We start from the raw sequence: 213,542 nt of genomic DNA on the forward strand, positions 1-213,542 counted from the left end.
CTCAGTTGGTTGGAGTGTAGTCCCATGCACTGAGAGGGTGCCAATTGGATTTCTGATCAGGGCACATACCTAGGTTTTGGGATCGATCCTTCAGTCGGGGTGCATATGGGAGGTGGCCCATTGATGTTTCTCTCATATTGATGTTTCTCCTCCTCTCTCTCTTTTCCTCCCTCTCTAAAAGCAATTTTAAAACAGTATCTTCAGGTGAGGATTAAAAAAGAAAGTTGAGCCCTAACTGGTATGGATAAGTTGGTCTTATGGTTTGATTCCCAGTCAGGGCACATGCCCAGGTTGCAGGTTTCATCCCCTGTCAGGGTGCATTCATGAGGCAACTGATGGATGTTTCTTTCTCTTTCTCTCCCTCTCCCTTCCTCTCTCTCTAAAATAAATAAAAACATTTTTTTAAAGTTTAAAAAAAATAAACCAGACCTATGCTTGACCAATTTCAAGATAGTCATTGGCATGGACTATGCTGTCTTACACCTAGAGAACTTTCAAACACCCTCCTCCCCCGTTTCTTTGTTCTGCTTTCCCTCTCCCGCCTCCTAATACAAACCCCTGCCTTCGTGAGATTTAAGATGGGCTTTGGGATGCGAATCCTCCACTTTCTCAGTTTGCTGGCATTTGAATAAACCACTTTCTTTCTTACCAGCACCTGTCTCATGAGTTTGGCTTTCCTTGTGGCAGGCAGCTGAAACCTGTGTTCAGTGAGTTTTGCTGAGGAGCAGCTAACTAAAATCTTAGTCTAACAAAGTTGACTTGATAGTAGAGGAAATGCAGTTTGGAATCACTTGTATTCTATCTTCACAGTGCTGCATTACTCCCGTTGTAAAAAAGTCTCAACATGTCAGTAGTTCCTTGGGGGTCAGGAAGAGAGGCTGTTCTCCCTATCTCACAACTCAGTCTTCAGTTTGTGTTTCAAATCAAACTGACAGACGCTCTAGGGCTCCCATCCTAAATCACAGGAATCTACCAAGTCCATCTTCCAAAAAGGGAGGGTTAGACCTGAAACGCAGAGCAGTTATTTTCAAAGTTCACGGTTCTTAATCAGAGCTCCTCCAGGGAGGAGCCTTACCACAACCTGGTGGGCGCGGTCTGGTCCTACTTGAAAATGGGCTCCAGGAGAGCAGTTTGCACACAAAGAACGTCCAGCAGCTCAGCTCTCCGTCAGGGACGTGTTTTCGCCTCAGCACTTCCCCAGGCAGTTTCCTCCCTCCTTCCCTTCCAGGGCCTCCTCCGCCCGCCCCGCCCGCCCCGCCCGCCCCGCCCCCAGGGCGGAGTCACGCCGAGGCCCCGCCCCACCCCAGGGCGGAGTCACGCCGAGGCCCCGCCCCCTGGGCGGGCCCCTTCTGTGGGCCCCAATAGACCGGCCCAGGGTGAGGCGACGCCGGCCTTAGGGGCGGGGCCGCGCCCCTCCCGGCCGCCGTGCTGCCGCCGCCCCGAACATGGCGCCGGGCCGCTTCTGGCGCTGCTGCCTCCGCGGCGCAGGCTGGGTGCCAGTGCTGTTCATCACTTTCGTGGTGGCGTGGTCCTACTACGCGTATGTGGTGGAGCTGTGCCTGTGTGAGTCCCGGGCCGGCGGGCGGGGGGGCGCGGCCGTCGGCGGCGCCGTGGGGGCGGCCGCCCGCTCCGAAGGGTTCCCGCAGGAGCGTGCGGAAGTGTGTGGCCCTCGGCGTCTGTGACGCTCGCAGTGAGGAACCGGGCCGGGGCGGGGGCCGCGGGGGCCGCGGGGTCGCTCCGCCGAGGACAGCTGCCGCGGACGGGACGGGCGGCCGCCCCAGCCCCCGCGCTGCCCGCCGGAGGGAAGTTCGTTTCCGGTCGGTCAGGAGCTCGCGCACGAGACCGCCCTTAGACAAAGCGGCAGGGACAGGGCCATCTTTCCCGCTGCCTTTCTAACGGAGCCCCTCGCCGGCTCATCCCTCAGATGTTGAGACCTCCTCTTGTCCTTCACCATTTCCCTCGCTAGTGCTCACCGGTTCCCGGGAAAGGGAAGGAGCATCCCAGGCCGCCTCAGAGGTTGCGGAGCCCGGTTTGGTTGGGTTGTTCCTGAGATGGAAGGAAGTTGGCTGTCCGTCACGGCATTGCTCTGGGGGTGGTCTGACCGGTCCTTCCCGACCGAATAGGCTTGGAGCGACTGCTTCCGGCGACCGGCCCGTCTGTCTGTCTGTCTGTCTGTCTGTCTGTCTGTCTGCCTGCCTGCCTGCCTGCTGCTGCCGTTCTCCGTTCTCCGTGAAACGCAGCCACGCCGCGAGTGGTGTTGGTCAGGGCAGCCCCTTGCTGCCCCGGGTCTCGGCGCCCACGCGGAGCCCGCCGCCCGCAGGACCGCCAGTCCGTGCGTGAGGAGAGGGGCCCGTGGTGCCCGGAGAGCTGCGCACCCGCCGCCCGGAGGGCTGACCCGCACCTCCCGGCCACGGCGGCGGGCGTGTGCGCTCTCACCCAGTTCTGCACGTGGAAGAGAATGCGTGGCCTCGGAATGCTTGAACATAGGTTTTTAAATGAAAATACCCACCTTTAAGAAAATTATTTTGTACTCTGGAACATTTATTTCCGAGGAAAATAGAACCAGAATAACTTAGTTGTGGAATACATTTCCAAATAACAATCTGCTGGATATTTTTCAGTCTCGTCTTTTTGGATACCAGAATGTTTGCCAACAATGATTTTTGAATCAGTTAAGATTGGCTAGAGTTAGGTATTTTTGAGGCCACTTCCAGTAGGTGATAGTGATGATAGGGTTCTCATCAGCTTATGACGATACTTTATCTTATTTACTCTGAAGTGGGCATTTATTACAAAAGTTGTACCTGCCTAATTTAATTCTGTCAGGAGGTTGTCCCCGCCCTATTTTAATCCCATAGTGGTTTTGAAGTAAAGCCTGTGACAGAACACTAAAAATGTGCATTTATGTTGAAATTGCTCATTTAAGCTATCAAAAGATGACATCAAACATGAAGAAAGGAAAATGAACGTGAATTAAGAAGTGCTGTGTGCACTAATGGGGATAGGGGGCATTTCACCATTCTTCCCTCAGTGTGCCACAGATGTAAGAAACGAGACTGAGCAAATAGGCTCTTTGGTCAGGCCACACAGTTGTTGAGTGGGGATTAGAATGTGCCACATCTTTCTATTATACATACAATTTTCAGTGAGCCATGAGCGTATTTTAAAATACTGATGGTGAAAGGTCTTACATAGTGCCTGTATTTAATACTTCTAAGCTTTCTGAGTCAGAGTAGGGAGAATTTGGGAGGTCTGCTGGACTTGAGCATAAAAGCTCATTCAGTCTCATATTCAAACTCTTCTTTAAATTATTCATGTATATTTGTTTTCATAAGCACAGACCTTCCCACTGAAATACATTAATATATAACTTTTATTTTTTTCATTAATATATAACTTTAAATTGAGAGAAGTGTCTTAATGTGCTGTTTTCATAATTTTTATAAAATTTTCTTAGCTTCTGGTATTCTTTATCAAACGATATGGGAAAGGATGGTAATAATTATCTTTACATGTGTTAATTTATTTAATGCTCATAATAATCTCCATAAAGTAGGCCCTGGCCGGGTAGCTCAGTTGGTTGGAGCATCCCTGATGCACCAAAGTTATGGGTTCAGTCTCCAGTCAGGGTACATACAAAAGTCAGCTAGTGAATGCATAAATGAGTGGAACAACAAATCTGTGTCCCCCCGCCCCCCTCTTTCTCTCTCTTTCTCTCTCCCTCTCTCCCTCTCTCCCCCTTCCTCTCTCTCTAAAATCAATAAAAATAAATTAACTACTATGCAAGGCTTGTTTATCCAGACCTGGACACTCAAGGCACATTTCAGTATTATTTATGATCCATTTGTATAAGGCAGTGATTTTCAACCAGTGTGGCAAGACACACTGGTGTGCTGCAAGAATTTTTAAAACATACAGTACCTGGCCCTAGCTGGTTTGGCTCAGTGGATAGAGCATTGGCCTGGGGACTGAAGGGTCCCAGGTTCGATTCCTGTCAAGGGCACATGGCCGGGTTTCGGGCTTGGTCCCCAGTAGGGGTTGTGCAGAAGGCAGCCGATCAATGATTCGCTCTTTCTGTATCTCCCCTCACCCCCCGCTTCCTCTCTGAAACCAATAAAAATCATACAGTACCTATTTAGTCAGGAGCACTGACCTCTTTTCTCTTAGATTGTCAAATAAAAAAAATGACAACAGCCAACACAATAATAGCCATCTGATGCCCTGGCCTGTGTCGTTCAGTGTTAGAGTGTCAGTCCTTGGACTGAAGAGTCGAGGGTTCAGTTCCCAATTAAGGGCACATACCTGGGTGTGGGTTTGTTCCCCAGCCCTGCTCGGGGCACATGCAGGAGGCAACCAGTGGATGTCTCTCTCTCACATCGATGTTTCTCTTTCTGTCTCTCCTACTCCTTTCCATTCTCTCTAAAAATCAATGGAAAAATATCCTTGGGTAAGGATTAACAAAATTATAAATATATTTAGTATTGTTGTGTCCTCTTGATGAATTTACCTTTTATCATGGTGAAATCACCTTCTTACTCCTGGTGATATTGTTTACTTTGAAATATACTTTGGCAAATATTAACATGTCCACTAATTTTTCTTTGAATTAGTGTTAGCATGGTATGTCTTTCTCTTTCCTTTTACTTTAACCTGTTTATATTTGTATACTTAAAATGTATTTTTTTGCCAGGCCGGTGTTGCTCAGTGGTTGAGCATCGACAGACTTATGAACCAGGAGGTCACAGTTCGATTCTCCATCAGGGCATATGCCTGGGTTGCAGGCTCCCCCCAGAGGGGCGTGCAGGAGGCAGCCGATCAATGATTCTCTCTCATCATTTTTTTTTAAAATATATTTTATTGATTTTTTACAGAGAGGAAGGAGAGGGATAGAGAGTTAGAAACATCGATGAGAGAGAAACATCTATCAGCTGCCTCCTGCACACCCCCTACTGGGGATGTGCCCGCAACCAAGGTACATGCCCTTGACCGGAATCGAACCTGGGACCCTTGAGTTCGCAGGCCAACGCTCTATCCACTGAGCCAAACCGGTTTCGGCAATTCTCTCTCATCATTGATGTTTCTATCTTTCTCTCTGAAATCTATAAAAAATATACTTTAAAAAATGCATTTTTTGTAAACAGCATATAATAGGTCTTGTCTTTTTTGTTGTTGATTGTTTTTGTTAATCCTCACTCGAGAATATCTTTTACATTGATATCTAGAGAGACTGGAAGGGGAGAGACAGAGAGAGAAAAAAAAAAATTGATGTGAGAGAGGCACATTGATTGGTTGCCTCCCACACATGCCTTGACCGGAATCAAACCCTTGACCCTTCAGTCCATGGGCCAATGCTCTAACCAGTGATCCCAAACCAGCTAGGGCAGGTCTGGGTTTTTTTTAATCCAATCTGAAAATCTCTGCCTTTTAAAAAAACTGACATGTAGCATTATATTTGTTTCAGGTCTACATATGTATCTATATTGAAAAATGATCACCACAATAAATGTAGTTAACATTCATCACCAGAAATAGTTACAATTTTTTTTCCTTGTGATGAGAACTTTTAAGATTTATATTCTTAGCAAGTTTCAAATATACAGTACAGTATCATTAACTACTAGAGGCCCGGTGCACGAAATTTGTGCACGAGGGGCTTCGGCGGTGTGTGTCCTCAGCCCGGTCTGTGCCCTCTCCAATACGGGACTCCTTGGGGGATGTCCGACTGCCTCTCGCAATCTGGGACAGCTGGCTCCTAACCGCTTGCCTGCCTCCCTGCCTGCCTGCCTGATCGCTCCTAACCACCTCTGCCTGCCTGATCGCCCCTAACTGCTCCCCTACTGGTCTGATTGCCCCTAACTGCTCCCCTGCTGGCCTGATCGCCCCTAATTGCCTCTGCCTCGCCCCACACCAGGGACTCAGGATTCCCTCCTCCAGCTGGTTGCAGGCACCCAGGATCTGGGCTTCCCTCCCTCTGGCGGGCCACAGGCACCCAGGACCCGGGCCGGCTTCACCCGGGCTGGCCGCAGCCACCAGGGACTGTGGGCAGGTGGCTTTGCCCGGGCCGCGGCCACAGCTGCAGGTGCCCAGGACTATGGGCCAGGCAGCTTGTCCCTCTCCTGGGCTGCAGCCGCAGGCTCTGGCATCTGGGACTGCAGGGCAGGCAGCTTGTCCCTCTCCCGGGCTACAGCCTGGCTGGTCCCCATTCCTGTCTCATGAGCTCATTTGTGCCTGGCTGTTCCCCATTCCTCTCTCCCCAGTGTTGAGTGTCTGAGCAGTTCTGGCACGAGGGCGTGAGGGCATGATGACCATTTGTATATTAGTTTTTTATTATATAGGACTAGAGGCCTGGTGCATGAAATTTGTGCAAGAGGGGGTGTCCCTCAGTCCAGCCTGCACCCTTTCTGATCTGGGACCCCTCGAGGGATGTCCAACTGCCTGTTTAGGCCCAATTCCTCTCACAATCCAGGACTCCTGGCTCCTAACCACTCGCCTGCCTGCCTGCCTGATTGCCCCTAACTGATTTTGCCTGCCAGCCTGATCACCCCCTAACCACACCCCTGCCAGCCTGATCGATGCCTAACTGCTCCCCTGCAGGCCTGGTCGCCCCTAACTCTCATCCCCTGCAGGCCTGGTCACCCCCAACTGCCCTCCCCTGCAGGCCTGATCTCCCCAACTACATTCTCCTGCAGGTCTGGTCCCCCCTCCCAACTGCCCTCCCATGCAGATCTGGTTCTCCCCCCCTCCCCAACTGCCCTCCCCTGCAGACCTGGTCCCCCCCCCAACTGCCCTCCCTTGCAGGCCTGGTCACCCACAACTGCCCTCCTCTGCTGGCCCGTTCACCCCTAACTGCCCTCCCTTGCAGGCCTGATCGCCCCCAACTGCCCTCCCCTTGCAGGCCTGGTCCCTCCCAACTGCCCTCCCCTGCTGGCCTGATTGCCCACAACTGTCCTCCCCTGCCGGCCATCTTGTGGTAGCCATCTTTGACCACATGGAGGTGGCCATATTGTGTGTTGGAGTGACAGTCAATTTGCATATTACCCGTTTATTAGATAGGCTAGTCACCATGCTGTACAATCTCTGCCTTTTTAGCTGAGGTGTTTTGACTATTTACATTTAATGTGATTATTGATATGGTTAAGTTTAAGTCTTCTCCTTTGTTATTTTTTAATCGGTCCTATCTGTTCTTCCTTCTGCCTTGTTTTGAATTAATTAATCAACTTTTAAATGATTTAAAATTTCTGAATTATTCTTATGATTTTCTCTTCTTTGTTGGCTTATTAGCTGTAACTCTGTTATTTTACTGATTGCTTTAAATTAAGATTTATAGCTTACATCTTTTAACTTATCATAGCATATCTTCAAGTGATATACAACTTCACATACTTTTACCTTATAAAAGCATTCCTTCATTTCTTCCCTCCAAACCTTTATGCTATTGTTGTCAGACATTTTATGTTGCAAAACTTACACTGTAGCCCTAGCCGGTTTGGCTCAGTGGATAGAATGTCGGCCTGCAGACTGAAAGGTCCCAGGTTCGATTCCAGTCAAGGGCACATGCCCAGGTTGCGGGCTCCATCACCAGTGGGAATCGTGTGGGAGGTAGTCAATCAATGATTTTCTCTCTCATTGATGTTTCTCTATTCCTCTCCCTTCCTCTCTAAAATAAATAAAAATACAGAAGATTGGAGACAACCCACATGTCTATCAATAGAGGTCTGATCGTATTACTGGAACTCCCATACAATGGAGTACTAAACAAGCCATGATTGTGTCCATGTACTCATGTATAGTGATGAAAAAAAAAGTGTGGAAAGGTTTATAAGTGGAGAAATTGGAAATATAGGGTGGATAAAAGTAGGTTTACAGTTGTGAGTATAGGAAACAAAGAGCTTATACTTGTATTATTATTTATTAATGTATTATTTTCCATATAAACAACTGTATAAACTTCTTTTTACCCCACCCTGTATGTACTTACTTGCTTATTTTGCTAAAAGAAATATTAGAAGGATAAAACAGACATTAGTAAAAATGATTACTTGGGATGAGGAATAAAAACCAGGCCTTTCTGAGTACCTCTTTATAGAGTTTTGACTTTTAAACCATTGATACTTTATTCAAATTGAAAAAAATAAAATTAAAGAGGGGAATAAAAGCAAACAGTTCAATTTGAAATCATGAAATAAATCAACTTAATTTTTAAATTATTTTTCTTTTGTTTTTTCTTTTTTAAATGAACTTAATTTTATGTAAAGTTGATACTATAACTACACACAGAAAAGAATTATTTTCAAATAACTTTTGAGCATAGTACTCTTTAGTGGGATATAGTTTAAAGCCAACCCAAATAAATTTAAAAGTTGTAAAGAAATCTTAAACTAGTATGCAGTTTTTAAACTATTTTATGTATATTTTAGGAAAAAACAAGTAAATTAATTAGGAACTAAGATTTTCATTGTAAAAGCAAAGAGATATAAATATGATACCAAATAAATTATTTTAAAAACTCTATAGAGATACATCACAGACTAAATAACTCTGAGTGCCATAGAAGAGAGTCCTGTTCATTCTATAGGTAGCATTAAGGAAAGAGCTAAAGATACTTCACAACTATAAACATGGATACACTTAAAATGAACAAAGGTCTGGAAAAAATGTGTAATGTGATTTCAGTGTTAATGATAAATAATTTGAATTTTATTTTATTTTTATTTTTTTAATATATTTTATTGATTTTTTACAGAGAGGAAGAGAGAGGGATAGAGAGTTAGAAACATCGATGAGAGAGAAACATCGATCAGCTGCCTCTTGCGCACCCCCTACTGCGGATGTGTCCGCAACCAAGGTACATGCCCTTAACCGGAATCGAACCTGGGACCCTTGAGTCTGCAGGCCAACGCTCTATCCACTGAGCCAAACCGGTTTCGGCAATAATTTGAATTTTACCATTTTAGTGTTTTTAGGACTTTTTGAGTGTTCAGTTCTAAAGTTGCATTAGTTTATAACTAAACTTTATTTTTAAGAAAATGATATTAAGATGAATAGTAAACTGGTGATAAAATTTATGTACAAAATGTTGTAAAGTATATTTATTCACTGTTTTTTCTTTTATTCTAGTTACTCTTTCTGGAAATGGAGAAAATGGTAAGACACTTTTAGTCTCAGTTTAAGTAGACTACTTATGGTATCATAATTACAACCTACCTACTTTTTATTTAGTGATGACTATTTGTGCTTTTATTTTCAGAAATACAATATATATATTTTGTCTTTCTGAAAATAAAAGGGGTATGAGAGCTATATAAATTAACTAAAGTCAAACAAAGTTAAGTCAGGGGCCTGACAGCACGTAGACAGCACCCCTACTGAGCTCTCCAGCATGCTTTTCCAAAGAAAAAAAAACAAGTAAAGGAGTTATATTGACTCCACTGAGTAGAACATGGGGTTCAACCTAGAGGGAACAGAGATGATACAAAGTAACTAAAATGAGATGTAATACTGGGTTTATTTCTGTATATTCAATATATTCTTCTTTGCACTATTTGTAAGTTGTTATTTTGTAAGGCACCTAGTACCCAAACTTCTTTGATATACATATATGTGTGTGTGTGTGTGTGTGTGTGTGTGTGTGTGTGTGTGTATGTATATATGTGTATATACACACACACACACACACACACATATATATATATATTTCTGCCTTGTATAGTCTTCAGAATTCTGTAGTAATAGTTTAGATATTTAATATCAATTTTAGCGAGGGTGGAGGAAGGGATTTTATTTTCTTTTGTTTATGCATTTGTTAAAAATAGCACTGACAATTAGTTAAATAGGCAGACTGTAAAAATGAAGATTGCTAGTTCATTTTGAAAGGGAATTAAAGTTTTTATAATGACTAGTCAATGACAATATTTTGAGAAAAATATTTGCTCAAAATTAACGAGATAAAATAAATTTTTCTACCTATTGAGATCAAATTTCAAAAATAAAATTTGATTTGAGATATGGAAATCCAGAGGATATCTAGAACAGTTGCATAGCTAGAAATTAATATTTATCCTTATTACTAGAAATAATTAGGCATTCATTATGTAAATCTCAAGTTGCCTTTGAATCTGGTTTCTCAGTAACAGAACAAACTCAATTTTAGTAGGCATGCTTTTCTTCCTTTAAATCAGTACTGCTTTCCATATGTTGAATACGCACATATAGAAAGCAGAGAATTTCTGAGATTCTTACAACAGAATTTTTAACTTGTATCATTATTTCTCGGGGCTATTTTCCCCATGTCTTCCAAAGAGTGTTTTGATGAAGTTGTTTTTTTTTTTTGTTTGCTTATTGGTCTTTAATTCAGTTATAGGTGATATTTGAATCAGATATTTTGATTTATAGGTTCAGTTTTTCTTTCAGCTTTGATTTAATTTGCTTAGTTAACTTTTACTGTATATATTTCTTCCAGCATATATATGACCAGAAGTTTGTTATTAGCAATCAAATTGATTCAAACTTATTTAAAAGCAATATTTTCTATTCTTTACATCATATTTTTAAAAATATATTTTTATTGATTTCAGAGAGGAAGGGAAAGGGAGAGAGAGAAACATCAATGATGAGAGAGAATCATCTATCGGCTGCCTCCTGCACTCCCCCTCCTGGGGATCCAGCCCACACCCAGTTATGTGCCCTGACTGGGAATCGAATAATGACCTCCTGGATCATAGGTTAATGCTCAACCACTGAGCTACACTAGCCAGGCTACATCATAATTTTGATGCTGGAGGGGCAAGTCCCTAGTGGCAACTCAAACCCTGAGCCAAGAGGGATTTGGGCTTGGAGCAGAAAAGAATTCAAGATTAGCCCTAGCCAGCTTGGCTCAGTGGATAGAGTGTCAGCCTATTTTTTTATTTTTATTTTTTATTGATTTTTTACAGAGAGGAAGGGAGAGGGATAGAGAGCTAGAAACATCGATGAGAGAGAAACATCGATCAGCCACCTCCTGCACACCTCCCACTGGGGATGTGCCCGCAACCAAGGTACATGTCCTTGACCGGAATCGAACCTGGGACCCTTGAGTCCGCAGGCCGACGCTCTATCCACTGAGCCAAACCGGTTTCGGCGAGTGTCAGCTGAAGGGTCCCAGGTTTGATTCTGGTCAAGGGCACATGCCTGGGTTGCAGGCTTGATCACCAGTGGGGGCCATGCAGGAGGCAGCCGATCAATGATTCTCTCTCATCATTGATGTTTCTATCTCTCTCTCCTTCTCCCTTCCTCTCTGAAATCAATAAATATATTATTTAAAACAAAGAAAAGGATAAAGAAAAAGAATTCAAGATAAGAGCCAGAGAAGAGGTTAAAGTGGAAAAGGAGGTTTTATTGAGCAGAGGGGACAAGTAAGAAAAGCCACTCCACTGGACTCTCCTCACCAAAAAAGGAAGATAGACCTCCAACCATCTTTAGAGGTTGACTTATATCTCTTTGTAGTTTCTATGGGAAATTGCTGGTATGGGGAAATAGAGAGTGGGAAAAGGTTGAGATTAACTCTAACCTTTACAAGGTATATTTTTGTGGCATTGTGTTTTCCCTTTATGGTATGAGTAAATGATAAGGTATGGGTGAGTAGCTGTTAATCTTCGCAGGAATTTTCTTTGTCCAGAGGCTCTTCATGATCTGCTTGCATCTCCAGTCAGATGTTTCATGTCAGACAGCACGTAGCAGGCCCCTGACTTAACTTTGTTTGACTTTAGTTAATTTATATAGCTCTCATACCCCTTTCCTGTATCAACTTGATAGTAATAATCTGTTAAGTACTTACTATATTCCGGGCATCATGTTGAGAGATTTATTTTACCTGTTTTGTAACTGAGGGTTACAATTTTTAAAAGCAAAAGCCATTTTCATTTTGTTCTTATGGAGAGCTGAAATATTCTACAATATGTTAAATGTTTTTTAACATATTTCTGGAGTATATTGTTTTATATTCTGGCCTTAGTGTAAATAACTAAATGACCAAGTTTAAAGTAATTCTAGGTTACCATTTATTTCAAAGCTATATGATATTATGTAGATGAGGATTAACAGACTTGATTGAATATCAGGCCAGGCAAAAGTAAGTGAAGTGAGCTAAGAAGTTGACAGTTGGTATAAGAGTAGGAGACTGAGCTCCAGCATGCTTTTCCAAAGAAAAAAAAGCAAGTAAAGGAATTATATTGACTCCACTGGGTAGAACATGGGGTTCAACCTAGAGGGAACAGAGATGATACAAAATCCGATTTTGAGAATACAGGATTTTCAATAAGGATGACAATCAGTTTTAATGGAGGAGAAAATAAGGCAAATTTGAACATAGTAGGAGGTTGTAGTTAGGATTTTATCTTGGCATCAAATATTGGCTTGAAGTAGGCTGTGACCACCGTATGTTGCTAGAGGTAGACTGGTCTAGGAATAGATTCTTGCTAAGTTGCAGGAAATGAATTTCGGTGCCTCGTGTAGGATGATTTGAGCAATAATGACAAGATTTAGTAAAGGGTGGGCTGGGCATAGATGCTCCTGAAGGGCTGCAGCCCTACTTCATCCTCCACCAGATGGCTCAGCTCCGTCTTGCTGTGGGAAGAATCCAGCCTTTGAGGCTGCTTGTTCCCACCAAGCCTAGGAGGAGGGCCAGGACCCAGAGCTGCCCTGCCATTAGCCCAGCATCCAAGACTCCAGTACAGTCTGTTCCCCTCAGGCCTGCAGTTGCGTTTTGGACCACCTGGCTGCTGAAGAGAGAGAGCATGAGGCAGATTTGGACCTTTGTTAGTCTTCGATACATTTCCTTGGGTTTGGGAAGGAGTAAGCTTTCTTTCAAGTTACCTAATCTCTTTCCTAGGTCTTCCTGGCTCTATGCTAGTGCCCCTCCCCTGTTGTAGGTTTTTTCCCTCCCCTTTATGGTTGCCCGTTTTGCTCCTACTGCACCTGCACTCATAGTAAAAGGACCTCCCCCTGCACCATCTTGGCTTTCACTGCTTGGGTCTCAACAGAGGATTTCCCCCTTACTGTTTAACACCCCCTCCCCGCAGCCCAATCCATGCAAAAAACCGACAGGGGACCCCAGGAGACTGGAAAACCGGTCTTTCCCGCCTGCTCCAGAATTAGTAGGAACATTCCTTTGGAAGAGGATGTGGCTGTCCCCTGGAGTTTCTGTGAAGCTGGAGCTTCCTGACTTAATCAGGTTTAGCCAGTTTTGCTCCCTTCCTCTTTTGTTAATCCCCTAACTAGCTACCTGCCCTAACACTTAGAGGATGGTTCAAGAAGCGGAAGAAAATATAACTTTAGGTATGACGTAGTGAAAAGAACCTTGGATTTTTATCAAGAAGATATGGGTGTGAATTCTGGGTTTCTCATTTAGTAGTTAAGTGAAATTGGGCATGATATTAAATTCCCTGAGCCTCAATTTTACATTTGTAAACTGAAAGAATACCTTACCAGACTGTTGTGAGGATTAGAAATAATAGATACCTTATCTTAATCTTTCAGTGGACAGAAGTGGTGATTTGAATAACTATAGTCAGATATGGTTCTGTTAATGTAAGGAACAGTCAAATCTGTAAAGAATTTTTGAGTCCTACAAACTGGACAATTTCTAGGAATCAGAATCTCAACAGATTGAGCTAATGCTTGGGAGAATGGCAGTTTTACACCTTGTTTTATACATTACAATCAAAGGAGGAGACATAAGTGGGTTACAGGAAATCCATTGGTGATAAATTAGGGAGGTGGGAGAAAGCAAGGGGAGGGGAGAAGCTCTGGGATTGGGTAAAAAGTAAAATGATAGACCCGTGCTTCTTTTACATAGGTGAGTACAGGATAGTTAACAGTCAACAATTAACACAATAACAATGACGGAATTTGGTCTTTGTGAAGGGTTTGTAAAAAGGGAAGTTAAAAATTACCCTGAAATTCCAAGGGTATGTTATCATAGATGCAAAAAGACAATAGGCTCAGTTAAGATCAAAGTTGATCTTTATCAGGGAAGATACTGACTTAGGGCATGACCACCCACTATAAACTGCTTTTTTTAAAAAAAATTGATTTCAGAGAGGAATGGGAGAGGAAGAGAGAGAGAGAAACATCAATGATAAGAGAGAATCATTGATTGGCTGCCTCCTGCACGCCCCACACAGGGGATCGAGCCTGCAACCTGGGCATGTGCCTTGACTGGGAATCAACCACTGAGCCACGCCGGTTGAGCTAAACTGCTTTTTAATTTTAAAAGTTTTAATTTCATACCACCCTTTTGTGGTTACTTTAGGGTCTGAGCTTGCAAGGCTGCCATGTAGGCCTTCCCTGAGTTAGGTTAGCATGTGGCCCCTTTTCGTCCACAGTTCCATACTAGGAAATCCGAGTGTTAGAATGCATTTATTAGTCATGTAGATGGAGTTACTTCCCAGGAATTTCACTACCAAGGAATGGTGGTGGGAGACTGAGCAACATATTACATTGCCCACTGAGATGGGTTGGAAGCAAGAGAAACTGGAATAGTTAGACCAGTTGGCATTTGCATTAATCCAAGTGAGATAAGCAACAATTTATGAACTGTAGCACTGGAAGTGAAAATAATGAGAAATTTACTTTGAAAGAGATTTTAGGAGCTGGAACTTGAAGTACTCTTACTGATTAGCTGTATGATTGAGTAGTCATTAAGCCCTGGCTTCATGTGTACTTCCTTCCTTTCCCTTGGACCAGGCATGGACCAGGATAATTGCAAAAGAAAATGCAATTTTTTATTGTTATTTTATTTTAAAAGAAACTTTGTTAAAACCAAAAACATAAGGAAAAATAACCTCAGACCAAAGGAAGAACAGAATTTATTATGTGCCAGGCATTGTCATGTTTTGCATGTATTATATTAGCTCATCAATATTAAGCAACTAACTTTAATGAATCAAGTGGTTTATTGCAGTCTGAGCAGATTATTTGGGGGTAGAGTATGAGGGGTAATGAATTTGTAAGGTAATAGAGAAGGTTTTTGTGGAAGAAGTAATATTTGATCTGAAATTTAAAATGAGTAGAACTTGAAACTTTTTAAAAAACATATTTCTATTGATTTTAGAGAGAGAGGAAGGGAGAGGGACAGAGAGATAAAAACATCCATGAGAGAGAAACACTGATTGGCTGCCTCCTGCACATCCTCTACTGGGGATTGAACCCAAAACCCAGGCATGTGCCCTGACCAGGAATCGAACCAGTGACCACTTGGTTCATGGGTCCACGTTCAACCAGTGAGTCACACAGGTTGGGCATGCTTATGTTTTTTAGTGGGTTTGTGATGTTGAATTCTAAACTTAGAATTTAAGTACCTGGTAGATAGTTCTTGCTTCTTGTGGAAATCATTCTCACTTCTTCCAAATAGAAAAACTACAGAACCCAATAAAAAGCTTTAAGTTATATCAGTGAGTTAATATTTGGAGATAAAGATGTTATAGTCTGACACTAATTTACTTGGGAAAGAGTTATGACAGAAATCCAAAGTGGCTGAAATTTTTGGTTACCCTGCATGGAAAGGAGAGTGAAATTTAGGATATCTTTCTGAACAATCCAAGAATTGAATTTTTCTAATGTACTGATTATTTGCTGTGATATGAACGTCCTTTATTTTCAGTTCAAATTTAGTGTTCATGGTAATGGAACATTTATTTAATATTCATAGTAATGGATTTAATGTTCATAGTAATGGACTCTGGTTTAAGTCATTGAAAATCTAACTTTTAGGAAGAGTTTGAAATGCAACCAGTGAAAGGGGTGTTTCAACTTATATCTTCAGCAATTCAATAAAATCAAATTTTATCTCAGACTAATATTACAGAAACTATAAACCATGCTGTTAACCCTTAAATACAGAATGCTCCTTCATATCTGTAATATTACATCATGCAGATAAAGGAGTTTATATATTTTATATCTTTAGTGTGTTTTTATTATTTTTTATTAGGTTAAACCTCCTGACCCTAAATATTGTGTTTTAATGTAATGTTTTTTTCCTGTTTTCACCAGGATTTAATGAAATATTATTTGTTTTTATTTACCAGGAAAGGCCGTTGTTTACCTTGTGGCTTTTCATCTGTTCTTTGTTATGTTTGTATGGTCCTATTGGATGACAATTTTCACCTCTCCCGCTTCCCCCTCCAAAGAGGTAAATTTAATGTTGGTAAATTGCCAAATGCTGTAACTATGGAATTATTTCCCTTGTGTTACCTTTGTTAAAGCTTTAGTATATCATGCATTTGTTCTTTTTCCATTCATGGAACCTGCTTGGTAATTCTGCATTGTGGATGAGTCATCAGCCTATTCTCAGATACAACTCTACTGACATAGCATAGTTAAAGATTAAAGATGTGTTAAAGTTTAGCTGTACTAATATTCTTCTGCCATGTTATATTTTCTTAAAGACATGTTACTGGAGTAAAAAAATCTTAAGGGACAGAATGAAGTTAGAAAAGTAGGTTTTATTTTTAGAAAATATTTTAACATTTATATTTCTCAGATCTGAATGAGTATGCTACAACTGAAGAGTGATTTGATTGTGGGAACAAATTGTCTAGGGCAGTCGTCGGCAAACTCATTAGTCAACAGAGCCAAATATCAACAGTACAACGATTGAAATTTCTTTTGAGAGCCAAATTTTTTAAACTTAAACTTCTTCTAACGCCACTTTTTCAAAATAGACTCGCCCAGGCCGTGGTATTTTGTGGAAGAGCCACACTCAAGAGGCCAAAGAGCCGCATGTGGCTCGCGAGCCACAGTTTGCCGACCACGGGTCTAGGGTATTGCTGTTACACCTTAATTTGGCTAGTGTTTCTTCTAGTTGAAGGTCCTACCTGGAAAATAATGTGAGTGAACGTTTACATAGAGTAAGTTTCAAGACCAGTGTGTCTCTCTTGCCTTGACATCGCCTGAATTCACCTTTACCTGTAATTTAATATAGCTAGATGTTTAATAATATATTCCCTAGAGTTAGGATCATCTGAGTTTAGTTTTTCTGCTGTAACATATTACTTAATGAATCTTAGCCTTAGTTTCTCATTGGAAAATGACGTTAATAATAGTGCCTGTCTCTGTAGGATATTTTTGTGAGAATTAAGTGAGATTCACTCATGTAAAGCTTTTTTTTTTTTTCATGTAAAGCTTTTGATATAGTACCTGCCACATGATTAGCACTTAGATATTAGCTGATGATGATAATGGAATTATTTCTCTTCATAATTCATTAAATTTATAGACCAGGTGTTTAAAATTATCAACTTCTGTTTAACTTTTTATAAAATAACATACACTAGTATGCAGAAAAATACATTTGGGGCCATCAGGCCGGAAGGGGAGGGCATTTGGGGGCAATCAGGCCAGCAGAGGAGGGCAGTTGTGGGCAATCAGGCTGGTAGGGGATTGGTTAGGCGGTGATCAGGCCAGCAGGGGAGCGGTTAGGGGGTGATCAGGCAGGCAGGCAGGTGAGCGGTTAGGAGCCAGCAGCCCCGGATTGTGAGAGGGTTGTCCGACTGCCGGTTTAAACCAGCAGTCGGACATCTCCCAGGGGCTCTCAGATTGGAGAGGGTGCAGGCCATGCTGAGGGACAACCCCGTTCCTGCCCCCCCCCGCCCCGTCCTGCCCCCCCTGCACAAATTTCGTGCACCGGGCCTCTAGTTAGTAGATAATGCCAAATTTTTTTTTGCCCATTTTCTTATTGTGTGCTCTTATTTTAAGGGGTATTATAAAACATTAGTAAAACAGTATTTCTTCAAGTATATTCTTTAGACATTTGATAATAGTTGACCCTTAAATTTATGCCATCCATATCTAAATCTCTAAGTTGAAAAGGACCTGATTTTATTTAATCAATCACTTGTTGTGATGGCTGTTGAAACATAGCATGCATGAGAGTTTAGTTCTCATTATGGGAAATAAAAAATAGAATAAGAAAACGCAATTGGTAATACTTTTAAGAAGTAGTATATATAGAGGTTAAGAACTCAGACTAGCTCAGACTGCCCAGGTTCAACTCTTATCTCTGCCACTGAGCAGTTGTGTGATGGCAGAGACTTTGCTTAGCTGTCTGTAGCTCAGACCTCTCCCCTGTAAAATGAGGATGACAGTACTACATACCTATGGGATTGTTTTAAGGGTTGAATCAAGTAATATATATGATTAATAAATGTATAGTAATATATAATTAATACTATAAAGTGCTTCAAAGAATGCCTAGGACACAATAAGTGTCATCTAAATGCCATTATCTTCTTTTCTAGTGGTTGTTTTTGGCACCCATTTAGCCTTCTGGCCAGGGCTTAAGTTTTCATATCCACTGCTTCTCTATTTCTACAAGTTTAGCTGCCTGTCCAATTATGTGTCCAGTGGCCCTGCTTCGCACATCCTACCTTCCTTGTCATGACTCTATTACCTAGTATCATAATTGCGTGTTTTATTTGTTTGTATTACCTTATGGGTGCAGTGTGCCAAAAAAAAAACCAGAAAAGAAGAAAATGGCATTTAGATGGCACTTATTGTGTCCTAAGCATTCTTTGAAGCACTTTATAGTATTAATTATATATTACTATACATTTATTAATCACATATATTAACTTTCAGCTTTTTGAGGATGGGGTCATTTCCCCACTTTTTACCACATAGTGTGTGTTAATTAATTAATGAATGATTAAATTACTAAATCATTAATGGCCAGCTAAGCTAAGCTGCCTTGACAACCAAAGACAGGAACTTAAGATTCTCTTTCTAAATAAGAGTAGTATGCTGACAGATGCTCTTTATAAGTAATTACCAAGCTGTGAGATAGGGCTAATGTAACTGTGTTCAAAGTGTTCTTTAAGCTCAGAGGTTAGAGCAACAATTGGAGATCAAAATCTAGAGAAATTGATTGGGTCTAAAAAAGCAAAAATACATTTTTAGGAAAGCTAAGTTATAAGTATGGGTATTTTAGTCAGCAAGTACTTACTGAGTATTTACTGTTTGTAAGACTGGTAGGCAATGGGAATAAAAAAGACAGATAGGGGCTTTACAGTTAAAGGGAATGACAGATGATAAGTGAACAAATAATTATAAATTGTGATAAATTTTTAAAAAGGAATATGATGAGGTAGAGCATAACAGTAAAAGCTATTAGAAAAAAAGCTATTTTAGATAGTATGGTCAAAGAAGTCTTTTCTGAAGAAGTGCCATTTAAGTAGAGACCTTTATGAGTATCTCTTTCACTAAAGTGTAAGGTTCTTGAAGGAAGAATCATTGTTTTTTAAAAAATATTTTTTATTGACTTCAGAGAGGAAGGGAGAGGGAAGGAGAGATAGAAACATCAGTGATGAGAGAGAATCATTGGTCGGCTACGTCCTGCATGCCCCACACTGGGGATTGAGCCCACAACCCGGGCATGTGCCCTGACCAGGAATCCAGTCATGACCTCCTGGTTCATAGGTTGATGATCAACTGCTGAGCCACTCCAGCCAAGCAAGAATCTTTGTTGTTTATTGCGTTGCAGGTTCAATCCCTGGCCCTGGTCAGAGTGCATGCGGGAAGCAACCAATCAGTGTCTCTCCCACATTGATGTTTCTCTCTCCTTCCCTCCTTCCTCCCTCCCTCCCTTTCCCTCTCTAAAAATCAATGGAAAAATATCCTCAGGTGAGGATTAACAACAACAAAAAGAGCTGGTAGGCATCTTCTATCTCTAAGTGTCATCATTCTAAAAAGAAAATATCTTTCCATCACTTCTCTGGCATCACTTCAGAGTCTGTCAGTCAGCTACAGAATGAAGTTCCTGCTCATTTGCATGGTATACAATATGCTTCATAAACTAAAATCTTACCAACTTCATCTCCATTACTTCTTCCTGGAACTCTGTACTCAAGTAATATATTACCCTGAACACACTGTTGTCACATCTTTGTGCTTCTATACCTTGTTCTTTTTGCCAGGATTCTCTTTCTCTGTCTTCCTGAAAGATTCCTGTTAATCTTTCAAAACCCAGGTTAGACCAGGTTAGATGCCACTTCTTCCAGGAAACTTTGACAGCTCCCATCCCCAAAGGAGCTTTTAGCTTACCTTGTAAAGTTAATGTATTTGTTATGCTGATTTGTAATTTGCAGTTATCTGTTTACATGACTAACACTCTTTCTTTCTTTTTTTTTAACATTTAATCATTTAAATTTATTTTTTGTTTGTTTTTGTTAATCCTCACCCAAGGATATTTTCCCATTAATTTTTTAGAGAGAATGGAAGAGAGAGGGAAAGACAGAAACATTGATGTGAGAGAAACACATCAATTGGTTGCCTCCTGCAGGAGCCCTGATCAGGGGAGGAGCCTGCAACCATGGTACATGCCCTTGACGGGAATCAAACCCAGGACCCTTTGATCCACAGGTTGATGCTCTATCCACTGAGCCAAACCCGCTAGGGCTACATGGCTAACATTTCTACTAGACTTGCCCTAGCGGGTTTGGCTCAGTGGATAGACTGTTGGCCTGTGGACTGAAGGGTCCCAGATTCGATTCTGGTCAAGGGAACATGCCCCAGTTGTGGGCTCGATTCCCAGTAGGGGGCATGCAGGAGGCAGCCAATCAATGATTCTCATCATTGATGTTTCTATCTCTCCCTCTCCCTCTCTGAAATCAATAAAAATATATTTTAAAAAAACCAAACATTTTTACTAGACTTTATGAGTGTACTTTTGAAGGCAAGGTGTGTAATTTTAGACTTTGGACCCTTAATAACTGGACAGTGCCAAGCTCTTTCTTGGTATTTAATGTATATTTAAATTAAAACTGAACACTGAACCTAAAATTATATTTCATAGTTTGAATTATGTTCAGTAGTTTTTAATGGAAAATATACTTCTAGTAATAATTTCAATACACTAATTCATTTAAAATTTTGTTTTATTCCATTCCTCATCTAAAATTTGGGCATCTCTTGAGATTTTCATTTGGTGTTAGGTTTTCATAATTTATAACCTTAGTTCTTAAGGAAAAATAATAATGTTAAGGCCTGGAATACTACGATAGGCTACAAATAGGACAACCCAGGGAAATTGGTTCAGATTTCACAAGGAAACTAAAATTTGGTTAAAACATCTCCTGTCCAGATATATATTTAAGGTCATGTTACCAGCATTGGAGTTTTTGGGTTCCCCAAGATAGAAATCAAGAAGAACTCCAGAGAAACTTCCAGACAGGTTTTTTAAAAATAGCTTTTTATTTTTAGATTATAGTTGATGTACAATAGCGTATTAGTTTAAGGCAAGCATTTCTCGCAGCCTGCATGCCTCATTTATTTGGCCGTGTTAGCCTTTGAGTTTGACATGCTTGGTTTAAGGTGTACAGCCCAGTGATTAGACATTTATATAACTTATAAAGTGATCACCCTAATAAATCTAGTTACTCACCTGGCACCATACATAGTTATTACAGTTTTATTTACTATACTAGAGGCCTGGTGCACAAAAACGTGCATGGGTAGGGTCCCTAGGCCTGGCTGGCGATCAGGGCCAATCTGTGGGGCAACTGGCAGGACGATTGGGCCCCCCACTCACACCCACCTTAGCCTGGTGCCGCCCACTCACTGGCCCCGCCCCCCACCACTGCATCCGGTCGCCATCTGTGGGGCAACTGGTGGGGCAATCAGGGCCCCCACTCGCAGCCGCCTTGGCCTGGCACTACCTGCTCGCCGGCCCTGCCCCCTGCCGCCACCGCTGGTCGCTGTCTGGGGCGACCGGTGGCGTGATCGGGGTCCCTGCTCACACCCTCCTTGGCCTTGGCACTACCTGCTTGCCTGCTCCACCATCCCTCCATGGTCCCGCTCTCATCAGGGCCCATCAGGGCCAGCAGCGCCTCCACTGCCACCTGCTGCCAGTGCTGCTTTGCTGATGCCCATCATGTTCTGCGCCTCCTCCTGGTGGTCAGAGCACATCTAACTCCCGGTCGGTTGAACTCCCGCCCATGGGGACAATTTGCATAGTAGGCTTTTATTATATAGGATTCCCTATGCTGTACTTTACATCCCTGTGACTATTCTATAACTATCATTTTGTACTTCTTAATCCTTTACCTTTTTTACAATTCCCTCAATCCTCCTCCCAACTGGCAGCCATCAAAATATTCTCTGTATGTGTGACTTTGTTTCTGTTCTTCTTGTTTATTTCACTTGTTTTTTAGATTCCACATGTAAGAGAAATCATGGCATTGGTCTTTCTCTGTCTGACTTATTTCACTCAGCACAATTTCCTTTAGGTCCATCCATGTTGTTGTAGATGACTGGATTTCATTCTTTATTATGGCTGAGTCATATTCCATTGTATATATGCATCACTTTTTATTCATTTATCTATTTTTTATGTTTTTATTGATTTAAGAGAGAGGAAGGAAGAGGGAGAGATAGAAATAATAATGAGAATCATCAATTGGTTACAACATACATGCCCCCTAATGAGGATTGAGCCCCCAACTCAGGAATAGAATCATGTGCCCTGACCAGGAATAGAACCACGACTTCTTGATTCATGGGTCAACCCTCAACCACTGAGTCACACCAGCAGGGCTCCATTCATCTATTGATGGACACTTAGGTTGCTTCCATATCTTGGTTATTGTAAATAATGTTGCAATGAACATATGGATGTACAATATATGTTCTTGTTTTTTCAATCCTCACCTGAGGACATGCTTAAAGAGAGAAAGGGGAAGGGAGAAAGAGAGAGAGAAGAGGGTGGGGGAGTGAGAGAAACATCTATCAGTTGTGTTACGCACATACCCCACCCAGTGATTGAACTCACTACCCAGGTATGTCCCCTGACTGGGAATCAACCAACAATCTCTCCGTTCACAGGACAGCACTCAAACAACTGAGTCACTCTGGCCAGGCTATATATGTATTTTTTATTTAGTTTTTGGATAAATACCTAGAAATGGAATTTCTGGGTCCTTTCTTTTTTTAATTTAATTTAATTTTTTTAATTTATTTTTTTATTGTTTAAAGTACTACATATAGTAGTTCATATATCTCCTTTTTTTCCCCCATTGACCTTCCCCCAGCCTCCCCTACCCCCTGTCACATGTCCTCATCCCACCCACCCCCACGCCCCAGTGTCTTGTGTCCATTGGTTGTGCTTATATGCATGCATACAAGTCCTTTGGTTGATCTCTTTCCCCCCATTCCCAACATGCCACAGCCTTCCCGCTGTAATTTGACCGTCTGTTTGATGCTTTACTGCCTCTGTATCTATCTTTTTGTTCATCAGTTTATAATGTTCTTTATTTTCCATAAATGAGTGAGATCATGTAGTATTTTTCTTTCATTGCCTGGCTTATTTCACTTAACATAATGCTCTCCAGATCCATCCATGCTGCTACAAATGGTAAAAATTCCTTCTTTTTTATATTAGCGTAGTATTCCATTGTGTAGATGTACCATAGTTTTCTAATCCACTCATCTGCAGATGGACATTTAGGCTGTTTCCAAATCTTAGCTATGGTGAATTGTGCTGCTATGAACATAGGGGTGCATATATCGTTTCTGATTGGTGTTTGTGTTTTCTTGGGATATATTCCTAGAAGTGTGATTACTGGGTCAAATGGGAGTTCCATTTTTTGGTTTTTTGAGGAAACTCCATACTGTTCTCCACAGTGGCTGCACCAGTCTGCATTCCCACCAGCAGTGCACAAGGGTTCCTTTTTCTCCCCATCCTCGCCAGCACTTGTTGCATCCTTGCCAGCACTTGTCGTTTGTCAATTTGTTGATAGCCATTCTGACAGGCGTGAGATAGTACCATTTTAATTTGCATCTCTCGGATAATTAGTGACTTTGGGCATGTTTTCATATGTCTCTTGGCCTTCCTTATGTCTTCTTTCGAAAAGTTTCTATTTAGGCCCGTTTTATTTTTTTATTGGATCATTTATCTTCCTTTTATTAAGTTGTATGAGTTCCCTGTAAATGTTGGAGATTAAACCTTTATCAGTGATAACATTTGCAAATATGTTCTCCCATACAGTGGGCTTCCTTGTTGTTTTGTTGATGGTTTCTTTTGCTGTACAAAAGCTTTTTATTTTGATGTATTCCCATTTGTTTATTTTTTCCCTAGTTTCCATTTTCCTAGGAGCGGTATCGGTGAAGAAATTGCTTCGGCATATGTCTGAGATTTTGCTGCCTGTGGATTCCTCTAGTATTTTTATGGTTTCCCGTCTTATGTTTAAGTCCTTTATCCATTTTGAGTTTATTTTTGTGTATAGTGTAAGTTGGTGATCTAGTTTCATTTTTTGGCATGTATCTGTCCAATTTTCCCAGCACCCTTTATTGAGAGACTGTCTTGACTCCATTGTATGTTCATGACTCCTTTGTCAAATATTAATTGAGCATAGTGGTTTGGGTCGATATCTGGGTTCTCTATTCTATTCCATTGTTCTATATGTCTGTTCTTGTGCCAGTACCAGGCAGTTTTGAGAACAGTGGCTTTTTAATACAGCTTGAAATCTGGTATTGAGATCCCACCTACTTTGTTCTTCTTTTTCAGGATTGCTGTGGCTATTCAGGGCCTTTTTTTATTCCAGATGAATTTTTGGAGAGTTCTTTCTAGGTCTGTGAAATATGCTGTTGGTATTTTAATGGGAAGTGCAATGAATCTATAGATTGCTTTGGGTAGTATGGGCATTTTAATGATGTCGATTCTACCAATCCATGAATACGGTATGTTCTTCCATCTGTTTACGTCTTCCTCTATCTCTTTTTTCAGTGTCCTGTAGTTTTCCACATACAGGTCTTTTACCTCCTTAGTTAAGTTTATTCCTAGGCTACAACAAGACTGTGCAGCCTATAAAGAGGTGCACCAAGAGTGTCCACCTGAGGTAACTGGGAAGGCTGAGCCACTGGGCCCAAAGGACACCTCACACACAAAGCCACTCCATCAACTCAGGGAAGCAGCTGAAATGGGGAGACAAAGAGGTAGATGACAAATGAAAAAAATGGAGGAAAGCAGAAGACTGGACATAGAGTTCAAAACCACATTTATAAGGTTAATCAAGAATCTGCTAAAAACCTCTGAGGAACTTAGTGAGACCTTTAAAGATCTTAATGAGAATTCCAAAAAAATGGAAAAGGACCAGTCAGAAATTAAGCATACACTGTCTGAAATAAAGAATATACAGAAATTCAACAGTAGATCAAAGGACCCCAAGAATCAAACCAAAGATTTGAAACATGAGGAAACAAAAAACACCCAACCAGAAAAATAAAAAGAAAAAAGAATCCAAAAATATGAAGGTAGTGTAAGGAGCCTATGGGACAACTTTAAGCGTACCAATATCCAAATTATTGGGGTGCCAGAAGAAGAGAGAGCAAAATATTGAAAACTGATTAGAAGAAATAATGACAGAAAACTTTCCCTACCTGTGAAAGAAATAGACTTACAAGTCCAGGAAGCGCACAGAACCCCAAACAAAAGGAATCCAAAGAGGACCACACCAAGACACATCATAATTAAAATGCCAAGGGCAGAAGACAAAGAGAGAATCTTGAAAGCAGCAAGAGAAAAATAGTTACCTACAAGGGAGTACCCATACGACTGTCAGCTGATTTCTCAACAGAAACTATGCAGGCCAGCTGGGAGTGCAAGAAATATTCAAAGTGATGAATAGCAAGAACCTACAGCCAAGATTACTCTACCCAGCAAAGCTATCATTTAGAATTGAAGGTCAGATAAAGAGCTTCACAGACAAGAAGAAGCTAAAGGAGTTCATCACCACCAAACCAGTATTACATGAAATGCTGAAGGGTATTCTTTAAGAAGAGGAAGAAGAAGAAAAAGGTAAAGATAAAAATTATGAACAACAAATACATGTCTATGAACAAGTGAATCTAAAAAACCAAGTGAATAAAAAATCTGATGAATAGAATAAACTGGTGAATATAATAGAATCAGGGGCATAGAAGGGGAGTGGACTGACAATTCTCAGGGGAAAGGGGGTGTGAGGGGTACGGGAAGAGATTGGCCAAAAATCTTACACCTATGGATGAAGACAGTGGTGGGTGGTAAGGGCATGGGGTGGGGTGGGGAATCATGTGGAGGGGAGCTATGGGGGGAAAAAGAGGAACATATGTAATAATCTGAACAATAAAGATTTTTTTTTTAAGTTTATTGCTAGGTATCTTAATTTTTTTGGTGTGATGGTAAATGGGATTGCTTTTTTAGTCTCTCTTTTTGTAAATTCACTATTGGTGTATAGAAATGCCATAGATTTCTTGGTGTTAATTTTGTACCCTGCTACATTGTCGAATTCATTTATTAAGTCCAATAGTTATTTGATGGAGTCTTTAGGGTTTTTTATGTACAGTATTATGTCATCTGCAAATAAGGACAGTTTTACTTCTTCTTTTCCAATTTGGATACCTTTTATTTCTTCTTCTTGTCTAATCACAATGACTAATACTTCCAGTACTGTGTCGAACAGGAGTGGTGAGAGTGGGCATCCCTGTCTTGTTCCTGTTCTTAGGGGAAATGGTTTTAGTTTTTGCCCATTGAGTATGATGTTGGCTGTGGGTTTATCATATATGGCTTTTATTATGTTGAGGTATGATCCTTCTGTTCCCACCTTGCTGAGAGTTTTTATCAAGAAAGGGTGTTGGATATGAAAACATGCTCAAAGTCACTAATTATCCGAGAGATGCAAATCAAAACGACAATGCGGTACCATCTCACACCTGTCAGAATGGCTATCATCAACAAATCAACAAACGACAAGTGCTGGTGAGGATGCGGAGAAAAAGGAACCATTGTGCACTGCTGTTGGGAATGCAGACTGGTGCAGCCACTGTGGAGAACAGTATGGATTTTCCTCAAAAAAACAAAAAATGGAACTCCCATTTGACCCAGTAATCCCACTTCTAGGAATATATCCCAAGAAACTAGAAACACCAATCAGAAAGGATATATGCATCCCTATGTTCATAGCAGCCCAATTCATCATACCTAAGATTAGGAAACAGCCTAAATGCCCATCAGCAGATGAGTGGATTAGAAAACTATGGTACATCTACACAATGGAATACTATGCTGCCATAAAAAAGAAGCAATTTTACCATTTGCAGCAGCATGGATGGATCTGGAGAGCATTATGTTAAGTGAAATAAGCCAAGCAATGAAAGAAAATACTACATGATCTCACTCATTTATGGAAAATAAAGAACATTGTAACCTGATGAACAAAAACATAGATTCAGAGGCAGTAATTCATCGAACAGACTGTCAAATTACAGTGGGAAGGTTGGGGATTGGGGAGGGAGGTAAGAGATCAATCAAAGGACTTGTATGCATGCATATAAGCATAACCAATGGACACAAGACACCGGGGGGGGGGGTGAGGGCATGGATACATAACCAATGGACACAAGACACCAGGGGGGGCGGTGAGGGCAGCGGGGTGGGGGGCAATGGGGAGATATGGACGTATGTAATACCTTAATCAATAAAAATGAAAAAAAAAGTATTACAAAAAGAAAAAAAAAAAACAAGAAAGGGTGTTCGATTTTGTGAAATGCGTTTTCTGCATCAATTGATATGACTGTGATTTTTATCTCTCAATTTGTTTATGTGATGTATCACATTTATTGATTTGCGGATATTGTACCATCCTTGTATCCCTGGGATAAATCCTACTTAATCATGGTGTATGATCTTTCTGATGTACTGCTGGAGCCGATTTGCTAGAATTTTGTTGAGGATTTTGGCATCTATGTTCATGAGGGATATTGGTCTGTAATTCTCTTTCATTGTGTTGTCTTTATCTGGTTTTGGTATTAGGGTGATGCTGGCTTCATAGAAAGAGCCTGGAAGTGTTCCTTCCTCTTGAATTTTTTGGAATAGTCTTAGGAGGATAGGTTTTAGTTCTTCCTTGAATGTTTGGTAAAACTCCCCTGTGAAGCCGTCTGGCCCTGGGCTTTTGTTTGCTGGAAGCGTTTTGATGACTGCTTCAATTTCTTCCATAGTTACTGGCCTATTGAGATATTTAGATTCTTCCTGATAGAGTATTGGAAGGTTGTATTTTTCTAGGAATATGTCCATTTCCTCCAGGTTGTCCAATTTGTTGGAATAGAGTTGTTCATAGTATTTTTTAACAATCCTTTGTATTTCGGTGGGGCCTGTTGTTATTTCTCCTCTTTCATATCTGATTTTGTTTATTTGCGACCTCTCTCTTTGCTTCTTGGTGAGCCTGGCTAGAGGTTCATCAATCTTGTTTATCCTTTCAGAGAACCAGCTCTTGGTTTTGTTGATCTTTTGTATTGTTTTTTGGGTCTCTATGTCATTTATCTCTGCTCTGATCTTTTTTGTTTGTTTGTTTGTTTGTTTGCTGCAAAAAGCTTTATTGTTTCATTTGGTCCGGTGCATGGGAGAGGGCTCCAGGGTGGTTAAATGAATGGCTAGTAGTTTCGGGAAGAGGCTCAGGTAAAAGACAGAGACACCAGGGGGATGCAGGGGGGGCGGCCTCTGAAAGGTTTCTGGGCTCCAAAGGCTCCTAGTCGTGCTTGAGGGTGAGCCTTTGGAAGAGATACTCGCCCAGCCCAGACTTGGGGCCGGCCAGCCTGCGGATGTTAGTCAAGTGGTTGCCCATCTTCTTGATCAGTTTCACCTCCTCATCCAGGAAGTGGTTCTCCAGGAAGTTGCAGACATGAGGGTCTGCACAGGCACAAGCCAGGGCATGCAGCTCCAAAAGGGCCTGGTTCAGGCTTTTCTCCAAGGCCAGGGAGGGTTCCATGGCGTTCTTCATTTTGGCCCAGTCATCCTGGGAAGGTTTCTACACATTCTGGAAGAGAATGCAGCCGCCTCGCTTATTTTGCAACTTTATGAAATGCTCTGCGCCCTCGTGCTTCTTCTCTGCCAACTCACGGAAGAAGTGGCCCACACCCTCCAGATCCATTCGTCATAGTTGAAATAGTAGCCCAGAGAGAGGTAGGTGTAGGAAGCCCGCAGATGCAGGTTGGCCAGGCGATTGACCGCAGCTTCCACCTCGGTGGAATAATTCTGACGAATTTGGGAGCTCATGGTTGTTCAGCAATGAGGAGTTAAGGTAGAAAAAAAAACAAACGGTGTGTTGGCTGGTCCCGGAGGTGGTTCTGAAGGTGGCAACTGGATGAGACACAGGAGAGTGGCCAGAGGCTGGAAGAACGGGCGTCCCTGAGTCTGTTCCGTCCAAACACTGTTGAAGCAAGAGACAGATCCGGGACCTCCGAGTGTGCTCTCCGCTGATCTTTATTATTTTCTTCCTTCTGCTTACACTGGGCTTTTCTTGTTGCTCTCTTTCTAACTCTTTGAGTTGTAGGGTTAGGTAATTTATTACCATTATTTCTTGTTTTTTGCTGTATGCTTGTAGAGCTATGAACTTCCCTCTCAAGACTGCTTTCGCTGTGTCCCATAGATTTTGGATTGTTGCGTTTTCATTGTCATTTGTTGCCATGATGTTTTTTATTTCTTCTTTGATCTCTCTGGTAACCCAGTCATAATTTAATAGCATGCTATTTAGTCTCCATGTGTTTGAATTTTTTGGATTGTTTTTATTGTAGTTGATTTCCGGTTTTATGCCATTGTGATCTGAGAAGATGCTTGATATGATTTCTATCTTCTTGAATTTGAAGAGACTTTGCCTGTGACCCAATATATGGTCTATCTTTGAAAATGACCCATGTGCACTTGAGAAGAATGTATATTCTGTAGCTTTGAGGTGAAATGTTCTGAAGATGTCAATGAATTCCATCTGGTCTAGTGAGTCATTTAGGATTGATGTTTCTTTGCTGATTTTTTGTTTAGAGGATTTGTCCAATGGTGATAGTGGGGTATTAAAATCTTATCCTATGATTGTATTGATGTCAATCTCTCCCTTGATATCCTCGAGGAGTTTTTTTATGTATTTGGTGCTCCTGTATTGGGTGTGTATATGTTTACTAGAGTTATTTTTTCTTGTTGGATTGCTCCCTTTAGTATTATGAAGTGGCCTTCCTTATATCTTTTTATGTCTTTCACTTTGAGATCTAATTTGTCAGATATAAGTATTGCTACCCCCGCTTTTTTTTCATTTCCATTCGCCTGAAAAACCTTTTTCCATCCCTTCACCCTCAGTCTGTGTGCATCTTTTTTTCTGAGGTGGGTTTCCTGTAGACAGTAGATATATGGGTCATGTTTTCTTATCCAATCAGTTACCCTATGTCTTTTGATTGGGGCATTTAATCCCTTTGCATTTAAAGTTGTTATTGATAGGTACTGGTTTGTCGCCATTTTTATTTTTTATGCCTGTGTTCCTTCTTTGCTTCCTATTTCTTTTTACAGCAGACCCTTTAGCATTTCTTGCATTGCTGGTTTGGTGGTAATAAACTCCCTTAGTCCTTTTGTATGTTTGAAGCTCCTGATTTCACCCTCAATTTTGAATGATAGCCTTGCTGGGTACAGTATTTTTGGATTCAGACCCTTCCTTTGCATGACTTTGTATATTTCATTCCATTCCCTTCTGGCCTGATGTGTTTCTGTTGACTAATCAGTCACTAGTCTGATGGGGGATCCTCTGTAGGTAACTTTTTGTCTCTCTCTGGCCGCTTTTAAGATTCTTAGTTGTCGTTGGTGTTTGCCAATTTAATTATAATGTGCTTTGGCGTCAGTCTTTTGGGGTTCATTTTGTTTGGGACTCTGTGAACTTCTTGTATATTTTCTTCCCTATGTCAGGGAAGTTTTCTGTCATTATTTCTTCAAACAGGTTTTCTATTCCTTGCTCAGTTTCCTCTCCTTCTGGCACCGCTATTATGTGGATGTTGTTTCCTTTCATGTTGTCCTGAAGTTCCCTTAGGCTCTCCTCCTGCTTTTTAATTTTTTTTTCTAGAAGCTGCTCTAATTGGGTATTTTTTCCTACCTTGTCTTCTAGCTCACTGATGCGGTCCTCTTCTTCTTCTAGTCTACTGTTGATGCTTTCAATTAGTTCTTTATAGCAGCGATGTCATTTTTCATTTCTTCTTGGTTCTTCTTCATTTCCTCTTGGTTCTTACACATATTGTCGAATTTGTCTTCCATTCTTTTCATCCACCTTATGACCATTTCTCTGAATTCTTTCTCTGACAGATTACTTGCCTCCATTTCATTTACTTCCTTTTCTGGTGATGACAGGTTTTCTTTCATATGTGGGCTGTTTCTTTGTCTCCCCATTATCTCTCTTCTCTGGGTGTCTGGTTATGTAGTTCTTTTTTTCCTGCATTGATTTAAAGGCACAAAATACAACACAACAAGGCACAAGGCACTGAACACAAATGTATTCACGATATTAATAACCTCAAACAAAGGTGATCACCAGAGAAAGACATATTAGAGGATAAGAAAGACAGAAGAAGAGGTGAAAAAAATGAGTGCAAAAAATAAAATTGAGGAAAGGAAAAAGAAAGAATAAGAAAGAAGATTGGAAAAAAATATTTATATGGGAAGAAAATTCCAATAGAACAGCCACTAATCCCAAGAAATACCAGCAACAAATACCTAGAGATGAATGCAAACTACAAACAACAACTAATAACAAGCGAGGTGAGGGAAAACAGAAGCAAAAAACCAACAAAAACAAAAGAAAAAGCTAAACAATCTCACAAACAAGAACAAAAAACTTATATAGTCAACAGTCAAGCAAACTACAACAAAAGGACAGATAGAAAAAAATTTTTTGGATAGAGAAGAGAAAGGTGTGTATGGAGTTGGAGCAGTGGATTGGAAATTAGATAGATATATAAGTAGGGTGAAGTTTTAACAGGGCGTAAAAAGAAGGAATAGGCGAAATCTATAGCAGTAATAGGATAAGAGAAACAGGACAGGAGGGGAAAAGTAAGGAAGAGGGTGTTTCCATAAAGGTAAAGTTGAGATAGAGTAAAATGATGCTAAAGGAAAGATGAAAATAGAACGTAGAACACTAATCCCAAAGTAAAATAAAGAGAAAATAATATGACACTTTTTTAAAAAAAGGTAAAATAGTAGTAGTAATAATACTGATTGAAAATAAAAATGTAATAATTAAAAAGGTAAAATCAAGTGAGGAAAAAAAAATTTAGTTTCTTAAGTAAAAGATGAAAAAAACGTGCAGTAGTGAAGGGCATTCACTTCCTCTCCTGTTCTGTTTGGCACGCCTGTTTCCTAGTCAGGACAGTATTGAAGTTCCCTTCGTTCCACTGCTCCTCAGTGTTGTAGGCCACAGTCCTGATTTTCAAACAGGCAGCGTCTTTATTTCTTATACTCCTTTATTTGTGTTTACACAAGAGTCAATTTGTGATTCAACCTCTGGGTGGCAGTTTTTCTGGATTGACCTCCCGGTCTATTGGTCCTCTCTAGCTAGTGTTTAGATTTTGTTTTCCCCGTGGTACTTAATATCGGTTTGGGGGAAAGGGCCGCCTCAGAGCTGATTCTCTGATCGCCACTCCCCACTCTGATCCCCAGGTTCCACAAAAACAACTTTCCCCTGCAGTCTCCTAGAGTGTCCCCAATTGGGTGATCCTATGCACTGGGCTCAGCAATCAGAAGCAAGGATCCAAACTGGAAAGAGAGAGAGAGAGAGAGAGAGAAAGAGAGAGAGAGAGAGAGAGAGAGAGAGAGAGAGAGAGAGAGAGAGAGAAAGAGCCAAAGCAAGTACGCACACCCCGGCACTACACGCATGTCTGTGCAGTCTCTTTTCCCCTTGGGTCCAAGCAGCCGGCACACCCCCAAAATTTCTAGGCTGTCCTTCTGCGCCCAGTTCAGCTATGGGTTGCTATTTAGAGTTCCCTTCTATTAGCAGCTCTGTGAACCCCCTTCCACATTCGCGGATCACGCCAGCCCCAACAGCCGCGGATTTTTCTGGTCGTAGACTTCTCCAGGGCCTCCAGCTCCTGCAGTGAGTGTTTCTCTCTCCTGCCCGGACCACAGACCTAACCTTATCCCAGGCGAAATCTGACCTTTCGTGAGGGGGTGCAGAGCTCCTCTGAATCCGTGTGCTTGCGCCACTTGGAACCAGTGTTCTCGGGTTCGCTGCTGTTTGCTGGGTGCTGTAGTTGTAGATTTTCAGGCTTCCAATAACATCCACTTTCCCCTTCAAGATGGCGAGGTCTCCGTGTCAGAGCTTGTCGCTCCGGGAGGGAACCCAGCAGCAGTGGGGGCTGCCCGGTCAGGGGAACCCCATCCAGCCATCCCCAACAGTCTCTTGGAGTTTAGCTGTCCCTCAACTCACCAACAAACACTCCCCATGCGACCACACACTCTCCCTTTGTTTTCTGACTCACACACTATCTTGCAGTCTGCCTCCCAATCGGCAGCCATCTTCTTCCTCCGCTGGGTCCTTTCTTGCCTCTAGTTATAGCCTTTGTTTTAACGTCTGGTTTGTTGCCATGGATGAGTGGATCAGTTAGGTGGAGCATCTTTCCATGCACTAAAAGGTTGCAGGTTAGCGGCAGTCGGACATCCCCTGAGGGGTCCCAGATTGGAGAAGGTGCAGGCCGGGCTTAGGGACACCCCTCCCATGCATGAATTTCATGCATTGGGCCTCTAGTCTATATATATAAAAGCCTAAGTGACTGTTACAACTGGTCAGCCTGTCACTGTGATGCACACTGACCACCAGGGGGCAGACGCTCAATGCAGGAGCTGCCCCTTGGTGGTCAGTGCATTCCCACAGCCAACCTCCCGTGGCCGGCCAACCTCCCGCGGTTCCCCCCTTACTCCTGCTCCCCACCAGCAGGCCCTGATCGGCCCAGCCCCGATCGGGACTGGGCGAGATGGCTCCAATTGGCCCTGATCGCTGGCCAGATCTAGGGACCCCACCCGTGCATAAATTCGTGCACCAGGCCTCTAGTGTAAATATAAAAGGTTAAAATTCCAGTCATGATTCCTTAGGCCTTTCAAGCAAAACCATGTACATAAGTAAAAATTGAGTAAGAGTATTGTTAAAATATAAAACATGTTTAAGAGCAAGTCTCAAGTCATTTTGAGTTTTAAAAGACTTCTGTGAAATAAAGACTGATAGAAATGTAAAGTTCCTCGTTACATGGAATAGAAGCATAAAACTGGGGTTCCTTGCAATCATGCTAAGTGAAATAAGACTTCTGGGATGACATCAGAAGAGCAACTGAAGTCCTTTTTTAGGGAAAATGCTATTTAAGAGATGAACTACAGGCTGATTACACCATGGGAACAAAAATTAAGGAAATGAAAACTAGAAACCACTACATAAAGGAGTCCTTAAAAGAGACTATGCTTATTTTAGTCTTCATTTTTCCAAAAATTAAAAATCTCTTGATACTAACTTTTAAACACCAAAATTTTTACTGCTACCTATTTCATTACCCTTTTGCTGGAGAAGTTAAATTTTCTCTGTAAAGAAACAAAGATGAAAAAATATTTAGTTGGATCTTCTTTGCCATCATTAAGTAGAGCAAATATTTTTTAATATACCAAAAGTATATAGTTTTACCATGGACTATGCAACTCTTACTCTTTGAGATAGTATGGAGGGACCTGGAGAATATTATGCAAGGGAAATAAGCCAGTCAGAGAAAGACAAGTATCACATGATCTCTCTCATGTGGAATCTAATGAACAAAATAAACTGTTGAACAAAATAGATCCAGAGGCACAGACTGTCGAATCTTAGAGGGAAGGTTGGGGTGGGTGGGAGGGTGGGAAGAGATCAACCAAAGAGCTTGTATGAATATATGCATAACCCATGGATATAGACAATAGGGTGGTGGAGGCTCGGGGCAAGGGGCAGGGACAGGCTATAAGGGGTCAGTAGTGGAAAAAGGGGACATATGTAATACTTTCAACAATAAAGACTAAAACAACACCAAAGGGACAAGGAAAAAAAGTATGTAGTTTGTTAAAATATAATTGATTTAGCTTCTTAAATTTGGAGACAAATTTTGCCTTCATAGAAGAATATTTTTTTATGTTTTTTGTTGTTGTAGTTCTGGATAAAACTTGGTGTGGTTTTTTTTTTTCTGAGCACGATAGTTAATATTTTGGGGATTAAAAAGAAGTAATAGTTTTTTCTACTTTTATAGTTCTACTTGTCCAATTCTGAAAGGGAACAGTATGAAAAAGAATTCAGCCAAGAACGACAACAAGAAATTTTGAGAAGAACAGCGAAGGACTTACCTATCTACACCACGTCAGGCTCAAGGAGTAAGTAAAACAAATTTTAAGCTTTTCTACTCAAAGAATTTTTTAAAATATGGTCATACCTGCCAAGATTTATTTGCATGATTTGACTATTAAATGGATATTGCAATTCCTCAAATAACATAGGCAGAAATAAGATTTTTCTAATGTTCTGTGTCTTCTGTGATATTTTAGATATAGATATGTACATATATTGATACAGATTTTTTTAAGAGGTTCCCTTTAATATGAATCTCTTTTTCTCTACATCTTTTTTTTCCAACTTCACCTTTATGGCCAAAAGTTTCAATTACGATTCTTAGTAAACTATCATTTGGAAATTCTGGTTTGAATTTGAATATTATGTGCCATCTCTGAGTAATTAAAAAAAAATCAAGAACATGCTAAATTAGAGTAGAAAGAAGTAAAAGCTAATATCCAGAGAGCCAGAATATGAACTCAGGTTTGTGTGATCCCAAAGCTGTTGGTATTTCCACTGTCCCAGTGCCTCCATTGAGAGATATCTGACTGCAGTAGCAACTTCCTTTTCTCAGAGACAGAACCTTATGATGGGGTGAAACTATGAGTGGCCAAACTGATTATTTAAATATAGTAAATTGTTTTAAATTATGTATCATGTAACTCATGAATTCATTAAATACTAGATAATAGTAATAGCTAACAATTACTCTGTTCTAAGTGCTTTGCACTATAAACTCATTTAAACTTCACAACAATCCTGTGAAGGTGATACTGTTGTCTCTACAGATTAGGAAACTGAGACACAATGAGCTTAAATATCTTTTTCAAGGTCAGACAGATATATGTAAAAAAAATGGGTTTAAATTAAAGTGCTCTGGCTTCAGAACTCACCATGCTTCTCCACTTCAGTGGGAAACAAAAGGCTTTTCCTGTGTATAGTTATGTACACATTGAGAGTTCACAAAGTATAAAGTTTGCACAAGATTTTTGGAGGGGATATTTGACCAAGTTTTTCGTTTTTTGATGCATTTAACCCTTTGCACTTGCTTGCTTTTTTCTCGAGCTGCTACCAATGCTAACCGTGTCGAGTCACACTCGACATCCGAGTGCAAAAGGTTAATGCTGTCCTTCTTACATAATCCTAACATATAAAAACCCTGAGTCCATCACATCCACAACGACCGGAGGCTCGACCTAAAGCCTGGACTGTGCATGCAGCAGGCTCTGGTGGGTGGGGACTTGTGGCAGTGGAGATGGGGACGGGGAAGGTGGGGCCGGCATTCACACTCACTCACAACCGCACACATGCACAGACACACACAGTGCCCACCAGCTCACAGCCTTTTCTCCCTTTCTTTCCCTCCCTCCCAGCTCGCTCTCGCTCTCGGAGACTCTCAGAATGAGGAAACAAAACAGATTGGGCCTGAAGAGGCCTGGATGGAAGGGAGGGCCGACAGAGGGTGGGGTGGCCCCCACTGGCCCTGCCCTCTCCCAGCCTGGAAAGAGGAAGAGGGACACAGGGAGGCAGGGAGGCCTGGAGGACTGCTGAGAAAAACAAAGAGAGACAGAGACCGGGCAAGATCAGGCCGGCAAAGGGAGGGCATTTGGGGGCAACCAGGCTGGCAGGGGAGGGCAGTTGGGGGCAAGATCAGGCCGGCAGAGGAGGGCAGTTGGAGGTGAGATCAGGCCGGCAGGGGAGGGCAGTTAGGGGTGATCAGGCAGGCAGAGACAGTTGGGGGCGAGATCAGGCTGGCAGGGGAGAGCAGTTGGGGGCGAGATTAGGCCGGCAGGGGAGGGCAGTTAGGGGCGATCAGGCAGGCAGGCAGGCAGGTGAGCATTTAGGAGCTAGCAGTCCCAGATTGCGAGAGGGATGACTGACTACTGGTTTAGGCCCGATCCCAGGGATCAGACCTAAACCGCAGTCGGACATCCCCCAAGGAGTCCCTGATTGGAGAGGATGCAGGCTGGGCTCAGGGGACCCACCCCCCATGCACGAATTTCATGCACCAGGCCACTAGTTTAGTATATTACCATATGGAATGAAAACATGGATTTCAGATCAAACCCCAACTTTTCTATTACTAGTACAATGAGAATTAGTTAAACTTTCTAAGCCCTAGTTTCCTCATTTTAAAATAAGGATAATATCTACATCTCTGGGTTAGTGGAAGTATTAAATGAGATACATAGATGAGATACTATGTACATAATGAATTTTCAATATATGATAGCTAATTTAAAATAATCCTTTGTTAAAAAATATTTTTATTGATTTTTAGAGAGAGAGAAAGGTAAAGAGAGAGAGAGAAACATCGATCAGCTGACTCCCACACATCCCCTACCAGGGATCGAGCCCTAAACCCAGGCATGTGTGCTTACCAGGGATAGAACCTTATGGTGCACGGACATTGCCCAATAAACTGAGCCACATCAGCCAGGGCAATCCTTTCTAATATTTAATTATGAAAGGTCTGGTTAACAATAATTCTTAGTAGTTAATAATTCTCTACAGATTAGATGTATTTAACCTAAAGTCCAAGATTTCAGAGAATTTAGGAAGCCCTGAGGTTTTACACAAAATTTCAAGTAGCCTATTCATAGCAAGATCATCTGATTTTCAGAGCAAAAGAGTTAAGAGCCATGATGTAAAGAGTTAAGAGCCATGATGTAAAATCTTGACTCTTTTTAAGAAAATGTATTTTTATTGGTTTTTAAAGTGGAAGGGAGAGGGAGAAGGAGAGAGAGAGAGAGAGAAACATGGGTTTGAGAATGGAACATTGTCCCTGCTGAGGATTAAGCCCACAGCTCGTGCATACGCACTGAGCAGCAATTGAACTGGCAGCCTTTTGGTGCACTGAACAATGCCCAGCCACCTGAGCCACACCAGCCAGGGCTAAAATCTTTACGCTTAAAAAAGCTTTACTGCTTTTCATTATATAAAATGGCTGTCCTCTAATCTGAACAGTAGCCTTCATCTATTGAATACTACATCAGGATCAGGTCAAGAACTTTATTAGTGATTGTTTAATCCTCAGAACAATTCTGAGATGGGTGCTGCACTTGTCCCCATTTTAGAGATGTGAGGCACAGTGAGAGATACCCAGCGTCCTAAGTGGCCAGGCCTGGGACATGTGCCTTATCTTCTGACTGTTGGCAGGTCCTGCTCTGGGGAACCATTTTATACTGCATTTCTACTGCTTAGAATCCCAAATATTGGGGCTTTTTCTTTTTCTTGCTATAGAAGCAATGCCTATTCATCTTTAAAGAACAGAGTTACAGAATACATGTTACAGAAAGTCAACCTTCCGTAGACCAGAGATCATTGAAAGTATGAAGCTGCCTTCACAGAGGGGAGTTAGGGTGCTGGGCATCAGAGTGGGGTCTTCTCACTGACTTCCTTTGTGCTTTTTCAAGCTGTGTGGATATGTTATTATCTATTCAGGAAACAAAACCTGTCTTTCTACACCTTCTCACCTCTAATCTCAATCCACCCAGCAGTTATCTAGCTTTGTTTGTTCCACACGGTTTCCCTGTGTGAACTCTGCTAGCACAGAGGTAGGGTTGTCCTTCCCCACCTTTTTTTTCTCTTTTGGTTGTTACCTCTGCTGGAATGATTATTTTTCTCCCTTTAAGTCCAGTTTAAAGTTTTAATTCACTGTCCACCTCTCTGCAACTTTTTTCACTTTAACAAGAAGTGATTTATTGAGTCTTCTCAGAACATCTCAAATTTTACCTTGTAGACTATAAGTCAAAGGCTTTAGTCATTGATGTCCCTCTTACCTTTCTGACTTTAAGCCTCTGGCAGCCAATAGTTCTCCCATGGTCTCTAACACAGTGTCTCAATAAACAGGCATCAGGAGACGTCTGTATAGTGACTCTATTGCTGGGTGTTCTCTTTCATGGCTATTTGTACTTTATTTATTTATTCATTTATGTATTTATTTTTGTGCACTTTTTAATCTCCCTGGTTTTCTCTCCTTCACTAATTTTTCTCATCATAGAATTTTACTTTATATTTTATTTAAAATAATATTTTTATTATAGTGATAACTGCTTTATTGAGAATTTGCTATGTTCTAGAAGGTTTCATTTTAATCTGTAAACTAGTTCATTATACTTGATATTATTTACATTTACAGAAGAGGCTCTTAGAATGTAAGTTACTGGCCCAAGGTCACCAGCTAGTCAGTGGGCAAACTAGTATCAAAACTGATGACAGTTATTAGTTGTCCATTTCCCCAGAGTTATTTATTTAAGAAATGAAAGCAAATTTTATAGTCAAATTAATTAAACTTGTATATCCTTCAACACCTTTTAATTCTTAAATGTAGCCATCAGATATTGTGAAAGATGTCAGTTGATTAAACCTGACCGGGCGCATCACTGCTCAGCATGTGACATGTAAGTGTTACCCCTCATTTGCTTTCCTTTAACCCCAACATTGGAAATTGGTGACAGGAGAACAGAAGGGAAAGGAACATTTTATATGCTTTATACTTAGCAAAAATACTTCATCGTCTCCCATTATTTGCTACATATGTGGGCTAACATTAATATTTCCATAAGCTAGAATATACTTTGGTGTAATCTTTAATAGTTCCTGTACTGGTTGATGGAATTTTCTTTCTTTTTTTTAATTCTCACCCGAGGATATATGTTATTAAAGAGAGGAAGGGGGGAAAAAAAAAAAGAGAGAGAGGAAGGGAAAGAGAGGGAGAAACATTGATTGGTTGCCTCCCGTACGAGCCCCAATTGGGGATTAAATCCACACAACCTAGGTATGTGTCCTGACCGGGAATCGAACCCATAAACTTTTGGTGTGTGGGACAACTTTTCAACCAACTGAGCCACCCAACTAGGGCTGATGGAGTTTTCTTTAAATATATTTTTTATGTTTATGCTTAAGATAATATTGATGAACAAGTAAGTAATAACCCCCTTAAGAATAACTATTTCCTGGCCCTAGCTGGTTTGGCTCAATGGATAGAGCGTCAGCCTGTGGACTGAAGGGTCCCAGGTTTAATTTGGCCAAGGCCCATGCCTGAGTTGCAGGCTCGATTCCCCAGTAAGGGGCATGCAGGAGGCAACCAATCAATGATTCTCTCTCATCATTGATGTTTCTATCTCTCCCTCCCTCTCCCTTCCTCTCTAAAATCAATAAAATATATTTTTTTAAAAATAAAATTAAAAAGGAAAAGAAAAACCCACTACCATCAGAGGACAGTATTTGTTTAAAAAAAAAAAAAAAAAGAATAGCTATTTCCTGGATTAAAATGTCAAATTTTTTTGTTTTTTATTATAAATATTGATATTAAAACCTAACAAGCCACACACAAAAAAATATTTCTTTAATTTTCATCTGTAACATTGTTCCCAGAAAAAACTTAAAAGATTTTATTCCTGTGCACTTGTGAGAAGGTAATGTGTTGGAAGGAAAGATCCCCAGTTTGGGAATCCCAGTTAATTCTTTTTTTTTTTTTTTTTTAATATATTTTATTGATTTTTTTAACAGAGAGGAAGGGAGAAGGGATAGAGAGCTAGAAACATCGATGAAAGAGAAACATCAACCAGCTGCCTCCTGCACACCCCCACCGGGGATGTGCCCACAACCAATGTACATGCCCCTAACCGGAATCGAACCTGGGACCCTTCAGTCCGCAGATCAACGCTCTATCCACTGAGCCAAACTGGTTTCGGCCCAGTTAATTCTTGAACCTTGAGTTAGACAAGCTATTTAACCATCTGGGTTTTACTTTATCATTTATTATGTTAATGGAGATGATCTGTGGTCTGATTTTATAAATATACAAGAGGCCCGGTGCATGGATTTGTGCACCAGTGGGGTCCCTTGGCCTGGCCTGCGGACATCCCCTGAGGGGTCCCAGATTGCAACCCCACTGGTGCACAATCGGGGCCAGGGAGGGCTACGGGAGGGCTCCAGGGCATGTCCGGCCCATCTCGCCCAGTCCTGATTGCTTGGACCCCAGCAGCAAGCTAACCTACCAGTTGGAGTGTCTGCCCCCTGGTGATCAGTGTGCATCATAGCTGTCGGTGAAACGGTCAAATGGTCATTTAGGCTTTTATATATATAGATAGATTACACATAATGGCGAGGAGGCAAACTTTGGGATTTTTTTTTTTCTGATGATAAAAATACTAGAGGCCTGGTGCACAAGTTCATGCACGGGTGGGGTCCCTCGGCCTGGTTGGCGATCAGGACTCAGGGCCACAGGAGGTTGGCTGCGGGGAGGGGCTGTAGGAGGTTCTGATCGAGGCCATCAGGGGCCAGCTGGCTGTAGGGAGGGACTGCGGGAGGTTGGCCAGCTGCGGGAGGTTGGCTGTAAGAGCACACTGACCACCAGGGGGCAGCTCCTGTGTTGAGTGTCTGCCCCCTGGTGGTCAGTGCATGTCATAGCGACTGGTCAACCGGTTGTTCGGTCGCTTAGGCTTTTATATATATATAGATAGTAATGCTTATCTATGGATAGAATTTTATAAAATACTAGATGCCCTGTGCACGAAATTCGTGCATGGGTAGGATCCCTAGGCCTGGCTGGCGATCAGGGCCAATCTGTGGGCAACTGGTGGGGCAAGGGGGAGCCCCTGCTGACACCCGCCTTGGCTGGCCTGGGGCTGCCCGCTCGCCGGCCCTGGCCCCTGCTGCTGCCAGTCAGTGCCTGTGGGCTGGGGGCAGCTCCTGCGTTGAGTGTCTGCCCCCTGGTGGTCAGTGCACATCATAGTGGCCAGTCATTTGACCGTTCAGTCAATTTGCATATTAGGCTTGTCTTATATAAAATGTGGAAAAAATAACCACATATAAGACCATCAGTGTTAATATTTTAACATAGTTGCTTCTAAAGTTTTCTTTTTATGACTTGTACATGTTTAAAGTAGGGATTGTCTGTATTTCATTTCATTTCCCTTAGCTGATTTGTGAGCTGGACTAGCTTATGTACCAAGTGCTCCATATCTGTGTGTTAAAATGTCTCTCAATGTGGTCCAAGGCAAAAATCTATTACCTTTTACCTATGAAGGTATTGGTGGAAATATCAGAAAATTTCTCTAATCTAAGGCTTACTTGGTTGGTTTTTCTAAGATGTATTTGTAAAGAGAAAAATTTAAGGGAAAAAACTACCAACAATGAGAATTATGTTTATTTGTTTTTTAGATGTATTCTAAAGATGGATCATCACTGTCCTTGGTATGTATAAACATAGAGGAAGTAACATATAAGGATGGAGAGGGGGGAAGGAGAGAAAATTTTCAAGATCAACTTAATTACTTATATACAATAAGATTGATCTACTTATATACATGTTTATATTAAAAGTTTTCCTTTAGAAATATATTCTGGTATTATTAATCCAAATAATTATATATTAAGAATTAATATTAAATTTCCAAGTTCCTTATAGAATTTATTAAAAACACACATTCATAATTAAGACATTGCTCCTTATTTTCCTAATGACCCATTTCCTAATAATAATGATTAAGTTTTTTTGAAATGTCTTATTTATTATTATGGTTAAAAAACAACAACATAGCCCTAACTAGTTTGGCTCAGCTGATAGAGCGTCGGCCTGTGGACTGAAGGGTCCTAGGTTTGATTCTGGTCAAGGGCATATACCTTGGTTGCAGGCACATCCACAGTATGGGGTGTGCAGGAGGCAGCTGATCAATGTTTCTTTCTCATCAATGTTTTTAACTCTCTATCCCTCTCCCTTACTCTCAGTAAAAAATCAATAAAATATATTAAAAACAACAACAACATACAGTTTACCATCTTAACCATTTCTAAGTTTATTTTAGTAGTATAAAGTATGTTCACATTGTCCAACCCGTCTTCAGAACTTTTTCATCTTGCAAAACTGAAACTCTGTACCCATTAATCAGCTTCTCATTTCCCCTCCCTCAGCCCCTGGCAAACATTCTAGTTTTTGTTTCTGTGAGTTTATAATTTGTCTTATTTTTACAGTGTGACCTTCTTTATTCTTCTAGGGTGAATAACTGTGTGGGATTTTCTAATTACAAATTCTTCCTGCTGTTTTTATTGTATTCCCTATTATATTGCCTGTTTGTGGCTACAACAGTTTTGCAGTACTTTATAAAATTTTGGACGGTAAGTCTTTTTCTATCCTAAAACATGTTTAAGACTTTTTAAAGTGCTCTATTCATAAATAATTTATTCTTTATTACAAGTAGATATACTTTATTTTAATTTTACTAGTTAGAATTTATAATGGATCAGAGGGCAAGCAGGGTAATATTTTCCTACATATATACATATTTATTTTAAGTAAATGAATATTAAACAGGATGTAGTGAGTTTCTTTTTAGTGATCCAAACTGTTTTCAGCCACACTCTTAATAGTGGACATAACAATTTTAGGGAAATAATTGCTTTTATTTGAGTTGATGAGACTTACTGCAATTTTATAGTAATAAAACTGATATTCTCAAGCCTAGATAATCACTAATCTCTTTCTTATCTGTATAGACATTAATCCTTTTTCTATCATGAGTTTTGAATGTTTTTTCCACATTTTCATTTTATATCTTACTAGAGGCCCGGTGTACGGATTTGTGCACATTGAAAGGAAGTTAATTAGAAGAAATATTTTAGAGGTCGGGGAGGGAAAATGGGAGGGATCCAGGGCATGTCCAGCCCATCTTGCCCTGTCCTGATCAGCCAGACCCCAGCAGCAAGCTAACCTACCTATCAAAGTGTCAGCCCCCTGGTGGTCAGTGCATGTCATGCAACTAGTGTAACAGTCAAATTGTCGGACACTTAGAATATTAGGCTTTTATATATATAGTTAACCCTGTTTTATTTTTATCAAATCAAAGTTTTACATTTTAAAGCAGTACTTTTTTAATGACTTCTGATTTTAAGGGTTTTTCTTTGTGGGTTTTTTTTTTAATTTAAAAGCAGTACTTTGTATTTATGATTCCTGGCTTTAGTTTGTTTGCTATAAATTTCTTCTGGAATTTTTATTGTTTGTGTTTTCACATTTAGTCCTTTGATTTTGAAAGGGGTGGGTGTTGTGGTTAAAAAGTACTTTTGTCCCTGGCCTGTGTTACTCAGTGGTTAGAATGTTGGCCCACGCATCAAAGGGTTGAGGGTTTGATTCCCGGTCAAGGGTATGTATCTGAGTTGCAGGTTCAATCCCCAACCCCTGTCGGGGTGCTTACAGGAGCCAACCAGTCAGTGTATCTTACATTGATGTTTCTCTCTCCCCCTCTCTTTCCCCTCCCTCCCTTCCACTCTGCAAAACAATGGAAAAAATATCCTCAAGTGAGGATTTTTTTAAAAAGTACCGTATTTTCCGGCATATAAGACTACTTTTTAACCCAGGAAAATCTATACGCCCAGTCGTCTTATACGCCGGAAAATACGGTACTTTTGGAATTTATTCTTTCTAAAAACCCTCTGAAGGTGTTTTAAAATATAGGTTTTGTTATTATTCAGGTATGTTGAAGCCAACAGATAAGGAAGTAATTACCATTACATTTATGCACCCAACACAGAAGCACCTATATAAAGCAAATATTATATTAACAGACTTAAAAGAAGATATAGCCTGGCTGGTATTGTGCAGTGGTTGAGTGTTGACCTATGAACCAGTAGGTCACAATGCCATTCTCGGTCAGGGCACTTGCCCGTGTTGCAGGCTCAATCCCCAGTAGGGGGCTTGCAGGAGGCAGCCAATTGATGATTTTCTCTCATCATTGATATTTCTATCTTCTCTCTCCCTCTCCTTTCCTCTCTCTGAAATAAATAAAAAAGTATTTTTTAAAAAATTAGATATAGACAGCAATACAACGATAGTAGGGGACTTTAATACCCCACTTTAATCAGTGGATAGATCATCCAAACAAAAAATTAATAAAGAAACATCTACCTCACCTTAGCTGGTTTGGCTCAGTGGATAGAGCATCAGCCTCCGGACTGAAGGGTCCTGGGTTTGATTCCAATCAAGGATTTCAGGCTCGATCCCCAGTAGGGGGCATGCAGAAGGCAGCTGATCAAAGATTCTCATCATTGATGTTTCCCTCTCTCCCTCTCCCAAATCATTAAAAATATATTAAAAATAAACAAGTAAAAAAAATGTTAATAAAACAACACACATCTACCTCAAATGACACATTAGTCCATGTGTACTCAACAAACATGTAGTGAACACTCCATCAAAAAACCGCAGAATATACATTCTTCTTAAGCACACATGGAACATTCTCATCGCAGGATAGATCTTTTTTAGTAAAAAAAAAACACAAGTCTTAAGAAATTTAAGAAGATTGAAATCATACAAAGCATCTTTTCTAATCATAATAGTATAAAACTAGAAGTCATTTACAAGAAGACAACTGGGAAATTAACAAGTAAGTGTACATTAAATGGTACTGAACAACCAGTGGATCAAAGAACATATCAAAAAATATCTTGGGACAAATGAAAATGGAAGTAAAGCACACCAAAACGTATAGAATGCAGCAAAAGCAGTTCAAAGAGGGAAGTTCATAGTGATAAGCACCTATGTTAAGAATTAAGAAAGATCTCAATGCAACTTCAAACCTCAAGAACTAGGAAACGAAGAACAAATGAAGTCCAAAGTCAGCCGGAAGAAGGAAATAACAAAAATCAGATTGGGGTTCATTCAGAATTCAGCTACCAGGAAATTGAAAATCGTGTTGGAGTAAGCTGATGCTACACAGACACGTCCTGCTACACAGGACCAATGAGGTATTACCTCACACCTGTCAGAACAGCTACCATTCACAAATGACAAGCACTGATGAGGATGTAGAGAAAAGGGAACCCTAGTACACTGCTGGTGGGAATGCAGACTGGTGCAATCATTATGGAAAACAGTATAGAGTTTCCTCAAAAAATTAAATATGGATCTGCCATTAGACCCAATGATCCCACTTCTAGGAATATATCCTAAGAAACCAAAACCAATCAGAAAGAATGTATGCACCCCTATGTTCATAGCAGCACAATTTACAATAGCTAAGATCTGGAAATAACCCCTACTAATAGTGCCCATTAGTAGGTGAGTGGATTAAAAAGCTGTGGTACATTTACACCATGGAATACTATGCAGCAGTAAAAATAGAAGGATGTCTTACCCTTTGAGACAGCATGGAGGGACCTGGAGAGTGTTATGCTAAGTGAAGTGAGCCAGTCAGAGAGAGATAAGTATCACATGATCTCACTTATGTGGAATCTAATTAACAAACTCATGAATGGAGTGGTTCTAGAGATATGGAACAGAGTGGGGAATCTCAGAGGGAAGGCAGATGAGGGTGAGTGGATGGGTGGGAGGTGATCAACAAAAGAACTTGTATGCATATATGCATAACCCATTGTCATAGACAATAGGGTGGCGAAGGCAGGGGGCGGGGCAGGTTGGAAGGGGTCAATGGGAGTAAAAAGGGGTAATACTTTAAACAATACACATTAAAAAATTCAACTAACATCTACAGATTTAAAAAAATAGATCAGAAATTAGTGAAATAGACTTAAAAAGAAAATAGAAAAGATTAGTGAAAATCGGAGCTGGTTTTTGTAAAGAGAAACAAAAATAAACCGTTACTTGAAGCTAGATCCCGGATCTGGGTGAGGCCGTGTGCCCCTGGATCCGGTTGAGGCTGGGTCCCGGGCCCGGGTGAGGCCACGCGCCCCTGGGTCCGGGTGAGGCTGTGTGCCCCTGGATCCGGGTGAGGCCACATGCCCCTGGGTCCGGGTGAGGCCACGCACCCCTGGCTCCGGGTGAAGCTGGATCCCGGATCCGGGTGAGGCCGTGTGCCCCTGGATCCGGGTGAGGCTGGGTCCCGGGTCCGGGTGAGGCCGCGCGCACCTGGGTCCAGGTGAGGCCACACACCCTCTGAGTCCGGGTGAAGCCGTGCCCCTGGGTCCGGCCGAGACCAAACCAAAGGGAGTCGGACCTGCATTACCACCATTTGTCCACCATCCAGAGCTGAGAGGTCAGTGCCGACATGTACACATAAAGAACCGGTGGACATTGAAATTGGGTCTCAAAAGAACTGTTGGTCCAGAAAGAAACTCACTACAGACTGATTCATTTGCCTGTCAGCATAACTATTATTGCTCGTCTCACATTCAGTTCTTATAAGTATATCGCTAGTGACACATGATCTCGCTCATCTAGGGGAAATGATGAACAACATAGACTGATGAACAAGAACAGAACCAGAAACAAGGAGGCATCGATCGGACTATCGGGCCTCAGAGCGAGGATAGAGGAGGGTGGGGGGAGGGGGGAGAGATCAACCAAAGGACTTGTGTGCATGCATATGAGCCTATCCATTGGTTAAGTTCAACAGGGGGTTGGGGCATCCGTGGGGAGGGGTGTGGGATGGGAATGGGGGATGAGGATAAATATGTGACACCTTAATCAATAAAGAAATTTAAAAAAATAAATAAATAAACCGTTACTTAGACTCACCAAGAATAAGAGAGAACTCAAATAAAATAAAAAATGAAAGAGGATGCCGAAACCGGTTTGGCTCAGTGGATAGAGCGTTGGCCTGGGGACTGAAGGGTCCCAGGTTCAATTCCAGTCAGGGGCATGTACCTTGGTTGCGGGCACATCCCCAGTAGGGGGGTGTGCAAGAGGCAGCTGATCGATGTTTCTAACTATCCCTCTCTCTTCCTCTCTGTAAAAAATCAATTAAAAAAAAAATGAAAGAGGAGACATTACAACTGATATCACAGAAATACAGAGGAATATAAGAAACTATTATGAACAATTATATGCTAAGTATTAGACAACCTAGAAGAAATGGATAAATTCTTTTTTAAAAAATATATTTTATTGATTTTTTACAGAGAGGAAGAGAGAGGGATAGAGAGAAATATCGATGAGAGAGAAACATCGATCAGCTGCCTCTTGCACACCCCCTACTGGGGATGTGCCCACAACCAAGGTACATGCCCTTGACCGGAATCGAACCTGGGACTCTTGAGTCCGCAGACCAACGCTCTATCCACTGAGCCAAACCGGTTTTGGCAGAAATGGATAAATTCTTAGAACCAGACAACCTTCCAACATTGAATTATGATGAAATAGAAAATCTGCACAGACTAATTACTAGTAAGGAGATTGAATCGGTCATCAAAAGCCCCCCCAAGAAAAGTTCAGGACTAAATGGCTTCACTGATAAATTTCACCAAATATTTAAAGAACTAACTCCTGCCTTAAACTTTTCCAATAAATGGAAGAAGAGGGAATAGTTCCAAACTCACTTTCTGAGGCCAGCGCTACCCTGACACAGAAACCAGACAAAGTCACTACAAGAAAAAATTACATGCTAAAATCCTTGGTGAACATAGATACAAAAATCTTTCAACAGAATTCAGTAATGCTTTAAAAGAATTGAAGCAGCAGCCCTGTAGGTTGCTTGGTGGAAAAAAAAAAAATCATACACCATGATCAAGTGGGATTTATTGCAGGGATGCTTCACCATCTACAAATTTTTAACACAATGAAGGATAAAAATCATGTTCATCTCAATAGATGCAGAAAAAAGCAATTGTTAAAATTCAACTCTGTATATAAAACTCAACAAAGTGGGTATAGAGGGAACATATCACACCACAATAAAGGAGATATATATATATATATATATATATATATATATATATAGCAAGTGCACAGCTAATTTTAAAAGTTACAAAACTACTTAAAAAAAGAAAGAAATCAAGACATTGATATTGGAAAGGAAGAAGTAAAACTGTCTATTTGTAGATGACATGATATTATTTATATAAAACCCTAAAGATTCCATCAAAAAACTTAGAATTAATAAATTCAGTAAAGTTTTATGATATAAAAATCAATACAGAAAAATCAGTTGCATTTTGCTACACTAATAATCAGAAAGAGAAAACAACCCCATTTACAATCATACCACAAAGAATAAAATACCGAGGAATAAATTTAAGGAGGTGAAAGACCTGTTACACTGAAGACAGACATTGATGATAGCATTTAAAGAAGACACAAATAAATGGAAAAATAGTCTGTGTCCACAGATAGGAAGAATTAATATTGTTAAAAGGTTCAGACTACCTAGAAGTGGTCATTGGGGGAAAAGAGGGACATATGTAATACTTTCAACAATAGAGATTTTTAAATGTTTAGACTACCAAAAATAGTTTATAAATTCAATTTCAAAATTTCAATGGCATTTTCCACAGAAGTAAACAGTCCTAAAATTTAATTGGCAGATGAAAGGGGGTAGGGGAGGTAGAAGAGGGTAAAGGGGAGATAATGGTGATGGAAGGAAATTTGACTTAGGGTGGTAAACACACAATACAATATACAGATGATATGTTGTAGAATTGTGCACTTGAAAGATATATAATTTTATTAAGCAATGTGACCTCAATGAGTTCAATAAAAAAAGAAAACTACCATATGATCGAACAATTCTGCTTCTGGAAATATAGTCAAAAGAAACAAAAATAATTATCTCAGAGATATCTGTAAGTCCATGTTCATAGCAGCATTATTTACAGTAGTGAAGACATGGAAACAACCTAAGTGTCCATCAACAGATGAATGGATAAAGAAGATGTATCTGTATACAGTGGGATATTATTCAGCCATAAAGAAGAAGGACATTCTGCCACTTGGGACAACATGGATAGAACTTGAAGGCATTTTTATAAATGTAATTAGTCAAAGATAAATAATATATGATCTCACCTATATGTAAACATAAAAAACACACCAGCTCATAGATCTAGAGATTGGTGGTTGACAGAAGTCAGGGGTGGGGAATGGGTGAAGTGAGTGGACATAGTAAAAATAAAATAGACCCTGGAGATGTAACGTTCACTATACTGACTACAGTTAATGAGGATATTTGAAAGTTGTTAACAGTAGATCTTAAAAGTTCTCATCACAAGAAAAAAATTGTAACCATGGGAGGTGATGGATGTTAACTAGACTTATTGTAGTGATATTTCACAGTACATACAAATATCAAATCATTATGTTGTGCACCTGACACTAATAAAATGTTATGTCGGTTATATCTCAACTAAGGAAAAGAAAAGTGATCAGGATAGACCTAAGTAAGAAATAATATTTGAGCAAAGACTTAAAGACAGTTTGGGGATATCTTCGAGTACAACATTTCAAACAGAGGAAAATATCTGAAATTAGAAGTGTCCCAGCCATGTTTGAGCAGGAGAAAGGAATCTAGTGTGGCTGAGAGGGTGAACAAGAGTGAGATTAGTGGGAAGTCCCTGATATGGGCCCAAAAAATAAAGAGCCTTGGGAAGTGTTGTAAGGACCATGGCTTCTACTCAGTGAAATGGGAATACCCGTGATGTGAAGGATCACTGACTGCTGTGCTGACACTAAAAAGGGCAAGCGACAGCCGCTTAAAAGGCTATTGCAGTAACAATGAAGGGGATGAGAAGTTGTCCTATCTGGATCTAGAAACTGCTAATTATAAGTGTTTTTTAAAAAAAGCTACTTGCTAAATTTTTTAATATGTTTTTAGAGAGAGGAAGGGAGAGGGAAAGAGAGATAGAAAGATTAATGATGAGAGAACCATTGATCAGCTGCCTCTGGAAGCTCCACACTGGGGATTGAGCCCAAAACCTCAAACTGTGACCTCCTGTTTCATAGGTCGACACTCAACCACTGAGTCACACCGGCTGGCCTATTTGTTAAAATTTTTTAATTTTATTATATCTCAGATACAAATCTGTTTTAAACACAATGGAAAAGTGTGTATTTAAAATGTACCTGAAATGTGCTTGAAGAGCTAAATGTTCTTGTCTGTTTTGTGTTTTTTGAGAAAATGTTGTCAATGACTTTTTAGAGAGCAACATCTTAGTGTTCCTTCAAAACAAAAATATAACAGTAGTATTCAGGAAAATGTTGTTTAAAAATTGGTTTCTTAATGCATTGTCTCTATTTGTACAAGCTTTGCCACAGGAAATCTACACAGAGTTGTCCAAAGGTAAAACACGTTACTGCCATGACATTTTTGTCATCTCCTTTATGATGTTTGTAGTGAATATATACATAAATAAATAATATTTATTTGCTTCACAAGAAGGGAGATAAGAGAATCACTTGATTTTTTTTTAAATTTTTATTTATTGATTTTAAAGAGTGGAAAGGGAGAGAGACATCAATTTGTTGTTCCACTTATTTAGATATTCATTGGTTGCTTCTTGTATGTGCCTGACCAGGGATCAAACCTGCAACCTTGGCATATCGAGATGGATGCTCTAACCAACTGAGCTACCCAGCCAGGGCCACTAGATGTTTTAAAGGTATTGTGATTGCCCTAGCCGGTGTGGCTCAGTTGGTTGGATTGTCACCCGTACACCAAAAGGTGACAGGTTCGATTCTCGGTCAGGGCACATACCCAGATTGCAGGTTCTAGCTCTGGTTGGAGCATGTGTAAGAGGCAATTGATCAATGTTTCATTCTCTTTGTCTCACTACCTCTCTCTAAAATTAATAAAAATACAAGGTATTGTGGTTACTATTGAAGAGAAGATGAACAATAGAGTTATGTAATGCTGAAGACCTTTCTTTTAGCCTGTAAACAGTGTTTAAGTCAAGTAGCACCACCTTGTGTTGTAGTAGCTTTCATGATTACACAGTTTAAAAGATTCCTCCTCATCCTATCAATAGATACTAATTTCTTCTAAGTTAAGACTTTGATTCTGTTAAAATGAACATAGCCGCCCTAACTGGTTTGGCTCAGTGGCTAGAGCATCGGCCTGTGGACTCAAGGGTCACAGGCTTGATTCCGGTCAAGGGTATGTACCTTGGTTGCGGGCACATACCCAGTAGGGAGTGTGTAGGAGGCAGCTGATCAATGTTTCTCTCTCATCGATGTTTCTAACTCTCTATCCCTCTCCCTTCCTCTCTGTAAAAATCAATAAAATATATTAAAAAAACAACTCTTAGCTTTAAAAAAATAAAAAACAAACAAAATGAGCATAGCCATAAGAATGGGTAAACAACAAACTCTTTTCTTTCGCTCATAATTTGTGTTAAATTTAAATTCATTTACCAAAATTGCTAACTACCAAAAGCTCTGTAGGAATGGAGCAAGGATTAAAAAGATAGCAATTGAAACAGCTGAGAGGATGGACATATTTGTAGTGGTGTTCCAAGAATAGAGATTAGAAAAGTACAAAAATAAATATATCATAATTAATTTCTGGTAAGCATTATATATGATTAAAAATAGCAGATAATTTAGCATTGATGTGAAAACTGTCCTACATCCTGAATGTTGGGGGAAAGGTTTTCCCTTATGCAGAAAGCACAAAATAAAAGCATTGGGTAAAGAATCCATTTTTTTATTTATTACTGAAAGTATTGCTATTTTATTTAATGTTTAAAAGCAATTTTGTAAATAGCTCTGATTTTATGTAAGCAAGCTTCTTTGATAATACCAATTTTCTGCTTTCAAAAACATTATTTTTGGACATATCTAATTTATTTTGTTACTCTTCATATCTGGCAAATCTTTATTGTAAAACCACATAATAAGAGTACATCCTAGAAGTTGACTATCCTCAAAATTAATACTTCTTTTCTCTTTTCTCAGAATGAACTCACAGATACACGTGCCAAATTCCACGTACTTTTTCTTTTCTTTGTGTCTACAATGTTCTTCATCAGCGTCTTATCACTTTTCAGCTATCACTGCTGGCTAGTAGGAAAAAATAGAACAACAATAGGTAAGTAGGTCAAAATAAATCATAATGATCTAGGGAAATGACCATAAGTGAATATGAAATCTGGAGAAGGACAATAAATGATAAAGAAGTGTAAAATAATTATACGTGAAAACTCACCGTGACTGGACAGGAACAATGGGTATATGTAAATGTAAAGGTTCATTCTTTTAAAGAAGGTTGAAGAAGTTAGATTGACTTTTATATATTTTTTCAGTAGCTCATCCTAATATATAAAAACCCTGGGTCCGTCACAACCGGAGGCTCGACCAACCGGAAGTCAGTCCTGCAGTCAGCGCTGGGTTGCCGTGGCGACCCAGCACTGACTACTACGGCTGCAGGCACGGTGACCCAGCACGGACTGCTGAGGGGACTGCGAATCAGGCCCAGAGAGAGGCCTGAAGAGAGAAGCAAGGTCTGATCCATAGCCTCTGTGGCAGCTGTTGATCAGCGCTTGCTTCTCTCTTTCTCTCCAGGCCTCCACCGGGGCTGCTGATCAGCCCCGCCTTTCTGATCAGGCCCTGTTGATAGGCCCAGAGACGCTGACTGGCATAGAAACCGACCAGTCAGAACCAAATCTGGGTGAATTGTGAGGAGCCAATAGCTGCCTAGGAGGTGGAGCTTTTGATGCTGACTGGCATAGAAACTGAACAATCAGAAGCAAATTTGCTGGCAGAGGAGGGCAGTTGGGGGCAAGATCAGACCGGCAGGGGAGGGCAGTTAGGAGTGATCAGGCAGGCAGAGGCAGTTGGGGACGAGATCAGACCGGCAGGGGAGGGCAATTGGGGGGAACTAGGCCTGCAGGGGAGGGCAGTTGGGGGGGACCAGGCCAGCAGGGGAGGGCAATTGGTGGCAGTTGGGGGCAATTAGGCCAGCAGGGGATCAATCAGGTGTTAAACAGGCCGACAGGGGAGAGGTTAGGGGGTGATCAGGCTGGCAGGCAGAAGCAGTTAGGGGCAATCAGGCAGGCAGGGACGCGAGCGGTTAGTAGCCAACAGTCCCAGATTGTGAGAGGGATGTCCAACTGCCCCCAAGGGGTCCCAGATTAGAGAGGGTGCAGGCTGGGCTGAGGGACACTCCCCCCCACCCCACCCCCATTGCACGAATTTCATGCACCGGGCCTCTAGTTGTATGTAAAAGTAGAGAACAAGCCATATTTTATACATGTTAATACAAGCTACTTCCTGGGAGATTAACCCTTTGCACTCGCTTGCTTTTTTCTCGAGCTGCTACTGATGCTAACCGTGTCGAGTCACACTCGACATCCGAGTCCAAAAGGTTAAAAATGGTGGTGGAGTAAGTGGATACTACACCAACATGTTCCCAGGACCAAACTGGAATTACAACTGAAATACAAAGAAAAAAAAATTCTGAATAATCAACTAAAGACTTGCTTGAGAGAACCCTGATAACCAAGGATGAAAAGTGGGAGACCACATAGAGACTGGTAGGAAGTACAGAGGCGCAAAAAGGCTGGCTGGGCTCCCACAGATAGCAGCTGAAGTTCTGGAGAGATATCTCAGCTATGGGTGGTTGCCACTGAGAAATCTGGGGTCTAAACCCCAAGCTTGGTCCCACAGCAGAGAGCAACAGAACTGAGAAAAGTGCCCACATAACATCTGGCTGTGAGAAACAGATTTGCTTGTCTGCCAGGGAAAAACAGCTGGAAATGCAAGCACCCTCTCAAAAGACCGACGCACAAAATTTCGTGTGCAGCCACTCACCTTGGGCTCCAACACAGGGAGGGCAGAGTGGACTGGAGCTGTGTGACCAGAAGCCAGGGGTGGTGGTTCTGGACTTAGAGCTCAGAAGGCAGATACCCCGGTTTCCTGTGCTGAGTCATTTCCTCACCCTGTGGAGGTCATCTTTGTCAGGCAGACTTTGGCTATCCAGGCAATTTTTGTCTGGGAGAGAAGACAGTTGACCCACCCTAGTGAAAAGCCCCTTGCTCACCTTGTGGAGTTTCTGCGGCCCATTAAGAGACAGAATAACAATTAGCCTCCAGGTAGAAGCAATTGTCCACCTGTTGGCAAACCTTGCGCTGCACCTGTGGATGACTGATTATCTGAGGGCTACTCAAGAGTAAATCCAGTCAGTCTGCAGAGAGTGGCAGAGTGGCACTCTCTGGAGGCCTTGAGTCTTTGCCCGATCTAATTAATCAGAAACAGCATTTGACACTGTCCTGCAGTTGAGAGCGTAGCAGACCTACCTAGTACATAGTCACAAACCCAAACAGGCAGCCAAAATGAGAAACACCCCCCAAATGAAAGAACAAGAGATTTCTCCAAAGAAGAGCTAAATAAATTGGAGATAAGAAATGTATCTGATATAGAGTTCAGATGCTCAACAGCATGAGAAAAGATATATTAACTACAAAGAATGACAGAATTAATAAAGAACATGGGAAGGAATACACAACAGAATAGGGGAAGCCGAGCATTGGATCAGTGAATTAATAGATAGGGTAGAAAAAAATCACATAATCAGAGAACCAAAAAGAAAAAACTATTACAAAACTGGAGGACAGCTTAAGGGAGCTGTGGGACAACATGAAATTTAATATTTGCATAATAGGTGTGCCAGAAGAAGAGAGTGAGCAAGGCATAGAAAATGTGCTTGAAGAAATAAGGGCAGAAAACTTCTCTAACCTGGTGAAGGAAAAAGTTACTCAAGTTCAGGAGGCACAGAGAGTTCCAAAGAAGAACTCAAACAGGCCCATATCCAGATACATCATAATTAAAATTCAAAAAAAGAGAGAGACAATCTTAGAGGCAACAAGAGAAAAGAAATTTGTTGCCTACAAAGGAGCTCCCATAAGGCTGTCAGATAATTTTTCAGAAATTATACAGGCTAGAATGGAGAGGCATGAAGTATTCAAGGTAATAATAAGCAAGGATCTGAAACAATTAAGATTGCTATATTCAGCAAGGCTATCATTCAAAATAGTTAGTGAAATAAAGAGATTCCATGACAAAAAAAAAAAAAAGGCTAAAGGAGTTTATCACCACCAACCCAGCATTGCAAGAAATGCTAAAGGGACTGTTATAATGAGCAGAAATAGGGGGAAAGAGAAACCTAGGTATACATAATTAAAATGGCAATAAATAAGTACCTGTCAATAATATCCTTAAATGTAAATGAATTAAATGCTCCAATCAAAAGACATAAGGGTACTGAATGGATAAAAAACATGACCCAATTATATGCTACCTACAAGAGACCCACCTTAGAACAAAAGATACAAACTGAGAGTGAAGGGATGAAAAAAATTTTTAAATGCAAATGGAAACAAAAATAATACCTGGGGTAGAAATACTCATACCTGACAAAATAGACTTCAAATTGAAGGCTATCACAAGAGACAATAAAGGTCACTACATAATATTAAAGATAATGATCCAACAACAGGATATAACCCTGGTAAACATATATACACCCAATATAGGAGCACCTAAACATATCCTATCTAATAAAAGTAATATGCAAATTAACCATCACTCCGCTATACCACAACTCACGGCCACAGAGAGCAGGAGGGAAGCTTGGGTTTCCCTGGCAATGGAGGAAGCCAAGCTTTCTGCTTGCCCTTGACGGCCTAGGCCTCCACTCAAGGCTACAAAGTTTCAATGATAGAAGATACATAAATCCAAACAGAAATGGCGGCAGCCACGGACCTGGAAAGAGCAGGAGGCTAGGGTTGCCCCCGGCAATGGAGGAAGCCAAGCTTTCCACACACCCTGGCCGGCCCAGGCCTCCACTTAAGGATACAAAGTTTCAATTATAGAAGGTACATAAATCCCAACAGAAATGGCTGCCGTCAGAGTGAGCAGAATGCTTGGCTCCGCTCCAGGCTACAAAGTTTCAATTGTAGAAGATAAATAAACCCCAGATACCAGGGCCTCTGCTTGGGTTGTCAGTGGGTGTGGCCGGCCTGCAAACCACCACAGGCCCCTCGCCCAGGCCGCCCCACATCCCAAGGGAACCCCCACCCTGATCTGGGACACCCTTCAGGGCAAACCAGCCAGCCCCCACCCGTGCACCAGGCCTCTATCTTATCTAATAAAAGAGTAATATGCAGATTGACCATCACTCTAACACACAAGATGGCTGCCCCATGTGGTCAAAGATGGCTGCCCCCATGTGGACACAAGATGGCCACCACAAGATGGCCAGCAGGGGAGGGCAGTTGGGAGGGACCAGGCCTGCAAGGGAGGACAGTTGGGGGCGATCAAGCCTGCAGGGGAGGGCAGTTAGGGGTGACCAAGCCGACAGAGTAGGGAAGTTGGGGGCGACCGGGCCTGCAGGGAAGGGCAGTTGGGAGGGACCAACAGGCTGGCAGGGGAGCAGTTAGGCATCAATCAGGCTGGCAGGGGAGTGGTTAGGGGGTGATCAGGCTGGCAGGCAGGAGCGGTTAGGGGCAATCAGGAAGGCAGGCAGATGAGCAGTTAGGAGCCAGCAGTCCTGGATTGTGAGAGGGACTAAATGGGCAGTCAGACATCCCTCAAGGGGTCCCAGATTGGAGAGGGTGCAGGCTGGGCTGAGGGACACCCCCCCCCCATGCACGAATTTCATGCACCGGGCCTCTAGTATATATATAAAAGACTTCTAGAGGACTTTCAGGGAGAGGTCAATCAACAGCAATACATTCATAGTAGGGGACTTTAACACTCCGCTTACTTCACTGGACAGCTCTTCCAGATAATAAAATTTACAAAGAAACAGGGACTAAATGACACACTCGATCAGATGGATTTAATTGATATTTATAGAACATTTCATCCTAAAGCTACAGAATATACATTCTTCTCAAGTGCACATGTGTTATTCACAAAGATAGACCACATATTAGGACACAAAACAAGTTTATACAAGTTCAGGAAGAATGAAATCATATCAAGCATATTCTCAGATCACAATGGGTTGAAATTAGAAATCAACTATAATAGCCGAGGCCGGTTTGGCTCAGTGGATAGAGCGTCGGTCTGCGGACTGAAGGGTCCCAGGTTCGATTCCGGTCAGGGGCATGTACATTGGTTGCGGGCACATCCCCGGTGGGGGGTGTGCAGGAGGCATCTGGTCGATGTATCTCTCTCATCGATGTTTCTAACTCGCTCTCCCTCTCCCTTCCTCTCTGTGAAAATTAATGTAATATATTAAAAAAAAAAAAAAAGAAATCAACTATAGTAACAACACTCAAACACCTAGAGGCTGAATAGCATGTTATTAAATAATGAATGGGTTACCAATGAGATCAAGAATAAAATTAAAAACTTACTGGAAACCAATGAAAATGAACACAGTACAGCCCACAATCTATGGGACACATCAAAAGCAGTCTTTAGAGGGAAGTTCATAGCACTACAGGCCTACCTCAAAAAACAAGAAAAATTAATAATAAATTATTTAACCCTAAAACTTAAAGAATTAGAAAGATTATAACAAGAAAAGCCCAGGGTAAGTAGAAGGAAGGAAATAATAAAGATCAGAGCAGAAATAAAGGACATAAGAAACTAAAATAAAAGCAATATAAAAAGTCAGTGAGCCCTAGCCGACTTGGCTCAGTGGATAGAGCCTCAGCCTCGGACTGAAGGGTTCCCAGTTCTCATCTTGATGTTTCGATCTCTCTCTCCTTCTCCCTTCCTCTCTGAAATCAATAAAGAAATATATATATATTTTTAAAAAGTCAGTGAAAGCAAGAGCTGGTTCTTTGAAAGTATAAAAAAGATCCATGAACCATTAAACAGATTTATCAAGAAACAAAGAGAGAGGAACCAAATAAATGAAATTGAAAGGAAAGTGGAGAAGTAACCACTGACAGCACAGAAATACAAAGATGGTAAGAATATACTATGAACAACTAAATGCCAACAAGCTGGAAAACGTGGATGAAATGGACAAATTCCTAGAGAAATACAGTCTCCCAAAACTGAATCAGAAAACCTGAATAGGCCAGTAACAACTGAGGAAATAGAAGCAATAATAATAATAACTCCCAGCAAACAAGAGCCCTGGTCCAGATGACTTCACAGGGGAATTTTACTAAACATTCAAAGAAGAACTAACACCTATACACAAACTATTCCCAAAATCCAAGTGGAAGGTACACTTCCAAGCTTTTTTATTTAGGCCAGCATTATCCCATTCCAAAACCAGATAAAGACACTACAGAGAAAAAGGATTACAGACCAGTACCTCTGACGAACACAAATGCTAAAATCCTCAACAAAATATTAGCAAATCAGAACCAGCAATATATTAAAGAGGTCATGCACCATGACTACTTGGGATTTATTCCAGGACATATATAGAACTGGTATAATATTTGCAAAACAATAAACATGATAAATCACATAAACAAATGGAAAGTCAAGAATTACATTATTATATCCATAGATGTAGAAATGGCATTTGACAAAATCCAAAAACTATTTTTGATAAAATCATATCGCAACATATTAAATGCCATATTTGACAAACCTACAGCCATCAACATACTCAGTGGGCAAAAACTGAAACCATTTCCCCTAAGAACAGGAACAAGACAGGAATGTCCACTTTCACCATTTTTATTCAACATAGTACTGTTAAGTCCTAGATACAGTGATTAGACAAGAAGAAATGAAAGGCATCCCAATTGGAAATGAGGAATTAAAACTCTCATTATTTTCCTATGACATGATTTGTACATGGAAAACCCTAAAGACCACCAAAAAACTACTAGATTTAATAAATGAATTTGGCAATGGAGCAGGATACAAAATCAATACCCAAAAATGAATGTCTTTTTTATATACCAATAATGAATTCTCAGAAACAGAAACTAAATAAACAATCCCATTTACCATTGCAACAAAAATATTAAGGTACTTAGGAATAAACTTAACGAAGGAAGTAAAAGACTTGTACTCGGAAAACTACAGGACATTGAAAGAAGAGATAGAGGAAGGTAAAGACAAGTGGAAGAATAAACATGTTCATGGATTGGTAAAATTAACATCATTAAAATGTCCATACTACCCAAAGCAATCTACACATTCAGTACAAACCCTATTAAAATACTAATAGCAGCCCTAGCCGATTTGGCTCAGCGGATAGAGTGTCGTCCTGTGAACTGAAAGGTCCCAGGTTTGATTCCAGTCAAGGGCACATGCCCAGGTTGTGGGCTCGATCACTAGTGTGGTCTTGCAGGAGGCAGCCGATCCATGATTCTCTCTTATCATGGATGTTTCTATCTCTCTCTTCCTCTTCCTTCCTCTGTGAAATCAATAAAAATATATTTAATAAATAAAAATAAAATACTAACAGCATATTTCACAGATCTAAAACAAATACTCCATAAGTTTATATGGAACCAAAAAAGACCCCTAATAGCCATAGCAATCTTGAGAAAGAAAAACAGAGTTGGATTAATCACAATACCAGATATCATGTTATACTACAAAGCCACTGTAATCAAAACAGACTGATACTGGCACAAGAACAGGCACATAGATCAATGGAACAAAACAGAGACCCCAGAAATCGATCCAAGCCATTACACTCAATTAATATTTGACAAAGGAGGCACGATTATACAGTGGAGTCAAGATAGTCTCTTTAATAAATGATGTTGGGGAATTTGGACAGATACATGGCATGAAAATGAAAATAGACCACCATACACAAGAATAAACTAAAAATGGATAAAAGACTTAAATGTAAGCCAGGAAACCATAAAAATCCTAGAAGACACCATAGGCAGCAAAATCTCAGACATATCTCATAGCCTTGTGTTTACAGATACATCTCCTAGGGCCAAGGAAACTAAAGAGAAAAATAAACAAATGGGACGGCACCAAAATAAATAACTTCTGCATAGCAAAATAAGTTATCAATAAAACCAAAAGGGAACCCACTGTATGAGAGAACATATTTGGCAATGATACATCTGATGTAGGGGTAATATCCAAAATACATAAGGAACTCATACAATTTAACAGAAGGAAGACAAATAATCCAATAAAAAAAAATGGGCAAAGGACCTAAATGGACACTTCTCCAAGCGGACATACAGATGGGCATGAGACATATGAAAAAATGCTCAAATTCATTGATCATCAGAGAGGCAAATTAAAATGTCAATAAGGTATCACCTCACACCTGTCAGAATGGCTATCATCAACAAATCAACAAACAAGTGCTGGTGAGGATGTGGGGAAAAGGGAACCCTCGTGCACTGCTGGTGGGAATGCAGACTGGTGCAGCCACTGTGGAAAACAGTATGGAGTTTCCTCAAAAAATAAGGAACTGCCATTTGAGCCAATGATCCCACTTCTAGGAATATATCCTAAGAAACCCTAAACACCAATTAGAAAGAATGTATGCACCCCTATGTCCATAGCAGCACAATTTATTTATTTATTTATTTTAAAATATATCTTTATTGATTTCAGAGAGGAAGGGAGAGGGAAGGAGAGATAGAAACATCAATGATGAGAGAGAATCATTGACTGGCTGCCTCCTGCACATCCCCCACTGGGGATAAAGCCCACAACCCAGGCATGTGCCCTTGGCTGGAATCGAACCTGGGACCCTTCAGTCTGCAGGCTGACGCTCTATAGCAGCACAATTTAAAATAGCTAAGATCTGGAAACAGCCTAAGTGCCCATCAGTACTATATGAGTGGATAAAAAAGCAGTGGTATATTTACACCATGGAATACTATGCAGCATTAAAAAAGAAGGATCTGTTACCCTTTGAGACAGCATGGTGGAGGGACCTGGAGAGTATTATGCTAAGAGAAATAAGCCAGTCAGAGAACAAGTATCACATGATCTCAGTTATATGTGGAATCTAGTGAACAAAATAAATTGATAAAGTAGATTCAGAGATATAGAAGCATAGAACAAAATTTGGAATCTCAGAGGGAAGGCGGGGGAGGGAGAGAGGGTGGGTAGTGATCAACCAAAGAATTTGTATGCATGTATGCATAACCCATGGACACTGACAACAGGGTGATGAAGGCCTGGGGCAGAGGGTGGAGGTAGGCTAGAAGGGGTTAAGGGAGGAAAAAGGGGGACATATATAATACTTGGAACAATAAAGATGTTTTTGAAGAAGCTGTTTCCTGCATTTACTCAGTGTCTTCAAAAATTAATCTATGAAAGGTGAGTAATAGATTAACATGTTAATGCGGTGGTTCATTCTGAGATTGGTAAAAAAAAAAAAAATTAAATCCTTAATTACAGTTTATCGTTTAGCTAACGCATAAGTTCTTTGCTTTTTCCTCACCATGTTTCATGATTGAAGCTAAGGAATAGTGTTTTTGACATAATAAATTATTTCCATCTTGTGTTAGTTGACAGTTAAACTTAACGTATTGTATCTCTAATATCAGCATTACTCATTTTTTAAACTGGAAATATAAGGGAAGAATTCAGTAAGATATTCAAATAATTGGACAAACATTTTGAAAACAAGATGGCGTGGCATTGCTCAAACTGAGCTATTGGCATGTAAGCAGCACCACTGTGCTATAATTGAAATATTTAATTATCAGCTAATGTACCAAGATACAAAATAATGATTTGTTGCAACATTTCATTAGCAAGTTAAAGCCTTCGCCTAGCCAGTTGCTCAGTGGTTGAGCATCAACCTGTGAACCAGGAGGTCAGGGTTCAATTTCCAGTCAGGACACATCTCTGGGTTCAGGCTTGATCCCCAGTAGTGTGCGTGCAGGAGGCCACTGATTAATGATTCTCATCTTTGATGTTTCTCTCTCTCTCACTCTCTCTCTCTCTCTTTCCCTCCCCTTCCTCTCTCTAAAATCAATAAAAACATTAAACAAAAAAAAGAAAATTAAAGCCTTCCCTGCTATCATGCCATGTGTCTGCTAGGTAAATTAGAAGGGGATAGATTTTAATAGAGAAAGATGAAGACATTTTAGGAAGCCTTTTAGATACTTTCATTTTTGGATCGTTTCAAACTTGTGTACAACTATGTCATGTAAGCCTTACATTGTAAGGAATGACGTGCTTCCAGAGTAAAGGATTTCTGTGCCATTCCTACCTCAACTCACTCTTCACTGTTGAGCACTTCAGTTCTGTCGTGCCTTCATCCATGTAAGTAAACTTCCTTTTATCCATTAATTAATTTTTTACCCTCTTCATAGAATTTCCTGCCATTTTCTTACCTTTAATGAGAAATGACAAAGTGCATCCTACAAGCAGAGGCTAGCCACAACTGCTAAGACCTTCCACAACTGCTAAAAACCTAGAGATTTTACATAGAAAAATAGATTTCTTCTTTCAAAACTGATAAATCTGATATTGTGGGCCTTTTTTTCCCATCCGGCATCATTTATTCACAGCTAAATAGTAGCTTTAAATGGGTTGCAAATAGTAATTTGCCACAGTTCCCATCCAGCCCAGGTCATTAATTTCCCACCAAACCAATGTGGATATTTGAGAGGCCAGTGATTTCTGGGAAACTTATTGTTCCCTTCAGTCTTTTTCAAACTTTTTGGCCAGTGACTACAGTAAGAAATGCATCATCTACACTAATAAAAGAGAAAGATGCAAATTGACCATTACTCTGCTACACCCACCAGCCAATCAGGAGCAAGTATGCAAATTAACCCAACAAAGATGGCAGTGGCCATGGAGCTGGAGCGAGTAGGAGGCTTGGGTTTCCCCCGGTGATGGAGGAAGCCAAGCTTCCTGGCCGGCCCTGGCCTCCACTCAAGGCTACAAAGTTTCATTTATAGAAGATAAATAAATCCCAGATACCTGCTTTCTGCTGGCCCTGGCCTCCGCTCAAGGAGGCGCTTAAAAAAAAAAAGAAAGAAAGAAATGAGGGGCTGGGAGCTTGGGTCGCTGGGGGGTGTGGCCAGCCTGCAAACAGCCATCAGCCCCTCACCCAAGCTGGCCAGGCACGCCAGCGGGACCCCCCACCCTGAAGGGGCTGTGGTCAGCCTGCAAACAGTCATCAGCCCCTCACCCACACTGGCTAGGCACTCCAGAGGGGACCCACACCCCCATGGCCTGATCCCTATAAACGGGCAATTGAACATCCCTTGAGGGGTCCCAGATTGGAGAGGGTGCAGGCTGGGCTGAGGGACACCCCCCCATGCACAAATTTCGTGCACCTGGCATCTAGTTTTCTATAACCTAGTGTATGCACACATATGTATAAATTTATGTAAATAAGCAAAAATTTCACAAAACATTATTTAACTTTACTATGTGCAGTGATGCCAATATTTTCTGTTTTAGTTCCTTAAATAATTCTGTGGTTACAAACCAGTGAATTAATTTCACAGACTATTAAGGTATTTTAACTTGCACTTTGTAAAAAATTACCCTAGTACAGCATTCCCTTATAGCCTCACCCTCCACAACCCTGCCCCTAGATCTTAGCTGGTTCTCCACTACTTCTTCCGAATTGTTGTCTTTCTGTCCTTTGAAAGTATCTTATTCTGTCCTTTGGAGTATCACCTCTACCCTTCTTCATAACTGTCATCTACATATCTTGAGATAATTCCCCCACATTAAGAGTTTCTGTAGTCAAACTATAATCATCCCAAACAGGCAGGCTAGTCCCTTTGAATTTGATGGCCAGTAATTTCATAACTATACACTGAACCTTTTCATTGCTTAGAATTGAAGAGCCCCTGAAATTTTCAACTTAAATTTCCATTCTCTAACCACAGTCTTTGTTCTTTTAGCTCTTTCTTTTATATACTTTTAATTCCTTTTGTAGATTACTGAGTCCTCTGTTTTCCAGCACTTTTCTTTCAAGTGCTTCTCTCCCTTCTGGTTTCATTTTCCAGTCTTTTCCATTCTAGATCCTATAGTAAATGATTTTAATAATTCTTGACTGCACATTCACTTTATACCTGTCCTTAGGCTTTCTCCCATAATGCATTTCCTAACCTATGACCTAGGTTACTCCAGCTGGCCATTTTATCTACATGTGAATCAGGGTTGTAGAAAGCCGGTGAAGGCAATCTCACTTGCATAGAGATTGTTACAACTACAGATTTAAAGTCTCAACCCTCACTTAGGCCCTCACCTCTATTTGGGAGTAATGTAGTGTTTCTGATCAGGTTGATCACTTTATATTACCTACAACAGTTATTCCAGATTTTCACCATTCTCCCTAATTTTCTTACTCATCTTGTGAGCTCTTCATAGAAGAATTAGAAGTTGTCACAAGTAAATTCTTATCTTCTTATCTTTATAACCTCACACAAACATTTCTACTTTCAAACCCATCACAGTTACCCTTCTTCTAACTTCTGAGGATAAGATATGTCTTTTCTAGTATCTAAGGCTAATCTTTAGAACTCTTCTAGAACCAATCCCATTTCTTCTAAAATAGTCTTCCATCTATTTTTACATTACTTTTCTATATTAACAACCTTTCCCAATCAAACTCTTCCTGGCTTATCCTTAGCTTATAAAACATGCTGAAATGCAGTCTATTTTTAAATTTTAAAAAATACATTTATTTGGTGAAAATTAAGTATCTCTAACCCTCACTCTATATCACTTTACAACCAAGCTTAAAAGAATGGTCTTGAGCCCTGGCTGGTTTGGCTCAGTTGATTGAACATTATCCCATGCACCAAGAAGTCGCAGGTTTGATTCCCTGTCAGAGCATATGCCTCGGTTAGGCAGCTGATCAGTGCTTCTCTCTCCCTCTCCCTTCCTCTCTCTCTAAAATCAATAAAAACATAAATTTAAAAAAAAAGAATAGTCTTTAATAACCATCTGCTTCCTTATCTGTTATTCCTTGTTTAAGATCATTCTCAAGTATCACCTCCTCCATATTTAACCCTCCTCTACCACACCCTCAATACACACATATTTCTATCACATTGTAATTTTGTTAGACTTTGGGTTCTTAGATAAAAATTGTATCTAATTTATCTTTGAATCCCAAACACCTGGTAATGTACCATCAAGCATATAGTAGGAAATGTGTAAATAATGAATGGGCGAAGTTGCAAGAGTAGGCATGTTAAAAAAGAGAGAGCATTTTGAGATGTTGCTTCTTGGCATGTCACCAATTTGGTTTAAATAAACTCAAATAAATAAATATATTTTAAAAAGAAAAGTAAGATATATTAAACACATTTTAGCAGATTTTCAATAATAGATAATTATTTTGACATTTTTATAAGGGTGATGAAGTATTCAGAGGTGATATTTTCTTCTGAAATACATTTTAGAAATTTATCTTTATTATAAATACATTATTTAAAATTCTATTTATAGCTGTTTATTAAGATTTTCTTTCTTAAATTTTATTGATTTTTAGAGAAAGGAAGTTTGAGAAAGAGAGAGAGAAACATTGATGTCAGAGAGAAACATTGTTTGCCTCCTGCATATGCCTCTACCAGGGATTGAACCCACCATCTTTTGGTGCACAGGTCAATGCTCCAACTGGCTCAGCCAAGGCTATGTTTATAGTTCTTGATATCAAAGATATAAAACAAGAAAATTGGTACTTTCATTCCTACTATAATTTTAAATAGATTAACTCATTTTTTTTATGTATGTCTATAACAGAATCATTTAGTGCACCCACATTTTCATATGGACCTGATGGAAATGGTTTCTCTCTTGGATACAGTAAAAATTGGAGACAAGTCTTTGGCGATGAGAAGAAATACTGGCTACTTCCAATATTTTCAAGGTAATTTATAAAATGCAGGTCTCAGAAATTATAAAAATTATAGTTAAATGTCTTAAGGTTCAGAGACTACAATATATAATTCTTAGCCTTAAGAATGAAAACCCAGAATAACTTGATTCTATAAAATATTTTCTTTTTCTTTTTTTTATTAGGGTAAAAGAGAGTTTGGGCATATATTGGAATGGAAAGTTGAAAAAGATGATTCATAAAAAATAAGAATTATTACCCTTTTTCCTTCAAAATGAAAATAAGTTGAAATTATATAAATAATGAATGAGAGAAGTTGCAAGAGTAAGAATATTAAAAAAGAGGGAGCATTTTGAGATCTTGCTTCCTCACATGTCCCCAGTTTGGTTTCGCACCGCCCCAGCAGCTCCGAGCCTCTGGGCGCGTGGGAGGCTCCGGCCTGAGCGAAGGCGGTGCCGGCAGCCAGGGGAAGGAAGGCCCATTCTTGCACGAATCTTCGTGCATCGGGCCTCTAGTATTAAATAAATAAATAAGTAAACAAATAATTTTTAAAAAGAAAAGTAAGATATATTAAACATATATTAGTAGATTTTCAGTAATATTAAATAATTACTTTGACATTTTTATAAGGGTGATGAAATATTCAGAGGTGATATTTTTAGCCATATCTTCAAAAATTCTATCACAGGTTATATATTCTGTTTTATCTTAAATCATAGAAGACCCAATACATAATGTAATTTTTACTCAAATGTAAATGAGAATATGTTTGAGATGTTATATAGTTTCCTTTTCTTCCAAATTCATAGCCATCCTAGGCTACCTATATATAAAAGTCATTATAGAAGAGGAAAAAATATTTGATATTCAAGTGATATATTTGTGAGTGTTGTGTTTTTATTTTCCTTAACTGTATTGCCTATTTTTGTGTGAAAATGACTTACTTTGTCTTCATTTTTTAAAAAAAATATATTGATTTTTTTACAGAGAGGAAGGGAGAGGAATAGAGAGTTAGAAACATCAATGAGAGAGAAACATCGATCAGCTGCCTCTTGCACATCCCCTACTGGGGATGTTCCCGCAACCAAGGTACATGCCCTTGACTGGAAGCGAACCTGGGACCCTTGAGTCCGCAGGCTGACGCTCTATCCACTGATCCAAACCAATTAGGGCTTATCTTCATTTTTGAAAGACATTTTTGCTTGGCATAGAATTCTACATGTTGCTTCATTGTCTTCTAGCTTGTGGTTTTTCTGATGAGAAATTTGCGGTCACTATTCTTTTTTTTTTAATGAATATGTAATGTGTCTTTTTTTCTCCAGCTGCTTTTAAGATTTTCTATTTGTAAATAGTTTCATGAAATTGGATTTTGTTGTCCCTTGGTATAATTTTCTTTGTGTTCTTGGGCTTAGGATTGATTGAACTTCCCAGGTCTATGATTTTATAACTTTTATCAGATTTGGAAATATTTCAACTATTTTTTCTTCAACTATTTCTTCTGACATCCCCCTCTCCTCATTACTGCAGGGACTCCAATTACATTTATCCACTCGAAGAAGTTCTTACCACAGCTTATTGATGCACTGTACATTTTTTGTGTGTAGTCTTTTTTCTGTGTATCATTGAGTAGATCTTATTGCTATATTTTCAAGATCCAATCTCTTCTGTATACTTTATATTTTGTCTTCTGTATTGCAAGGTTTTTCCACTGTGGTTGGAACACAGACTTTTTTTTTTTAAGGTTATTTTTTCTAAACAGAAATTTCAATATTAAGTGTTTTGGTTTGTTTTCTTTTCTTTAAAAATGTGGCTCGATGGCCCTGGTTAGTTCATTGTCCGATAAACCAATTTTGTGGGTTTGATCCCCAGTCAGGGCACATACAAGAGTCAACCAATGGCCCTAGCCAGTTTGGCTCAGTGGATAGAGCATTGGCCATGAACTAAAGGGTCCTGGGTTCAATTCCAGTCAAGGACACATACTTGGGATGCAGGCTTGATTCCCAGCCCTGGTTGGTCGGGTGTGGAAGGCAAACAATCGATGTGTCTCTCACATCGATGTTTCTCTCTTGGTGTCTCTCCCTCTCCTTTCCACTCTCTCTAAAAAAATCAATGGAAAAAATATTCTCAGGTAGAGGATCAACAAAAAAAAAAGGAAGAAAAAAAAAGAATCAACCAATGAATACATAAATAAGTGAAACAACAGATCAGTGTTTCTCTATGTCTCAAAAAAAAATTTTTTTTTAATGTTCCATTATCTTCTGGCTTGGGAACAAAAAATGAGCCCCACTCTTATCTTTATTGCACTGTTTGTAAATTTCCCTCTGGCTACTTTGAAAATTTTATCTTTATCACTGGTTTTAGGCGGTGGGATGGTTTTCTTTGTGTTTATCCTCTCTGGAATTCATTAGGCCTTTTAAAAATATATTTTATTGATTTTTTTTACTGAGAGGAAGGGAGAGGGATAGAGAGCTAGAAACATCTATGAGAGAGAAACATCGATTAGCTGCCTCCTGCACACCCCCTACTGGGGATGTGCCCGAAACCAAGGTACATGCCCTTGACCGGAATCAAACCTGGGACCTTTCAATCTGAAGGCTGACACTCTATCCACTGAGCCAAACCGGTTAGGACCATTAGGCCTTTTAAATCTGACTTTACAGTATTCATCAAATTTGAATAATTTTCATCATATGTCTTCGGTTGTTTTTGCCGCCTGCTCTACCTCTTCCCATGCCCTCTCTCCACTACCTTTTCAAATACTGGTACTTGATAAATATACCTACGTTAAATTGTTTGATTGTGACTCACGGCCATTGCTCTTCTGCCCCACTTTCCCTCCCCCATCTTTTTTCTTTGCTTTAGTTTGAATAGTTCCTATTGCTGTTTGTCAGTTCATGATCTTTTCTTCTGTAATGTTTACTCAACTGTTAAGTTAATCCAGTGAATTTTTCTTTCAGATATTATATTTTTCAGCTCTAGAAGTTCAATTTGGTTCTTTTTATTTCTTACATTTTCATTTCTCACTTTTCCTGTAGTTTGAAGTCTTTGTTTCGACTTCTTTTTTATTGACTGTTTTTTTTTCTTGTGCATGCATTTTCTTGCTACTTTTCACGTTAGTAATTTTTTATTGGATGAGTGACATTTTGAATTCTGAGTGTTTAAATTTTGTCTCCCTTTAAAGAATGTTGAGTTTTGTTGGCAGACAGTTTTTTTCCTGTTTTTTTTCTTTTTGTAGGGAGTTATCATCAGTACAGTTTCTTGTGCTCCAGCTTCTGCATCTCTCCCTCTTCCTCAGCTCTGGTAGATTCCAGCTGCCCTAACTTTACAAATTCCTATCTGTCACTCAGGTCAGTGAGGCCGCCTTGCTCTGTGTCCCCTCCTGGCCTGGCCAAGGCTGGAACTCACTCGGTCAGTTCTCTTCCTTCACAAAGCACAGTTCTATAATGTTTTTGAAAGCGGTATTGTATATACTATTCAGTTTTCTGGTTGTTTAAGACTGAAAGATCAGATTTTGTAGTTAATCCATCTTGGCTGGAAGTGAAAGTTCTTGTTATACACAATTTTGATGTTTTCAGAATGTGAAAGTAAGCATAGCTGCATTTTTTAGATTATAAACGTTTTGAGGGCAGAGATTTCCTTCTCTCTCATTAACTGCCAGATCCTTAGCACTTAAAATAGTACCTGGAATATCATAGGCATTCAGTAAATATTTGTGTAATGAATGTTGTCAAATAACTATGTCTGAAATTTATATCTTGAATTTTAATTTGAGCTTTTATGATGTCTTAAATGATTTTGAAAATCAGGTCAGTTACGTAAATATTTGAATACTTGTATTTGAAGTATCCTAATCTTCACAGGTATCATAATTTTAATAGTCATGGAAGATAATTTTTTTATTAAAGTATAGTTGGCATACAATATTATGGAAGATACTCTTTTTAAATCCATGTAAGTTATAAAAGAAAAGGCTGTGTTTTTTTCTATGGAGGTTAATCACCCTCTTAATTAGAAATATTAGGAAATTTTCTTTGAAATGACAAGTTATTATTTCCTTATACTCTGTCTCTGAAAAATGGGAGTTAAACTTGACAACATTGATTTAACTTAATATGATTTAAAATATTACTGACATTTTTTATTATGCAGTTTGGGTGATGGTTGCAGTTTTCCAACTCGCCTTGTGGGAATGGATCCAGAACAAGCTTCTGTTACAAACCAAAATGAATATGCCAGAAGGTGTGCTTCTTGTCTTTATGTTTTTCAGTATTCATTATAAAACAAAATAGATATATGTGTGATACAAACATATCTTATAGATAAATACAGTAGTAATTTAGTAAGCCAGCATACATAGCAAAAGAGAACATCTATTTAAATAATTTTTAACATATTTTTAATTATTATTTTTTTAATCCTGAACTTATTATTGATTTTAGAGAGAGAAGAAAGGAAAGTGAGAGAGAGATAAAAACTGTGTGAAAGAGAAACATCTATTGGTTGCCTGCTGTACATACCCCAACAGGGGATTGAACCCGAAAACTGAGTATGGGCTCTGACTGGGAATCAAACCCACAACCTTTCGATGTACAGGATGACACCACAACTAACTGAGCCACACAGACCAGGGCTAAATTTTAACTTTGGGTTAATAATATGTATTTCCCCATACATTATACTAGGGGCCCGGTGCACAAAATTCGTGCACTGGGGGTCAGGTGTCCCTCAGCCCAACCTGCCCCCTCTCACATACTGGGAGCCCTCAGGGGATGTCCTACTGACGGCTTAGGCCCGCGCCCCATGGGAAGCGGGCGTAAGCCACAGTCTGGCCTCCCTTCGTGGGAGGCAACCGGGCTGATCAGGGGAAGGCACCAGCCTCATCACCCCGCTGCTGCAGCCACTGCCAGTCACCGCAGCTACCAAGGAGTTTTCATCAACACGGACTCCAGTCCCTTCACCAAGAAAAAATGACAACTTTCTTTAGGCATTTTCAAGATGTGTCTTTCATAGGATATGCATTTCTTTATTTTTTATCCTCACCTGAGGATATGTTTCCATTGACTTTTAGAGAATGTGGAAGAGAAAGAGAAAGACAGAGAGAAACATCAAAGTGAGAGGAACATTTTGATTGGTTGCCTCCTGCATGAGCCCTGATCTGGGTCCCTTGATTAGAATCAAACCCAGACCCTGCTGCCTACAGGCCGAGGCATTATCCACTGAGTCAAACCGGCTAGGGCAGGATATGACATTTCTTAGCTCTCCAGCAGCAGACCTTCATTTTTGTCTCCGGAAGTGTGGTGGAAAAACCCTAGATCACCTTTTTGGATTCTTATTACCCAAGTTACTAAGAATATTACCAGTGGCATACAGGAAGCTTAGCCAATGTGCAGTAAGAAAAGGTGTTTCCTCTATAGTTCACACCAATCAATGGCTGGGCCCTGCCCAGGCCTAAAGCCTCTGGCTGAAGTTTTAGGCCTGGGCAGGCCCCTCCAGGTCCCTCTGATCACCGGCTTAGCCCCTGCCCAGTCCTGCCCAGACCGAAAGCCTCTTGGGCAGGAGCGGACCCCCAGCTCCCTGCGATCAATCGCAGGGGGTCTACTCCTGCCCAGGCCAAAAGCAGACCCCCAGCTCCCTGCCCAAGCAATCGATCGCAGGGGGTCTGCTCTGGCACCCAGCTCCCTATGATTGATTGCAGGGGGTCTGCTCGTGCACCAGGCCGATCGATCACAGGGGGTCCACTCCTGCACCAGGCCGAAGCAACCCCCAGCTCCCTGCGATCGATTGCAGGGGGTCCACCGGAGGCTTTCGGCCTGGGGTCGGAGCGGACACCCAGCTTCCTGCGATCAATCGGAGGGGTCCGCTCATGCACCAAGCCGATCGATCGTAGGGGGTCCACTCCTGCACCAGTCCGAAGCAACCCCCAGCTCCCTTCGATCGATTGCAGGGGGTCTGCCGGAGGCTTTCGGCCTGGGGCCAGAGCGGACCCCAGCTCCCTGCAATCTGTCGCAGGGGGTCCGCTCAGGGGCCTATGTATGCAAATTAACCGCCATCGTGGTTGGGTTAATTTGCATACTCGCCCTGATTGGCTGGTGGGCGTGGCTTGTGTGAGGCGAAGGTGCGGTCAATTTGCATATTGCTCTTTTATTAGGTAGGATTGTTATATAATATATATGCTTAGATTATAAGCATATATACTTAATATGTTCAGGATAACGATACTTTTTATCATCCAAACCAGAATACTTTTCAAAGTGAAAAAGGGAATGCTTGCTCTTACTAGTTGAACCAGAATAATCACATAAAACTAGAAATGTCTGGGCAAACTAGGAAGCAAGGCTGCCCTAAATATGCTGCATTTTCTTAGAAACTAAGAGATTCTTTTGAGATTGGATTAAATTGGTGTATGTAAGTTTTTTTCTTCAAAGAAATTAGTCATTGCTCTATTCACCATTTTATTATTATAAACAGATTTTAACTGTAGTGTGAAAATGAGATTGAGAATTCAAAAAATACAAATATAAAATCTCATTCATTTACTTATAGGATATTTTCTCAGTATTTGCATGGCAAGCAAACTGATCCATACATTCAGAGTAATTAATTTGAAATGAAATTTTAAAGAAGATAAAGATACTTCTGGCCCTGACCAGGTAGCTCAATTGTTTAGAGCATCATGATAGCCAAGGTTGTGGGTTTGATCTCTGGTCTGGGCACATACAAGAAGCAACCAATAAATGTATAAATAAGTGGAACAACAAATAGATATTTCTCTTTCCAAAATCCATTTTAAAAAGAGAGAAAGGGATATTCTGTCAAAGTGAAATAGTTGGAACTTACTATAGAAATTAATGGTGGAGGAGAAGAGATTATTAATTACAAGTTTGCATATTAATATCAAAAGCATGTAGGCCTTAGAACTTTAGGCCTTAGTTAAGACATTAGACCTCCAACATTTATTATGGGTCTAAAATCATTTAAACTGTCTGAGCCTCAGTTTCCAGCTCTATAGCTACCTCCAGTTTTTGCAAAGGTTGAAATAATGTATATACAGCACCTAGCACAGGTATCTGGCCCATAGTAGGTATATAACATATTAGTTCCCTTTTCCTTCTTCTTTTGTTTCTCCATTCCCTCTCTTCCTAATCTGTTAGCTAGAAAAATAAGTCTATGCTAAATCACTTAATCATTTTTTCCCCTTAGATCTAAACTGCAGAGATAGAAAGCAGAAAACTTGAGAGATGACAGGTAATTTTTTTGTCCTGGCCACATACCTGTCCTAATGCTACCTTATGGCTCTTGATTAACATATGTTAAAAATGTTTCAGGCTGGCCTCTGAAGCTTTTTTCTTTTGCCTAATTGTTTTCATTGGCAGTTGGAGTACAGATTCTTGGGTCTAGAGAAACATTTAATGAGGGGGTGGGCATATTTTTCTTTTGAAGATAGAGTTGTTTTTTTCAGAGTGCTGAGATCTTATGATTTGGCCTCATATGTTTAGGAGAAGGAATACTAATTTGCTGCTTATTAATTATTATTTTTAAAATTTTTATTAATTTCTGAGAGGAAGGAAGAGGGAGAGATAGAAATGTCAATGATGAGAAAGAATCATTGATCAGCTTCCTCTTGTATGCCCCCTCCCTCTGCCCCCCACCAGAGACCGAGTCCTCAACCTGGGCACATGCTCTGACCAGGAATTGAACTGTGACTTCCTGGTTCATAGGTCGATGAACGCCACTCAGTCACACTAGCCAGGCTAATTTAGTATTCTTAATTGAGCATTAAACTATTTACTAAATTGTTTGCTCTTCTTTTCAGTATTGGCTCAAATCAACCTTTTCCTATCAAACCACTTAGTGAATCAAAAAATCGATTGCTGGACAGTGAATCTCAATGGATAGAGAATGGATCTGAAGAAGGTACTGTTGGATCAGGTAATACTTGTCATCTGAAAAAATCACTTCATCTAGTTAAAATAAACTCACCAGATTGAATTAATGTATAAAAATCTTAAAATACTAAAATATATGAAACTTTTAAATAACACATCTCACACACACACAGACACACACGGGGTCTTAGTGTTTATTGGTAGATTTTATGGAGAAGGGGGTTCAGTGAGGAAATGTAGTGGCTGCTGCTGTGTCTTGTTCTGTTCACAGATAGGTTGTTGTTGGGTTTTTGTTACCCAGCCATGTATTTCTTTAACTCAGGCATAGAAACTTCATTTGGCATAATTCTGAATAAATCTTAAACAAGGTGAGTTTTGGTCAAGATGGCAGCATAGGTAAATGCGGTACTCAGAATCTCCCACAACCACATCAAAATTACAATTAAAATACAAAACAATCATTCAGAGCGCCTGAAATCTAGCTGAACAGAAGTCCTACAACTAGGGATATATTAGATGAAGCCACATCAAGACTGGTAGGAAAGGTGGGGTTGTGGAATGGGGTGGTCGGCTGGTCCCTTACTCACGGATGGCGGTTAAAAGTTGGAAGAGATATCTCAGCTTCAGAGGTCCCCCCTAAGGAGTGATGGTCCCAGCCCCACATCAAAACCCCCAGCCCAGGGTTCCAGTGCCACGAGGAGCAGTCCCCATAACTTTCCTATCTGTTAAAGCCAGCAGAAGCCATAACCGGTTTGGCTCAGTGGATAGAGCGTCAGCCTGTGGACTGAAGGGTCCCAGGTTCGATTCCGGTCAAGGGCAGGTGCCTTGGTTGCAGGCACATCCCCAGTAGGGGGTGTGCAGGAGGCAGCTGATGGATGTTTCTCTCTCATCAATGTTTCTAGCTCTCTCTCCCTCTCCCTTCCTCTCTGTAAAAAATCAATAAAATATATTTAAAAAAAAAAAAAGATAAAGCCAGCAGGAATTGTGGCTTAGTGAGGCTCCTGGTATCCAGGTGTTCCTCTAAAAGGATTTAGTCAGACTCACTTTCTCTGAGGCCCAGTGTTGGAGCAGCAACTCAAAAGATGCCATATGGGGACATACAGGGAGGGACTGAATTGTCTGACTGCAGGGTAAGTTTTAGCGGCGCAACTTTCTCCCAGACAGAAGTGCCAGCAGAGGTCATTGTTCGTTTTCTAAGCCCTCCTCCCACAAACCTCCAGGTGGACACCGTATCTGAGTCCCATCAACACTAGCTAACACTGTTGGCCTCACCCTGGTGATTTGCTGAGACCCCCAATTCCACCTTCCCATTTGCAGGCCCACCCAAGCCCTTTCCAGTGGCTTTTCCATATTCTGGCTTATGCTTTGGACATTTCTAAAATCTCTCAAACAAGCAGCAGCTGGCCTCTGTTTACCTCATACTTCTTGTTAAGTAGCTCCAGGCCTGGTACTAGTGATAGCTAGCCTTGGTTTGCAGTTTGGCCTCTCCTCTAGACACCTCCAAATAAGCACAAGTAGCAGTCAACTACAGATTGTTCTGTAGTTCATGCTGGGTGGCCCTTGGCAAGGCACAGGCGGTGGCTGACCTTGCACCTCTTGGGAGGCCCCAGAGCTAGTGCACTCAGTGGACAGCACCAGACCACCCCAGATTTCATCCCAACCACCTCTACAAGCGACACACTCAAGGGCTAGAGGTAGCAGGCACCAAAGCCCCACTGAAGCAAGTCCTGCTCTACAGGATTGGCCCCTGCACAACAGCTTCTCCACTGTAGTCAAAACATGTCCTCTCAGCTGGTCTTTGCAGCTGATTGGCCTAAGGGTCAATCCCTACCAGTGATTTGCCAAAAACAATCAAGACTCAATTACAACAGGACAGTGCACAGAGCCCACAGAGTGCATTTGGAGTGCCCAGCTCAAGTGACTGGGGAGGCTGCTCCGCTGGGCCCTATAGGACACCTACTACATGAGGCCACTCTACGAAGTCCAGAGACATAGCAGCTCTACAAAAAACATAGAAACAAACACAGGGGAGCAGCCAAAATGAGGAGACAAACATGTTCCAAATGAAAGAACAGGAAAAATCTCCCGAAAAAAAACTAAATGAAATGAAGGCAGTCTACCAGGTAAGAGTTCAAAACAATGATTTTAAGTGTGCTCAAGGAATTTAGCAAGAACTTCAGTAGCATGAAAAGGGACATGGAAATTATAAAAAAGGAACCAGTCAGAAATGAATACAATAACTGAAATGAAGAAAAAATTACAGGGAATCAACAGTTCAGTAGATGAAGCAGAGGATCAGATCATCAATTTGGAAGATAAGGAAGCAGAAAATATGCATTTAGAACTGCAAAAAGGAAGAAGAACCCAAAAATAAGATAGTGTAAGGACCCTCGGGGTCAACTTCAAGCGTACCAACAGTTCATCATGGTGGTGCCAGAAGAAGAGAGAGAGCAAGGAATTAAAAATTTGTTTGAAAAAGTAATGATGGAAAACTTTTCTAACCTGAAGGAAATAGACATACAAGTCCAGGAAGCACAGAAAGTCCCAAACAAGATAAACCCAAAGGGGCCCACACAAAGACATTATAATTAAAATGCCAAAGATTAAAGACAGAGAATTCTAAAAGCAGCAAGAGACAATCTGTTAGTTATCTACAAGGGAACTCCCTTATTACTGTAATCTGATTTCTCAACAGAAACTTTGCAGGCCAGAAGAGATTGGCACAAAATATTCAAAGTGATGAAAAGCAAGGATCTACAACTAAGATTACTCGACCCAGCAAAGCTGTCATTTAGAATAGAACAGATAAAGAGCTTCCCAGACAAGTACAATCTAAAGGAGTTCATTACCACCAAAGCAGTATTACAAGAAACAAAGAGTCTTCTTTAAGAAGAAGAAGGAAGAAAAAAAAACAAACATCAAAAATATAAAAAATAAAATGGCAGTAAATACATATCTGTCAACAATTACTTTAAAATGTAAATGGAGCCAAAACCGGTTTGGCTCTGTGGATAGAGCATCGGTCTGTGGACTGAAAGGTCCCAGGTTCGATTCCGGTCAAGGGCATATACATTGGTTGCGGGCACATCCCCAGTAGGGGACGTGCAGGAGGCAGCTGGTCGATGTTTCTCTCTCATCGATGTTTCTAGCTTTCTATCCCTCTCCCTTCCTCTCTGTAAAAAATCAATAAAATATATAAAAATATATATATAAAATGTAAATGGACCCTAGCCAGTTTGGCTCAGTGGCTAGAGCTTTGGCCTGTGGGCTCAAGGGTCCTGGGTTCAATTCTGGTTAAGGGCACATGCCCGGGTTGCAGGCTTTATCCCCAGGAGGGGAAGTGCAGGAGGTAGCCAATCAGTGATTCTCATCACTGATGTTTCTATCTCTCTCTCCCTCTCCCTTCCTCTCTGAAATCAATAAAAATATTTTTTTTAAAAAATGCAAATGGAATAGCCCAGCCCGAGTAGCTCAGTGGTTGAACATTGGCCTATGAACCAGAAGGTCATGATTCAATTCTCAGTCAAGGCACATGCCCAGGCTCAATATAGGCTCAATACCCAGTAGGGGGCGTACAGGAGGCAGCAGATCAATGATTCTCTCTCTGATCATTGATGTTTCTATTTCTCTCGCTTCCTTTCTGGTATCAATAAAAAATATATTTTAAAAATGCAGTGGATTAAATGCTCCAATCAAAAGATACACAGTGACTGAATGGATAATAAAATAAGACCCTTACTTATGCTGTCTGCAAGAGACTCACTTCAGATCATAAGGCACACACAGTCTGAAAGTAAAGGTATGAAAAAATATATTTCATGACAATGGAAACAAAACAAAATAAAGAAGCTATGGGCCCTAGCCGGTTTGGCTCAGTGGATAGAGCATTGGCCTGTGGACTGAAAGTTCCCAGGTTCGATTCCGGTCAAGGTCACATGCCCAGGTTACAGGCTCGATCCCCAGTAGGGAGCATGTAGGAGGCAGCTGATCAGTGATTCTCTCTGATTATTGATGTTTCTCTTTCTCCCTCTCCCTTCCTCTCTGAAGTCAATAAAAACATATTTAAAAATAAATAATTAAAAAGCATAAAACTAGACTTTCAGCTCTTAGCACTGCTTCTGGGTTATACAAGAAGACAAATGATTGGCACTATATACCTATTTAGTGCTTATATAAGAGTTGCTTTTACTTGAATCATCAATTTTGCTATTTAGCCAGCAACTCAATTCATTTTTTTATCAGATCATATATAATTATGTGCTTACAGGGATAAATAACCTTGTTACAGTGGCAATAGACAAAAAAGGTGACTTGCCCACTATTGAAGAAATTGGATCCAGACAAGAGTGACTAACACTAAAGGCTGTGACTAACACTAAACGCTGAAAAAATGTTATTTACTTTGTAAAAGAGCAGTTTACTCTGTAGGCAAGTACATGGATGAGCTATTCTTGACTGTGTGTCCAGAAACGGGAGCCACAGAAGACAGTCCAGGTGGATCAGCAGTCTGAGCAGTGAGGGTAATTGCTAACTAAAGTTGAACTGCAGGGATGTAGTGAAGTCTCTCCTGACACTAAAGTTAAGGATACAGCTGCTTCAGTCATTCAGGAGCTGAGCTCAGTGCTTAGTAGCATCTTGTGAAGGTGTTCAATTTTTAACAAACTTAAAGTGTTTTAGTTACGTACTGCTCCATAATGAATGCCCACAAATCTAGCAGCTTCAGACAACACACATTCATTACCATAGTTCCTGTTGTCATGAGCTCATTTTTTAAAAAGCGTCATCTGCAGTCTTAAGGAAGCCTTTGCTTCCTTGCAGGCATTTGCCATGAGCAATGAGCATTCAGTTCAGTACCAAGGACCTAGAGCCTGAGACCCAGACAGAATCAGAACACAGGCACTCTGGCAGGCTCACGGAAGGTGGCGCAGGCTGGGCTCGGAAGATGAGCAGCAGGAGCACTTGTCGGTGCCACCGAGAACGGGCACAGCAGCTGGGCCTCAGTCCTGGCTTTATTTCTTCTTGCTGTAGGCAGACTAGTAGCTGCTGTCTGTGATGATTGGGAATCCCCAGCTGAAGTTCCTAGAACTATTGCTGTGAGTCTTCCCTACATCCTTTCAACAGTCTTAGAAAGGTGTGGATAAGATGACTCTTCAGATTATGTCCAAGTTAACAGTAAGGGAGAACCCTGAGAGTCTGCCTGTTTTAAAATGCTTTCTTGATGCTTCAGAGGAAGAGAGTCAGTGATATCCTTTATTTACCGCTTACAAAAATCATTATTACAGTATAGCAGTATTAAAATATTTATTTCCTATCTTGTTATATTAGTAGTAGCTTTATATCTTAGCCCACAGAACCGTTTAATAAATCTTGTTTTCAGAAATATAAAATCAAGTTTTAACCAATAACTCAATTATTTCTGGTTTTATAGGTTTATAAAAACATGGACTGATATTTTCAGTATTATTTGCAAGAAAATTATCAATGGGATGAAATAATTGAAGTATAACAGAAGATATATTTTTTCAAAAAAAGGAAGCCTTTGTACAGATCCCTGGATCCACAGAAGCACTACTGCAGAGCAGGAAGATGCCTTAATCTTAAGTCCAGCATTGACTTACAGCTGCCAAAGTGACTTGATTTTACTTTGCAAATAACTCTTATTGTTATGAAATGCTATAATATGTCAGACCATATGTTAACATGGCATATGTATCTTTTTTTGATACCTAAGTTACATTATCAGAGTTATTTCTTGGTGTCTATGTGAATTTTCACTCCAGAAATGGAGGCTAAAAAATTCTCTTAAGTGAAGTACATCTAGGGCAGCATGGTGGCTGACACTGAATAATAATATCCAAATTACTGTTGCTTGTACTATGTAGGGAAAAGGAAATAACTGCTTTTTAAAGATTGGGTGTTTGATCATTTATAAATACTGTTTTATACTTTTCAACATTTTTAATAAAGATTTTTTATTGTTGGCTATACAGTAACTCACAGAAGGATTAAAATATCTAAATATAATGATTTACAACATGAAGCACATTTGTATAATTAATTGAAGGCTTAGTTCTAAGCATTAATACAACAATGTTGTATAGTGTTGTGCCCAAGGCTTAAAGGAAACTTGGTAGTATAAAAAATATTTTTGTTTCTCTCTGATTTACAATTACTTTTTTTTTTTCCTGTGGATCCGGGATCCACAGGACCTTTATTTACAAGTGAGCTGACGTGAACGTCCCTCATGTGTTGCCAAACGTTTAAATATACACATACATACATATGCACACTCCGCACCTAAGTGCCTCTTGGGAGGAGGCAGGGAGCACAGGAGCGGGGCGGGGCGGGGCCGTGCGGTGCAGGGAGACCGTCCTGAGCTAAGGGGCCAGGCTGCTCACACTCGTCAGGAACGGCAGCAGGGAGAGGGAATGATGAAAGAGATGGGGACATCTGAACAGCCAGACATCAGGGACAGGGGAGGGATCTTTACAATTACTTTTTAAAAAATTTTTATTAGTATACATGCAGGAAAACACAAAGGAACTCAGGAATATTGGACAAAGGCAGGCCCATAACCCTGGCCCTGACCAGGAATCAAACCGTGACCTCCTGGTTTGTAGGTTGACACTCAACCACTGATCCACACCAGTCAGGCAACCTGAGTAGTCATTTAAAACTTCCATTCTCTGAAAGGTGGATTCCACTCTTAAATCCAAAATACCAAATCTGACTGAACAGCAACATCTTTCTACCTAGACACATACCCTCTTTTCCTTTTGAAATCCAGTCTAAGAGGCAAGAAATGTTGCATCTATACATATAAAACCCTAAGCGACCAGTTGACTGTTTGAGCGGTTGCTATGACACCCACTGACCACCAGGGGGGCAGATGCTCAATGCAGGAGCTGCCCGCTAGTGGTCAGTGCGCTCCCACAGTGGGAGTGCCGCTCAGCTGATGGAGCCAGACTCATGGCAGGTGCAGTGGGGCCCCGATGAGCAGGAGCAGCACAGCCCCTGGCCCAGGTCGGGCTCCTCCCTGGCCGCCTGCTGTTTTGCGCACTACTACATCCCTCGGGATGTCAGGCTGCGGGTTCAGCACAAAACCAGCAGTCTGGCATCCCCCAAGGGGTCCTGGATTGCAAGCGGGCGCAGGCCAGGCTGAGGGACCCCTCCGCCTCTAGTTAATTATAAAGAAAAATTCAATATCTTACAAAGGAGAAACAATGTAAAAATGTCAGTCCTTATTTATATTGTTCAGTCAAATACTATACACACACAAACCAAAATAATTGGATAGAGATAAATTTTTTTAAATATATTTTTATTGATTTTAGAAAGGGAGAAAGTGATAGAAACATCAGTGATGAGAGAGAATCATTGATTGGCTGCCTCCTGCACCCCACACTGGGAATGGAGCCCACAACCCAGGCATGTGCCCTGACCAAGAATCAAACTGTGACCTAGTTCATAGGTTGACGCTCAACCACTGAGCCACGCCAGCAGAGCTAAATGTTAACCAGCATCTATAATTATCTAGGTTTATAGTTTTCTTTTTTAAAAAATATATTTTATTGATTTTTCACAGAGAGGAAGAGAGAGGGATAGAGAGTTAGAAACATCGATGAGAGAGAAACATCGATTAGCTGCCTCTTGCACACCCCCTACTGGGGATGTGCCCGCAACAAAGGTACATGCTCTTGACCAGAATCGAACCCGGGACCCTTCAGTCCACAGGCCGACGCTCTATCCACTGAGCCAAACCGGTTTCGGCTAGGTTTATAGTTTTCTTATCTGTAACATAGGATTGAGAAGAGGGGGTGTTGCCAATGACTTGGACTGGATGACCTCTAACATTCTTTGATTTCTGATTTTGCAAAATCACCTTACTTTTCATTCATCCAACAAATACTTCTGGAGTACCTTCTATACGTCAAACAGTATACTAGGGATAGCTCTATACTTTCCTAATGTCATATACATTTTATTTTTTTTCCATATAAGCTTTATAGTAAACTATTCCAGGTTTATAATTTCTAGGATTTGCCTAATTCCATTGACTAATAGTAATATTAGATTTTAAAAGGAAGTTTCCACTTTGAACTGAAGGAATATGGTAGCTTTAAAAATATAATATGGATTCTTCCACTTTTATTTCAACTCTGTAGTCTTGATAATCTTGATGATTCGCTCTCATCGATGTTTCTAGCTCTCTATTTCTCTTCCTCTCTGTAAAAAATCAATAAAATATATTTAAAATAAAAATTAAAAAAATAAAAAACTTTTAAGTATGAGAGTTAAATGAGTGATACCAGTTACCAACCAAAATCACCATTTTGGCAATTTGCATATAGTAAAGAAATAGTCAATGTTTTAAACATAATACTTTCAGAAATGATCTGGCACTGTTTATGAGTATTTCTACATCTAGATCAGGATTGCATGCACCTGATTAACAAGTGAGGAAACAATTTACCCCCTTAGTGTATTCAGGCACTTTTGTGGTGGTGTAATCTTTCTTTTAAGTTCTGTTATTCAATATCATCTTTAATAGTGTAGTAAACACCTTTTCAGAAATTTTCAGTTAAAGCCTTTTAATTACCTTTGGTTTAATTCATGGCCAACATTTTACCACATTCTGAATAATATTTGGCTGAGTTTATTCATACACATTCACTACTCTTCAGCAAGGGCCTACTGGTGTAGTGTGGGAATCAGGGACCAGCTGCCTCTCTGGTATTTCAACTGGTGTTGGTTAGTGCTGTCACTCTTTGGGGAGAAAGGTCAAAATGAAGCCTTGTGAAAATTTATTAGTACTGTCTTTGATCCTTCAAACACTTGAACAAATGTGATGACATTTAAGGATATTAAGTTGAATTTCAGGTATTGCCATTGCCATTAAAAAAAAAAAGTAGACAAGAGACTTGATTTTACCTGGTACAAACTTACATTCAGTCCCTGCGGTATCTGACCAGTATCACTTTGCCAAACCAAAGAGCAGCTGCAGTAGAGTAGTTATTAAACAGGGACACGTTTACAGAGTTTAGTTTCATCTTTACATATGGGTGATTTTAAAAATATATATTTTATTGATTTTTTTTACAGAGAGGAAGGGAGAGGGATAGAGAGTTAGAAACATCGATGATAGAGAAACATCGATCAGCTGCCCCCTGCACACTCCCCGCTGGGCATGCACCCGCAACCAAGGCACATGCCCCTGACCGGAACTGAACACGGGACCTCTGAGTCCACAGGCCAACACTCCATCCACTGAGCCAAACTGGCCAGGGCCATATGGGTGATTTTAAAAATCTTTTTACATATTTAATGGTTCTGATTCAATGTGTCATAAGTTAATTTGACTAAGATTAGTTTAAATCAAATATGCAATGTTTATTTGAATTTTATTTCTATTAGAATACAGATTTTTACTTTGTTTACCGAGTATTTAATTTCAAGATTATCAGACATGTCAGATTTCCATTCAGTAAACTTTAAAGCAAAAAATGTATATTAAGGGCTTGGTGTTAGGATTTGCATATTTGGGGCACAAATAGTGACAAATATGTTTAGCTTATGTTTTGTTCTAGGAATAGTGCTGTTATCAATGGAAAATACTTTTAATCTGTTATTAAGAAATTAAATTATATTTTTGCATTTCAGCCAACATAAAGACCAGATGTAATAATATGTAAGATACAGGTAATAATAAGTCATTAGGGGTTTCATATAATTATTACTATATTTTATAATTTAAATTTAAAGTGCAATATAGATTCAGAAAGGTCCATATTTTTCTAACAAGTTCACTTTGTATTATTTTGTTGGTTTGCATAAGGAAGCAAGGATTTGTATTTATATTAAAAGCTTGAGAAAGCTATGTCAAGTTTATTATATTTGTACATGATTGCAGATGAGTCTATGCCCATTTAAAAGAAAAGATGGACACTATTTTAAAGTGATCTTTCATGTTTTTATTTAAACAGATTTGAAATACAGTTCCCTTTGGTTGTCTTTACCTACTGAGTCCCATAAGTCTTGTATTTGTTTTTCATAAATATAACCCTGGACCATGACTTAATGTTAATTTCTTGCTTTGTCTTTTGGATAGCCTAACTACATTAACATGAAGGCTGAACGTTTTAAACTTTTTTCAAAAATCATAACTTACTTTATTAAATAAAGTTCTGTATTTGAACAGTTTGTTGTTGTTATAAAGTGGTGTTTGCCAAATGAAAGAATAACTATTATTTTGGTCATAAATCTGGTAAAATAATGTTTAGTTAAAGAAATTTGGCTAATAATTTGGAGTAACTATATCTAAGACATTTAATATTTGAATGTAACAATATTGTAGTTTACCTAGACCAGAGGTATAGATTGCTTTATTCAAAAAGTTTTTAACTTCGTTTTTACTGAACATAATTTTCAATTCAGAAGTAACTTTTGGATCATAAGTACTTGTGAAACACTTAGAAGTTTTTGAATTGTGGTTTTCAAAATGCTGAATAATAAATTTTATTTTATGTAGAATTCTTTTGTGGCATATGTGTTCCAATTTTCCTCCAAAAGGACAGGTTAATAGTTGAGGCTGCTGAAGGAAGCAAGAAGAATCTGAGACAGGAGTAAAACCTCTGTATCAGATGGGTTTTATTCCCAGTCAAGGGCATATACCTGGATTGCAGGTTCCATCCCAGCCCGGGTCGGGGTCTGTGCAGGAGACAACAAATCAATGTTTCTTTCTCATGTTGATGTTTTTCTCTCTCCCCTCCATCCATCCCTTCCACTCTCTTTAAAAATCAATGGAAGCCCTGGCTGGTTTGGCTCAGTGAATAGAGCAATGGCCTGTGGACTGAAGGGTCCCGGGTTCAATTCCAGTCAAGGGCACATGCCTGGGTTAAATACTTGATCCCTAGGAGGAGGCCTGAAGGAGGCAGCCGATCAATGATTCTCTCTCATCATTGATGTTTCTATCTCTCTTTCCTTCTCCCTTTCTGAAATCAATAAGAATATATTTAAAAAATAAAAAAATAAAAAGCAATGGAAAAAGTATCCTCGGGTGAGGATTAATGAAAATTTAAAAATAGGATTGATTGGTTACAGCATGGATAAAGATGCTCAGCTTCATTATTTTGCCTAAGATAGGCAATCACCAGTGTTGCTGAGGATATGAGCAAAGAAGTATTTTTGGTGGGGGGTATAAAATGGCTTAACTGTAAAAAAAAAAAAAAAGTAATATGACAATATGTGTCCAAGTTTCACAACATAATCTACTGATAACCCCACTTTTAAAAATTCATATAGAGATGTGTATAATGTGTGAGATAATAGAAAATATATGTATTGGTCCCTGCCCCCAGTTCCTGGCACAGCTCCTAAAACCCTTGTAATTTTCTAAGAGCACTAGAAGCTTCTTTTGTTCCAATGAAGTGACTGAGTGGACTCCTGGATGGGGACTGGTCATCAGAAAGACTAGAAAAAGCTTGGAATTTCCAGACCTATTCCTCATCCTCCAGAGAGGGAAGTGGGGCTGGAAATGAAGTCACTTGCCCATGCGAGGAAGCTTCCGTAAAATCCCAATCATAGAAGGTTTGGGGAACTTCCAGGCTGGCACCCTAACTCCATGGGGATTAAATCTGTGCTTGGGACCCTCCCAGACCTCACTCTATGCATCTCTTCATCTGGCAGTTCATCTGTGTCCTTTATCATATCCTTTAATAAACTGAAGTGTTTCCCCGAGTTCTGTGAGCTGCTGGAGCAAATTGATCCAAACTGGGGAGGGTGTTAGGGAAACTTTTTATTGTATCAAGATGAACAGCAGTTGTGGGTAATTTGGGGACTTAATATTTGCAAGGGGCAACTAAAGCAGGGTGGGGAACAGTTTTGTGGGACTGAGTCTATGTCCAGGTAGATAGTGTCAGAATTCTTTGCAAAGAATTGCTTGGTCTGGGGGGGAAAGGGGGGGGGAACCTCCATATTTGGTGATCTTAAGTGTTTCGTGTGTAGTAAAGGAGAAACACTGGAGAGAAACACAGAATTACGTTCTTCCCTACGTAGAAAGAAAAAAATCTTTCCTACACATGAGGCTAGTATTTGAGGTTTTTTAAAAGCAGTAAATATTGATGGACATTGGCACCTTGGCCAGTGTGGCTCAATGGTTGGAGCTTCAGCCCACATACAAAAGGACCTCGGGTTTGATTCCTGGTCAAGAGTACATACCTCGGTTGGGAGTTCACTCCCCACCCCCAGTAGGAACATGTGTGGGAGGCAACCAATTGATGTCTCTCATATCAGTTTTGCTCTCTCCCCCTCCCTCCCTCCTTCCACTCTGAAAAGCAATGTAAAAAAATATCCTTGGGGAGGATTAACAACAAAGGAAATTGGCCAAATTGTTACTGTGTTGATACAATGAAGCCACTTACAGATTCTATATTTTTATATTCATAACATTGGAAAGATCTTCGACATTAAGTGAGCCCTAGCCGGTTTGGCTCAGTGGTTATAGTGTTGGTCCCTCGGACTGAAGGGTTGAGGGTTCAATTCTTATCAAGGGCATGTCCTTGGTTGCAGGCTCCCTGGCCCCCATCAATGGATGTCTCTCTCACATTGATGTTTCTGTCTCTCCCCTTCCCTTCCTCTCTCTAAAAATCAATGTAAAAAATATTATTGGATGAGGATTAACAATAAAAAACAGGTGAAAAAAATGGCAGAAATCTATATACATAGTATGATCCCACTGAGTTTTAAAAGTTTATGGTCCATGTTGTGTACCTGTGTGGACTCATGTTTAGTTTGTTTCCGGGGGGGGGGGGGGGAGGGCAGAAGGCAGTGAAATATTTCTCTTCTGTGCATTTTGGAAAATTTCCTATTAAACACAGAAGGATTTCTGGATTATAAAGCAATCCAAATCCAAGTCACTGTCATTACTGGGAGAGTAATTTTGGAGTTCCTTAAATGTGTCCTCACAGGTAAAACTGTCCCAAATGATAGTGTTGGGGGACTCCTTCCATGCTGTCCTGCACCTGTCACGTGTCAGACAACCTCCAGATTCTTCACTCATGCAGGAAAATTTCAAGACAGAATCCAGGTAAGTTTATTAAAGCTTGAGCCAGAGAGGCAAAGGAAAGGCCCCCTGGAGGCAGGACCAGGGGTAAGTCTGCAACAGCTGCTGCTGCTGCCCATTGCCCCCCTGGGTCTCATCCAGAACCTTAGGACAGAAGATGCCAAGTATATGCCTGAAGAAAGGGGGCACTGGCATGCTCAGAGAGCACACACCAGTTCTTTGTCCTGAGGGTTTTATCTCTTTCTATGGGTGGGAATTTTAGGGGAGGCTCCAAGGCAGTATGTCAATAATATTCACTAGACTTCTGAATGTGTCCTTTGGTAACTGATATATTAAAATAAGAGTATAAGGAAGTTTGGGGTCATTTTCTGGTTAGTTTCACTTCTATCTTGGATTAGTCTGGCTCTAATTGTGTTTTTTTGTTATCTCCCTAAGGTGATTTAAGCCACCTGCTCTTAGTGTTGTGGCAGAATGCACGGGAGAAGGATCAGCCAGCACTCTGAGGGAGGAAAGTTTAACCTTTATTTCACAGATCTGCTAGTCCAGGGAATTCCGAATCCAAGAGGGGAGGCTCTGACCTATATATCTCCTCCTGTCGTGGGCCCCTGAGAGTCCCCGCAGCTCCGCCCAAGTCAGTCAGCGTGGGTAAGGAAGACTACAGTTTTAACCAGATACTGAACTAGGTTCAAAGCCCCCCATTTTCCTTTTCATTATCTTTGGTTAGGGAAAATAGAATCTCTGATCAGCAGTTCCAAGTTTGTTCAGCCATTTGTCTGTTTCTCCATTCCACTTACCTGGGAATTTGCCTAGTTTCTTACTAACCTGCCTCAATAGGATTACTGTATCTGGTGACACGTGTAAAGTGCTTGACTATTTTTATCCAGAAAAAGGTTATTTGAAAGAAAAGATCCACAACTGATTAACTGTACAATGTTAATTTTATCCCGATAAAGTTTTTTTTCCGATAAAGTTTTTAAAAACACACTTTCATGCAACAGTTCTGATAAAAACCGTTTTACTTCATTTAAATGTCCACAGTTGGTAGAAGAAAAAAATGACATTTCTAGGAATATATTTGACTGACAAAGCTTGTTTTCATTTACGTTTAGGCAACCCATTGGGTGTCACAGACTTCAAACGATTAGTTTGCAGTTTCATCGCAGGTTCACCCAAAATGCATCCCACATCACTGGAACCCTGGTGCAGAAACAAACATGGCATGGGAAAAAATGGAGCTTGGAGACCCGATGTTCTGAACGCTCTGCTCAGGACTCTGGTCCAAAGGCCGTTTTTTCAAATTGAACTTATTGGGGTGACGTTGGTTAATAAAATTATACAGGTTTCAGGTGTACAATACTACAATATATCTTCTGTACAGTGTATTGTGTTGACCGCGCCAAGTTTCCTGACCGGCCACATTCTCCTAATGCTTCCGGTTCCCGTAGGCGGCGGCGGTTAGGCCCACTTCTTGGTGACATTGAGGTGGCTGAGCTGGTCCACGAGCCGCCGGTGCTGCGGGAACTTGGCCTCCTTGGCCGCCTTGATGGCCTGGAAGGCGGCCGCCCGGCGGGCCGCGGCGTGCCCGAACTCCTGCGCGGCGCTAAGATAGGGAGAGCTCAGCCAGTAGTGGTTCTCCGCCTCCGTCTCCAGGCGGCGGACAGTGTTCTGCTTCGCCTGGAAGGACACGGCGCGCGGCCGCCGATGCTTCCCGATCCACTGCCGGCCAGGGATGCGATTGCGGCGCAGGAGCGCGGTCAGGAACATGGCGCCTGTGGCGAACAGAGACCGGGAACGGACTGGCCACGCGCCCGGCGCCAGGGGAGCCAGCTCTCCGGGGAAGGGATCGCCCACCCAGGGCCCCGAGTGGCCACGAAAGCCAGGGCACTCACCAGTCCAAAGCCTCGGGAGCCCGCGCCCCTCCGCACGCCTACGGACGCTCCGCCGGAAGTGCGTGAGCTCCGCCCGGGGTGGGCTTCCTCCGCGGGAGCTGGCTCCCGCGAGACTTCGGCTCCCGCGAGAGCGGACCAGTGGGCCAGCGGCGGGACCCACGAAACTTCCGGCGCCGGGAATTCAAACGAGTGGCGGGCCTGTGGCGCTGGGTGGTCCCCATGGACCCGATCCGGAGCTTCTGTGCAAAGCTGCGGTCTCTGGCGGTCACCTTGGACGGCGAAACGGCGCGGCTGCAGCGGGCGCTGGAGAGGGAAGACGGCGGTGAGTGGGCGGGCGGGTGGCGTCGAAACGGGCACTTACGGTGGGCCGTTAGTCCGTGGGAGGGCCGCTGGGGACGAATGCGGACGGCGCCGCGAGTGCCGCCCGGAGAGGTCCCTGGGGCCGCCTCCCTGGTTCTCCCTTCGCCCCCGGGGATGGGAGACCCCAGCGCCCTCCGGGACAGAAAAGCAGCGCCGTGGCTGTGGAGCCGGGAGAACGCGTCGTGCGAGTAAACCTCAGTGGACACCCTGGGCTCGGCCTGCGCACCTGGCTGGCGTTGGTTTGCTTGCTAGTCGTTCGGAGCCTGTGCTCCCAACACGTGACAGGAACGAAGGGGGCGGCCAGCTGTCCCGCTTCGCCCCGCGTGTACCAGCGTAGTGACTGGTATAGGGACGGTCCACAGGGCAGTAAACGTCTGCTTTCCCAGCAAACCATGTTGCCAACACAAACACCAGGACTCAGTACTGCTCTCTTTTTTTTGTAAGTAAAGCAAAATTCTTCACGGACCTTTGTATTAGAAATTTTTTTAAAGTTGAAAGAGTAGTTCAGATTTAATAAATGTCATAATTTTAATGTGACTTAAAATATTGCATCCTGTTAGAGTCCTTTTACTTCAGTGATTCTGTTAACGGTTATCCAGCCATTTAAAAATGTTTATTCTTGTGCCCTAACCGGTTTGGCTCAGTGGATAGAGCGTCGGCCTGCGGACTGAGGGGTCCCGGGTTCGATTGCGGTCAAGGGCATGTGCCTTGGTTGCGGGCACATTCCCAGTGGGGAGTGTGCAGGAGGCAGCTGATCGATGTTTCTCTCTCATCGATGTTTCAAACTCTCTATTCCTCTCCCTCTCCCTTCCTCTCTGTAAAAAATCAATAAAATATATATTTTTTAAAAATGTTTATTCTTGTGACTGTAAAAACTATCTGTATGTGTGCATCGCAAAATTTTGAGATTTGGAAAAATAGAAGAAATAAATATATCCTGTAACTGCACCATCAGAGGACACCACTCAATGTTTTAGTAGCTTTTCTATGGTTCTTATTTTTAGAATTCCTTTATTTTTCTTGGATTTTGTTTCCATAGTTGAGATAAGGCTATAAAACAGGAAATTATACTAGCATTTTGAAATTATTTTTTAAGTTGTTATTTTAAAAAGTTATTGATTGATTTTAGAGAGAGGAAGGGAGAGAGAGAAACATGATTTATTGTTCCACTAATTTATGCTTTCATTGGTTGATTCTTGGATATGCCCTGACTGGATTGCACCACAATCTTGGCATATTGGGAGGACGCTCTAACCAACCAATTTACCCGGCCAGGGCCGCGTTTTAAATTTCTTGATATGCAGGGCAGGTGTGGTTCAGTGGTTGAGCTTCGACCTATGAACCAAGAGATCACTGGTTTGATTCCTGGTCAGGGCACATGCCCAGATTGCATGCTGGATCCCCAGTGGGGGGCGTGTGGAAGGTAGCTGATCAACGATTCTCTCACATCATTGATGTTTCTATCTCTCCTTCTCCCTTCCTCTCTGAAATCAATAAAAATATTTTTAAAAGTTATTTAAAAGTACATACATATATTTTAAAAGTTCTTGATATGCAGCTGAATTGCTTTCCACAAACCTTTTGCAAATTTACCTTCTTACCAACATATTACCATTCTGCCTTTCCTTTTGGTTTTACAAGAAAAAGTTGGAATAATTTTTTTAATCCAGGCCCATATATATTACGGAAAATATAGAATAGTGAACATTAGGAAAATGATCACAAAAATTTTTTACCTTTTATTATCACTGTGATGTAATTAAATTGATTGACTTTTAAACATTTTTATTGAGATGTAATTAAAATACCACAAAATTGGGCATTAAAGGATACAGTTCAATGGCCTTTCAGTATATTCACAGAGTTGTAAAGTTTAGGTTTTCATCACCCCCTAAAGGAACCCATGTGATTGTTAGCAGCTCACAATCCCACCTCCATCTACCATACTAGCCTTATGCAAACACTAATCTATCTTCTTTCTTTATAGATATGCCTATTCTGGACATTTTATATAAATGGAATCATACATATGTGTGGCTGACTTATTTCACTTAGCATCCATGTCAGTGTGTATCAGCAATTTGTTTTATATTCATGTGCAAGTTTTCATTTGAATATAATGTTTTCAGTTCTCTTGGGTATATACTTGGAAGAGAATTGTTTCCCAAAGTAGATGTATCATTTGTATAGTTCCACCAGCAATGAATGGGGGTTGCAATTTATTCACATCCTCATCAACATTTGTTATTACCTGTCTTTTTTTATTGTAGACATCCTAGTGTGTATAAAGTAGAAAATCATTGTGTAGATTTGCATTTCCCTGATGAAAATTGGTTGACTTTTTTTTTTTTTAAATTGACTTTTTACAGAGAGGAAGGGAGAGTGGGAGAAAGTTAGAAACATTGATGAGAGAGAAACATCGATCAGCTGCCTCCTGCACACCCCCTACTGGGGATGTGCCCGCAACCAAGGTACATGCCCTTGACTGGAATCAAACCTGGGACCTTTCAGTCTGCAGGCCGACGCTCTATCCACTAAGCCAAACCGGTTAGGGTGACTTTTTTTAAAAAATGTGTTTTTATTGATTTTAGAGAGAAAAAAAGGAGAGGGATAGAGATAGAAATATGATCGGCTGCCTCCTGCACACCCCCTACTGGGGATCTAGCCAGAAATTGGGGCATGTGCCCTGACCGGGAATTGGGAATCCATCCAGTGGCCTCTTGGTTCATGGGTCAATGATCAACCACTAAGCCACATGGGTCTGGCAGAAAATGGGTTGACTTTTAACAGGTAGAAGGAGATCTTCAAAGGAGACATGTTTTAGGAAAGAGAAATACAATTCTTTTTTGTTGTTGTTGTTAAACCTCATCTGAAGATATTTTTCCATTGATTTTTAGAGAGAGTGGAAGGGAGTGGGAGAGACACAGAGAGAGAAACATCTATGTGAGAGACACACATTGATTGGTGCTTCCTGCTCACACCCCAACCAGGGCCAGGGATCGAGCCTTCATCCCAGGTTTGTGCCCTTGACCCAAATCGATCCCTGGACCCATCAGTCCATGAACTGACACTCTATACACTGAGCCAAACCAGCGAGGGCAAGAAACATAATTCTTTAAAAAACTACCTTTATTTTATATATATGACCATCTGATTAATAAGAAAGGTGACAGTATAGTGAGTAAAGGATTTTTTTTCAGTAAATGGAGCCAGGTCAATTGTATACTCAGGGGGGAAAAAAATGGATCTTTATCCTTACCTCATTCCATGCAGAAAAATCAATTCCAGATGGATTTTATCTCTGAATGCAAAGGAAAGCAATAAAGCTTTTAGAAGAAAATATAAGTGTTATTAGTAAAGAAGATTTTTTTTAAAATTTCTTTATTGATTAAGGTGTCACATATTTGTCCTCATCCCCCCATTCCCGTCCCCCACCCCTCCCCACGGATGCCCCCACACCCCTGTTGTCCTTAACCATTGGTTAGGTTCATATGCATGCACACAAGTCCCTTGGTTGATCTCTCCCCCCGATCCCCACCCTCTCCTACCCTCCCTCTGAGGCCCAACATGAGCGAGATCATGTGTCACTAGAAATACACTTATAAGAACCGAATGTGAGACGAGCAATAATAGTTATGCTGACAGGTAAATGAATCAGTCTGTAGTAAGTTTCTTTCTGGACCAACAGTTCTTTTGAGATCCAATTTCAATGTCCAACAGTTCCTTATGTGTACATGCCAGCACTGACCCCTCAGCTCTGGATGGTGGACAAATGGTGGTAATGCAGGTCCGACTCCCTCTGGTTTGGTCTCGCCCGGACGCAGGGGTGCGGCTTCACCAGGACCTGGGACCCAGCATCTCCCAGGCCCCAGGGCGCGTGGCCTCACCCAGACCCAGGTGTGTGTGGCCTCACCTGGTTCTGGGATCCAGCCTCACCCGGACCCAGGGGCGCGTGGCCTCACCCGGACCAGGTGTGTGCAGCCTCACCCGGTCCCGGGATCCAGCCTCATCCGGACCCAGGGGCGCGTGGCCTCACCCGGACCCAGGGGCGCGTGGCCTCTCCCGGACCCAGGGGCGCGTGGCCTCACCCGGACCCAGGGGCGCGTGGCCTCTCCCAGACCCAGGGGCGTGGCCTCACCCGGACCCGGGACCCAGCCTCACCCGGATCCAAGGGCGCATGGCCTCACCCGGACCCGGGACCCAGCCTCACCCGGATCCAGGGGCGCACGGCCTCACCCAGACCTGGGATCCAGCTTCACCCGGACCCAGGGGTGCGTGGCCTCACAGTAAAGAAGATTTTTAAAATACGAATCAAAAATTGCTCACCATATAGGAAAAAATTGCTCAGTAGGACCATGTTCTCACATCTTGTCCCTCCCTCCCTTCCTGAACTGAGTGTTGATTATGTAGGTCTTTACTTTGAAAATTCATCAAGCTATATACTTAGGATTTCTGTACGTTTCTGTGTGTACGTTATCCTATATAATAAAAGCCTAATATGCAAATTGACTGAATGGCGGAACGACCGGTAGCTATGATCCGCACTGACCACCAGGGGGGCAGACGCTCAACGCTGGAGCTGCCCCCAGCCTGCAGGCCCTAGGCCAGCCAAGGTGGGTGCTAGCGGGGGGGCCCTCAGTCGCCCCGTAAGAGGGATGTGACCGGTGGCGGCAGGGCGATCAGGGGTGGGGCCAGCCAGCGAGCAGGCCAACAGCATTCCTCAGTCACCCCACCGGTCGCCCCACAGATCGGCCCTGATTGCTGGCCAGGCCTAGGGACCCTACCCGTGCATGAATTTTGTACACCGGGACTCTAGTAGTTTAATACCAATTTTAAAGAAAGGCTTTAACACTTTTCTTTGTGATTAGCAGGATATAAATTATAAATCAATATCTACAAGAATTTTGCAATTCAAAAAATAAACTGAATTATATTTTCTGTTTCCCCTCCTTTTTCCTTTCAATACTCATATTGAAGACTTTGAAGGTTATGCAGTAAGAATTTTACATGACCTTAATTCAGAAGTTTGGACTCTAAAGGTATTACTCATACAATATTTATCATTTAAAAAATATAAATAAATTTAGTCAAAAGTTAGAGAAACTATAATGTACTTTCTTTCCTCCTAAAAGGGTAATGTCAATATTCTTCTTGATAAAGCAAGTTTGGAAAGTCAAGAAAGCATTGGTTTCATAAAGGCAGCAAAAGTACTGATGAAAAAAACCTCAGCAGATATTATAAAAATAAGAGAGCTTTTCCAGAAGTATGGATATAATCCACGGGCCAAGAAAAATTCAGGTATGAATAACTTGTATTTTATAGGGTTTGTTTAGTATCAAAGAGAAAGTGCAGCCCTAGCCGGTTTGGCTCGGTGGCTAGAGCATTAGCCTGTGGACTGAAGGGTCCCAGGTTCGATTCCGGTCAAGGGCACATGCCCGGGTTGTGGGATCAGTCCCCAGTGGGGGCGTGCAGGAGGCAGCCAATCAGTGATTCTCTCTCATCATTGATGTTTCTATCTCTCCCTCTTCCTTCCTCTCTGAAATCAGTCTACACTAATAAAAGAGAAAGATGCAAATAGACCATACCTTTGCAACACTGGCCAATCAGGAGTGAGTATGTAAATTAACCCAACAAAGATGGTAGGTTAATTTGCATACACAGGCCCTGGCGGCCAGGGGCCGCCATGGCAACGACACAGGTGTTCCGCACCACCCCAGCCTCTCTGGGCCTCTGGGCAGTGTGGGAAGGCGGAAAGATGACTCCGGGTGGAGCGAAGGCGGAAAGGCGGCTCCAGCCTGAGCGAAGGCGGTGCCGGCAGCCAGGGGAAGGAAGGCCCATTCTTGCACGAATCTTCATGCTTCGGGCCTCTAGTAAAAATATATTTTTTTAAAAGAGAAAGGGCAGCATGATTTAGTAATACTATTTTGGTTTTGCCGTGGTTTCTAGTTCTTGCTCTGCCATTATGTGACCATCATTTTATCATTTATTCAATAACCACTGTGTGTTGTCCTTTCTAAATGCTAGACAAGAACTAACACAATGTTAGATGAAAGAACAGATATGTTGATGTTACTTCAGCATAGTTGGTTTCTAGTCAGCTCTGCTAATAAATGAGACTGACCTTTGGGCATGTCCACCCCCCCCTTTTTTTTTTTAATCTCAAGTTCCTCTACTGTAGAATGAGAGATTTTTGCCTATGTAAAATGACAAAGTCCTTTCCAGTTTTAAAATTCTAATAAAGAGTAGTATAACATAGTGGTTTTAAATTCAGAGCCAAACTATCTGAGTTCAAATCTCTGATTCCACCACTTACCAGATGCATTGTCTTTGACCAGTTCCTCAACCTCTTACCTCAGTTTCTCATTTGTAAAATGGAGATGTTTAATAGTCTCTACCTCTCAGGTTGTATTAGGATTAAACAAGATAAAGTTTACTTAGAACAGTATCTGGCGTGTTAATTGCCAGGTGTTAACTGTTGTTATTGTTGTGCCCATACCTTTGTTTGACCAATTTGAGCTTCAGTGTCCTCATTTCCATATGAGAGTGATCTTTGTACATAAATTAATTAAGTTCAATAAATATGTACTGAAGATTTTTATGAAAGGTATATTAAACAGTCCACAAGGTGTAAAAGAAACAATTCAGTTGACTTTGGTGTGTATAAGCCATGGATTCAAATACTAACTCCACCATCTACACACACTACTACATCTGTGACTGGACAATTTTTTCAAATTGCTTTTCCCTCACTTGTGAAATGGGGATGATCATGGTAATGATTTTATTTTATTAATCTCATCACTGACTGCCTTACGATAAGTGCAACAAGAGGTTTTTGGTAGTCATAACATTTCTCAGAATTAATAGGAAAGCACAATGTCAAAACAGAACTCAGTGAATCAGCAGCTAGCTCTTCCACGGCCAAAAGCCATGAAATCAAAGTTTATTATAACGTTTTAGATGGTGCACCCTGCAGATTTAATGTGTCCTGGTTTATGTACAGAAATAGTACCCTATCCTGGTTTATTTCCAGTTGCTGATCAAAACAATGAATATTATATCTTCAAAAACAAGTGTGCACCTCTACTCCCTCTTCTGTTGATCTCTTAGCTGATCGAGTAAATGTATAGCCTAAATTTATCCCTTTCCTCTTCCTTTGGACCCAGGCGATTCTGACAAGGATCTCCACCAGTATCTGATAGATCCTATTTGAACTATAGACCTTCCTTTAAAAGATGGAGTAAACAGCCCGGCAGGGTTGGCTCAGTGGTTGAGCGTTGACCTATGAACCAATCAGACCATGGTTTGATTCCTGGTTGGGACAAATGCCCAGGTTGCAGGCTCGATTCCCGGTGCAGGAGGCAGCCAGTTGATGATTCTCTTTCATCATTGATTCTCATTCATCTCCCTCTTCCTTCCTCTCTGAAATCAATAAAAATATATTAAAAAAAAAAAAAAGATGAGTGAACAAAAACTAAAAAAGGACTTGGGTCCTAGCCAGTTTGGCTCAGTGGATAAGAGTGTCAGTCTGTGGACTGAAGGGTCCCAGGTTCCATTCTGGCCAAGGCAGGTACCTCAGTTGCAGGCTTGATCATGTGGGAAGCAACCAAGGATGTGTCTTTTTCACGTCGATGTTTCTCTCTGTCTCTCCCCCTCCCTTCCACTCTTTCTCTAAAAATTAATGGAAAAATATCCTCAGGTGAGGATTAGCAACAAGGAAGGACTTGGCACTGAAGGTGCCGTCCTGTATCTTTTAACTCCAACTTAGTTCCGCATGAAATTCATTCACCCGTAGTGTACCCAGGAAATAACAAAGGACTATAGGGAAAAGTATAGTTGTTAGTCAATTATTTAACCTGACATGCACAGTGTAGTGGTCAAATGTTAAGGTGCAGAGCTAGACATAACCCTATTAAAGGTTGAGGAACTGCATGTCTTTCTAATGCTGTCCTGTTATTTCTCTCACTAGGCTTTTTAAAAATAATTTTTTTTTTTTTATTGCTTTCAGAGAGGGGGAAAGAGATAGAAACACTAATGATGAGAGAGAATCAATGATCGACTGCCTCCTGCATGCGCCCCACTGGGGATAGAGCCCGCAACCCGGGCATGTGCCCTGACCGGTAATGGAACCGTGACCTGGTTCATAGGTCGATGCTCAACCATTGAGCCACCTCGGCTGGGCTCTCACTAGGCTTTTGATACTTGTGTTTCAGGCTGACAGGATAAAAGTTTATTTTTATACTAGAGGCCCAGTGCATGAAATTCGTGCACGGAAGGGGGTTGTCCCTCAGCCCAGCCTGTACCCTCTCCAATATGGGACCCCTCAAGGGATGTCCGACTGCCCGTTTGGATCGGGCCTAAATGGGCAGTCGGACATCCCTCTCACAATCCAGGACTGCTGGCTCCCAACTGCTTGCCTGCCTGCCTTCCTGATTGCCCCTAACCGCTTCTGCCTGCCAGCCTGATCACCCCCTAACCACTCTGCTGCCAGCCTGTTTGCCCCCAACTTCCCTCCTCTGCCGGCCTGGTTACCCATAACTGCCCTCTCCTACAGGGTTGATCACCTCCAACTGCCCTCCCTTGCAGGCTGGGTGCCTCCCAACTGCCCTCTCCTGCTGGCCATCTTGTGGTGGCCATCTTGTGTCCACATGGGGACAGGATCTTTGACCACATGGGGGCCGCTATATTGTGTGTTGCAATGATGATCAATCTGCATAGTACTCTTTTATTAGATAGGATAGAGGCCTGGTACAGGGGTGGGGGCCAGCTGGTTTGCCCTGAAGGGTGTCCCTGATCAGGGTGGGGTTCCCTTGGGGCGTGGGGCGGCCTGAGCGAGGGGCCTGTGGTGGTTTTCAGGCTGGCCACGCCCCCTGGCAATGCAAGTGGAGGCCCTGGTATCTGGAATTTATTTTCCTTCTACAATTGAAACTTTGTAGCCTGGAGCAGAGCCAAGCCTGGGGCTCCCTCTGAGGCCCCGAAGCCATTTGTGTTGGGGTTATAATTGAAACTTTGTTGCCTTAAGCAGGTGGGCCTGGCCAGGGTGTGTGGAAAGCTTTGCTTCCCCTGTTGCCGGCGGCAACCCTGGCCTGCTCTCTCAAGCTCCATTCTGCCGCCATTTGTTTGAATTTGTTTACCTTCTATAATTGAAACTTTGTAGCTTGAGTGGAGGCTTAGGCCTGCAACGGCTGGCAGAAAGCTTGGCTTCCTCTGTTACCTAGGAAACCTTGCTCTCTGTGGCTGTAGCCATCTTGGTTTGGGTTAATTTGCATACTTGCTCTGATTGGATGGTGGGCGTGGTTTGTGGGCGTGGCTTGTGGGTGTGTCGGAGGTGTGGTCAATTTGCATATTTGTCTATTATAAGATAGGATAACAGTCTTTCCTTTTTATGCATCTGTAAGTTAAATATTTAAATTAATATTTTTATATTTTTTGTTGAATCTAGATTGTAGTTAATTCCACACTGTAATTACTGTCATTAAATGATAAAATAGTTTCAGAATATATTAAGAACTGATAATTTACATTAACTGGGGATGTAAGGACATTGGACTTATATTTGTGGTTATTGATTTTTCATCTTTTAACACTTTAGTTTACTTCCTTTCTCTAATATGTCATCAAAATGGGATGGGATATGGGTGGACAAGAGGTGCATATCAGAAATTTACTAAAGGTACAACTAGAATAAAACCTTAGAGACTGAGGACAGAATCAGGACTTTTACTGATGAGGGACATTTCAAATGAAACTGTTTTATGTGGTTTTAGTACTTGAGATTTCCTGATTTGCTGTTTGAATACAATATGACCTTTTCTCCCAGTGGGTGAGCAAGAAGCCATAGACTCTAAACCAGAGTCCACTAGAGATGAAAACCTTCAAAAGCCTGATGTAAAGGATGATATGTCTAATCCTGTTGTTCCAAGCAGCTCAGTTTCTGAGAAGATTCCATGTAGTCCACAACTTTCAGATTTTGGACTTGAGCGGTATCTAATATCGCAAATTCCACCAAATCCTCCACAGGCAGTAAACAATCATAAGAAAGAGCCAAACACGTTAACTCCATCTTCCAAACAGTCACCAGTTAAAGTACTAAAAACTCCAAAATGTGCACTAAATATGGATGATTTTGAATGTGTGACTCCTAAATTAGAGCACTTCGGTATCTCTGAATATACTGTGTGTTTGAATGAAGATTACACAATGGGACTTAAAAATGTGAAGAGTAAAAGGTAAGCAGCTTTCTTTTTTTCTTTTTTTAATATATTTTTATTGTTTTTTTACAGAGAGGAAGGGAGAGGGCTAGAGAGTTAGAAACATCAATGAGGGAGAAACATTGATCAGTTGCCTCCTGCACACCCCCTACTGGGGATGTGCCCACAACCAAGGTACATGCCCTTGACCGGAATAGAACCTGGGACCCTTCAGTCTGCAGGCTGACGCTCTATCCACTGAGCCACGCCAGTTAGGGCAAGCACTTTGTTAAAAGGTACAGCTTATCTGACTTCCTATATCTTTTGTATTTATTGATTTTTTTTTTCCCTAGAAGAAGTATGATGTTTCAGACACTTCTTAATTTCAAACTTCCCTGAATCATCAACTCTGCAGTAAAGTGTGAGCTATTGATTTTTTCAGGTTAGATGCTGTAAAAGTGACACTGGCCTGAAAAAAAAAAGTGTTTGGTAAGATAAAGAATAAAATTAAAGGATTGCCCTGGCTGGTGTGTTCAGTGGTTAGACCCAAAGGATCTCGGGTTCAATTACCTGGGTTGCAGGTTCCATCCCTGGCTGGGTTGGGGCGTGTATGGGAGGCAACCAATCAGTGTCTTTCACATCGATGTTTGCCCTTCCTCCCTCCCGTTCTAAAAATCACTGGAAAAAAATATCCTTGAGCGAGGATTAACAAAAACTGTGTGTGTGTAAGTAAAGCTACAGTAAGTAAAACAGTATAAAACTGTCACAGAATGGACCTATAATTGGAACAAAATTGCCCTGAAACAGATTAATTTATATAATGAGTTGAACATATGGCTTTCCTGTAAGTCAGAGGTTCTTAATCTACTTCTAAGTCAAAACTGTCAGTACAAAATGGTTCTTAAGCTCTTTGAGCCAGGTTTCCTCCACTTTTTTTCCTTCTTCTTGATTTCAGAGAGAGGAAGGGAAAGGAGGGACAGCAACATCATCGATGAGAGAGTCAGTGATCAGCTGCCTCCTACACCCCCACCCCACTGGGGATTGAGCCATAAGCCTGGCCTGTGTTCTGGGAATCAGACCTCAACCTCCTGGTTCATGGGTTGACGCTCACCACTGGGCTATACTTTTTTTTTAATGTATTTTTATTTATTTTAGAGAGGAAGGGAGAGGAATAGAGAAACATCAATGATGAGAAAAAATCATTGATCAACTGCCTCCTGCACGCCCCCTACTGGGGATCAAGCCCACAACTCTGGCATGTGCCCTGAGAATCAAATCATTACCTCCTGGTTCATAGGTCGATGCTCAACCACAGCCATACCGGCCGTGGTTAGAAGATTAAATTTTCCCAGAGGTTTAATACTAACTTTTTTTTTACCTTATAATTTCCCTATTAATCATAGCAGTGAGGAAGCTGTAGAAACACAACTAGTGTCCAGTGATAGCGCCACTGCTGGCCTCGTGAACCAGCAATTGGAAAAAAATGGTAAGTGTGAAATCAAGTTATTTCTCAGCTGTGCTCTTTCCAGACAGAGGATCTTTGTACAAAAATGATGCACCACATACATATTCTAATAGCCTTCTGCATCTTCTCAGTTAGTGACATCGAGTTCTGTTAAGTACCACCATTCATTCCATTCACGTTCAGCATGATTTCATATGAGAGAAAGATAAAATTTTCTTTCTTTTTATACTCTTCCTGGTTATATTCAGTACTTGTCAGTTTGTTTGTTTTTAACATTTTAACTTAAAGCATATAAATATACATTCATTCACCAATTTTTTTATATAGAGCCAATAGCACCCTTTTTAAATTTAGCCTCAGCCTATTGATTAGAGTTCTACATTATCTTTCTTATATAAACCACACTCAGAATACATCAGTTACCATTCAAATTTTTTTTAAAGAGTACAAGAACTTATAGAAAATTTTCATGTAATTTTCTCATATTTGTCCCAGCAAACACTGGTTTTCATGAAAATATAAAATAAAAAAATTCTAGAGTTTTATGATTTCTTTGAATAATTATTTATAGTTGTCTGATCTATACCAAATTTATTGGCAAATCTTTTAAAGTAACTTGTCTTTAGGAAATCTTTACAAAGTTTTAGACATTATTTTCAGAAATACTCTCTTTACTAATTTCACTGACTTGTTAGTAACAAGTACCTCTGGCATAAACAGGTGTAACAAAATGCAACTCATTCATAGTAAGCTTAGAGCTCAACTTATAAGAAAAAAACATGACTATATTAAAGAGTAGCCTATTTTTTTAAAAAGGAGAGAAATTGGACCACTACTTTCAGTCATACTCAAAAATCACTTCCCAGTGGACCTTAATAAGGGACACTACCTTTTATGACTTCCTGACTGAATCCTTCAGTGGGCCATCAGCAGTATCTTTTATGGAAGGAATCGAAAGCTTATGTTTACCCATTAGTAATTTGGTTAAGTGAAGGCTTATTAAGAGAGTTTATGTTGTATTTTTGTTTGACCCTATTTCTATGCCACAAAAGCTATTAAAATTTTTATAGTCTGTACTTATTAAAGTTTAGTAATTTCTTTACCATTTTTTTGTGTTTGCCATTGCTTCTTATAGTTCACTCATTCCTTCTGGGTTTAGTTTTCTGGGTAAAGTACTGCCTTTAGCAGTTCTTTCAGAGATGGTCTACTGTGTGAAGTATTCTCTAGTTTTATATGTCTGAAAACATTTTTTTCACTCATTTTAAAAAAAATATTTTATTGATTTTTTATAGAGAGGAAGGGTGAGGAATAGAGAGTTAGAAACATCGATGAGAGAGAAACATCGATCAGCTGCCTCCTGCACACCCCCTACTGGGGATGTGCTTGCAACCAAGGTACATGCCCTTGACCGGAATCGAACCTGGGACCCTTGAGTCCACAGACCGACGCTCTATTCACTGAGCCAAACCGGTTTCGGCTCTATTTTTCCTTCTGTATTGCTCTCTTGCCTTATGATCTCTATGCCTCCGTTTATCTCTTGTAACATTTTAAACACATGTATCTGAAAGACTCTTTAAGGTATTCATTCTCTTGTTTTTCACTTTGATTGTCTTTCTTGGGGCTTGTTTCCTCACATTTCTTTAATTTTTAACTCATCTTTAAATGGAGGTTTTCAGTGATAGTTCTGTGTGCCCTGTGGAGCTGTTTAATGCTTACCCCAGCCAGGGCTCCATAGTTACCCATTGCAAACAGATTTTTTGTTGTTGTTGTTGTTATTGTTTTAAATATATTTTTATTGGTTTCAGAGAGGAAGGGAGAGGGAGAGATAGAAACATCAATGATGAGAGAGAATCATTGACTGGCTGCCTCCTGCACGACCCCTACTGGGGATCAAGCTCGCAACCCCGGGCATGTGCCCTTGACCAGAATCGAATCTGGACCTTTCACTCCGCAGGCCGATGCTCTTATCAACTGAGCCAAACTGGCTAGGGCTGCAGACAGGTTTTAGGTTAGCTGCCTTATCTTAAAACCCCAGGTGTATAGGTGTATACTGAAAATATCAAATTAAATAAATGTTAGTATCTTGCTATATTTGCTTCAAATTTTTTTATATTAAAGTTATATACCTAAAGTGCCCTGGCCAGTTTGGCTCAGTTGGTTGAGCCATCCTATGCATCAAAAGGTTGCCGGTTAGATTTTCAATCAGGCCACATGCCTGGGTTGCAGATTCGATCCCCAGTAGTGCAGGAGGCAGCTAATCGATGTTTTGCTTTCACATCCATGTCTCTACCCCTCTCCCTTCCTCTCTAAAAATCAATTTTAAAAATCTTTTTTTTTTAAAAGTTATACCTAAAGCTAAATCCCTAGCCCCACTCAATTATTCTCCTTCCTTTCCTCCCCAAAAATAATGATCAATAAAGCATAATTGTGTTTTAAAATTTCACATAAGTTACAACATATAATTTGTATTCTTTTGCCATTTGCTTTTTTCACTTCACAGTATGTTTGTAGTAGTATATTAATCTATGTAAATCCAGTTCATCCATTTTAAAAAATATATTTTTATTGATTTCTGAGAGGAAAGAGGGAGAGAGAGATAGAAACATCGATGAGAAAGAATCATTGCTCGGCTGCCTCCTGCACACCTCCTACTGGAGATTGAGCCCACAACCCAGGTATGTGCCCTTGACCAGAATTGAACCCGGGACCCTTCAGTCTGCAGGTCAATGCTCTATCCACTGAGCCAAACCGACTAGGGCAGTTCATCCATTTTAATTGTTCAGTAGTGTTCCACTCTATGAATAAGCCATTTTATTGACAGTTGAGTTGTTTTTATTTTTTATTATTACAGGCAGTACTATAATGAAAATTATGCCTATGCACATGTGTTTCTCACTCTAGTAGTAGAATTTCTAGGTGAAGGGATGCACACCTTCACTTAACTCTAAGATGCTAAATTGCCCCAAAGGTGGCTTTTATGTCCCCGAGCAGTGTTTGGGTTAATGTTTCTCCATCTTTTCCAGCACTTAAACATATTTAGACCTTATCAGATTTTGCCAGTCTGATGATCACTTTTCTAACATGTTCACAGTTTCTCTTTGGTATTTTTTAAAGATTGCTTTCATGATACTGTGTATTATAGATATCAAATATATGTATATGCATAGTTCTGTTCCTAATATCTTGGACAGCAAGCGACTTCCTGGCCCTCTTCCTCCTTTTTATTTTTCAGAAATTTGATTTTCTCCATAAAGATCTTAAACAGTTGTTAATAGGTTTATATATAAGGTATCTTGCTCTAATCTTGTTGCTATAGTGAAAAATATCTTTCTTCAAACTTTCTGGCGTATAAGACGACTGGGCGTATAAGATTTTCCTGGGTTAAAAAGTCGTTTTATACGCTGGAAAATATGGTATGTTTGACTCTATTGATGGGATTAGATATAATGGATTAGATATATTGGACTACCGTATTTTCTGGCGTATAAGATGAGTTTTTAACCCAGGAAAATCTTATACGCCCAGTCGTCTTATACGCCAGAAAATACGGTATTCATTTTTGCATATAGCACTTGTGCCTTGCTGAACTTCTATTAGTAATAGTGATAACTAAATATGTGATATGAGTTTTGATTTTTTTCCTGTCCAACTAAGCAGATGTTAGTTATAATTTATTAAAAATAATAATCACAAATTATATTGACAAGGATTATAACTTAAAAGTTGAAATCTGTATTTCAACTTTACTTTCAAATACTTATTTTCACGTGATTGTATGTGTCTTCTAGATGATGAATATACAAAGTCTCCCTTGGCACCTACATTCTGTACTCCTGGTTTGAAAATTCCTTCTACAAAGAACAGAACAGCTTTGGTAAATTTTCATAAAATTGAAAACTCTAATTTTGTTCTTAATGACTCAGATACACAACTATTTCTAGACTCAAACAGTCTGTTTAAAAGGTTAGAATAATGCAGACTTTAGTTGTATACTTACCATATACTTCTAGAGGGTAATTTAGTAGCATATATTAAGAGCTTTAAATTTTTTTATACCTTTTAAACATGTCAGAATTTATTATAAGGCTCAGTGGGACAGATTTGTTATAGCAAATTATTATTAGAGCAAAGCATGGAAACAATCTAAATGTCAAATGGTAGAAGAGAAGCAAGATACATTAAGGTATGTCAGTAAGGTCCAGTGTTAACATAACTATCATGTTTTTTAAAAACATATAAGAACATATAAAAACAATGTGTGCAAGTATTTAATGATATGGAAAGTGACATGTATGTATATGTACATATACACATGCATACAGTTATCCTCTCTTACCCGTGGTTTTGCTTTCTGTGATTTCAGTTACTTGTGGTTAACTGCAATCTGAAAATATTAAATGGAAATTTCCCGAAATAAACAAGTCATGAGTTTTCAATTATGCTCCTTTGAGTAGAGTTATAAAATCTCTCGCCCTCCTGCTCCATATGAGATATAAATCATCCCTTTGTCTGGCATGTCCACATTGTAGATACTACCCTCCTGTTAGTTACTTAGTGCCCATCTCAGTTATCAGATCAACTATCAAGGTATCACAATGCTTGTGTTCAAGTCACATAATTTTTATTACAGTATATTGTTATAATTGCTCTTTTTTATTATTAGTTATTGATCTCTTACTGTACCTGTTTTATAAATTAAACTTTATTATAGGTATGTATGATAGGAATAAACATAGTACATGTAGGGTTCAGTACTATCTAGGGTTTTAGACATCCACTGCGGGTGTTGGAACGTATCTCCTGTGGATAAGGTTGGGACTACTACACTTTAAGGAAAAAGAATGAATATAAACACACCAAAATGTGGTTATTTATGGGTGATTTTTATTGCCCCCCCCCTTTTTTCCCTAATTTTCCCCAGTGAACAAATTTACTATTATCAAAACCTCATTCTGTTTTAATGTTGGTATGAATTTTATGACAACCCAGATGGTAGAGCAGCCTGTCCAATAAAACTCTACAGCGATGGAAATGGACTGTATTCTGTGCTGTTCGGTATAGAAGCTACTAGTCACAGCCAGCTACTGAGCACATAAAATGTGGCAATGCATCTGTGGAACGAATTTTCAGTTTTTAAATTTTTACTAATTAAGTTTAAACAACCCCAGATGGTTGTGGCTTCTCTGTTGGACACTGTAGCTGTAGAGAAACAAAATGCTGGGTTTCCCTCAAATATTGCTTCCTTTTGGGGGTGAGGGCCTGTGGTAATTTGCCCATTCCTCGTGCTATGACTCTCATCTAGCCCAGTTAGTTGCCTGAGACTGGGGAGGGGTGAATCATCTAAATCTGGGATTCAGTCCATTTTTCATATTAAGCTGTAGCTCATCCTTTATTGATAATGAAGGTGGTACTTTGTCCGCCATATGCTATTTCCTTGTTTTCTTGATTTTATTTAATACTTGATTGGGAACCCTATTTAAGGACCCCATCAGAAGTAACAATTGACTGACAATTTTTATTTTCCATTTTATACCACCATAATTTAATGATTTATTTTTATTCATTAGGTATCCACAGATTATCCATTATCAAAAACAAATAGTTCATCAAATGATTTGGAAATGAAATACTGTACATCGTTAGTTTTAAATTCAGACAAGTGCTTTGAGAACTGTGCAGCTCCCTCTTCCCCTGTGATTTCTTCTTATGAGAATCTGCTCAGAACACCTACACCTCCAAAAGTAACTACAATTCCAGAAGACATTCTCCAGGTTATTTTCCAGGCTGGTTTTTTTTCTTTTTTTCTGATACACTTTTTTCAAAGTTAGATATTTATGTAATCTCTGATTTAAACTATTATTTATCATTGGGCTATGTGCTGGTTTGGGTATTGAAAAAATCTAAATTCTGGGCTGCTATATCTTTTCTGACACTACCTGGTTAAGGTTCTTCTGGGATGGGCAGAAGCTAGTGACATCATCATACTTTTATGCCCTCGGGGCATTTTCTCTTTAACCTCAAGTTCAGAAATGTATTCTTGTAATGTATTCTGATTGTTCACCTGTGATGGTCATGTTGACCACTGTTCCCATGGGAGGTGTTGCTGCCCACGTAAGGAACGTCATTTATCCTACAGTTCTTGAGAGAACGGGTATCATGAATAACTTGAGACTGATTTAGAATCTCTAATTCTTTACTACAACATCATTTACTACTAGTCAGCTACTGATTTATAGCAACTGCCAAATCTAAATAACCACCAGTCTGGTTCTTCCAGTACCCTCACCCCCACCCCACCAAAGGAGTTGTAGTGTTTGGCAATGGTTAGTCGGAACCTTCCTAGCTTATGGAGAGCTATGAGAAAGATAAAACTACTTGGGAAAATACCCAAATGCCATTGGAACAGACACCCTAAGATAAAAGTAAAGGGTTCATTAACCACCTTTCTCTGGCTTTTCTGTTTTTTCCTTCTGGGCATCATCATAAATTGAATGAGAAGGAGCAGTTTCTGTCTATAAGCATTATACAGAGTTCCACTTCCCTTTTTATTTCTATGTTAAAAGAGGGAAACCTTGTATTTAATGTGTCACTTCTTTATGAAAACAATCATAGTTGATATTTCAATTTCTTTTTATAACCTATACAACTAATTATTTTTTGAGCATTTATTTTGCCTCTTTCCTATATATTTTTTCCCCTAACATCTTTGCAAAGGCTTAATTTGTTCACGTGGACACATTGCTGCTTGTTTCCATTATCCTTAGTGTACATTTTAGAAGGCTTTAGAAATCAAGCCTCCACACCCAAGTTAAATTTCTAATATTACCATCATTTCTGTGATGTTAAAACATCCGTCTGTGCTGCTAAAAAATTCTTACTGTTTCAAACAACTCATACCCTCTAATTTTCCTTGGGTTTTCTTGAATGTTTTATAACACCTTCCAAATTTATGTTGTTCATATGACTTAATAAAAAGGAATTTGCTTGTTTTTAGGTTTTATCAAAATACAACCCAAACCTAGCTACTACTCCAGTAGCAGTTAAGGCATGCCACCCAGCAAAGCATTCTTTACTAGATGTGAAGGACGGAACATCTGAGATGTTGGCAACAAGAAAACTGGTGAAAGTGAGTATGTTACCATTCCAAAGAAAGTACATGTGTCAGTTGAGGAGAACATTTGAAAATTAACACTTAAATGGTAGGAACAAAATTTTAATTGACATTTGGCAGCTTGAATTAACAGCTTATATCTTTCTCAATATAGAATTTGTCATCCCTATATCTGACTCCCAACAATAGCAAGTTTGATAATATCATTGGGAATGTATTCCCAACTATTTTATATATAAAGTGTAAAAATATATAACCACAATGTTGTATCATTTGTTTTGTTGATTGCTATTAATTATACCTAGATGATATTTATTTGTAATTTGTAATTTGATGATATGATATCTTTTTGCAGAAATCCTAGTGGATCCATCCGTCAATTAATAGAAACTGAACAGGATGAGATGAAATCAAAGCAGGACTTACTTTGTTTTCACATTCCCATTTCTTCCTCCCTTTCTAAAAATCAATCCATATCAAAGATGAGTTTGGATACTGGTATCATAATTTGCTTTTTAAGTTTTGATTTACTTTTTTTTAACATATTGATTTTTTACAGAGAGGAAGGGAGAGGGATAGAGAGTTAGAAACATTGGTGAGCGAGAAACATCCATCAGCTGCCTCCTGCGCACTCCCTGCTGGGGATATGTACCCACAACCAAGGCACATGCCCTTGACTGGAACTGAACCTGGGACCCCTCAGTCTGCATGCTGACGCTCTGTCCACTGAGCCAAACCGGTTACAGCAGTTTTGATTTACTTTAACCTCAATCTTGTTGACATGCAACTCACTTATTGTTTTCAAATATCATTACTATTTCACTGATCTCAAATTTACCCTATGTAATGTAACCATGGATTAAGTAATTACTAGGAAGCAGGATCAATAACTTTTAAAATTTTAAGTCTTCCTATTTGCTATTCCAATAAGGCCATGTCCAGCCCTAGCCAGTTTGGATCAGTGGATAGAGCGTCAGCCCACAGACTGAAGGGTCAGGGGTTCAATTCTGGTCAAGGGCACATACCTCAGTTACATGCTCCATCTCCAGCCCTGGTCAGGGCATGTGCGGGAGGCAACCAATCGATGTTTCTCTGTCTCTGTTTCTCCCTTCTCTTAAAAAAAAAAAAAAAAAAAAAGACCATCTCCAGTCTTCTCTGATCTGGGTAGTTCTTGCTGTCTGCAAGAGTGGGCTTCTGAACTCTGACTCTGCCCTTCTGTCTCCTCCTGAGTCTCATACCTTTTATTTCAACATTGCTCTTTTAAAACACAGTTTACAAATGACAGCTCAATTTAGGAAAAGGAGAATTTACACACCAGGACATCTGCACTGTAGTAGGTCTCAGATGGAATCACCTGTTGTCAGTTGGAGTTTTTTTTCCTTCCAACTTTTTGCTTAGTGTCCATTTCATCCTCTCATCCAACACATGGCTGTGGACTTCTCCAAGTTTCTCTTCAGTGGCTACCCACCAACCCTGAGGCCTTTCTGGAAGATTCTGATGACTTTTCCTGGGCCAGGTGTGCTTCTCTGGAATGTCAGCTGTGACCACAGTAACAAGGAGACTGAATGTGTCGTGAGCTGATAGCTTCCCACTGCCCTGTCCATAAGGCCCAAGATCCTTCCCATTTAAGTATAACTGAACAATAATCTAATTAAGTCCATAAAAGTACTTTGGCAAACACTTCACGTGGCCAATGGGAAAACAAGGACCTAGAGTATTATGAATTTGGGAATGAATATCTGACAAGTAGAACAAGGTGCTTCAGTGTCAGCCATGGGGAACTGGATGCGGCAGAGTGCCCTCTTCTGTGACTGCCTCGAAAGTCAAATGTAAAGACTTGCTCTCTTAATTTTGTCAGAAAATAGTCATTAAAACAAAACTTGATTTATTCTGTGTTCTAGGAATTACTGTGTAGTTGTAATTTTTGTTAAATAGGTAAAATTATTTTCAAGTTAATTCAAGGTAAAGCTCTAGTCACCTTACATATGATGATGACTTCCCAAATTTCTACTAACCTTTTGTTAACTATTTTCCACATCTGCATGGACAGAAATGCACAGCATGAGTGGATTGCTAAGGGAGGGAGGTATCCAGAGTACTAAGACTGAATCTTGGACTTTTACATAGAAGAGGTATCCAGAGTACTATGACTGAATCTTGGACTTTTAGAGGATGAGAAGAGAGAGGTAGATCAATCTAGGGAAGAAGATTGAGAAGAATCCATTAAGTAGGATTTCAGGGAGAGTGATTGATCCTGTCAGTATTGCTGACAATCCTATATAATAAAAGGGTAATATGCTAATTGACCATAACGGCGGAATGATCAGAACGACTGCTCAACCAGTCTCAGAGGTGCACTGACTATCTCTTGGTCCCTTTCCCCAGCTGGCAGGCTCAGATTGCCCAGTGGCGAATGGGGAACTGGGGGTGGGTCGCGGGGGATGTGGGTGGTGCCAGGCCAAGTCCCCTGCCCCACCAGTAACCCCACACACACACGGCAACCCACAGTGGGAGCGGGGCCAGCCAGTGGGTATAACGGCCAACTTTTCGGTTCCTCCCCCCGGCCAGCAGGCTCTGATCACCTGATGGCGAATGGGGAACGGGGTGGGTGGTAGCGGGGGGCAGGGCCGGCTGTGGGCAGCCCAGGAAGATGGCCCTGATCGCAGGTCAGGCCTAGGGACTGTACCCATGCATGAATTTTGTGCACCAGGACTCTAGTCTACACTAATAAAAGAGAAACATGCAAATTGGCCATCACTCTGCTACACCCACCAGCCAATCAGAGCGAGTATGCAAATTAACCCAACAAAGATAGTGGCCGCCACAGAGCTGGAGCAAACAGGAGGCTTAGGTTGCCTCTGGTGATGGAGGATGCCAAGCTTCCTGGCCGGCCCTGGCCTCTGCTCAAGGCTACAAAGTTTCAATTGTACAAGATAAATAAATCCCAGATACCTGCTCCCAGCCAGCTCTGGCCTATGCTTGGGTTACCTGGGGGTGTGGCTGGCCTGCAAATCACCACAGGCCCCTCGCCCAGGCTGCCCCAAGCCCCAAGGTAACCCCCACCCTCATCCGGGACACCCTTCAGGGCAAACCAGCTGGCCCCCACCCATGCACCAGGCCTCTATCCTAATAAGAGTAATATGCAAATTGACTCGCCAACACACAAGATGGCCAGCAGGGGAGGGCAGTTGTGGGCAACCGGGCCTGCAGGGAAGGGCAGTTGAGGGGGGACCAGCCCTGCAGGGGAGGGCAGTTAGGGGCAATTGGGCTGGCAGGGGAGCAGTTAGGCATCAATCAGGCTGGCAGGCAGAAGCGGTTAGGGGTAATCAGGAAGGCAGGCAGGCAAGCAGTTGGGAGCCAGCAGTCCTGGATTGTGAGAGAAATGTCCGACTGGGATCGGGCCTAAGCAGGCAGTCGGACATCCCTCAAGGGGTCCCAGATTGGAGAGGGTGCAGGCTGGGCTGAGGGACACACACCCCTGTGCCCAAATTTTGTGCACCGGGCCTCTAGTATAAGTATAAAAGAGACAAAACTTGACTGTTGGACTTGGTAGTAAAATGGATGACGTCAGAACTGATTAATTTTTGATGGCGTGCTGGGACTGATAACAGTAGACACACTAGGCATGGTCCTAAATATTAACCTATTTAATTCTTAGATTAATTCTTTGAAATAGGTATTTTCCAGATGAGGAAATGGTGGCTTTTCCATGTCGCATTCATTGTCCACCCCAAATCTTATTGATGGCCTCCAACATCTCTGGGAGGTGTCCCCTCTTTATCCTGAATTTGGCCAAAATTAGTACACGAGTGTCCCATGAGTGGTACAAGCGCTGTTGTTCCCACTTGTACGCCTTTGTTCATGTTACACCCTGTAACAGGAGTATAAACCCAACCCTTTAGGAGTTAGACAAGTTCAAGTGCCATCTTCAGTAGCAACTTCTCATAAACTTTACCATGTGTTTACACCTTTCATTATGAGACTGAGACTATGAGGAAGGATCTGTATCTTGTCATATTTGTTTCTCCAAGCCCACAGAACCTGGTACATAATAGACACTCAGTTTATATATAATTCCCTGGCAAAGTACTGGAAAGTGTAAGAGATACCACAAATTCTGATAGTTTCCAATAATTACATATTTTTAAAATGCCTTAGGTTTACTTCGTTCATAATTTAAATTGCTTTAATTTCATCATATCTTATTTGAAATTTTCTTAAGAAATGGTTATGACTGGGCTGGCCAGCTTGGGTAGGGTAGGAAATTCTGAAGGCACATCGAGAGGGCTACAAATGCCTTTTCCTCTTTTTAAATAGATATTGAACATTCACTATCTACCAGGCACTCCTAAGCACCATTTCATTGGCTCCTCCCAATGTGAGGTGGGTAATACACCTTCACACAATAAATGTTCGTAACACTCCCAGACTTAACGGTTTTTGCTTATTAAAAAATTTTTAAGGCCAAATGTTGGTCTTAAAATTCCCTTTTAGGTTTTAGCTTATTCCTCTGAGATTATGGGCAGTGGAGAATCCATGACACTCTTCATAGAATAGCTGCCCAGCCCTTACTGGTTTGGCTCAGTGGATAGAGCTTTGACCTGTGGACTGAAGGGTCCCAGGTTCGATTCCGGTCAAGGGCACATGCCTGGGTTGCAGGCTCAATCCCAAGCCCTGGTTGGGGCACATGTGGGCGCCAAGCAATCAGTGTGTCTCACATTGAAGTTTCTCCCCTCTCCCGTTCTAAAAATCAATAGAAAAATATCCCCAGGTGAAGATTTAAAAAAAAACATAAAACATACAAAAATAACTGCCTGCCTGGCTGGTGTGGCTCAGTGGTTGAGTGTTGACCTATGAACCAGGAGATCAGTTTGATTCCCAGCCAGGGCACATGCCAGGGTTGTGGGCTCAATCCCATGTGGGATGGGCAGAAGGCAGCCGATCAATGATTCTCATCAATGTTTCTCTCCATTCCTCTCTGAAATCAGTAAAATAAAGTAAAAAAAGAATAGCTGCCTAGTCCTGATTAATCCTAACAGAATCAACATTCTTCCTTCGAGCTTGTTCATGCAGACTCCAAGAAATTACTTATTTCTAAGCAATAAATACAGTAACACAGACCTCAATACGGCTCCTCAAACTGTGAGCCATGACCATATTTAACCTTTTGCACTCGGATGTCGAGTATGACTCGACACTGTTAGCATTAGAATAAAGGAATCGAGAAAAAAGCAAACGAGTGCAAAGCGTTGAGAGAGGTGTTCTGGTTTGTATAAAAACTAAAACAGGTCCACAACTCTAGGTCCCTTGACCGAAATTTAGAATGCAAAGGATCACTTCCCTACAGAAGCAGTACCACTGAAGTGTGAGTGGATGTAAGACTGCAGTGAGTTGAGAATCAAAGAAACTATGAAAGAACACTATTTTTTGGAAACGTAGTTTCAACTAATGTATTATTGGTTACATAGGTTTATATGCCTCCCTTGTGACCTGTTAAAGCAGGTCTTAATTTCATCTAGAGGGGGAAACTAGTCATTGCAGCTCAATGAAGGTAAATGAGATAATGCCCAGTAAGCTCCTTAGCACAGAATCTGGCACAGCTAAGCACTGTGATAAGCTTAGTTTTAGGGTGTTGCCTTCAGTTTCACAAAGACAGTTTTTTTAAATTTGGGTTTAAGTACAGAGATATCTGAGTTCACTGAATTTACTCTGGGAATAACAGTCCCAGTTACATTTTGCAAAATTTGAATATATACTTAATGTCTAGACTCCCTATGGAGGATCTGGTTAATAACTGAAAATACCAAATTCATGTACCCACTGAGAAAACTGAGCTGCTATTAGACAACTAGAGGAATAGGGTCCCTAGGTCTGGCCAGCAATCAAGGCCTATCTGTGGGGCGGTTGGGGACCTTGCACTTGCCTTGGCTGGTCACCACCTGCTCACCTGCCCCACCATCCCATCAGGGCCAGCAGCATCTCATCACCAACGCCTGCCATATTCTGCACCACCCCCTGGTGGTCAGCACGTTTAACTTCCACCCATGGGGGCAATTTCCATATTAGCCTTTTATTATATACGATGGTTGTTAATCTCATACTCTTCCTAGTTTACAAATTAAACTTTGTCACAGGTAAGAATGTATAGGAAGACAGTATACATAGGGTTCAGTACTATCTGGTATTTTAGGAGTCTTAGAAGGTGTCTCTGACAGAGAAGGGGAGATGTCAGTTATAAGCATTTAGCAGGGTGTGTGAATATCCCAACTTGACCTCATCCCCTGGCACTTCTCACTTGGCCTTGATTCCTCTTCCACTTTCGGATCTTCTCCAGGATAAGGGTGGAAGGTTTACCTTAAGTTCTAACCCTGCTTCCTGTCCTCTCCAGCTTTAAAACATAAAAAGCCCTCACGGCAGCACCCATTCTCTTCTCTAGCTTTTTGAAGTTTTATTTTGATTGTACCATGATTTCTTCAGGCAGGTCGATTTCTTCAATCACAAGGTTCTTCAAGTTGCATCAGCTCAAGCTTCCAAAATGTCTCTACTGCCATGCTCAGGCACAGAGATCCTTTTTCTAACTCCACACCTTGTCTAGGCCACAAACTCATGCTATCTATAATAAAAGTGTAATATGCTAATTAGACCAGACGTCCTTCCAGACGAAACGGGGGCTGCGAGGGAAGCCCAGGTCCCGAGTGCTTGCCAGAAGCCAGAGGGAAGCCACTGCAGGCAGCTGGGGGAAGGCCTACTCTTGCATGAATTTCATGTATCAGGCCTCTAGTTTAATTACTATAATCCTACGGTTTTCTTGTTCTGCCCCACTTGGCATTAAGCTCACTATCCTCCACTACTCAACACAAACCCCAAATACTCAAACCCAGTTCCCATGCCTCCAGTAATTTTCACACTCAGGTTGATTGCACATGTGTATTTAACAACAGTTTTACATAGAATGCTAAGAGCACTTCATATTTTACAGAAGGACTTGAAACATGGACTTTCTATTACTATTCATACCATAGCACAGCCAAACCTAACTCGTAAATAAATGCATTACAATTTGTTTAGAGTTTAAAGGCTTAATGGCAATAAAAAGAGGAAAAAGTATAAATTTGTTTTACATAACTGAATGAAAAATAAACTCAAGAAATAGTCAATAAAATTTAATATGGCCTCATGCGCCCTGAAGGAGGTGGTGCCCGGTTTGGAGGGGTGATCGCTATGTCCAGATAATCTCCTATCTGAAACTTCTGGGACTGCAGGGTCATGGAATCATCAGTCCCCTTTCTCCCGGACATGGTGCTGCCAATCTCCTTCACCCTGCAGGAAGGAAACCAACTGTTAATGTTGCACAAACATGCAGCTCCATACATACTACACAGTGAACATGGAACGGGATCTGCTCCATTATCTTACAGCACAATAAACCAGATATTAAGATAATACAAACCAAGAAGAAACTAAGATGGCGGCATAGGTAAACACCTACACTGCTGCCTCGCACAAGAATTTCAAAACTACAACTAAAAGACAAAACGGACATCATCCAGAACCACAGGAAGGCTGGCTGAGTGGAAATTCTACAACTAGAAGGAAGGAGAAAAGCACACTGAGACTCAGAGGAGCTGCAGAAGGCAGAGGTACAGAGGCGCACGCGGAGAGGGCTGGCAACTGAGTACGCAGCTGGCTTTCTCAAGCGGGAGGGAGACAAAAGCTCCCAACTGCTCTGAACTCCAGTTCCAGGCAAGACTCTGGGGACCAAGACTCATTCGGGGAGAAACTGGACTGTCTGGCAGCAGGCGAAACTCGAAGGCGGCTTTCTCTCAGAGGTGCTTGCAGCGATTACCGCGGGACACTGAGACACAGAAGCCTATTAGGGCAGGGCTGACTGCTGTCTGCTCCGCCCTGAGACTCTGCCCCATCCAAGCTGAGCACAGAGGCTTTTGCAAGTCTTGTCTCATAATGGTGCCTCCAGCACAGAAGTTCTTCCAGCGTAGACACAGCTGATCCTCACAGCCAATTGGCCTGGAGGTCAATTCCTCCCAGTGATACCAACAACAATCAAGGCTTAACTACAACAAGACTGTGCACACAACCCACAAAGGGGTGCACCAAGAGTGTCCACCTCAGGTAATTGGGGAGGCTGAGCCACTGGGCCCTAGAGGACACCTAGCACACAAAGCCGCTCTATCAACTCAGGGAAGCAGCCAAAATGCGGAGACAAAGAAACAGATCACAAATGAAAGAAATGGAGGAAAGCAAACGACTGGATATAGAGTTCAAAACCACAGTTATAAAGTTTTTCAAGGATTTTCTAGAAAAGGCCGATAAATTTAGCAAGACCCTCGAGGATATGAAAAAGGACCAACTAGAAATTAAGCATACACTGACTGAAATTAAAAATAATATACAGAGATCCAACAGCAGACTAGAGGATCACAAGAATCAAGTCAAAGATTTGAAATACAAAGAAGCAAAAAACACCCAACCGGAAGAGCAAAAAAAAAGAATCCAAAAATATGAAGATAGTGTAAGAAGCCTCTGGGACAACTTCAAGCGTACCAACATCCAAATTATAGGGGTGCCAGAAGAAGAGAGACAGCAAGATACTGAAAACCCATTTGAAGAAATAATGACAGAAAACTTCCCCCACCTGGTGAAAGAAATAGACTTACATGTCCAGGAAGCTCACAGAACCCCAAACAAAAGGAATCCAAAGAGGATCACACCAAGACACATCATAATTAAAATGCCAAGAGCAAAAGACAAGGAAAGAGTATTAAAAGCAGCAAGAGAAAAACAGTTAGTTACCTATAAGGGAGCACCCATACGATTGTCAGCTGATTTCTCAACAGAAACTATGCAGGCCAGAAGGGAATGGCAAGAAATATTCAAAGTGATGAATAGCAAGAACCTACAACCAAGATTACTATACCCAGCAAAGCTATCATTTAGAATTGAAGGTCAGATAAAGAGCTTCACAGACAAGAAAAAGCTAAAGGAGTTCATCACCGCCAAACCAGTATTATATGAAATGCTGAAAGGTATTCTTTAAGAGGAAGAAGAAAAAGGAAAAGATAAAAATTATGAACAACAAATACATATCTATCAACAAGTCAATCTAAAAATCAAGTGAATAAAAATCTGAAGAACAGAATAAACTGGTGAATATAAAATAATCAGGGGCATAGAAAGGGAGTGGAGCGACAATTCTCGGGGGGGAAAGGGTGTGGGGGGTGCGGGAAGAGACTGGACAAAAAGCGTACACCTATGGATGAGGACAGTGGGGGTGGGTAAGGGCAGAGGGTGGGGTGGGAACCAGGTGGAGGGGAGCTATGGGGGGGAAAAAGAAGAACTGTAATATGAACAATAAAGATTTATTTAAAAAATAAATTTACATCCCAGCTTCAAAAAAAAAAAAAAAATAATAGAAATCTATATTCCTCCCACTAATGAGGTTCACTAAAGAGGTTACCCCCATCAGTTAAAATATATCAAAACGAAATAGACATTATAGGAGTTAAAAATAAAGTTACCTACCGATAACCAGGTCTTTTAATATCGGTAAAAACAATTGCAAAGTTGAAGTGTGTGCCCTTCTTTCTAGCTTCTGGGTAGACTTCTTTTACTAAACTAGTCAGTTCTTTCAAGGTTGCATCCATCCTGAATTTTTTAAAAAAGACATTATATTTCATTAATCAGCAATAATATAACAAGGATATAGACATACACTGTCATGGTTTTATACTTCAGTTAATTTTAAAACATATAATACTATCTGCCCCCCCAAATATTCCCCTTACTGGCCTAAATACTTGAAATTTTGATGAATTAAAGTCAGACTGTTATTGCAAAGAGAGACTTCAAAATTATATATGCTATCTTTTGTTCCTACGTAACATCTTTTTGGCCTAGTGATTTACCCCTTTAACGGTAATTAGTCCAAATTAATACAAACACTTAAAATAATTGTGTTTCATTCTTCCCAGGACACATACTTTCCCACATTTAGCATCTCTGGAATTAGAATGCACATTGGATTGAATGTGACAGGAAAGCATTTTCATGAAGATGTGCAGTGTTTTTCCGAGAAAGAGTCTTATGGTGAGTTTTACAATAGATAGAGCCCAGAAACAGATGAAACAGGAAAATTCTGACAAAGCACAGGCTCCTTTCACAATGTATATTCTTGTCCTGCACATATTTATCTGAAACGCAGAACTTATTGTCTTTTGAGTTAATATGGCATAATCTGGAAATCTTTTAAAAGATAAGCAACGATAAGATAAACAGTAATAAATCAATATAAATTTTTATATTGTTTTCTTTCATGACAACTGGGAAAATGAAATGGATGACCTGGAACTTGGAACATTTGCATAATAGCGCACTATAAAATGACTCAAGGACAGCAGGCACTGATAAAGAATAAGAAATCTAGCCCTAGCTGGTCTGGCTCAGTGACAGAGCATTGATCGGCCTGAGGACTGAAAGGTCCCGGGTTTGATTCTAGTCAAGGGCACATGCTTGGGTTGCAGGCTTGATCCCCAGTAGGGGGCGTGCAGGAGGCAGTTGATCAATGATTCTCATCACTGATGTTTCTTTCTCTCCCTGCCTCTCTGAAATCAATAAAATATATATTTTTAAAAAAGAAATCTAAAATACATCAAGCAGGAAGTCAAATGCTCAACAGGTCAGTTAGTTTTAACTTTGCACCTATTTACAAATCTCCACACTATATCATACTCAAATAAAACCATGGCTTTAACCACACAGATAGTGAAAACATCCAGGATGACTACATCATCGCCCACTCGCTACTGTGGCTGAATTTTTCGTATGCCCAGAACAGAACAAAACAAAATTCCCCACAAAACATGCCCTTCCTCTCATATTACCATCAAAACTACCATCACCCACTTAGTTGCCCAGGTCATAAACCTAAGCACTAATTCTTCAAATCTCTATTCTACTGTTTACCTCCTAAATACAGGTCAAATCTATTTTTCTTGCCATTCCCACTATTACTGTTTTTATCTCAACCTTTCCTTATTTAACTCTATATGTTGACTTCTATTCATCTCTGTCTCCATTGTTTTTTTTAAGTTTTTCTTTTTGTATAAATATATGTCAAGCAAGCAACACCTGTTTCCAACTTTGGGGAGGAGTCCCATTTTGTAGAGGGCAGCAAAGAGTATAACAACATCCACCACCAGAAGCAGCAACCCAGGATATCACCCCACTTCCTGGTTTGCAGGTTGCCAAGAAAAACATCAACAACACTTTATGTCCACTGAAACAGCAGTCGCCAACCGGTGGTCCACGGACCACTGGTAGTACGTGAGGTTCGAAAGGTTGGCAACCGCTACACTAAAAGACAAGCAAGATCCGCTTCAATAAGTGATGTAAGCAGGTCCCCCACTACCAGCAGGTCTCACCCTCTCTGCCCTCTCAATGCAGAGAGGTGGTCTGTATGCATGCCTCTTGTGTTGCAGGTGGAAGATCCTGGATACAGCAGTGGGGTTGGGTAGGTGCCATATGATGCTTAAGCAGAACAAAGAACACACATCAAATCCAGAATAGGAAGAGACTCCCAAAGAGATATGCCCAGCACGGGCTTGTGAGGGTTCTTTTATCTCTTTGCAAGGAAATGCTGAGCCCAAAGCCACTTTTCTGCAGCCTCAGCACAGGGTGAAAAGCTGGGCAAGACTGCCTTTCCCAACTTGAAACATGTTATTTAAAGGGGGAAAGACGCTTGGGGGGCATGGCTCAACCTATGAACCAGGAGTTCAACAGTTCCATTCCTAGTCAGGACACATGCCCGGCTTGTGTCTCCATCCTCAGTGTGGTGTGTGCAGGAGGTAGCTGATCAATAATTCTCTCTCATCATTGACGTTTATCTCTCTCCCTTCTTCTCTGAAATCAATAAAAAACAAACAAATAAACGGGAAAAGAAAAGCCAAATGCAAGAATGCAATAAGTTATATGCCAAATCTCACCAACCTGAAATAGTCAGATTAGCATCACTCTAAGCATTTTTTTATACATACACACAATGCTATATTATAATACTTGGTAATATTAAGTATTAATACTTGACTAATACAGGGCTCATCAGATATTTTTTTTTTTTTTTTTTAACAAATTAGGTATACTTTAACTTGAAATTAATAGAAGAAAAACTGAAGTCAAATTGAAGGAATTGTAAAACATCAGAGAAAGATTCTGTCTACTCTTCCTCTAATCTTGTACTTCTGCAGCTTATTTTTACTTTGTCAGAGTTCAAATTCTATTCTCCAACCCTATAGCAACGCGGGGATGTTCTGCCCCGCCCCAGCGGCTTGCAAAGGCTCCTGCACAAAGCGGCGGTTTGGGGCCACGCCCCTAGCCAAGCGCCCAGGACCGGGGTCTGCCGCTGACCTCTGGGGTGTGCCAAGACCCTGGCGGCCACTGCTGTGTGCTGCTGGGGGTCCCTGCAAGCCCCCAGCCTGAGCGCCTGGCTGGGGGCGTGGCCCCAAACCGCTGCTTTGTGCAGGAGCCTTTGCAAGCGGTTTGGGGCCACGCCCCCAGCCAGGCGCCCAGGACCGTGGGCTGCCACTGCCGCTGCCCTCTGAGGTGTGCCAAGACCCTGGCGGCCACTGCTGTGTGCTGCCCGGGGTCCCTGCAAGCCCCAGCCTGAGGCCCATGGTCAAGGTTGGCTGCTGGCCTCCCCAAGCCACTGCAAAGGCTCCTGCACAAAGCGGCGGTTTGGGGCCACGCCCCCAGTCAGGTGCCCAGGACCAGGGGCTGCTGCTGGCCTCCAGGGTTTGCTGAGACCCTGGCGGCCACCGCTGGGTGCTGCCCAGGGCCCCTGCAAGCCTCGAGGTTGGGGCCCATGGTGGGGCTGGCTGCTGGCCTTGGGGCGTTTGGAGACGGGGATGTTCCCACCCCGCCCCAGAGGCCTTCCAAGCTCCAGCACCAAGTGGCAGATTGTGTCCATGCCAAAGCCTAGCGCCCTCCACAGGGGGATGGCTGCTGGCCTCTGGGGTGGGCGGAGACCCCGGCAGCCACCATCGGGTGGCAGGGACACGCCCCTAGGCCAGTGGACACAACCCAGGGGCTGCATGAGCTGCAGAGGATACACCTTTTAAAAAAATTTTTTTATTGATTTTTTTTTTTTTTTTTTATAGAGAAGAGGGGAGAGGGATAGACAGTCGGAAATATCAATGAGAGAGAAACATCCATTAGCTGCCTCCTGCACACTCCCCACTGGGGATATGCCTCCAACCAAGGTACATGCCCTTAACAGGAATCAAACCTGGGACCCTTCAGTCTGCAGGCCCACGGTCTATCCACTGAGCCAAACCATTTTGAGAGTAAACACCTTTTCTGACAACTCATTGGCTAGCTAATCTCCCTGTAGGCCACCAATTGCAGTGTTCTTGGTAATTTGGGTTATAAGAATCCAAGAAGGTGATCTAGGGTTTTTCTACCTCACTCTTGAAGGAAAAAATGAAGGTCCCTTGAGGGGTCCCAGATTGGAGAGACTGCAGGCTGGGCTGAGGGACAACACCCCCCGCTAACCCCCCCCTCCCTGCTGTGCACGAATTTCGTGCACCAGGCCTCTAGTACAAAATAATATGGAATATGAAAAAATAAAAACACCCCCCAAAATAAAAATAAAATCAGTAAATAAAAGTTACAAAAAAAAACAAACAAAAAACAAACAAACCACTAATTCAGGTGTTGTGTAAGGTACAGACAGTCCCAAGGATACGGGATGTGATCACAAGGTTAAACAACCAATACTTTATAGTGTAGCTGTATTAAATGCATTTTCGATTTATATTTCCAACTATGATGAGAATGGATTTATTGGGACATTACAATAACCTCATGGTAGGTCAAGGAGCATCTGTATTTTGTATATGGGATTAAAGTCTATCCTCAGTTAGACTTTAAAGAGATTATTCCAAACAATATGAGCACGCCTGATTCAATCAGTTAGGAGGGTCTTATGAGGCTTCAAACACAGCTTTCGCTCAAGTTTGAGAGTTCCAGCTTCCAGATAGCCTGCCCCACAGATTAGGACAGTGATGGGCAACCTTTTGAGCTTGGTGTGTCAAACTTCGCCAAAAAACTGAGCATAACTCAGGTAGTGTGTCACTTTGAGGAAAAAACATTATTTCGCGAATGTTTCATCCTCAGGAGCAGCAAATGTTTCATCCTCGGCATGCGGCCACCTCAGCGGCCGCGCATCATCAGAAATGGCTACGCGTGTCAGTGCTAACATGCGTGTCATAGGTTCGCCATCACTGGATTAGGATTTAGGTGCTCAGGCACTACAATTGTGTAAGCCGAGCATGTCAAGCTCAAAGGCTAACACAGGCCAAATAAACAAGGTTTAAGTTTATGTGGGCCACAAAAGATTAAATTTTCATAGAAATGTACGTTAATTTTGACTGAGACATGCTGAATACAAAGAGCTGAAATAAATGAGTAATCCTCTCTAATAAAAGAGTAATATGCAAATTAACCATCGCTCCGCTACATAAGCCACGCCCACCAGCCAATCAGGGCGAGCATGCAAATTAACCACAACCAAGATGGCTACCAGAGGGAGGCTTGGGTTTCCCTGGCAACAGAGGAAGCCAAGCTTTCCACACACTCTGGCAGGCAAATCCAAACAGAAATGGCGGCAGCCACAGATCGAGCAGGAGGCTTGGCTCAGCTCCAGGCTACAAAGTTTCAATTGTAGAAGGTAAATAAATTGCAGATACCAGGGCCTCTGCTTGGGTCGCCAGGGGCGTGGCTGGCCTGCAAACCACCACAGGCCCCTCGCCCAGGCCTCTCCACGCCCCAAGGGAACCCCACCCTGATCCAGGACACCCTTCAGGGCAAACCAGCTGGCCCCCACCCGTGCACCAGGCCTCTATCCTATCTAATAAAAGAGTAATATGCAGATTGACCATCACTGCAACACACAAGATCAAGATAGCTGCCCCTATGTGGTCAAAGATCCTACCCCCATGTAGACACAAGATGGCCAGCAGGGGAGGGCAGTTGGTAGGGACCAGGCCTGCAAGGCAGGGCAGTTGGGGGTAATCAGGCCAGCAGGGGAGGGCAGTTAGGGGTGACCAGGCTGGCAGAGGAAGGAAGTTGGGGGCAAACAGGTTGGCAGGGGAGCAGTTAGATATCAATAAGGCTGGCAGGCAGAAGCAGTTAGGGCAATCAGGAAGGCAGGCAAGCAGGCGAGCAGTTGGGAGCCAGCAGTCCTGAATTGTCAGAGAGATGTCCGGTGGGATCGGGCCTAAACGGACAGTCGGACATCCCTTGAGGGGTCCCAGATTGGAGAGGGTGCAAGCTGGACTGAGGGACACCCCCATCCCCCGCCCCTGTGCACGAATTTCAACATAAAATCATAGAACATTTTAATAAAAGTTAATTTTTTTCTTGAACATTAACTTACCAGATACTGAATAACTGCACAAATTAATAAGCATAATGCAAATAAACCCATTTTTCTTATTCTCCAAAAGTGAAATATTTCCTGTTGCACACACCAAACAAGTCAGTACAAGATTAATGATGTGGCAATCGGCTGCTAAAATATTCGCTGCTACTATTAGTGTAGATAAATGGTGCGCCAGGGCTTAAGCGGTGTAAGGGAATTGAATGCAACACAATTATAGTAATCAGACATTATCGCATGTTATAACAGGATATTGTAAAAATTAAGTTATGCCCTAGCCCAGTGGTCAGCAAACTCATTAGTCAACAGAGCCAAATATCAACAGTACAACGATTGAAATTTCTTTTGAGAGCCAAATTTTTAAACTTAAACTTTTCTAACGCCACTTCTTCAAAATAGACTCGCCCAGGCCATGGTATTTTGTGGAAGAGCCACACTCAAGGGGCCAAAGAGCCACATGTGGCTCACAAGCCGCAGTTTGCCGACCATGGCCCTAGCCGATTTGGCTCAGTGGAAAAAGCGTCAACCTGCAGACTGAAGGATCCCGGGTTCAATTCTGGACAAGGGCACATGCCCGGGTTGTGGGCTCGATCCCCAGTAGGGGGCGTGCAGGAGGCAGCTGATCAATGATTCTCTCATCATTGATGTTTCCATCTCTCCCTCTCCCTTCCTCTCTGAAATCAATAAAAATATAAAATAAATTTTAAAAAATTAAGTTACAAAATTTTTATTGAAATGTTTCTTACAAACCCTTATATTGGCTGGGCCACAAAAATATTCATTATGGGCCCCATGTGGCCCACAGGCCACGAGTTTGACATGCTTGGTTTGCAATAAATCTCTTAATATATAGCTTCTACTGGTTCTGTTTTTCTTGCTGAACCTGAAACAGTGACCTATGTAATTCACTTCCAATAACCTGTGTGATGACCTCCCAAGTACAAGAGACAGCACCTCTGTGGTGTCTTGATTTCCACTCCTTTCCCCTGGTTTGTCTCAGGGCCGCCTGTATTACAGCTCTTTAGTCCACTTCTACAGATTGAGAGTTCCCGAGCTTTGTTAACTAATCTCTCTCATTACTGCTTCTGGGTAGAGCTCTTTCAGAATGTCTTTAGGCACCACTTTGAGGCATAGGAGACGTTGTCTTTCCTTGTTTGGTTACATTTTATGGACAGTTTAGGACAGAATTTTTTGGTAAGCCTTTTTCTGGATTAGCAGTAGAGGGTCATTTTCACCCTTACATCTTATTTAATGGCAGCAGCTTTTCTATTCGGCATCAGATCAGCAATCACTCGGGTTTTGCTGATTATTTTTGGACGCTACGGTAGCTAAGATTCAACCTCAGGTGAAAGCGCCCTTTGAGGTAACAGACCCCCGGCTGCTCCCGTGGGCCTGTTATCTCAGCGTCCGTTACTCCACCGGAGCCGCTGAAGGGCGCCTGCCGCGTCTCCACAGTCTACGAACTATTTTCTACCGAACAGCCACACTTCTTTCAACGCAAAGCGCTCCGAGGCGGGCCAACCCTCCCCCGCAGCGGCCAGACCCCTCACTGTGAGCCGGCGCCCGCAGGCCCAGGCCGAGGCGGCTTCCCCAGCCGCGGGAGCCCCCGCCCGCCGCCCGCGCGCCGGCTCACCAGGTGTAGATCTGCAGCTCGCTGGACGGCACGTTCCCGCGGGAAAACTCGTCCATGCGGTGGTGGCGCCCGTTGTTGGTGGTGAAGACGCGCAGCAGCAGCGGGCACGTCTGCGGGCGAGAGGAAAGGCCAGGGTGGAAGCCAGCCGGCCAGCGCGGGCCCCGCTCGGCGTGCCGCCAGCCCTCCGCCACCTCGTCCCGACCCCTCACCTTCTCCCGGTCGATCGGCTTCTCCGGCTCCTTCTTAATTTCCTCCTGGGTGACGCGCGACTCCACCGCCATCTTCCTCCAGTGGTCCCCGGGAAGCTCGCTCTGACCTCCGACCCCGGCAGCGAGCGTGCGAAGGAAGCGTCTCGCGAGAAGCTTGAGGCTTTATGGCGAACTGGGTGGGGAGGGGCGGGGCGTTCCTGGCGCCGGCGCGCGGCGTGCGCAAGCGCAAACCCGGGCGGCCGCGCCTGCGCGTGGCGGAGTCCTTGACAAAGCTGACCTGGGCGCCCTCCCAGGGCGGACTCTGGGCCGTGAGCGGACTGCCGGCTGCGGGAAACTACAACTGTGGAAACCACAGGACTTCCACAGCGTGGTGGTGGTGCAGCAAGCCGAAGGCAACATAATATATACGATTTGAATCTATTTTTATAACATTCAAACGCAGGCACTACTATATTGCTCAGAATGTATTCCCAGGTGATAAAACGAAAAAAAAAAAGCAATGAAGTAATTACCACCAAAGTCAGAATGGTAATTACGTCTGAGAAAAAAAAGCGGGGGGGACTGTGATCACAGGGGCAAAGGAGGTGCTTCTGTAGTGTTGGCAACATCCTCTTTCTTTCTTTCTTTCTTTCTTTCTTTCTTTCTTTCTTTCTTTCTTTCTTTTTTTTTTTTTTTTTTGTAATCCTCCCCTGAGGATATTTTCCCATTGATTTTAGAGAGAGTGGAAAAGGGAAGGAAAGACAGAAACGTCGATGTGAGAGAAACACACCCATTGGTTGCCTCCTGCATGAGCCCCACCTGGGAGGAGCCTGCAACCAAGGTACATGCCCTTGACTGCAATCGATTGGCCCACACATCGATGTTCTATCCACTGAGCCAAGCCAGCTAGGGCTCTTGTATTAATCTTCGAGAGAGGGGAAAGGAGAAACAAAAACATCAATGTATGAGAGAAACATTGACCGTTTGCCTACTGTCTGTGACCATAGGTAAGATTTTTGGCTAATCTCTTCCTGCTCCCTTCCTTCTTCCTTCTGAGATTCGTCAGTCTATTCCATGCTTCCTTGCCTTTGATTCTATTTTATTCACCAGTTTATTTTGTTCATTAGATTTCTGATATTAGAAGATAAGACTTTTAAACAAAAACGGCAGAAACCAACTCAAGAGGGGTAGGAAGGGTAGGGTAGTGAGAGGGGCTGGCCCTGCCCCAATGGGCTGCAGGCCAAGGGTGCAGAGGGATATTTTGGCTACTGGGGAAATGGGGGTTCTCACAAAAGGAGTGAGGCCTGGACCCCAGGCTGGGCTCCCCAGCCCAGAGCACCAGAGTGAGGAGGAACAGCCACTCACATAACATCCAGCAGTGAAAGGTGGTAGGACTCTGCCCACCAGGGAGACACACAGCCTGCCAGAGACAGACACTTTTTTGAAAAAAGGGCCAGACCAGCCCTAGCCAGTTTCGCTCAGTGGATAAAGCGTTGGCCTACAGACTAAAGGTTCCCTGGGTTCGATTCTGGATAAGGGCATGTACCTTAGTTGTAGGCTCCTCCCCAGACCCAGCCCTGGTTGGGGTGAGTATAGGAGGCAACCAATCGATGTGTTTCTCTCACATAGATGTTTCTCTCTGTCTTTCCCTCTCTCTTGCATTCTCCCTAAAAATCAATGGAAAAATATCCTCAGGTGAGGACTAACAAAAAAATAATAATAATGGCCACTTCCTCTAAAAGAAAAAAAAAGGCCACATCAGAGCCCAGCCAGTGTGGCTCAGTGATTGAGTGTTGACCCATGAATGAAGAGATCACTGGTTCAATTCCGAGTCAGGACACATGCCTGGGTGGTGGGCTCAATCTCCAGTAGGAGTTTGTCTTGGCAGAGTTTAGGGGCCATTGGGATCTGCCTTTGAATCCTATGCTGTTGTTGTCTTTGGCTGATTGTTTTGTATGCCAGTTCCTGACTTCCTGATGCTCACCTTTGACTCTCCGCAACTGTTAGAAGCTTCAAGTGACCCACAGCTTGTGGCTACCTCTGCATGTGAGGAGCCAAACTGTGCTCCAGGACTGGCTTTTTAGCAGCATGGAGCCCAGTGATGGGTCAGTAAATATCCCAAGGCACCCTGAGATCCACCTCTATCCAACTCTGATTGCAGGCCAGGTACTAGGTGTACCAGTTAATAATGCAGATTTTTTCAATAGATGGAGTAACACATATGTTGATATATATGCGATTTGATATGTATGCTATTTTGTTGTATTGACAGCAAGCTTCAAAACTTCATATGTCAAATTTGCTGAAGGTATTAACATCATAGATATTTTTACACTTAAAAATGTCAAAATTCGTGCCAAAAAAAAGAGCATTTGCGGGAAGTTTTAATTCATTATTTTGAAGAAAAAGTTATTGTATACTTTAGGAAGCTTATGGTGAACATGCTCCATCTCAAGGTATGTGTGAACGCTGGTTTAAACACTTTAAAAGTTATGATTTTTTTCTTTTTTTATTGTTTAAAGTATTACATATAGTAGTACATATATCTCTTTTTTTCCCATTGACCTTCCCCCAGCCTCCCCTACCCCTGTCACATGCCCTCATCCTCCCCCTCCCCCGCACCCCCAGTGTCTTGTGTACATTGGTTGTGCTTATATGCATGCATACAAGTCCTTTGGTTGATCTCTTACTCCCCATTCCCAACACTCCCCAGCATTTCCGCTGTAATTTAAAAGTCTTTTTGGTGCTTTACTGCCTCTGTATCTATCTTTTTGTTCATCAGGTTATAATGTTCTTTATTTTCCATAAATGAGTGAGATCATGTGGTATTTTTCTTTCATTGCCTGGCTTATTTCACTTAACATAATGCTCTCCAGGTCCATCCATGCAGCTGCAAATGGTAAGAATTCCTTCTTTTTTATAGCAGCGTAGTATTCCATTGTGTAGATGTAGCATAGTTTTCTAATCCACTCATCTGCTGATGGGCATTTAGGCTGTTTCCAAATCTTAGCTATGGTGAATTGTGCTGCTATGAACATAGGGGTGCATATATCCTTTCTGATTGGTGTTTCTAGTTTCCTGGGACATATTCCTAGAAGTTGGATTACTGGGTCAAATGGGAGTTCCATTTTCAGTTTTTTGAGAAAACTCCATACTGTTCTCCATAGTGGCTGCACCAGTCTGCATTCCCACCAGCAGTACACGAGGGTTCCTTTTTCTCCACATCCTCGCCAGCACTTGTCATTTGTTGATTTGTTGATGATAGCCATTCTGACAGGTGTGAGATGGTACCGCATTGTCATTTTGATTTGCATCTCTCGGATAATTAGTAACTTTGAGCATGTTTTCATATGTCTCTTGACCTTCCTTCTGTCTTCTTTCAAAAATATTCTATTTAGGTCTGTTGCCCATTTTTTTATTGGATCATTTATCTTCCTTTTATTACGTTGTATAAGTTCCCTATAGATGTTGGAGATTAAACCTTTATCAGTGATACCATTGGCAAATATGTTCTCCCATACAGTGGGCTTTCTTGTTGTTTTGTTGATGGTTTCTTTTGCTGTAAAAAAGCTTTTTATTTTGATGTAGTCCCATTTGTTTATTTTCTCTTTAGTTTCCATTGCCCTAGGAGCGGTATCAGTGAAGAAGTTCCTTCAGCATATGTCTGAGATTTCTCTGCCTGTGGATTCCTCTAGTATTTTTATGGTTCCCAGTTGTATGTTTAAGTCCTGTATCCATTTTGAGTTTATTTTTGTGTATGATGTAAGTTGGTGATCTATTTCATTTTTTTTGCATGTATCTGTCCAATTTTCCCAACACCATTTATTGAAGAGACTGTCTTGACTCCATTGTATGTTCATGCCTTGTTTATCAAATATTAATTGAACATAGTGGTTTGGGTCGATATCTGGGTTCTCTATTCTATTCCATTGGTCTATATGTCTGTTCTTGTGCCAGTACCAGGCTGTTTTGAGAACATTGGCTTTGTAATACAGCTTGAAATCTGGTATTGAGAATAGAGATCCCACCTATTTTGTTCTTCTTTCTCAGGATTGCTGTGGCTATTTGGGGTCTTTTTTTATTCCAGATGAATTTTTGGAGAGTTCTTTCTAGGTCTGTGAAATATGCCGTGGGTATTTTAATGGGGAGTGCATTGAATCTATAGATTGCTTTGGGTAGTATGGACATTTTAATGATGTCGATTCTACCAATCCATGAACATGGTATGTACTTCCATCTGTTTACGTCTTCCTCTCTTTTTTCAGTGTCCTGTAGTTTTCTGCGTATGGGTCTTTTACCTACTAAGTTAAGTTTATTCCTAGGTATCTTAATTTTTTTGGTGCGATGGTAAATGGGATTGCTTTTTTTAGTCTCTCTTTCTGTAAGTTCACTATTGGTGTATAGAAATGCCGTAGATTTCTTGGTGTTAATTTTGTATCCTGCTACATTGCCGAATTCATTTATTAAGTCTAATAGTTTTTTGATGGAGTCTTTCAGGTTTTTTATGTACAATATCATGTCATCTGCAAATAAGGACAGCTTTACTTCTTCTTTTCCAATTTGGATGCCTTTTATTTCTTCTTCTTGTCTAATTGCAATGGCTAATACTTCCAGTACTATGTTGAATATGAGTGGTGAGAGTGGGCATCCCTGTCTTGTTCCTGTTCTTACTGAGAGTTTTTATCAAGAAAGGGTGTTGAGAGTTTTGTCAAATGCTTTTTCTGCATCAATTGATAAGACTATGTGATTTTTATCTCTCAATTTGTTTATGTGATGTATCACATTTATTGATTTGCGGATATTGCACCATCCTTGCATCCCTGGGATAAATCCTACTTGGTCATGGTGTATGACCTTTCTGATGTAGTGCTGGAGCCAATTTTCTAGAATTTTGTTGAGGATTTTGGCATCTATGTTCATGATGGATATTGGCCTGTATTCTCTTTCATTGTGTTGTCTTTATCTAGTTTTGGTATTAGGGTGATGCTGGCTTCATACAATGAGCTTGGAAATGTTCCTTCCTCTTGAATTTTTTGGAATAGTCTGGGGAGAATAGGTTTTAGTTCTTCCTTGAATGTTTGGTAAAACTCCCCTGTGAAGCCATCTGGCCCGGGCTTTTGTTTGCTGGAAGCTTTTTGATGACTGCTTCAATTTCTTCCATAGTTATTGGCCTATTGAGATTTTTAGATTCTTCCTGATAGAGTTTTGGAAGGTTGTATTTTTCTAGGAATATGTCCATTTCCTCCAGGTTGTTCAGTGTGTTAGAATAGAGTTGTTCATAGTATTTTTAAACTATCCTTTGCATTTCTGTGGGGTCTGTTGTTATTCCTCCTCTTTCATTTCTGATTTTGTTTATTTGTGTCCTCTCTCTTTGCTTCTTGGTGAGCCTGGCTAGAGGTTCATCAATCTTGTTTATCCTTTCAAAGAACCAGCTCTTGGTTTTGTTGATCTTTTGTATTTTTTTTTTTGTCTCTATGTTGTTTATCTCCGCTCTGATCTTTATTATTTCCTTCCTTCTGCTTACACTAGGCTTTTCTTGTTGCTCTCTTTCTAACTCTCTGAGTTATAGGGTTAGGTAATTTATTACCATAGTTTCTTGTTTTTTGCAATAGGCTTGTAGAGCTATGAACTTCCCTCTCAAGACTGCTTTCACTGTGTCCCATAGATTTTGGATTGTTATGTTTTCATTGTCATTTGTTGCCATGATGATTTTATTTCTTCTTTGATCTCTCTGGTAACCCAGTCATTGTTTAATAGCATGCTATTTAGTCTCCATGTGTTTGATTTTTTTGGATTGTTTTTACTGTAGTTGATTTCCATTTTTATGCCACTGTGATCTGAGAAGATGCTTGATATGATTTCTATCTTCTTGAATTTGAAGAGACTTTGCCTGTGACCCAATATATGGTCTATCTTTGAAAATGACCCATGTGCACTTGAGAAGAATGTATATTCTGTGGCTTTGGGGTGAAATGTTCTGAAGATGTCAGTTAATTGCATCTGGTCTAGTGAGTCATTTCGGATTGATGTTTCTTTGCTGATTTTTTGTTTAGAAGATTTGTCCAATGGTGATAGTGGGGTATTGAAGTCTCCTACTATGATTGTATTGCTGTCAGTCTCTCCCTTGATATCCTCCAGGAGTTTTTTTTTATGTATTTGGGTGCTCCTGTATTGGGTGTGTATATGTTTACCAGAGTTATTTCTTCTTGTTGGATTGCTCCCTTTAGTATTATGAAGTGGCCTTCCTTATCTCTTTTTATGCCCTTCACTTTCAGATCTAATTTGTCGGATATAAGTATTGCTACCCTCACTTTTTTTTCATTTCCATTCGCCTGAAAAACCTTTTCCCATCCCTTCACCCTCAGTCTGTGTGCGTCTTTTTTTCTGACGTGGGTTTCTTGTAGACAGCTGATATAAGGGTTTCGTTTTCTTATCCAATCCGTTACCCTATGTCTTTTGATTGGGGCATTTAATCCATTTACATTTAAAGTTATTATTGATAGGTACTTGTTTGTCGCCATTTATCTTTTTTACCCCTGTGTTCCTTCTTCGCTTCCTATTTCTTTTTTTTTGCAGCAGACCCTTTAGCATTTCTTGCATTGCTGATTTGGTGGTAATAAACTCCCTTAGTTCTTTTTTGTCTGTGAAGCTCCTGATTTCCCCCTCAATTTTGATTGATAGCCTTGCTGGGTACAGTATTCTTGGATTCAGACCCTTCCTTTGCATGACTTTGTATATTTCATTCCATTCCCTTCTGGCCTGATGTGTTTCTGTTGAGAAATCAGTTGCTAGTCTGATGAGGGATCCTTTGTAGGTAACTTTCTGTCTTTCTCTGGCTGCTTTTAAGATTCTTACTTTGTTGTTTGTGATTGCCAATTAAATTATAATGTGCCTTGGCGTCGGTCTTTTGGGGTTCATTTTGTTTGGGACTCTGTGAGCTTCTTGGATTTGTGTGGGTTTTTTCTTCCCTATGTCAGGGAAGTTTTCTGTCATTATTTCTTCAAACAGCTTTTCTATTCCTTGTTCAGTTTCCTCTCCTTCTGGCACACCCCTATTATGCAGATGTTGTTTTGTTTTGTGTTGTCCCAAAGTTCCCTTAGGCTCTCCTCCTGCTTTTAAAATTTTTTTTTTCTAGAAGCTGCTCTACTTGGGTATTTTTTTCCATCTTGTCTTCTAGCTCACTGATGTGGTCCTCTGCTTCTTCTAGTCTACTGTTAATGCTTTCTATTGAGTTCTTTACAGCAGCGATGTCATTTTTTATTTCCTCTTGGTTCTTACACATATGTCGAATTTGTCTTCCATTCTTTTCATCCACCTTATGACCATTTCTCTGAATTCTTTCTCTGACAGGTTGCTTGCTTCCATTTCGTTTACTTCCTTTTCTGGTGATGCCTGCTTCTCTTTCTTTCTTTCTTTTTTTAAAATATATTTTATTGATTTTTACAGGGAGGAAGGGAGAGGGATAGAGAGCTAGAAACGTCGATGAGAGAGAAACATCGACCAGCTGCCTCCTGCACACCCCCACTGGGGATGTGCCCGCAACCAAGGTATATGCCCTTGACCGGAATCGAACCCGGGACCTTCCAGTCCGCAGGCCGACGCTCTATCCACTGAGCCAAACCGGTTTCGGCGCCTGCTTCTCTTTCATATGGGGCTGTTCCTTTTTCTCCCCATGATCTCTCTTCTCCAGGTGTCTGGTTATGTAGTTCTTTCTCTCCTGTGTTGATTTAAAGGCACAAAATACAACACAACAAGGTACAACGCACAAGGCACTGAACACAAATGTATTCACAATATTAATAACCCCAAACAAAGGTGACCACCAGAGAAAGGTGAATTAGAGGATAGGAGAGAAAGAAGAAGGAGAAGAAGAAAAAAGGAGTGCAAAAATGAAATTGGGAAAGGAAAAAAAAGTAAGAAAGAAGCCCTAACCGGTTTGGCTCAGTGGATAGAGTGTCGGCCTGCGGACTGAAGAGTCCCAGGTTCTATTCTGCTCAGGGGCATGTACCTTGGTTGCGGGCACATCCCCAGTGGGAGGTGTGCAGGAGGCAGCTGATCGATGTTTCTCTCTCATCGATGTTTCTAACTCTCTATCCCTCTCTCTTCCTCTCTGTAAAAAATCAATAAAATATATTTAAAAATAAAAAGTAAGAGAGAAAAGAAAGAGAATAAGGAAGAAGAGGGGGACAAAATATATATATGGGGAGAAAACTCCAATAGAACAGCCACTAATCCCAACAAATGTCAGCAACAAGTACCTGGAGATGAATGCAAACTACAAACAACAACTAATATCAAGTGAGGTTAGGGAAAACAGAAGCAAAAAACAAACAAAAAGAAAAAGAAAAACATTCTCACAAACAAGCATAAAAAGTCGATATAATCAACAATCAAGCAAACAACAACAAAAGGACACAGAGAAAAAAATTTGGGGGGATAGTGAAGAAAAAGAAGAGAGAGGTGTGTATGGACTTGGAGCAGGGGATTGGAAATTAGATATATAAGTAGAATGAAATTTTAACAGGGGGTAAAAAGAAGGAATAGGGAAAGTCTAAAGCAGGAATAGGGTCAGAGAAACAGGACAACAAAAGGGGAAAAGTGAGGAAGAGAGTGATGGCATAAAGGTAAAGTTGAGACAGAGTAAAATGATGCTAAAGGAAAGATGAAAATAGAATGTAGAACACTAATCCCAAAGTAAAATAAAGAGAAAATAAAATGACACTTTTTTAAAAAAAAGGTAAAATAGTAGTAGTAATAATACTGATTGAAAATAAAAATGTAATCATTAAAAAGGTAAAATCAAGTGAGGAAAAAAGAAAAAAATTTAGTTTCTTAAGTAAAAGATGAAAAAATAAAAATGTGCAGTAGTGAAGGGCATTCACTTCCTCTCCTGTTCTGTGTGGCTCGCCTGTTTCCTAGTCAGGACAGTATTGAAATTCTCTGCGTTCCACTGCTACTCAGTGTTGTAAGCCAGTCCTGATTTTTAAGCAGGCAGTACGTCTTTTTTATATTCCTTTTTTTGTGTTTACACAAGAGTCAATTTGTGATTCAACCCCTGGGTGGCAGTGTTTTTGGATTGACCTCCAGATCTATAGGTCCTCTGTAGCTAGTGTATAGATTTTGTTTTCCCTGTGGCACGTAATACCAGTTTGGGGGGATGGGTTGCCCCAGAGCTGGTTCTCTGATCGTTATTCCCTGCTCTGATCCCCTGGTTCCAGAAAAACAACTTTCCCCTGCAGTCTCTTTCAGTGTCCCCAATTGGGTGATCCTATATATTGGGCTTAGTAATCAGAAGCAAGGATTTAAGGAGGGGAAAAAAAATAGGAAAGAGCCGGAGTAAGTGTGCGAACTCCTGGGCTGTGCGCAAGTCTGTGCAGACTTTTTTCCCCTTGGGTCTAAGCAGCCGGCACACTTTTAAATTTTTTTAGGCTGTCCTTTTGCACCCAGATCAAAATGGGTTGCTTTTTTGAGTTCCCTTCTGTTAGCAGCTCTGCGGACTCCCTTCCACACTCAAGGATCACGCCAGCCCAACGGCCACGGATTTTTCTAGGTGCCAACTTCCCCCAGTCCTCCAGCTCCCACAGTGCGTGCGTTTCTCTCTCCTGCCCGGACCACAGACCTCACCTTATCCCAGGCGAAATCTGACCTTTCCGTGAGGAGGCGCAGAGCTCCTCTGAATCCGCGTGCTTGCGCCACTTGGGACCCGTGTTCTCGGGTTTGCAGCTGTTCGGTGGGTGCCATAGATTCCCCGGGCTTTTCAGGCTTCCGAAAACATCCACTTTCCCCTTCAAGATGGCGCGGTCTCCGCGTCCAAGCCGGTTGCTCCAGGAGGGAACCCAGCAGCAGTGGGGGCTGCCTGATCAGGGGAGCCCCGTCCAGCAGTCCCCCACCGTCTCCTGGAGTGTAGCTGTTTCTCAGCTCACCAACAAACACTCCCCATGCGACCACACACTCTCCCTTTGTTCTCTCACTCACACACTATCTCGCAGTCTGCCTCCCAATCGGCAGCCATCTTCCCTCCTCCAATGGTAAGTCTAAAAGTTATGATTTTGATGTGAAAGGCAAAGAACATCCAGGTCAACTGAAAAAGTTTGAAGTCCAACAATTACAAGCATTATTGGATGACGATGTGTGTCAAACTCAAAAACAACTTGCAGAAAGATTAAACGTTGCTCAGCAAACAATTTCACAAGCAATGGGAAAGATTTTAAAGGAAGGAAAATGGGTGCCACATCAACTGAACGAAAGACAAATGGAAAACTGAAAAGTCATCAGTAAAATGTTGCTTCAACGGCACGAAAGAATTGTGACTGGCGATGAAAAGTGGATTTATTTTGGGAATCCCAAACGCACAAAATTATGGGTTGATACAGGTCAACCATCAACATCGAGTGCAAGGCCAAATCGCTTCGGAAAGAAGACAATGCTCTGCAATCAGAAAGGTGTGGTGTGTTCTGAGCTAAAACCAGGTGAGATCTGGGGCCAGGTGGGTCCGGTGGGTGGGTGGGTGTCTCCACAGTCAGTGCGTGCATCTTCCCCTTTCCCTACCCCAATCCCTCTCCCCTCTTCCCTAACCTCCTACCCCACCCAGACCGCTCCTCAGGGGGCAGCAGGGCCGCTCCCTCTGTCCTTCCTTCCCTTCCCCATCCTCACCCGCCCTTGTTTCTCCTTCCCCTGCCCGGGGCAGCCGCCGCCATGATCCTGCTAGAGGTGAACAACCGAATCCTCAGGAGACGCTCGCGCTCAAGTTGGAGAACGCGGCCGTCGGAAACAAACCAGAAGCAGTAGAAGTAACATTTGCAGATTTTGATGGGGTCCTCTATCATCTTTCAAATCCTAATGGAGACAAAACAACAGTTATGGTCAGTATTTCTTTGAAATTCTACAAGGACCTTCAGGCACATGGTGCTGATGAGTTACTAAAGAGGGTGTTTGGGAGCTTCTTGGTAAATCCAGAATCAGGATACAATGTCTCTCTGCTATACGACCTTGAAACTGCCTGCATCCAAGGATTCTATTGTGCATCAGGCTGGCATGTTGAAACGAAATTGTTTGCCTCTGTCTTTGAGAAATACTTCCAGTTCCAAGAAGTGGGTAAGGAAGGCAAGAACAGGGCAGTTATCCATTATAGGGATGGTGAGACCATGTATGTTGCGTCTAAAAAGGACAGAGTCACGGTAGTCTTCAGCACAGTTTAAGGATGACGACGGTGTGGTCATTGGAAAGGTGTTCATGCAGGAGTTTGGAGAAGGACGCAGGCCAGCCACATGGCCCCACGGGCCCTCTTCAGCCCCAGGGAACCTCCTCTGGGGCTGAAAACCACCGATGCTGCTGTGGGTGACAGCATCGGCTACCTCACCTTCGTGCTGTTCCCTCGCCACACCAATGCCAGCGCTCCAGACAGCGCCATCAGCCTGATCCACATCAAGTGCTCTAAGGCCTATATTCACACACGTATGTGGGCAGAAACATCCGACTTCTTCAGGGTGCTGCACCGTGCACGCCCAGATGCCAAGAAGAAAGAAATGAAAACAATCACGGGGAAGGCGTTTTCATCCTGCTAACTCTTGGGAACAGGGAGAGGAAGCTGCTGGCAACTAAAGGCTGGAACACTTGCTGCTGGATAAGCGTAGCTTTTAATGTTGCACCTCTTCAGGTTCTCAAGGGATTCTCCATTTAGGTTCCATTTTGTACACATTGGAAAATAATCTGCAGAAACGAGCTGTGCTTGCAAGGACTTGATAGTTCCCAAGAATTAAAAAAAAATCCACTTGATCAACTTAGTTCCTTTTCTTTATCTTCCCGCCCTCTCTCCCCTTCCCTTCCACCCTCCTTCCAAGCTCTTTTGCTTTGCAATATATTACTGGTCATGAGTTGCAGGATGATGTAATCTTAACTTGTTTTTTTCCTGAGTATTTGAGTTCAAAACTCCTGTATCTAAAGAAATACAGTTGGGGTCATATAATAATCTTTCTATCTTAAAAAAAAATTAAAAATGAATAAAATAAATAAAACCAGGTGAAACCGTTAATACTGATCGCTACCAACAACAAATAATCAATTTGAACCACGCTTTGATCATGAAATGACCAGAATGTTCCAGAAGACACAGCAAAGTAATTTTGTTTCATGATGATGCACTATCACACACTTCAAAACCAGTTAAAGACACGTTAAAAGATCTTGCCTGGGAAGTATGAACCCACCCGCTGTATTCACCAGACCTTGCTCCTTCAGATCACCACTTGTTCCGATCACGGCACACGCACTTTCTGAGCAGCACTTCAAAACATACGAAGAAGTGGAGCCAAAACCGGTTTGGCTCAGTGGATAGAGCGTCAGCCTGCGGACTGAAAGGTCCCAGGTTCGATTCCGGTGAAGGGCATGTACTTTGGTTGCGGGCACATCCCCGGGGGGGGGAGGGCGTGCAGGAGGCGGCTGATTGATGTTTCTAACTCTCTATCTCTCTCCCTTCCTCTCTGTAAAAAATCAATAAAATATATTAAAAAAAGAAAAAAAGAAGTGGAAAATTGGGCTCTGAATGGTTTGCCTCAAAACAAGAAAAGTTCTATTGGGATGGTATCCAAATATTACCTGAAAGATGGGGGAAATGTGTAGCTAGCTATGGACATTACTTTGAATAAAGCACTTTCGATGTTTCTCTTGAAATTGTTGTGTTTTCTTTGATTACAAAATCTTCCATTAATAACCGGTACACCTGGTATAAGACTTAGTGAAAAGGCTGTTTCTCAAAGGGCTTTGGTGGAATCAGGATGGTAGGACTTCTGGATTTCCATGAGGGGCAGGTGCCATTCAGACTTCAGGGAAGATGGTGGGTGTATTCTCCGATTCCAGAGTCATACATATGAGTCTATCCCAAAATAATTCTCTGACCTCAACAGGGTGGAGCCTAATGTCAGCAGGCTGGTGGGACCTGTTGGAATCTGGGAATTTCTATCAACTCTCTTGGGAAGGGGATGTGCTATCAGGTTCCCAGGAAGGTTGGGGAAATGGCTCGACTCCAAAGCCAGTCACTGATACCCCCTGAGACTGCCTACATCTGTAAGCTTGGCCTCTGCTGCTGCCTTCTCAACAAGGGTCAGATGCATAGTGGAGACAGCCAGATTCCAAGGGGTAGGGAGACCTCTTGACACACCCTTTGGTTGATAGCCTGAAGCTAATCAAGCCTGAATACAATCAGACTGCTGGCAGAGGCAGGTCTCTGGTGGCTTTGAGTCTATGCCTGATCCCCTCTGGGCCCAGGGCTAGGAAAAGCAGACCCTGGTGTGCATTCTGGTCCTTTCCAAAGAAAACCAGCCCAGGCAGAGGGAGCCACAAGCTGTGGATTTCTGATAGCTCCAAACAGGTACTTTGGGCCAGGCAGAAACAGCATCTGACATTGTCCTGCACTAGAGATTGGGAGTTGTGGCAGATCTACCTAATACATAGACATAAACCCAAATAGGCAGCCAAAGTCTCTGGGACACAGTGAAAGCAGTCCTGAGAGGGAAGTTCATAGCACTACAGGCCTACCTCAAAAAACAAAACAAAAATTAATAATAAACTATTAACACTGAAACTTAAACAATCCAAGAGGAAGGAAAACTTCCAAACTATTTTTATGAAGCCAGCATTACCCTAGTTCCAAAATCAGATAAAGACATTACAAAGACGGGGCCCGGGTGAGGCCACGCACCCCATGGGTCTGGGTGAGGCCACGTGCCCCTGAGTCCGGGTGAAGCCGTGCCCCTGGGTCCGGCCGAGACCAAACCAGAGGGAGTCGGCCCTCCGTTACCACCATTTGTCCACCATCCAGAGCTGAGGGGTCAGTGCTGACATGTACACATAAGGAACTGGTGGACATTGAAATTGGGTCTCAAAAGAACTGTTGGTCCAGAAAGAAACTCACTACAGACTGATTCATTTGCCTGTCAGCATAACTATTATTGCTCATCTCACGTTCAGTTCTTATAAGTATATATCTAGTGACACATGATCTCGCTCATCTAGGGGAAATGATGAACAACATAGACTGAGGAACAAGAACAGAACCAGAAACAAGGAGGCATCGATCGGACTATTGGGCCTCAGAGGGAGGATAGGGGAGGGTGGGGGGAGGGGGGAGAGATCAACCAAAGGACTTGTGTGCATGCATATGAGCCTATCCAATGGTTAAGTTCAACAGGGGGTTGGGGCATCCGTGGGGAGGGGTGTGGGATGGGAATGGGGGGATGAAGACAAATATGTGACACCTTAATCAATAAAGAAATTAAAAAAAAAAAAAGACATTACAAAGACAGAGAACTACAGGCCAATATCCCTGATGAACACACCAGGTAGATGCTAAAATCCTCAACAAAATATTAGCAAATCGGATCCAGCAATATATTAAAAAGATTACACATCATGACCAAGTGAGATTTATTCCAGGGATGCAAGGCTGGTACAATATTTGCAAATAAATAAACCTGATACATCACATAAAAAAACTGAAAGACAAAAATCACATGATCATATCCATACATGCAGAAAAAGCCTTCAACAAAACCAAACACCCATTTTTGATCAAAACTCTCAGCAAAGTGGGAATAGAGGGAGCATATCTCAACATAATAAAGGCCATATATAACAAACCTACAATGAACATCATACTCAATGGGCAAAAAGTAAAACCAATCTCCCTAAGAACAGGAACAAGACAGAGATATCCACTTTCAACACTCTTATTCAACATAGTACTGGAAGTGCTAGCCATGGCGATCAGACAGGAAGAAGAAATAAAAGGCACCCCAATTGAAAGGAGGAAGTAAGATTATCATAATTCACAGATGACATAACATTGTACATAGAAAACCCTAAAGACTCCACCAAAAAAACTACTAGATTTCATAAATGAATTTGGCAATGTAGGAGGATACAAAATTAACACCCCAAAACTGATGGCATTTTTATACACCAATAATGAATTCTCAGAGAAACTAAACAAACAATGCCATTTACCATTGCAACAAAAAAATCAAGATACTTAGGAATAAATCAAGGAGGTAAAAGACTTGTACTCGAGGACTACAGGACATTGAAAAAAAGAGATAGAGGAAGATATAAACAAGATATAAACAAGTTCATGGATTGGTAGAATTAGCATCATTAAAATGTTCATACTACCCAAAGCAATCTACAGATTCAAGAATATACAATGTTCATGGATTGGTAGAATTAACATCAATAAAATGTCTGTACTACCCAAAGCAATCTACAGATTCAATGAAATCCCTATTAAAATACCAACAGCATATTTCACAGATCTAGAACAAATACTTACAACAATTTATAGGAAACCAAAAAAGACCCCAAATAGCTGCAGCAATCTTGAGAAAGAAAAACAAAGTTGGAGGAATCACAATACCAGATGTCAATTATACTACAAAGCCACTGTAATCAAAACAGTCTGCTACTGGCACAAGAACAGGCATATAGAGCAATGGAACAGAGACCTTGGAAATCAACCCAAGCCATTGCATTCAATTAATATTTGACAAAGGAGATAAGAACATACAATAGAGTCAAGACAGTCTTTTTAATAAATGGTGTTGGGAAAATTAGGCAAATATGTGCCAAAAAAATGAAACTAGACCACCAACTTACACCACACTCAAGAATAAACTCAGAATGGATAAAAGACTTAAATATAGTGAAACCATAAAAATCCAAGAAGAAAGCATAGGCAGCAAAATCTCAGACATCCCTTGTAGCAATATGTTTATGGATACATCTCCTAAAACAAAGGAAACTAAGGAGAAAATAAACAAATGGGACTACATCAAAATAAAAAGCTTCTGCACAGCAAAAGAAATCAACAAAACGAAAAGAGAGCCCACTGTATGAGAGAACATATTTGGCAATGACACATCTGATAAAGGTTTACTATCCAAAATACATAATGAACTCATACAATTTAACAAAGGAAGACAGTCTAATTAAAAATGGGCAAATGACCTAAAGAGACCTTTCTGCAAAGCAGACATACAGATATGGCCAAGAGACATATGAAAAAATGCTCAAAGTCATTGATCATCAGAGAGATGCAAATTGACATGACAGTAAGGGATCACCTCACACCTGTCAGAACGACTACCATCAACAAATCAATAAATAACAAGTGCTGCCCTAGCTAGTTTGGCTCAGTAGATAGAGCGTCAGCCTGTGAATTGAAGGGTCCCGGGTTCAATTCTGGTCAAAGGCACAGGCCCCGGTTGCGGGCTCGATCCACAATGGGTGGCGTGCAGGAGGCAGCCGTCCCATGACTCTCTCTCATCATGGATGTTTCTATCACCTCTTTCTCTTCCTCTCTGAAATCAATAAAAACAAAACAAAAATGACAAGTGCTGGCAAGGATGTGGAGAAAAGGGAAGCCTAATACACTACTGGGGGAAATGCAGACTGGTGTAGCCATTACGTAAAACAGTATGGAGTTTCCTCAGAAAATTAAATTGGAACTGCCATTTGACCCAGTGATCCCACTTCTAGGAATATATCCTAAGAAACCAAAAACACTAATCAGAAATTTTAGTGCTCATAGCAACGCAATTTACAATAGCTAAGATCTGGAAACAGCCCAAGTGCTCATCAGTAGATGGGTGGATGAAAATGCTGTGGTACATTTAGACCATTGTATACAGCAGTAAAAAGAAGGATCTGTTACCCTTTGAGACAGCATGGAGAGACTTGGAGAGTATTATGCTAAGCAAAATAAGCCAGTCAGAGAAAGACAAGTATCACATGGTCTCACTTATATGTGGAATCTAATGAACAAAATTTTCTCATGAACAAAATAGATTAGAGACATAGAAGCATGGAATAGACTGTGGAATAACAGAGGGATGGCCGACGAGTTGGGTGGGTGGGAAGAGATCGACCAAAGAAATTGCATGCAGGCCCTTCCCCTCCCTCCCCACCCCCTACTCCCCCAGTCCCGGGATGGGGGTGGGGTGGGGTGGGGTGGGGTGGGGTGGGGGTGGGAGGGAAGGAGCAGAGCGGTGGGTGGGCGCCAGCGGAGTGTGGCAGGACCCACGACCCCGGGGAGCCTAGAGCCGGCCCAATCCGGGAAGCTGGCTCCAGCCCAGGGACCCTGTCCGGAGCAGGGGGAGGGGCAGACGGGATTGTCTCTTTGTCTTTAACCTTTGCCATTTTAATTATGATGTGTCTTTGTGTTGGTTTCTTTCATCTGTCTTGATTGGGACTCTCTGTGCTTCCTGACCTTTTGTGACTTTTTCCTTCATCTGGTTAGGGAAGTTTTCTATCATTATTTCTTCAATGGGGTTTTCTTTCCCTTGTTCATTTTTTTCTCCTTCTGATACTTCCTATGATGCCAAATTATTATGTTTCATGTTGTCCCAAAGTTCCCTTAAATGTTTATTTTATTTCTTTTTGTTGCAATGATTAGGTGTTTTTTTCCCATTGCTTTTGTTTTGTTTTGTTTTGCTTCCATAATTCACTATTGTAAATAATGTTGCAATGAACATAAGGATATCTTTTTAAATGAGTGGTTTTGTTTTCTTTGTGTAAATACCCAGAAGAGGGATTACTGGGTCATATGATAGCTTTATTCATAATGTTTTGAGGACCTTCCATAGTGTTTTCCTTAGTGGCTGTGCCCATTCAAATTTTAACCAGCAGTGCATAGGGCTTATCTTTTTATCACATCCTCTCCGACACTTGTTATTTCATGTCTTTTTAAAAATACCCATTCTGACAGATGTGAGGTGATATCTCATTGTGGTTTTGATTTGCATTTCCCTTATAACTAGTAATGTTGACTATTTTTTCATGTATCTATTGGCCATCTGTATATCTTTTTTGGAAAAGTATCTATTCAGATTGTCCACTTTTTAGTTTGTTTGGGTTATTGAGTTGTATGAGTTCTTTATGTATTTTGGATATTTTGGTCAAATATTGGTGTTTTCTGAGTCCTTCTTGTCCCTATTGTAATGCCCTCTTCTCAGATATTTCCACATCTCTTCCACGCTGCCATGTGCAGGACTGCATGAGGTTGGCATTAGGCCATTTTCTCAGGAGCCTTATCCAGCCAGGATACTATACAACTCTGGTGCCTTAAAGACCTCAGGGCTCCGTGGGGTCCCTGATATCCTTGAGCTGTGGGATATCTCAGTCTTTTCCAAGCTGAGCCACGTTGGTTTTCAGAGAAACAATCAAACTATAACTCCATGGGTCTCATCTCCATCTCCCTCAAGTTATTCATCCTTCCCAGTGACCTTAAATCTCCTTTGGAACAATGTGCTCTTACATCATCATGAAGTTTTCCTGAATCAGTTACTTATGGTATAAACTTTGAGAACTTGGCATTCAAACTAGGTTTTAGTAACTCAAAAAGTATTTTTTCTCAAAGCTTCTGTTTCTGTCATGAGCATTAAAAGTCTATTAAATTTTTTTAAATTCTCACCTGAGGATATGTTTTTATTGATTTTAATATGTTTTTAATTAATTTTTTAGAGAGAGAAGAAGGGAGAGGGATAGAGAGATGGAAACATCAATGAGAAACATGGATCGACTGCCTGCTGCATGCCTCTTACTGGGGATCGAGCCTGCAACCCGGGCATGTGCTCTGACCGGAAATCGAACTGTGACCTCCTGGTTCATAGGTTAATGCTCAACCACTGAGCCACATTGGCCTGGCTATAACTTATTTCTTACTCCGTGTTTTGGCTCTCCCAAAGGCAGTAAATGTGTCTCATGACACAGGTTTTATGGTGGGAAAGATGTGGGATAAAAAAGAACTAATAAAAATGAGTTTGTATGTAAAAATTCTATCCTGTACATACACACACAACAAACACACACATCTTTACAATAACATAGGGTTGTATTATAGCAATTCCATTTCTAGGAATTTAACCTACAGATATATTTTACAGCATTTTTAATAATAGCAAAAACCAGAAATGAACCCACCTAAATGTCCATTAATAGGGACTGGTTAAAAATGTTATATACGTAAAATGGAATTTTGTACAGTTGTTAAAAAGAATGAGATGACTTTAACTGCATGGGAAAGTGTCCATACATTGCTAAGTAAAAAGAGATAATTGCAACAGTGATGTCTAAACATGTATACGAGACCAGAAAATGCCTATGAAAAATACACAAGAAAGAGGATTAAGGGAGGAGGAGAGTGCACTTTACTCTCCTCTGTATTATTTGAGTTTCTTTTTATAATGGACTTGTAAGAACTTTATAATATATTTAACTGAATTAAAGTTACATTTATGAGCTGCTTTTATCATGTACAACAGATTTGTAATAGGAGTGCAATATTCCACCCCCGGGATGTACCAAAAATATTAGCTTACCTGCATTTTGGTTGTCTAATTTTTTAAAAAATATTTAAAGCTATGTTAAATGATCAATGCTCTTTTTCCTACATAATACTTAAATACTGATTTTCTGAAAGTTTTTATCTGGAAAATTTTCAAATTTATGCAAAAGTAGAGAGATAGTACTCCAGGGTCACATCGAGCCTCAACAGTGATCAAATGGGAGCATGTCTTGTTCGGTTTATGGCCCACTAAGGCTTCCATACCAGAAGGGTGTGTTTTCTTCTCATTAAACTTTGTTATTTTAATGGGTCTCAAAATTCTGTGGCAGATTTTTGGTCATGTTGTTTCCATTAAAAAGTACTGATTTTAAAAACTAATAACTTAAAAACTGCCACACACACAAAAGAACCAAATGGTCCACAAAGCATTCTCTTTCCTTCTGAAGGTTTTACGATGCACTGTAGTCATTAACCAGGCTTTTACTGTTAAACCTAAGTGGCCGATTGAGACAAACATTTCTGAGGCCATTTTTCCACCACTGCTTAAGAATTGGGGTGGCAGGTATTGGGAATAATATTCATTTAGCCTTCTGAGCTTTCTGGGCAGACTTGGTGACTGCCAGCTCCAGCTGCCTTTTGTCCCCCGCTTTGATGACACCCACAGCAGCTGTCTGTCTCAGGTCACGAACAGCGAAACGGCCCAGAGGAGGGCAGTCAGAGAAGCTCTCAGCACACATGGGCTTGCCAGGAACCATATCAACTATGGCAGCATCACCCGATTTCAAACACTTAGGGCCATCTTCCAGCTTTCCCCCAGAACGACGATCAATCTTCTTTAGCTCAGCAAATCTGCAAGCAATGGGAGCTGAGTGGCAACCAGCACAGGTGCACACCCAGCACTGATTTGGCCTGGGAGGTTCAGGATGATCACCTGAGCTGTGAAGCCAGCTGCTCCCATTGGTGGGTCATTTTTGCTGTCACCAGCCACATGGCCACGGCAAACATCTTTGCCAGACACGTTCTTGACGTTGAAGCCCACATTGTCCCCAGGAAGAGCTTCATTCACAGCTTCATGGCGCATTTCCACGGACTTCATTCAGTTGTAACGTTGACTGGAGCAAAGGTGACCACCTGCCGGGTTTGAGAACACCAGTCTCCACTCTGCCCACAGGGGCAGTTCCAATACCACCAGTTTTGTAGACATCCTGGAGGGGCAGACGCAGGGCTTGTCAGTTGGACGAGTTGGTGGCAGGATGCAATCCAGAGCTTCAAGCAGCGTGGTTCCACTGGCACTGCCATCTTTACGGGTGACCTTCCATCCCTTGAACCAAGGCATATTAGCACTTGGCTCCAGCATGTTGTCACCATTCCAACCAGAAATCGGCACAAATGCTACTGTGTCAGGGTTGTAGCCAATTTCCTAATGTAGGTGCTGACTTCTTTAACAATTTCCTCATATCTTTTCTGGCTGTAGGGTGGCTCAGTGGAATCCATTTTGTTAACACCAATAATCAGCTGTTTCACACCCAGTGTGTAGGCCAGGAGGGCGTGCTCACGGGTCTGTCCATTCTTGGAGATGCCTGCTTCAAATTCACCACCACCAGCAGCAACAATCAGGACAGCACAGTCAGCCTGAGATGTGACTGTAATCATGTTTTTGATGAAGTCTCTGTGCCCTGGGGCATCAATGATGGTCACATAATACTTGCTGGTCTCGAATTTCCACAGGAGATATCAGTGGTGAAACCTGGCTCCCTTTCAGCTTTCAGTTTATCCAAGACCCAGGCATACTTGAAGGAGCCCTTCCCCATCTCAGAAGCCTCCTTCTCAAATTTCTCGATGGTTCTTTTGTTGATCCCACCAAATTTGTAGATCAGATGGCCAGTAATGGTAGACTTGCCGGAATCTACGTGTCCAATGATGATGATGTTGATGTCTTTTCCTTTCCCATCTTGGGTTTGAGTTAATGGTGGTTTTCATGACATCTGTGTTCTGACAACAAACCCATTGCGAAAAAGCCATACCAGATGGTTTTGAAGCAAATCCCAGAAGTAACATCATTTAATCCATACATTTTTTTCAGTATTCCTAAAAGATTTTTTTTTTTTAATATAACTACAACTCTGGCTGGGTAGCTCAGTTGATTCGAGTGTCGCCCTGATAAGCCAAGGTTGCTGACTTCCTCTCTCTCTCTCAAATCAATTTTAAAAATTTAAAATATAACAACAATATCATTATTACACTTTTTATTAATGTTTTTATTGATTTTTAGAGAGAAAGAGGAAAGTAGAGGGAGAGAGATAGAAACATCCATGATGAAAGAGAATCATCCAACAGCTGCCTCCTGCACGCCCCATATTGGAGATCAAGCCCACAACCCGGGCATGTTCCCTGACCAGGAATCAAACCTGGGGAAAAAATAAGGGGCCAAGGAAACTTGGTTCATGGGTTGAAGCTCAACCACTGAGCAACACCAGCCAAGCATACCTACATATTTTAAAACATTAATTTCTTAATATTATCAAATGGGTAATCAGTGTTCAAATTTCCAATTGTCTCATAAAACATTCTTTTGTGTGTGTGTGTGTGTGTGTGTGTGTGTGTGTGTGTGTGTGTTAATTCTCACCAGAGGATATTTTTTCCATTTATTTTTAAAGAGAATGGGAGGGAGTGGGAGAGAGACTGTTTGCCTCCTGCACTCGCCCTGACTTGGGACAGGAATCAAACCTGCAACCAAGGTACATACCCTTGACCAGAAATTGAATAAGCGACCCTTTGGTCTGTAGGCCAATGCTTCAATCACTGAGCCAAACCAACCAGGGCTAAAACTTTTTTTGCTAATCAGGATCTAAAGGTCTCCTGGTTGGTATGCATTTTAACTTATTGGTGTATTTTTTATAGCAGTTTGATTGAAGTATAATTTATAAAACATAAAATTATCCAACTTTATTCTCTCTTTAAAATATATATACTTTTTTATTGATTTCAGAGAGGAAGGGAGAGGGAGAGAGAAAGAAACATCCATGTTGAGAAAGAATCATTGATTGGCTGCACACCCCCAACTGGAGATCCAGCCTGCAACCTGGGCATGTGCCCTGACCAGGAATTGAAACGTGACCTCCTAGTTCACAGGTCCACGATGAACCACTGAACCACACCAGCCGGACAACTTTCTTCTCTTTTAATCCATAAGCTTCCCTTCCATCTTTTTTTTCCTTTGCAATTTTTAAAACATATGTTTTTATTGATTTTTAGAAAGAGAAGAAGGGAGAGGGATAGAGAGTTAGAAACATCAATGATGAGAGAAAATCATCATTGATTGGCTGCCTCCTGCATGCTCCCTACTGGGGATCGGACCCACAACCTGGGCATGTACCCCTGACTGGGAATCAAACTGATGATCTCTCGGTTCCTGGGTCAATGCTCAACCGCTGAGCCACACTGGTCAGAGCCTGCAAGTTTTTTGGTGAATCAAGCAAGTTCTGTGTCCTATAGAGTTTCTTACCATCTGGACATTAAGTGCAGCTCCATTTAACGTGTCATTTAGCAAGTTTCCTTGGCCCCTTGTTTTTCCCCAGAAATTGGTTGTTAGATTTGGATACTGAATGAGATTTCAGTTTGAAATTTTGGGCAAGAATATGTGGGTAAAAAGGGGCAACATGCTAACCCGACTAGCTCAGGGGAGGCCTGCACTGGCGGAATGCAAACTCAGAGACCTAAAGTAACCACAAAGGATGGTCTGAAATTAAAATTTTTTAAACTAAAAGCAGTTTATGATGGGTAGTTATGTTCTAGGCTGGCATCTTCCCTGACAAAGGTCACTCTTTACCCTAACTGAGCCTATCTATTGTCTTTTTGCATCTATAATAACATATCTTTGGATGTCAAAGTCATTTTTATTTTTCCAGACTCCTCAAAGTATAGGCACTGCTATGGAGACCACAAATCCCCTCATTATTATTGAGTTAATGGTTGACTGTCAAACAGTGTGTGTCTATCACTTTACTTTTTATCCAATCCCAGATGTTTCCCCTCTTTGCTTTCTCCTGCTTCCCTAACCTATCACCAGTAGATTTCATGTAACCCACATATATCTCCTCTTTTGATTGTAATGTATAAAATAAGGTGCAGCCCTGGTTGGTTTGGCTCAATGGATAGAGTTTCGGCCTGTGGACCAAAGGGTCCTGGGTTCGATTCTGGTCAAGGGCACGTACCTCACTTGCAGGCACCTCCCCTTGAGCCTGCTGGTTCCCCACCCATTGGGTCAACTTGAGTGGGTTGTCTCTTGGATCCAGGACCTTTCCTGCTTGTGGTAGAGGGTCTGACTTTATTTGAGCTGCATTTTTAAATCCTCAATGTGGAACTAAGGTTAAGGGTTGACAGAACCCAGGCTAAGGTGAGAAAGGAGGAAAAATGGATGGCTGTTTTTTAACTCTGGCTTTTTTAATATATACTGGTATATACTGTATATTGATTTCAGAGAGGAAGGGTGAGAGAGAGAGAAAAAGAGAGAGAGAGAGAGAGAGATGAGAGAGAGAGAGAGAGAAGAGAGAAACATCAATGATGAGAGAAAATTATTGATTGGCTGCCTCCTGCATGCCCCACATTGGGGATCAAGCCTGCAACCTGAGCATGACCGGAAATTGAACTATGACCTCGAACCATGACCTCCTGGTTCATAGGTTGATGCTCAACCACTGAGCACACTAGCCAGGCTAACTCTGGCTTTTCAATTAGAGTTGCTTTCTGAGAGTCTGAGCAAAAAAACTTTGTTGTATAAATATGAGATCTGAACTTATTCAGCTCCAAAGATAAAGGGGCATGTCCTCCCTCCAGCCTGAAGGCCGGTGTTCTCAGGCTGCTAAGAATCTTTGTGGAAGTGTCGGAGGTCATTTCTCACGACAAGTAGGAGTCTCATAGGGAAATTTCAACTCAACTGCATTAAACTGACTGGCTCTTCTGGTGGAGTGTCCATAAGGTTTGGCCAGCCAGCACCCAGAGCCCCTCTGGTTGTTTTATTTATTTATTTATTTATTTATTTATTTATTTATTTATTATTATATTTTTATTGATTTCAGAGAGGAAGGGAGAGGGAGAGAGAGACAGAAACATCAGTGATAAGAGAAAATCATTGATCAGCTGCCACCTGCACAACTCACACTGGGAACTGAGCCCGAAACCCGAACATGTGCCCTAACCGGGAATCAAACCATGACCTCATGGTTCATAGGTTGACGCTCAACCACTGAGCCATCCAGGCCGGGCCTTTCCAGTTGTTTTAGACAGCTGGGAGAGAAATCGAGGCATGTAAGAGGGTTGAATGTGACTTGAGGGGTGAGAGTCTCCTGTAGACCCATAAGCAGCACACTTCAACCTACTACATAACACCCTTAGAAAATTGCTCAGGCTCTGCAGGTATTAAAACAAAACAAAACAAAACAAAACAAAACAAAACACTAAAATTAACATGGGGCTCTGACCGGTTTGGCTCAGTGGATAGAGCGTTGGCCTGCGGTCTGAAAGGTCCCAGGTTCGATTCCGGTCAAGGGCATGTACCTTGGTTGCAGACACATCCCCAGTGGGAGGTGTGCAGGAGGCAGCTGATCGATGTTTCTCTCTCATCGATGTTTCTACCTCTCTATCCCTCTCCCTTCCTCTCTGTAAAAAAATCAATAAAATATATTAAAAAAAAAAATATAAATATATATAATATATATTAAATTAACATGGGAATTTGTGTCTCCAAGGCTGGGAACTCCCAGACCCAAGCCCTCATTAATATTCCTGATAGGAAGCCTTTACTTATTCAGAAATGGGAAGATTTAACTAGAAAATATCAACTTAAAATGGCAAAATGCTGTCTGTGGGTGTCTAAGTTGATTTTTTGTATGCAAACATTAGAAAAATGTCTAAAATTAAACTAAATGAATGAATGGGAAGAATACCTTGATTTGAAAATTAGAAGCTTCTAAGGAGAGGCACAGGTAAATTCTTTTTAAAAAATTAATAATAAAAAAAAATTTAACAGGGGTCTCCACCCAGCTTCCCTTTTGTATGACACAAAATCAAAACACTGCCCCTTTGTGTATACAATTAAAGAGAGGTTTCTGGCTTGTGTGGACACCAAAGAAAGGGTTTCACTACTATCACTACTTGCCCCCTGGAGAGGTGCAGAAAATGTAACTAAGACCTTGTCAACACAAAAAGAAATTGACAGCCAGTTTGAAAGGGAATTGCCATGGCCTAGAGCAAAGAATATCCTTACATGATATTATCCTACAATGTCATTAAAATTCTTCCCAGATTTGGATTACCCCCATTACCTATAATAGTACCTCACATCCTTGGGGATCAATAAAAAACATCATCTTTATGGTGCTTGGAGACAAAGGTATCACATCTCTTGATATTTTAGAATTACAACAGCATAATATACAATTATCCCAAGCAAAATTACAAACTAATTCTTTGAATGTCTGGCAGCAATTTAAAAGGGACATGTAAGGATTTAATCCCTTCCACTGTGTAGAGGGCCTCCTGGGAAGGCACCTGAGCATTCTATATTGGTCCCTCTTGCCATTTTGGCCAAGAGGGACCCTCTTCTCACAATTCAATTGCTCACAGCTGTTGCCTGAGCTCTCTGTTCATGTCGAGGTTGAAGTCTCGTGATGACTGGTGCCATGGATCTGCCTCTCGCCCAGTGGGGCAAGCTGGGCCCTCCCTGGAGAAGAAACCCGGGTTCCCCAAGATATGTGATCAGTGCTGGGGCCCCGCCAGCAGGCGAGGGGATCCCAAGGCAGGTGCTGGGCATGGAAGCCACGGGGAGATAGGGTACCAAGGAGACAGAACTGAACCTCACATCACCCTGCTTGGCCCCGGAGGATGGCTGGTTAGCCAGAGACGGGTAAGATTCCTCTGGGAAGGAACAACCTAAGACAGGCACAGTCGCACAGGGGCCATCAGGAGAGAACTTGGGAGTCAACAGAGGTGGGGCACAGACCCTCACCCCCCTAACTTAGCAGGGGCCTGAACCCTCACCCCTTCTGAAGGAAGTCTCCTGCCCCCATGGCTGCTTAGCTTCCCATGCCCAGCTCAAATCGGGACCCGGGTAACAGAGACTTGGCCGACAGCAGCTGCCCTCTCACTGCAACAAGAATTGTTTGAGTTGTCTTGAACCCATGGTGTGGGGAAGTGGGTTTTTGATATCTAAATCCAGCCTACCACCAGGAATGCTCAGGGCCTACTCAAGAAGGCAAATAATCCTTTCCACTAATATTTACAGGGTATAATAAGATTGTTGTTAGAGTAATAAATTTGATAGTAAAATAGTAGTCAAGTTTTCAGGCTAATTTAAATTGACTAATTGAAACAAGCGAATATTCTAGAAAAATTAATAGTACTGGACAAAAAACAGTTCCTAAAGTGTTAACTAAAATTTTTATTGGTAGTTCATCTCATGATAAAATTGCATAACATGTAATGAACCTAAAGCAGTCATATTATAGTGCAAAAAATAAAATTTAAAAGCTATCAAGACTACATTAAAAATTTTTCAAAAGCCTCCTAATATTTAAATAAAAAAAGGGGGGATAGTAGAAGAATATCATGTAAGGAAAAATATTCTGTAAGTAAATTACATCTAGAAAATTTGTACTTTAGAAAATTAATTGTAATGCTAAAAGCAAGACACCCATGAAAAACATACATGGTGTCAAAACAAGCCAGAGGAAAATCATTTGGGCAAAAAATGAAAAAGGATCACAAGTCCAATTTATAGGAAATATTCCTTTATTAACTTTTGGGCGAGAATATGTTTGTATATTTTTAGAAAACAACTCCGAGACCATGTGGATTCCAGCAACAGAGAGGAATCGACAGGACTACTCCAGCCATGAAGACAGAAAAGAAACAGTCCAGAGATGGAAGACGCTGATGTTGCCTTGCCATACTAGCAGTCAGCAGCTGTGCGTCACTGCAGGTTGCCCAGGACCAAACCAGAGAGGGTCGGACCTGCATTACCACCATTTGTCCACCATCCAGAACTGAAATATCATTGCTGACATGTGCACATCAGGAACTGTTTGACATTGAAATTGGGTCTCAAAAGAACTGTTGACCCAGAAAGAAACTCACTACAGACTGATTCATTTGCCTTTCAGCATAACCATTATTGCTTGTCTCATTTTCGATTCTTATAAGTGTATTTCTAGTAGCACATGATCTCACTCATCTAGGGGAAATGATGAACAACATAGACTGATGAACAAGAACAGACCCAGAAACAAGGAGGAATGGATCAGACTGTTGGGCCTCAGAGGGAGGGTAGAGGAGGGTGGGGATATAGGGGAGAGATCAACCAAAGGACTTGTGTGCATGCATATGAGCCTAACTAGTGGTTAAGGACAACAGGGGGGTGGGGCATGCGTGGGGAGGGGTGTGGGATGGGAATGGGGGGATGAGGACAAATATGTGATACCTTAATCAATAAAGAAATTTTAAAAAAAATTTATCCCTAACTGGTTTGGCTCAGTGGATAGAGTGGACTGAAGGGTCCTGGGTTCGATTCCGGTCAAGGGCATATGCCCAGGTTGGGGGCAGCCAGTTAATGATTCTCTCTCATCATTGATGTTTCTATCTCTCTTTACCTCTCCCTTCCTCTCTGAAATCAGTAAAAATATATTTTAAAAATTTTAATAAGAAATTTTAGAGACTGTCTCTGAAATATTCTGAAGCTAATAAATGCCTATACCCCATTCTTTCCCCTTCTATATTTCCTCCCCTATATCCTTTACTTTTTGAGTGAGCTTCCTTGTTCAGACTTTCCCTTTACCAGGTACACACCATTCTTCTTCTTCTTTTTAAAATTGATTTCAGAGTGGGAGGGAGAGAGAGAGAGAGAGATAGACACATTACAGACACATTAATCAAGAGAGAAAATTATTTTCTCTAAAATAATTGTAAAAAAAAATTGTCTTTTTTATTACAGACACATTAATCAAGAGAGAAAATTATTGATTGGCTGTCTCCTGCATGCACCATACTGAGGATCGAGCCCACAATCAGGCATGTGCCCTGAACAGGAATCAAACCATGACCTCCTGGTTCATAGGTTAACCAACACTCAACCACTGAGCCACACTGGCCAGGCAGAGTAAAGCTTCTTTACAAATGACAGGAATATCTCATCAATGACTATTTTTAAATTAAAACCTGTTTCCTTCCAACTAGGGAATATGCTGGGAATGTTATGCTAATCAAATCTGTTCCAATTCACCTGATAGGATGAGGTGTGTGTTTTTTTGTATGTGTGGTTTTTTTTACATAATTAATGATGCTCACGTAAGCTTTTTCCAGAAAATATGTACTTAGAAGTAAATAAATCAAATACTGAACCAAAGGGGGAAAATTATTATTTTAAAGGGATCTCCCAAGAGGAAACTAATCTTGAGACTGACTGAACATTTGCTAACCATCTTTTCTTCATTATTAACTTCCATGAGAGCCTGAGGGATGGCTTAACCAGGGTATCCGCCCTACCCAGAATGACCCAAAATAACCCAGACACTTGCAGAGATGCCTCTAACTCTTGGCTTGTTACATATGTCTACCTGTAGATGGGGAACCAGGCCACAGTACCTTGAGATTCCCATTTTGGGGTACATACTTGCCAACTGGGAGAAATTTGACTCTGGGCCCCTCAAGAAAAAGGCTAATCTTCTTTTGTAACATGGCCTGGTCCCAATATAAAGTTGGCAATGAAGAGGTTTGGCTAGTTAATGGTACCGTCAATTTTTTGTAATTTTTTTTTATTTCAGAGAGGAAGAGAGAGACAGAAACATCAATGATGAGAGAGAACCATCCATCGGCTGCCTCCTGCACACCCCACACCAGAGATGGAGCCTACAACCCAGGCTTGTGCCCTGACAGGGAACAGAACTGTGACCTCCTGGTTCGTAGGTTGGTGCTCAATCACTGAGCCATGCCAGCTGGGCCATGGCACCATTAATTTTAATACCATCTTGCAACTAGGATTTGTTTTACTATTTCCAATGGAAATGGATAGAGGTTCCATATATCTAAAAGCTTTTATGGCTCTCAGAGGTGACCCCAAGCTACGTGCTTTCTGTAAACTAGAAAAATGTACCCAAATGGGAAGAAACATTCCAAAAACTGGGTGAATGGATTTGTCAGTTTGTTGCTGCAGTATTTAAATATATAATAATAAAAGCCTAATATGCTAATTAGACCGGGCATCCTTCTGGATGACCTTCTGGACGAAGCCGCATTGGGGGTGGGGGAGCCGAGGCAGAGACAGCTGCCACTGCCACAGGGACCAACCCCCTTGCATGAATTTCATGCATTGGGCCTCTAGTACATAAATAAATAAATAAATAAATAAATAAATAAATAAATAAATAGTTACAGGGCCAGAGGTGTGGCTCCAGAAACAACCCAAAGCCCACCATATCTTTTTACCTTCCCCAAATCTCCCCTTTTCTTCTCAAGAGGTTTATAGATATTTGACTTTATGAAACCAAAGTCCCAGCACCTTTGAAATGCACATACCTGGATTTAACCAAGAGCTCTTGTCTGGGCCATTTTTAAAATACAAATCTTTGGAAGGTAAATCTAATCAAAATAGAAAACAAAAGAAATCCTCAGCCACCTAAGTAAATCATTTTAACTCATTTAAACTATTCTTTTCTAAATTAGTCAATTTTAATTAAAGTTATTGATATCTTGATATTTTAAAATAACATGCAACACTGAAACATCGATTGCTGGACAAGTCTTAAGTCTGCCAGCTTTTGTTTTTTTATTACAGAAAGTCTGTAAAGTGGAATTGGAGCTGTTGATATAAGGTCTTGTGCTTTGTTGAAAGTGTGTTTCTTGAAAGTGAGTGTCTTTAAAATGTATTCATAAACGTCAATCTAAGGAATGTTGGTGGTTTATTTTTTGGATATCATTGAAAGTTGGGGCTTCTAAGAGTTAAAAGTTCAAGATAAGTTGGAAGAAAGTATATGGTTGTGATAATAGAAGGTATGAAGTATGGAGAATTATTTTTGAGGGTAAAGGAAGAAAGTAAGTTGTTCTAAGGACAGTTATTTCTGAATGGGTAAAAAGGTTTATAAAAGTTGTAGAATGGTTTGTAAAAAGTTGTGAAGGCTACAAAAGCTACAAAAGTTAGTAATTCAAATTATGTGTATAGTCTGTATGTTATATGCGTTTTTCTGTGTATTATGTAGTGAATTTTCAGCCTCCAGATGGCATTACTAGGATATAATCTTTCACTGGCCTAAAAAGATTAAGTACTTATAAAAATTAAGCAGATTTCTGCAGTCTGAATAAAATATCCTATATAATAAAAGAGAAACATGTAAATTGACAATACCTCTGCTATGCTCATCAGCCAATCAGGAGTGAGTATGCAAATTAACCCAGCAAAGATGGAGGGTTAATTTGCATATACAGGCACCGGGTAGAGAGCAGAGCGGGAGAGCCGGTGGAGAGCAGAGAGGGAGAGCTGGTGGCTTGGAGCACTTGGCAGAGTGGGAGGCCGTGGGATGGAGACAGAGCAGGAAGGGAAAACCAAGAGCACGGGGAGAACCAGGAATGCTGGGAATTGTAGTTCTGGTGGCAGACAGATCTCCTAGACCCTAGAGCAGTGATGGGCAACCTTTTGAGCTTGGTGTGTCAAACTTCGCCAAAAAACTGAGCATAACTTGGGTAGTGTGTCACTGTGAGGAAAAAACATCATTTCGCAAATGTTTCATCCTCAGGAGCAGCAAATGTTTCATCCTCGGCATGCGGCCGCCTCAGTGGCCGCGTGTCATCAGAAATGGCTACGCGTGTCAGTGCTGACACGCGTGTCATAGGTTCACCATCACTGCCCTAGAGCAAAGTGAGCCTGGAGCAAGTTACTATTGCGGTGGGGGATGGAGGGAAAGCAAAGATGAGAGACATAAGTAAAATCAGAGTGTCTAGGAAAACTTAAAGGGAAGATATCCTAAAACTTTCAGGAAATCTCCACCAATGAAGCAAAGAAAAAACAATGCCTCTATTATTCTGTGAGCAACAAACCAAACTGGGTTGGGGTCTCAGACAATTCGCTCATATGATTGCAAAGACAGACAGAAACTCCCGGATTGGAGAGGGCTCCCCTGAGGGGTCCCAGATTGGAGAGGGTGCAGTTCGGGCTGAGGGACACACCCCCCGTGCACGAATCTTCCTGCACTGGGCCCCTAGTCTATACTAATAAAAGCCTAGTTGGCCCTTGCACCCTCGCGCCCTCGCTCTACACCCTCATGTCATCACAAGATGGCTGCCCCCATGTAGGGGTTCTTGTTCCAGCATTAAGAAGGGTTCATCAATCTGGAGAAGGCCGTGTGTAACTGAAGTAAGAGTCCAGAGACGAAAGATAATTTTGAAAGGCATTGGGGGTCAGAGGAGCTTTAGCTAAAGGAGCTAAGTTGAGAAACCAAGATGGCGGCATAGGTTAAACACCTAACCTGCAGCCGGGCACAACAATTTCAAAAATACAACTAGAGGTCAGAACAGACATCGTCCAGAACCACAGGAAAGCTGGCGGACTGAAATGCCCACAGCTGGGGGGAAGGAGAAGGCCACGGGGACGGTCGGGGGAGCCGTAAAAGCCTGAGGTAGGGAGAAATGGGCGGAGACACGAGCACGCGCGACTGCGGGGAGGATGGAGCCGGAGAGGAAGGGGCGGCTGATGACCTGGCCGGCGTTCACTGGCAGGAAGGAGATAAAGGCTCCGGATTGCGCTGAGCGCCGGCTCCAACTGCACTGAACCCCAGTTCCGGGCGAAACCCTGGGAAGCCAGGCGCAGGCTGGGGGAATGAATCTGGGCTGTGGGGCACAGGCACAGAGGAGCGGCAGAAGGCAGAGCTCCAGAGGCGCGTACGGGAAGGGGCGCAAAGGACGGACTGTTGCCTGTGCCACTGAACTGCCCTAGCGGGAAGGAGACAAGGGCTCCGGACCGTGCTGAACCCCAGTTCCGACTGCACTGAACCCCAGTTCCGGGCGAAACCCTGGGAAGCCAGGCGCATGCTGGGGGAATGAATTTGGGCTGTGGGGCAGAGGCACAGAGGAGCGGCGGCTCCAGAGGCGCGCACAGGAAGGCGCGCAGAGGACGGACTGTTGCCTGCGCCACTGAATGGCCCTGCTGGGAAGGAGACAAAGGCGCCAGACTGCGCTGAGACCCAGTTCCAACTACATTGAAACCCAGTTCCAGGCGAGAATTTGGGAGTCCAGATTCATTAGGGGAGAGACTGGACTGTTTGGCAGCGGGCGAAACTCCAGGGTGCGTTTCTCTCAGAGGTGTTTGCAAGGAATACAGAGGGACACAGACACAGGAGCCTCATGTCTCCTGCACAGCAACTCTTCCTATATAGACAAAGAGGGTCCTCATGACCAATTGGCCTGGAGGACAATTCCTCCCAGTGACACCAACAACAATCAAGACTTAACTGTACAAAGGAGGACCAAGATGGAGACATAGGGCGGCAGCCTGATCGTTGCCTACCACAACAATTTTGAGACGACGACGGGAGAGCAGAGCAGACACCATCCAGAACCACCGGAGGGCTGGCTGAGCAGATGCTCTACAACTAGAATAAAAGAGAGGGGTACGCGGGATGATGCTGATGCCGGTGACCCAAGGTCCACACTTTAAGAACTACGGCTCAGGCGACACAATGGCGGCCTGGAACGTGCTCGGCGCAGTTCCCCCGGCGGTCTCCGGCTGAGGGGACGGCTCCACTCACTGCCGAGCACGGACAGACGAGCCCCTGGGAGACATGGGGTGGGAGACTCCGCGCTTGCTGACCTCCGAGTCCTTCAAGAATCTTAACGCCCCGGGAGCGGCCAGGTGCGCACGCTCGGCGACCGGCCACCGCTGCAGACCCAAGGGCCGACGCAGCGACACCGGACCAGCCCACCGCCATGCACCGGGCACACCGGAGCTTCGCCGAGCCCGCCGCCCAACGAGTTCTGCGGCAGCCGCACTGGAGCTCTGAGAAAATGACCGAAGGAATTGCTGAGAGGGAATTGACCAACAGGAATTGGGATCAAGAAGACGAAACCCCGCTGAGACCTGAGTCCGGGCGAGGCTGCGAGCCTCTGGGCTCAGGTGTGGTCACACGCCTTTGGGTCTAGGTGAGGCCTCACGTCCCTGGGTCTGGGTGAGGGCCCCTGGGTCCAGGTGAAGCCGGATTCTGGGTTCGGGTGAGGCCATGTGCCACTGGGTCCGGGTGAAGCTGAATCCTGGGTCCGGGTGAGACCGTGGCCCCTGGATCCAGGTAAGGCTGGGTCCCGAGTCCGGGTGAGGCCGTGCGCCCCTGGATCCGGGTGAGACCACGTGACCAGGGGTCTGGGAGAGGTCACGCGCCCCTGGGTCCTGGGGGAGGCCACGTGCCCCTGGGTCTAGGTGAAGCTAGATCCTGGGTCTGGGTGAGGCCGTGTGCCCCTGGATCCGGGTGAGGCTGGATCCCAGGCCCGGGTGAGGCCATGTGTCCCTGGATCCGGGTGAGGCTGGGTCCCGGGTCCGGGTGAGGCCACAAGCCCCTGGGTCTGGGTGAGACCACGTGCCCCTGAGTCCGGGTGAAGCTGTGCCCCTGGGTCAGGCCGAGACCAAACCAGAGGGGAGTTGGACCGTACGTTACCACCATTTGTCCACCATCAGAGCTGAGGGGTCAGTGCCGACATGTACACATAAGGACTGGTGGACATTGAAATTGGGTCTCTAAAGAACTGTTGGTCCAGAAAGAAACTCACTACAGACTGATTCATTTGCCTGTCAGCATAACTATTATTGCTCGTCTCACATTCAGTTCTTATAAGTATATCTCTAGGGACACATGATCTCGCTCATCTAGGGGAAATGATGAACAACAGAGACTGAGGAACAAGAACAGAACCAGAAACAAGGAGGCATCGATCGGACTAGCGGGCCTCAGAGGGCGGTTAGGGGAGGTTGGGGGGTGGGGGGAGAGATCAACCAAAGGACTTGTGTGCATGCATATGAGCCTATCCAATGGTTAAGTTCAACAGGGGGTTGGGGCATCCGTGGGGAGGGGTGTGGGAGGGGAATGGGGGGATGAGGACAAATATGTGACACCTTAATCAATAAAGAAATTAAAAAAAAAATAAAATAAATAAATATATTTATAAAGGCCTTCTCCTCTGGCCCTGTCTAAAGTAGATTTGAATCCTGTATTAACCAATGTCACCCCAATAAATTCAATTAAAGAAAAAAATAAATAAAGGAGCTAAGTTCTCCTTGTCTCAGAACCCCTTGCTTTTTATTAACACAAATTGTCCTAAGACAAGGTGGAGATATACACTTCAAAGGGTAGGGTTTCGTACAGAAGCATTGTCAGATTGGGGAATAGCCTATGGCTGTTCAGGTGTTTGGCCAATAGGAGGCAATAATATGTAGATTAAGATGCCCTGAGCTGTCTGGCAGCAAACAATCATCCTATTAAGGTTTAAGGGAAATGCCTTTAGCCAATCCAACAGGTGATAACATATGTGACTCAGCCCTTGTTGAGTCGCCAAGTTCCATCAACCTTTTGATGAAACTCTTGCAATTATGACATGCTGGAATTGGCTTCCGGAACCCCCACATCATCACAAGATGGCCACCACAAGATGACTGCCACAAGATGGCCACCCCCACGTCATCACAAGATGGCCACCACAAGAAGGCCGGCAGAGGAGGGCAGTTGGGGGTGACCAGGCTGGCAGGGGAGGGCAGTTGGGGGGACCAGGTTGGCAGGATAGGGCAGTTGGGGGGGACCAGGCCAGAAGGGGAGGGCAGTTGGGGGTGATTGGGCCAGCAGGAGAGCAGTTAGGCGTCAATCAGGCTGGCAGGGGAGTGGTTAGGGGCAATCAGGCAGGCAGGCAGGCAGGTGAGTGGTTAGGAGCCAGCAGTCCTGGATTGAATTAACTGACATCTTCAGAACATTTCACCCCAAAGCCACAGAATATATATTCTCAAGTGCACATGGGTCATTTTCAAAGATAGACCATATATTGGGTCACAGGCAAAGTCTCTTCAAATTCAAGAAGATAGAAATCATATCAAGTATCTTCTCAGATCACTGGCATAAAACTGGAAATCAACTATAATAAAAACAATCCAAAAAAATCAAACACATGGAGACTAAATAGCATGCTATTAAACAATGACTGGGTTACCAGAGATATCAAAGAAGAAATAAAAGCATCATGGCAACAAACGACAATGAAAACACAACAATCCAAAATCTATGGGACACAGCGAAAGCAGTCCTGAGAGGGAAGTTCATAGCTCTACAAGCCTATTGCAAAAAACAAGAAACAATGGTAATAAATTACCTAACCCTACAACTCAAAGAGTCAGAAAGAGACCAACAAGAAAAGCCTAGTGTAAGCAGAAGGAAGGAAATAATATAGATCAGAGCGGAGATAAACAACATAGAGACCAAAAAAAATACAAAAGATCAACAAAACCAAGAGCTGGTTCTTTGAAAGGATAAACAAGATTGATGAACCTCTAGCCAGGCTCACCAAGAAGCAAAGAGAGAGGACCCAAATAAACAAAATCAGAAATGAAAGAGGAGAAATAACAACATCCCCACAGAAATACAAAGGATTGTTAAAAAGTACTATGAACAACTCTATTCCAACAAATTGGACAACCTGGAGGAAATGGACATATTCCTAGAAAAATACAACCTTCCAAAACTCTATCAGGAAGAATCTAAACATCTCAATAGGCCAATAACTATGGAAGAAATTGAAGCAGTCATCAAAAAGCTTCCAGCAAATAAAAGCCCGGGGCCAGACGGCTTCACAGGGGAGTTTTACCAAACATTCAAGGAAGAACTAAAACCTATCCTCCTCAGACTATTCCAAAAAATTCAAGAGGAAGGAACACTTCCAAGATCATTCTATGAAGCCAGCATCACCCTAATACCAAAACCAGATAAAGACAACACAATGAAAGATAATTACAGGCCAATATCCCCTCATGAACATAGATGCCGAAATCCTTAACAAAATTCCAGCAAATCAGATCCAGCAGTACATCAGAAAGATCATACACCATGACCAAGTAGGATTTATCCCAGGGATGCAAGGATGGTACAATATCCACAAATCAATAAACGTGATACATCACATAAACAACTTGAGAGATAAAAATCACATAGTCATATCAATTGATGCAGAAAAAACATTTGACAAAATCCAACACCCTTTCTTGATAAAAACTCTCAGCAAGGTGGGAATAGAAGAATCATACCTCAACATAATAAAAGCCATATATGATAAACCCACAGCCAACATCATACTCAATGGGCAAAAACTAAAACCATTTCCCCTAAGAACAGGAACTAGACAGGGATGCCCACTCTCACCACTCCTGTTCGACATAGTAGTGGAAGTATTAGCCATTGCAATTAGACAAGAAGAAGAAATAAAAGGCATCCAAGTTGGAAAAGAAGAAGTAAAGCTGTCCTTATTTGCAGATGACATGATATTGTACATAAAAAACCCGAAAGACTCCATCAAAAAACTACTAGACTTAATAAATGAATGCGGAAGATCCAAGATGTCAGCATAGGTAAACACCTAAACTGCTGCCTCACACAACAATTTCAAAACTACAACTAAAAGACAAAACGTCTATCACCCAGAAGCATGGGAAAGCTGGCTGAGAGGAAGTTCTACAACTAGAAGGAAAGAGAAAAGAGCATTGACACGTGCACAAGCGCTGAAAAGCTGAGGTACAGAGGTACACGCAATCCGGGCTGGCGGCAGGCGTTGCTTTTTGCAACCCGAAGGGAGACAATCTCCTGATTACTCTGAAATCCAGTTTCTGGGGAGACGCGGGGGACCCAAACTCCTACGGGGAGAAGCTGGACTGTCTGCCATCGTGTCGGAAAGTGAGGGTGGCTTGCTTGCAGAGCTGCGCGCAAGAATAATTGTTTACTGCGGTGGGCCGTGGGACGCGGGGACGCAGTCGGAGACGCAGAGACGGCTGACTGGCAGCCATTGCTGTTTGCCACGCCCTAGCCTAGTGAAGCCCTGAGATCCCAACCTGCACAACCTACAAACCCACCCAAGCTCCAAGCAGCAGCTTTTGCATATGAATGGCCTGCCCTATCGCAGCTTAACCTAGCAAACTTGCAACCCTGGTCAGACAGCTCCAAAACCTCCAAGCTCCAAGCAGGGAGGAGAGGACTGTAGTTCTCACTGTAGCTCCTGTAGGGTGGCCTCAGACAGTAGCTGACCTGCACCCATTGGATATCCAGAAGCCAGTGTACCTAGTGGTCAGTGTGAGATGCCAAATTTCAACTCCTCACATCCATAAGTGACACATTCAAGAGGCAGACTCAGTGAGCACCAAAGCCCCACTGAAACAAGTTCTGCACCATAAGCATGTCTCCAGCGCAGCAGTTCTTCCATTATAGACACAGCGGGTCCTCACAGCCAATTGGCCTGGAGGTCAATTCCTCCCAGTGTACCAAGAGCAATCAAGGCTTAACTACACCAAGACTTTGCACTCAGCCCACAAAGGGGTGTACCAAGAGCATCCACCTCAGGTGATTGGGGAGCCTGAGCTACTGGCCCCTATAGGTCACCTACCATACAAAGCCGCTCCATCAACACAGGGAAGCAGACAAAATGCAGAGACAAAGAAACATGTCACGAATGAAAGAAATGGAGGAAAGTAAACTACTGGACGACATAGAGTTCAAAACCACATTTATAAGGTTACTCAAGAATCTTCTAAAAACTTCTGAGGAACTTAGTGAGACCTTTAAGGATCTTAATGAGAATGCCAAAAACATGGAAAAGGATCAGTCAGAAATTAAGCATACACTGTCTAAAATAAAGAATATACAGAAACTCAACTGTAGATCAATGTACCCCAAGAATAAAACCAAAGACCTGAAATATGAGGAAACAAAAACACCCAACCAGAAAAACAAAAACAAAAAAAGAATCCAAAAATTTGAAGATAGTGTAAGGAGCCTCTGGGACAATTTTAAGCGTACCAACATCCGAATTTTTGTGGTGCCAGAAGAAGAGAGAGAGCAAAATATTGAAAACCTATTAGAAGAAATAATGACAGAAAATGTTCCCTACCTGGTGAAAGAAATAGACTTACAAGTTCAGGAAGCGCACAGAACCCCAAACAAAAGGAATCCAAAGAGGACCACACCAAGACACATCATAATTAAAATGCCAAGGGCAAAAGACAAGGAGAGAATCTTGAAAGCAGCAAGAGAAAAAATAGTTAGTTTTTTTGGGAATGGGGGGATGAGGACAAATATGTGACACCTTAATCAATAAAGAAATTAAAAAAAAATAATTTAAATTAAAAAAAAATTATTATGCAAGGGAGTACCCATATGACTGTCAGCTGATTTCTCAACAGAAACTATGCAGGCCAGCTGGGAGTGGCAAGAAATATTCAAAGTGATGAACAGCAAGAACCTATAACCAAGATTACTCTACCCAGCAAAGCTATCATTCAGAATTGAAGGTCAAATAAAGAGCTTCACAGACAAGAAAAAGCTAAAGGAGTTCATCACCACCAAACCAGGATTACATGAAATGCTGAAGGGTATTCTTTAAGAAGAGGAAGAAGAAGAAAAAGGTAAAGATAAAAATTATGAACAACAAAATGACATCAAATACATACCTACCAACAAGTGAATCTAAAAATCAAGTGAATAAAAAATCTGAAGAACAGAATGGACTGGTGAATATAATAGAATCAGGGACATAGAAAGGGAGTGGACTGACAATTCTCTGGGGGAAGGGGGTGTGAGGGGTACGGGAAAAGATTGGACAAAAATCTTACACCTATGGATGAAGACAGTGGCGGGGGGTAAGGGCATGGGGTGGGGTGGGGAATCAGGTGGAGGGGAGCTATGGGGGGAAAAAAGAGGAACACCTGAAATAATCTGAACAATAAAGATTTATTTAAAAATAATAATAATAAATAAATAAATGTGGCAATGTAGCAGGATGCAAAATTAACACCAAGAAATCTATGGCATTTCTATACACCAATAGTGAACTTACAGAAAGAGAGACTAAAAAAGCAATCCCATTTACCATCGCACCAAAAAAATTAAGATACCTAGGAATAAACTTAACTAAAGAGGTAAAAGACCTATACGCGGAAAACTACAGGACACTGAAAAAAGAAATAGAGAAAGACATAAACAGATGGAAGAACATACCATGTTTATGGATTGGTAGAATCGACATCATTAAAATGTCCATACTACCCAAAGCAATCTATAGATTCAATGCACTCCCCCTTAAAATACCAATGGCATATTTCACAGAACTAGAAAGAACTCTCCAAAAATTCATCTGGAATAAAAAAAGACCCCAAATAGCCACAGCAATCCTGAGAAAGAAGAACAAAGTAGGTGGGATCTCAATTCTCAATACCAGATTTCAAGCTGTATTACAAAGCCAATGTTCTCAAAACAGCCTGGTACTGGCACAAGAACAGACATATAGACCAATGGAATAGAATAGAGAACCCAGATATCAACCCAAACCACTATGTTCAATTAATATTTGACAAACAAGGCATGAACATACAATGGAGTCAAGACAGTCTCTTCAATAAATGGTGTTGGGAAAATTGGACAGATACATGCAAAAAAAAAAAGAAAGAAAGAAACTAGATCACCAACTTACATCATACACAAAAATAAATTCAAAATGGATACAGGACTTAAACATACAACTGGGAACCATAAAAATACTAGAGGAATCCATAGGCAGAGAAATCTCAGACATATGCTGAAGCAATTTCTTCACTGATACAGCTCCTAGGTCAATGGAAACTAAAGAGAAAATAAACAAATGGGAGTACATCAAAATAAAAGGCTTTTTTACAGCAAAAGAAACCATCAACAAAACAACAAGAAAACCCATTGTATGGGAGAACATATTTGCAAATGGTATCACTGATAAAGGTTTAATGTCCAACATCTACAGGGAACTTATACAACGTAATAAAAGGAAGATAAATGATCCAACAAAAAAATGGGAAATGGAGAAAACAAGATGGCGGCATAGGTTAAACACCTAACCTACAGCCGGGCACAACAATTTCAAAAATACAACTAAAAGTCAAAATGGACATCATCCAGAACCACAGGAAAGCTGGCGGACTGAAATGCCCACAACTAGAAGGAAAGAGAAAACCACAAGGATAATCAGAGGAGCCGTAAAAGACTGAGGTATGGAGACACGGGCGGAGACACGAGCATGCTCACGTGACGGGAGGACGGAGCCGGAGAGGAAGGGGTGGCTGACGGCCTGGCCGGCGTTCACTAGCAGGAAGGAGATAAAAGCTCCAGATTGCGCTGAACACCAGTCCGACTGCACTGAACCCCAGTTCCGGGCGAAACCCTGGGAAGCCAGGCGCAGGCTGGGGGAATGAATCTGGGCTGTGGTGCGCAGGCACAGAGGAGCGGCGGAAGGCAGAGCTCCAGAGGCGCTCATGGGAAGGTGCACAGAGGAGGGAAGGTTGCCTGTGCCGCTGAATTGCCCTGCTGGGAAGGAGACAAAAGCGCCAGACTGCGCTGAGACCCAGTTCCAACTACACTGAAACCCAGTTCCAGGCGAGAATCTGGGAATCCAGATTCATTAGGGGAGAGACTAGACTGTTTGGCAGCGGGCGAAACTCCAGGGTGCGTTTCTCTCAGAGGTGTTTGCAAGGAATACAGAGGGACACAGACACAGGAACCTCATAGGGCGGGGCTGATAGGAAGCCAAGGTTGTAGGCTCCACCCTGTAACTCCGCCCCATCCAAGCTGAGCACAGAGGCTTTTCCCTGCTGAGTGCCTCAGGCAGTAGCTGACCTACACTACATTGGAGACCCAGAAACGAGGGCATCTAGTGGTCGGTGTGAGATGACACCAGATTTCAACCACTCGCATAAGGGATACATGCAAGAGGCAGACTCAGTGAGCGCCAAAGCATTGCTGCACCAAGACCCGGCCCATAAACATGTCTCCTGCACAGCAACTCTTCCTATATAGACAAAGAGGGTCCTCACGGCCAATTGGCCTGGAGGACAATTCCTCCCAGTGACACCAACAACAATCAAGACTTAACTATACAAAGGAGGACCAAGATGGAGGCATAGGGCGGAAGCCTGATCGTTGCCTACCACAACAATTTTGAGACTACGACGGGAGAGCAGAGCAGACACCATCCAGAACCACCGGAGGGCTGGCTGAGCAGATGCTCTACAACTAGAATAAAAGAGAGGGGTACGCGGGATGATGCTGATGCCGGTGACCCAAAGTCCACACTTTAAGAACTATGGCTCAGGCGACACAATGGCGGCCTGGAACGTGCTCGGCGCAGTTCCCCCGGCGGTCTCCGGCTGAGGGGATGGCTCCACTCACTGCCAAGCATGGACAGACGAGCCCCTGGGAGACATGGGGTGGGAGACTCCGCGCTTGCTGACCTCCGAGTCCTTCAGGAATCTCAATGCCCCGGAAGTGGCCAGGTGCGCATGCTCGGCGACCGGCCACCGCTGCAGACCCAAGGGCCGACGCAGCGACACCGGACCAGCCCACCGCCGTGCACCGGGCACACCGGAGCCTTGCCAAGCCCACCGCCCAACGAGTTCTGTGGCAGCAGCCCTGGAGCTCTGAGAAAATGGCCGAAGGAATTGCTGAGAGGGAATTGACCAACAGGAATTGGGATCAAGAAGACGAAACCCTGCTGAGACCTGGGTCCGGGCGAGGCTGAGAGCCTCTGGGCTCGGGTGTGGTCACATGCCCTTGGGTCTAGGTGAGGCCTCACGCCCCTGGGTCTGGGTGAGGCTACGCGCCCCTGGGTCCAAGTGAAGCTGGATTCCGGGTTCGGGTGAGGCCATGCGCCCCTGGGTCCAGGTGAAGCTGAATCCTGGGTCCGGGTGAGGCCGTGTGCCCCTGGATCCGGGTAAGGCTGGGTCCCGAGTCCGGGTGAGGCCGTGCGCCCCTGGATCCGGGTGAGGCCACGCGACCAGGGGTCCGGGAGAGGTCACGCGCCCCGGGGTCCGGGTGAAGCTAGATCCCAGGTCCGGATGAGGCCGTGTGCCCCTGGATCCGGGTTAGGCTGGGTCCCGGGCCTGGGTGAGGCCATGTGCCCCTGGGTCCGGGTGAGGCCACGCGCCCCTGGGTCTGGGTGAAGCTGGAGCCCGGGTCTGGGTGAGGCCAAGTGTCCCTGGATCCGGGTGAGGCTGGGTCCCGGGTCCGGGTGAGGCCTCGCGCACCTAGTTCCAGGTGAGGCCATGTGCCCCTGGGTCTGGGAGAGGCCACGCGCCCCCGGGTCCGGGTGAGGCCATGTGTCCCTGGATCCGGGTGAGGCCTTGCGCCCCTGGGTATGGGTGAAGCCGGATCCTGGGTCCGGGTGAGGCCGTGTGCCCCTGGATCTGGGTGAGGCTGGGTTCTGGGCCCGGGTGAGGCCACGCGCCCCCTGGGTCTGGGTGAGGCCACGTGCCCCTGAGTCTGGGTGAAGCCGTGCCCCTGGGTCCGGCCGAGACCAAACCAGAGGGAGTCGGCCCTCCGTTACCACCATTTGTCCACCATCCAGAGCTGAGGGGTCAGTGCCGACATGTACACATAAGGAACTGGTGGACATTGAAATTGGGTCTCTAAAGAACTGTTGGTCCAGAAAGAAACTCACTACAGACTGATTCATTTGCCTGTCAGCATAACTATTATTGCTCGTCTCACATTCAGTTCTTATAAGTATATCTCTAGGGACACATGATCTCGCTCATCTAGGGGAAATGATGAACAACATAGACTGAGGAACAAGAACAGAACCAGAAACAAGGAGGCATCGATCGGACTAGCGGGCCTCAGTGGGTGGTTAGGGGAGGTTGGGGGGAGGGGGGAGAGATCAACCAAAGGACTTGTGTGCATGCATATGAGCCTATTCAATGGTTAAGTTCAACAGGGGGTTGGGGCATCCGTGGGGAGGGGTGTGGGATGGGAATGGGGGGATGAAGACAAATATGTGACACCTTAATCAATAAAGAAATTAAAAAAAATAATAATAAATAAATAAAACTTTTATCCTAAAAAAAAAAAATGGGCAATGGACCTAAATAGAATATTTTCGAAAGAAGACATAAGGAAGGCCAAGAGACACATGAAAACTTGCTCAAAGTCACTAAACATCCAAGAGATGCAAATCAAAACGCCAATGCGGTACCATCTCACACCTGTCAGAATGGCTATCATCAACAAATCAACAAATGACAAGTGCTGGCGAGGATGCGGAGAAAAAGGAACTCTCGTGCACTGCTGGTGGGAATGCAGACTGGTGCAGTCACTGTGGAGAACAGTATGGAGTTTCCTCAAAAAAACTAAAAATGAAACTCCCATTTGACCCAGTAATCCCACTCCTGGGAATATATCCGAAGAAACTAGAAACACCAATCAGAAAGGATATATGCACCCCTATGTTCATAGCAGCACAATTCACCATAGCTAAGATTTGGAAACAGCCTAAATGCCCATCAGCAGATGAGTGGATTAGAAAACTATGGTACATCTACACAATGGAATACTACGCTGCTATAAAAAAGAAGGAACTCTTACCATTTGCAGCAGCATGGAAGGACCTGGAGAGCATTATGTTAAGTGGAATAAGCCAGGCAATGAAAGAAAAATACCACATGATCTCACTCATTTATGGATAATAAAGAACATTGTAACCTGATGAACAAAAAGATAGATACAGAGGCAGTAAAACACCGAACAGACTGTCAAATTATAGCGGGGAGGTTGGGGAGTGTTGGGAAGGGGGGGAAAGAGATCAACCAAAGGACTTGTATGCATGCATATAAGCACAACCAATGGACACAAGACACTGGGGGGGGGGGAGTGGGGGCGGGGAATGAGGGCACAGAACAGGGGGTAGGGGAGGCTGGGGGAGGTCAATGGGGAAAAAAAGGAGATATATGTACTACTATATGTAATGCTTTAAACAATAAAAAAATAAAATAAAATGAAAGACCCTTCAAAGTGAGAGGCAACAAGCATTTACTTTTTGTTTTGTTTTGTTTAAGTTATTGGGAACCAACTGATTCAGGCAGAAGCCCAAATAGTGTTCGCTTAGGAGATAAAGGTAAGGTGTGGGAACAGTTACATCCATAGAAGCAAGGCAGTGTTATTGGTGCAGGTAGCAACATAGTGATGCTAATTCTAAACATAGCGATGCCAAAAAATTAAACAATGCTTTTAATTTTCAGTCTGGTAGTCATCAGTCCGTAGCCATAATATCAGCTTTTTTATTATCTTTGCAAACAGTTCTTTGGGACACAAAGTTGCCGTAGGCCCAGTCCAAAGGTTACTTTTCCCTGTTTTGACATTACAAAGGTTTGAGGCATAAGATAGGCAAGGAAGTTCCTCTAGGATGGGAGATCCTCTTTTTTTAAAGTCCTCACCTGAAGACATTTAAAAAAAATTTATTCCAGAGACAGAGGGAGAAACATGGATGTGTGAGAGAGAAACATGGATTGATTGCCTCACACAAACACCCTAACCAGGGCTTAAATCCACAGCCTAGGTATGTGCCCTGGACTGGGAATCGAAGCCTCAACCCTTTGGTTCAAGGAAAAACACTCCATCCACTGAGCATGCGGGCCAGGGTTCTGGTTTCATTTTAAAGTGGCTTCATTTATATATTTTTTGACACAATTAAACATAAATGGTTTCACTCAAGTGGCTTTGCAATTCCCCAACCCTTTTCTGCCACCACAATCTGGGAACATACTCAGAAGACAGAGGACAGCAATGATGGAGCCTAGAGTTACCAGGACTGGGACCCATGTGGCCCCTTTAGCCTGAACCCCTTCATATGCCCATTTTCAATTTCTTTTTAAAAATATTTTATGTTTTTATTGATTTCAGAAAGAGGAAGAGATATAGAAACACCAATGATGGGAGAGAATCATTGATCAGTTGCCTCTCACACCCTCCTGCTGCGGACCCCAGCACATGTTCCCATAGGGACCAAAGGGTGACCTCCTCGTTCATGGGTTGATGCCCAGCCACTGAACCACACCAGCTGGGCTCCAATTTCTTAAAACAAGAGTTAATTGTTGTTGACATTTTCTGATCACAATGGCAACAGAAAATACCAGTAAGCAAAAATTTTAAATGCGGTTACCATTTTAAACATATTTCTACTGCATTTCCTGATTCCTTAAGCCCTCAGAGCACTTCCCACAAACTGACTGCCATTTGCCCACATGTCCTGATTCCAGACTTGATTTTAGTACAGAGTGTCCTCCGGATTTTAGTCTGTGTTCACTCTTTCTTGGAACAATTTTTATAGAGGGATTTCTTTTTCTGCCTCAATGATTGCACACACTGCACCTTGCTTTCCTCTCTTTTTAATTTAACTTTAGTAGGAACCAAATTTAATTCAGCAACATGAATGGAGTGTTTATATACATGCAAAGTGAAAGATACTGTTGACTTGAATCATTTTAGCTGTTTTCAGAGAAAAATTTGATGGGCTAAGTGTGGCCAGGTTCGGTGAGCCTGAGGGGGGGGCGGTGAAGGATTAAAGAAGACAGACAAGAGAATACAGCGGGGGCCAGGTAGATCACTGTGCCTGGATGAGGAAACAGTGACCCAGCCTTCAAACCCATGCTTTATTTTATAGTCAGAGCACACACAAAGCAAAACAAGAGAAGTGCTCAACATGTTCACAATGTTCTTGTGAGTTCCACCTTGTTTTGGCAGCACTTGCTGCACCTCCCACAGCGCATTAGCTACCTAGGAAGAAACTAGGGAGAACTATAAGGTTAAGCTTAATTATGCTGAGAAGGCTAAAGACTAATTCTTTCTATAACATCTGGTTCCCTCTAAGGCAGTGGTTCTCAACCTTCCTAATGCCGCGACCCTTTAATACAGTTCCTCATGTTGTGGTGACCCCCAACCATAAAATTATTTTTGTTGCTACTTCATAACTGTAATTTTTCTACTGTTAATGAATCGTAATGTAAATACCTGTGTTTTCCGACGGTCTTACACTCTACAGCAGCAGTTTTCAACCTGTGGGTCACGACCCACAGGTTGAGAACCACTAGCAGGGTCGCCTAAGACCATCGGAAAACACAGATATTTACATTATGATTCAATAACAGTAGAAAAATTACAGTTATGAAATAGCAACAAAAATAATTTTATGGTTGGGGGTCACCACAACATGAGGAACTGTATTAAAGGGTCGCGGCATTAGGAAGGTTGAGAACCACTGCTCTAAGGGAACTTTCCTCAAGTGGAACAATGTAACCCAGATGGGAAAATATAACCTATTGCCCCTTTCCTGCAGTCTGGGCTAGCAAGATTTGTTGCCTGTTTGCTCACACGTTACAGAGGCCATAAATCATAAAGCAATACACAACCCCGGAGAGGGCTGTCAGTGCTGGCGCCAGACCAGGCCCTCAGGTATGGTCTCATGACACTATCCCCACACACGGGGTTTTTTTGCAAAGCCCCCGTAAGGTCCAGAAGTCCCATCCATATTTGGGGGACAAAGAAGTCAAAAAGTTATAAAGGAAAAGCTTCCACTAGATTGCTTTGTTCAGACTTTGAGAAGCATACTCCTCTGAGTCCGCCAGCGTAATCAAGCTGTGTAACTCCATTTCTCTAAGCGTTGCTTGGTTTTTTTCCGGTCTTCTATAACATCTGGTTCCCTGACTAAGAAGCCCAACTGCGATGGTCTTTTTGGCCTCTGGTGAGTGGATCGGGTTTGGGTAAGGTGACCAGATTTGAACATTGGTAAAGCAGGACACCATTGACCGGGGGGGGGGGGGGGGGGGCGGGGGTTCTTGATTAAAAATTTGGTCTATATGGAGCAACAAAAATTTTCATAGAACGCAAAAATAGTATTGTAATATATATTTTTTAAATTTCAACATAAATACAATTTACAAATATAATAAATAAAAAATTATGTATAGTATTATTTTATTCTTTGGCATATTTCTCACTTGAGTGAATTTTTTTTAGTAGATTGCTGTCGTTGTTTAAAAGGTCATGAATTTGCCGTAACGTAAGTCGTAAGTGTCACTTTCAAGGCCAGCGCTAGACTTTTTGCCACCACTATAAAATATAAATAATACGAGTACTGTCTGCTAAATTCAAGAAAATTTATGTATTTATGAAATAAATAAATAAATTACTTACCTAAATTATCTGAATAGCTGATTTGTAATGACATCACTTGTTTAACTAGCTTCCTAGCACGCAGTATGATGTGTATCGTCTGAGAGACAGTTACAAAATGTTTTCATCGTTGCCAATCCCAAAAAATGCCATTGTTCATTAAGTCCAAACCATGGTGGTCGAATTCTAACAACTGATCAACAATGCGAACTTTGATAAGCAGTTCTCGATAATCAGTTCTCAACAATTATTTATTATTAAAGTTTAACATTATAAAATTAACAAAAATAATATAAAACTCATATCCTGGCTAAATAGCCACATGGCCGTCGAAAACCGTATATTCCCTTCCCGTTCTCCCGCTGTTCCCTAGCTTGTCGTGCATTCTTCCCAAAAATCGGGACTTTTTAAAAACACCGCGGGACGCGGGACAAATTGTTAAAAATCGGGACTGTCCCGCCAAAAGCGGGAGGTCTGGTCGCCTTAGGTTTGGGGCCTGGGGATGTGGGATAGGCCTCCGGCAGGCACACCCTGCTGATTTTAGCAGAATTGAACCAGGGGACTCCGGGCGCTCCCGTACCTCAGCCCAGGACCCAGCCGGCATCTGGAGAAATGGACGGACACCTCTGGACCTGTCGACAGAAACGGTAAGGTAGGGGCCCACGCAGTTAGGCCCACTCTGAGAGGGTGAAAGGGGGAGCTTGATCACCTCCCTGGAAGTCATACGACTTTGTCAGGTAAACTAGTCAGGAATCGGGTGGACTGATTCCACTCTGAGTGAATGTCTGGTGAAAGTGTGTGAGTGTGGAGGGAGAGGGCTTGTGCTCTCCTATCCATTGTGTGGCTCCACGACCTCGGTTACAGAGTCCGAGTGGGCCCTCACCTGCGGTCCCATGATTCGTCATAAGGCATAACGGTGATTCACCCCTGCTCAGAGGTGACCAGGCCCGGGGTGTATACGGGGGAACCTTAGCTAAGATGAATCAAAGCTCCCGTGAGGGACGCAGCCAGGTGGGCATCTGAGTGGATCTGTGAAAACAGGTCACCCCCTCCCTTGTCTGTCTCTCACCACTGATCATCATGGGGTCGGGACAAAGTAAACCCATTGTCCTCAATTGCATGTTGAAAATTTTTAAAAAGGGTTTCACTGAGGAAGTTCTGTGAATTAGAATGGCCAGCCTTCAGGGTCGGCTGGCCCTCAGAAGGCTCTTTAGATGAAGGACTGGTCAGGGTGGTCTGGAATGTAGTCAGGGGAGCCCCCGGACACCCAGATCAGTTTCCCTACATAGACAGCTGGTTAGAAATTGCTCACACCTTGCTGCCGTGGGTCCGGCTCTGCGTGTGTGAGAAGGGACAGAGTAAGGTTTTAGTGGCAGGAGAACAGAAGCAGGTCCCTCAGAAGGAAGCTCAGCCCCCTATTCTACAAGAATCCCCTGAGGAAGTCCCACCAGTGTTACCACCTCCATATGTGCCACAGGCGGCACCAGGCCCCCCCCCCCCCCCCCAGCTGGTCTGGAAGGTCCGGAAACTCTGGAAACACCACCCCCCTCCGTCTCTCCCCAGCCAGACTCTCCAGAGCCGGTTGGGCGGCGCTTGCGTTCAGCCGATCAAGGGCCCAAACCACAGCCGGCAGGTCAGATGCCTCTCAGGGAGATTCGGGTGCCCAAGTGCTTGGTGAAGATGGGACCTTGCAGGAGGGAGGGCCAGTCTATTATTATCAGCCCTTTACCACCAGTGACATCCTGAATTGGAAACATCACACCCCAGCTTATTCTGAAAAACCTCAGGCCATGGTAGACCTCCTAGAAACGATCTTCCAGACCCAGAAGCCCACCTGGGCGGACTGCAAGCAGCTCCTTTTCACGTTCTTTAACACTGAGGAGTGCATGAGAGCAGTATCAGAGGCTCTGAAGTGGCTCCAGACCCAGGCCCCGGCAGGAATATTAGATACAGACAGATGGGCCAGGGAGGCCTTCCCAGATGAGGAACCCGATTGGACCCCGAACTCAGAAGATGGAAGGGCCAGGCTAGAAAGATATCGGCTGGCCTTCCTCCAGGGAGTCAGGGCCGGAGCCAAGAAGCCCACCAATATGGCTAAAATCTCTGAGGTTTTCCAGAAGCCTGACGAAAGTCCAGCAGCTTTCTATGAGAGACTATGTGAGGCATACCGGATCTATAGCCCCTTTAACCCCGAGGACCCAGAAAATCAAACCATGGTAAATGCCGCTTTTGTAGGCCAAGCCCAGCCTGATATCAGGAGAAAATTAAAGAAGCTGGAAGGATTTTCAGGATAAAACGCTACTGACCTGCTAGAGATAGCAAACAAGGTTTTCATCAACCGAGACAGTGTGGCAAGGAAGGAGGAAGAAAAGAGAATACAAAGAAGGGCCAATGTAATAGCAGCGGCTTTTAGAGGCTCAGGCTCCCAGACAGATCAGAAAGGGAAGCAAGAATACAGACCAGGGAGGAAAGGAAGAGCGAGCCTGAGACGAGACCAGTGTGCCTATTGTAAGGAGACAGGACACTGGAAGAATGAATGTCCCAAACGGCAAAGTAAGAAAACAGTGCCCCCTTTTCCGCCCAGTCGCTATCAGCCAGAGCCACTCGAAGCAGATCTCATTGGGCTGCAATGGCTGATTCCGACTAGGACAGACCGGGCTCTTTTCAGCTGGGCCCCCATGAGCCCATGGTCAGAATGAAAATTGGGGGCCAGACTGTGGACTTTATGGTTGATACAGGAGCTGAGCACTCAGTAGTCACACAGAAAGTAGCGCCTCTCTCAGGAAAGGAGGTCACCATTATTGGAGCTACTGGGGACCAGACCCGTAGACCATTCTGCCACCCTCCTTGATGCCAACTTGGCGGCCACCGAGTAATTCATGAATTCCTGTACTTGCCAGACTGTCCAGTACCTCTGATGGGTAGAGACCTTTTGGCCAAAATGGGGACAGAAATCACTTTTGCTCCAGATGGCTCAGCACAGCTTCGCCTAGGTGAGGAGACCTCCCCAATGATCCTGTCCTTAGCAGTGCTGAGGGAGGAAGAGTGGAGACTTTATACCCCCCAGACAAAGGCCTCACCATTAGAACCTGAATTAGAGAAGGAATTCCCGCTGGTCTGGGCAGAAGGGAATCCTCCAGGCCTGGCTAAGACTACGCCCCTCTACTAATCAACTTAAAGCCTGGGGCACAGCCTGTTAAAATCCACCAATATCGGATTCCAAGGGAGGCACGTCTAGGAATCCAGGTCCACTTAGACCGGCTGCTCCAGTGGGGACTTCTTAAATGATGCAGGTCTCCATGGAACACGCCTTTCTTGCCTGTCAGAGAGCCTGGGACTAATGACTACCGCCCTGTGCAGGACCTGTGGGCTGTTAATGAGGCTGTTATAACCCTGCATTCGGGGCTACCGAACCCCTACACACTTCTGAGACTCATTCCAGCAGAGGCGGAATGGTTTACATGTATAGATCTGAAAGATGCCTTTTCACCCTTCAGCTGGCGCCTTCCAGCCAGCCCCTGTTCGCATTTGAGTGGGAAAACCCAACTACGGGGGCCAAGGAGCAGTTCACCTGGACCAGACTGCCACAAGGGTTCAAGAACTCCCCTAATCTCTTTAGTGGAGCACTAGCATCTGATCTAAGTTCCCAGGACAGGACTTGGGGTGTGTTCTACTCCAATATGTAGACGACCTCCTACTGGCCAGCTCCACACGAGCTCAGTGCTGGGAAGGAACGCAAGCCCTTCTGAGACTCTTAACTGAAACAGGTTACAGGGTGTCCAAGAAAAAGGCACAGATTTGTCAGAAAGAAGTCAAATATCTAGGCTTCTGAATCACCCGAGGGAAACAAAGGATAGGGACCGAAAGAAAGCAGGCAGGCCCTAACCGGTTTGGTTTATCTCAGTGGATAGAGCGTCAGCCTGTGGACTCAAGGATCCCAGGTTCGATTCTGGTCAAGGGCATGTACCTTGGTTTCGGGCACATCTCCAGTAGGGGGTGTGCAGGAGGCAGCTGATTGATGTTTCTAACTCTCTCTCCATCTCCCTTCCTCTCTGTAAAATATCAATAAAATATATTTTAAATTAAAAGAAAGAAAGCAGGCAGTATGTGCCATCCTAGTCCCTAGCACCCGGCGACAGATTCAGGAATTCCTGGGAGCAGCAGGGTTCTGTCAGATTTGGATCCCAGGGTTTTCAAACCTGGCCAAGCCTCTCTATGAATCTTTGAAAGGGGAAGATAAGGCACTCACTGACTGGGGTCCCGAGCAGGAAAATGCCTTTATCACTATTAAAGCAAAGCTCACGGAGGTCCCAGCACTAGGGCTACCAGATGTGACACGGGACTTTAACCTCTTCATCCATGAGAACAATGGGGTAGCCTTAGGAGTTCTAACCCAGGAGTTTGGACCCTGGCAAAGACCAGTAGCCTTTCTCTCCAAGCAGACTGACAAGTTGCCTCTGGGTGGCCCCCATGTCTCAGAGCCCTTGAAGCCACGGCATTATTAGTCAAAGAAGCAGATAAGCTTACCCTGGAACAAAACTTAAATGTAAAAGTACCTCATTCTGTTGTCACCCTAATGGAAGCTAGGGGGCAGCACTGGCTGACTCATTCTCGAATGACACAGTATCAGGGGCTCCTATGTGAAAATCCACAGGTACGACTAGAAGCAGTGAGAACTCTTAATCCTGCCACCTTTCTACCCATCGCTGAGGGGGGCCCTGAGCGTGATTGCCTAGAAGTCCTAGAGGAGGTTTACTCCAGCCGACCAGCTCTGACAGACAGGCCCCTACAGAATCCGGACTTACTATTGTTCACAGACAGCAGTAGCTTCTTAGATAAAGGAAAAAAACGAGCTGGATATGCAGTGGTTATCAAACTTTGAGACAATTGAGGCAAAGGTCAGCGCAAATGGCAGAACTTTGGGCCCTAGCCAGAGCCCTAGAACTCAGTAAGGATAAGCATGCCAACATCTACACTGACTCGCGCTATGCCTTCACTACCCTGCATATCCATGGGGCCATATACAAGGAAAGGGGGCTCCTGACGGCCAGAGGAAAAGGAATAAAAAAATCAGAATGAGATTTTAAAGTTACTAGAAGCAGTCTGGGAGCCCAAGGAAATAGCCGTCATCCATTGCAAAGGTCACCAGGAAGGGAAAGACTCAGTGTCAGAAGGACACCAACCAAGCTGGCTGCTAAAGAACAAGCAGCACCGGCACGGATCATGTTGGCCCCCGAATTACCTGAACCTCCAAAGTACACTCCTCGGGAGGAGGAATGAGCCCAACAAAAAGGGGGCAAGAGAACAAAGGAAGGCTGGTGGACACTCCCAGATCTTAGGGTCTATGTCCCAGAACATTAGCCCATAAGGCAGTCCTCCAGCAGCATGAACTCACTCATTTAGGGAAGACTGCCCTAGAAGCTTTGTTAGGCAGGTACTACCTAATTGCCCGTCTTCCCTCCTTGTGTGCCTCAGTCTCTCAGCGTTGCCTCCTCTGTGCACAGAACAATGCCAAACAGGGTCCTGTGGGACCAATAGGCGTTCAGCACTGTGGGCAAGCTCCTTTTGAGAACTTAGAAGTAGATTTTACAGAAATAGGGCCTAGCAGAGGGAATAAATACCTGCTGGTCTTTGTTTGCACCTTTTCAGGCTGGGTCGAGGCATATCCCACTCGCACTGAAAAGGCAAGAGAAGTCACTAAGGCATTGCTGAAGGACAGAATTCCGCGGTATGGAATGCCTCTGACCATAGGGTCCGATAATGGCCCAGCCTTTGTAGAAGAAGTAGTACAACAGGTAGCTAAGGCTTTAGGAATTAAATAGAACCTACATACAGCTTACAGGCCTCAGAGTTCAGGGAAAGTGGAGTGCATGAACCAGATGCTAAAGCAGACTATGGCTAAGCTATGCCAAGAGACAACCTTACCCTGAACAGATATCTTGCCTCTTGTACTCCTGCGGGTACGCTGTGCCCCGGGGGTCAGGGTAGGTTTCTCTCCCTTTGAAATTCTATATGGCAGACCCCCTCCCTTAATTTGGCCAAAGGGAGATTTGGGGGAAATAGGGAGCTTAGAAATCCAGAAACAACTACAAGGACTTGGAAAAACTGTCTTTGAGGTCCACAGGTGGGTTATTGACCGACTACCCATCTCTTTGGAACAGCTGTACGTCCTTATAAACCTGGAGACCAGGTTTGGGTAAAGGATTGGAAAAAGGAGCCCCTCAAGCCTACCTGGAAGGGACCCTATCCAGTCATATTAACCACCCCCACAGCTCTCAAGGTTGCAGGATTGAGCACCTGGATCCACCACTCGCGTGTGAAAGCAGCTCATCAGCCAAGCAGTGATCAGTCCGAGTGGAAGGTGACCCCAGATCTTGAAAATCCCCTCTGGCTGCGCCTCAGCAAGGAAACGAAGACCTCATCAAGAATTGCTGGACCACTCCTTGTCATGCCATCCTTGGCTACATTTGCCTTGCAGGAATAGTTATAATACTACTCTTCATTCTAGCGGTTCACTGCTGTGGATCCCCACTGAACAGGAACAGAGGGAAAAACATACTTCCCTTAATCATAGCCTGTATGTTCCCACTCTCCCTTGCAACTACATATCCATCCTGCCCCTGCTTAACCAGGACCCAGTATGACACTATTGTAAGTCTTTCCTCTTTTATTTAAAAAAAAATATTTTATTGATTTTTTACAGAGAAAAGGGAGAGGGATAGAGAGTTAGAAACATCGATCAGCTGCCTCCTGCACACCTCCCACAGGGGATATGCCCGCAACCAAGTACATGCCCTTGACTGGAATCGAACCTGGCACCTTTCACTCCGCAGGCTGATGTTCTATCCACTGAGCCAAACCAGTTAGGGCGTAAGTCTTTCCTCTTATCAGGGAGCTAGGGCTACACTGGAATAAAGCTCTGTGTATGGAAAAGACAGGGCTACTGGACAGGTAAGCTCCGCAACCATTGGCAGGGATCCTCCAGCAGTGCATACGTCTGTTGGGCCCATAGCGGGGTCCAAAGTTTTGTTGACCGAGCCCGAGCCAGGGAAGCCATCGGACTAGAAACAATCAAGCAATGATAGGAAGCATCCAAGGTACCGACCAGTACCCAGACTAAGAACTCGGCCACAGAGGCAATATGACTTGGACCCCCGATTCTATCAGCTCCTCGATTCAACCCACCACCTCCTCAACATTACCAACCCTAATGTGGCTAGAGATTGCTGATATGTCTTCCCCCAGGACCACTCCTATTAATGGCTACCCCGGTAAACATAGCTAAACCAGGGAACTTAGCGGAAGAAATAATAGGACCTGTCATGGCCAATGTGCAGCTAACTAATGTTGCTCCTATTTGTTTCAGCAGTACCCAGGGCCAACATCCAACAGGCTGCCTCCCAGATGATCTCCGCAACTCCACTCTCAAGGCTGAAAACACCACCAACCCCTAGTGTCCCCTGCAGGAACATTCTACATGTGAGGGACACTGCTCACCCCTGCCTGCCTGCAAACTGGACAGGAGTGTGCACTCCTGCCTACCTAACCCCAGACATGTCTATTATACCAACAACCAATCACTTGAAGCCCCCCTTAAAGCAGTAAGTAGATATAAGAGGGCTCTGCAAGTAACCCCCCTTCTAATAGCGCTCGGAATTGCAGGTACATAGGAGCCAGGGTAGGGGAAATAGCTTACTCTGTCTCCTCTTATCAAGTTTTGACCCAAGAATTTTCAGAAGACATAGAGAGAGTAGCTGAGACCCTAATTGCCTTGCAGGATCAAGTTGATTCCTTAGCCACAGTAGTACTGCAGAATAGAAGAGGATTGCATGTACTAACAGCAGAGAATGATGGAATCTGCCTCTTCTTAGGAGAAGAGTGCTGCTTTAACACCAACCGGTCAGGCATTGTCAGGGATAAGGCTAAGGATCTAATCCGGGGTCCTCAAACTTTTTAAACGGGGCCAGTTCACTGTCCCTCAGACCGCTGGAGGGCCGGACTATAGTTTTAAAAAAACTATGAACAAATTCCTATGCACACTGCACATATCTTATTTTGAAGTAAAAAAACAAAATGGCAAAAACACCTGCATGTGGCCCGGGGGCCGTAGTTTGAGGACGCCTGAATCGAACGAGCAACAAAAAGAAGACAAGAGCTATCTGAGTCCTAGGCTGCTTTGGGGGGCGGGGTCTGGAAATGGCTTCTCCCATTGACAGGACCACTGTCAATGCCATTCATAGCTGTAACGTTAGGACCTTGTCTTCTAAATTTCTTCTCTCTTTTTTTTTAAAGATATTTTTATTGATTCCAGAGAGGAAGGGAGAGAGAGATAGAAACATCAATGATGAGAGAGAATCATAGATCAGCTGCCCCCTGCACGCCCCACACTGGGGATGGAGCCCGCAACCTGGGCATGTGCCCTGACCGGGAATTGAACTCCTGACCTCCTGGTTCATAGGTCGATAATCAACCACTGAGCCACGCTGGCCGGGCTCGTCTAAATTTCTTAACTCGCTTTATCTCATCTCGCCTAGATGCCTTTAAACTTCAAATGGTCCTACAAACCAGAAGAATTCCCTACAAACCCCTCCGAGAGGAAGAAACGGGATGCTAACCCCTTGGTCGTCATCCCTTATCAGCAGGAAGCAGTTAGAAGTGGTTGTCGCCCCTGTTCATCATAACATCTTGTAGTCGTAATCGTTGTACCACAAGGCTAAGAAAAGCTTGTGGGACAAGAGGGGGGATGAGAGGCCTAAAGGGTAATTCTTTCTATAACAATGCTAGGAGGCTCTGCCCTCCAAACTGGGACTTGTTTGTGACCCTGCCACAGGTCAGTCTGAGGCTTAACCCCATAGCTGCTCCCTACAGCTAAGATGCTTTGTATAATTAATGTACTAAGTAAGAATCGATAATGATCACGGTTTTGGAGTTTAAAAACTATCGGGCCCTAGCTGGTTTGGCTCAGTGGATAGAGTGTCAGCCTGCAGACAGAGGGCTCCCAGATTTGATTCTGGTGAAGGGCAGGTACCTTGGTTGCAGGCTCCTCCCCGGCCTGAGGCCTAGACAGGGCTAATGCAGGAGGCAATCAATCTATGTGTTTCTCTCATGTCAATATTTCTCTCTGTCTTCCATTCTCTCTAAAAAGCAATGGAAACATATCCTTGGATGGGGATTAAAAAAAAGAGAGAAGCTTTTTATAAGTATAACCTATGGACACAGAAAGTAGGGGGGTGAGGGCATGAGCTGGAAGGTGGAAACGGCCAGGGAGAGGTCAATGGATGGAAAAGGAGACATATGTAATACTTTAAACAATAAAGAATTTAAATTAAAAAAAGAACTATTGGTTCCTCCACTCAGGAACGCTGTGATAGGGGAGGTCATCATTTTTCAGGAAAACCAAGGTGCTGGCTTCCCTTTTTGTGACAATGCCGAGGAGAGGTAAATAGGGCTGAATCTGGCTTCAAAATACCTCCCCACACTTCCTAGCAGCAGAAGGGTTATTTGAGCCAGTGCATAAAAATACAATTGATTTTGTGTTGCTCTTGTATCCTTTTATTTTGCTTAACAAACTTATGTCTCAGAGTTTTGAGCATATGTATATTTTTTAGGTTTTTTATGTATAAGATCGTGCCATCCACAAGTAGAGATAATTTTACTTCTTCCTTTCTAATCTAGTGCCCTTTATTGTTTGTTTGTTTATAAGTGTCTTTATCTTTTGGAGTTCAATACTGAAATATTTTTAGAAAAAATGATGTCTGGGATTTGCTTCAGAATAATATGGGCATGGAGGGCAAGGGTTGTGGATAAAACAACACAGGCCACAAGTTTAAGCCGAGTGATGGGTACATGGATGTCCATTATACTAATCTTTTTACTTTTGTAAATGTTTTAAAATTTCCATAATAAGAACCAAAATGCCTGTGCTTGGAGCCATCACAGACATTTAGACTCAGAATCTTTGGGATAAGTGAGTAAGGAATGTACTTTTTTTTTTTTTTTAATATATCTTTATTTCATAGAGGAAGGGAAAGGGAAATAGAGCTAGAAACATCAATGATGAGAGGAAATCATTGATTGGCTGCCTCCTGCACATCCCCCACTGGGGATAAAGCCCACAACCCCGGCATGTGCACTTGGCTGGAATTGAACCTGGGACCCTTCAGTCCGCAGGCCGACGCTCTATCCACTGAGCCAAACCAGCTAGGGCAGGAATGTACTTTTTTAACAAGTTCCCTGGACTGTTCATACAGACACTGTTTGAGGGTTTCTGCTCCAATCTGTGAATTGGACAAGATGACAAAGCTTTTGTCATCTTAGCCTGGGGGTCCCCTCCAGGTTTCCACCATCCTGGTGCTTTGCCAAATGTAGGTCTGTATTTGAGAAACCATGATGAAGGGTGCCCTGTCATCTTCACAAAATCTGACATTCTCAAGCAACCAAAATATACACTGTGCTAAGTCACAGTGTATATTTTGGTTGCTTGAGAATGTCAAATTTCATTAATTTACCATTCAGCTAGACCACTTTCACAAAGAAAGGCTGTGAGGACAAGCATACATGGAATATTGAATTTTAAAATTAATATTCTTCTAGGCTATACCTTTTGTCTTATCTCTGTCAAGTACCACCAGTTTAAGAATAAATTATCCTCAAACCAAATGTCAATTAACTGCAAGTGCTCCTGAGTCCACACATATTCCTAAACCCTGCTCACTGCACCAATTGTGGGAGTACTTACTCCTACTTCCTGCTCAACTAGGCCAACTGTTGGGTCCAGTCCCTCTGCCAGGGACTGGACCTCCTTGGAGAAGGGGTAGTGGACGGAGAAGATAATTGAGAAGCTGTGGGCATATAAGAGAGTCTTTATTGCAGCCCAAGTAGCCATTGCTACTAAGGAGCCATTAGACAAAGCAGTCCTTGCTAATATTATAGCAAACACAGGAGCCATCCTAGCAAAAACTGCCAGCATGGACTGGTCAGTAATACATCTTCCCCACAACACAGCCCTGTACTGGCTGGTCAGTGGTAACTTATATGCAAGCATAAACAAGCTTAAACAAAAGAGGCTTTGTGTCAAATACAGAAAGCCACACCTATTCAGTGAATAGCTTGCTGTGTCCTTGCTTTTGCACCTGCTTATAGCAAATTAGCCTTGAACACCCTGAGTAAGATTCCCACACTCAGAGTGGCCTTGAACATTGGTGCACTCTAGACAGTCACACAAATCATTTATCTGTTTTTCACATGAGAATGACTTAGCAGTTCAATAGAAGCAGTTAGGGATATTTGGTGTTTTAGAATACAATACAAATTTAATTCTGCTTTCTAGATTTTAAGGGTGAAATTATAGTTGTCTGAACCTAATTTTGGGGTACTATTTAAAAATCGTGTTTTCAAGCCCACAAACCTGTGTTCAAACCAAACAGGATGCCCCCCAGGGCTGTCCCCTCTGTGCCCCACTTATACTTTCCACAGCCGCCTTCATCTGAACTCCCAAATCCAACTGAGCCCTGAATCTGTTTGGTCCCTCTGAGCACTCAAACCCTGGCTTTGCAGTGTGTAACTCTGAACTTCTTGTTGTCATGTTGCTCCACAAAAAAACATCCTGTCGGTATTTTCCTCTGTGTTGGGGTCTCTCCATCGTCTTCTTTGCTCGTCCTCTTCTCAGTCTTCAGCAGAAGTGCTCCCACAGGCCTGTCCAACCTTGCTGAGTGTTACACCACGGTGGGCCTGGGCGTCTTAGAGACTGGTGACTGTGCTCTGCCCAGGCCTGGCCCGGGTCTGTGCTTCAAAGGGTAAACATGTTTCCAGTTGCACAGACAAGGACTTGTTTTTCACACAGATGAAACCCCACACATCAGGGTTTTGCAAGTTGTGCTTTTTTAAATGAAACTTAAATGGAATGACTTCACTGCAAATGAACATCCAGCCCTGCCTGGAAATTTCAGGGCTGAGCCCCTCACCCTCACCCACTGGCATCGGGTATATCCTTGGTCTATCCTTGCTTGGCCTCTTTGACACTTGAGACAATGCCCAATCGATAGGAGAATGGTTTCCTGGAAGTGAGAGAGCAGATTCCTGGGAGCATTCCTCATGGCATGAGGAGTGGCTTCTCTCAGGAAGACATTGAAATCACATGGCCATCTCTTCACTCCTAGTCTTGTTTTCCTGACATTCTGAAGGCTGTACAGTGACAAATTCCTCTGGGTGTTTGAACTGACCAAACAGGGTGTTGCCTCACAGGACAGGCTGTGGGAACTGCCCGTCTGAGTGACTCTCACTCTTGATTCCAGATGGGGGTGAGGCCATCATGTGTGTATCTGTATGTGTGCATGCGTCTATTTGTGTGCATGCATGTGTTTGTATGTGTTTGCATGCAAGTGTTTGCATGTGTGTGCACATGTGTATATGTGTGTGTTGTTTGTGCATGTGCTTTCTTGAAAAAAGAGAGGGCTTAACTTTGAGCAATTCAACTAATTATGCAATGAATGTAAAAATAAACCTTAGTGGTGAAGTGGTAACATAATACTATGGATGTTAAGTTCAAAGTCATCTTCTGTATTATTGCCAGTATAATCTGTAAATCCTATGTTTCTTCTCTTTATATAATAGCATTAAAGGAAAACTAGGATTATCCCTGAACCTGAATTTCAGAGGACCTCTACAATACGTGACTCTACCCTTGCCAAACAAAATATTTGTCAGGCCTTCAAGTGGCTCAGCATTAATCCACAGCTGGCTGTTATAATGTTGGAAATTCCATTCAAATTCCCCAAATTATTTTCAGTGTTTTCAGCATGTACAATTTAATATATCTAAATACTTCTTTTAAAAAATATGGAATGCTTCATGAATTTGCGTGTCATCCTTGTGCAGGGGTCATGCTAATCTCTGTATCGTTCCAATTTTTTTAGCTAAATACTTTTATAAAAAGCAATTCAATATTCATGGGATACTGGTCATAACTATAACTTACTTAGGAACCATCATAAATGCATTTTTTAAATTTTCTGTTCACAATCCCTAAGAATGCACAGCTATGGTGGTGTTACCATCTGTAGAAATCTATTTCTCCCCCTAAATTTAACATTCATAATTTGATTCACTAGACTGAGGACTCAGACAGATGACTGGCTTTATCCTCCCTTCTAGGATGTTTAGTTCACTCTTTGGATATTTGGTAAGCCCAGCTCTTCAAAATGTCTCCTTGAATAAATGTTTGTTTATTCAACAAACACCTACCACATGCCAGAAACTTTACATACATGGTCTCATTTGATCCTCATGACACTACAGGACATATATGAATCCCTGCTTTATTAATGGGGATACCAGGACTCTGAACAGTTTTAAGAAACTTGGCCATGATCTCACAATTAATCAGATATGTTGGCTCCAAAGACTACCTCACGACCAGGGGTCATATGTTGGCTGTCTAGGAGCAAGGGAAGGCTTCGTGGAGGTGGTGGCAGATGAGGAACTGTTTTAAGATCAGAGCAATAGGAGCTTTCAGAGCAATGAGTGGGGGAAAACATTAAGTATCAAAATCTTATGAGAAAATAAATAGAAATACAATACACATACAGCATTCCTGGGCACCTGAAATCATAATGTTAGAAAGCAGTCAAGGTGAGAGGAGAAAATGGCAGATGAATAGGCAGTCCTATGGGGCACCTTGGCCCAGGGCCAGGCTGGAAATACAACTAAATTGAAGAACATTCACCTGGAATTACCACTGTGGTCCAGCTGAGGAGGTGACTTATAATAAGGAAGAACAGAAAACACCTGGAGACCAGTAGGAAGGGCGAGGTCGGGAGAGCAGGGAAGCCCAGAGAGGAGGGAGACCTGTTCTGGGAGCACAGGCAGGGCTCCACACACCTGTGGGGGCTTTGGTACAACCCAATTGGTGGTGCTAACTGGCCTGCAACAGTGTGACCCGTGGTGCCCCGTATCTTCCAAGCAGCTGAGAAAGTTAGCAGCAGAATTGACTGGACAGACCAGAGCCAGTAGGAGAGAGATCCAGAGTTTTGATTGCTTTTTTTTTTTTTTTTTTTTTAATCTCTAAACCCAGAGCACAGGAGTTTTCATCTGAAGCATTGGCACAGGGAGGGAGGCATGGACTTGAGATGCCAGAGGACAGATTGGGGTGGGAAGCAGGGCAGGGAGACTTGGAAAAACAATAGCCAGGAATTCTACATTGGGTCATTCATACTCTTCTGAACAGCCATTTTTCCTGGGAGGAGCTACCTGCTCCCAACACCCAGAGGGCAGACAAAGGGGAAAAGAACCCACCCCAGGTAATATAGCTCGCCACACCCTACATTTTTAGCTTTACTGAAAAAATGTAGGTAAGAAAAATCTCAAGGAGCCCCCAATGACTGAATTAAAGGAGGGGCCATCCGCCCCACTATTCTAGGAAACACACTGATAAAAACTCAAGGGTCCCAGCTGACCCCATTGTTTTCCATACAAGGATTTCTGTCCAACCAAGGGCAGAGTAATATTTTGGGCCACTCTTGGAGCAGTTGCTCTGGGACTGGAAAAAAACCCATCGTATTCCCTGAAAGCGAAACAGCACCAACCCCACCTAAAGCCCTGTCAGAAACAGACTCTTGACTGATTAAGATTGACAGCTGGCAGCCAGGCAAAGGTGCGGAGAGGTGGGGCACAAGGATTCAGGGGAAGTGCTCTGAACCAGCTGTGGGCTAACCAACCTGCTCTGGAGGGAAGATTGACCCCTCCTGCCTGGAGCCACGGCCTGTGGGGACAGAACAAGCAGTGGGTCAGTGGATCTCTTGGAGCTTCAAGCAGGTTTCTAAAAGCCAAAAGACAGTGCCTGGCAGTGGTTAGCACCTGAGTACCTCACAGGAAGCCCAGAATTGGCAGACAGAACAGAAGAGTGGGGTCCTAAACCCGCTCCCATGGGGCATTAAAACTCCACTGAAATGAACACTTCACTTTTTTTTTTTTGCACCTTTTTCTTCCTCTCTTCTCTTTTTTACTCCAGTTTCTCTTCTTTCTCCTTTTTAGTATTTCTCTTTCCTTTTTCTTTCCCTTTTTAAAAAATCAATCTGCTTTATTTGTTATTATTTTAGCCTCTGTTGATTTGTTCATATATCTAATTTTCCTCTTCCCTGCTCCTACTCAATTTTCCTTTCTCTTTTCTTCTTTTTCACTACTCAATTTTTAAACATATTTTCTCTCTTCTCTCTTTCTCTTTTTTTTCTTCTCCTAATTTCTTAACTTGTTTCACTTTCTAAATTATGCCTACCTGCTCTATCCTCTATTCTCCTTTTAAATTTTTTTCTTGTCTTCTCATTTCTTTTCTCCCTCCTTTATTCTAAACCATGATTCTTCCCCTATTCCTCTAATTCTTTATTCTTATTTCCTTTAGTTAAGCTCTGAATCTATAGCTTCTGCAACACCCCCACCTCCCTTTTCTAGGTGTTTTTTGTTTGTTTGTTTGTTTGTGATTTTTGGTTTGTTTGTATGTTTTGTTGTATTTTCTCCAAATATTTTTTATTTCTTTTTTTCTATCATTCCTGCCCTCTTTCCTAATTCTCTTTTCTCTGGTGGTCACTTTTGTTGGGGGTACAGGGTCTTGTGTGAATTCTTGTTCTATCCATCTGTGTTGTGTTTCGTTCGTCTTGTTGTATTTTGTGCTGTTCTGTCAGCACTTCCACACTGGCTGGCATGACATGGTCGGGAGTGAGCCACATAATCAGACACCCAGAGAGGAGACTCCATCCACAAATGGGACAATAACATTCAAGACCCTACCACAACAGGAGAACCCAAATATCACAAGTAGGGGGCCTTCCTTGAACACCTAGCCCAGGAGACCTGAGAGACTGCACCACTGGGTCCCACAAAACATCTAGTACATAATACCAATCCAAAAAATCTGGGTGGCATAGCAGTTTGATCTAAAACATAGAAACAATTACAAAGGAACAGCAATATGGGGAGACAAAGAAACAACCCCCAAATGAAAGAAAAGAAAGAATCACCAGAAAAGGAACTAAATGAAATGCGGACAAGTAATTTGTCAGAGAAACAATTCAAAGTAATGGTTACAAGGATGCTCAAACATCTGAATGAGAATTACAAGCAACTCAAAGAAAATTATAAGGAGCTGAATGAGAAATACACCAATATGAATAAAAATCAAGAGGAAATGAAGAATGACATAGCTGCAATAATGACATAGCTGCAATAATGACATAGCTGCAATAAATAACATAGCTGCAATAAAGAAGATTTCAACAGTAGACTAGAAGAAGCTGAGGACAGAATCAGCAAGTTAGAAGACAAGGTAGAAAAAACACCCAAGCAGAGCAGCAACTGGGTAAAAAATTAAACAGCAGGAGGAGAGCCTAAGGGAGCTTTAGGACAACACGAAATGAAACAACATCCACATAATAGGGGTGCCAGAAGAAGAGGAAGCTGAGCAAGGAATAGAAAACCTGTTTGGGGAAATAATGACAGAAATCTTCCCTGGCTTAGGGAAGAAAAAAGTCACACAAGTCCAGGAAGCACAGAGAGTCACACTCAAGATGAACCCAAAAATACCTACACCAAGACACATCACAATTAAATTGGCAAAAGTAAAAGCCAAAGAAAGAATCTTAAAGGCTGCAAGAGAGAGACAGTAAGTTACCCACAAGGGATCTCTCATTAGATTATCAACTGATTTCTCAACAGAACCACATCAGACCAGAAGGGAATGGCATGAAGTATACAAAACGATGAAAAGCAAGGGACTGAATACAAGAATACTCTATCCAGCAAGGCTTTCATTCAAAATTGAAGGTGCAATCAGGAGCTTTGCAGACCAAAAAAAAAAAAAAAAAAAGGCTAAGGGAGTTTATTACCACCAAACCAGCAATGCAAAAAAAAAATCCTAAAGGGACTGTTGTAAAAAGAAGAAATAGAAAGGGAGGAAGGGACAGAGGCATAAAGAATAAAATGCCAAAAAGCAAATACCTATCAATAATAACCTTAAATATGAATGGATTAAATGCTCCAATCAAAAGACATAGGGTAGCTTGATGGATAAGAAAACATGACCTATATTCATGCAGGCTATAAGAGGCCCACCCCAGAACAAAGAACTCACACAGACTGAAAGTGAAGGGATGGGAAAAAATTTTTCAAGCAAATAGAAATGAAAAAAGAAGCTGGAGTAGCAATACTTATATCTGACAAAATAGACCTCAAAGTGAAGGCTATAACAAGAGATAAAGAAGGCCACTTCATAATTCTAAAGGGGTTGATACAACAAGAGGCTATAATTCTGATAAACATATGTGCACCCAATACAGGGGCATCCTAATGTAAAAAAGGGCCTGGAGGATATCAAGGAAGAGATCAACAGCAATACAATCATAGTAGGGGACTTTTATACCCCATTGACATCACTGGATCAATATTCTAGACAAAAAAAATGAACAAGGAAAGAGCAATCCTAAATGACACACTAGATCAGATGGAACTAATTGATATCTTCAGAACATTTCACCCTAAAGCAATGGAATATACATTCTTCTCAAGTGCACATGGGTCATTCACAAAGATAGACCACATGTTAGGACACAAGCTATGTCTCTACAAATTCAAGAAGATTGAAATCATATCAAGCATCTTCTCAGACCAAAATGGCATGATATTAGAAATCAGCTACAATGAAAATGCTCAAAAACAAAAGCAAACAAACAACAACATGGAGGCTAAATAGCATACTATTAAACAATGAATGGGTTACCAAAGAGGTCAAAGAAGAAATAAAAAAACATTCTGGAAACAAATGAAAATGAACACACAACAATCCAAAATCTCTGGGACACAGTGAAAGCAGTCCTGAGAGGGAACTTCATAGCACTACAGACCTGCCTAAACAAAACAAAACAAACAAACAAACAAACAACAACAAGAAAAACTGGTAATAAATTATTTAACACTACAACTTAAAGAATTAGAAAGAAAGCAACAGGAAAACCCAGAGTAAGTAGAAGGATTGAAATATTAAAGATCTGAGCAGAAATAAATGGCACAGGGACAAAAACAAACAAACAAACAAAAACACACAACAAAACAAAAGATCAATAAAACCAAGAGCTGGTTCTTTGAATGGATAAACAAGATTGATGACCCTCTAGCCAGGCTCACCAAGAAGCAAAGAGAGAGAACCCAAATAAACAAAATCAGAAACGAAAGAGGTGAAGTAATAACCGACTCCACAGAAATACAAAGGATCTTAAAAAAAATAATAATATGAACAACTTTATTCCAACAAATGGGACAACCTGGATAAAATGGACATATTTCTAGAAAAATACAAGCTCCCAAAACTCAATCAGGAAGAATCATAAAACCTGAATAGGCCAATAACTAGTGATGAAATAGAAGCAGTAGTCAAGAAACTCCCAGCAAACAAAAGCCTTGGTCCAGACGGTTTCACAGGGGAGTTTTACCAAATATTCAAATAAGAACTAACACCTGTCCTCCTCAAACTATTCAAAAAATGCAAGAGGAAGTAACACTTCCAAGCTCTTTCTATGAGGCTAGAATTACCCTAATTCCAAAGATAGACCACATGTTAGGACACAAGATAAAGACACTACAAAGGCAGATAACTACAGCCCAATATCCCTGATGAACATAGATGCTAAAATCCTCAACAAAATTTTAGCAAATCAGATCCAGCAATACATTTAAAAAACCATACACTGTGACCAAGTGGGATTTATTCCAGGGATGCAAGGCTGGTACAACATTTGAAAATCAATAAGTGTGATACAGCCCATAAACAGATTGGAAGACAGAAATCACATGATCATGTCAATTGATGCAGAAAGAGCATTCAACAAAATCCAACCATCTCTTTTGATAAAAACTCTCAGCAAAGTGGGAATAGAGGGATCATACCTCAACATAATAAAAATCATATATGACCAACCTACAGCTAACATTATTCTCAATGGGCAAAAACTGAAACCATTTCCCCTAAGAACAGGAACAAGACACGAATGCCGTCTTTCACCACTCTTGTTCAACATAGTACTGGAAGTGCTAGACACAGCAATTAGACAAGAAGAAATAAAAGGCATCCAAATTGGAAAGGAGGAAGTAAAACTCTCCTTATTCACAGATGACAGGTTACTATACATAGAAAACCCTAAAGACTCCATTTAAAAAAAACTACTAGATTTAATAAATGAATTTGGAAACATAGCAGGATACAAAATTAACACCCAAAAGTCCATGGCATTTTTATACAGCAAGAACGAACTCTCAGAAAGAGAAACTAAAAAAAATAAAAAAAAAATCCCATTTACCATTGCAACAAAAAAAAAAATTAAGATATTTGGGAATAAACTTAACTAAGGAGGTAAAAAAACAACAAACAAACAAAACCCTGTACTAGGAAAACCACAAGACATTGAAAAAAAGAGATAAAGATATAAACAAGTGGGAGAATATACCATGTTCATGGATTGGTAGAATTAACATCATTAAATGTCCATACTACCCAAAGCAATCTACAGATTCAATGCAATCCCTATTAAAATGCCAAGGGCATATTTCACAGACCTATAACAAACTCTCTAATAATTTATATGGAACCAAAAAAGACCCTGAATAGCCACAGCAATCTTGAGAAAGAAGAACAGAGTTGGAGGAATCACAACACCAGATATCAAGTTATACTACAAAGCCACTGTTCTCAAAACAGCCTGGTACTGGCACAAGAACAGGCACATAGACCAATGGAACAGAACAGAGAACCCAGAAATCGACCCAAGCCATTATGCTCAATTAATATTTGACAAAGGAGGCATGAACAAACAATGCAGCATAGAGAGTCTCTTCAATAAATGGTGTTGGGAAAATCGAACAGGTACATGCAAAAAATTAAACTAGACCATTAACTTACACCATACACAAGAATAAACTCAAAATAGGTAAAAGACTTAAATGTAAGACGTTATAGAAGAAACCATAAGCAGCAAAATCTCAGATATCTCTCATAGCACTATGTTTACAGATACATCTCCTAGGACAAAGGATACTAAGGAGAAGATAAACAAATGGGGCTACATTAAAATAAAAAGCTTCTGCACAGCAAAAGAAACCATCAACAAAATACCAAGAGGAGAAACCAAGATGGTGGCATAGGTAAACAGCTGAACTTGCTGCCTTGCACAACCACTTCAAAACTACAACTAAAAGACAAAACGGACAACATCCAGAACCACAGGAAGGCTGGCTAAGTGGAAATTCTATAACTAGAAGGGAAGAGAAAAGCACACGGAGACTCAGAGGAGCTGCGGAAGTAAAGACAGAGGTACAGAGGCGCATGCGTGGAGAAGGCTGGCAACTGAGTACGCGGCTGGCTTTTTCAATCCACAGGGAGACACAAGCTCCTGAATGCTCTAAACTCCAGTTCCAGGCGAGACTCTGGGGACCCAGACTCATACGGGGAGAAACTGGACTGTCTGGCAGTGGGTGGAACTCGAGGGCAGCTTTCTCTCAGAGGTGCTTGCAGCAACTACCAAGGGACACTGAGACCCGAGGGCCTCTTAGGGCAGGGCTGACGGGAAGCCATTGCTGTTTGCTCCGCCCTAAGACTCCGCCCCATCCAAGATGTGTGCAGAGGCTTTTGCATATGAATGACCTGGTCCTTTGAAATCTAAACTTACCTAACAAACTGCAGCTGAGTCAGAAAGACCCAGAACATCCAAAAGAAGGCCCAAGGCCCTACAGCAGCTTGCATTGCTTCACAGCTGGGCCTCATCTGGGCACCTTCAAAACCCAAACAAAGAAGAGGAATCTACAGATCTCTCCATAGCTCCTGCTGGGTGGCCTCAGGCAGAGGCTAAATTAGCACCTCCTTGGAGATCCAAGAGCCAGTGTACCCAGAGGTGAGAGTGGGACCATCCAGATTACAACTCCTCAGATCCATAAGGGACACACTCAGGGTGCAGACTCAGTGAGCACCAAAGCCCCACTGAAACAAGTCTTGCCCCATAAGGGTGTCTCCAGCACAGAAGTTCTCCCATCATAGACACAGCTAATCCTCACAACCAATTGGCCTGGAGGTCAATTCCTCCCAGTGATACCAACAACAATCAAGGCTTAACTACAACAAGACTGTGCACATAGCCCACAAAGGGGTGCACCAAGAGTGTCCACCTCAGGTAACTGGGGAGGCTGAGCCACTGGGCCCTATAGGACACCTAGCACACAAAGCCGCTCTATCAACTCAGGGAAACAGCCAAAATGTGGAGACAAAGAAACAGATCACAAATGAAAGAAATGGAGGAAAGCAAATGACTGGATATAGAGTTCAAAACCACGGTTATAAGGTTTTTCAAGAATTTTTTAGAAAAGGCCGATAAATTTAGCAAGACCTTCGAGGATATGAAAAAGGACCAACTAGAAATTAAGCATACACTGACTGAAATTAAAAATAATATACGGAGATCCAACAGCAGACTAGAGGATCACAAGAATCAAGTCAAAGATTTGAAATACAAAGAAGTAAAAAACACCCAAACAGAAAAGCAAAAGGAAAAAAGAATACAAAAATATGAAGATAGTGTAAGGAGCCTCTGGGACAACTTCAAGCATACCAACATTTGAATTATGGGGGTGCCAGAAGAAGAGAGAGAGCAAGATACTGAAAACCTATTTGAAAAAATAATGACAGAAAACTTCCCCCACCTGGTGAAAGAAATAGACTTACAAGTTCAGGAAGCGCACAGAACCCCAAACAAAAGGAATCCAAAGAGGACCACACCAAGACACATCATAATTAAAATGCCAAGAACAAAAGACAAGGAGAGAATATTAAAAGCAGCAAGAGAAAAACAGTTAGTTACCTATAAGGGAGCACCATACAATTGTCAGCTGATTTCTCAACAGAAACTATGCAGGCCAGCTGGGAGTGGCAAGAAATATTCAAAGTGATGAACAGCAAGAACCTACAACCAAGATTACTCTACCTAGCCAAGCTATCATTCAGAATTGAAGGTCAGATAAAGAGCTTCACAGACAAGACAAAGCTAAAGGAGTTCATCACCACCAAACCAGGATTATATGAAATGCTGAAAGGTATTCTCTAAGAAGAGGAAGAAGAAGAAAAAGGTAAAGATAAAATTTATGAACAACAAATACATATCTATCAACAAGTGAATCTAAAAATCAAGTGAATTAAAAAATCTGATGAACAGAATAAACTGGTGAATATAATAGAATCAAGGGCATAGAAAGGGAATGGACTGACAATCCTCAGGGGGAAAAGGGTGTGGGGTGTGCAGGAAGAGACTGGACAAAAATCATACATCTATGGATGAGGACAGTGGGGGGGTGGGTAAGGGCATGGGGTGGGGTGGGAACCGGGTGGAGGGGAGCTGTGGGGGGGAAAAAGAGGAACAACTGTAATAATCTGAACAATAAATATTTTTAAAAATAAATAATAAAAATAACAAGAGAGCCCACTACATGGAAGAACATATTGGGCAATGATACATCAGATAAGGGGTTATCTCCAAAATGTATAGGGCACTCATACAACTTAAGATAAACAATCCAATAAAAAAATGGGCAGAGGACCTAACTAGACACTTCTCCAAAGTGGAAATACAGATGGGCAAGAGACATGAGAACTTGCTCAAAGTTGCTAATCATCAGAGAGATGCAAATCAAAATGACAATGAGTATCACCTAACACCTGTCAGAATAGCTACCATCAACAAATCAACAAATTTCAAGTGCTGGAGAGGATGTGGGGAAAACGGAACCCCAGTACACTACTGGTGGGAATGCAGACTGCTGCAGCCACTATAGAAAACAGTATGTTGTTTCCTCAAAAAATTAAAAATGAAACTCAGTGATCCCACTTCTAGGAATATATTCCTAGAAACCCAAAACACCAATCAGAAAGAATGTATGTACCCCTTTGTTCATAGCAGTGCAATTACAATAGCTATGATTTGGAAACAGCCTAAATGCCCATCAGCAGATGAGTGGATAAAAAAGCGGTGGTATGTTTACACAATGGAATACTATGCAGCAGTAAAAAAGAATGAACTCTTTCCATTTGCAACAGCATGGATGGAACTGGAGAGCATTATCCTAAGTGAAATAAGCCAATCAGAGAAAGTAAGTGTCAAATGATTTCACTCATATGTGGAATCTAATGAACAAAATGAACTGATGAACAAAAATTGGCCCAGAGACACAGAAGCATGAACAGTCAAACCTCAGAGGGAAGGCGGGGGAGGGTGGGTGGGAAGAGACCAACCAATGAACTTGGATCCATATGCGCATAATCCTTGGACACAGACAGTGGGGTGTTGGGCCCCTGAGAGGGGGTGGGAGTGGGATGGAAGAGGCCAGTGGGGTAAGAGGGGGACTTAGGTAATACTTTCAAGAACAGAGATAAAAGTAAATAAATAAATAAGAAAAAAAAGGCAGCTAATTTCAATCATTTTATCACATCTTGTGATCACTTTCTTTTATTGATTTTACAGAGAGAGAGAGAGAAATGGATTTGTTGTTCCATTTATTTATGCATTCTTTTGTGGATTCTTGAATGTGCTGTGACTGAGGATAGAACCCACACCTTGGCGTATCTGGATAATGCTCTGGTCACTTTCTACATGCCAATCCCTGTTATAAACGTTGAGGATGGAACCAGGACTAAAATAAACCCTATCAGAGCACTATTGACAACAGTGAGGTAAGGCCTATCCTTTCTTCCCACTGTTACTTATTAATTCACTCATACCTCCCTCTCTTGGAACCTCAGAAGAGTCTCCAAGCGACAAGACTCAAGCCTGGGGGCAGGGTCTGTCCGGTGGAGGACCCTGGACAGTAGACCTGTGTGAGGGCATCCGTGCCAATGGAGAGTCTGTCTGAGCCTGGGTCCTGGCTCAGGTGGTTTGGAGGCACTGGCTGGCAGGCAGAGGTCCAGGAAGGTTATTGGGAAGTAGCCCACTTACATCTGCGTGGCTTCGGGGCTATTAGTCAGAGCCTTGGTTCAGAGTCTGGCTGTGGTCCTGGCCTCAAACCTTCCTCACCTGCATCTGCCTGCACTGGAGTGCTCACTTCACTGGGTGCAAGCCAGTCTCCATGCTGTCTGCCTATGGAGAGCGCGCTTCAGAGAAGGGGCTCCTCAGTCCTTCGCCCGAGGCTCACACAGGCCGGGGTCAGGAAGGCTCAGTCCCAGGCAGAGGAGTGGGCCTGGGAGCAAGAGGGTATCCGAGAGGATGGTGAAAGCACCCAGGTGAGTGTTGGGGGCCTTCTGAAGAGAAAATGGTAAGGTGCTTGGTGTTATTGGACCCAGAGGTGAACAGGAACTGGGTTTTCACGGCCTGGGGCTCCATTTTTCTCCCTTTAAGCCAGACTGGCCTCCACACATCAGCCTCCTAAGTCAGTGGGAGTTGTCAACCAGCAAGTCAGCCTGAATTTGGTTTCCAGGTTTGTGTTGTTTCACCGGCAAAGTGTTTTCACAAAAATTGACTTTTCGAACTTTTAGGCAAGGTATGCTTTCCTCCCCAAGCCTGATGACCTTTACTTCTTACACAGGTCCAAATACAGTTTCATCTTATTCACCTGGTTGGTCCTCATAGGCATTTGCACATCTGGGCTTTATGATAATATTGGGGAGGAGTCCCCCAAAACAGGAGTTGAAATCTCCCTCTTTCTAGTCCTCGTCTAACTCAGTGCTCTGCTCTGTCTAGCTTAACAGCTCTTATCCATCCAGTTTTTCCACGCCTGGCTCAAGAGTGGGTGTTGGAGCCCTGGCTGGTGTGGTTCAGTTGGTGTGGTTGGTGTGGTTGGAGCATCATCCCATACACCAAAAGGTGGTGGGTTCCATTTCAAGTCAGAGCACAAACCCAGATTGAGTGTTTGATACCCAGTCAGGGTGCTTGTGGGAGGTAACCGATCGATGTTTCTCTCTCTCTCTCCCTTCCTTTCTCTAAAATAAAATAAAAATACAAAAATAAAAATTAAAACTCCACTTTAAAAAAAGAATGAGTGTTTGCAAATTTTTCCTTTAAAGAGCCAGAGAGCAAACATTTAGGCTTTATAGACCATGCAGATTGCATCTCAACCACTCAGCTCTGAGTAGGGCAAAAGCAGCCCTAGACACTGAGTCAGTGAAGGAGGGTGACTGTGTTTCAATAAAGTTTTATTCACAGACACTGGCATATAGATGCATATGGCTTTCATGAGTCATAAATTATTATTCTTTTACATATTTCCCCCAACTATTTAAAAATGTAGCCCAGCTGGTGTGGCTCAGTGCTTGAGCGTCAACCTGTGAACCAGGAGGCCACGGTTTGATTCCTGGTCAGGGCATATGCTCTGGTTATGGGCTCAATCCACAGTGTGGGGCGAGCAGGAGGCAGCCAATCAATGATTCTCTCTCATCATTGATGTTTCTATCTCTCTCTCCCTTTCCCTTCCTCTCTGAAATCAATAAAAATATATTAAAAAAATAAAAATGTAAACATCATTGTAGTGCATGGTCCTAATAAAAACAGGAGATGGACTAGATACGGCTCATGGGCCACAGTTTGCTGACCCCTGACTGTGGGTTGAGTTGTGTTCATATGTTGGAGTTTAACCTCCAGCACCTTGGAATGTGACCTGACTTGAAAATGGGATCTCTGCAGAGGGAATCCAGTTGAAATGAGATCATTAGGGTGGGCCCTAACCCAATATAATTTTGTATCCTTATAAAAAGGGGGCGTTTGAACACAGACATGGACAGAGGAAGGTGGTGTGAAAACAAAAACAAAAACAAAAACCAGGAGAAGACAGCCACCAAAGAGCCAAGGGCCACCTGAGGGACCAGCATTAAGGAGAGAAGCCTGGACCGGAATCTCTCTCAGGTCCTTCAGAGGCAGCGAACCTGCTGACCTGATCTTGGATATTTACCCTCCAGAACTATGAGACAATAAGTTTCTGTTTGTGACACTTTGTTAGGCAGCCTCAGCATACTAACACCACCCTGCCACGACAAAGCTCTGCCATCTCTCATCTCATGAGGCCCTACTCACCCGACCGTTTATACTTCTGCTTCTGGTCCTTTCCCACCAGCCCCACCATCCACTTTCCACTCAGTGGCCAGAGTGGTCTTTTTAGAATAAGAGCCCTCCTCAGTGATTTCCCATTACACTCCTCCCCTCGAGCCCGCCTGCCACTGTATCACCCAGGGCTGCACTGTGACTATTGCCTTCAGGGGCCGTTCCTCCATAAAAATTAACATATTTATGACTGTATGAAGGCAATTATAATGCAGGTTGGATTAATTATTATATATACATTGTTATTACATTCACTTTTTTCTCCTTATTTAAAAAAAAAAGTTAAAATTACTCTGTTTTTGTGGGCCCTGGGCCTGATGGAGAGGTTGCCTGTCAGTCCCCTGTCTCAAGGTGAGGCTGGAAGAGGACAAGAGAAGGACTTAGGTCACTAACATCTCCTTCACCACTCCAACAAAGCATAAACCCAGGTTAAAACAGGGCTGTTGATTCTGCAAAAGCAGTTTGAGGACAAGTCCACACCCCTCCTCTAACCCAATTATGGCCCTAAAATACTGCTAGCAGTGCCACTAAGAGGGTGGTTGTTTGATGAAAAAAAATGGGGTCCACCCAACAAGAGTAGATGGGCTACAACCTTTACATAGCACTTGTAGCTTAGCACAGGCCCTGCTTATCCTACCCCGAACTGCCACCCTCTCCTACCACTAGTTCACTTCCAATGCCCAAGAGCCCTCAGATGTCATTCTTTCAGAAGGCCAGCCCTGACTGCCTCCTGTGCCCAGTAGGGTAGAGGAATTAGATTATGTGGCACTTAATATTGTTTCTAATTACACATTTGTTTTTCTGATGATACTAGGGGCCCAGTGCACGAATTTGTGCACCTTGAAAGGAACTGTGGGCCCTGAGGCTTCGGTGGGCACAGGGGCGGGTCTCGACCCATCCTCCGTGCCCCTGCCCAGCCCCTCCCGCCACAGCCCCTGGGCCCCTGTCTGTCGGCACCCCCGCTCCCGCCACCTTCACTCTCATGCACTGATGGCGCTGGCCCTGCTCACACCTGCTGATGGCGTGGAGCAATTGGGGCCTGGGGCCGGTGCCAGCAGTGGGTGCAAGTGGGAGCCGGTGCCAGCAGCAGATGCGAGCACTGGGTGGGACTGCAGTGTGCGGGAGCAAAGAATTTTCAGTAACCATCGGAGGCTCGCCCTGATGACAGCGACCAGTGCTCCACCTTGGTCTGGAGCCCCCACTCACCTGCTCCACCATCCCGCCACGGCTGACGCCCGCCATGTTCCACACTCTGCTGCCTGTTGCTGACACTCACCATGTTTCACGTGTGCCCCCTGGTGGTCAGTGCACATCATAGCGACTGGTTGTTTGGTTGTTCCACCATTCGGTCTATTTGCATATTAGCCTTTTATTATATAGGACTAGAGACCCAGTGCACGAAATTTGTGTACTGGGGGTGGGGGTGTCTCTCAGCTCAGCCTGCACCCTCTCCAATCTGGGACCCCTTGGTGGACATCCCTCTCACAATCCGGGACTGCTGGCTCCTAACTACGTGCCTGCCTGCCTGCCTGCCTGATTACCCCTAACCACTTCTGCCTGTCAGCCTGATCGTCCCCAACGGCCTTCCCCTGCTGGCCCGGTCACCCCAAACTGCCCAACTCCTGCTGGCCATCTTGTGGCAGCCATCTTGTGATGACATGGGGTGGCCATATTGTGATGAAATGGGAGGTGACCATCTTGTGATGATGTGAGGGTGTCACGCAAGGGAGTGATGCCACCTAGGCTTTTATTATATAGGATGATTGATGTCACCTCCTCCAGGCTATAAGTTCTATGATGATGGGTCCTGTCTCAGTTTGTTCACCAGTACAAATCCAATGTCTGGCAACGTGTCTGGAATTCAATACACATGTGGTGAATGGATGAATGAAATATATTTATAATTCTTGCAATTCTACCTAAAGAGTTTCAGTCTTTTGAATATTAAAGGCTTTCCATCTCTTGGATTTCCTTTAAAATACAAATACACCATGATTATTAGTTAACAGAGAAAATGCAATCAGATTGGTGACACAGCATTATCTTCATGAGAATTAGGCCAGGATTTCAAAGGGTTTTCATAAACCCTCTTATTTTATTTTATTTATGTATTTATGTATGTATTTATTATTAGAGGCCTGGTGCACGGATTCATGCACATTGAAAGGAAATTAATTAGAAGGTGGCCAGCGGGGTGGGACTGGGCGAGACAGGCCAAACATGCCCTGGAGCCAACCTTCCACAGTCCCTCCCAGGCAGGCCGCATCTGGGGTGGCACCGGGGCTCGAAGGGCATCTGTGGAGTGAGCAGGGTCCCTCTGGCAGGTGGGGTCCCTCGGCCTGGCCTGCAGGGATCAGGCTGAAACTGGCAGTCCAATATCCTTTGAAGGGTCCCGGAGTGCGAGAGGGCACTCTGCAAAGTTGCTGTTGCTCAGCAGCTCCTGTGTTGAGCATCTGCCCTCTGGTGGTCATTGTGTGTCATAGCTACCGGCAGGTCACTTAGGTTTTTATATATATAGATTTAGGTAAATCCTCACCTAAGGATATTTTCCCCCTCACAGCCTATTCTGTCTCCCAAGTGTTCCTTTAGAGAGAGTTGGAGGGAAGGGGAGAGACAGAGAGAGCGACATTGATGTGAGAGAGACACGTCAGTCGGTTGTCTCCTGCACACACCCTGAGGGCCAAGGATTGAACCTGCAACCAAGATACATGTCCTTTACCAGAATTGAACCTGGGACCCTTCAGTCTGAGGGCCGACATTCTATCCATTGAGCCAAACCAGCTAGGGCAACACTCCTCTTATTTTTGGCCTCCTTATAGGTCTTAATAAAAAGAATCTGGGTTTGAGATCCTATGTGATCCTATACTATTTTTATTATATTTAGTAATTAAAAATTAATCTGGGCAAGAAAATTGAGAAACCTGCCAAGAACAATTCTACAATCCCAGGGTGAGCACCACAATATGACAGCCCTGTTGCAGCAGCACCAATGCTCATTGATTATTTCACGCTGAGAGCTTGGCTCCCCCTCAAAGCCTATTCTGTCTCCCAAGTGTTCCTCCTCTGGGCTTCTGCTCAGATAGCATCGTTTTCCCATGTCCACTGCTACCATTCCAGCTCAAGCTGCATCGCCTTTCTCCTCAACTACTGCAATGTTTTGGTACTATTTTTCCCTCCTTCCTCTCAGCTCCCACTCATTCTCCACATAGCAGCCCAAGTGGTCTTTTTTTGGGGGGGGACGAGGAAGATGTTTTTATTTTATTTTATTTTTCACCCAGAAATTGACCCAAGTCAAGTGGTCTTTTGGAAACACATCAGATCATGTCATTCCTCTACTTATGCCCCTTTCTTGTATTTCCATCCTTCTGCGTAGAAAGACTAAAACTTATAGTAAATCAGGAAGCTCTAACCTCATCTTCTGTCTCTCATCTTCTTCGTTCCAATCACAAGGATCTCTTTTAGTGAAAAGGAAAATGAGCGGGGTGGAGGGGGGCTTCCAACCTAATTCAGTATCTGGTTAAAACTGTAGTCTTACTTCTCCACTCTGACTGACTTGGGCGGAGCTGCGGGGACCCTCAGGGGCCCGCCACAGGAGGAGATATATAGGTCAGAGCCTCCCCATGAGTTCAGTTCAGGATTTGGATCTGGAATTCCCCTGGGCTAGCAGATCTGCGAAATGAAGGTTAAACTTTCCTCCCTCAGAGTGCTGGCTGATCCTTCTCCTGTGCATTCTGCCACAACATTAGTGTCTGAAATGCGGAATTCAGTTCCTGTCCCCAAGGCATTTGCACCTGTGCTCCTCACCCTTGGAGTACTCCCCTCTTCATCTTGTTAATTTCTTCTCATCTTTTGCATCTCAGCTAAGGGGTTTCCAGATTTCTTAGATCAGATTACATCCCCTCTATTATAAGCTTTCACAGAAAGTGCGTCTTATTAATTACAATCCAAAATTTCCAATGGTTTGCAACATTATTTGATTATCACTTACTTCTCCCACTAGCTCCATTTTCACTGTATTGTCCTGGTGTCTGGCACACCTGGGTGCCCAAGGTATTGAACAAATTAGGTACTGCTGGAGAGACTGATGTGGCGGCATATTGTAAGTGCTCAATAAATATTTATTGAGTGAATATACGCATTCTATTTTAGACCATTTTGACTTTGAAAGGTTGTCAAGACAAAAAAGTAAAGATGTATAGCAAGTGGTTGGAGGTGTGGAAATGAAATGCAGAATGGGATTTTGTGGCACCATTTATAACTTTCATTCCTCATGAATACACCAAAAATTCCTGTTTATGCAAAATGCCAGAGAGAAAGTGTAGGCTGACAAAAACTAACATAAGATTTTGTTTTTCTTTGACGTTGTCTTTCAGTGTAGACACAGCTCTGTCCCATTCTGTTGTTCTGTAAACACTGGCCACTGAGATGCTTCCCACAGGAATATAACCCTCATATATCCTGTCTTTTTTTTCTTAATCCTCCAGTGAGGATATTTTTCCATTGATTTTTAGAGAGAGTGGAAGAGAGAGGGAAAGACAGAGAGAAACACTGATGTGAGAGAAACGCATTGAATGGTTGCCTTCCTGCACATGACCCGAGGAGGAGCCTGCAATCCAGGTATGTGCCCTTGACCTGAATCAAACCCGGACCCTTCTGTCCACAGGCCGGCACTCTATCTACTGAGCCAAACCGGCTAGGGCTCTCCTGTCTTTACTTGAGCTTGGTTTAATTTTCTCTCACATCTGTGATATCTCCCAAATAATTTTTAGCTCTTTTCTTCTCCCAAGTATTAATTGGACACTACACAGTCCCAGAACTATGCCATTTGATCTCCCCTACTTCTGTTTACTCGTGTGCCTGTTTCTCTAATTCCCTCTGCATGCTTTAAATGCCAGGCTTACCCATGACTTGTTTCTGCCCTTTCCCCTTCCAAATATCTGTACCTCCAACTGTAGTTCTTCCTTAGCTCTGGGGCACTTTTCCAGTTCTAATCCCAAACCCAGAAACTCTTCTTGGCCTGTGGTTACTGGCGCTCAAATACAATCTGCATGACTGCTTTCTGACATTTATAGATTTCCCTTTGCTCTTTGAAATTTGGCAGCCTGTCTACCCCTGGCCTCCTTCCACTTCTACAGTGAAATCGCCTTGTCATAGTCCCATCACGGCTTTCCTTATCAAAACCCATTTATCAGGCAACTGAAGATAACTCTCAGTTTCTCTTTTCAGATCTAGTTGATAAAGCAAAATACTTGGTCTGAAAAGCAACTGTGCAATAACAACCAAAACAACATTTAGTTATTATTTTAATTTAATTTATTATTATTATTATTTTAAATCCTCACCGAGGATATTTTTTCCCATTGATCCTTAGTAGTCGTTAAATTTAAATTAAAAGTTAAAAATAGACCGTGAAAGTGTTTCTTTTACAATTACATAATTAAATATCTATTGTCAATTTAGATTACCTCAGACAGTTCTCTTTGGAAATTTTCATTTTATTATAGGAATTAATTTTGTTGAGACAAGAGTTTGAGTCTTACACTCTTTGTTCTTGCTAAAGCAAGTATTACCAGTGTTAACTGCAAAAGATTAGGTTAAAATTTTGTTTTTGGCCCTAACCGGTTTGGCTCAGTGGGTAGAGCATTGGCCTGCGGACTGAAAGGTCCCAGGTTCAATTCTGGTCAAGGGCTTGTACCTTGGTTGCGGGCACATCCCCAGTAGGGGGTGTGCAGGAGGCAGCTGATCGATGTTTCTCTCTCATCGATGTTTCTAACTCTCTATCCCTCTCCCTTCCTCTCTGTAAAAAATCAATAAAATATATTGAAAAAGAAAAATATTTTGTTTTAGTTTTTTTAGTACCATTTATTTTTAAAGAAAGAATTTCTTTTCTTTTTTAAAATCTTTATTGTTGAGGGTATTATAAATGTTCTCCTTTTTTCTCCCTATTGCCCCCCTCCACCAGGTTCCCACCCCACCTCAGGCCTTCATCACCCTACAGTTTTTGTCCATAGGTAAGATTTTTGCTTAATGTCTTCCAACCTCCCTCCCCACTTCCCTTTGAGATTCATTAGTCTGTTCCATGCCTCTAATTCTATTTTATTCACCAGTTTATTTTATTAGATTTCTTCTTCGTTTATTTTGACTTTTAGATTAAATTGTTGATAGATATGTATTTGTTACCATTTTATTGTTCATATTTTTTAAAAATATACTTTGTTGATTTTTTACAGAGAGGAAGGGAGAGGGATAGAGAGTTAGAAACATCGATGAGAGAGAAACATCGATCAGCTGCCTCTTGCACACCTCCAACTGGGGATGTGCCCGCAACCACGGTACATGCCCTTGACCGGAATTGAACCTGGGACCTTTCAGTCCGAAGGCCGATGCCTTATCCACTGAGCCAAACCGGTCAGGGCTATTGTTCATATTTTTTATTTCTTCTTCTTCTTTTCTCCTTCTTCTTCCTTCCTCCTTGTCCTCCTCCTCCTCCTCCTTCTTCTTTGAATACTCTTCAACATCTAATGAAATACTGGTTTGGTGGTGATGAGTTTTTTAGCATTTTCTTGTTTGTGAAGCTCTTTCTTATTTCTGACCCTCAATTCTAAATGAGAGCTTTGATGGGTAGAGTAATCCTGGTTGTAGGTTCTTGCTATTCATCACTTTGAATATTTCTTGCCACTCCCTTCTGGCCTGCAAAGTTTCTATTGAGAAATCAGCTGACAGTCGTATGGGTGCTCCCTTGTAGGTAACTAACTACTTTTTCTTACAGTGATTCTCTCTTTATCTTTAACCCTTGGCATTTTAATTATGATGTATCTTGGTGTGGGCCTCTTTGGGTTCCTCTTGTTTGGGACTCTGTGCTTCCTGGACTTGTCTCTTTCTTTCACCAGGTAGGGGAAGTTTTCTGTCATTATTTCTTCAAATAGGTTTTCAATATCTTTCTGTCTCTCTTCTCCTTCTGGCACCCCCATAATGTGAATGTTGGTGTGCTTGAAGTTGTCCCAGAGGCTCCTTACACTATCTTCATATTTTTGGATTCTTTTTTCTTTTTGCTCTTCTGATTGGGTGTTTTTTGCTTCCTCATATTTCAAATCATTGATTTGATACTCGGAATCTTCTATTCTACTGTTGAATCCCTGTAACTTCTTATTTCAGTTATTGTATGCTTAATTTCTGACTGATCCTTTTTCACGTCTTTGACATTCTCACTAAGACTCTTTTTTTGTGTGTTTTTTTAGGAACAAGCTATTTTATTGAGAGCCTTCAGGGAAGGAGGGTCGAAGTGCTGGGAGGACAATGGATCCGACGTCCTTGGCCGGCCGGATCTTGCAAACTTTACAGCCGCCGAAAGACCTCACTAAGACTCTTGAAAGTCTCATGAAGATCCTTGAGAAACCTTATAACCATCGTTTTGAACTCTATTCATTAGTTTGCTTGCTTCCATTTCTTTCGTTTGTGACATGTTTCTTTGTCTCTGCATTTTGGCTGCTTCTCTGGTTTTGTTTCTATCTATTAAGTAGAACTGCTATGTCTCCTAGAATCAGTAGAGTGGCCTTGTATAGCAGGTGTTCTCTAGGGCCCAGTGGCTCAGCTCCCCCAATCATCTGAGCTGGGCATTCTAGGTGCATTCCTGTGTGGGCTGTGTGCCCAGGGGAGGCCCAGTTGTGAAGCAAGGGGGACTGGTGCTAGTGCTGAGTCTTGGGCCTTTTATTAGTACATTTGGGGCAGCCTGACACCAGCTGCAGCTTGCTTGAGAGATTTTAGCGACGTCTGAAGCCTGAGCCAGGACAGGTCATTCATGTGAAAAAGCTGCTGCAAATAGCTTGGGTGGGGCTGAAAATTGGATGGGGTAGGATCTTAGGGAATCCATAGGGTGGAGCAAATTGTGTGCTCTAGGCTGATGGAGACTCAGATATGGCTGCCAGTCAGCCCTGCAACAGGAACAATGACCCCTGTGAGCATCCACATCTGGGACAAAGCTACCCCTGAGTTCCTGCTCTTATGCCAGACAATCCAATTCCTCCCTGTATGTCTGGGTCCCCTAATGCTGTCTGGTGCTGGGAGTCCAAGTAAGTTAGTGCTCTGGCCCTTTAAATGGAACACCTGGGTCTCCAGCAGCCTCCATGTCACTCAACCACAATCCCCGCTGGTTTTTACAACTCATAGTTGCAGGGACTTCTCTTCCCAAGTCTGGAACCCTGGACTGGGGATCTGGTGTGGGGCTCAGACTCCTGGCTCCTCACAGGCAGCCTTCACAGAGACATCTCCCTCCTGATTAAAGAAACAGCATAACCTGGGTGTCGGACCAACTCATTTGGTGCCTCCACCCCTCCTACCAGTCTCTATGTGTTTTCTCTTCACTTCTCTGGTTGTAGGACTTACATTCAGGAAGCTTTCAAGCAGTTCTAAATGATGGTTATTCTGTATTTTAGTTGTAATTTTGATGTGGTTGTGGGAGGCAGTATGTACTGGCATTTACCTATACCACCCTAGATTAAAATTTTGAATGGAAGGTTTTGGTGAAATTTTTCTTTCAATTACAGACAAAATTTCTTTCAATTCTGCTCATGTCTACAAATGAAATAGAAATTGCAGCCAAACATGAATGTAATAAAAAATAAGTAAATAGTAGGTGTTGCTATCATAGTTCACTCAGCACAAAAATAAGCTAACAGAGTATGAGGTAAGAAAATAAAATTTGTTTTTATCAATTTGTCTCCTAATAACATAAAGTGACAACATAAAATCCTTTAAATGCAGAATTCGATTTTTATCTTGACAGGTTCTCTTTGACATCTGAGAACAAATCTTGTTCAATTATTGAGCAATTCTGACTTATGCAATGACATACTTCATTACTCATCTCAGCAGCAGGTTGGCAATTCGGAGAATGAAGCTACCCTGTGTTGTTAGAGGTGGCTGGAAAGGCAGGTCCACAGAAACAGGCGAGGTGGCCACCCCAGAATCCTTGCTGGGGCCTGGGCCTTCCCCTAAATATGCACTAGAGGTTTTTTATCGTGTTTGTGTTGTTAATCCTCATCCGAGAATATTTTTTTCCATTGATTTTTAGAGAGTGGAATGGAAATGGGGCGGGGGGAGAGAGAGAGGGAGAGAGAGAGAAGGAAACACCAATGTGAGAAAGACACGTGGATTGGTTGCTGCCCACATGCTCCCTGACCAGGGCCTGGGATGGGACCTGCAATCCAGGTACGTGCCCTTGACCAGGAATCGAACCTGAGATTCTTCAGTGCACAGGCCAGTGCTCTAACCACTGAGCAATGCAGCCAGGGCTGCACTAGAGGTTTTTAACAATTTTTCCAGGAGGTCCTGTTTTTCAAATGGCTAAAAGTAAAGAAATTAGAAATAAATTAAAATAAAATAAAATAAACGTTTACCCTCTCATGATTTTAGTGCTGGAAAACAGACACATAAGAATTGAAATTTAATACTGGGGATTTCTGCCCCCTGCTATCAAAATTGTTTTCATTATTGTAAAAAATAAGTGTTTGTACACTTAAAAATTAAGGTGGAAATTTTATGTATATTTTCTAAATAATTTTTTTTAAAATATATTTTATTGATTTTTCACAGAGAGGAAGGGAAAGGGACAGAGAGCCAGAAACATCGATGAGAGAGAAACATCGATCAGCTGCCTCCTGCACACCCCCCACCAGGGATGTGCCCGCAACCAAGGCACATGCCCCTGACCGGAACCGAACCCGGGACCCTTCAGTCCGCAGGCCGACGCTCTATCCACTGAGCCAAACCGGTTCTGGCTAAATAATTTTTTTTTTTAATTTTAGAGGGAAGAAACAAGAGAGAGAGAAAAACATTGATGTGATGAGAGAAATATTGATCAGTTACCTCCCCCACTTGCCCGACCAGGGATCGAACATGTGCCCTGATTGGGAAGCGAACCTGCCACTGTTTTTTTTAAAATATATTTTTATTGATCTCAGAGAGGAAGAGAGAGTTAAAAACATCAATGATGAGAGAGAATCATTGACTAGCTGCATCCTGCATGCCCCACACTGGTGATCAAACCCAAAACCTGGGCATATGCCATGACAGGGAATTGAACCATGACCTCCTGGTTCATAGGTTGATGCTCAAGTGAGCCACACCGGCCAGGCTGAATCTGCCACCTTTTTAGTGTACAGGACAATGCTCCAACGAACTGAGCCACAAAAGCTTTGGCTAAAATAATTTTTAAAAGAACCCTAGTGGTGAAATCTATTAAATAAAGGTTTTAAAAAATACATGGTAAAAGTCAATGACAAAAACAAAAATAGGCCCTGGCCGGGTAGCTCAGTTGCTTAGAGCATTGTCCAGATAAGCCAAAGTTGCGGGTTCAGTCCCTGGTCAGGGCACATACAAGAATCAACCAATGAATGCATAAATAAGTGGAACAACAAACCGATGTTTCTCTCTCTGTCTTTCAAAAAAAGAAAAACCAGTAAGTGCATGAATGGGTGGGACAACGAATCAATATTTCTCGTCTGCCTTTATCTCTTCCTCTCAAATAAATAAAAATTTAAAAACAACAAAGAAAAGACAAAAAATACAAGATCGAAAACATTTGTTTACTCATCTACTGCCTATTCATCTATTACTCTCTGAAAAATAATCGTAATCCACTTTTCCATAAATCTGACTCCCAATAATATAAACCTTTTGGGACATGTCCAGGAACTGAAGAAGCAAAAGGTCTTTTAATGATTGAGGTAGCCATGACTGATAAATTGGGTCCCTGAGCCCATAGCCCCAGCATCACCTCTGCTCTGACTGGTGCTAGAGGTTAGTCTTTGAGCTGACCGCTTCCTCACTCCACAAAAGCCACTCCTCTTCCCTCAAAGTATAAAGTGGTAAATTTGGTTGCAGTTTCCTAGTTATAAGTACATTGTAATCCACACTTTTTGGAGATTCCCTTTAGAGAGCCTATAATTCAATGTTTCCAAGCTCTTGAGTTATAGCTATGAAGGTTCGAATCCCAGATCCTTGATCTGGGGCAAGTTGCTTCCATTGTCCATGTGTTAGGGTCCTTTTCTATAAAATGGGATTAATAACATGGTTGTCTAGAGGACTGAATGAGATAATACACAAATTTAGGGCAATACCTGGGATAGAGAAAGACACACACACATCCTCACACACATATAGATGCTACCTTAATAAATTAATTTATATACTGTAACATTGCCACTATTGGAGGCTTTACTCACCTGGCCTTGTGTTCTCTTTTCCCTCCTTCGCAGCTGGATGCATTATGTGGATGTACTTATTTACCTGATTAATTTCAACATAATTTTTTTGTTTAAAATCACCCAGAATCACTATACCTCTTAATCCCTTTTAACATTTGGCTGCATCCTTTTTTGTTTCACAAAATTAGGTACTGTCACTTGCTTTTTTTCTTGAACAGACTGTAAATTCCACCAGGGAATAGGTCATGTAGTTTTGCTCACCATGGTATCCCCAGTACCTGGTTTAGCCCATGGATCATAGCAAGCACTCACAAAATTAAAAAAACAAAAAGCCCAAAAGAAGGAATGACACCATGCTAATAAACACTTATTCACACAATCATTAATCATAATCACATACCTATAAAGGTACGTCACAGTTTCCCCAAGCAAGCTTCTAATCTTGTTTCCAGTTTGTTTAATATATATATATTTGAAATATTTTAAAAGATATTTTTTAAAAGGCACAAAGAATAACAGCACACGTTATTAAACCTAATCATCCAGAATCAAGTTTTAAGATTTTGACAGTTTTGCTTCACTTTTTTGGATAAAAGAAATAAAGCATTGCAGATGAAGTTTAAAGTCTGCATTTTTCTTTCCTCAGTCTAATTTCACTTCTTACACGGCCAACAGCTGTTATGGATTTAGTGTGTACACCTTCAATCCATGCTGATACTTACAAAAAGTATGTGATTCATATGGGTTCTATGGGTTTTGTTTATTTATAAATGGTATCATAGTGTATATGTAGTTCTGCAACTTGCTTGTTTTGTTTTGTTAATCCTCACCAGAGGATATTTTTCCCGTTGCTTTTCAGAGAGAGTGGAAAGGAGGTAGGGAGGGACCCTCTTCCCCAAAGCGGCCACAAGTGACCTCTGAAAATGGTTTGCTATTCACTTGATCCTGAAAACCCCACAAAATCATGCAAATCAAGAGGCTCAAATCTTCGTGTTCACTTTAAGAACACGCGTGAAACTGCTCAGGCCACCAAGGGCATGCGTATTGGAAAAGCCACCAGGCATCTGAAGGGTGTCACTTTACAGAAGCAGTGTGTGTCATTCCGTCGTTACAATGGTGGAGGTGGTAAGTGTGCCCAGGCCAAACAGTGGGGCTGGACACAGGGTCAGTAACCCAAAAAGAATGCTGAATTTTTGCTGCACATATTTAAAAATACAGAGAACAATGTGAAATTAAGGGTTTAGTTGTAGATTCCTTGGTCATTGAGCACATCCAGGTGAACAAAGCTCCCAAGACGTGGTGTAGAACTTACAGAGCTCACGCCACATTGAGATGATCCTTACTGATTGTTTCTACACCAGAAGAGGAGGTACACAGAAGAAAAATACCCAGAAGAAACTGAAGAATAAATTCAGCATAAAATAAATACTAATAAAAGTAAAAGCAAAAAAAAAAAAAAAAGGAAAGAAGAGAGGGAGGGGGAGAGAGAGAGAAACATCGATTGTGAGACACATCGATACATCGATTGGTTGACTCCCTCACCTGCCAGATCCGGGTGGGGATTGAACCTGCAACCCAGGTATGTGCCCTGTGCCCTGGACTGGGACTCGAACCACGATCTTTCCATTAGTGGGCCACACCAGTCAGGGCTGCAAATTTCTTCTTTCCACTCTGCAATTATTTTGAATTTTATCTACAATCATTTATCCTTTGAAAAGTATCGAGTTATTTCACGTGTCATCATTTGAATACCTTTCATTTCCCTCTTATTCTCTACTGCTGGACATTTAGGTTCTTCTTGATTTTTTACTATTGCCAGCAATGCTGTAAATGCTTACTGTCACTGCAGCATTTTATGTTTTACACATACATCTTACAGTCCATTAAATTATTTTTATTCACAATATCTCATTTGACCAAAAAATTCTTTTAAAATACGTCTTTGAAGACAGCAAGGGCAGGACCTTTAGACACACACAGGAAATGGCGGCCTGTCTCGCGGCTTGGGACAGGGGTGGAGGACGTATGCTCGGCGTGTGAACAGAAGGTACACTGGGTGAGTGCAAAGGGGACCCCCACTACCGAACAGAACCTTCCCTGGAGGCTTGTTCTACTCCAGATACCATGCAGGATGCCTGGGAAAGCACAGGATAAGACTGCAGAATGAAACTGAATTCGGAGCTGCACAGTAATGATCTAATAATCCAAGTTCAAAGGAGAGAGGAAACAGGAGATGGGTGTGAGGAGGTTCCCTGGAAGAGCAAAGGTAGAGGCTGGAAATCTAGATGGGGTTCCCGGACTGGAAAGGTTGCTAAAGTCGTCCCTAGAAAATGACCTTCATTACTCAAATGTTAATCATTCGAGATTAACATTTAAACACTTCACAAGGGTGCATGAAAAAGGAAACTGAGTTGGCTTTTAAAATGAGAGTAGTCCTCAGCAATCTGGGGCCACAGTGTGATACTAGGTTGAGGATTTGCCATCCAGTGTTACTTCTGTTCCTGTCCCAGCTCATGTCCTAGTAGTGTTAACGTAAAAAAAACCATTGAAACCTGTAAAGAATTTTTGTGAGTTTGAGCCAAACTGTCGGCATACGCCGGGAAGCAGAACCTCAACGAATTGAGACAATGCTCCGGAGAATGGAGGGTTACATCTGTGTTTATACATTGCCATCAAAGGAAAGGGACGTAGGTGAGTTACATGAAATTCATTGGTGACAGATTAAGGAGGTGGCGGAAAGCAAAGCGGGGAAACCTCTGGGATTGGGTGAAAAGTGAAATGATGGACATGTGCTTCTCTTACAGAGATGGATACAGGATACTTTAACGTAATTAACAGTTGACAATTAACCTGATAACAATAACAATGAGGGAATGTCCCGGTGCCATTTGTTGTGCCCT

The 213,542-nt window shown here is 42.3% G+C and overlaps 4 protein-coding genes, 1 non-coding gene and 2 pseudogenes across 10 annotated transcripts; 3 read left to right on the top strand and 4 right to left on the bottom strand.

Annotated features, from left to right (window-relative positions):
- Positions 1-1,403: 1,403 nt before the first annotated feature.
- Positions 1,404-88,848, top strand: ZDHHC20 (zinc finger DHHC-type palmitoyltransferase 20). 6 transcript variants are annotated; one of them, XM_054718682.1, is made up of 14 exons: positions 1,404-1,563; positions 9,118-9,144; positions 16,065-16,168; positions 35,059-35,179; positions 39,469-39,538; positions 42,306-42,338; positions 43,139-43,259; positions 51,113-51,148; positions 52,762-52,894; positions 66,445-66,571; positions 70,688-70,777; positions 74,352-74,452; positions 87,390-87,508; positions 87,920-88,848. In XM_054718682.1, the coding sequence occupies exons 1-14, from the start codon at positions 1,446-1,448 to the stop codon at positions 87,926-87,928; spliced, it is 1,209 nt and encodes a 402-aa protein (XP_054574657.1). In that variant the 5' UTR covers positions 1,404-1,445; the 3' UTR covers positions 87,929-88,848. The 6 variants fall into 6 exon arrangements, with proteins under 6 accessions (XP_054574657.1, XP_027994158.1, XP_054574658.1 ...); XM_028138357.2 differs by lacking the exons at positions 87,390-87,508; positions 87,920-88,848 and adding an exon at positions 79,853-84,954 and having other exon boundaries at positions 74,352-74,467; XM_054718683.1 differs by lacking the exons at positions 87,390-87,508; positions 87,920-88,848 and adding an exon at positions 84,085-84,954 and having other exon boundaries at positions 74,352-74,467.
- On the bottom strand, positions 88,483-89,466 carry MRPL57 (mitochondrial ribosomal protein L57). The gene is made up of 2 exons (XM_008161044.3): positions 89,374-89,466; positions 88,483-89,253 (listed from the first exon to the last, which is right to left on the bottom strand). Exon 2 carries the CDS (start codon positions 89,246-89,248, stop codon positions 88,940-88,942), a length of 309 nt encoding a protein of 102 aa, XP_008159266.2. The 5' UTR covers positions 89,249-89,253; positions 89,374-89,466; the 3' UTR covers positions 88,483-88,939.
- A 61-nt stretch (positions 89,467-89,527) lies between these two features.
- On the top strand, positions 89,528-109,630 carry SKA3 (spindle and kinetochore associated complex subunit 3). The gene is made up of 9 exons (XM_054718685.1): positions 89,528-89,695; positions 94,711-94,772; positions 94,866-95,031; positions 99,554-99,962; positions 101,327-101,409; positions 105,177-105,262; positions 106,956-107,159; positions 108,383-108,514; positions 108,855-109,630. The coding sequence occupies exons 1-9, from the start codon at positions 89,593-89,595 to the stop codon at positions 108,861-108,863; spliced, it is 1,254 nt and encodes a 417-aa protein (XP_054574660.1). The 5' UTR covers positions 89,528-89,592; the 3' UTR covers positions 108,864-109,630.
- Positions 109,631-115,647: 6,017 nt separating this feature from the next.
- On the bottom strand, positions 115,648-125,940 carry SAP18 (Sin3A associated protein 18). The gene is made up of 4 exons (XM_008161043.3): positions 125,793-125,940; positions 125,584-125,693; positions 118,040-118,162; positions 115,648-115,819 (listed from the first exon to the last, which is right to left on the bottom strand). The coding sequence occupies exons 1-4, from the start codon at positions 125,862-125,864 to the stop codon at positions 115,663-115,665; spliced, it is 462 nt and encodes a 153-aa protein (XP_008159265.1). The 5' UTR covers positions 125,865-125,940; the 3' UTR covers positions 115,648-115,662.
- Positions 125,941-136,337: 10,397 nt separating this feature from the next.
- Positions 136,338-137,531, top strand: LOC103304109 (actin-related protein 2/3 complex subunit 2-like; annotated as a pseudogene).
- An 8,144-nt stretch (positions 137,532-145,675) lies between these two features.
- LOC103304108 (elongation factor 1-alpha 1-like) lies at positions 145,676-147,112 on the bottom strand (annotated as a pseudogene).
- Positions 147,113-186,167: 39,055 nt separating this feature from the next.
- On the bottom strand, positions 186,168-186,271 carry LOC114228539 (U6 spliceosomal RNA). The gene has a single exon (XR_003614693.2). It is a non-coding gene; the product is annotated as a U6 spliceosomal RNA (small nuclear RNA).
- Between the last annotated feature and the right edge of the window lie 27,271 nt (positions 186,272-213,542).

The sequence above is a fragment of the Eptesicus fuscus genome, chromosome 7 (genome assembly GCF_027574615.1).
Source record: "Eptesicus fuscus isolate TK198812 chromosome 7, DD_ASM_mEF_20220401, whole genome shotgun sequence".
In the NCBI taxonomy this organism is placed as follows: Eukaryota; Metazoa; Chordata; class Mammalia; order Chiroptera; family Vespertilionidae; genus Eptesicus; species Eptesicus fuscus.

Excerpts from the sequence above, each read along its gene's own strand:
- MRPL57 (XM_008161044.3), bottom strand. The coding sequence starts at position 89,248 with ATGTTCCTGACCGCGCTCCTGCGCCGCAATCGCATCCCTGGCCGGCAG.
- ZDHHC20 (XM_054718681.1), top strand. The coding sequence starts at position 1,446 with ATGGCGCCGGGCCGCTTCTGGCGCTGCTGCCTCCGCGGCGCAGGCTGG. Across the intron at positions 35,180-39,468 it reads CACCACGTCAGGCTCAAGGA|CCATCAGATATTGTGAAAGA; the intron begins GTAAGTAAAACA and ends TCTTAAATGTAG. Across the intron at positions 70,778-74,351 it reads CAAAATGAATATGCCAGAAG|TATTGGCTCAAATCAACCTT; the intron begins GTGTGCTTCTTG and ends TCTTCTTTTCAG.
- SKA3 (XM_054718685.1), top strand. The coding sequence starts at position 89,593 with ATGGACCCGATCCGGAGCTTCTGTGCAAAGCTGCGGTCTCTGGCGGTC. Across the intron at positions 94,773-94,865 it reads CAGAAGTTTGGACTCTAAAG|GGTAATGTCAATATTCTTCT; the intron begins GTATTACTCATA and ends TCCTCCTAAAAG. Across the intron at positions 107,160-108,382 it reads TTCCAGAAGACATTCTCCAG|GTTTTATCAAAATACAACCC; the intron begins GTTATTTTCCAG and ends GCTTGTTTTTAG.
- SAP18 (XM_008161043.3), bottom strand. The coding sequence starts at position 125,864 with ATGGCGGTGGAGTCGCGCGTCACCCAGGAGGAAATTAAGAAGGAGCCG. Across the intron at positions 118,163-125,583 it reads GAGCTGCAGATCTACACCTG|GATGGATGCAACCTTGAAAG; the intron begins GTGAGCCGGCGC and ends TAAAAAATTCAG. Across the intron at positions 115,820-118,039 it reads ATTAAAAGACCTGGTTATCG|GGTGAAGGAGATTGGCAGCA; the intron begins GTAGGTAACTTT and ends TCCTTCCTGCAG.